The 204,011-nt window shown below is 47.7% G+C and overlaps 4 protein-coding genes and 2 long non-coding RNA genes across 30 annotated transcripts; 4 read left to right on the top strand and 2 right to left on the bottom strand.

The window, feature by feature from the left end:
- Positions 1 to 8,636: 8,636 nt before the first annotated feature.
- On the top strand, positions 8,637 to 18,392 carry LOC140598025 (uncharacterized). Its single transcript, XM_072751230.1, has 2 exons — positions 8,637 to 17,907; positions 18,184 to 18,392. The coding sequence occupies exons 1-2, from the start codon at positions 11,217 to 11,219 to the stop codon at positions 18,390 to 18,392; spliced, it is 6,900 nt and encodes a 2,299-aa protein (XP_072607331.1). The 5' UTR covers positions 8,637 to 11,216.
- A 7,964-nt stretch (positions 18,393 to 26,356) lies between these two features.
- Positions 26,357 to 67,448, bottom strand: LOC140597725 (uncharacterized). Of its 11 annotated transcripts, none has more exons than XR_011999604.1 (9): positions 66,492 to 66,737; positions 66,246 to 66,349; positions 59,570 to 60,071; positions 51,505 to 51,591; positions 49,736 to 49,879; positions 30,822 to 30,967; positions 29,898 to 29,952; positions 28,628 to 28,751; positions 26,357 to 27,879 (listed from the first exon to the last, which is right to left on the bottom strand). It is a non-coding gene; the product is annotated as an uncharacterized lncRNA (long non-coding RNA). The 11 variants fall into 11 exon arrangements; XR_011999605.1 differs by having other exon boundaries at positions 30,822 to 30,971; XR_011999607.1 differs by lacking the exons at positions 49,736 to 49,879; positions 66,492 to 66,737 and adding an exon at positions 67,189 to 67,448 and having other exon boundaries at positions 30,822 to 30,971; positions 59,579 to 60,071.
- LOC112912652 (leucine-rich repeat-containing protein 37A2-like) lies at positions 29,874 to 56,125 on the top strand. The gene is made up of 11 exons (XM_072746953.1): positions 29,874 to 29,954; positions 34,350 to 34,419; positions 40,481 to 40,552; positions 41,142 to 41,216; positions 46,136 to 46,254; positions 48,635 to 50,451; positions 50,850 to 50,954; positions 54,043 to 54,092; positions 55,560 to 55,614; positions 55,696 to 55,838; positions 55,944 to 56,125. The coding sequence occupies exons 4-11, from the start codon at positions 41,146 to 41,148 to the stop codon at positions 56,050 to 56,052; spliced, it is 2,469 nt and encodes an 822-aa protein (XP_072603054.1). The 5' UTR covers positions 29,874 to 29,954; positions 34,350 to 34,419; positions 40,481 to 40,552; positions 41,142 to 41,145; the 3' UTR covers positions 56,053 to 56,125.
- PLEKHM1 (pleckstrin homology and RUN domain containing M1) lies at positions 66,765 to 114,303 on the top strand. 7 transcript variants are annotated; one of them, XM_072746957.1, is made up of 13 exons: positions 66,796 to 66,936; positions 69,767 to 69,909; positions 73,230 to 73,318; positions 75,575 to 75,822; positions 77,492 to 78,124; positions 85,222 to 85,621; positions 96,118 to 96,388; positions 99,105 to 100,025; positions 102,230 to 102,375; positions 105,371 to 105,564; positions 110,403 to 110,466; positions 111,003 to 111,160; positions 111,964 to 114,303. In XM_072746957.1, the coding sequence occupies exons 3-13, from the start codon at positions 73,271 to 73,273 to the stop codon at positions 112,073 to 112,075; spliced, it is 3,195 nt and encodes a 1,064-aa protein (XP_072603058.1). In that variant the 5' UTR covers positions 66,796 to 66,936; positions 69,767 to 69,909; positions 73,230 to 73,270; the 3' UTR covers positions 112,076 to 114,303. The 7 variants fall into 7 exon arrangements, with proteins under 7 accessions (XP_072603055.1, XP_072603056.1, XP_072603059.1 ...); XM_072746954.1 differs by lacking the exon at positions 69,767 to 69,909 and having other exon boundaries at positions 66,765 to 66,936; XM_072746955.1 differs by lacking the exon at positions 69,767 to 69,909 and having other exon boundaries at positions 66,784 to 66,936; positions 73,107 to 73,318.
- A 2,486-nt stretch (positions 114,304 to 116,789) lies between these two features.
- On the top strand, positions 116,790 to 146,841 carry ARHGAP27 (Rho GTPase activating protein 27). Of its 9 annotated transcripts, none has more exons than XM_072746972.1 (17): positions 116,790 to 116,915; positions 118,262 to 118,939; positions 137,882 to 138,301; positions 138,697 to 138,879; positions 139,091 to 139,171; positions 139,244 to 139,390; positions 139,679 to 139,746; positions 140,063 to 140,153; positions 140,650 to 140,754; positions 142,828 to 142,926; positions 143,835 to 143,940; positions 144,112 to 144,219; positions 144,290 to 144,388; positions 144,536 to 144,613; positions 144,708 to 144,842; positions 144,978 to 145,083; positions 145,209 to 146,841. In XM_072746972.1, exons 2-17 carry the CDS (start codon positions 118,280 to 118,282, stop codon positions 145,384 to 145,386), a joined length of 2,664 nt encoding a protein of 887 aa, XP_072603073.1. In that variant the 5' UTR covers positions 116,790 to 116,915; positions 118,262 to 118,279; the 3' UTR covers positions 145,387 to 146,841. The 9 variants fall into 9 exon arrangements, with proteins under 9 accessions (XP_072603073.1, XP_072603074.1, XP_072603075.1 ...); XM_072746973.1 differs by having other exon boundaries at positions 139,244 to 139,327; XM_072746974.1 differs by lacking the exon at positions 144,536 to 144,613.
- A 38,631-nt stretch (positions 146,842 to 185,472) lies between these two features.
- LOC140597728 (uncharacterized) lies at positions 185,473 to 200,828 on the bottom strand. Its single transcript, XR_011999614.1, has 4 exons — positions 199,814 to 200,828; positions 199,312 to 199,698; positions 187,934 to 188,151; positions 185,473 to 186,840 (listed from the first exon to the last, which is right to left on the bottom strand). It is a non-coding gene; the product is annotated as an uncharacterized lncRNA (long non-coding RNA).
- Between the last annotated feature and the right edge of the window lie 3,183 nt (positions 200,829 to 204,011).

The following is a 204,011-nucleotide window of genomic DNA, read 5'->3' on the forward strand; positions in this document are numbered from 1 at the left end:
AAAAATGAAGGTCATATTTTTAGGTTAATAAAATGGGATAGATTTTGTATATATATATACATATATATATATATATTAAACCCTGATTATATGGTCCTTTCTTGTTTTGCCAAGGACTGGTGAAAAATTCATCAAAGACCAGCTCTGGTCTGAAAACCACTGTTTAGAAGCCCAGGACATTTTTTTAAAAAGATTTTAAGAATTTATTTATTCATGAGAGACACACAGAGAGAGGCAGAGAGACAGGCAGAGGGAGAAACAGGCTCCCTGCAAGGAGCCTGATGTGGAACTCAATCCTGCACCCCAGGATCACACCCTGAGCGGATGGCAGATGCTCAACCATTGAGCCACCCAGGCGTCCCTGATGAAAGCACTAAGCCAAAGTATTCTATCTTTAGTGATCATTTCCCACACGGAGTTGAGAAATCTAAAAAAATTTTTAAAGACTTTATTTATTGATTCATCAGAGACACACAGAGAGAGGCAGAGACATAGGCAGAGGGAGAAGCAGGCTCCCCCAGGGGAGCCCGAGGTGGGACGGATCCTGGCATCCCGGGATCACGCCCTAGCCCTAGCGGAAGGAAACCCCCAACCACTGAGCCAGCCAGGCGACAGGAGCAATCTAAATGTTTAAAGGTCGGTAGGTAACTACTAACTGCTTAGTACTCTAAATCTTCTCTGGCAGTGCCGCTGACGCGAAGCCAGTTGCTGTAGAGATGACCGTACCCTGGGATCCTGGAAGCTCACCCTTTGGACTCTACCCTAAAAATACACTTGAAGAGAAGAAGGAAACTCTAGGACTCTGGCGCGGTGGGGCTGCGGGAGGGAAGTCGAGTTAGAGACCCGCCCAGAGTGGGGGGCCAGGGCGGGCGGGGGCGGGGCGGTCCCCTCCCCACTCCCGCCGAGCCGGCCCCGCCCCCCGGCCCCGCCTCTCTTGAAGAAGCGCGGGGGCACCTTGGAGCAGTGACCCGAGGGTGGCGGAGTCGGTCTCTTGCGGTTCCCACCGACAGTGATAAAACCTTGCTGGTGTGGGAGCTAAGTTCCAGACCCTCGGCCGGCCGAGGCCTTGCCCCTGAGCCGAGCCAGGATGGAGCGGGGAGGGAGAAGGCCGCCCCCTCGGTGACCCGGAGCCCTGGAGACTGGCCTTAGCCGCTCAGGCGCTTTGTAGGCTCCGCTGAGAGGCACCCGGGTTCTAGAGGGGACCTCGGCGGTCGCCCAGCCCCAGGAGATGTTTGAGGGGCAGCGCTCCACAGCCAGCGCCTGTTGCCTTCTAATGCTTTTCGAATCTTAGGGTTGCAGAGGAAAACCTGTTCGTGAAGTGAGAAGTGCAGAGGCTTTAGGGAATATGAGGGAACGGGCAGTTTTGGTTTCTGGGCGTGAAATTTCATGTGCCTATTTGGTGTGGGACCACCCCGCAGCGCTCTGTTCACAGCATTCTCCCAGCTCGGCCTTCTGTATTCCGGAGGAGTCTTCCCAAACGCGGCCGTGGCCCGCCCTGGTTTCTGTGCCATCATCAAGCTTTATTCAGCAAGGGATGCTCACAGAGCACAACAGGCATGTCAGGAGAAGCATCTGTTTCAGAATTCTCCAGTGAAGGTGGGTCAAGTAGGAAATTCCTAACTCCGCTGGTACAAAGTGCGGAATTCTGTGATAACAGACTAGCACTCACAGAGCACTCCTGATTTACAGGATGCTTCCAGGTGCATTGCTACATGGATCCTCTGGTTTCCTTGGGGGGACGTGTTGTTTTTGTGTTTTTGTTTTACTTGTTTTCCTTTTTTTAGATGAAGAAACTCGAACTCAGGATAGTTAAGTGGCTTACTTAGGGTTCATGACAACAACTGGAAGCGAGAGATCAAACCCCAATTGATGTTAAATCTGGTGTCGGGGATCCCTGGGTGGCTCAGCGGTTTAGCGCCTGCCTTGTCCCAGGGGGTGATCCTGGAGTCCCACATCGGACTCCCTGCATGGAGCCTGCTTCTCCTTCTGCTTGTGTCTGCTTTTCTCTCTTTGTCTCTCTCATGAATAAATAAATAAAATCCTTTTTTTAAAAAAAAAAATAATGAATCACATGTCATTTTATGCTGCCTCTTAATTTAGGAAATCTTCACGAGAAGAGTGTTGCTTGTATTTACTATTATGTGAAATTTTTTGTTAATTTTATTTATTCATTTGAAAGAGAATGAGACCATGAGAGGGAGCAGACTCTCTGATGAGGAGGGAGCCTGATGCAGGCAGGACTTGATCCCAAGACCCTGGGATCACAACCTGAGCCGAAGGCAGGTGCCCAACCATCTGAGCCATCCAGGCACCCTCTTTATTTATTTAACACAGAGCCTTGGGTTATTACTCCTGCTTTCCAGAATTGTTATCCAGTTTACTTATGTGTTCTTTAATACTTTGGTAACTACACATAGTTCCTGGTTGGGCTTTTTGTTGTTGTTTTTTGCCTTTTATAAATAACAGAAAAAAGAATAATGTCTTAAATAAAATAAATCAAGGAATGGTCTAAGGCACCTGAGAACGTTTTTCAGTAGCATGAAGAAAATTGGTTGGCAAGCTTATCCGAGGTGACAGCTATCTCTCCAACTCGGGGGCTCAGGGCCCTTCTGAAGCTTCCTTGATGTCCAGAACAGCTCCACTATGCCTCACTATTAGCCTCCCCAGCAGCTCTCAACATTTAAAAGTTTGTCTTCATTTCTCCTTCCCAGCAGGCAGCTTCAGGTAGAGAAAGTAGTTTCATTTTCTTATCACTCATTCTTTCATTCATTCGCTCAATCAACAACAGAATGTACTTGGTTCTAGGAATGAGAAAAGAATAAGATATGGTTCCTACAAGCACTAAAGGAGCTTATAAACTAGTGATAGAGAAGGATGCAGGAACAAACAGCGAAGAATTAATAGGGCAGCCCTGGTGGCTTAGTGGTTTAGCGCCGCCCACGTGAAGCTCCCTGCATGGAGCCTGCTTCTCCCTCTGTCTCTCTCTGTCTCTCTAATAAATAAATAAATAATCTTAAAAAAAATTAATAGTGCTGGGACACGTAGGTGGCTCAGTGGTTGAGCTGAGGGCGTGATCCTGGGGTTGTGGGATCCAGTGCTGCATCGGGCTCCCCAAGAGAGCCTGCTTCTCCCTCTGCTTATGTCTCTACCCCTCTCTGTGTGTCTCTCATGAATAAATAAAACTTTAAAAAAATTAAAAAACAATAGTGCTATGACTTATTTGCATTATATAAATATTTATGAATATGTTAATATACTACATCCTGCCTAAAGTTGACATAGGCATTTAAGATGAAACTAGTGGATGTAAGAAATTCACCGCAGAATATGAGTTATTTAGCGAGTTAACACTGGAGGCGTTTGCATTCTCAAAGGAGCTATTTAATGCAAATAACCTCTAATTGTTTCGTTGCTTATAAAATTTATAGAAGTATGTATATTCCTTTCTAACAGGTTACTAACTTGGGGAGAGGAGTGTTGCAGATTAAGGTCCTATGTCCGTGTTAGGTCCATCTTGTCTGCTCTTCAGGTTGTGTTCTCAGACAGGAGCTACAGGATGGGACAACAAAAACAATTTACTTCCTTTGCTCACCTACAACCCTATCATTTGCTTCTGGAGGGCTTCCTTGCTTTCATCATCACTCTCACCACCAGAGGTGAAGGAAATCTTCCAATTAATCAGAGGCCCCAGAAATGATGCAGAAAAGTACTGTAGCTTAAAAATGACAAATAACATTCATTTAGGGCTTACTATGAGCTCATTGCTTACAATGTTGTTCCCTATTCAATCTTCACAATCAGTTCATGAAATAGGTATTGATAACTCTCGGGTGTATCCAAAACTAGCCTATGTGGCAGGTTGTGATATTTTTCGGTCTCTCTCTCATGTCTTTAGGTTCATCTTGGCACCAAACATAAAGCGGTTCAACATCAGGCCCTTGCCCTATAAAGCTCCCAATGCCAAGAATTGGCAAATTATTATTTTGGTTTCAGTGGATGGTCAAAATGGATCATCAAGGCAAACTTTATAGATTTTCTTTGACTAATAAGACTCACTTCAACATTGAAATCTTGGACATTAGAGAAGAGAGAACTGGGAGTGGGGAGATGTGAGAGTCCTCTAAGTGGAAGGACCTGAACATTGGCCTGCCACCTAAAATTAATAATACTCTCAATGATTTGGGTGGTGGTGTCCAGAATTTTCACCAATATTTGTAGGGTGTAGAATAAAAAACAATTGTCTATATCTAATAGTTCATTTGTAAGTCTTACTTGATTTTGAAGCTATAGGATACTTTAACTGTTAGCTAGGTTTGCTGGAGTTTAGTTTTTATTTCTAATAACAAAACATCTTGAGATCCTAGGAAGGACCTTTAATTGAAAATCCCAACAGCTTCAGGATCTTTCTGACCTTGAAGAAAGGGAAAATGAAAATACCACGGAACCCTTTCAGAAGCAGAGCCTGAAATTCTTCTGTGCTTTAGAGGTGGTGTTGCCATCCTATGAGTGTAAGAGTGTTGGAGTTGGCATGGTCGAGGAGCCTTTGGATAGGCTGCAGGTAGGTCTGCTTACAGTGGAGGTATAGGTGGAGGTAGAATCTTTCTAAAACTCATCTTTTCAGATTATCATCAAGTCTTTCCCCTTGCTGAGCTACTAAAGCCCTGGGTGGAGTTTTTCTGCCCTACAATACAGTTTTCTTTCTTTCTTTTTTTTTTTTTTTTATCATTAGCAATACCTGAAAGAACCTTTAGCTTTAAAATTCAAAAGCTGACTTTCTGCCAAGAAGTTTAGGAAGAGGGAAGTAATACTTTTCCTATTTTTGGTTAAGAATTTGCCTTGTGCTAAAATAGTCCTAGTCCTTCAAATTCAGATCTCTTGTAGCCTTCAATTATATCAGCAAAATTATCAACTAAAGATTTAAATAAACTCTTGTGTAACTGTTCAGTCCTTTGCCTCCTATAAAAGGGCTGCTGTGTAAAGAAACAAATATAGATTCCTAGAAAAGGTATTCCGATTGATACTGTTTTTTTCCCAGAGTTCATAGCACTTAAGCTCTGGGTTGTTTGTTTGTTTGTTTTTGAAGATTTTATTTATTTATTCATGAGACACACACACACACACACACACACACACACAGAGAGGGCAGAGACATAGGCAGTGGGAGAAGCAGGCTTCATGCAAGGAGCCCAATGTGGGAGTAGATCCCGGGGACCCCAGGATCATGCCCTGGGCTGAAGGCAGACACTCAACCCCTGAGCCACCCAGGTGTCCCTAGGCTTAGGGTTTTAAGGTGGGGACAGGGCTGTTAGCAAATAGACTCCTGTGGGTGATGCTTAGGAAGAGACCAGGTCATGTGCACTAACACCAAATGTTCCTTACTGTGTGATTCCAGCCCTTGATGCACAGGAGAGTAGGTAGGCTCTGTAGAAGTAGAGTTGCAACTTGTCCATTTGAAATCTGTGATGTGAGATTTGTGCCAACTTTTTTCTTGCACCTCCCTTCTGGTACTTCAGGAACTTCTGGGAGAGATCAGGGCAGTAAGAATGTGCCCTTCCAGGATACACCTACAGCAGAGCCATTCCACCAAACTCTCGTGTTATGCCTGCCCTTAGTTGCTAAGATAATGATCTAAGAATCATTGATGCACTTTCCTTTTAAACATACAACAATAAAAATCAGTTATCATTCAGCTAGAATTTTTAAGTTCATTTGTTTTGTTTGGATTTAGGGCCATTATCATTTCTGATGAAAAGGAAAACAACCCAGAAGCTTCCTATATAGAAGGCTATGTCTGATGCATTCCAGAAACTGTTGGTTGCGGTTTTAGGTAAGACGTGCTTGATTGTTTTTGTTGTTGTTGTTGTTTGTTTGTTTGTTTGACCTTAAAGTACTTCATGTTCCTTGAGCAAATAAACTCATTTTGAAAAGTTAGTTGGATGAAAACACTTCATATTCTTTTATTCACCAAATGCTTCCAAAGCAGCAGTCTTAAATTTTTCCTTTTTGTATGTGTGAGACAAATGACAGCAAATATTTTTGTCCCCAGTGTAGAGATATACAGTGACTTGCCTCCACATAGGAAGTGTTTGACCCAATCTTCTTTCTTGATTGCTTGCCCATAACACAAAGTAGTGATATAGTGATTAGAAGCTTTGGGTATCTGTTGTCCATTTCTGTCTCTAGATTTCTTATGCAATTTTAGGTATTAGAGTCAAATTTGTAGGTATTTATTCTCTCTAGGCTGCTATTTGTTTATCTGCAAAGTAAGGTAATTCAACTTACAATATGGGGAAGATTGTAAGAGTAAACGAGATGATGAATATAAAAAGGTTAGAACTATCCCTGGAACATGGTAAGCAGACAAAACATGTCAACTTCTTATCATTATTGCTTTCCTCTTGGAGAATTTATTAGATTTAAAGTGTGATTGGTTTTTTGAATCAGTTCGGCTCAGTTTTTGTTTCTGGCACTGACATATTGAGTAAATATGATTCTGATGTAATGATCAACTATGTTTTTGTGAACCTTGAAAGTGGTCATCCTATTGAATACTGTTGATTGTATTCCCTATTGAGTTCTACAGTGCTGTGAATGTTACAGGCTGTGCTCAAAGGAAATTTTATTTTTTATATTATTTTATTTATTTATATTCTTAGAGAGGGAGGCATGGGAGGAGTAGAGGGAGAGGAAGAGAGAGCTAAACTTAAGCAGGCTCCAAGTCCAGCATGGACTCCAATGTGGGGCTTAGTCTCACAACCCTGAGATCATGACCTGAGCCAAAATCAAGAATCAGAGACTCAACAGACTAAGCTACACAGAGCCTTTTTTTTTTGTTGTTTTGTTTTTTTGTAGGGTTTTTTTTTGCCAGTTTTATAATTAGTAGAGAGTCCCCAAATAGTTGCTCCCCTGCTTCAGAGCCTTGAAGACTCTCCTAGCCCTGTTAAAGACTAGGAAATCCGGGCAGCCCTGGTGGCTCAGCGATTTGGCGCCACCTTCTGCCCAGAGCCTGATCCTGGAGACCTGAGATCCAGTCCCAGGTTGGGCTCCCTGAATGGTGAATGCTTCTCCCTCTACCTGTGTCGCTGCCTCTCTCTCTCTCTCTCTCTCTCTCTCTCTCTCTCTCTCTCATGAGTGAATAAATAAAATCTTTAAAAAAAGGCTAAGAAATCTTAGCTAAGGATTAGAAACTTTGTTTGCTTATAAGAATTGACCCTGACCCTGGATTGGTCACAGGTTTCCAGCTTGGGTAGCTCTTCCAGTGAAGATTGACTTCCGTGGTCATCAGATGGAATCTCCATTAGCTGTCAACTCTGACTAACCGTTTGGTTTGTTAGCCTCACCCTAATATGCCAACCCTCGCCCTAATATGCTGTGGTATCCATATACACATTCAAAACTCCTTAGGCTAAAAAGTCTTGTAGCTCTAGTTTGCCTTAAGGGAAATTGTATTGTCTATAAGGTACATAGGCCTGTTTCTGCCAGTAAAGTGTTCAGATGCATGCCCGCCCCCTCTCCAAAGTATTGTATATTGTATCTGCAAGGAGAGGAAAACTGGACTCCAGCTGGATTGAAAGCAGCAGGGAAGGGATCATCTCAAAAGGCTTCCAGAATAGAAGAATGGTGGTTGCCAGGGGCTGGGCTGTGGGTGGGATGGGGAGTTACTGTCGAATGGACACAGAGTCTCAGTTTGGGCACATGAAAAGAAAAATGTTCTGGAAATGGTTGCACAACAATGTGAATGTACTTAATGCCACTGAACTATACCCTTAAAAATAGTTATTACGAGAGACAGGGTCACAGATTTAGAAAGATACTTAATCCAGCCTCAAGATTGGTGTTGAATTAGGTAACATCTAGAAATCTCTTGAAGATAACGTACATTTATGTCTGTATTTGCATATCTATCTGTATCTTTGTAGGTAGATAGATGATAGGTAAATAGAGACATGTTTTGGTGGGCGGGGAAGATATGCTTTGGGGAGGGGATCTGGACAAACTGCTTTTAAATGTATTCTGGAAAAAAAATCTAAGGATATACCGGAATCTTTAGTATAAAAAAAAGGAAGGGTAATGAGAGAGAATAGAGCTATCAGATATTCAAGCATACGGTGCAGCATAATGATTTTTAAAGTGTGATTGGTTTCTCAGTAAATGAGATGGATTTATGGGTGGCTAGATGCGTCCAACATTGGACCTTTGATTTTGGCTTAGGTCATGATCTCAGGGTCCTAGATCCAGCCCTGAATTGGGGTTTCCACACTTAGCAGGGAATCTGCTTGGGATTCTCTCCCTCTCCTTCTGCCCCTCCCCCTACCAGTGCCTTCACATACATTCTCTCTCTCTCTCTCTCTCTCTCTCTCACACACACACACACACACACACACACACACACATATTTTTAAAAACTGAGAAGGAGGAGTGCCTTGGTGGCTCAGTGAGTTAAGTGTCTGCCTTTGGTTCAGGTCATGATCCCAGGGTCCTGGGATCAAGCCCCACAGTCAGACTCCCTTGTTCAGTGGGGAGTCTGCTTTTATCTCTCCCTCTGCCCCTCCGCCCTGCTGTCGCGCTTGATCTCTCTCTCTCTCTCTCTCAAATAAACTCTTTAAAAAATTGTTATGATAAAAACAGAAGTGTGAGATGAGAAAACTTCTAGGAAAATGCTTTTATTTTCTGCTTTTAAATTTCAAAAGAATGTCTAATGATGGGTTCTATTATTGTATACAGCAAATTTTATTTTTATTTTTTTATTGGAGTTCAATTTGCCAACATATAGCATAACACCCAGTACAGCACATTTTCGAACAACAAAAACTCTGAATTGATCCTCTTTAACTTTATTACAGAAAGTGGTAAAATAGCTGTGGAATACAGACCCTGTGAAGAGATTACAGATGCCAGAAACCAAGAGGAGCTACATGATTTAATTCAAGCACCCGGTTATTCAAGCTCAAGGGTTCCACAGCCACTATAACCATAATTTAAAGCAACTGACAGGATTTGGAAGACTATGGTTAGCTCTGTCATCTTTTGGGAAATGTGAAACTCTGAAACTGCTTTGAGTGCAGGGAATTTCTGGGGCTTTTCTTGAAGCCTTGGCCCTTGGCTCTGACCCCTTATTTGAAATTTGGAGAGCCAATTGCATCAGAGTGCTCCTAGAGTTGTGGACATAGAAGAGGACACAGCCTTTTAGAGCTCCCCTCAAACAGAATCTCAGGGACTTGGGAACAAAGTAACTATGGCCTTAAGTGAGATAATGGTACAGCATTTGCAAACCTTTATGTGCATTGGGACACCTGAGTGACTCAGTGGTTGAGCATCTGCCTTGGGTTTGGGGCCTGATCCCAGGATCCTGAGATGGAGTCCCACATCAAGCTCCCCTCAGGGAGCCTGCTTTTCCCTCTGCCTATGTCTCTGCTTCTCCCTGTGTGCTCTCATGAATAAATAAAATATATTTTTAATTGTCTTTCAAATAAGGTATATTACCCAGATATCAGTATCACATACACATCTTGTATGAAATATTTTGTTGAAGAACTTTTCTGCAACCCTAATGCTGAATTAGGAATTAAGTTGACAAAGTAATTTCTAAAATAAAATGCCAATGTTCTATATATTGAATGTTAAAAAAAAATAAAAGGAGCAAAGAATGTGTTTCATGTCATTAAGACCTTAATTTGGGGCTATATTCTGATTATTTAACTAACTCCGAAGTTGCAACATTTGTTTTGAAGGGAAGAGAGTAGAGAAAGAAAAGATGGTTACTTTCTGAAAAAGTATTTGAAGTTTTGTCTGTGCAAAATTCTTCTAATTCAATGTAAATCAAGCCAGTCAAGGAAATTTCAGACTTATCCAAGTTTACACTTTAAGAAGTCTAGCTTCCTGTGAACTGTGAGAGAAAGAGATTCAGTACTGATGCTATAGATTTCAGAAACCTGACTCTAACAACAGATCCATTCCTAAATAAGAGCAGTTTTGGAATTAGTTCCATTTAAAACCATTACTATGTGCTAGACACTGGGAATAGGATAAAATCCGTTCTCTCCTACAGCCCTGGTGGCCCAGCGGGTTAGTGCAGCCTGCAGCCCAGGGTGTGATCCTGGAGACCCTGGATGGAGTCCTGGGTAGTGCTCCCTGCATGGAGCCTGCTTCTCCCTCAGCCTGTATCTCTGCCTCTGTCTCTCTGAATAGATAAATCCTTAAAAACAAAACAAAACAAAAACCTACGTCCTCCAGAGCTTGTGCCAGACCATAAACACGGACCAAAATGAAACAGATTATAGAAAGGACAGTGAAGGAAGTAAAGGGGGTGCTAGTTACAGTGTTTCCAGAAAGTTTAACACGCTGACCTCAACATTTTAAGTGCCTTCTCCAGGCGTGCACACGGGGCAGACCTCTGAGAAATGGTGGTACTTGTTCTAGATTGACAGGTGTGTTGAGTGTAGGTGGGACTGGGAAGCTGAGGGCTAGTCCCTTGGTTTCAGACTCTCATTCCCAGAATGAATTGCTCACCTCTCCCCTACCCCATGCCCCCAAGCCCCTCCCACAGGAATTTGGAGCCATCACTGATTCAGTGGTAGGTGGCCTCCTCCTAACACAGTAGTGAATTAAAAATCAGACGTGCCTATTGAGAACTTAGGGGAAATGGCAGCATTTCAGAGTAACTGTAAAGTGCGCGCCCCTCCCCACTGTCCCCGCGCTTATTCTTCACGTCAGCCTCTTTTCTTAGAAACAGTATAGCCAGGGGGAGGAGGAATGTGTCTGGGATTTAAGCTCTGAAGAGGACAAGTTCGATCCGCCAGAATTGGACTAGCATTTTGTATCTCCCGGGACGCCAGGTCTTCTGCTTCCTTGGGAAACTGCTCCACACCCCGACCCTTACACCTCAGAGCGCTGGAGTCTGGGTCCATGCAGACTCCAGCAGCCCAAATGCTTCCCCTTAGCTCAGCGGGAGGTAGTGGTGGCCTTTGCAGGGGAAGGGAGGCTTGGCCTGGGGATTCTGGGGAAAAGGCTTGAAGGAGGGGCCTCAGGGCCAGCCGCACCCCAGCTGTGCCAAGCTACTAAAGGTGTCATAAATAAAGGGTGGGACGTAGGCGGGGGAGGGGCGCGCAGTTGCTAACAATGGGGGCATCGCCGGGCTCCCTGAACATTTCGGTTTCTCTGGCGAGACCGAGCGCCCCACTGCCTTGGGTCTCTGCTCCCCAGAGTCTCCTAGTATCATGTCCCGGCTTTGCTTCTGCGTGTTATTACTTCTCTTTACCTGGCAACCATTGTGGTTGTTGGGCCAGGCAGCTCCCATTCCGGAGTGGGCCCGTCGGACCTCCATCCATCGGAGATCCCCGGAACCCTGGTCTTCCCACTCCTCTGACCTCCCGCATGAATCACTCCAGGAACTTACCCCCCCCGCAGAGCCGGGGGGCTTTAATAACTTGAGGTCCTCTGCTCCAGCCCAGATATCGGCCCCGCCTAAGCAGTTGACTGAGACTTTGGTTCCATTCCTGGACACGGATTCAAATGGTGAGCTGCCCCCAGACACAGATCAGTATCTGAATGACAAGCCAACCCTGCCCGAGAGGCTTTTACAAGTGGTTCCAACCTTAGGTGATGAGAATCAGGCCATAGTTCTGCCTCCTCTACTCAAAAGTAAGATGAAAACTGGAGATGAGCCAGAGGATCACCAGTCATTGGAAGTACTTACTCCACCTCTGGACACTCAGAGTTTAAACCAAAGAAAGTTTTTTGTTTCATCCCCAAACCTGGACAAAGATCTAGTTCAGCATCGAAGGCTTGCCAAAGTTCTTATTGGAACTCCAATCCAATTTGCAAATAAAGAGCTCCTAGAACAACTGCAGGACGATTATTCAGATTCTGGTACGGATATCATATATCCTGAGGAAAACCGACCAATGGATTTTCCAGGGGGACCAGATCAACCCCCAAAGCTCCCTGAGGAGCTTGAAATTTCTTCACTCCTGCAGGAGACCCCTGCAGGACCTCTGCAGTCCACTTTAGAGGAACCTGAACCTTTTCTACCTGGGGTGGAGGCCCAGGCCAAGCATCCAGAGTCCCCCGAAGAGACAGAAACACCTCCACTTCTTCAGGACGCTCTATCTCAGCCTCCAGAGATCCTTAAGGAAGCTGGACATTCTGTAGGCCCACAGGAGGCCCCAGCTGAACCTTCAAGTACCCCTGAAGTCCAACAGGAAGCCTCAGCTCAACCTACAGAGGCACCTGAGGAAGTAGAACCTTCGACCCCTCAGGAGGCCCCAGCTCAGCCACCAGAGGAGGAGGTACCACCTCAGGAGGTAAATGTGCCATCTCTGAGTCAGAATGAAGCTCAGCAGCCAAAATTACACAATGTCACTGTTAAACCTGTATATTTGGCAATTACTGTAACTGTGACTCAGCCTCCACAGCACCCCAAGAAGGCTGAGCTTTCTCCAGGCCCACAGGAGGCCCCAGATCAACCCGAGGAGGCTGGGCCTACTCCAGTCCCACAGGAGACCCCAGCTCAGCTTGTAGAGCTCCCCAAGGAGGCTGAGCCTACTCCAGTTGCACAGGAGGCCTCAGCTCAGCCTGCAGAGCTCCCCGAGGGGGCTGGGCCTACTCTAGTCACACAGGAGGCCCCATATGGGCCTACAGAGGTCCCCGAGGAGGCTGGGCCTACTCTAGTCACACAGGAGGCCCCAGCTGGGCCTGTAGAGCTCCCTGAGGGGACTGGGCCTACTCTAGTCACACAGGATTCCCCAGCTCAGCTTGTAGAGCTCCCCGAGGAAGCTGAGCCTACTCTAGTCACACAGGAGGCCCCAGCTGGGCCTGCAGAGCTCCCCGAGGAGGAGGAGGCTGGGCCTACTCTTGTCCAGGAGGAGGCCCCAACTGTAGTTTCAGAGTTTCCCATCGAGTATCTACTTCAAAATCTACCTCAGAATGATGAGCTAATCGCTCCATTTAGAGTTCAGTATACAACTTACTTAAAGTTGCCCAGTGTTACATATAAATCTGTGGGTGTGGAATTTACCCTAACTCCGGAGCCTACAAAGGATGTTGAATCTGCTACAGTCCAGCAAAGGGGGCCACTTCAGCCTCTTGAGCAAACTGAGGAAGCAGAACCTTCTCCACCCCAGCAAGAGACCTCAGCTAAGCCTCCAGAGGAGGTTGAGCCTTCAAGTGAGCAGGAGCAACCAGCTCAGCCTTTGGAGCCTCCTGGGAGGATTGAACCTTCCCTAATTCAGCAGGACACCCCAGCTCAGACTACTCTAAGCCTACAGGAACCACCAGCCCACCTATCTGAGCCTATTGGGGAAGTTGAACCTTCAGTGACTCAGCAGGACACCCCAGTTCAGCCCCCCGAGAATCCTGAAGAGGTAAAACCTTCCCCCGAAGAGGAGGCCTCAGCTGAGCCTGCAGAGCTCCCTAATGAGGCAGAATCTTCAAACCAGCAAGAGACCCCAGGTCAATCGCCAGGGGAGATAGAATCTTCTGCAACCCTGCAAGAACAAGCAGCTCAGCCACCAGAGCTGTCTTTGGGGGAGGTGGAACCTATTCCAACCCAGCAGGAGCACCCAGCTCAACCTCTAGAGCATCATGAGGTGACAGTTGCCCCTCCAGGTCACCATCAGGTTCAACATTTAAACCTGCCCCATATCACTGTGAAACCTGCAGGCGTGCAGGTTACTGTAACACCAGAACCCACTACCGAGGTGGGACCTTTGCCAGTTCAGCATGAGTCTGTCGCTCAGCCCTCTGTGCCCCTTAATGTGGAACCTTTTGCAACCCAGCATGAAGCCCCAACTCTCCCTCCACAGTCCCCTGAGGAGATTGAACTTTTGCCATTTCAACAGGAGACTCCAACTGAGTCCCCAGAATCTCCCACGCAGGAGAAACCTCCAACACAGCAGGAGACCCCTGTTCAGACCCCTGGAGAGGTTAAACCTTCCACAACCCAACAGGACACCTTGGCTCAGGATTCACAGGCCCCTGAGGAGGGTGAATCACCTTCAACCCAGGAGGAGGCCCTGGCTCAACTTCCAGGGACTCAGGAAGAGAAGGAACCTTCTCCACCCCAGCAGGAGGCCCCTGCTGAGCTTCCACAAATCCCAGAGGAGGGTGAACCTTCCTCAATACAGGAGGAGAGCCAGGGTCATCATGCACAGACTTCCTCAATACAGGAGGAGAGCCAGGGTCATCATGCACAGACTCCTAAACCTTCTTCAACCCAGCAGGAGGCCCCAACCCAGTATCCACAGGCCTCCGAGGAGGGAGAACCATCTCCAGCTCAGGAAGAGGTTCCCACTCAATTTCCACAGATTCATGCAAAGAGTGAATCTTTAACCCAGGAGGAAAGCCAGGGTCAGCATCCACAGACCTCTGAGGAGGTTGCACCTTCTCCAATCCAACAAGAAGCCCCAGCTCAGCACCCACAGGCCTCCGAGGGGATCAAACCTCCTCTAACCAAGGAGGAGTCCCCAACTCAGCACTCTCAGACCCCAGAGGCGGGTGAGCCTTCTCCAACCCAAACAGAGACCCCAGCTCAGTATCCAGAGTCCCTTGAGGGCATTGAACCTGTTCTGGCCCACTCAGAGGCCACAATTCAACCTCCAAATCCCCTAGGGGAGGTTAAACCTTCTGAAACCCATCAGGAAGCCCCAAGTCAGCATCTACAGACCTATGAGGAAGTTAACTCTTCTGCCACTCAGCAAGAAGCCACAGCTCAGCATCCAGAACCTTCTGGTGAGGTTGAACCTTCTCCAACCCAGCAGGAGGTCCCAGCTCACTCTCCAGAGCATCATGTGGTAACAGTTTCTCCTCTAGGTCAGAGTCAAGCTGAGCTTTTACTCTTCCCCAAAGTCCCTGTTAAACCTGTGGATCTGGCACTTATCATAACTCCAGAGTCCACTAATGAAGTTGAAACTTCTCTACCCCAACAAGAGGCCTCAGCTCAGTCTGCTATGTCCCCAGAACAGTTGGAACCTGCTGCAATCCAGCAGGAGTTTCCAGAACAACATCCAGCCCCTGCTGAAAATGTTGAACCTTCTCCAGTCCAGCAGGGAGTCCCAACACAGACTGGAGATCTTCCTGAGGAAACTGAACTTTCTCCAAGCCAGCAGTGGAGCCCATCTCTGCCTCAGATGCCTGTTGTAGGTGTAAAACCTTCTCAGGTCCAGCCTGAGCACCAGGCTCAACCTCCAGAGTCCTCTACAGATATTGTAGCTCAGCCTCCAGTACATCATGAGGTGACATTCTCACCTCTAGGTCCTGGTGAAGCTCAGCATCCAATGTTGCCCAATATCACAGCAAAACCTGTAGATCTGGAGGTTTTCATAACTCCAGTGCCCACTAAGTTTGAACATTCTCCAGGGCAGCAGGGGGCCCCTGCTCAAGCTCCAGTTCCCCCTGAGCAGGTTGAATTTTCTCCAGCCCAGTCCAAGCTTCTTTTCCAGTCTCCAGAGACCCCTGAAGATGAATTTCCTCCAGGCCAACAAGAACTCATAGTAGAGACTCCAGACCCTCTTAAAGAGATGGAGCCTACTTCAGCCCAACAGGAGGTCCCAGCTGAGCCATCAGAGCCCCCTAAGGAGATTGAACCATCTGCAAATGAGTATGCAGTCTCAACTGAGTCTCCAGGGCCCACTGAAGACGTCAAACCTCCAACCCAACCAGAGGTTCCAGCTCAGCCTCCTGTTCCCCAGCAGGTCCCAGCTATATCTCCTGAGCCCCCTCAGGAGGCAGAGCCTTCTCCCACACAACAGGAATCCCCAGCCCAGTCTTTAGAACTTGCAGACAAAGTGGAACCTCTTCCAGTCTCTCAAGAGACCCCTTCTCAGCTTCTGCAGTTTCCTGAGAGGGTGGAATCCTCTCCAGTCCTGCAAAAAGTTCCATCTCTACCTCTAGAGCCCCTTAAGGAGGTAGAACTTTCTCCAGACCAACAGGTGGCACAGACTCAGCCTTCAGAGCTCCCTGAGAAGCTAGAGTCATTTCCAATTCTGCAGCAGGCTTCAACTCAGTCCCCAGAGCCCCATCAAGAATCAGAACCTTCTCCAGCTCAGCCTCCAGAGCCATCTAAGGAGGTTGAACCACAACTTCCAGTCCATAATGAGATGACAGTTCCAGCTCAAGGACAAGATCAAGCTCAGCATTCAAGCTTGCCCAGTGTCACTGCTAAACCTGTTGACCTGGAGCTTACTGCACCTCCAGAGCCTTCTACAACCCTGCAGCAGACTCTAGCCCCTCCAGAGGATCCAGAGGTGACACTTCGACATCCAGAACATGTTGAGGCTCAGAGTCCAAATTTGTCTGAAGTCACAGTTCAACCTTTAGATCTGGAGCTTACCATAACACCAGAACCCATTACAGAGGTCGAAACTTCAACCATGCAAGAGACTCCAGGTCCTCCTTTAGAGCCACCTGAGGAGTTTGTAGTTCAGCCTCCCATGTATCAGGAGGTGACAGTTCCAACTCCAGGTCAGGATCAAGCTCGGCATCTATTGCTACCCAATGTAACGGTTCAGCCTTTGGACTTGGAGCTTACATTACCTCCAGAACCCACCACGAAAGTTGAACATTCTACAACCGTGAAAGAAACAACTGCTCCTCCAAAGGACCTGGAAGTGACATTTGCACATCAAGAGCAGGTTCAAGCTCAGCATCCAATCTTGACTGAAGTCACAGTTCAGCCTTTGGACCTGGGGCTTACCATAACTCAACAATTCACTAAGGAGATTGAACTTCCTCAACCTATGCAGGAGACTCCAATCCAGCTTCCAGGGCCACCTAAGGAGGTTACTGTAGCTCAATCTCCAGTATATCAGGAGGAGACCATTCCAACACCAGGTCGGAATCAAACTCAGTATCCATCAACACCCAATGTAACAGTTCAACCTTTGGACCTGGAGCTTACTGTAAGTCCAGAACCCACTACAGAAGTTGAACATTCTACAGCCCTGAAAAAGACTACAGCTCCTCCAAAACACCTGGAGGTGACATTTGCACATCTCGAGCAGGTTCAGTCTCACCGTCCAAACTTGACTAAGGTCACAGGTCAACCTTTGGACCTGGAACTTACCATAACTCCAGAATCCACTACAGAGATTGAACTTTCTCCAGCCATGCGTCTAGAGCTGCCTAAGGAACTTGTAGCTCAACCTTCCATATATCAAGAGGCAGCAGCTCCAACGTCAGCTCAGGATCAAGCTCAGCACCTGTGGTCACCAAATGTGACAACACAACCTTTGACCCTGGAGCTTACCATAACTCCAAAACCCACTACAGAGGTTGAACAGTCTACAACTCTGCATCAGACTACAGCTCCTCCAAAGGACCTTGAGGTGACATTTCCACCATCAGAGCAGGTTCAGGTTCAGCATTCAACCTTAAATAAAGTCACAGTTAACCCTTTGGACTTGGGGCTTACCATAACTCCAGAACCTACTACAGAGACCACACCTTCTCCAACCATGCAAGAGACCCCAACTCAACCTCCAGAGCCACCTAAGGAGGTTGTAGTTCAATATCCATTCCCTCAGAAGTGGACAGTTCCAACCCTAGGTAAGGATCAGGCTCCGTATCCAACTTTACCCAGTGTCACAGTTCATCCTATGGACATGGGACATACCATAACTCCAGAACCTACTACCCAGGTTGAACGTTCTACAACCACCAAGACTACAACTCCTCCTCCAAAGAACCTTGAGATGAAGCTTGCGCATCTCGAGCAGATTCAGAATCAACATCCAAACCTGACTGAAGTCACTGTTCCACCTATGGACCTGGAAATTACTGTAACTGCAGGATCCAATATGGAAGTTGAACCTTCTCCAGCCATGCAAGAGACCCCAACTCAGCCTCCAGAGCCACCTAAGAAGGTTGTAGTTCAATATCCATTTCATCAGGAAGTGATGATTCCAACTCCAAGTAAGGGTGAAGGCCAGCATCCAGAATCACCCAGCATCACATTTCATCATGTGGGCTTGGGGCTTACCATTACTCCAGAACCTATTACAGAGGCTAAACATTCTGCAACGACGAAGACTACAGCTCCTTCTCCAGCGGGCCCTGAGGTGACACATGCACATCGAGAGCGTGTTGAGAGTCAACAGCCAAACCTGACTGAAGTCACTGTTCCACCTATGAACTTGGAAATTACTGTAAGTCACCAACCAGAGTCATCTGAGTCCGTTCTCCCCCCAGCTACTCAGCACTCAGTGGTGCATTTTGCAAAATACTCCCCAGAAAAAACTGAGCAGCCAGAACAGAATGTTACCACAAACGTCAACATATGTGAGCTCTGTACCTGCAAAGATGAGATGCTGTCGTGTACTGGTTTCAGCCCAAAGCAGAGGCTCCGCAGAGTGCCTGTGCCAGAGCCCAACACGAACAACACCTTCACCATCTTGTAAGAATTGCCTTTTCTCATTTGCTCCCTGCCTCCTGCTTGACACAGCAGCCTTTCTTTGAGGTCTTCCTGGGCCTTCGTCATCTCCCCAACCATGTTGACTGACTCTCTCTTTTTACCTTTTCTTTGTCAACTGTCCTTATCTTCATTTTCCTGTTTGCTGTGGTTCCCACGTCTGCACTCGTTTACTTGTAATTGTCCTTATTCTTTATCCAGTTTTTTTAGCCCCATGATTTCATCCCTTAACCTCTACTCTCCCATCTTTATAGCAACATGTCCCTCTTTCCATCTCCTTGGTGATATACAAAAAAGTGGTTGAGAGTAGAGATTCTGGAATTAGACTGCCTGGGTTTGAATTGAGTTCTGTCACTTATTAGCTTTTGATTCAATTTCCTTATCTATAAAATGGGGTAAAAGTTACTACCTTGTGGGATTATTGTGAGATTTGGTGAGTTAATACATATAATACACGTTTTCAGTGCCTCGCATATATGTGAGTGTTAGCTCTTATTTGATTCCTCAGCTATGTTTAGAACTCATCTTTGTCCCTTGGTTTTCTATTTACAGCCCCCATTTTGTGCCCAGCCCAGGACTCAGTACTGTGGCAGCCATGCAAGTATGGCATTGTCTTTAGAATATGAAATAATAGGTGGAAAGAAAGGAAATAGGCATAGAAAGACAGGTGACCTATGATTAAGTACAGACTATCGGTGCTGTAAGTCACCAGAATCTGTAATCAATGGGTGTAGGGGTCAGAGAAAGCTGCATGGATGAGCTAAAACTTCAGCTGAGATTTAGAGTGGCTATGATTTGTTAAATACAGCAAGAATAGGGAGTATGGTCTAAGCAAAGGCACAGCTGAAAGAATGATCAGGAATTAAGAATTAGCTTAGGAGGGCAGCCCCAGTGGCTCAGCGATTTAACGCCGCGTTCAGACCAAGGTGTGATCCTGGAGACCCGAGATTGAATCCCACATCGGGCTCCCTGCATGGAGCCTGCTTCTCCCTCTGCCTTTCTCTCTGTGTGTCGATCATGAATAAATAAATAAAATCTGAAAAAAAGGCATTAGCTTAGGAAACAGTGAAAGATACGATTATGAAAACCCTTGACTATCAGATGGAAGGGTCTGAAAGTTATGCTGAGATATAGAGAGTCATTGAAAGTTTTCCAGAAAGACATATGTATCACCAGAACAAGAGGATTGTTTTCTATTCCCTATGTACAGAGATCTAAAGAGGAAAGCTTGATCCAGGGAAACCAGAAAGAATGGTCTAGCAAAAGCTGGGAGTAAAGTGACAAGGGGCCAGATCAGAATGGCTGTGATAGGAGTAGAAAGAAAATCCTGAGAGCACCACAGAGGAGAAGCAACAAGACTGCGTAACTGCTGAGGGGAGTAGTGGGTAGGGTGCATCCAGACAAGAGAAAAATCAACTATAACCCTCAGAAATTTCTGTCCCGGATGAGCAGGTGGAAATACAGCAGTTGGGAAGGACAGCCAGGTGGAGGGAGATAAATTCAGGTTTAGGCATCTTTTATCAGGGAACATAAAGCAACCAGAAGGCATTTTGGTTGACTGGAAATGGCCACTAGGCAGATGGGCAGATGGCTATCTGTTTTGCTTTATTTCTGGCTCCCCTGAAAAAAATGTGTATGTAAACGGAATGGGGGGGATTCCTGGGTGGCTCAGCGGTTTGGTGCCTGCCTTCGTCCCGGGGCGTGATCCTGGAGTCCAGGGATTGAGTCCCGCGTCGGGCTCCCTGCCTGGAGCCTGCTTCTCCCTCTGCCTGTGTCTCTGCCGCTCTCTCTCTCTCTCTCTCTCTCTGTCTCTCATGAATAAATAACACCTTAAAAAATGAATAGGTAAGTTGTTGCTGAGGGAAGAAGGTAAGTTAAAGGTAAGATTCAGTCATATACGGAATTAGTGATTAAAACTGAACTCAGGCATTTCATAGCTTCTTTGAAATACTTGCAATTCATGGATACATTCTCATTTTTTTTAATGTCACAAGCATATAGGATAAAATGTGAAAATCCCACCAGACCCCCCCTACCACCCATAAGATAACTCCTGTTACCATTTTGGTGTCTGTCCTTCCCATCACTTTCCTTTGCAATTTTTCCCCTAATCAGGTAATACTTTTTATTCCTTGCTCAGTGATTTGTTGCTTTTCCCTGTGTAACATGTCTAAGAAATCTCTCCATATTAGTTCCTCTCATTTCTAACTTCTCCTAACAGCTGGAGAGATTTCAAAAGAAGTCACTGGGCCAAAGCTTTGGTGTTCCTGGCATAGGATTTCTTTACCTCTGTTTGCTGGCATAGGATTTCTTTACCTTTGTTTTCTTTACCTTTGTTTTATACTTTCTTTTTTTGCCATTTTTCGGTTGAATTATTTTCTCATTGATTTACAGAAAGAACCATTTTAGACACATAGAAGTGATTTGGAGAAAAATACCTATATTCATAAAGTAATTAACTGGCATTATCTATCCAAGAAATTAGACAGATAGGAAGTTCCGGTTCTAAGGAGATGGCTTGTTTACACCAATGGCCCCACATTTCCTTATTAATTGTGCAAACTGGGATGCTGATAGCTATGGATATTAAGAAGCTGGTATTTTCTGCATTTGAATATTCCCCCAAGGTTGCCAATGATTCTTTTACTTATTCTGTTCATTCTTTCCTAACTAGTCAAGGATCTGAACTGTGTTTCTTCACAGAAATTTCCAAGGAAACTCTATTTCTTACATTGAGGAAAATACATGGAAGCCATACCGTTGGACTGAGAAATTGTGAGTATATTTTCTCCAAATACGAATACAAAAAACTGCGTCCTAAGATCCTTCTTAGTCAAGAATTTTGAAGTCAGTATCTTGGAGGAAAGGTATTTCCCCCTCCATATCCCAAATCAACCTCTTTTGATGGCAATTCTATGTTTATCTTGAAAATTGAATTTGACAGGCTCTCTTTAAAATTTAGAGTCAATCTAAACTTATTTTCCATTATATAGGAATACATGATGATATCCTCAATATATCAAAATGAAAGAATAGATAAAGTGAACATCTTCTTTGTGTTCTGATCCCCTACCACGGAGATAGCCACTACTCTGGATTTAGTATATATCTTTCCAGATCTCTTTCCATGCATTTGTCTACATACATATTTATAGACAACAAAATAGGTTTGTTGTGGGAATTTTCTTACCTTGTTTTTGTTTTTTGTTTTTACATAAATGATAACTTCCTACAACTTGATTCTTTTGCTTATGCTTATGCTTATTTTGATTCTTTTATCTTATGTCTTAGATTTCTTTTAGTACATAGATAGGGGGTTACCCCATTCATGTATATGCCTGTGTAATATATTCGAAGTATGAATGTATATAGTAATTCTCCTATTGATGAATGTTTAGACTGTGTCCCATTTTCTTGTCACATGCGCTGCTGTAGTGAACTGCCTCAACCATGCATCTTTGTGTATGTGGGCAGGTATTTCTGTAGAATAGATATCTAGAAATGGAATTGTTTGACTAAAGACTATGTAGATATAAAATTTTAATTGCCTCAAAAGAGTTGTGCCAACTTAAACTTCAACCCATAGACCATGACAGCATTCACATCCTCATACCACCCACTACTGGATATTCTCCATTTCTTGGCTGATCTGATGGGTGAATAAAAGGGGTCCCATGTGAATTTGAAGTTTTCTGATTACTTGTAAATTTAAATACCTATGTTTACTGAACATTTGTATTTCTTGAGTGAATTTTCTGTCCTTTGCCAATTTTCTGTTATCTTTTTAAAAAATTGATCTGTAGAAAAAGTCAATGTAGACACAAGTGTTTTTAGAAAAAAATATTACAATCAAAGCAATTAACTGGTGTTTTTATGAGAGTTTTGTGTCATATCATTAGTGCAACTTGAGCAGAGAAGTCATAAATGACTCCTGAATTAACAATAAAAGACATAGTAATCATAGCAATCTAAAAATAGAGATTATGATCCCTCTAAAGTAGATTTCGCCCCTCAGTTTGATATCTTATTGGTAAGGGAGAAATGCTAGAACTAGGCATTTGTTTTTTATTTTGTGAATTTCTTAAATACTATGTGTAGTTTATATTTCTCCATGATAGTGTCTGACTGGGAGATTTTATTTCCCGAACTTATAAGAAAACTGAAAATAATTGTCACAAGAAATAAATAACGTTAGTTTTCTTTAGGGAATGGAGGGGGATGGGTGGGCTGAGGACAAGGGTAGGAGAAAAACTTTGCGTTGTGTACTATATACCTTTGGAATTTTGGGCCATGTGAATATATATTAGATATTTTTAAAAAAATGAATTGAAATTAAAAAATTAATTTTTAAAAAGCATGTGTTTGGGAATTTATATACTAGAACACGAATGTGGTAAGTCCTGCAGATGTCTGGTTCAGCTTGAGGGTTATACCTTGTAAGCAGAGGTTCCTAACTATGGATCACTGCTCTCCTGGGGCAGGATTTTAACCTTTGTTTCTATATATATAAATATCTATTGGATGATATCTGCCAACAGTAGAATGAATAAAGTGTGGTATAGTCATAAAATGGAACACTATTTGTTTGAACCATAAAGCCACATAAGTAATCTCAAATTTTCTGATAGCCACTTAAAAATTAAAAGTAAAAAGAAAGAGATGACATAAATGTTAATATATTTTGTTTAGCTCTTATATCCAAAATATTATTTTGACATATAATTATTATACCCATTATTAGTAAGATAGTCTACGTTTTATACTGTCTTCAAAATATCCAATATCATTTCTACATGTAATCAGTATAAAAATTATTGAGAGTTTATGTTCTTTTTTCCATAGTAACTCTTTGAAATCTCAATTTGATTGCTAATCTTTTATCAAGAATACTTGATCTGTATTTAGATTTCATAAAAATTACAGTTGAAAAAGTGATATCACATACCTACATTGTTGCAAACATATTTAAACATTTTCTAATAACTGTTGAGTATCAGTTTTTTCATTTGTATTTTAAAGTAAATAAAATTAAATTAAAAATTCAGCTCCTCAGTCACCCTAGCCACTCCCAAGTATTCAGTAGCCACATGTAGCTAGACATGCAATACTAGGTATTGAAATGAACCAACCTCAGCTACATGCAACAACATAATGAATTTATAAGATAATATTGAGTGAAAGAAGCAACATAGAAAATAATACCTGTGATTCCATTTATATAAAGTTCAAGAAGTGACAAAACTAAATTATGTTGTTTACGGCTGACATATGATAGGTAAAACTACATTTAAAAAAGCAAGGAAATTAGAGGTCCCTGGGTGGTTCAGTCAGTTAAGTGTCCAACTCTTGACTGGGCTCAGCTCATGATCTCAGGGTCATGGGATAGGGCTCCACACTCAGCCAGGAGTCTGCTGGAGATTCTTTCTCTCCCTTTGCCCCTCTCCCATCAATTAATCTTTTTTAAAGATTAAAAAAGGCAAAGAAATTATTAAAGTCAGGATAATGGTTACTTCTGGGGAATCAGAGAGAGGGTTGTGATTGGAAGGGGCACACTGAAGCCTTCTGGGATGCTGGCAGGGCTTTTTCTTGATACAAGTGGTGTTTCATGAATATTTGCTTTATAATTATTAAACTGAATATTTATGTTATGTACACTTGATGTGCATTTTTTTAGTTCTCAAAAACTTTTTTTTTTTTTGGTTGGGGAAAAAAAATCAAATGACTTTACCTATAGTGCTGCTCTATTTGTGTATGGGGCTTCCAACATAGAATTTAGAAGAAGAGAGGAGGGAAATGTCAGTTCTGCCAATATTGTTGTCATCTAAACCAGGGTTCTAGCAGAGACTGTGATCCAGAGAGTAGACATTAAATATGCATTTTGGTTCAGATAGTGGATGGCTGCGTGTGTGTGTGTACGTGTGTGTGTGTGAGAGAGAGAGAGAGAGACAGAGAGAGAGAAATAAAGAAAAAAAAAAGGATTTTAGTGGAAACAGCGCAGAGCTCAGTACTCCTAAATTAAAGAAGAATTAGAATATTTAGGTGGCACCATTACACAGGTTTCCCTCCCAGATGGGAGTTAGTCCTGTGTAGTAAATAGTTGTAGTTGTTTTGCATTTTGATGCAGAAATAACCTTTTCATTTTTCAGAATTCTCAGTGAAAATTATTTGACTGAATTACATAAGGACTCATTTGAAGGCCTGCTATCTCTACAGTATTTGTAAGTTAATTAATCACTTATTATGAGTTTTTAGTTATATTATCTGTAAAATAAATATGGGGTTCAAATTAGATAATCACTACAATTTCTTCTAACAATAAAATTCCATCTCTAGCATTAAATATCTCATATGCATTTTCAGTTTTTTAATTCTATAGACAAGACAAAGATAGAAAAAGACCCTTCAGTTATACAGCAAAAGGGGTAATTAGGTCTGAGCAATTATGGATGCACATACGAACCTGTCTTGTAAGTGTTCATATACCGTGTGCTTACATTTATACTTAGTTTATGGCTCATGGATCAAATCATGCTCAGGTCTGTCTTTACACAGCCTATGAGTTAAGAATGATTTTTATATTCTTAAAGGGCTGTAAAAGAGAAAAGAAGAGAAAGAGAAGAATATATGACAGAGACCATAGATGGCCTGCAAAGCCCAAAATGTTTACTATGTGGCTTTTACAGAAAAGGTTTGAAAAAGTTGGTTTAGTAAAATGAGAGGAATTAAAATTAACCTCAAATTGTCACCTACAGGACAAGAAAATATAGAACACTTACATTATTTTGATGCCATTAACCCAGAATGTTTTTAGTAACTTAATCTAAATTAAACATTTAAATATTAAATATTTAAGCAGGTGAATTATGTAAGCAGTATTATCAAGTACCTATTAAGTTACCAAGAGAGCATATTAAGGATTTCAATGGGAATTCTAGCACCAGTATTACAAATAGATGTTTAAAATGATGGTTAAGGGGCACCTGGCTGGCTCAGTTGATAGAGCAAGTGACTTTGGATCTTGAGGTTGTGGGTTTGAAACCCACACTGGGTATAGAGATTACTTAAGGAAAAAAAATCTTTAAAGTAAAATACAATGATGGTTAAGTGGTATGTTTAGAAATGTTTACATTAAGCAAACATATCAGAAATGCCCCTAATTTCACTAATTATAAAATAAAATCTCCCCAGCCTCATTGTCAAGGAGGAAATGCTTCTTTAGTATTTCTAGGTATACATGCAGAGATACCATGTTCTTTGCTATAAAGGTTCAATTTTTATCTTTGTCTGTGGCATCCAGAGCTGTGTAAGTCATTAATCCCTATTAATGATGCTCTTGAGCAAATAGAGTCTTCTTGCAAATGTAGAAGGTTTAAGGATAGTGGGTAAAAAAGAGCATGATATGACACTAAGAATAGTCCTTTAAGTTATCAAACCTTCCAAGTCTTAGGGGACAACCACTCTTGTATTGGTTTTCTTGGCTACTTCTGCCATGTGGACACTAAACTTTACAAACACCGTTTGGAGAAAATCAAATGAGATAAACTGCTCAAAGGATTAGGCACTTCAATACTACTACCATGAAATACTTTGTAAGCCAATTATTTTATGTTAGCTGAAGGGTTCTCATTCATTTAAAAAAAAAAAAAAAAAAAGGTCAATCCAAAGCTAATATGACAGGCACTATGCCCAGTATCATAGGCTCTCAGATGATTAAGACAGGCTTCCTACCCCTGTAGGAACTCATGATCTCACAAGGAAAATAAACAGAAGCTCAAACCATAATGCATAAAGCACTAAGTGGATGACAAAGTGCTGAAGAGGTGCAGAAGAGGGAGCCATAAAGTCATAAAACCACATTTCTTTTTACACAGTCATTTTGTTTCTGCTATTCACTACCCAGCTCTTTATATTTATTTTCTAAATATTTGAGTTTGTTTCATGTCCGTGTGTCAATTTTATTTTATTTTTCAATAATAAATTTATTTTTTATTGCTCAATTTGCCAACATACAGAATAACACCCAGTGCTCATCCCGTCAAGTGCCCCCCTCACTGCCCATCACCCATTCACCCCCAACCCCCGCCCTTCTCCCCTTCCACCACCCCTAGTTCGTTTCCCAGAGTTAGGAGTCTTCCATGTTCTGACTCCCTTTCTGATATTTCCTACCCATTTCTTCTCCCTTCCCTTCTATTCCCTTTCACTATTATTCATATTCCCCAAATGAATGAGGACATATAATGTTTGTCCTTCTCCGATTGACCCATTTCACTCAGCATAATACCCTCCAGTTCCATCCACGTCGAAGCAAATGGTGGGTATTCTTCATTTCTAATGGCTGAGTAATATTCCATTGTATACATAAACCACATCTTCTTTATCCATTCATCTTTCGATGGACACCGAGGCTCCTTCCACAGTTTGGCTATTGTAGACATTGGTGCTAGAAACATCGGGGTGCAGGCATCCTGGCGTTTCATTGCATCTGTATCCTTGGGGTAAATCCCCAACAGTGCAATTGCTGGGTCGTAGGGAAGGTCTATTTTTAACTCTTTGAGGAACCTCCACACAGTTTTCCAGAGTGGCTGCACTAGTTCACTTTCCCACCAACAGTGTAAGAGGGTTCCCTTTTCTCCGCATCCTCTCCAGCATTTGTGGTTTCCTGCCTTGTTAATTTTCCCCATTCTCACTGGTGTGAGGTGGTATCCCATTGTGGTTTTGATTTGTATTTCCCTGATGGCAAGTGATGCAGAGCATTTTATCATGTGCGTGTTGGCCATGTCTATGTCTTCCTCTGTGAGATTTCTGTTCATGTCTTTTGCCCATTTCATGATTTGATTGTTTGTTTCTTTGGTACAAATGACATATCAGATAAAGGGCTAGTTTCCGAGATCTATAAAGAACTTATTAAACTCAACACCAAAGAAACATGTGTCAATTTTAAACATGGTCAACAACGCAGATGAACACAACTAGTCCATACTTTCAAGCATTTTATGCTCAGAGTAAAAAGGATGCAAAAATAACTATATTAAAAATAAATTGGAATGCCTGGCTGGCTGAGTTGGTAGAGCATGTGGCTCTTGATCTCGGGGTCATGAGTTCAAGCCCCAGGCTGGGCGTGAAGCCTACTTTAAATTTTTTTACGATAGAAGAAGAAGAAATGGATATGGGCAATGAGAGGTATAAATTGGTTTTGGAATACAGATGAGGGAGAAAAGACTTCGCATTGGATCAAGGAAACTATTAGAGCAATGCTGTTTCAACATGACCTTTAAGAGCTATTGGGTATCATCAGAAAGACATTTTAGGGAGAATAAGCTTACAAAGGAGACCGGGAGAAAGGCAAAAAACAGGAAAAATATCTTGAGTACCTGTAGAGTAGGAGATTAGAGCTAGTCTTCTAGGATTTTGAAGGCCATGGATTAACATGCCACGCTACTGGATTATCACGGCAGTGCTCCAGGACAAGCTTTAAACTGCAACGGAAAAAGAAAGAAAGAAAGAAACTGCAACAGAGTCATTTGGAGGGCGTGTCAGAAAACAAGCTCCACCTAATCCAGCATGGATTAGAAAGGGAGAGACTAGAGATGACAATGCCATTCTGAGGAGTAGGTGGAAAATGAGGGACTAAGGTGGAATCAATGGAAGCATGAGGGTCAACTATTATCAAGAATGGGTGTTTTCAAATAAAAATCCAGTACTATGTGGTGTTTTTTGTTGTCTCACCACTTGCAACTGAAACAATTAATAAATTCATGGAATATTAAGGCAAATGTACAACCAAAAATGAATTTCTATTAACATGATGATATGATTCTGAGTTAGTTCAAATTTATGTATTGATTAGAGGAGTAACTTCCTTTCAATTTAAATGAAAGGATATCTTTTATTTTTTCTGATATTGAATTGGCCTAGAAAAATAGAACTAAACCAAGGAGGTGTTCCAAAATGAGAATATCCCTTTTAATATTAGAAATTATAATTATAGGGGCACCCGGTTGGTGCAGTTGGCTGAGCATCTGACTCTTGGTTCTGGCTCAGGTCACAATCTCTGGATCCTGAAATGGAGCCCCCTGTTGGGCTCTGCACTCAGTGAGGAGTCTGCTTGGGATTCTCTCTCCCTCTCCCTCTGCTCCTCCCACTTGTGCATGTGCACAAACACACACTCTCTAATAAATAAATATTTTTAAAAAAGAAATTATAGGGGCAGCCTGAGTGGCTCACCAGTTTAGCGCCACCTTCAGCCCAGGGTGTGATCCTGGGGACCCTGGATCCAGTGCCACGTAGGGCTCCCTGCATGGAGCCTGCTTCTCCCTCTGCCTGTGTCTCTGCCCATCATTCTGTGTGTCTATATGAATAAATAAATAAAATCTTTTTAAAAATAAAGAAAGAAATTCTATGTGGAGGTCAAAACTTTGAGCTCATAATCTAGAAATTGATGAGGCCTCAAATGTCCTCTAATCAATTCTTCTGCTCTCAGGAAAGATTACTTCCAGAATCTATCAAGAGCTGTAGTTACTTGTTTCATTTATGAAAGTGAGACTCTTTTAAGAGAGATGAGGAGAGTTAGGGGCTCTGGAAGGTTCAAATAACAATTCCTAAGGTTCAGAGTTTAGGCAAAAGCTACTTATTCAATACTATCGGCCTACTAATTAGGTATCTAATGGCTAATTGAGGCAATATTTTCCTTTTACTTTTCCTAGAGATTTATCCTGCAATAAGATACAATCTATTGAAAGACGTACATTTGAAGCACTACCTTTTTTGCAGTTTATGTAAGTTACAAATATAATTTCATTATATTTGGAATTTTTGTTAAACTTAATTGTAAACCTCTTTGTTACAATCATTTTGAAATATGATTGTAATTTTATTAGTAGAAAGCTACTAAAATTATGTAGCGAACCTTTTTTGTCTGTAGCAAAGAGTAGTGTAAGAATTATTATACAGATCAGACTGAATCATTCTAGAGCAGTGGTCTCTACCAAAGTCATTTTGTACCCAGGTGACATTTGGAAGTGTCTGGAGACATTTTTGGTTGTCAGACTGTAGATGTGCTACTGGCATCTAGTGGGCAGAGGCCAGAGATGCTGCTAAACACCCTATAATGCACAGGACAGCCCCTCCTAACAAAGAGGATCCAACCATAAATGTCAATAGTGCTGATGTGAAATATTTTTCTAGAGAAATAAAGATTACCTAACACAAATATTTATGGAGCACTTACTGATTTCTATCTAATGAAACACATGTAGAAACATGAAAATATAAATCTTTCATGCACATTTTTTTAATTTAAATTTTAAAAAAATTTTAAAAAGCATATCTTCCATAGTGAGATAGTTTCAGGATATGGAGAGGGTATTGAGATTATGTTTCATCCTATATAAATTGGAATCACTGCAAAAGGATAAATGTTCTGAAAGAATATTTTTTTTTCTTCTTCTTTTGCTTGTGTCTTTTTTTGTAGAAATCTTCGTTGCAATTTACTCACAGAAGTGAGCTTTGGAACGTTTCAGGCCTGGCATGGAATGCAGTTTTTACATAAGCTGTAAGTGAAATAGAAAATGAATACATGTAAAAAATAAACAGACAAACAATATGTAAAAACATCATACATTTATTGGTTCAGTGGATGTAATAAGCCCAGTATGAACTCTGAAAAGTATGTCTTAAAATCCATTCTTTTTTTTTTTCAAATGAGGAAACGGAGGTACAAAGAGGCCAAGAGGCTTGTCTATCTCATAAATGGCACTCTCAGCTTCCCCTGTACTCAGCTTTGGTATAGGCAATAAAAGGCCCCAAGCAAATAACACCCAAATCAACATTATCCTGGGAATCCATGACAATGATGCTTCACCAATCGGGGCATGGTCCTTGAAGTTCCAACTTTGAATTTAACTTTGATTCCTGCTAATGTGCAAAGTTCCTAACTGCTTCAATGCGTGCAAAATAAAGCTTCAAAGAACTAAGTGTAGGGGAATTCTCCAGGGAGCAAAAGTGTGGGTGCTTCCTCAGCCATCAGCTTCTTTTAAATGGTAAAGCAGAAAGAACTGCTGAGAACCTGCCACAGGGCACTTCTCTCACCAGTTACCCAGAACATTATTTTTCAAAAAATGTATACCTCTGAGTAAATCATCTGGGGGCCATAAGACCTTTGAGATATGGTAAAAGATATTGTTTGTGTTAAGTTGTGTGAAAAATGTTCATGAAATACATTGCTGTAGCATAATTCCATGTGGCTATTTCCTGACTCTTCTTCAATAAGAAGTGTGTTATTCCCTTTCGGCTGGAAAATTCTGTGATTTCCTGATGATATAAACAAATCATAGTGGGGGATGTTCAATGGCCTGAGGGGGATTTTAGACTCAAGGTGAAGATCTTCCTCTAAACCTGACTTTGGAAATGATTATCTTACCTGTCCTGTAGTTCAGAAATATTATTTCACACAGTTTATTTTAGGACAGATGAAGGCGTTGAGGGTGTGTCTGGAGCTAGAGGGACAGTTCCTGCAGATGCCTATCTGTTGAAGGCTCCTCTCTCCTCCCATTAATTTGCTGATGCCTAACTTGGAAAAAGAATACAGAGGGTCAGTTTTTTGCTTGCGAACACCCCGGAGAAAAGGTTCATTGGGTTTCTGCACCAAGAGGTTTTGGAGCATCAATATAGTGCCTTAAACTCACCATCTTTATTTCTAAGCATGCTCTCACACCAAGAGCCTCTTAGAAGAATCTGAATTTCCAAAAAATAAATAAATAAATAAGTAAATAAGTAAGTAAGTAAATAAATAAATAAATAATCTGACTTTCATTAAAGTTATATGGGCAACACAGGAAAGAATATGGGGGAATCAGTTGATAAAAATCAATGAATTCATTGAAAAACATTCAGTGAGTGCCATGTCCAGTACATGTCAACACTGTACTAAGTACTGGGGGTACAAAGAATAAGACAGGGACTGTCCCCAAGAAACTTTCATACTGGAAGGAGAAAGATGTTGACGGGAAAACACACGGGAGCCGTGCTGGCATCCATGCAGCAGGGTAACAATGTAGGGGGTTGACAAAGTAGGGAACAGGTTGTGGGATAGAAAAGACTCTTAATGGATGAGGCAACAGCTTGTTTGTGTTGAGTTTCTGTGTGCATCTTAAATAACAGAAAAAGGTAATTAAAGAACCAGAGCTAGCCAGTGTTGATAATATATTAATACTCATGTCATTGGACTTGAATAGAGCTTCGAAAACTAATCACAGTTCCTTCTGAAAGATTATCACAATACCGTAAGTGTGTACTGGGGGGTTAGGCTCCTTTTTTGTTTGGGGCCAAATTTTTCTAATAGACAAAGCTAGTCTGCTTTAGGAAATCTCTGCCATAGTGAAATATAAACTTCACTGCTTTTCTTTCCAAAGGCAAGTTGCCAAGGGAAGATGCTACTCTTTGAATTAGTCATGTTACCTGTGTGACATGTTACCAAGGTGATTATAAGTTGAAACAATATTTTCTCTGGCATTAAAGAAGTCTGTAAAATTTATAGGCCCTTGCTGAGGTGTATTTATTTTGAACTGACCAAATCATGAACTTCAGGGCACTTCACTTCTATAGGCCCCTTCCAAGGTCTTGAGAGGAGTCCTAGCAATTTTTATACTCATGGTTTTCCAGGTTTTTATTAGACAGGATTTCCCAAAGTAGATGAGGTTCAGGCCCCACAAGACCTTGATTCACCCTGGGTTTCAGGTAATTATAAGTCAGTAAGCTTCTTGAATGAAGCCTCTAACTTTTTGATAAATACTGAGTGAACAAGTTAGCAGTGTGGTAGAGTCCATTTTGAATCTGAAATCCACCTCAAAGACATGCCAAGAGCTTATTAATAAGGTACCACTTTTGGGGGTTTTGGTTTTATTTGGCTTTAATAAGGTACCACTTTTTGAATGGTAGTAATAATCATATCTCTTTCAGATAAAATCAGGAAAGAAATAGATTATGGAAAACCAGCAGTGGTTGATAATCCAAAATGTTAAGTATACTTTCTTCTTTTCTGACTTTAAAGTGCTTCTTCTTCATTTACCTGCACAGGTCCAGACTGATGGATTGTTTTTAAAAATTCTTTTAGTCACTTCATTGGTTCTAACAATACAAGCTCCATGATTTTAGAAACTGAAGGACTCTACATTGTAGAAGGGCTATATCTTATGCAAGTAGAGTCCATTCACATGCTGGCTTGTCTGCAGTACCTCAGTGTTATGCTAAGAACATAAGCACTAAGAGAGAATAAGGTGATTCTAAGCTTTATCCAAATTGAATTATTTACCTCACTGTTGAGAATACCAATGAGGCAGGTGTGGCCATACTATGAAGGCAAATTGAGCTGCAGTTACAGAGACACCCTAATGCTTCCCCAGTCATCCAGCATTGGTTTCCTTTAGATAGCTGTGTGCACACACAAGTTTATACACTTCAGGGTATTGTCATCACTTTTTGGTATGTACTGAAAATCCTGGAAGCTTCTTCTTCAGATTCAGAAAGGCATAAACATTAAGGGTGAAAATAATAACTCGGTCTGTCCTTTGGGAGGACTCAGGGTGGCTGTTTTATTATTTTCTATTAGTAATAGTTCAAAAGGTTTGAGACAGTCATACCCAGCAACCACTATACTTTCCTTTTCCCAACTGCATCTTATTCTTCCCATGCATGTTATTGACGTATCTTCTTTCTCTCGGAACCATAGCAGTTCCTCCTCTGCCCCATAATATTTCTTTAATACCTACCTCTATTAGGTGCTTACTGTGTTCCAGTCACTATACTAAGGACTTTTATGTATGGTAGAAGCAAGATAGTGTGACTAAAACTCTTAGATGGTGCCTGGCACATGGAAAATACTCAATACATGTTCCCTGACACTGTATCTCATTTTCGTTTTTCCAACAGCTCTTGTGATGTAGATATTGTTATCCCCACTTTGGGGACAAGGAAATTGAAACACAGAGACATTGGGTAACTTGCCTAGGTTCACACTGTTGATAAGTGGCAAAACCACTTACAAGATTTGCAAGTAATAGAGCTCCGCTTTCCCTTGTACTAGGAGCTGAATGATGACCATTTGGCTTTTGGTGCATTGTCTCTTGGAGTTGGTTTCTAACTGGAATAAGAGCTTTAGAGAAGAGAACTCCTTTTCCCTATGACAATCCCATGCTTCTGGAGCTCCTGGCCATGCCACCTATGGGTATCCCCAGGCTTTCTGCTCACTGCCCCAGGGCAAATATAACACCATTACTACTAGGCACCTACTCTATGCTCAGCCTTATGCAAGATGCTTTGCATATGGTCTTTCATTTAATCCTCAAATCGCCTTATGAGGTAAATGGTACTAAGTAAGACTCAGAGATGTTTGTTATTCAAGTCACTTCACCAGGAAGTGACAGCCAGAATTCAAGCCTAGGTCTGCCTGGTTCCAAGGGCCCTTGCTTCTTCCGCTGTTCCTCACTGCCAGGAACTCTTCTTTAAAATATTCTCAGAACTTTGATTAAGATATAGGCTGACCATTTCAGATTGTTTAGACTTGGCCCCTCCCCTACCCCTGAGAAAGAATTTATGTGATAAAGTTAGTTAGAAGTCTTGTATTGAGGAGCTTCACGTGGGGAGTCACATTCTCGTGGCTCATGGACATACGTAGATGAATAAATGAAAGGGGTTACTCCATCCCCAAGTACTTCAAACATACTGGAACAGGCTGTAGGTCACTCTACTTATTTCTTCGACTGTCGTCCTCCCAGGAGCCAGTTTTCCCTGCCTGTCTTGGGATTCTAGGATAGATAGTTTGGAGTTTGTCCTATTTTAAATTTATTTTCACTGCCTACTTTGGATAGTTTTTCAGCTAAAGCTGTTAGGATTTCAGTACATTCAGGACAGTGAAGACATGCTTCAGTCCTCAATTCTTCTGTCTCCTTAGTTAATAGAAAGGAAACATAGGCCATCTGTCTGGACCCGTATAGAAGATTTTGGAAATAAAATTAAAACAGGTAAGACGTGTTCCCTTATTTTGTGAGCTACCTTTAATCCGTCCCATTGTTCAACAGCAAAAAGCTTTTGCAAAAATGCTTGAGTTTTCCTCTTCAAATAAGGTATAGTTTTCAAAAAAAAATTATTTAGAATAATATCTCTTCAACTTTGATGATAAGACAGCCTTTCAGGCTAATAAAAACTGTTGTTTTATTTTACTTCCATAAAGATAACCCTGTGAATGTCAAAAAGCCAGTGGACTAGGGCTCAGCACATTTTTATCTGCAAAATGAAGGAATTGACCCGAAAGGAAAATGGTCTCTAGTGTGATGTCCTCAGTGAATCTAAACCACTCGTATTGTGGTTTGTAGAAAAGCAGTTGCTCTGGAGTACTCCATCTGTAAACTTTTGGGTCAGTTCTCATTCTATCCTTCCTCCAGGCACAGCCTTCATGAGGAAAAGACAGCACTAAAGACAGGAGGAAGCACAAGGATAATTTAGAGTGGCCCCATATTTTGGTTTCACTAGTGATAAATGCAGGATGTTAACCTCAGTAGGAAAAGGGCTGTCTGGTTAAGAGGAAACACTGAGCTGGTGGGTACAAGACTACGGGCGAACACCCAGGAAAGAATGGACGGTTAGAGAACTGAGATAATTTGGGGGAAGGATAACAAACTGTTAAAACAAATTGTTTTGGCTACATAATGGTTTATAGTCATTGTTTTAAAACGCGTGGAGGGAAGGATGCAGAGGTGGAGGAGCTCACTTGCACATAGCCCATCAGTGAGCTTATAGATTTTAATGCCAGTTGTTTTTTAAAAGCAAAGGATAGGGCAGCCAGGGTGGCTCAGGGGTTTAGCGCTGCCTTCAGCCCAGGGCGTGATCCTGGAGTCCTGGGATTGAGTCCCACATCGGGCTCCCTGCATGAAACCTGCTTCCCCCTCTGCCTCTGTCTCTGCCTCTCTCTCTCTCTCTCTCTCTCTCTCTCTCTCTGTGTGTGTCTTACGAATAAATAAATAAATTATTTTAAAAAATAAAATAAAAATAAAAGCAAAGGACATTCAATGTCTCAAAGTTGAGGAACTGTGCTTAACCAGACATGTGACACTCATATTCTTCCTCTTCATTATCTTGCTGAATAATAACTAGCATTACAAATCCAATACATTGATGGTACTGAAAAAAATCTAGAAGAATGGGAATAGGAAGAATAGGGGAGTTTCCAAGGCAAGAACAAAAATGTATGGCTCCCCCCTCCAAAAAGTATGTCTCCCAACCTCACTAACACTGGCTCCCTCTGACCTCAGTTGTAGAAGAGTCCAAGTTTTTACTCTTCTTTTCTCTACCTACCAACATATTTGGTGTTCTACCACCCAGTGCTCTATTTATCACATCACAGTTCTTTATTTTTTTTATTTTTATTTATTTATGATATTCACACACACACACACAGAGAGAAAGAGAGAGAGAGAGAGGGAGAGAGAGAGAGAGAGAGGCAGAGACACAGGCAGAGGGAGAAGCAGGCTCCATGCACCGGGAGCCGGACGTGGGATTCGTTCCCGGATCTCCAGGATCGCGCCCTGGGCCAAAGGCAGGCGCTAAACCGCTGCGCCACCCAGGGATCCCCAGTTCTTTATTTTTAATTGAGATATAATCCGCATAATAGACTATGCAACATTGTAAAGTATACAGTCCAGTGGTATACTTCGATAGACAACAGTCACCCTAATTCCAGGACAGTTTCACCACCCCCCAAAATAAATACATACCCATAAGCTGTGACCACCCCCTTCTTCCCCCTCCCAGGCAACAACTAATTCCCCTTCTGTATCCTAGATTTCCCTCTTCTGGACATTTCATACAAATGTGTGTCTAGCTTCTTTCACATAACGTGTTAGCTTCAAAGTTTTTCCATGTCGTAGCATAGATACCAGCACTTCATTCTTTTTGAAGGCTGTATAATATTCCCTTACATAGACACATCACCTTTGTTCATCTGTTCCTCAGTTATTGGACATTTCAGTTGTTTCCACTTTTGACTATTATTAATAATGCTGCTATGAGTATTCACATACATGGTTTTGTGTGGACATATGTTTTTAATTCTCTTGGATATATACCGAGGAGTGGAATTGCAGAGTCACGTAGTAACTCTATGTCTAACCCTTTTGAGGAACTGCCAAACTGTGTTCCACACGTAACTATGCCATTTTGTGTTCTCACCAATGTATGAAGATTCCAGTTTCTCCATAATCTTGCTACCACTTTTCTCCATCTGATTACAGCCATCTTAGTGAGTATAAAGTAGTATCTTATTATAGCTTTGATTCGTATTTCCCTAACGACTTAAGACACTGAACATCTTTTCATGTGCTTATTGGCCATTTGTATATTTTCTTTGGAGAAATGTCTCTCTAAATCCTTTGCCCATTTAAAAGTTCAATTATTAGTCTTTTTATTGATTTGTAAGAGTTCTTTATGTGTTCTGGATATTCTGGATACTAGACTTTTATCAGACATATGATTTGCAAATATTTTCTCCCATTCTGTGAGTTGTCTTTTACTTTCTTGGTAATGTCCTTTGAAGCACCAAAATCTGTTTAATTTTTTATAAAGTCCAATTTGTCTATTTTTCCTTTTATTATTTGTGCTTTTGGTGTCATGTCTAAGAAACTCTTGCCTAATCCAAGGTCATAAAGATTTCTAAGAGTTTTTATAGCTTGAGCACTTCCATTTAGGTAGTTGATCCGTTTTGAGTTAATTTTTATATATAAAATGAAGTGTAGGAATCCTTATTTTGTATATGAATATATAGTTGTCCCAGCTCCATTTGAAGACTAGTCTTCCCACTTTGAATTGCCTTGGCACTCTTGTTGAAAAATCAGTAAACTATAAATGTGAGGATTTATTCCTGGACTGTCAGTTCTGTTCCATTGGTTTATATGTCTATCCTTTGTTTTTTTTTAATCTTCAGCCTCAGTTTATTCACTTTTAATTTATAGAACATCAGAGATTTACATTTCTTTCCAGTGTTAGCATTTTTATTTTTTTAATAATAAATTTATTTTTTTATTGGTGTTCAATTTGCCAAGATACAGAATAACACCCAGTGCTCATCCCGTCAAGTGCCCCACTCAGTGCCCGTCACCCATCCACCCCCACCCCCCGCCCTCCTCCCCTTCCACCACCCCTAGTTTGTTTCCCAGAGTTAGGAGTCTTAATGTTCTGTCTCCCTTTCTGATATTTCCTACCCATTTCTTCTCCCTTCCCTTCTATTCCCTTTCACTATTATTTATATTCCCCAAATGAATGAGACCATATAATGTTTGCCCTTCTCCGATTGTGTATGTCTATCCTTATGCCAGTGCCACACTACGATTACTGTAGCTTTGAATTGGGTTTGGAAACCAGAGCATGTGAATCTTCCCACCTTTTTGGTCTTTATCTAGATTTTTTTTCTTCGCTATTCTGGGTCCCTTGAATTGACATAAGAATTTTAGAATTAGCCTGGAAAGAAGTCAGCTGTGATCTTGATAAGGGTTGTGCTGAAGCCATACTTCAAGTTGGGGCATAGTGCCATTTTAACAATATTTTCTTCTGGTCCATGACCATGGCATTTTTTCCATTTATTTCAATCTTCTTTAATTTCAACAATGTTTTGTAGTTCTCAGTGTATGAGTCTTATCCTTCTTTGGTTAAATTTTTTCCTAAGTATTTTATTCTTTTTAATATTGTTATACATGGAATTTTTTTCTTAATATCATTTTAGATTACTCATTGCTAGTACATAGAAATACAGCCAACTTTTACATATTGATCTTGTATCCTGTAACCTTGCTGAACCCATTTGTTAGTGCTAAGGTTTTTTTCTACATTCCTAGGAATATGTCTTATGGTCTTCTACTTTCCCAGGAATATGTTGGAGCATTTCAAACTCTCAGTGGATATCTCATTTCTCAGCTTTTTCTTTTAAACTTTTAGATTAGGCTTTTTTTTTTTTTTTTTTTTTTTTTTTTTTGTCTCAACTGTTATCCATTTCCTTACACAGCTGCCAGTTTAAAACATTTACCTGTAAGTGTTTTTTAAAATGTTCCTTCGGATATCTAGGTGACTCAGCGGTTGGGTGTCTGCCTTCCTCTCTAGGCATGATCCTGGAGTTCTGGGATCCGGTCTCACATCCAGATCCCCATAGGGAGTCCACTTCTCCCTCTGCCTATGTCTCTGCCTCTCACTGTCTCCCTTTGCCTGTGTCTCTGCCTCTCTCTCTCTCTCTCTCTCTCACTCTCTCACTCCCTCTCTCTGTCTCTCTCATGAATAAATAAATGAATATATTTTTTAAATGCCCCTTGAGAAGAAGAGGCTTTTAGCATTGTGCAGTTCTCAGTGAGGTCAAGGACAAGCTTCTCAATTGAGGTCTTCCAGGAAACTCAGTAGACAGGTAAAACAATGACAGTTCTTTGGGAAGGAGGCTTTAAGGAACTCCAGCTCCATTTTGCTCCCCTGGGATGTGGGCTATTTTTCAAGGCTACCATCAGGATACAGAGCAGACGTCTAGAACAAGTTAAAACAACAGATCTCACTGTTCTTATAGTAATTAATACATTTTCCCTTAATGAATGCTCTCTGGGTTGCTGTTGGCCCATTGGTTAATTTTTCCAAAATGATGAAAACATTGATTCTATGTTTGCCAGTTTTTGTCATTGTCGTTGCTTTTATGGAGGGATGAATTTTCAAATGTCCTCACTTTCCCATTTTCACTGATTCGCCTATAACATGGTTTAAAATCCCTAAAGTCTCAATGACCATCAGCTAATTGAATACCTCATTGAAAAAAAAAAAAACCCTCATCAAGAGAGATGATTAGAGAAAAGGAATAAAAATAGAAAATGTAATTCTCAGAGGAGCTCTCCCAGATGGAGCGATGAAGTTCAACATGGATACAGTTTCTCTATTTAGTGCTCTCAAAGTTCATGGTAACAGGTGTTTTATAAACCCCCTTTTCTTCATGTGAGTTAAACACAGGCTTTGGAGTCAGAACTCAGTTCAAATTCCAGCTCTGCTTCTGACTGGCTTGACAACCTCGGACAAATTATGTAACCTCTCTGTACCTCAGTTTCCTCATTTGTAAAATGAGGTGATGATAGTATCTATCACATAAGGTTATTGTGATGATTAAATGTGAAATGCTGATCACAGATGCCTTACAGCCCAATAATAGTATTGGTTATGAAGATTATCTTTCTAATACTTGGTAAAAGTATAGTTAATGATTCTTGAGTAGAGTCAACCTCAAGGTAGATTGTCTTTTCTTTTCTTCCTATTTCTTTTAGCTTTTTTTGTTTTAAAGAGTTGGGAAGAAGGTCTGTTCAGCATTTTGGAATAAAAGCTTGTGTCAAAAAATGACAAGATGTCCTTTATTCAACAAACACTAAATAGTCAATAACAAGCACTATACTATGTCAGGCACAGGGACAACATGACAATCAAGTATGGTCCCTGCCTTCCAGGAGCCGAGAATCCAGGAGATTGATAAGGAAACAGGTGATACATGCCATGACAAAGGCTGTAATGCAAGAATACACACAGGCTATGTGGTGGGAACATAGCTTTCCCCGGCTGCTCATAGATTTAGCCCTTCTTGTTTGGCTCCAAAACTGAAGAATTGGTTATCTATTTTGTCTTTAACTGGGTGGTTTAAACCGTAGGATTTTTAAACTTTCTAGAGATAAAAGAAAAGCACTTTGAATTATGGAGGACACTAGAAATAGTATTTCCTACAGAAATTACTTCCTACTGGTATAGTCACTTCTGAGGTTTTCAACCTGAAACGTTCTTTGGCATATTTTTTCTTTGCCATCCACTTAAAAAAAATTTTTTTTCTCTTTCTCTTCCCACTTTATCATTCAGAGACCTGGGTAGTGCCCAAAGAAAGAATGTTTTACAGATTCTAAGGGTGATTTATAGGCAAAGACAGAAAATGATTGCTTTTAAACTTCAAGTTCCATACCAAAAAAAATGAATATAAATTTTCAAGGTAGTTACTTAAAATACAGATAATTTTAATTTCATTGCATTTTTCAGAATTCTTAGTCGTAACCCTCTGACAACTGTTGAAGATTCATATCTTTTTAAATTGCCAGCATTAAAATATTTGTAAGTATTACAACAATCTCATGGCACATGAGATGATTTCTGCTCTTTTTTTACTTTTGTCAAAGATTAAATCTTTTGCATTTTGAATAAAAAGTTATAATTTAAATTTTAGCTGGGTTATTGCAATAAGAATTACTGGCAAAGAAAGAATGTATATAGACAAGACAGCCTGTAGTAGAAGAGAGCATTATTGAAGAACACATAGAGATATGGAACATGCAGGTGTATATGGAAATATTTACCACATATGTAGAAATATCATTTATCTCAAAAAGCAAACTGGAATAAGGTATACATTATTTAAAACAAAAGACAAATCAAGAAAGGTGGATGCAACTGAGAATGAGTAGAAAAAGGGTAAAAAGAGATTGTACTGTTTAGCACCAAGGTGATCATGTTCGTGATGCACATAAATTTTAATTTCTTCAATAAGAATGCTCTGAAATTATCTTCCACAGCAAGTAAAACTCTTGAGCTAGCTTGACAGAGAAGCCAGAATTTAAATAATCACATACTATTAAGTACCTTTTTGTACTTGGTGTGGAATTTTAGTCTTTGCTATCATGCATGTTTGGGCTTTCTCTTTCAGAGACATGGGAACAACACAGGTGTCACTTTCAACAATTGAGAGCATTCTCATGATGACCCTTGAATTGGAAAAACTGTAAGTTGATTTTTCTTGTGTTTATTATCACTTCGTTGTGTATTTAGGTTTGTTTTATTTTTAAGTCAGATTTATTGAGGCATAATTTTCAGTTAATATGTACTGTTTTTAAGTATATGCAGTTTTTAATGAGCTTTGGCAAATCTATAGTTGTGTAACCACCACCACGTTTGAGATACAGAACATTTCTGTTTGTAGTTAATCCCCTGTTCCCACCATCAGCCCCTGACAGCCATCAACCTCATTTTTGTCCCTATAGTTTTTTTTCCACCATGTCTTTTTTTTTTTAAGATTTTATTTATTTATTCATGAGAGACAAAGAAAGAGAGAATGAGAGGTCAGAGGGAGAAACAGGCTCCATACAAGGAATCTGATGTGGGACTTTATCGCGGGACTCCGGGATCACTCCCTGAGCCAAAGGTAGACGCTTAACCCCTGAGCCACCCAGGCGCCCCTCCACCGTGTCTTATAAATGAAATCATACAGTATGCAGTCTTGTGTGATTGGCTCCTTTGACTCAGCATAATCCTTTTGAGATTCATCCTTGTGAGTGCATCAACCCGTAATTCACTCCTTTTTATTACTGAGTAGTGTTACAGTTGTGTGGATATATCAGTTGGTTTATGCATTCATCACTTAATGGACATTTGAGTTGTTCTGATTTTCCTTTTGGCTATGATGAATAAAGCTGCTAAAAGCAGTCACGTGCAGGCCTTTGTGTGAGCATATGCTTTCATTCCGGGGGAGGTGAAATACTTAATGGTAGGATTACTACATCATGTGCTAAGTGTATATTTAACTTTTTAAGAAACTGCTTCCTAGGGGTACCTGGGGCGTTTATCAGTTAAGTGTCCAACTGTTGATTGTTGATTTTGGCTTAGGTCATAATCTCAGTGTTGTGAGATCAAGCCCCCAGTGGGGCTCCATGCTGAACGTGGAGCATGCTTAAGATTCTTTCTCTCCCTTTCTCTCTGCCCCTCCTCCCCACCCCACTCATACACATGTGCTTGCTCTCTCTCATGGCTCAGCTCATGACCCCCAGATTCTGGGATTGAATCCCACAGGAGGCTCCCTGCAGGGAGCCTGCTTCTCCCTCTGCCTCTGCCTCTGCCTCTGTGTCTCTCATTAATAAATAAAAATAAAACCTTAAAAAAAAAAAAAGAAACAAGGTACATGTCACCCCCTGTTTTTTTTTAAGATTTTATTTATTCATGAGAGACACAAACAGAGAGAGATAGGGGAGACAGAGGCAGAGACACAGGCAGAGGGAGAAGCAGTCTCCATGCTGGGAGCCTGATGTGGGACTTGATCCCGGGACTCCAGGATCAGGCTTTGGGTTGATGGCAGGCGCTAAACCGCTGAGCCACCCAGGGATCCCTGACCCCTCTCATTTCTGATACTGATAATTTATGTCTTCTCTTGTCTTGTCTTAATCAGTCTGCATAGAGGTTTATCAGTTTTATTTATCTTCTCCAAAAACCGTCTTTTGGGGCACCTGCGTGGCTCAGTGGTTGAGCATCTGCCTTTGGCTCAGGTCGTGATCCTGGGGTCCTAGAATCGAGTCCCTCTTCAAGCTCCCCACAGGGAGCCTGCTTCTCCCTCTGCCTATGTCTCTGCCCCTCTCTCTGTGTCTCTCATGAATAAATAAATACAATCTTTAAAAATAAATAAATAAAAACTGTCTTTTCATTTCACTGGCCTCTCTATTTTTGTTTTCTGTTTTCTTCATTTGTGCCTTGATCTCTATTATGCTATTTCTTCTCCTTATTCAATGATTGATTTTATTTTCTTTTTTTAGTTTCTTAAACGTGGATACTGGGGAAGCTGAACACCGCATTAGCAACATCCCATATGTTGACATGGTTTCAGTTTTAGTACGAAATAGTCCTTAATTTCCCTTTTGTATCTTTGACTGGCAGGGTTACTAAGAAGTATGTTGTTTAGTTTCTAAATAAATTGGAGACTTTTCAAATCTGTTAATTTCTAACTTAATTCCATTGTAGTCACAGAACATATGTTGAATGACTGAAATCCTTTTAAATTTATTGAGGCTTGTTTTATACCCATGAATTCTGGTATTAGATAAGCCTATGATCTATTTTGGTAATTATTATGTATCTACTTGAAAAAATGTGTACTCTGATTTTGGGTGGAGCATTCTATAATGTCAGTTAGGTCAAGTATGTTGATAGTGTTATTCAAATCTGCTATATCTCTACTGATTTTCTGTCAATTATTTAGAAAGCGATATTGAAATCTCCAACTATAATTGTGTATTTATTTGTCTCTCTTTGCCATTCTCCTTCATATATTTTGAATTTCTGTTATCAGATGCATACATTTTTAGGTTATGTCTTTTTTATTAGTCGAAATTCCTATAATGATGGAATAACCTCCTTTATCCTTGGTAATATTTTTTTACTTTGAAATTGACTTTGTCTTACAGTAATGTAGTCACCCAAGGTTTCTTTTGATTACTGTTAGCATAGCACAATTTTTTCTATACTTTTAACCTACTTGTATATTTCTATTGAAGATGATTCTTCATTCTTCATCTATAGACAGCATATAGTTGGCTTTTGCTTTTATATATTTTAATTAGGGTGATTATACCATTACACCTAATGTAATTATTAACATGACTACATTTAAAGCTACTAAAATCTCTATGTGTCCCATCTGTTCTTTGTTTTGCTATTGTTTTTTCTTTTTCTTCCTACTTTTGGATGACTGAGTACACTTTTAAATTAAATTAAATTAAATTAAATTAAATTAAATTAAATTAAATTAAATTTTATTTGTTGCCTGGTTATTTACAACTCAGGTTTTGTTAGTTTAGTAGTAGTTTAATGGTTTGTAGTGTTCATCTTTAACTTTTCAGTCTATCTTCAAATAACATATGATTTCATGATTGCTATAAGAACCTTACAATATATAGTGTACTTCATTTCTCCCTTACTGGCCTTTGTGCTCATGTCTTCATACATTTTGCTTTTACTTCTAAACAGCACACTATATTATTTTTTTCTTTAAACAATAAGTTAACTCCTTTAGGAAGTATAGTTGATGTAATATTAAATTAGTTTCAGATGTACAACATAGTGATTGAACAATTAATACCACAATAAGTGTATTACAGTATTATTAACTATATTCCCTACATTGTACTTTTCATCCGGAGACTTACTTTATAACTAGAAGTTTGTACTTCTTACGTCTTTTCACTCATTTTGACCATATCCCCGCCCTCTACTTTAACAGCCACCAGTCTGTTCTCCATATTCATGAATCTGTTTCTCTCTTCTTTTTGTTGTCATTTTTAATTTGTTTAAGACTCTACATATAAGTTAAATCATATTGTATTCGGATATTTAAATAGTAAGAAGAACCTTATGTATTTACCTTTGGAGTTACCAGTTCTAATGTTCTTCTTTCTTTTGTGTGGATGCACATTTCTATCTGCTATCATTTTCCTTCTGCTTGAAAATACTTTCTTTAGCTTTTCTACAGTGTAAATCTACTAATGATGAGTTCTTTCAGCTTTTGTATGTCTCAGTCTTTTGTTTTGCTTTTATTTTTGAAAGATCTGGATATAGAATTCTAGTTTGATAGTTGTTGGTCCCCTCTCCTCTTCACTGCTTTAAAGACGTTGCTCTACTGAGTTCCATTAATTCCAACAAGAAATATGTTATCACTGTTATCTCTATTTCCCTATATGTTGTGTGGAGGTTTTTCCTTTGGCTTATTTTTAACATTTTCTCTTTATTGATGGCTTGAGAAGTTTGATTATGATGTGCTTTGGCATAGTTTTGTCCATATTTCTTGTGCTTAGAGTTCATTGACCTTCTTGGATTTGTGGGTTTATTAGGGTTACCTGTTTGGACAATTTGGGGGCTATTATTTTTCAAATTATATTTCTTCTCCCTTGTAGACTCTACGTATGCATATATTAGGCCACTTGAAGTTGTTGTATAACTCACTCAGTAGAGACATGGGTTTCTTAGTCTGGGATTGTTTTTATTTTTAGATTTTATTTATTTGACAGAGAGAGAGAGCACAAGCAGGGGCAGCAGAGGAGAGGGAGAAGTAGGCTCTCTGCTGAGGAGGGAAACTGATGTGGAGCTCGATCATGGGACCCTGGGATCATGACCTGAGCCGAAGGCAGACATTTAACTGATTGAGCCACCCTGGTGCCTCATCAGTCTGGTTTTCCTTAACATATGAAATATTTTTATAACTTTTTTAATAAAGATTTTGTAATTTATTTAAAAGAGAAAGAAGAGAGCACACGTGGGTGGAGCAGAAGGAGAGAGAATCTCAAGCAGACTTACAGTGATCTAGGAGCCCAGTGAGGGGCTTGATCTTGTGAGCCTGAGATCATGACCTGAGTTGAAACCAAGAGTCAGATGCTTAACCAACAGTGGCACCCAGGCACCCCAGTTATAGTAACTTTTTAAACATCCTTGTCTGCTAGTTGTAACACCTGTGTAGATTATGGGTTAGTTTTGATTGATTGCTTTCTATCCTTGATATGGGCCATATTTTAGACTTACTCAGACTCTTCTCAGAAGTCTACCCTCTTCCTGTATGCTCTTAACCCAAAGTGAGACTTTTGGGTCAGAAGGAGATACTTCTGAACTAAACTACTGATCAATGCCACCCAGTTCTTATCTCTGTCTTATTCTAGGTATATCATACCCCCTACCATCCTTACCTATTTGTTGAGCACCTCTGTCCTTCTCTTTATTTACAATATTCATGAGCAAGAATTGGCCAACTGGTCCCTACCCAACCCTACCCAACCATCATATATGCCTCAAGAATTCCTTTTTGCAGAGCCCTGTGAAGACCTTGGCCTGAATCTTCTACTCAAGTAACCCCTTTACCACTAATATAATTCTCTGTGTTTCCATTTATAGGATATTACCTAGCCGTATGTCCTGTTGTCTCTGCCAATTCAAAAATAATATTGAGGTTGTTTGCAAGACAGTCAAGCTGCATTGTGACGGTGAATGTTTGACAAATGCCACACGTTGTGGTGAGTTTGAATTGCCTCATGATATATATATATAATATTTATATTTAAAGATTTTATTTATGAGAGAGAGAGAAAGAGAGAGGCAGAGGGAGAAGCAGGTTCCATACAGGGAGGGACTTGATCCCAGGACTCCAGGATCACACCCTAGGCTAAGGCAGGTGCAAAACCGCTAAGCCAACCAGGAATCACCTCATGGTATATTTTAAATTTTTAAATTTTACTTATGTTTTAATTTTTATTTTTAATCAACAATGATAAATTTTTAACTAATGATGTCACTGCATTATTTTTATTCACTCAGAGTTAAAACCCCTAAATTTCTTTTTTTTTTTTTTCAAAGATTTGAGAGAGAGAGAGATGTGTGTCAAAGGAGGGGCAGAGGGAGAGAATCTCAAACAGATTCCCCGCTGAGTGTGGAGCCCAATGCAGGGCTCAATCCCATGACCTTGAAATCATGACCTGAGCTGAATCCAAGAGTTGTATGCTTAACCCACTGAGCCACACAGGCACCCTTCAAATCCCTAAATTGATAAGAACTATTCCTTTGTTATAAGTCAGATTCTCAGTTACATTATTAAATTAATTACTCCCAAATGAAAACATATGCATCATAATTTGTAAACTGATTTCATATGTATCAATGTATCAGATCTCAGGTCCCCATTGTCTTATATGATAGGTGGAGATATATTTTTGTTTATTCTGTTTGTTTTTACAAGTTATTAAGAGTAAAAGTGATGCTGATTTATAAAGTTTATTCAGAGCCTGAGAGTTTCTGTTCCCTAACCAGAAGCTGCTGCCTTCTTATGGATAGAGAGCACTCTTCTATTCTTGGACTGTCCAACTCTGAACTTGTTCTGAATCCTCAGCTTTTCTATCCAAAAACGCTCAGATACATTTTTTAAAAATATTTATTTATTTATGATAGTCACAGAGAGATAGAGAGAGAGGCAGAGACACAGGCAGAGGGAGAAGCAGGCTCCATGCACCGGGAGCCCTACGTGGGATTCGATCCCAGATCTCCAGGATCGCGCCCTGGGCCAAAGGCAGGCGCCAAACCACTGCGCCACCCAGGGATCCCCGCTCAGATACTTTTAAGTATTTTTCTGTATACTATGTTTTATTGGCACTAACTTCATGACTTCCAAAATGTGCTTCTGCACCCAAATAGCTTGAATATAGTTCCCTATCAATGACCTAAGGTACATCATAAATAACAGTTTGCTACCTCTGTAAATATAATGTTGCTTATTTTTCAAAACAATTTTTTACTAATTACTCCCTTATCTCTTAGATGTGGGCAGAATAGGCATGTTTAACCTCCTTTTACAGGTGAGGAAAAATGAGATCAGAGGTGTTAAGTACTGTTGCCTAGCACTCAAGTGTCCCGTTTAGGGCTCTCTACAAGCCCATTGCTCCTCCTTTCTTGTGACCTTTATTACCTCTTCCTCTGACTCTCATCAACACCGCTGAAAATACTTCTAATTCTTCTGGAAATGAAACTCGGTTGGATAATACTGTGCATGTACACAAGCCATATGCTGACTTTCATGTAGTGGGAAGCTCTGGATGGTACCCTAATAAATAAAGCTAGAAATATTAGAAATGAAAGTCAAGTATATTTCTTCACATTCTGACAAAAAATTTCTTTATCCCTTCTGCATTTTAAAACCTCAAGTATTATTCCATTGATTTATCGAACATTCCACATTGGCATATCTCTCATACCTGGAAAATCTCTAAGCCTACACTCATTCCCTGCCCAATTTAACCAAAGAGCCAGGGTGGACTTAGTGCTTTTTTTCTGTCTAGAGCTTATGTTTTGTGTGAGCTGCAATATATGGGACCAGGGACCAAGCATAGTAATTGATGGGTAGATGGAGAGGGCATGTCCAGATGAGGCCCTACTAGCAGTGGGAGTTTTCATGGGCATCTGAGATAGTAGCAAGAAAACAAGCACACTCAAGAGATAGAAGGAGGAAACCCCCTGCTTCCACTGCATCTGAAGCATTACAGGACAGGGTATATGAATACCAGGAGTCACAGTAGATTTGCAGACAGTTTAGCTGAGTGTCTTCCAGACTTGGCTTTTCTTCAGTACTAGATAATTGGCCCTGGGAGACCAAGGATTATGGAATAATCCTACATGTAGTTATTCACGTTGTGGAAGGTTCTGAAGAAATAGCCATTTAAAAAAAATACCCTTTTCTCCTTTTGTTGTTGCCAATATAGGTTCAAGTTTGAGTTTGTGTCCTTGATAATGGTACTCAGATATTTGCTGGTTCTTAATTTTTATGACTGGGATGTATGACTGCAGACTGACAAAAAGCTGTGCTATCAGCCTTTCATTATCAAAACTAGTCTCCTCTTTTTCTGATAGATGAAAAAGTATCTATAATGAATGTAGAAGGATCATTCATGAAGGCATTAAAAGCCCGGAAGAAGAGTACCAGTACTGAGCTGACAATTGAGCCAGAGAAGGCATCCTCAGACAAAAATGCCATCGGTCTGTCAGCTTTTATGAATGAGCAGCTAGACTTTAATGATGAAAGTGATGTTATTAGTGCGCTGAATTACATATTACCTTATTTCTCAGAGGGAAATGTAGAAGATGTAGAATCAACATTACTACCATTCATTAAAACTCTGTTTTCAAATGTTCAAGATGGAGACAAGCCTGTGGGTTACTTGACAAACAACACAAAGAGCCCTTCTCTTGAACCTGGACCCAACAATTCAACTTACAAAAATAAACTGAGGAAACTCTCTTTCCTGGAAAATTTGTTAGATGCAGAAATTCAAGAAAAAAATGATGAGGTAAAAAAGAAAGAAAAAACTGCCATGCTTATACCTCCCAGGCTTTTAGGTCCCAAATTTAAACGCCAAATCGTTCCAAAGAAATTGGAAACTGCCCAAGGACAGGAAAAGAGCCTTCCCAAGGCTAAGAATGTGCGGAAGAGGCGGTTTAGAAAAAAAAGGGTTCTCAAGGGCCCCAAGGACCTACAGAAAAGGCACTACAAGGAAGTGGACGTTCAGAGCACCCAAGGGAAACAGAGTGCCCAGTCATTTGTGAAGAACATGGCCAAAGAAAGAAGGCACAGTAGACCATCCCCCAGGGAGCTGGAGGAGCTTCGCATGGCCCAGAGGCCCAGGAAATTAGTGGGAAACTCCGTCCACACAGAGCCTTCATTCATAAAGGAGCACAAGGCAGCAGCCTCTTCTTTCCCGAAGCAACACATAATGGGCAGCCCTTCTGCCTCCACTGCTCCAAAATCCCTACCTAAGGTGAGAAACAAATCAAAAGACTTAACCTACCCCATTGTTGTTTTAGAAGATGCGAATGCTAGAGTTAGGGAAATGGAGGCTTCCAGACCAGTCTCACATTCTGGGAAAAAGTATGTTTTCCATAAAATTCGCTCACGTATAGTCCAAAGAACACCCAAGACTAAACAAAGTAAAAAGTTCAGAAAGAAAAACTCACGCTCGAATATATTGATGTCAGCACAGAGGCCTCCATTGCCTGCAGTCAGGAGCCTCATAGATTCCCCTTCACGGGAGGCTATTTCATCTTCAGAAGAACAGACTCAGGAAAATCCTTTTCCAGAATTATTGATTCTTTCGGAGCCTTCTAAAGAAAACACTACTGTAGAAAACACTACTACTGCACAGAATGTTTCTGCAGAAATTATTTCTCCAGGAAACACTACTGTATCAGAACAAACTCCCCCTGAATTCACAATCCGTAGGAATCTTTCCACTACATATTCTACTACCACCAGAGACAACTTTGTGCCGACTGTTAAACAAACCAATGAAACACAATGGGAATACCACAACTTGGTCACTGACTTGCCCCCAAGGCCCACAGGCTTCAGTGTTGCAAAGCTCTCATCCGCAGGTGATCTATTTGAAATTCAGCTAAACCAGCAGCTACGGTCCCTCATCCCGAATAATGACGTGAGAAGGCTCATTTCTCATGTTATCCGGACTTTGAAAATGGACTGCTCTGAGACCAACGTGCAACTGGCCTGTGCCAAGCTTATCTCCAGAACAGGCCTCCTGATGAAGCTTCTCAGCGAGCAGCAGGAAGTAAAGGTGTCCAAGGCAGAGTGGGATACAGACCAATGGAAGACTGAGAACTATATCAAGGAGAGCACAGAAGCCCAGAGTGAACAGAAAGGACAGGAGTCAAGGGAGGTGAGGATAACTCCTGAACCATGGGGTCTGAACTTTTAGTCAGTTTAGGACATGCAATTAAAGCACCCACGCACAAGGACCAGGGCCTCCCAGTCTGGGTCTTGTCTTAGCCATTAATTTTGGCTGAGACAGTGATCTGCCACTTTGCTCCTTTAGAGAATGGTGCCACTGTTCCCAGGTAGATGAGAAGAGGACTTAACATACAAGATAAATAGATTATTGAAAAAAGGGCTAATGATAAAATTATATAACACATTAGATTTGGTATATTTCTTAAGAACCTGTAAGCCACTCCTCTGAAAGAATGAGGTTTTAGAGTAGCTTAAGAATAGTTAGCTTTCATCCTGTTTCTTTGATTTCGAAAAAATTGTTCTTTGTTTTTTGGTTTTTTTTTTTAGCTCACAAAAGAAGTTCCAGGTTATGGCTATAACAACAAACTCATCTTGGCAATATCTGTGACTGTAGTAGTAATGATTTTGATTATAGTTTTCTGTCTCATTGAGGTAAGAACAACCATTAATTCAGATTTCCAGAAAATCTTTTGTCTTTATAATAGATTCAGAATTTACAAACTTAAAATCAAAGCCACTTTCTCACTTACTACTACTTGGTATTCCTCTTCTGTCTGACAGACTGACATGTACTTTGTTCTTTTATTGCAAAGTATATTCTGGGGATTTTTATTTTATTTTATTTTATTTTTTTAAAGAGAAGCAATTCTTTTTTTTTTTTTTAAAGATTTTATTTATTCATGAGAGACACAGAGGCACAAGCAGAGGGAGAAGCAGGCTCCATGCAAGGAGCCTGATGTGGGACTTGATCCTGGGTCCCCAGGATCACACCCTGGGCTGCAGGCAGTGCTAAACCACTGCGCCACCGGGACTGCTCTATTCTGGGGATTTTTAAAGGAACTTTCCATTGCCAGGAGATTTATGGATTATAAACAAGGCAACAAGCCATTAGACTGTTTTGGGACATTAGGTTTAAGAAGGCCAAGTTAACATGATAGTAACATTTCTTCAACTCAAAATTCTGTTGGTTAGCTGTACTCACCAGTCACTTTCAGACTACCACTGATTTCTTTCCTTGGCTGAAATGATGAGAGATAGTATCCACCCTCATGGAGCTATATCAGTCATCCTGGAAAAAAGGACATGGCTTAAAGATAAAAATATCATCTTGTTGATTAATTAGATTTACTCAGCAGCTTTTTCCACACACTGAATTATGTGAGTAGTTTTGGTTAAAACACTGTAGCTAAAATCCTGCATCAGGCTACTCCAAAGCATGTCATGTTTATAGTCACCTGTTCCTGGAGGTTGCCTGTTTACCTTTTCTTCAATTCCATAATGACTTGGCACTGGTTTTTGCCAAGCATAGGAAGAAGAATTTTCCATATCCAATGACATGCCCACAACCCTGGAGGACAATATTACCATCCCTCTTTCATCCATAAAAGGGGATCAGCTTAAGGCTCCAGTGGCAAAACCCAAAGCAGAACCCAGTTTCACTTAACTGCAAATCCTGTGCTCTTATTCCACTGTTCTGTCTCCTTAAAGATGAAAACACTGGCCAGTATTTGAAACACTGAAATTCAGTGGAAGCCACTGAAAGGATTAATATATTTAATATGAAAAGAGTTTTATCAGTCACCAGAAGATGACCAACAATCCAAGGGTGAAGGGGGTGAGACTACAAGAAATGGGAGATGTTTTGAGTCTGTCACCATATATGCGAGTTCTTTCCTTGTGGCCTATGCGATGTGGGTCTTGTTAGCGAGGCCTTTGTTGCCTTTACACTGTCTTCTTCTATACTTATATTTGTTATAATTTATATTTTTCAACCTGTATAGAATCTGTTTTGTTTTTAGGTATGGTTGACGTAGGGGATCTAACATTTTCCCCCTACAGAAAGATCCAGTTACTTTAAAGTCTTTTATTGAATGGTTCATTCTTTCTGAACAGATCTAAAATACTATTCTTTTTTTTTGGTAAGATTTTTTTTATTCATGAGACACACACACACAGAGACAGAGACACAGGCAGAGAGAAAAGCAGGCTCGTCTCAGGGAGCCCAATGTGGGACTTGATCCCCAGACCCGGGTTCACCCTGTGAGTCAAAGGCAGATGTTCTACCACTCAGCCACCCAGGCATCTCTAAAATACTTTACTTATCTGGACTCTATCAGTCCAGTTTCCTTTCCCATATCACACTATATACTTAATTCCAATTGCTTTATAATAACCTATTTTGATGTCTGGTAGAGTTAAGCTCATGCTCTTTGACCTCGTTTTTCATACATTTCATAGCTAGACTTGCATATCCCTTTACCAAATGTCAGCTGGCCAGTTTTTATTTAAAAAAAAGAAAAACTATCTTAGGATCTGAATAGGATTGCATTGAGTTTGAGGAGAATTGACATCTTTGCAATATTCTAGGAACATGGTATCATCATGTATTCATTTCTTAAAGTCCTTCAGAAGAGTTTTAATATTTTCATCTCAAAGGTCTTCCCCATTCTTCACTCTAAGTTTATTCCTAGGTACTTTATGTCTTTTATTGATATTTTTAAATATTTTTAAAAGATATTATTAATTTATTCATGAGACACACACAGAGAGAGGCAGAGACACAGGCAGAGGGAGAAGCAGGCTCCATGCAGGGAGCCTGATGTGAGAGCCGATCCCAGGATCCAGGATCACACCCTGGGCTGAAGGCAGGCACTAAACCATTGAGTCACTGAGGTGTCCTTCCTTTTATTGATATAATAAATGGAACCACTCTTCCATTTGTTAATTAGTTATTTGTGGAACGTAAGAAATCTACTGCATTTTGCATGTTGAGCTCTTGATTTTGTGTCTAGCCATCTTACTGAATTCTCATAGCACTTCCAGTAAAATTTATTTTTCTATTTTTTTAAGATTTTATTTATTCATGAGAGACACAGAGAGAGAAGCAGAGACACAGGCAGAGGAAGAAGCAGGGCCCATTCAGGGACCCTGATGTGGGACTTGATCCCAGGACCCTGGGATCATGCCCTGAGCCAGAGGCAGGCGCTCAACTGCTGAGCCACCCAGGCATCCCACTACAGTAAAATTTAAGTTGACTCATTGGGCCTTTTAGGTTGTCCATACTTTCATATACAAATATGTTTTGTTTCTTCCTTTCCAATACTTAATTTTTCCTATTGCATTGAGATGCCTGGAATCTTTAAAAGAAGTTTTTTCCTATTGCATTGATTAGGACCTCTTCAACGTGATGAATAGTAACAGGAATAATAGGCATTCTACTCTTGTCCTTGACTTTAAAACGATGTTGCTATTTACGTTTCTGGTAGATACTTTTCTTACTTCTAAGAAGTTTTATTAGGAATTACCTGTTAGATGTCATCTAAAACAGTCAATAAAATGTATTGCCAGCTGCACACAAGATCCCAAGTTGGGACTATGGATGAGTCAAAGGACTACTAAACAAACAGAATTCCTGCCTTCAAAAAAGGCTGAATAAGAATTAAAATACAAAGGAATGAATACAGATTTGGAGGCATGGTCATTGAGATGGGTACCTGTGATATGTTTCCTTCCAAAACAGATTTATTCTCATAGAGCAGCACCAGTGGAAGACGAAGAAGGAGGCTCAAGGTAAATTGGCAATTATTAAAGCAGAATTTCAGAACTAGATTTTAGAACTCCTATTTCACTCCCCTTGTTTCACACCCAGGAAACTACCAAAGGCAGAAAGAATATTGATTTGGTCTAATGCTTTGCCTGGATCCAGCCAAATTAGCTTCCCAGACAAATCTGAGTTAGAATGGAACTGACACAGAGCATCTACTGTCACTACTCCTTTAAAGAAAAAGGGCGGAGAGGGGTTGGATGCACCTGTTCCTGCTGGTAGTGACCATCAGGCCTGGCTACAGAGTCTTGGGCTAAGAGGGCTAGTCTTCAAGGCTGATGGAAGGCAGAAAAATAGGACTCCTTCCTGTAAAGTGGCAGGAAAACTTCCCTCCTCCTCCTGGTTTTTCATCCACCACTCTCCATTCCCTTTGTCCAGACTCCACAGACTGTTAACTGGGAGAGGCCTTAGGTAATAGTTTGTCTCTTCCTTTTATAATAAGGAAATGGAGAAGAAAGGGAAGGTAAATTGCCCCATGGGCATACTGCTACTGAGTGTCAGAAGATGGTTCCTTTCCAGAGGGGCACTTCTCTGATTATACTGTTCTTGGGCTGCAAGCTACATTTTATGTCACAACTCAGTACATACATACTGTAAAGACATAAGCAGGTTTTTAAAAATATTTTTTAATTTCTTCATGAGAGACGCAGAGAGAGAAGCAGAGAGATAGAGGGATAAGCAGGCTTCTCTCATGGAGCCTAATGTGGAGTCGATCCCCAGACCAGGACCACGCACGCCCAGAGCCAAAGGCATTACTCAACTGCAGAGCCACCTGGGCGTCTCAACATAAGCAGTTTCTAAGACAAACTTACTATACACTCTGATTCTTTCTATATTGTTTGTATTCAAAAATAATATTTTGTGTTTTAGTGCTGGCTGTGACCTTCCTCGCTCACTCATTAGCCACAGCCTGCAGTGAGAAAGTCAGTGAGTTAGGTAACTTTGTTGGGTGGACTCATGCATTTATTTGGTGTGAATCAACTTGTAGGATAAAGCAGCTAGGAAAATAGAAACACCTCTCTCTCCTCCTCCCCAGCAAATGATGCCTATGAGACAAAGTCCAAAGGGGACCAAAGTAAACTGCTTCTGGAGAGAGTAAGGTGCTTCTGTGTTAGAGTTGCACAGTTTGTTCACTCCATGAGGGCACTCGGCCAAGGGCCCAGGTGAGCAGGATGAAAATCTTGCTTATACTCAATGCCAACCCACATTTAACAAAGGCCTCTCCAGAGAAATTGTGGAGCCATTATGGACAGACATGGGAAAATTCTGGAAGTCTAGCATGCATGGGATTATTTTCAGGATCCCAGGTCTGGAGTGATTTTGCTTCCTGTGATTATGGACTGAGATGTCCTAATAGGACCAGAGATTCACATTGTGAGAGGCATGGGAAATGGCGTGAATCACTGATTGTCTGCATATGTGTTTCCTCCAAGGCTCTTCTTTAATTCTCTGCTGCATAAGAGATGTTCAGTCAAACGTGAGAGTCAGGTAAGTCTGAGGAAAATAAATTCCCATGGATGGAGAAAGCAGGGCAAATGCAGAATTAAAAATGTCCTTTCTGTTTTCTAGGAGGGCTTTTTTTGGAGAAGGCGGCCACTTTGGCTTCGGGACATGTACAGACCTCTCAATGCCACACGGAAGAAAAACATGGCACAGAAGCTACACGACAGGGATTCTTCTGATGAGGATGAGATTTTCAACAGGGAACCAGGGTACCTGGCTGGGGACAATTTATACTTCTTTTCTAAAATGAGTTAATTATGAAAAGTTTAATTGTTCCTTTACAGAGTTAAAGGCATTCTCCTTCTTTTTTGCAGAGAGAAAGGTGATGCCCCAGCAGAGAAGCCTCAGGCTGCAGATTCAGCTGCTGAAGACCTGGGTGAGGAGAGCGACAGTGAACTCCGCTCTGTCATCGTCCTCAAGTGACCTTGTCCTGCCTCAGGCTGTCTATAAAGTTTATTTTCTTTTTATTTTTATTAAAAAATTATTTTTTATTGGTGTTCAATTTGCCAACATATAGAATAACACCCAGGGCTCATCCCATCAAGTGCTCCGGTCAGTGCCCGTCACCCAGTCACCCCACACCCTGCCCACCTCCCATTCTACCACCCCAGTTCGTTTCCCATAGTTAGGAGTCTCTTATGTTCTGTCTCCCTTTCTGATATTTCCCACTCATTTTTTTCTCCTTTCCCGTTTATTCCCTTTCATTATTTTTTGTATTCCCCAATGAATGAGACCATATAATGTTTATCCTTCTCCGATTGACTTACTGCACTCATCATAATACCCTCCAGTTCCATCCACGTTGAAGCAAATGGTGGGTATTTGTCATTTCTAATGGCTGAGGAATATTCCATTGTATACATAGACCACATCTTCTTTATCCATTCATCTTTCGATGGACACCGAGGCTCCTTCCACAGTTTGGCTATTGTGGACATTGCTGCTAGAAACATCGGGGTGCAGGTGTCCTGGCGTTTCATTGCATCTGTATCTTTGGGGTAAATCCCCAGCAGTGCAATTGTTGGGTCGTAGGGCAGGTCTATTTTTAACTATTTGAGGATCCTCCACACGGTTTTCCAGAGTGGCTGCACTAGTTCACATTCTCACCATCAAGTTTATTTTCTGATATTGGCTTCTAAGCATTGCTTGCAAAATACTTATTTTTCTCATATTAAAAATGTATAAATTAATAACCAATTCTAGCCATGTGGTAAGGAATTAAAATGGAAATAAACATGTATATACAGGTAACAGGGCCATTGGTGAGAGGAACAGGCCTGAAACTAGAATCCCTCGTGGGAGACTGTACTTCCACAAGAGGCAGTGCCCACTAGGAAGGATGAATAGGGGTATCTTCCCCTCGTTTCCCCAATAAAATCAGTGTCTGAAAACTGGAAAACATATCTCCAGGTGTACAGACTATTAAATCAATTGGCAGTTTATTCTGGTGCTCTCTCCCCTGGTTCACCAAATACAAGTTATTCACAACATGCTTGACCTGCCCATAGAAGATCATCTGTTTCTGGCCCCTCTTGTAAGATTTTTAGCGTTACCAGAATATTGGGATCACTGAGCCTAGCTCCACAGTAGGGCTTTTTCTTCCCAAGTGCTCAAACTCATGCACAAAATATATGCCCTGTCTTGGCATAGGGGGTTCTTCATTCATACAAGCTATAGATAATTCACATTGGGGTATTTTGTTCCTTTCCTTTGAAAAAAAAAAAATAATAATCCCAACCCTTGGATAGCTAGCAGGGAGGGGCTGGAGGGCTAGGGTAAAGAAAAATGTGTGAGGGTGGTAATTACCCAAGACTGCCCTCATCAGTCCTTTATTTCAGAAAATATATTGGCGGTGCCACTTACCCCTTCTCATGGACCACCCCACTAGCCTCTCCTGACTCCACTGAGGGTCCAATGTGTGCTATCAGGCTCTCTCCCAACACCACCCACCACCGAACCTACTACTGCCTTCCTCAACCAACACAGATAATGAAGCACAGGGATAATGAAGCGCAATCTGTGGAAGAAGCACAACTCCCTCCGCTTCTGGGATGCCGGGGTGGCTCACATGGTTAAGCATCCATCCCTTGTATCAGCTCCGGTCATAATGTCTTTCAAGGAATGGATGCTCACCACTGTGGGGCTAGCAGTGGTGAATGTCAGGTTACTTTACCACAGCTGCTTTCCATACATTCAAAGCTGCTGCTGCCACTCAAAAGTCAGTACACTTCGGGAACCCACTGCTGAAGTCACTGCAGCCCTCCATGGTCCCAAGCCTGTGACTGGCAACATGGAGTCCCAACATGTAGCCTGCACATCTGCTACTGCAGAGGAGGAAAGAATGGTTTCCACCTCCTTTTCACCTCCTAGATTTCACACAGGTACATTTTATTGGCAGAACTCTGCTGTCAAGGGAATCTGTGAAATGTGGTTTGTGGGCTTCTAGCACCTGCAAAGAAAGGGATAGAAGTGGGTAGCAAGAGCCAACCAATACTATCTAACAAATGGGTGGGTGTTCAAGTCTTTCTAAAAGGAAGGTGTTGTCTCCATGGAGTAGTAACATGGTGGAGAGTTAGCTAACTCAGAAACATAAACATAAAAGGTGTCATTCTAGCTGAGCAGCAGGTTAAGGTACCAGATACTGGATACCAATCACATGCAGTCATCCCCAGAGGTGACTGGAGAAGCACTTGGAGTTGATTCTTAGGTTGGCCTCCAGAATGTTCTCACTGGAATGAAAGCTGGATGGACTAATGGCAGTGAGGTATCTGAGAAAACATAGCCCCCATTCAAAAGGGCTGCCAGAGGAAACGGTGCCCATAGGGAAACAGAGTTCCTAAAAATGTGGCCTTGTGGGGATCCCTGGGTGGCTCAGTGGTTGAGCGCCTGCCTTGGGCCCAGGGCGTGATCCTGGAGTCCTGGGATCGAGTCCCACATCGGGCTTCCTGCATGAAGTCTGCTTCTCCCTCTGCCTGTGCTCTGCCTCTCTCTCTCTCTCTCACACACATGAATAAATAAAATCTTTTTTAAAAAGTGTGGCCTTTGGACCTCTAAATTCAAACATCCTTGGGATGCTTTTTTAAAAGGCTGATCTTCGGATCCCTGAGTGGTGCAGCAGTTTAGTGCCTGCCTTTGGCCCAGGGCGCGATCCTGGAGACCCAGGATCGAATCCCACATCAGGCTCCTGGTGCATGGAGCCTGCTTCTCCCTCTGCCTATGTCTCTGCCTCTCTCTCTCTGTGTATGTGACTATCATAAATAAATAAAAATTAAAAAAAAAATAAAAGGCTGATCCTGAAAAATAAGCAAATTAATTTTAAAAGCTGATCCTGAATATCTCCCCTGTCAAAAACAAACCAAACCAGGCACTACTTAAAGTCATCCAGACAGATTTCCATAGTAATAGAATATTGCAGTGGCACAGGGAAAAGGGTTCATCGTGAACGGAACTCAACTGAGATAAGTACAGAGGTGACTGAGTATTGCACAGGGAGATTGAGGGACTAGGGAAGGGAATGAGTAGGGGTTCCATAGTCAGAAGCGAAAGATTATAAAAGGCAGGAAGGGGGTTAGCCCATATGAAACCATCTGGATTTGCTAACTGGCACTTACCAAAGCTAGACTCCTACTCTCTCACAGAAGCTGGGAAACAGGGGCCCTATCTTCAGGTGGTGGCTGGAATAAGCAGGAAATTCTTTAGACAGCCTTGAGTTTCACGGGCAGGCACTTTAAGGGAGACTGGGGTCTTACTAGGGCAGTGGTCATGAGCTGCTGAAAACAACGTTAGTGTTTGTTCAAGTCTTCACAGGCCAAAAGGTTGAATCAAGAAGAGGGCTCAGAGGAGCCTGGCTAGAGTTTAGAGAAAGAATCTGTTACCATCCAGATGCCCACCCCTCCTGAGCTGATTTCCAAAACAGAGGGACCATTCTAACAAGACTCACCAAACTCACCAAACTACTGACGTAGTTAGTGCAAAGAGAACCAGGAGGTGGAGCAGAGGTTCCCTGGCTTCTTCAGGACCAGAGGTCAGCAGGGATTTGAGGGTGTGAGAGGCAGGGCAAGACAGACTGAAGATGACCAAAAGGCACGACTGAGATTCTCACCCTTGGCGTCTCAAAGGGTCACACTGGCTGGCTGCTGCCACTATGGAAATCAGGGCCTCTCGGTCCTGGGAAGCACCAGGCATGACCAGCTCTGGCTCCTGAGGTCCTAGTCAGGGTGAGATGTTGTTGAGACCTGGGCGACAGTGGTGGGGCACCCCCTGGGGGTGTGGGAGGAGGCACACCCATTCAAGAAGAGGAAAGGTCCTGAAGTCTGAAGCAGAAGCAGGAATGGTGCTTCAAGGTGAGCCTTGATGTGTTCCAGTGTAGCACTGGAGAGGGGTCTGGCGCCACACTGTGGAGTGTTTCAGCTTACAGGGCCAAGGGAAATGGAGACTTCAACCTGTGAACAACACAAAGGCTTCATGTAGAGAGGGCTACACCCTACAGTGGTGGAGCAGTAAAATAGGAGGAGCCTGGCTCCCTGACACATGAACCACCAAACTAGCCCTGGATTACAGTACTTAATCAGATCATTATATGAGAGATCAGTAAGCTTCTTTTTTATTTAACCCACTGCTGTGTTGGGTCTCTACTACAGTGGCTGAACCTATAGCCTAATAAAGGAGTACGTGTATTGGTTATCTTTCGCCACAACAATGCTAACTAATAAACCATCCCCAAACTCAGTGAACTGGAATACCGGTTCTCACAGGATGGTTGGTCCAGCTGTACTTGAATGCTCTGCTGGCTGGGTCAGCACTGCTTCTCCGTGCTAGTCTGCAGACCAGCAGGGCTAGCTAGCTCTTTTCCACCTGGGTGGGCTCTGGGGCCCAGGCTGAAGAGGCAGTGGCAACCCGAGGGAAGCATATGAGGCCAACCAGAAACTTCATTGGGCCTCTCCAAGCCTAGACACAGAACTGTCATACTTTCATTTCTGCCTAGTCCATGGGTCCAAGCAAGTCACATGGCCAATCCCCGAGCCAGGGGACAGGAAAGTACACTCTGCCCACAGAGAGACACAGCAAGAGTGTGGGTGCAGGGAGGGCCAATAATCCTGTCTATCTCAGGATGTGACCGAGTCCTGGTTTAGAGTCTACACACCAAGGCCCCGCTCTTCTAGGTGTCCCCTGTAAATGCAACAGAGTGAAAGATAGCACCATCACCTTCACCATCAATGTGAAGGCCCCACCGCAGTTATCTGTTAGGTCAGGAACCCTGATGAGGCAAGAATCCCATCTTCCTCTCCCCAATGCCTAGTACCAGACCCTGCCCACTTGATGCCTCAGGGATCTGACTGGATGAATTTTAGACCATTTCTTCATTCTCCACATATGATTTCCTTATGAAATACAGACTGACCTCCTAAAGGTCAACACATAGTACTATGAGTTTGCCCCATAGCCTGCATAGGGACTGTGCCATTAGGAGCAGGAATTTGTACCTAGATCCTGTCTACACCAAAAACTGTATCCACTGCCTCCTATAGGGACCTCCAGAAGTAAGGGCTTCTACAAGTTAAACATCAAAACAGGGTAGTGAGGGAAGCCTGGGTGGCTCAGTTGGTTGAGCGATCTTACCTTAGGTCATGATCTCAGGGCCTGGGATCAGCCTGTGTGGAGCTCTGCACTGAGTGGGGAGTTTCCTTGAGGATTTTCTCTGTCCCTCTGCCCCTCCCCTGACATTCCCTCTCAAAATACATAAATAAATAAATGAATGAATGAATCTTAAACAACAGGGTAGTGAAATTTCTTTCTCTAGAGGTCTTCTGAAACTGGAAAGATTCTGATTGCCTGAAATATCTTCAGAGAGAGGCTGTCAAAAGGCACGACTCTAGTGGGGGATCTGCATGGACTTGGGACAATTTGAAGAACAGTGAAATTGACCATCAGAGCTCCCACGGCTCCACAAGGTCCCTGGCCCCTCTCATCATCTGTTTTGCTAGATCTCAGGGCAAAAGCAGAACTGGCCCAAGATGCTCTACCTTAATTGCTATCTTTCCCTGCAGACTTCTCACTGCAAAGGAGAACCACTTGAAGAGAGCCAGGATAAATCCTAAAGAATGCCACCATCACCACTGAATTCCAGATACGGGCATGTGGATGGAAAATATATTTTAGGGCAGTGACTCATGGTAAGTTGCTTCCTCCAGTCCCTAAATGGTACTCTTCAATGTCAAGCTACCTCAGGCTCTGACTGATAAAAGCAGAGGGAGAGGGAACCTAGTGTCGTGAGCTGTGCTGGTCAGGATACATATACATGTACATATCCATATACATATACACATACACATACATATACATATACACATACATATACATATACCTACATATACTGCTTGTATAACTTGCCCAAATTTATGAAGACCATATGTATCAGTCACTGCTCTGTATGCTCCAAGTGAAAGAAATCCAACTAAAATATATTTGAACCAAAAATGTCATACAGTTAATCAGCTTATATAACCAGGAAGCCTAAGTACTTAAAGCTGCCTGTATCTAGGGTTCAAACAAGTCATCTTCTCCCCATCAATCCCTCAACTGTGCTTTCCTTTGGCTTCAGGCTCTGAAGGACGCAGGCTCCAAGACTGCAAACATGGTCATTCATCATTCTAACTCTACACCAAGGTAGAGAAAGCCCATCCTCAAAAGTCATCTTTTTGGGTTGCTTGGAGCTGTAACTAGGAGGCGAACAATAGTTACGTAATCACAATTCTGTAAACACTATCAATTATCAGGAAAGAGTGGCATAATTAAACCCCAAGAACGGACTGGGGTGTTAAAGAACTCCTTGCCTGTGATAATAGGAAGTCCACAGACAGTGTCTAAAATGGATAAATCCAAAGCTAGAATTGCCAAGGTAGGTGGGGAGATAAGCATCAGAAGATTCAGCTAGAAGTAAGCAGGCCCAGTGAGCTGGCTCAGAAGGGAAGGTGGGGATGGTCAAGGGGAAGAAACTACTGTGGGTTATTATGTTTCCTCACCATTTGATGTCATACTATTTGAACTGTAAACTATATATAATAATAATAATAACTATTGGGGAGTTTTAAAAATTCATTATTTTTGTCCAGCTTTATTGAGGTATAATTGACAAATTAATAATTAAAAACCCTTTAACCCCATATTTTAAAAGAGGGGGAAGAACCAACTTCCTACAACAGAATCCAGGGGGAACATTAGCTATTCCAGTTTTGAGAGAAATGGTTGCATTAGTCCTTGTTTGATGACTTTAGTCAGCTGCCAAGTAAGGATGTATCTGGGGTTCAAATAAGAAAGGCTCTCAAAAAATGAAATAAATAAATAAATAAATAAATAAATAAATAAATAAATAAATAAAGCTCCCACTCCAGTGTTCAGAAAGCAGTTAAAAACAGATCTGACTGGATTGGGAAGGTGAGAATTAGCCCAAACTCTAATAATAATATAGCTAGTCTTTTTTTTTTTTTTTTTTTTTTTTAAGATTTTATTCATCCAGGACTGCCCAGTTGGCTCAGCGGTTTAGCGCCGCCTTCAGCCCAGGGCGTGATCCTGGAGTCACGGGATCGAGTCCCAAATCAGGCTCCCTGCATGGAGACTGCTTCTCCCTCTACCTGTGTCTCTGCCTCTGCATGTGTGTGTGTCTCTCATGAACAAACAAAATCTTTTTTAAAAAAAGATTTATCCATTTGAGAGAGCAAGTGAGGGCATAAGCGAGGGTGGGGACACGGGGGAGGGGCAACAGACTCTCCACTCAGTAGGGAGCCTGTTGTGGGCTTGACCCCAAGAACCCTGGGATCATGACATGAGCCCAAGGCAGAGGCTTAACCAACTGAGCCACCCAGGTGCCCTATAGCTAGTCATCTTCAAGTACTTCCAGCAGGCCAGAAACTCTCCTAAGGATATTATCTTAATCCTCAGGTCAACTGATATTTTCCCCAATTTACAGATGAGGAACTGAGGCTCAGATAGTTTTGGGAACTTACCTGAAGTCACACCCTCTGGCCCCTCTGCCTCAGGCTAAGAGGCTAAGAGTGTGTTGTGCCTTTACTTCTGTTTTCTAATTGCCAATCTTCAGTGCTATATCTCAAGGGGCCTGTGAAAACCATAGCCTCACATTGCTTGGTTGTCCTGAACGCCCACACTAGCGTAGGGAAGGCCCAGTAAACAGTATGGGGTAGAGCTGGTGTTCAAACCTACGCATTACCGCCTCCCAAGCCCACTTGCTCTGCCACTGAACTATGCTAACTCTCTAATTAGAATTAGAGTTGGGTGAGAGTCCTCCCTCTACCATTTATTTATTAGTTCTGAGGCCCTGGGACCCCAAGTTACTTAGCCTCTCTCTGAAGCCTGTTTTCTTATCTGTGCTATTGAAGATAACAATGGCAACCTACCTTCCCAGTGGTTGACAAGGACCAATCACAATTCCTATCTGGCAAACAATAGAAGCTTCTCTTTTGCCCAAATGTCCCAAACAACAATAGAAGCTCTCTTTTGCCAAATAATCCCTTACCCCTCAGCTTCTAAAATAAGACAAAGGTTCTTACATTTTCTTATGCTTTGGATCCGCTGGTGCTGAGGGCAGAGGACAGCAGAGGTGGTCAGGCCTAAATTCTTGGACCCCATCCCAGAGTGACTCTCCAGGGAAGGGATGGGGTTCAGGAATCTACACCTTGGACCTGTCTGCAGGGAATTCAGACACCTGCAGTTCTCCTACCTGGCTTTTTAAATAAGTCTGTGGAATTCTTGAAATCTAAGCTGACAGACCAGTGGCCTGTGAGCTGAGTTTGCTAGTGTTTGAGCCCTTCCTGCACAGGCCTCCAGCTGTGTCTGCATCCTTCCTTTCCCCCCTCACCCAATCTGTCTTTATCACCCCTCCCATCCTAGCCCCATCCCCTTACTCTGTTCTTATGTCCAACTTCCTCTCCACTCTTGGGGACCTCCCCTGAGCTCAGCCTGCACTCCTACACACCAGCCACTTCTCTGCCAGTCTCTTCACCTGCAATGCCCCTCCCTCTATCCACCTGCAAGACTCAGATAAAAGCTGCCTCTTCCAGGATAACCTTCAAACTCTCTTCTCTTTGCATGTGACTTTATGACTGTTCAAATGATATAGCAGTGTGAAATTTTTTTTCTGGCTGGAAACTACCTTGTGGACTCATGGCCCATGAATGGTGAAAATGCACCAGAGCAAGATGAAGAGAGGAAGACCAGCAGAGGGGCTGAGAGGCCTGAGAAGTAAGAGAAGACCAAGAGACAAGGGCTGGGCTCCTGAAAAAACAGACAAAAGATTACTATGTGGGGTTCCCACAGCTTTTGCAGACAGTGGCTATGCAAAAATTCATTGGAAGAACTGAGGAATAGTGCTCACTTCGGCAGCACACATACTAAAACTGGAAGAACTGAGGAATATTGCTTGCTTGCTCCATTTGGGGGAGGGCGTGCTTGAGTCAAGACACTGATGGTATTGGTGTGCTAATTATTACCAGAAACACTATCCTTTTGCCTAGGAAATGGGATTTCCCTAGTAAATCCCTTACTTTCCACCTTGTTCAACACCCAGAAAATACTTTGCCTCTATCTCTTTATTTCTAACTTCCTCCTCAACTATTTTTTAAAATATTTTATTTATTTATTCATGAGAGACACGGGGGGTGGGGGGCAGAGACACAGGCAGAGGGAGAAACAAGCTCCATGCAGGGAGCCTGATGGGGACTCATTCCCGGGTATCCAGGATCTGGCCCTGGGCTGAAGGCCGCGCTAAACCGCTGAGCCAACCGGGCTACCCACACCTCAACCATTTTTATTTTATTTTATTTTATTTTATCTTATCTTATTTTTTTAATTTTTTTATTGGAGTTCAATTTGCCAACATATAGAATAATACCCAGTGCTCCTCCCATCAAGTGCCCCCCTCAGTGCCCGTCACCCAGTCACCCCCACCCCCCCGCCCACCTCCCTTTCCTTCTCTGATTGACTTATTTCACTCAGCATAGTACCCTCCAGTTCCATCCACGTTGAAGCAAATGGTGGGTATCTGTCGTTTCTAATGGCTGAGTAATATTCCATTGTATACATACAGCACCTCTTCTTTATCCATGCATTTTCGGATGGACACCGAGGCTCGCCCTCCTCAACTATTAACCATACTGAATGCTCTCAGCCTCATCTAGTCTAAAACCGAGAAGTGGTTCTCACTCCCGGAGAGATTATTACCAGGGAAGCTGCCCCCACACACTCAGGTGCCACATCTCCACCAGCCAGTTTTTATAAACGGCACCGGGCACTGAACCCGAACCTTCCCAGAAACGCCCACAGAACCCCTGGCCCAGGTCAGTGGAGCTTGCTTCCAAGAGCTCCCTGTTCCCAGGCCAGCCCTGTAAATACTCCCAAAGTCCCCCTGGACCTGCAGTTAGTAGTACCTCTGCCGCCGGGCACTGCCCCCACACTCAGGCCCCAGGCTCCCCGCTGGACCAAAGCCTGCAGGTGAGAAGCGACCAAAGCAGACATCCCCCCTCCCACACACTTTGGACCCTTTGTTCTGAGTCCACCTGCAAAAGAAACGTCAACTCTACCGAGGAAAGCAAACACACAAGTACCTGGCGAGATGAGAAGAAGCAGATCCTGGAGCTTCCTGCCTCAGGGGCTGATGGGCGGGTACAGCAGAAAGTCCAGGAGGAGGGAGCGGGGAGCTAAAGACGCCCTGTTGGTATGAGATATGGTCAAAACACGTACACTTTTGTTCCTCAGAGCGCCCGGGCTGGAAGCACCACCAGCGCCCATGCCCTCAGGGAGGCAAAAATAGCGTAGACGTCACTGGTCTGCTTTTACCAGGGGGAACCTACCCTCAGGAGGCCAAGGTTACACAATGGGGCTGCGGCCAGGCGAGATCAGGAACCCAGAAGCCGGGATCTAGGTGACGCAGACACTGCGAGAGGCGGGCGTTAGGCCAAGCTCCGCTTACGTCGTCATCGGTGACCTCGCTTAGTGGCCTCACCTCAGCAGGCGGATCTCCCTCTCCCTAGTGGAGTCGCAAGCCTCCCAGATCGCTCCCCGGCTGGCCCTTTGCCAACTCGGGTTCGGGAACGTTGGCCCCGCCCCGCGGCTCCTCCCGCCCCGCCATTGGCTCCGCGGGCCGGGGGCGGGGCCGAGCGCCCAACCGCCGGGATGGCGTCAGGCGCCGCGAGCGCAGTTTCCGGGTGTCGGTGGCGGAGAGGCCCGCGCGTCCGGTCAGAGGCGCAGAGGCTGCAGCGGCCAGGAGCGACCCCCGCCCCCTCCCCGCTCCCTCTGGTGAGTCCGGGGTCAGGGGGAAGGGGGGAGGGGCAGCGGGGTCGAGATGCGAACGGGCGGCGGGCGCGGTCCGTGGTCCCAGCCCCCTGGTTCCTTTGCGCCGTCCTGCTTCAGGACCCTTTGCCTTCCCCGTTCCAGCCCCGCACCCTGCCCCCTCGGAGCCGAGCCTTCAGCCCGCACAGCCCCTGCTGACCGCCCCCTCCATCTTCTCCCGACGGGGACCCGCGCCCAGCACGTACCCCCACCCCTCACCTCTGGTGTTGCTGCTGCAGCCACACTCTTGAGCCCTGGTAGTCCAGTTCCAACCCCGAGCGCAGACACATCCTCCTCCGCCCTCTGAAGCATCACGTCCTCACCCCTCAGCCCCTGTGGCAATCCCGGTGCTCCACGCCAACCTCCTCTGAGCCCCACCGCCTTGGCTTTCCCCTTTTCTGACTCAGCTTTCTTATCCCAGTCCCCCAAGGTCTGCTCAGCCCTAACACCCCACCTCCACCCCCCCTTATTCAATGCCTGCCATCCAAGCGGATGCCCTGCTGAGCTCACCCCTTCTTGATAGCTCTGATCTCAGCCCTATCCCAAGTCTTCAATGCATCTTCTTGTCCACACGGACTCAACCCCTCACTTCCCAGCCCACCACATACTTTCTTTCCACCTGCAGCCATCCTGAGAACACTTCATCTTTGCTAAACTGCGCCAGACTCTTGCCACCCCAGTTCCAACCACCCCAACCCAATCTTCTTAAAATGAGGTCTCCGTGCCCCCACCTCTTCCTCTCAGCTCTGTGCCCATTCTTCCCTTAATGCAGTCCCCATGTGATCTGAAAACTTAGTGCAGTCTCTTGCCAGCCCCACCTGCTGCCCCCCAACAGCCAATCCAGGTGCTTTTTCAGAGCCGGGTAGTTACTGAGTAGCTCGATTGGTACAGGGCCTCAGATGGTAAGTAAGTGTGGAGGAGTAGAGATCTATGTCCCGTGGTTCAAGAGGTTTTCCTGAATGTCTGGTCTCCTGCACCTGTCCTCAAGGATTGTGTTTCTAGCATTCATATTATGTTACTTGTGTTGGCTGCTGCAATGGTACCTTATCATCCAAATACCTGGAAGGTGAGGGATGGCTACTCATTCAGCCTGGGACAGTGGAGCTTATCACTTCCTTTTGGACTGTAATCTGTAGGAACTCAGGGGGTTGCACTATGTGGGGTTGGCTGTGGTCACAGACCCATGCCCATGAAGGTTTTCCTGTCATTTAGAGACGACCCTCCCCGGGGCTCCTCCCAGCCAGAGCTGATTGCAAGTTAGTCCCAGTACTGAACACAGGGAACACAGTACTAGACGTGATGTTACATGTTGTGAAGAGTGTAGGTGAGTGGATCCTGGGGAAGCTGATGGGTAGGTGGCTGTGGAGGCTTTTGAATTGCTTCCTCTTTTTGTAGGTGCTGGATCGTTGAGTTTTGACCATTTTGATTGCTCTAGAACTGAGAGAGCCAAGTTCCCCCAGAGTAGCTAGACATTCTTGAGGCACCCAGGCCCATTTGTTACTATTTATAATTTATAATTTCCTCGGCTTTTTGGATACACATCCCCTCTAAGTTCTGGTGACCAGGCCCCAAGGGATTGGCTGTTTGACAGTAATTGTAAAGGGCCCCAAAGAGGACCCATTGTCTTTGCTTGCCATTTATAGTCTCACTTCTTTGAAAATTGAATGCCTGTCTACCTTCAATATCCCTCCGTGGAGGTGTGATATATCTGAAAGGGTCTTCAGCCAGTTGGCAGGTTGGTGTAATGGCAGGGGTTCCACAGTGGCCCTACCATTGAAATGTTGTATACCTCCACTTCTTAGTGTCAGAAATGGAGATACCCTGCCCTGAGCCTTTTTATTTTATTCATCTGTTCATTCATCAAGTGTATTTTGAGCACCACTATGTGCCATGCACTCTTCTAGGCACTAGAAATGCAAGCTGAATGAGTCAGGCAAAGTTTCTGCTTTCATTCATTCAGAGTTTAGTCCTTACTAGAATCCTAAGGGATGTGGAACAAGAATATGAAGGAGATGTGGGGAACCTTGGTGGCTCAGTCCGTTGCGTGTTTGACTCTTGGTTTTGGCTCAGATCTTGATCTCATGGGTCATGAGATAGAGCTCTGCATTGAGCCCTATGCTGGCCATGGACCCTGCTTAAGATTCTCTCTCTGCCTCTCCCTCTGCCTCTCCTCCCGTTCATGTGAGTGTGCTCACTCTCGCTCTCCTCAAAGAAAGAGATATTTAAAAGAAGAAGAAGAAGAAGAAGAAGAAGAAGAAGAAGAAGAAGAAGAAGAAGAAGAAGAAAGAAGAAGAAGAAGAAGAAGAAGAAGAAAGAAAGAAAGAAAGAAAGAAAGAAAAAAGAAAGAGGAGGAGGAGGAGGAAGAGGAGGAGGAGGAGGAAAAGAATATGGGAGAGATGGGTGTTGTTGAATAGGAGGAGGGAAGGAGGAAAGAAAGATACCCAGTGTTCATAGACTTCACATTTCTGGCCTCACCCACTAGCCTTTAGACTGGGAATCATGAGCTAGAAGTTTCTTGCCCTCCAACTGATATTCAGGTGCCTCAAAGGCCTAGTTGCCTTTGGCCCCCAACACACACACACACACATCCCATCCCTCACAGGACTCCTGTCCAGAACCCCAGCTCTCTTCAGGTAGAAGGAGGTACTGTTTACTCACTCAGCACTCACACGTCTAAGGATCAGCTGCCTTTCTGAATCAGATGATAACTTTGTCATTCATTTCCAACTGAAAACCCTGACTCATCACCTGGTAAAGCAGCTGGAGGGCTTAAACACCAGCCTGTTGTTCTGCACAGCCAGGTGCAGGATCAGATTCAGGCCATAGAGACGAGGCTGTCATGGATGGCGGGGAAGTGTCCGAGAAGAGGAGGTTGCTGTTTACTGATGAATGGAGTGTTTTGAAAGCCGTGAAGCCAGGTCATCCCTTTCTTCTTTTAAAGTAAGTCTCATCTGAGCCCTTCTCCTCTTTTCATTCTTCCTTAGTCTCTGGAGGAAGTGAAATTGGATGTTTATAGAAGCCATGTAACAAAATCACGCAGAATACTTCCTTCCTAACTTCATGTTGGAACATTTAAGAAAGGACAGCTCTGAAGCCTAGCCACCACGGAAAGGACCTGTGCTCCAGGGGGACTTTGGGAGTGTCCACAGGGCTGGCCAGGGAACAGGGCAGTTCTTGGAAGCAAGCTCCACTAATCTGGAAGCAAGCTCCGTGGTCCTTTCTGGGAAAGTCGGGGTCCCAGTGCCAGTTTCCATTTATAAAACCTCCTGTTAGAGATGTGGCACCTGAGTGTGTTGGGACTGCCCCTTTGGTATGCTACAGATCTGATGGCCAAGATTGTTTCTTGTTGGTTTTAGGCTTTCTTTGATAAAATGGAGCTTCTGAGTGCCTCTAAAGGGTCTATGAGTAATAAATTTGCCTGCAACTCTTTGAACCAAGGACCTGAGACAGTTTGATCTGGTAAAAGGCGCAGGACCTGGAATGAGGAAATCAGAGAATTCTGTCCCTTATCTGAGGCCTGTTTGTACTGAGCCTCAGTTCTCTCCTCTGTGAAATGGGGGATAATCATCCTCCTCTCACAGGATTGTTTTAAGAATTAAAAAATATTAGAGAATGAGATCCTATGCCACGGTGAATCCATACTGAGGGGCAGAGGTAGACTTAGGATGGCACCAGGTATGTTTGAAGCTCTCTACTTGCTCTTCTCAGCCCAGGTCTCCTGAAGAGACACCCCCTCTTTGGTTTGGTTCTTGGTCTTAGTGAAGATTGTTCTGAGGATAGGAAGTGGCGCTAGTCCCATAGTATGGTAGATTGGGGGTCTAGGCCACCCAAGAGCCTGCTGGAATGCTGATCTAGCAGTGAGGAGACCCAAAGCCCAGAGATCTCACATCATAGATTGTCACGTTCCTGCCTCTGAGCCAGTTTCCTGCCTCCCTGAGGCATTGTGGGACAGGTCTAGGTAGGGTGCTTTGGCTACCTGCAAAGAAAAGTACACCCTTAACTTTGGCCTGACCCCAAAGTCTCAGTCCTATTTTGTGAATTGTCAAGTGGCTGGCCTCCTGGATTTCTCTGTGCTGTTGTCATTTTGTGACTTTTCTGACACTTTGTTTTAGGCTGCAGTTGTCTCCTATCCAGCCCTGCTCTGACCTCTCATCATCAGTTGACTCTGTTTGTTTAGCAGACCCTGTCTTGGCCAGAGCATGCACTCACTAATAAGCCTCCATCCCTCCAATGAATACTCTATTATTTTTGGTTAATTAATTAAAGAGTCCTTAATGGACCTACTATTCGGATTGTTGAGGTCCAAGTCATAAGGCTGGTTGAGGGAATGGCATCTTTGGAACTTGAGTCTCTGTCTAGAAGGACAGGCCTGAAGGGAGGCCCTAGCCTTCTGAAATTGCTGAAAGGGATTGGATGCCAGGGTCTTGGAGCCCGAGAACCTGGATTTGATGCGGGGCTGCACGGGGTAGCATTGAAGGAACCCTGCCTCTAGGATCAGACACAATTTCAGGAGGGACTCAGACTGCATCCCATCCTCTTTTCCCATCGCCATGGTGGCCAGAGCATGGAGCTGGTCTGCAGAGGAGGATAAGACTCCAGGTGAATAGGAGCCGGGAATGTGGTGAAGGGAGAGGCAGTCAGACAGGGGATGTGGCTGGGGAGGAGGGTAGCTTGCTGGTGGTCTGTCATGTGCTGGCCAGAGCTAATTCTGCGGGGGCCATCCTCCACACACACCTGCCTCCGTCTGTGTGTCCTTCCTTTGGAAGTTTGGCTCTGGGTCCTTGGCCGGCTCCAAAGGCCAGGGCTTGAGTCAGAGCATCTAACATCTTTTAGGGCCACTCTGCTGTTCTGTCTGCTCCACTGTTCTGTAAATCTTTGCCACCAAACTGACCTTGGTATTCCCTTGCACCCCTTCACCTGGGACCCCAACTGAAAAGCCCTCCTCCCAGACCCCTCAGCTTCGACCCACCCACCCCTTACCCCTGGCTCACACTCATCTCTTCCAGAAGGATTGAGTTGCCCTGGTGGGAGGTGCTGGAACCTGCTACTTATCAGCCCTGGCACCTTGGGAAGTTCCTTGACCTGGGTCTTCTTCTATTTCTTATCTATTAGATCAAGATAATAAAACAGCTCTCCTAGGGTGATTAGGAGGAATGCAAGAAGCAATATATGTAAAGAGTACAAAATCCATTAACCATGCCTTGGTTTTATTAACTTATTTGGGCCATGAGTTTTTGAGATAGCAATGACTTATCTTTCTGGTGCCCCCTCATGCTCAGCTTGGGGTCATTAGTGATCTATTTAGAAGGGAAGGTGCCTGCCCCATCCTGGTCAATCCAAGTGACTGGGGAGCAGCCAGGCCAGCCAGCAGCCTCCTCAGGCTCAGGTTAAAGTCTCGCCCACCTCAAAGACCCCCACCCCCACCCTAGGAAGTTGGATCCCGGAGGGATTTACCCTGAGGGATCTGCTTCCAATTCTTTGCACATACTCTTTCAGGCACTGGCATTCTTTTGCCTGCAGGTCTGGATGACCATATACACTAGGGTTGTAGATGGCATTTCTCCTTGGTATCCTCAGACCCTGTGCTAGGCATCTTCTGCATTTATATCTGCATTTGAGAGGTCTGATGTTATCGGTGGCCCAGCATGCCTAGTGCTGATCGGTGGCAATTCGAGAGTCAGAACCATATTTTTTCCCTTTAGACATGTCGCTGTGCTGCTCAAGCCTAGACCCTTGTGCCTAAAGGAGAGGCAGATGTGTAGCAAGAGAGCCCCCCTCCCCCCCGCCCACCTTCGGAAGCTGTTTCAGTTGTCCCTGTCGCTGTCTGAGCTGGCAGACACTAGACTGGGACAGGAGTCAGAGGGGGCAGTTGCAGGGCCCAGGCCCTGAGTATAAATTGTGAGCCCCTGCTTCCTGGTCCTTGTGGGCTCTCAGCACCTTCCACTGCAGTATCCCCCTTGCACCCTTAGCTCGGTGTCTGAATCAGCCTTTCATGCCTACCTTTTGGTGCAACCATTTGGTGTGGAGTCCACAGCCCTTTCCGTGATTGCTTGCAGTGGCCCAAGCGCTCAGATTTGTTTTCCTTCCTCATTTCCTTCCTTCAAATCCACTCTTAGATTTTACTTTTGTATTCAAAGGCCCTTGCACTGCAGTTTGAGGAAGATGGGCTGACCTGCTGCTGCCTGCTCCAGGTAGAGGGAAGAATTGGCTCCGGGTGGTGAGCTGGAACTTGCTCATCTGGCCACCATCTGTCTCTGCAGGTGTCATGTGATTCTCCGAGGGAGCTGCTGTGTGAGTGGAAATGCTCTCAGTGGTGGAGAATGGACTGGACCCCCGGGCTGCCATCCCGGTAGGCAGCAAGGGAGGCTCAACGGTGGGGAAGAATGCCCAGGACAGCCATTTCATTGATTTTTCTCACTTTGAAATGAACGAGTATTGTCTGGAAAGTGAGGCCTCAGGCTGAGAAAGCTATAGCAGGAGGAGGCTCTGAGGAGATCCTGCCCTTTCTAGAACATCTTTTTGGTGATAAAATGGGAATTTACAAAAAAAATGGTCATGATTTAACATAGGCTACCTAAAGAACCTAAAGAGCAAGGATTTCTCCAAAGCAGAGATAGGTATGACCCATAAGTACATGAAAAGATGCCTGACATCACTAGACATTAGACAAATGCATTCAAAATCGCAAGAGACATCTCCACACTCTCTGGGATGCCTCAAATCAAAATGACATAATAGTAAGTGGTGACGTTGTAGAAAAAATTAGAACCCTGGCACACTGCTGGCAGGAATGTCAAATGGTACAGCCATTATGGGAAGGTATGGCAGTTGCTCAAAACGTTAAACCTGGAGTCAACATACAACCCAGCAGTTCCACCCCTAGGTATGTACCCAGGAGAACTGAAAACTTCTGTCCACACAAAAACTTGTGTTTGAATGTTCATAGCAGCATTATACCCAAAAAGTGGAAACAACCCAAATGTCTATTAATCGATGAATGGGTAAATAAAATGTGGGGTGTCCACACAATGGAATATTATTTGGCAGTAAAGAAGAATGAACTCCTGTTACATGCCACAGCATAGACAGGCCTTGGAAACATGCCAAGTGAAGCCAGATCCAGTAGGCTACACCCGGTCTGACTTCACTTAGGCAAACTGTCCAGAATTGATAAATCCACAAAGATAGAAAGTAGATGAGTGGTTGCTTGGGGTGGGGGGAGAGAGGTACAGGGAGTGACTGCTGATGGGCACAGTGTTTCTTTCTGAGGCAATGAAAATGTTCTAAAACTAGGTAGTGGCTATAGTTTCACAATTCTGTGAATATACCAAAACCATTGAACTGTGTACTCTAAATGAGTGAATTTTATGCTATGTAAATTATGCCTCATTCAGCTGTTGTAAAAAAAGAACATTGGACTTTTCAGAGAACATGAACTGTTTGGGCCAAAAAAAAAATTAAACAGTAAAATATTTATCCATAACTCTATCAGCTAATAATTCCAACCAGTTTTTCTGCATTCCCTTCTAGTCCTTTTCAAAACACTCAGGACATTTTGACATGCTCAGATTATGCCTGAACTGCCTTTAAATTTCCAAAGGATTTTATGTATATGTATTTTAAAATTTACTTACTCAACAAATATTCACTGAGTACTTATATGTGCCAGGAACTGTGCCAAGTGTTGAGAACACAAAGATGATTAAAAGACAAATCCTGCCTTCAGGGTAATCCCCTGCAGTGCTGAAGTTCAGGAGGTATTTTTTCCGTTTAACGGATGAGGACATTAAGCTCAGCGAGGTTAAGTGAAATGTCTGAGGTGACCCAGCTGGTGACAGACAAAGCTGACACTAACCTTGGCCTATGCCAGGTGTTGGATCTTTCTCAGTGTAGACCATGCTCTTGTTTTCATTCTTTCTTTCTTTCTTTCTTTCTTTCTTTCTTTCTTTCTTTCTTTCTTTCTTTTTTAAGATTTTATTTATTTATTCATGAGAGACAGACAGAGAGAGAGAGAGAGAGAGCCAGAGACATAGGCTGAAAGAGAAACAGGCTCCATGCAGGGAGCCCAATGTGGGACTCAATCGCAGGACTCCAGGATCATGCCCTGGGCTGAAGACAGGTGCTCAACCACTGAGCCACCCAGGTGTCGTCCCTATGCTCTTATTTTCATGTTTGAAAACAGCACTTGGTGCCTCTTGATGGAGTCATAGTCATAAAAAGCCTCACCGCTGCCCTAGGTGGATTGCCTGAGCTCCTTTAGCTGTAAAGGTGATGGAACCAGTACTTAAACACAGGATGTATGGCTATCAATTCACTCAAGTTCAGTTCCTTTTTTTGTTGTTGTTTTTGTTTGAAGTTCAGTTTAATAATATAAAATATAAAATATTTTTGCAAAAAAAAAACGTATCTCTGGATGATATAAGTATGTGATTTTTCCTTTTTTTCTCCATGCCTTGACTTTGTTTTCTATAATTAGCCATGCAAGTTTTGCTCCATGTCTATGTACTGCATAGATGCATACACATTTGTGGGTGTTTGTGTATTTGGCAATAAGCAGTTACATGGCAGGATCTTCTAAAGCTGTGTTATGTCTGACACTGATTAGGTTATCAAGAAGAAGCTAGTGGGATCCGTGAAGGCGTTGCAGAAGCAGTACGTGTCCTCGGACACAGTGGTCACTAGCGAGGATGGAGATGCCAACACCATGTGCAGTGCCCTGGAGGCCGTATTTATCCACGGCCTGCACGCCAAGCACATTCGAGCTGAGACTGGAGGGAAAAGGAAGAAAAGCGCCCACCAGAAGCCTCTTCCTCAGCCTGTCTTCTGGCCCCTCCTGAAAGCTGTCACCCACAAGTGAGATCAGCTGGGGACCTGTGGGTGGGGGAGGAACTTCAGAGTGTGGGACTTGGGGCTCCCCTTGTCCAGCTGCATGGGAAAGCAACAGAGACACTCTGTGTTCTAGAACAGAGATGGGCAAGGTAGGGGTTTTTGTTAGACTAAGCCTCAGGAGCCCCTGAGCCCTCAGCAATGGCTGGGGGTGCTTCAAGCCCATGGCTGGTCACCTTTAGCAAGAGCCACCTCTATAGCACACTAGCAAACTTCAGTCGTTGTAACAGAGAATGTGTGGTCCACTAAGCCTAGAACCTTTACCATGTGGCCCTTTTACAAAAGAAGTTTGCTGACCCTGCCTTAGAATGTTTCAACAGCTATATTATACTCAGGACAAGGTATCACATTTTTTATAAAAAGTGGAATCCAGATCATCTGAATATTGACCCTAGGACGCTTGCCTCTGTGGCCCTCTTGCTAAGTGCCTGGGCTGTGGAGCAAGTAGCTGGCACTGTTCCTCCCGGGGCTACTTAATGCTACCTTCTGCCTGAAGGCGCCTTGTCTGTCTTATCTCTCTTTTCCTGCTGACTGCCACTCCCCGCTCTCGGGTTCTTACCCCACTCCTGGGTAACAGTGGCTTCACAATTGTCCTCTTTATCTCATTCTGTCTTTCCTTAGCTCAGTCAGTGTGGCAGCATTGACTGAGCTTCAGCTAACCCAAGCTCATTCACTGAGCACTGTGGAACCTGGTCTGCACTCTCACAGGCAAGACATGCGCAGGACGCTGAGGGGCGTTTACATCAGACCGAGGATTCAGGAACTCAGTTTGGTACTTGTAGGATCTGATCTGATCCAGAGTGGTGCACCACTGTGGTTGAATCACTTTCCTGTACAGAAACTCTCAGGCTCTCAAATGCTAGCCTGGAGTCTGATTGGTTAGGTTGGGGGCCGCAGAATCTGTGTCCTGACCAAGTTCCCAGGTGATTCTGATGCACAGCCGGGCATGGGGACCACTGCCTCCTCTTTGCCCCACCAGTTGGGTACTCAAGACCCTGCGTTACCTGATTTTGCAACCCAGCCACCCTTCCTACCTCCCCATGTTGTAATTGGAGTGCTCGCAGCTCCTGTTACAAAGCTGTCGCTCCCCTGCCCTTGGTACCTTTTTCCTGTCAGTCCTTTGGGCCTAGAAGGTTACACTGCCATTTTCACCTCATGAAATCCCCTTGGCCAGCTCAGATCCTGCCTTTTCTATGGCCTTTCTCTTACCAAGACCTGGAAATAATTGCTGGCTCCCACCCCAGCCCTCCTGACAACAGGGTTCACCTCAGTGTGCCCGTGAGAAGTAGTTACCTGGATTGAGGGCAGGACCATGTCTTTACCCTGTATCTTCACAGCTCCAAAGATCTTGTACTTAAGGGCTCGTCAGACATCTGCTGGAAGAGCGCATGACGTCAGGGGCCCCCAAGTAGTTGTAATGAAAATGGCAATTATCCTTCCTGACAGAGACCTCAAAAAGTTGGGGGTTATGGCTTATTATTTCTAAATTCCCTGTAGAGCACTATTATCCAAGATTTTTTTCCAGCCTCTATATATTTACAGTCATTATTATCGGCTCTTGTTATCCAGTGGATAAAACAAGACCTCAGTGATTGGAAATCATTTCTTAAAACAAGTCTGCCCTCCCCATCCCCAGACACATCATCTCAGAATTGGAGCACCTGATCTTCGTGAGCACGGACGTGGGCCGCTGCCGGGCCTGGCTGAGACTGGCCCTCAACGATGGCCTGATGGAGTGCTACCTGAAGCTGCTCCTCCAGGAGCCAGCCCGCCTGTGCGAGTACTATCAACCCACAGCCCTGCTTCGAGATGCCGAGGAGGGGGAGTTCCTCCTCAGCTTCCTGCAGGGACTGACATCCTTATCATTCGAGCTCTCCTACAAGTCTGCCATCTTGAACGAGTGGACGCTTACCCCACTGGCTCTCTCTGGGCTGTGCCCACTCTCTGAGCTTGACCCCCTCACTACCTCTGGGACAGAACTACAGCGGAAAGAGTCTCTGGATTCAATTTCCCATTCCTCAGGCTCAGAGGACATCGAAGTCCAGCACTCGGGCCATAAGATCCGACGGAATAGGAAGCTCACTGCCTCCTCCCTCAGCCTGGACACGGCCAGTTCGTCCCAGCTGTCTTGCAGCCTAAATTCTGATAGCTGTCTGCTCCAAGAGAATAGCTCCAAGAGCCCAGACCCAGATCGTTCCGAGGAGCCCATGTCCTACGACTCAGACCTGGGGACAACAAATGCCGATGATTCAGACCCGTCTCTGCAAGAGTGAGTGTCCCTCCCCACTCCTTCCCCCACTCTCTTCCTTCCTTCCTCCTTCTCTTCCTCTTTCTCTCCCTTCCTCGAGCATGTGATTGTCTGTTACTGAGCATTGACCTCTATAAGGGCATAAAGAGAGACAGAGGACATCGTCTCTCTCCCTCAGGGACCAGAGTCTCTGGGACCTGTAACTGCAGGCCATATAGGGCAGTGGGGAGAATGGATTTAGGTGGGGCTCAGACCTGGATCAGGCTTCATCCAGCGCTGCCCCTGGGTGAACTTGAGCAAGTTACCTCATTTCTCTGAGACACAGTGTAAAATATTATCGCCCTAGAGGGAAGGAAATAAACAGTTCAGAGTTATGTATACTATTCCAAAAATGCAATGGAGCATGATGGATAAGGGTACTCCTCTGTGACCTCCCAGAAGGCCTTGGGAGGACACACACCCTGAATGATGACTGGAGGAGATAGTAGACAAAAGGAGCCAAGCAGATGTGTGGAGGAAGAGTGTGTGGAGCAATGAACTTGACTAGAGGGGGAGCCTGGACAGAGCCTTCTCTTTAAAAAAAAATTTTTTATTTGAGTATAGTTGATATACAGTGTTGTATTAGTCTCAAGTATACAAAGTGATTCACCATCTCTCTATGTTATGCCATGCTTACCACAAGCAGAGCCTTCTTTATCCAGGCTTTTTAAACAGTAATTTTAAAATAGATAATCTATTTTTATGGTTGGAAAAAGTCTAAAATGTATACAGTGAAAAGCCTTTCACACCTCTGTCACCATAATTATTAATTCCTTACATTTTCTTCTGATGTTTCTAAATGCATATGCATCTAACAAATATGAATATACAGATTTTTTTAAAAAATTTTTTAACTATTTATTTATGATAGTCACAGAGAGAGAGAGAGAGAGGCAGAGACACAGGCAGAGGGAGAAGCAGGCTCCATGCACTGGGAGCCCGACGTGGGACTCGATCCCGGGTCTCCAGGATCGCGCCCTGGGCCAAAGGCAGGCGCTAAACCGCTGCGCCACCCAGGGATCCCCGAATATACAGATTTTTTTAATGTTTTTTATTTCTTATCCCTGACCCCTTTCTCCAAAAGCTATCTTAAATACACTCTTTGACACCTTGTTTTGGAAGAGATAATATCAGAGTATTTTTTTTGGAGTGTCATATCAGAGCTTCTTTATTTTTTTTTTATTGCATATTTTTCCATCACTGGTTAGTTTATCTAACCAGCCCTGTATTTAATGGACATTGGAGTTCACCATTTCTATAAATAACCTGTTCATGTGATCTTTCTGTTCATGTGATTTTTTGATTCTATGCAAGGATCTCTGTTCAGTAAATTCCCAGAAACAGAATTGCTGAGCCAAAGGATACATTAATCTGTGATTTTCACAGATACTGCCTATTTGCTCTCCATTAGGAATGTACCTGTGTTCTCTCAGCTTCGTCAGCAGAAGGTTTTGTCAAATTTTTGGATATTTGCTCATCTAATAGGTAGATAATGGTATATTTTATTGAGTACCTCCTTCAGCCAGACCCATGCTCCCCCACCTGTGTTTCGGACCTTCTTACCTACTTCTGGGTGCCCCCACCCTCCTGCTTCAGGTCTTCATAGGGTTCCCAGCTGGTGTAGAAATAACACCAAATTGGGTGCTGGTATGGACTGGCTTGCAATGCATCTAATTTCAAACCTTATTCCATCACCTGCAAGTTCAATAACAGCTGGAAAACTGCTAACTCTACAAAGTTGTTTCTTCATCTTTAAAATGGAGACTCCCTCATACTGTCTGAGAATCCAGTCAGATGCCTCGGAGTGCACCGCACACATAACAGTGTCTGGTAGACCCCTGAAGCGGCTTCCGAGCACTGAGCACATGAGATAGAACTTTTGAACATCAAATGGGAGAATTTGTTTTTTTATTTTATTTATTTTTAAAATATTTTATTTACTTATTTATGGGAGACACAGAGAGAGGCAGAGACATAAGGAGAAGCAGGCACCCTGCAGGGAGCCTGATGTGGGACTCAATCTCAAGACCCTGGGATCATGCCCTAAGCTGAAGGCAGACGCTCAACCACTGAGCCACCCAGGCACCCCTAAGTGGGAGAATTTAGATAGAACATATTGGAAAGGAGCAATCTCTACCTATCCACTGGGCTGGTGGTGTGATTTGGGTTAATTCACCTGTTGGAGCCCTTTCTTCTCCCTCCCTCCTCCCATAGGCCAGCCATGTGTCTTTGTCATGTGTCTGGCTTTTATCTTTCATGAGTCTTGTGATTGGAAAATTCCAGCTGCAGGTCACTGAATCAGTGACTGTCCACCCTGGGTGGGAAGTGTTGTCCTGGGCGTGATGGGAAAACTCGAGGGAAGAGGGTCAGGATGTACAGACCAGTGCTGGGCATGGTGTGAGGAAGCAGCAATCACTGAACACATGCAAATGAACAAATACTCATCCAGCACCATCCCTCTGAGAGCTGGGCTCGAAGTTGGTCTTTGCGTATCCCCAGACACCAGCTCTTCTTAGAGGGTATGTCTTAAGGGTAAAGATTGTCATCAACATTTAAGAGTTCACTTAATTTTATTATATTTGTGACTTAAAATTAGGCATGTATACTATGTGCTTATAACTCTTATAACATTAAAATCACGACTCTACAAATTAAACATAAAGTATAAAACACATAACATTCTAAATGAGATGTATTAATTTAAGGTTTTCTGGAAATCAAATTGCAGTTTGCTTTGTGAATAGAGGATTGATGCCCTGAATGGCTTCTTTTGTGTTGGTTGGGTCTGAATTACAGCCACCACTGAGTAGCACAACTCCAGTTCAAAGGTTAGGAATGTGGAGTCAGAGCCACACTACTGGAGTCTTCTATCAACCAGCTCCCTGACTTGAGCAAGGCATTCAACCTTTCTGACCTTGATGTTCTCATTTGCAAAATGGGGATAAGAATGCTAAGAAGAATTAATGAGTTAAGGTATGTAAAGTGCTTAGAGCAGTGTCAAGACGTAGGATGAGTGCTCCAGTAGGTGGTATCATTGTCATTTTACTACTGGCATCCTGTGACATCAGTTCTCCCACTGTTCATCTCTGTATACACATGTGCAAAACTGTGGGTAGTGGTTTTTGTCAAATGTCGTTATCATAAGGCCTTCTCTTGAGGGAAATGATTATTCGCATATGCAGCCCTCCTCCGTGCTTTTATTAGTGCCCCTGACCACCAGACAGTGCCATGAACTGCAACACGCTAGTCCACATGCTCAGAAAAAGAGCATGGCAGTGATGCTTTACCACCTCATAAAGCGGGGAGGGGCAGAGGGAGAGAGAGAAGCAGACTGCCCAATGAGCGGGGAGCCTGATGTGGGGCTCAGTCCCCGGATCCTGAGATCATGACCTGAGCTAAAGGCAAATGCTTAACCTACTGAGCCTCCCAGGCACTCTAGAATTGTTGAATAGACAGTTTTTGAAAAACACTGCCCTGAGCTAGACAGAACAAAAGTGGAAGGACTGGAGTGGTTTCAGTCCAATGTTGCATTTTCTTCAAAGGTCTTGAAATTTTTCTTTCTTTTGCCTGTTCTTCAAATTTTCATCTCTAAAAAAAACACAAAAAACAAAACAAAAAAACCCCTCATCTCTAGCACTTTTCTCCACTTGATGTATATCTTTCTTATTCACTTTGGGTCCTGACAACTGGCACTGATTCTGGTGAGGCTCTGTGAACTTGACCTTGACCTTGGTGTTGATTTGTCAGAAGCTCTAAATTATCACACAAGCTTGGCATTTCTTATTCCAACACCCAGGCTACCCTGTCATTAAAATTTGTCTTACAGGGATGCTGGGTGGCTCAGCGATTGAGCATCTGCCTGTGGCCCAGGGCAGGATCATGATCCTGGGGTCCTGGGATCGAGTCCCATGTCGGGCTCCCTGCATGGAGCCTTCTTCTCCCTCTGCCTGTGTCTCTGCCTTTCTCTCTCTGTGTCTCTCACGAATAAATAAATAAAATCTTTAAAATAAAAATACAAATAAAAATAAAATTTGTCTTACAGATTAGGATTCATTGATAAGCATTTTCATAATGCAAGTGAATATTTCCATAATTCTCCTTTCCTTACATTTTAATATTCATGAACATGGAAGCTAAGCAGTTTTACCAGTGATAATAAGAACAGCCACAGAAACAAATTGAGGTTACTGTTTATTGAGGACTTACTTTGTGCTAGACTCTCTCCTAAGCATTTTGCCTGTTATCTCACATAGCCTTTACCACAGTCACAAAAGGTGGATGCTGTTAACATGCCGGTTTTATGGGTAAAGGAATAAAGTCCACGAACTAAGGAACCTATGTGGGGCCACAGCAGTGTGCCAGCCCAAGCCAGGATGCTGGGGCCCTGCTTTTAACCAGTTGCCACCCAACCTCTCAGGACTTCATGAGGACCTGGGACCTCACAGGGGACATCTGTCAAAAATCTGCCTCCCTAGTTCATTTCAGAAAGTGGCCTCATTCTGTCACAATGGTTTGGACACATGCAATTGGTTAGCAAATGTCCCTTCCCTCGCTGCCTGTGGAAACTGCCCCTTTGTGTCCCGTGCCTGTTTGCTGCAAGCTGTGCTCTTGGATTCTCATTGGTCTATTTTTAGAGTGATGCTGAGAGTAAGAACCAGTACCGACCTGTCTTCCCCCATAACTATTCTGCCAAAACATTTACACTGTCATCTGATAGGTTACCCACTTGTTTGAGATATGATTCGCATAGCATAAAGTTGCCATTTTAAAGTGTCCATTTCAGTGGGTTTAGTTTCCTCATCCTGTGAGGAAACCCCGTACCCATTAGCTGTTGATTTACTTATTCCGGACATTGAATATAAATGGAATCATACAATATGTGGCTTTTTGTGACTGCCTGCCTTCACTTAGTATGATTTCAAGATTCCTCCGAGTTATAGTCATGATTGAATAATAGTCTATTGTGTGGATATACCAGTTTGTTTATCTGTTCATCAGTTAGTGGATATTTATTTTATTCCCACTTTTTGGCTATTAGGAATAATATTGCTATGAACATTCATGTACAAGTTTACTGTGGGCATTGTCTTTTCATTCTCATGGCTATATGCCCATGAGTTGAATTGCTGAGTCATATGGCAACTCTTTGTTTAACTTTTTGAGGAACTACCAAACTTCTTCACAAAAGCTATATCATCTCACATTTCCATCAGCAGTGTGTAAGAGTTTCACTTTCTCTACATCTTTGCCAACCCTTTGTATTCTCTTTTTTTTTAATCATTGGCATCCTAGTGGCACAAGGTAGTATCTTATTATGTTTTTGATTTTTATTTCACTACTATTTAATGATATAGAGCATCTTTTCATGTACTTACTGTCCATTTGTATACCTTTAGAGAAATGTCTCTGTAAATCCTTTGCCCATTTTTCAATTGGATTATTTGTTCTAGTGCTATTGAATTATTAAGAGCTCTGTATATTCTGGATATTAGACCTTTATCAGATATATGATAATACTTATATATCAGATATACAATTGTTTTCCTATTCTCTGGGTTGTCTTTTTACTTTCTTGATAGTATCCTTTTGAAGCACAAAAGTTTTTAGTTTTGATGAAGTCCAACTTAACTATATTTTATTGGTTGCCTATCTGTTAGATGTCATATAAGAAACCATCACCTGATCCAAATCTATCCCTGTTTCCTTCTAAGAGTTTTATGTCTTTAGCTCTTAACCTTAGGTCTTTAAACCATTTGAGTTCATTTTTTACATGCTGTGAGATAGGAATCCAACTTCATTCTTTTGCATGAGACTATTCACTTATCCCAGCACCATTTGTTGAAAAGACTATTCTTCCTCCAGTGAAATGTCTTGGGTTGAAAAATCAGTTGCCCCTAAATGCATGGGTTGGTCACCAATACTTGACTAGCTAGCATGTCTTGAAATGTTGTTTAGGGTTGTGATGTTGTAGATAAGAGCAGAGCTCAGTCAGAAGACATTAAGGTAAAAAATTTCCATAAGGTGACAGTAAAGGGAGTTTGACATATATTCTGACCTAGTCTAAGCCATTAGGGCAGATATGTGCAATCTCTTGGGTACCAGATAGCTTTAAATCTTCATTTGCCTATGACATACTCGACTGGGTTCATAAGCAGAGGAGGAAACAGCAAATGGGTTTACTTCAGAAACAGATCTTGTATTCCCAGAAGCCTCAGGAGAAGGGGGAGCAGCCACTAGCCGGGGGGCCTTTTAGAAGGCCCAGAAGTATGTTTTCATGTGCGTGTGAGTATGTGTGTGTATATGTACAGAAGGCTCCCTATAGCCCCAAAGCACCACTGACGGGCAGGAAGAGCCAGTCCCATTGAAGGAGTTAGCAGGTTCACACCCCACATATACTTGTGTACACACTCGTGTACCTTGTGTACACCAATCTCCAGTAGCAGTTCCTAGAACAGCAGGCTTCTCTGACTCTACATGCAGTCTGGGTCTGAGGTACACCAGCCCTTGCACTCACCCCCACCCCTTGCACTCACCCCCACCCTGCTGTCCACTGAATGTTCCAGGAACAGAGTGGGTTCTCACTTCACCTAAGTCCACGTCCTGGGGAGTGGGTTCTTGGGGCTCAGCTGTTTGTGCTGTTGGGGAGCCCGGCTCTCAGACACTATTCCCTGGGGCTCTGCTACAATAGCACGAGGAAATGGTTGCCTACACAGCCATTTGCTTGGCTGAGCAAGCTCTCCAGGCCCGCAGTAGCCTGTTCAGAAAGCAAAAGCAGTGGGTAGTTTCCGTTCACATCAGTCCTTTCCACAGCTTTTTGAGCTTTGTCACTGAAGATCCTGGGACCTTGGATCACTTGACCATCCACTCTGCCTAAGTCCCAGCTGGGGAGAAGCTTCATGAGGAGTGTCAGAGGAGGACTGTGTAGAAGCAAGGGAGCAATGAATGATGAGGAGAGTGTTGTTTGTTTTGGTTTTAAAATCACATAACAGCAGTTTTCCATTCATAACCACTGCCCTAGTAGCCTTGGGCATTCTCACAGACAACCTGTCACACAGGTTTCTTTGTTTAAAAACTTCTAGGGTGTTGTCGGAATTCACCAAAGCCCGGGTAAACTCTGTGCCAACCAACGGACTAATCGGAGAAGTGGAGATTCCCACAGGACAAGCCTCACTGTCCCTCCCCAGCCTGGAAACCAGCATCCCGTTTGATGTACCCGCAGAGCCCCTTCTGGCCCAGGCATCCCCTGAGATCCAAGATGGGTACCACAAGCAGGAGCCGCCTGTGCAGGCACCTGACACCCTCGGCTTGCAGCAGTTGGGCCCTGCCCAAGCTGTCCCTTCGGGAAGCGCCTCAGACCAGCAGTCTTCCAGAAGTGTGAGAGAGGGGGCCAGAGCAGTGCGCCAGGGGAATGGCCAGCAGGAGCCTCTGGAAGATGATGGATCTATGTGGAGCCTTGGAGTGTCCTCACCCACCAGTCCAGTGAGTGGTACAAGTTTTTCAAGGGGGAGATCTTGGGGAGATATCTCAGAGCTGGTACACGGTGTCTCCAGCTAGTTACCCTAGTTACCCTGAATGATCTCTACCTCCTCTCCAATAGCCCCTCATATCTCTCATGTGAGCCCTCTCATATCTCACTGTGCCAGTCCCTTCCCATGAGGGTCTCTTGTCATCTCGTATCAATCCCGTGGAGAAGATAATTCTCATCTGATGATAGACTCTGCTCTTAACCACTGCCACTTATCAGTGTTAAGGCCTCAGGCCAGGCGCTTCACCTCACTAAGCCTTCCACCTTAGCGCTTGTTATTATTCATATTTTCTAAAATACCAGGCTTTGAGAATACTCATCTTGCAACATAAACCAGATTTAGAACTGTGCTGTCCAATATGGCAGCCACTAGCTGCACGTGGCTACTGACTGAGCACCTAAAATGTGGCTAGTGCAAACTGAGATAGTGCAAACTGGGCAAAGTTCTGACCAACGGTGAGCTCTTGTGCTAGTGGTGGTGAAGAGCATCACCCAGCACACACATGCACTCTCACACACCAGGTCATAAAAAGTTTTGAGATAATAATAAAAAGAGATACTGAGTGTGAGACAGGAGATCTAAAACAGTTGGAGTGTTCAGTGAGGCTTCTGTAAGGAGGTGACATTTAAGCAGAGGCTTTTGCAACAAGAGTTAGCCATGTGAAGATTTTTATATTAAAGTAATCCTAGTTGCTATAACAAATAAATGCTAAAATGTCAGGGGTTTAATAAAATAGAAATATTTCTGTCTCAAAAAAATAAATAAATAAATAAAAATAAACACTGGATTTTGAAGGTTTAGTATAAAGAAAGTGAAATATCTCAATAATTTTTTATTACATACATGTTACAATAAGAATATTTGTGATATATTGGCTTAAATATATTATCAAAATTAATTTCACTAGTTTCTTTTTACATTTTAAAAATGTGGCTAGTAGAACATTTAAAATGACATACGTGACTGGAATTCTATTTCTGTTAGGCAGTGCTGTTCTAGAATAAGCCAGTCTACTTTGTTGATAATCCAAGGGAAACTAACCCTGGGAATCTTCTAAGCAGAGCCATGGGTCAGAAGCTTAAGAACAATCATCAAAGCTGTGGACCCAAACTCTTTTGCCATTGCATATTTGTTCTTGTGTCATGAACAGCCCAGATAGGAGTTGTATGCACTTAGACACACAAAGCCCCGAGTTTACCCCAGCTCTGTCTGGGGTTCATGTTGGGTTATAGTCTTGCTTTTTCGGCTCCTTTCATGCGTGTCTCTCATCTGGCCTGTAGCTTCCAGATCCTGTAACTCAGGATGGGGCCAAGGCCATGAAATAGATGAGGAGACACACACACACACACACACACACACACACACACACACACCCTTTTCTTAACAGCTTTTTTGAACTATAACTAATACCCTACAATTCACCTAACTAAAGTGTATAATTCAGCTTTTTTTCATATATTTGCAAGCTTGTACAGCTATCACTACAATTGAATTTGAAAACATTCCATCCGCCATAAAAGAAATCCCTTGCCATTAGCAGTGACTTCCCATCTGCCTCTCCTCCCCCAGCCTCACTCCTCTTATTCCCTGCAACCACTGATGTTTGTCAATAGATTTGCAGTTCAGGACATCTCACATAAATGGAATCATGTAATATGTAATCTTTTGTGACTGGCTTCTTCCAACTAACATATTGTTTTCAGGATTCATCCCTGTTGTAGGCTGGTCTATACCTCAATGACTAATAGTTCACTGTAGATCCCTTTGTACGAACATGTCACATTCTGTTTTGTCTTTCATCGGTTGATAAACATTTGGGTTTTTTCCCCATTTTTGGCCATTACAAATAATATTGCAGTGAACATTCATGTACAAGTTTTTGTATTGATATATGTTTTTAATTGTCTTGGATGCATACCTAACAGTAGAATTTCTGGGTCACATGGTAACTCTATATTTAACCTTTTGAGGAACTGCCAAACTGTTTTCCAAAGCAGTTGCCCTATTTTATATACCCACCAGCAGTGTATTCTACATTCTTACCAACAGATCTTATGGTTTTTTTAAAAAAATTGTTATAATAGCTATCCTAGGGGGGGTGAGAACTAGTATCTCATTATGGTTTTGATTTGCATTTCTTTAATGACTAATGATGTCGAGTATTATCCTTCTTTTTTTTTTAAGATTTATTTGTTTATTTATTTATCCATTCATTCATTCATTCAGAGAGAGCGAGAGAGAGGCAGAGGAAGAAGCAGGCTCCATGCAGGAAGCCTGACGTGGGACTCGATCCTGGATCTCCAGGATCACACCCTGGGCTTCAGGCGGGGCTAAACCGCTGCACCACTGGGGCTGCCCCGAGTATTATCTTTCTATGTGCCTTTTGGCCATGTGTGTATCAGCTTTGGAGAAATATCTATTCAGAACCTTGACCCATTTTTATTTTTTTTTATTTTTTTATTTTTTTTTTAATTTTTATTTATTTATGATAGTCACATAGAGAGAGAGAGAGAGAGGCAGAGACACAGGCAGAGGGAGAAGCAGGCTCCATGCACCGGGAGCCCGACGTGGGATTTGATCCTGGGTCTCCAGGATCGCGCCCTCGGCCAAAGGCAGACGCCAAACCGCTGCGCCACCGAGGGATCCCCCTTGACCCATTTTTAAATTGGATTTTTTTTGTCCTTTTATTATTGAGTCATAATAGTTCTTTATATATTCTGGGTTCTCTACCCTTTTTAGATACATAATTAGGAATTATTTTCTCCCATCCTGTAAGTTGTCTTTTCACTTTATTGGTGGTATCATTTACAGCATTAATGTTTTCAGTTTTGATATAGTCCAATATATCTGGGGTTTTTTCTTGTATCATTCATGCTTTTGGTGTCATATCTATACCCATTTCCTAATTTAAGGTCGCAAAGATCTACTCTTATGTGTTCTTATAAAACTTTTATAATTTTAGCTCTTATATTTAGATCTATGATCCATTGAGTTGATTTTTTTATATGGTATAAGGATGAAGTCCTGCTTGATTCCTCTGCACAGGGATATCCAATTGTACCAGCACCATTTGTTAAAAAGACTATAATTTCCCCCTTTAGAAGGTTTTTGAGAAATGATGTAAAGTGATCCTCAGTACATATCTCAGTGAGTACTTATATACGATTACACTCTGTAACCACCATCCAGATTAAAATATAGACCCTTTCCAGCCCACCACAAGGCTCTCTTATGCCTTCTCCCATTTTTCCCCTCCATAGGAAGTCTCCATTCTGACTTCTAGCACCATAGATTCATTTTTCCTCTTCAGGTACATGGAATCATACAATATGTACTCTTGCCTCTTTCACTGAGCATTATGTCTGTGAGAGTCACCTGTGCATTTTCCATTGTTCTGTAATATTCCATTGTAAGAATATATCCTGATGCATCTATCCATTCTCCTGCCAACAGACATTTGGGTTGTTTCCAGGTTTTGGCTATTATGACGAAAGCTGTTGTGAACATTCTTGCTCTTGCCTTTATACTCTTTTCTGTGGGTATATAATCTAGTAATAAAATTGCCATTGTCATCGTATAGACATATGTTTACCTTTAGCAGATAATGCCAAGCATTTTCTAACAGTGCTTGTACTGATTTGTACTCAGACTAGCAATATGTGAGTATTTTCGTTGCTCTTTATCCTAGCTGGTGGTGTCATCAGTCTTTTGACTTTTAGCCACCTTAACAGGTGTGCAGTGACGTCTCAGCATGTGTTGGCTTTTTTTTTTTTAAGATTTTATTTATTAGAAAGCACGTGCACACATGCAAGTGGTTTTGGGGGCGACAGAGGGAGAGGGAGCGGGAAAGGGAGAGTCTTAAGCAGACTTGGTGCTGAGCAGAGAGCTGGATGCAGGGCTTGATCCCAGGACCCTGAGATCACAACCTGAACCAAAACTGAGAGTCAGATGCTTAACTGACTGCACCACCCAGGTACCCCTCACTGTGGTTTTAATTTGCATTTCCCTGATGACCAAAAGTTTTGATACTATTTCATTTCCTTATTGGCTGATCTTCTTTTGGAAGTGTTTAAGTCGTTTCATTCCTTTTTTTTTTAAGATTTTATTTATTTGAGAGAAGGAGAGAGTGAGCACGAGCAGGATAAAAGGCAGAAGGAGAAGCAGACTCCCCAATGAGCAGGGAGCCCAATGCGGGGCTCCATCCCAGGACTCCAGGATCATGACCTGAGCTGAAGGCAGATGCTCAGCCAGCTGAGCCACCCAGGCACCCCCATTGTTTCATTCTTTTTTTTTTTAAATTTTATTTATTTATTCATGAGAGACACAGAGAGAGGGGGTGCAGAATCACAGGCAGAGGGAGACGCAGGCTCCATGCAAGGAGCCTGATGTGGGACTCGATCCAGGACTCCAGGATCATGCCCCGGGCCAAAGGCAGGCACCAAACCGCTGAGCCACCCAGGGAGCCCCCCGTTGTTTCATTCTTGAGTTGTATTTTCCTTATTTATTTATAGAGGCTCTTTATGTATTATGGATATGGTCTTTTACTAGAGAAAAAATACAAAGCATATATACATATGGCAAATTTCCTCTAAGTCTATGGCTTGCCTATTAAATCTCTTAATGGTATCTTTTGTGGAACAGAAGTTCTTGATTTTAATGATCTTTATCAATCTCTCTCTGTGGTTAATATGTTGTGTGTCTATTTTTAAACTTTTTGTCTACTCAAAGCTGCAAGGCTGTGAAAACCTTGTATTTTCATCTAAAAGCTTTAGTGTTTTATCTTTTGCAGTTAAGTTTATGATCCCTCTAGGATTAACTTTTCTGTATGGTGTGAGGTAGGAATCAAAAGTCATGTTTTCCATTATGGATATCTGAATGATCAGCACCATCTATTGACTATGAGTATATGAATCATGCCACTGTATAAGTGAGGGTCACAGTTTCCATTTTTGCTATCCTGCAAATTGCTTCAGAGCCCAGAATGTCACAGGACCCTGAAGGTTATGAGCAGATAACTGTCAGCACTTTCGGAGGGGTGAAGAAGAAAGTCTCCACAGCCCTTGGCTTGAGCTTGAAGCAGAGGGCTGTCCTTAGGGTCGGTGACTGCGTGTACCAGCAGAGCTCCACAGAATGGCATTGACCAAGTCAACTTCGCTCCTGTCCAGTATCTGACTTGTCTTGCATAGGCTCAGACATCTTGTCTTGCCAGGGTCCAAGAGCTGATGGGACAGGGCAGCTTGTCACCCAGGCTCCTCGTCTGCTCATCCAGGCTCCTGCTCTGCTCACCCAGCATGGACCCTCTGGCCCCCTTGCAGCTCCTGACACAACAGACTCCTTTCAGCCCCAGGCCTTTCCATTTGCTGTTGCATCTGCCTGAACCCTTTCCCAGATGGCTCCTTTTCCTCGCCTTTGTCTTTACCTTTCCTGAGCACCCTGTCTCGAAAGCACTGTCCCCAGTGACTCCCCTTCCCATTTGCCTGCTTTACTTTCTTTGTAATACATGTCACTGTGTGAAATCATATCGTCTTTCGATTTGTTTATTTTCTGCCTCTGTTCTCCAATATCAGCTCCGTGTGAAAGAACATGTCTATTGCCTTCTGTAATGTCAGCTCCGAGCACTGTACCCGGGAGAGTCTAGGCATAATTAGTAGTTTCAAACTCTCAGAGATTTCGAGGTGCCAGCTTGTCAGTTTACACTGAGAAATATACCATCCAGTGCATGGGGTGACAGGTTGGTCTGACCAGAGCAGACTATGCATCCCTGCAGGCCTCAGGGGAGTCAGCCTGCTTAGAGTTTACAGGACCCGCTCATCCCTCCACTCAGTAGATAGTTGCTGGGCACCACCATGCAGCGAACCTACTCATACTGGCCTGGTGGACCCCCAGCCTTTGGTAATGGTGGAGCCCTGGCCTATGTGTCACCTCTATAGCTCTCATTTTTCTATGCTTCTGTCACTTAGTCACTGCTATTTATTGACACTTTGGCAGCGTGGGGTGGGCAGTGGGGGCAGTAGAGGGTGGTCACTGTCCAGTTCTGTAACCAGGAGAGCCATTCAGTCTTTCTTTAAAAAAAAAAAAAAAAATTATTTTAAATTCATTCAACACAAAGGCCCTGCTCTGGGCCAAGCACCATACTTGGTATGGTGATGGAACAGGATGAACAAGGACCCCGCTTCTTGGGGGCAGACACTGGATTAGACAAGTCATTACCCACATCATAATTATACTGGCAACCAGTGCTGGGAAGGAAGGGAGCAAGGAGTAGGGGAACTTTTATTTGTGGAATCTAGGAGGTTTTGAATTGATTTCTCAGATTCACTCCAGGGAACAGTCTGAATTCTAAGACTTCATCCTAATCACTGCCTTATGGACCACCTGCCTATAGCATGTGGTCCCCGCCTCCAGGCCAGAGTATAGGCAACATTTTTCTGCCTGATATGAGGATAGACTGGACAAAAAGCACTTTTTCTGAAAACAGTCCAGACACCTAGTATCTCCCTCCTCAGCCCAACTCCCCTCTGAGACCTAAAAGTTGTTTGTTTACAGCATCCTGTACCTTTAGTAACTCAAGTGGCATTCCTGTGTCTTGGGTACCTAGTGGCAGGCGCTGCATGGGCTTCGACCTTTGGTCAGTGGTGGTTTCCCCCACTGTTAAAGGGGCAGGGAACTGGCCAAATGAGGACCCTGAGTGAGCAGAAGGTATGAAGGTGGCAGGAAAGGGAGAGAGAAGAGCAACCGTGGTGCACTCCACCCTCCCCACTTCATGAGGGAGAAGCCTTGGCTGGGTCACAGCTACAGAGCTCTATTCAGGCCTGTGCACAAAAGCTGCGAGGACCCAGTGTTCCAACTGTTTTTCTCTATTGCCTCAGAGAACAAAAGATGTTTCCCTGGAGTATCATTTCCTGGTGGCTGAGCTGTGGCCGCTGGACTGTGTCTGAATATTTCCTAGTAGTCAGCCTCACCTCCTCAGAGAGAGAAGCCCTCACCAATGAACATACATCACCTCTCAATTCACATTTGGCTCGTTCCTTCCAGTCCCCTCGCCCCACCCTTCTTCTTTTATGCTACAGATGTTTGGATAGTCAAGATTTATTCCCTCATCTGTTATAACTCTGTGCCAGGCAAAAAGAAAAATGAAAACTTGCAAACAGCTTTGTGGGTGCTAGGCTGGGCATGAGCAAAGAATGCCATGGGAGCTCAAAGGGGTCCGTGACTCAGGTGGAATGTGGGAGGAGTGTAGACTGGGGAATAGTAAGGAAAGCTTTCAGGAGGAGGTGAGAGATAACCCCTGAGCTGAGACTAAAAAATAGTGGTCTCTCCCTTTAGAGCCATCAGCTGGAGCTGGGAGGCCACAAGACTTCCCAGGTATGTGCCCCAGGCTCAGTGAGGTTCCTCCTGCCCATTTTCCTCAGGGACCTCCCCTGGGTCATTCTGGCCTAGGCAGGCTTTGTTCAGAATTGTCTGTTGCAGATGGTCCTCAAGTAGCCACCCTGATTGACACATTATCCTGTCACTGGCAGAAGGAAGCACCTGCTAATTCTGAGAGTTTTCAGAGGAAGCCCTGGAGACCCAGCATTGTGAGGCCCCCATGCTCCTGACTCCGAGCTCTTCACTCTTGGCTTAAGGAGCTATATAGTATCTGAGTGGATTAAACAGTCCAAAACAGTCCTTCTAGGGCAGTCACAGCCCTGCTCCCCTTCCTTGTCTATAGGGCAAGGAGGTCAATCTGATTTAGGGGTTGGAAATAGCAACTTCAGGGTGAGGTTGGTGACACTTAACAAAACAGCTGGGCTGAGCCCACCCCTTGTGTGAGTCATTTCCTCTGTGTAGACAGCCACTTAGGGCAGTCCAACCAGCTTTCTTCTTGCCTCTGCTCATCCATGCTTAGGCACAGAAAGTCAGGGAGTGCCTCAAATAGTGAAAAAAAAAAAAAATCCAATCCCACAATCCCCTGACCCTAGACCCATCCCACTTCTCCCAGCCAGTGAACAACTTCAGACTCCACAGCGACAGAAGGGCAGGGGCAGGGCCTGCCTCCCTGGGGCTTCAGGAGCCTGCTCAGAAGTGAGGAGCCCCAGCACAGGTGGTCAGTGAGGACTCTGGGTCCTGCTCACCCATGCCTCCCTCATCTCAAACCTGATAAGTAGGGCTGAAAAATTCTACAGCCCTTCAACAACTGATGCTGGGATAAGGGGATATCCACATGTGAAAGAATAAAGGTGGACCCCTTCCTCACCCTATACACAAAAATTAATTTAAAATAGATGATAGACCTAAGTGTAAGAGCTAAAACTATAAAGCTTTTAGCATAAAACATAGGAGCAAATCTTTGTGACCTTGGCTTAGGCAATGGCATCTTACCTATAACACCAAAGGCAGAGACAAAAGAAAAAAACAGATATGTTGGACTTCAAAAAAGATTTTTTAATTTCATGCCTCGAAAAGCACCAGCAAGAAAGTGAACAGACAACCCCCAGAATTGGAGAAATTATTTGCCAACCATAAATATGCTATAATCCTAGTAACCCATATACCCTAGAATATATAAAGAACCCTTACAACTTGTATTTGTTTCCTAAGGCCTCTGTAATAAAATACCATAAACTAGATGGCTCAAAACAACAGAAACACGTTCTGTGATAGTTCTGGGAGCTAGAAGCCCAAAATCCAGATGGGGTTGGTTCCTTCTTGAGGTTTTGAAAAGGAATCTGTTCTGCACCCTTCTCTCAGCTTGGAGTTGCCGGCAATCTTTGATGTTAATCCTTGATGTTCCTTGGCTCAGAGACCCATCACTCCAAGCTCTGCCTCTGTCATCACATGGCTTTCTTGTTCTGTGTCTCTGTCTTCTCTTGGGATTCTCTTCTGTATGTATGTCTTTTCTCCTCTTAAAGAAGACCAATCACATTGGATGAAGGGTTCACCCTCTCCCAGCATGATTTCATCTTAACTAATTACATCTGCAACAACCCTACTTCCAAAAAAGATCACATTCTGAGATACTGGGGCTTAGGATTTTAACATATCTTTGTGGGGGATGCAATTCAACCTATAGCACAAGGACCAAAAGACAAACCAATTTAAAAATGGGCAAAGGGGGATCCCTGGGTGGCGCAGCGGTTTGGCGCCTGCCTTTGGCCCCGGGCGGGATCCTGGAGACCCGGGATCGAATCCCACGTCGGGCTCCCGGTGCATGGAGCCTGCTTCTCCCTCTGCCTATGTCTCTGCCTCTCTCTCTCACTGTGTGCCTATCATAAATAAATAAAAATTAAAAAAAAAAATAAATAAATAAATAAATAAAAATGGGCAAAGGATTTGAATAGACATTTCTCCAAAGAAGATCTACCAATGTCCACTAAGCATAAGAAAGATTGCTGTGTCATTAGACATTGGGGAAATTGCAAGCCTAAACCACAAAATGGTACTTCACACCCATCAGGATGGCTATAATCAAACAGATAACAAAAAATGGTAGAGAGGATGTGGAGAAATCAAAATCCTCATATGTGGCTGGTGACAATGTAAAATGGTAGAGCCACTTCGGAAAACAGTTTAAAAATTCCTCAGAAAATGGGATGCCTGGGTGGCTCAGCAATTTAGCACCTGCCTTCAGCCCAGGGGGTGATCTTTGAGTCCCAGGATCGAGTCCCACTTCGGGCTCCCTGCGTGGAGCCTGTTTCTCCCTCTGCCTGTGTCTCTGCCTCTCTCTCTGTGTGTCTCTCATGAATGGATAAATAAAATCTTAAAAAAAAAAAGGATCTCAAATCCAGGTTCATTTGTCTCTAAGAGCTGTGTGACCTGAATCCTACAATTAAAAAAAAAAAAGAAAAATTCCTCAGAAAGTTAGACACAGTTAACCATATGACCCATCACTTCCACTCACAGGTATGTGCCCAAGTAAATGGGAAAACATACGTCCACACAAAATCTTAGACATGAATGTTCACAGCAGCAGCATTCATAATCACCACAAAGGGGAAACAACCCTAATGCCCGTCAGCTGGTGAGCAAACAGTGTGGTACATCTGTACCACGGGATACCATTTAGTAATAAAGAGGAATGAAGTACTCACAGCTACTGTAACACGGACAGACCCTGAAAACCTGATGCTGAGGGGAAGAAGGCAGATGCAAAGCCCATGTGTTAGAAGATTCCATTTTTATGAAACATGCAGAATGGACACATCAATGGAAACAGAAAGTAGATTATTGCTTGCCTAGAACCGGAGCAGTTGAGGGGAAATGGTGAGTGACCACTCATGGGCATGGGCTTTCTTTTTGGAGTAATGAAAGCATCCTCAACTTAGATTGTGGTGATGGTTGCACAACTCTGTGAACACACTGAAACTCTTAAACTGCAAATGTGGCATAGATTAATTTAATGATAGGCAAATTGTGTCTTGATAAAGATGTTCATTGAAAACAACCTCTGTCTTCACTCTTTTCCACTAGAAAAACAAGAGCTGGATCTCAGAGGATGATTTCTACAGGCCTCCCCAAGAGCCTCCCACAGAGAGCCCCTCAGAGCGCTCTGTGGCTCCTTTCGGAGGGTCGCCTGAGTCAAGGCCTAGTCTCCTCAGGCGTTGTTCCCAAGGACCAAGGAAAAGCTTCTCCACAGATTCCTTAGACAAAGCCTGTGTGCCTTCCCCAGGAAGCAGGAGAAGCAAGGCAGCCGCTGCACAGGAGCATAAGAACTTCAGGGTTGTGCACCGCCGGCAGATGGGTAGGTGGCCGCAGGGCTCTGGCGACCTCGCACTGCAGGCACAGGGCCTTGCAGAGAGCAGGGCTAAAGGCCCCTTATCCATTACCAGCTGGGGGGTGTCTTCTCCTTACAAGCACAACCTCTTCCCCAAATGTAATATGGAGCACCCATGCTAAGTAATTCGGGAAAGCATTTCAGGAGAAGTACTACGTTTTCTCATAATATCTCCACAAAATAATACTCAAAAACCTGTTTCATATATTGAAATATTCAAACTTTTCCCCTGAAGTCATATGATTATACAAAATTCTGGGTTCTACCTGGAGCCTAGAAAAACCGTGCCTCCTGAAGGCATCTCAATGTCCCTTCCCAAGGCCTTCATCTTAGTTGGCTTGTTTGATGGCTCTGGTGGGGTGTTATCAGCTCTAGTTAGTGTCCTCTATGTGCTGTTAACAGTGATACCCTGTAAAATTCTAGAATGCGTTCAATAACCATAACCTAATTTTTCCATAATCCGCATAAACAAAAAAGTATGACCTGGAGTCCTAGAGTCCATCTCTTTCTCGCTTCGTTTTGTGTTTGCAGTGACCCAACAGACAATTCTTGCCAGGTTCCTGGCTTGAGGGGTATGGGTAGAGCCCTGGTCTCCATGCTGGCTTCTTTTAGGTTTTTCTTTATGTCCATGTGGTAATTGTCACCATGCCAGAGAATGTGCTTCACACCTAGGCTGTCAGGTTCCCTGAAGGGTAGGAAGATCCTATACAGTTGTTTGAAATCTCCAAGGCTAGTCCAGGCTGGGAGAGAGAAAACTGCGTGTCTTTCGGATCCCTGGCTAGGGGCAGGCCCCCTATGAAACAGGGAGCATTTCTACATGTGCTCACTCAGCAGATAGTTATCTGTGATATGCCAGGCTGCTCTAGGTGCTGGGGACATGCAGGAAGTGAAATAAAGTCTCTGTCTTCATAGACTTCTGTCCTAGTGCAAGAGACAGGAAATCAGAAAATTAACAGGGAAAGGTACAGTATGGGCTGGTGGTAATCATTGCCATGGAGAAGAGTAAACTGGGGAGTGCCAAGATGGGGAGTGTACTGTTTTGTATGGGATGGCCAAGGGGGCCCTCATAAATAAGGTGACATGTGAGGAGATGTGAAGGAAGGGAGGGAAGAAGGCATGGGGCGACCTGTGTGTCTCAAGCAGGGGAACAAATGCAAAGCACCTGTGCTGGGCACATGCCCAGGAAACTGAGGAGATGAGGGTCAAGTGACAAAGGGCCTCTCGGGCCACAGAAGGGCCATTAGCTTTTGCTCTGAGGAAGATGGCAGCCATTGCAGGGTTCGGGGCAGAGGGACATGGTCTGACTTCCTTTAAGGGGGAGGGGGGCGGGCATCCTGGCTCATATGTTGAAGGACCTCAGGGAGAGAGACCAGTCAGGAGGCTCTCACCATAAGCCAGGCCAGGGGTGATGGCCAGCTGAGCCCGTATGGTAGCGATGGAGGTGGTAAGAAATGGGGTTTCTGGGCTATGCCAGCAGGATTTGCAGATAGACTGGAGATGGGGTGTGGAAGAAAGGGAATCGAGGATAACTGCAGAGTTTTTAGCCCAAGCAGCTAGAAGAATACAGTGTGCCATTTATGAGATGAGGAATGTTGGGAGAGAAGTTGGCTTGCAGTGGGAGGGTCAGGAATTCATTTCGGGCATGTTAACTTTGAGGGGATTTTACATGCTAGATATTAGACGTACACACAGCAGGTAGAGATCTGAATCTGAGGTTCAAGGGCGAAGTTGAGGCTGGAGATAAAAACCAGGGCATTGTTGACATAAAGCCCTGAATGTGGGTAAGATCAGGTAGGAAGTGGGTATCGCTGAAGAAGAGGCCCAGGGCTGAGCCCTAAGGTGCTCCATTGTTGAGATGTCAGGGAGAGAAGGAAGAGCAAGCCCAGGGGACAGAAGAGTGGCCCGTTCGGGCAGAGGAAGACCCATAGTGGCAGTCCTCAGCGGTCGAGTGAGGAGGGAAGTGTTTCATGAGGGAAGGAGGGCTCAGCTGTGTCCAGTGATGCTGATGGGTCAGGCCAGATGGGCACTAAGGATTAGCCTTTGGATTTGGTGACCAGGAGGGCATGGGGCTTTCCAAGCACAGTTTCAGTGGAAGGAGGGGACAGAAGCCTGACTGGAGCAGATTCAAGATGGAATGGGAATTGGGGAACTTGAGATCGTTGTGATACCTCCTTGGGGGACCAAGGAACAGGGTGGTCATTAGAGATGTGAGGGCCATCAAGAAGGCTATTTTTAAAGATGGCAGAAATAACAGCGTGTTTGTGTGCTGGTGGGAATGATCCAGGAGGGAGGGGAGAAAACAGTGACACGGGAGAGGGAGGATGGGTTGCTGGAGAGATGCCCTTATCCCTGCATAGGTGGGGGCGGGGGTCCTCTGCTCAATCAAACAGAGGGGTTGGCCTCAGACTGAGCTGTCAGTTCATCCCTGGTGACAAGGGGGATGTCAGAGTGTGGGTACAGATGCTGTAGCAAGGGGTCTGTGGAGGTCATCTTTTGAGTGGTTTTTTTTTTTTTTTTTTTTGTCTCAGATAAACAATTCAGAAACAAGGTCAACAAGCTGAGGGTGAGGACAGGATGAAAGTGCTCAAATTTATTCTGGTGGCAGCCACTGTCCATACCCGCTGCAGGGCCTCAGGAGGTAGAGGGATGGCCCGCTGTCTAAAGTGCCCCTTTCTGCCCCCAGGGCTGTCCAACCCATTCCGGGGTCTCATGAAGCTGGGCACCGTGGAGCGGCGAGGGGCGATGGGCATTTGGAAGGAGCTCTTCTGCGAGCTCTCCCCTCTGGAGTTCCGCCTCTACCTGAACACCGAGGAGCGCACCTGCGTGGAGAACTGCTCACTGCTGCGCTGTGAGTCTGTGGGGCCAGCACACAGCGATGGCCGCTTTGAGCTGGTCTTCTCTGGCAGGAAGCTGGCACTGCGGGCCTCCTCCCAGGATGAAGCTGAGGACTGGCTGGACCGGGTGCGGGATGCCCTGCAGAAGTGCCGCCCCCAGCAGGAAGATGAGTGGGTGAACATCCAGTACCCAGAGCAGCCTGAGGACCCCCCAGACACCCCCCAGGGTGGCCTCCCCTCCCACCCAGACCTGCTCACCGAGCCTGAAACCCTCCAGGGCACACAGTTCTGTTGGTCTTCTGCCCAAGTTCCCGAGCCAGATGCTATTAAAGAATCCCTTCTGTACCTGTACACTGACAGGACTTGGGTGCCCTATATTTTCTCCCTATCCTTGGAGTCTCTGAAATGCTTCCGAGTGAGAAACAATGAGAAGATGTTAAGTGACAGTCATGGAATTGAGACCATCCGAGATATCCTGCCAGACACGAGCCTTGGGGGCCCATCTTGCTTCAAAATCCTCACGGCCAAGGCTGTCCTGAAGCTGCAGGCTGGGAATGCTGAGGAGGCCGCTCTATGGAGGGAGCTGGTGCGCAAGGTCCTGGCGTCCTACTTGGAGACAGCCGAGGAGGCGGTGACACTGGGAGGCAGTCTGGACGAGAACTGTCAGGAGGTGCTGCAGTTCGCCACGAGGGAGAACGGCTTCCTACTGCAGTACCTGGTGGCCATCCCCACGGAGAAAGGCCTTGACTCCCAGGGCTGCTTCTGTGCAGGTGCCCGCTTGCCTTCCCACCACCCCCAGTGCACTAACCTCCTCTGCCTCGAGTCGGCTTCCTAATTTAGGCACTCTGCCCTTTCCTGGCTCTCCACCTCTGCCCCCACGCCACCCCTGGGATGTTGCGGCAAATTGCCCCTGCTTCTCCCCGGCACCCACGCAGGCCAGCACCCCTGCCAAGGGTTGGCACCTGTGGGTGGCAGCTCTTCGAAGTGCTGCTCTCTGCTTAGGGAGTTCCATCCAGGGAGCTCTGGTCTCCACCCTTTCATCATCATATTACCATATCCTTAGCTTCTTCTGGAGCAGGGACATGGCATCCTTCCAAATATTTCTGCATGCTTTTGCAAGTGCACACAGTCTTTTTCGGCTACAAAAATGGGCTCATACTACTCTGTTCTGTGCAACTTCTCTGATGATGAAAATGTTCTAGATCTATGCTGTCCACTATGGTAACTACAAGCCACATGTGGCTCCTGAGTACTTCAAATGTAGCTATTATGATGGAAGGAACTGAATTTTCACTTTAATGTAAAGGTATTTAAACTGAAATGGGTACCTGTGGCTTATGGCCACTGTTTGAGACAGCACAGCTATTTATACTGTTCTGCAACTTGGTTTTTTTCTACTTAAGAATATATTATAGATATTATTCTAAGTCAGTACACCTGCTATATTATTACCAATATTAAATCTGATTCTCCTGTGGGGGCACTGGGCCAGCTGCTTTATTTGGATTATTTCATTTATTCCTCACAATACCTTTTCCATGGTAGAGCCAGATGAGGACCTTGACAGTCCTAGAACCTTGCTTTAGCCAGGCCCCCACAGGGACCCAGACACCCATTTCCATCACCTTGGTTCTCCAGGTGAACCGGGAAAACTTTGCCCTGCTGCAGAGTGCCATAACAGGAGACATGGCTGCGAGGGGTTTGAGGCTAGAGTTGGCTAGAGCCTGTGGGACTTGAGTGGAAAGTCAGCTTCGGGCATCTGGAAGGAAGTGGTCGGTTTTCTTCCTGCAGAAAACGTTTTCAAGTCCCAGATCACCCCCTCCCCCTGCGAACCTCTAACACTTGCACCCGTTACCTTCAGCCTGTGGCTGTTAGGCTTAGGGTGAAGGCCAGGACCCCAAGGCTTATGAGGAGAGTTCCCCAGTGGGTGTGAATGCTGGCAGGGGGCGGCTCTTACTGTGCCTGTCACCTGCCAGCTCGTGGGCCGAGACTGAATCTGAGGAGCTGGGCTTCCTTCTTGCTGCAAGCACAGCTCTGTGGCTAAACAGATACCCACCATTGACATTTGGCTGTATTCGTAGTTTGCAAGGCACTTTCAAAATCTCCTCTCATTTAAACTATGTGATCTCTCCACAGGAAAGCAAGTAACAGCAGACTTTTATAGACACTGAAACAGAACCTTGCAAAAATTCAGTGAAGTGTTAGGGTGAGGCAGCTATTAAACAGAAGAGGTGGCCCTTCTAGTCTCAAGGCTAGACTCTCCCCTGGCCCTGTGGGAGACAGGCATGCACTCAGGATTTGAGCCAGGCCTTTGCTTTACCCCGGACATACCCCACTCCGCTTCTCACTGCCCGCTGCTGTGGAAGGACCTCTAGCAGAGGGGCTAAAGCTGGGCTCTGCACCACCATCCTGCAGGGCCAGGCATCTCTGACTCCAGGCTGGCCCCAGGCAATGTCCAGACAGCGCCTGCCTTCTGCTGGCTTCCCCACCCACTCCCTGTGGCCGGCCCCAGGTCCCCAGCTCCCACCCTGCATACCGAGGCCCAGACTTGGTTGCTTCTACTTCTGGGCCTCAGTGGAGGGGCAGACCTACAGAAGGTTGGCACCGGTGAGCAAGCAGTGGAAACACTGAACACAGCTACACAGAAGAGGATGTGGGCTCTAACAGCAACCTAACCCAAATCCAGTGCCCAGCTATGCCGTGTAATCGTCCCATGACTGGGCAGGTCTCCACCATTCTGGGCACCAATGTTTCAGCTGTAAAAAGGCAACAATAATTGCTAAAGGTGTTCTGCTATAAAGACTAATTAATAGGGTTATTTGGTGGGGTGCCTATGAGTGAGGGTGGTTTTATCTCTCTATCCTTTTTAATCTATCCTTCCCTTAAAGAGTTGGTCCTTCTGCTTAGTACCTTCTGCATTGTTTGCAGACTCTGGCCCTGCCACTGCTCACTCTCCCACTGTCCTTCTCCCCAGGCTGCTCCCGACAGATTGGCTTCTCATTTGTACGACCCAAGCTTTGTGCCTTCTCTGGCCTCTATTACTGTGACATCTGCCACCAAGACGATGCCTCAGTGATTCCGGCCAGGATCATCCACAACTGGGACCTCACCAAGCGCCCGGTAAGCCCTGAGCCCAGCCTGTTGTGGCCACACAACGCTGCTAAGTGACAGACGAATGATCATACTTCTTTGCTGCTGCTCTTCATCTCTGTAAAGGTGGCTGGCTCTCGAGAAACCTGGGTCACTGGTTCAGGCCCCATGATGGAGGGGGAGCCAGCAAGCAAAAAATGCAGTGCTGGTCTATAGCCTTGAGCAGAGCTCTGTCAGTGTCTGCCTTGATCCTCAGGTAGAGGTCTAAGGATGATTCTCTGCAGCTCCCCATGGCTACAGACAAAACTAAGGTACCAGCAGCCAGATGGATAGATAGACAGACAGACGAGGATAGGTAGGTAAGGAAGGATAATTAGGATAGATTACATATATAACCGGATGGTGGATGGATGTGGATGTACAGGTGGGTGGGTGGGCTGGCCAACCAGCTGCACCTCCCCTTGGAGCAGTCAGCCTTTTCCATGGATCTGTTTCCACACGTTTGTAAAGTTGGGATCATCCTGGACTCATACTGCTTTAGAACGTGCTTTGTCGACTTAGCATCACTTAGTCTTGGGTACTGTTTTATGTCCACCAAGTGCTTTTGAATTGGATGTATCCCAGGATCGTTCACATTTCTTCCTCTACACCTGAGCTTACCACTTACCTAACTGTGTTACCATTAGCAAATTATTTAGCTTTAGTTTCCTGGTCTCTAAAGAGGAATTAATAAGTGTGTCCCTCAGGGTTGTGTAAGAACTAACAGACAGGACCCACCAGTCTCTCAGAGCCCCTACATCAGAGCCCTTTCCTTCTCCTGAGGCCTGTCACACCTTTGGCCCCTGGTTCACTTGGTCAGGGCCTGCTTCCAAGAATACAAGCTTGGCTTCACCCCAAAGGCACAGATTTCTGTTTAAGACAGACACAGAAGCATAAGGAAGGGATTTGCTTCTCACAAGCTCCAGGCCTACTGGCTGAGCAACCTTGATGTGCAGATGTGTCCTGAGAGTGCAGGGAAGGGTTGTGTGTCACCCCAGCCTCCACCGTGCTGGGGACTGGAACCCCAAGAACAGTAGCTTCACTTTGGCTTTTGGGTTGGTTACCTTGTCCTCACTCCTGCCCTCAGTGGTAAGTATTTAACTAACTACACATAGAATATTAAACTCAGAACCACCACAAATGCAAATCATTCTTTGGCCGTAAAACACACTCACTATTTACAACACCCGGACACTGGTTAAGCCATCTTCTTATTTATTGCTGCAATCCTTGTGCCACTTCCTTCTCCCTACCAGAAAATGACAGTACTTTTCTGAGTATGTCTGAGATCAGGAAATATCCAGCTCTCGCTCTCTCAGAGATCCCTGGCCTGGGAAAGACAGGAACATTCGAAATAGAAAGTGGCTGGCTCCTGGGTGAGGGGCCTTATTGTTCACTGTTACCGCTGGCTGACCCATTTGTGCAGGGTCTGGCTGGCACTTGGCAGCATGTCAGCGCCGGACCAGGGATTCTTTCTTGCCTGTCTCCTGCAAGCCCACAGGCCAGGAACAGTCCGGGGGAGCAGGAAGCTCCTGCCTGTCCATAGCACTTGGCAGTTTTCAGCACGCATTCCTCTGTGTGATTTCATCAGAGCCTCGCCCAAGGCTTGAAGCGAGTCATGGGACTGGCCAGGCGGTATGGAGAAGAGCAGTCTGAGAAGAGTCCCCGGGCCTTTTCTGCTCGAATGCCCATCAGGTCACAGGCTGGTACTTCAGGGCTCTGAGAAATGGTAAAACGAGTTGTCTGTTGCTGGGAGAGGCAAGAGATGGCAGTGGAACTGGATAACAGGAGGCCAGAGTCTCCTAAGCCCCCAGTGTGACCGTCTCCCGAGGGCCCTGTCACATTCCCGACGCTTCAGGGGCCAGCTGGGCCACACGGACACTCAGAGTCTGAAGGCAGCTCCCATTCCTGAGGATATGCTATGTGCCAGGAGCTTATGGATTTTCTTTTTATCTGAACTCAAAATAATCCCATAAGTGAGGTGCTTTTATTTTCCCCACTTTACAGACAAGGAAACTGAGTCACGGAGAGGTTAAGTAATTGTCACAAGGTCACACTGCTAGGAAGTGATAGAGTTGGGATTCAAATTCAATTCTGACTTGAAACCCCAACTCCAAGTTGATGGTGAAGAACGTCTCAGCTCCTCTGTCCTTCTCATCACAGTGAGGAGGACACTGAAGGGGAGAGAGGCTTCTCGTTAGTTGATGAAACAGCCATCTGTGCAAAGACCACACTTCAGTTTAGACCCGGGCTCCACTTTCTGCAGGTAGATTAGATAGGCCACTTTAGCTTCTGTGAGCCTTCACTTCTTCATCTATAAAATGGGGATGATGACACCTTCCACATTGGATTGTCATAAGCATGAGGAAAGGATGGGGCTGAGGATCTCTGTCTGGCACATGGTAGGTTCTCAAACTGGCTTTGGCATTAGGGTCAGGACTGAGAGTGGGACCTGCAACACCCTATCAGTTGGGAAAGCCTGGGATTGATCGCTCACCTCCACACAGGGACTTGGGGGAGCCTGGGTTGGTGCTGCTGGCAAGAGCTGGGGAAGTTGGAAAACCTCCTTAAGCTGCCTCTGATCTGTGGCTTCCTGTGGCTGGAGCCTGACTCAGACAGTCACCTGGTTCCTGCGTGGTTGGCCTCAGGCAGTGCCTGTTCCATGAGGCAGGAAAGTGGGGGCTGGGAAGACAGGAAAGAGTGGGAAGGGTCTGTGGGCCCAGGGAGAGAAGGGCAGCAGCTGGTGCCGTGGAGGGAGAATAGGTCTGGGCATTAGGTTAACTGGGGTCAGATCTTGACTTTTCTGAGCTATGGACATAGGCCCAGTCACTTCGACCCTGAGCCTCAGTTCTCTCACTTGTAAAATGAAGATGGCACCATGTCCCTTGGAGCTGGGTGGGTGGGTGGGTGAGTGAGTAGGTAAGACCGTGACCGTCCCAGAGGCGCTCACCATCCTGTCCCATCCCCACTATGTGGTGTGCCCCAGATCTGCCGGCAGGCCCTGAAGTTCCTGATGCAGATCCGGACCCAGCCCCTCATCAACCTGCAGCTGGTGAACGCCTCACTGTATGAGCATGTGGAGCAGATGCGCCTCATCGGGCGATGCCGGGAGCAGCTGAAGCTTCTGGGGGATTACCTGAGCCTGTGCCGAAGCGGAGCTCTGAAAGAGCTGAGCAAGAGGTGAGCATCCTGGACGCCCGCACGCACACACACACACACACACACACACACACACCCACACACACACACAGCTAACACCAGCACAAGATGCCCTCTTGGGAGAAATGCCAGGGCTGGACAGAAATCACTTTCCCATTGGGTTTGGGAAATGACCACATACTTGGAGAGTGGCTTTTACCTGCTCATGTATTCATTCATTCATTCATTCATTCATTCATTCGACAGATATTTACTGAGAACATTCGAAGTTACCAGACTTGTGGGCTCAACGCTGAGCAAGGCAGACCCAGGATCTACTCTCTAGAGGGGAAGGCAGATGAATAAGCCAATGGCTACAACAGGGAGGGAGCTGGGAGGGAGGCAGGATGCTTAGAAGTACCACTGTGAGCACTTTAAGAGGATTGGAGGAGGGCAGAGCAGGGAAGCCTTCCAGGAGGAACTTACAAATAAGGTGAGACCTGAAGAATTAGTAGAAATTTAGAAAGGGGAAGAGACTCAAGAGTGAGTGATCCAGATAGAAAAAAGAGTGTGTGCAGGCCATGAACAAAGGCCGCATACATGGAAAGAACAGAGAGAACTTGGATGGAGAGAGGGTGCAAGGAGGAAAGTGAGTGTGGTTGGGAGGCTGGGAGGCAAGGGCGGTGTAGCCTGGCCCTTTCCTACCCAGTCCTCCCTCCAGGGCTGCTTTGTTGCCATCCAGCACAGCATCCCTCCCCAAATCCTCAGAAGGGGGCAAGACTGGGGCAGGACCCTCAGGATGTCCTTTGAGAAGCTTCTCAGCCCCCAGAGCCTAGGGAACTACTCAGGGTCCGGAAGTGATGCTGTGCTGCAGCATGAACTTAGGATCTTTCTGGGCCCTTTGTAAACCTCCTCACCCATAGGGCCCTCAGAAGGGCAGACCCCAGGTGGAGGAGCTGGTGTCTCCTGTTCACTTGGGTTTTGTTGCTGGGTGTCTGGGCACTTGGAGCAGCTCACAAGCCCCTCACATTCCCCCTGTGCCCCCAGCCACTCCTCCACACAGGCATGGCACAGAGACCACCACTCTGATGAGCTGTAGCTCTAGAGTCCTGGCTACTGTCCTCCCAGGGCCATTCCTGCATGGTTGCTTGAGGCCCCAAGTGGTGCCCAGTATAGGCCCCACAGGACTCTCAACAAGGGGGCTGCTTCAGGGAGCTCTCTCTTAGGCATGAGGGAGAGGCTGGTTCCTCTTAGGCTCCCAGAGCAGCCAGCTGAGCCCTGGTCTCCACGGGACCTGAAAGGACAGAAAGCCCCTCGGGCGGCCACCATGAGGGACCCTAGCAGTCTGCTTCCCGGGGAGGCCTTGCCTGTCTTGATCATTAGCTGGATGCCTGGGTCTTCACTCACCGCCCTCCTTTCTGATATCCTGGGACCCAGAAGTCTGCCCTCACTGACCCGGGTGGTGAAATCTCCCTGTCATCACCCTCCAGTCAAGGGGATCTTCTGCAGACCTCAGCAGACCAGGTACCTGCAGGGTGGGTCCTGGGTGCTGGCCCCACTTTCCTGTCCCCACCCTGCTCAGATTGTTTGGTCGTCACCCTTACTGACCTGTGTGGGCTGACCTGCTAGGCAGCCATGCCTTTCTCCCTGCCTCTGCTATTCCCATCCTTGGGTAGTAGCACTGCATACCTACTGTGCAGCCTACCAGCCTTCGAGAGAGCAAGGTTCAGCCAGTGGAAGTCCCATTTTAGAAGCAACGTGGGGGCAAGTGAAAGAGCTCAGGAGCAGCCTCTGCCTGGCCTCAGACTTGCTGTGTGACTGAGAAGTTGGTTTACTTTTCTGAGCCTAAGCTTTCTTGTCTACAAAACGGGCCAATAATCCCTGTGCCCATGGGGCCTTCCAGAGTTGTGGTGAGGGCCGGTGAGGGGCTCAGAGTCTGGGCAAGGACGCACACAGGCAGACAGATGGCTCTGGGTCAGCATGGTTCATGCCATGAGGGAAAGCAACAGACCCAGCCTCGTCAGGGCCAGAGGGCCAAGGAAACTCCCAGAGGAGATGGCATCGGAGCTGAGGGTTTGCAGGATTTTCTTTTCTTCTTTTCTTTCCTTAAAAAAAAAAAAAAAAAAAAAAAAAAAGTGTTTCTTCTTTGCAAAGGCAGTCAATATTCAGCATAAAAGAATCCAGCAGGCAGTTCCAATCACCCTTCCTCCAGTCCCACCACCATCAGTCCTATTAGGGCATGCTTCCAGAACTCTGTCCTCACACAGGCATGTAGTGAACTGGGATTTTGCAAAAGAATTAGGAGAAGAAAGGGGAAGGGAGGGCCCAGCCTTCCTAGTTCAAAGGGGACCTGTGATATGGAAAGGGACGGGACTGTGGCTCATCGGGACCCTTGAAGGGGTTCACTACAGCTCGACTGTGGGTGCAGGAGCCAGACCTCAAAGGTCTCAGGTGCCACACTAAAGGTGTTTGGATTTATCCTGCCAGCGGTAGGGAGCCCTTTGAAGGGATGCTCTCAACAGGGTCTACAAAAGGCCACTTTAGGGGGTGCCCTGCTGCCTAGTCAGTAGAGCATTCAACTCTTGATCTCGGGGTTGTGAGTCCAAACCCTACATGGGGTGTAGAGATTACCTAAACACAAAATATGTGTTTGTGTTTGGCAGTAGTGGGGGCACAGAGGCCGATGTAGTAATTAGCCCTGGGAAGTGAGGAGGCCTGGCCTGAGTTGGCCAGAGTGGAGGCTGAGGACTGGAATGGTTGAGAAGGAAGGGCAGGCCTTGAGTATGAGTGGTGAAGTCAGGGAGGATTTCCCCTTTGCTAGTGGCAGCCCTCTGCTGGGCTCTCTGAGAGAAAGGGGATCCTCAGACAGGCCTGGACACATCTCCAGGGGCCAGAGGAGCCTCAGAGCTCCCTCTCTGCCCTTGGGAAGGAGCCATTAGAAACGCCCTGGAGGAGTGGGCAGAGAAGGCACCTAAGTTCAAAGGAGTCAGAGCCTCGGCCTGGAACCCAGCCCTGCCCACCCTGCCAGCCCTGCCAGCGCCCTTTCCCACCTCATCACTGGTTACAGGAGTGAAGGGGCAACCTCGCCTCTGTTTTCTCTCTTCCCGTGTTCCCTACAGATCTCTCGGGCCCCTTCCCGGCCTCACGCCAGGAGAGGACAGAAAGGACTTTCCGATTGTGGGGTGGAGAACAGAGGCCTGGAGAGGCCCTAGGGTGTAGACTTCTCTCCTGACAGGGTGAGCAGTGGCATCTCACCCCTGGGCCAGTGCTCTGTCCCCTGTGGCTTGGACTGAGTACTGTGGAGGAAGCAACTGTGAGGCCTCACTGAGAGTATGACAGGCCCAGGGTACAGTGGCTTGCAGGGAGGGTCTTGTGCCTGGCTGGTCCCCAGGGCTTCCATGACTGTGTACAGATGACAGAGATGACTCTCCATCCAGATCAGCCCCACCCTTCCTGCCAGTTCAGGGACGGCCTGTGTGCCCCCCCGCCCCCTGCGTTTTCCTGGTGATAAATGGCGGCTTCCTGTTCCCAGAAAGCTGGAAGTTTACTGGGGAAACCAGAGTGGTGAACCGAGCAGTAGTGTCCTCACCTCTCATGGCATAGCGTGGCCTGCCGGGCTATTTGGTGGGACTTGACACCCCTGCCCCAGGTTTCTCCAGATCACATGTGAGGCCATAGGGTGGAGCATGGCCAAGCCCCCATCCCAGATGCTCCTGGGGCAGGTTTGCAGCCACCTTAGGCTTGGAGCATTCTCCCCAACCCCAGCACCCACACAGGCACACATAGCAAGGCCAGGCAGGTGGTGTCCCAGGGGGATTTCTGCAGCCATTTACTCTCTGTCCCTGAGGATGGAACCCCTCAGATCTCTGCCACTGCTGAGGTGGAAAGTAGAGCTACCCTCGCCGTGTCTCCCTGATGCCCCACCCCACTGTGAAATGGGATCTGCCTTCCTTAGACCACATCGCCATGCCTCTTACATAGCACTGAAACTGGATGCTTGACTGTGTCCCTCCGCTAGCCCAGGGGCTATAGGGGGGCAGAGGCTGCCTCCTATGCATTTCTGTCCCGCTGTCCCTAGTATGGAATGGTGGCAGTAAGCACAACAGCTAACACCTTCAGGCATTCACTGGGATGGGTAAGGGTGCAGGCTCCAGAGGCCGACTTCTGCATTCAGGTCTCCTGCTGTCTTGTCGAGGTGGGGATTATAAGAGTACCAACCTCACAGGACACTGCAATGAGTTAATGGATATAAACCTCTAAGCCCAGTTCCCAGTATAAATGTTGGCTCTGGTCATCCTCCTCCTCATTATTATTTTTTTTATAGACGTTCTATGTTTTATAACCTTTAAATTTTGTTGGAATTTTCTTCAGCCCTATTGAGGCATAACTGACAAAATTATAACATGTTTAAAGTGGATATCATGATAATTTGGTGTATGTATATACATTGTGAGACGGTTCCTCCCATCTGGTTTATTCACACATCCATCACCTCACTACTTAGGTGTCGGTTTTTGGTGAGAGCATTTAAGTTCTACTCTCTCAGCAAATTTGTTATACGATACAGTGTTATCAACTCTAGCTGATAATCATTCGTTGTTTACTGTGTGCTGGGCACTATGCCAAATGCCTTAAATAACTTATTTAATCCTCAAAGAGCTCCATTTCTCAGGTGAGGAAGCTTGAGTCGTAGAGAGGTTGAGTAATTTGCCCTGGGTCACCTGGAAGACCAGATCCCCAACCCGGGCACCCGACCGCACTCTTAGGCACCACCCTGGCCAGGCGTTCATACCCAGTGAGCAGCTGAAGGAATGAAAACAAACACAGGTTGGCCCGGATCGGGAAACCCTTATAAGGGGCCTCTTCTGTTTTGTTTGAAGGCTCAACCACAGGAATTACCTCTTGGAGTCTCCCCACAAGTACAGTGTTGCCGACCTCCAGCAGGTGAGAATGCCTTTCTCTACCCCCAGACCTCCCAGAGGGGCCTCAGTCCTGGAGACATCAGACGGGAGGGGTGGCTGCAGCTTTTCAGCACCTCAGACTATGTGTCTGGCTGTCCCAGGATTCCTGGGCGGTGACTGAGCGCCAGCCCCCTGCAGTAAGCAGGCAGTCCAGCAAAGCCTGGGGAACAGGAGCCCCTTAGCCCCTTCCCTGCCTCTGGCCTCGTCCCCAGATAGAGGGCAGCAGGAGGAGAGGCCCCAGGCGTGAAAGTTGAGGACATTCCTTTCCTTCAGGGAGGGCTCTGTGGATTTGGGTCTCATCCTTAAGCCGGTTACCCCCAGTGACCTCCGTGTGCGGGATCTGTACACCTGCATTGTTCAGCCTGGTCCAGGGGGCGGGGGGGTGGTTCTTGCCCAAGTGGGAAGATACTTCTTTGGGAATAGGAGTTCTTGAGGCAAGGTGGAGCCACATTTTATAGATGGCCTCAGCCTCAGCACAGCTACCCAAAAGGCCTGTCGGCCTGCACTTGCCCTCCACAGATCGCAGATGGAGTGTATGAAGGGTTCCTCAACACCCTGATTGGACTTGCCTCCCAGCATGTCTACCACTGTGACCTGTGCACCCAGCGTGGCTTCATCTGCCAGATCTGCCATCACCACGACATCATCTTCCCCTTCGAGTTTGACACCACAGTCAGGTATGCGGGACACCCAGCCTGCCACCCCACCCTTATCCACAGCTGGCGCCAGCTATCCAGGGAGGCAGGCCCAGTGCCATTGTGCAGAAATACAGGGACCCCCTGTCTGTGCCGGTACCGATGCCCTGGGCAGTCATGGCAGCTCCGGTCCAGCTCAGAGAGCCCTCCAAAGGCCCCTGCCTAGATCAAGGAAGCTGTCTGTCTCCCTAGAGAAGAGGTGGCTTGCTGCCTCTTTGAGCAGGGGCCTCAGTTTTGTCATCTACAAACAGGTTGAGGAGGGACTGAATGAGTTACTGCCCTGGAGCATTAGAACAGGCCAGGCACCCTGTGGGTGGTACCTGCCTGCCTCTCTCCTGCAGTAATGATGGTTCTTACCCGATTATCACTCATTATCAGAAGCCTCTAAATGGAAAAAGTCATCCACCGACCCTCCATTCCAGCCCGTGTGGGAGTGGAAAACTGAGCAGGTGGGAGCATTCATTCATGTTCAGTAGGTGTCTCATGGCCTAGATTCAGCCCCTAGCAGGAGTTTTTTAAACGGCAGAGGGTTTTCAACATAGGCAAGAAGTCATTTCATGAGTCTCAAGCAGCATCTTAAAAAGTGAATTCGAACAGAGAGTGTCAGCAGTGCCTGTGGCGTGAAGGAGGGTAAGCATTGTCGCGAGGTTTTATTTGGCCATGCAGAGGCAGCGCACACGTGCCTTGGGTGGCGGGTGCCGCTCAGCCTCCCCGCGGGTTCTGGTCAGGAACGCTGGCCAGCCCCCCGGCCCATGGCACAGGCGGTGCTTGCTGCTATCCCCCAGGTGTGGCGAGTGCAAGACCGTCTTCCACCAGAGCTGCCAGGCCGTGGTGAAGAAGGGCTGCCCCCGCTGTGCCCGCCGGCGCAAGTACCAAGAACAGAGCACTTTCACCTAAGTCGCGTGCTGTCCCCACCAAGGCTGCTGGGTGGGGGCTCGGCTCACCCATCTCAGCTGGGTTTGGCGTCAGTCCGGATCCTCTCAAGGTGTCACAGCTGTCTCCCCTGTCACGAAGACTCCGATGTGACCAGAGCACGAGCCTACTAGAGGAAGCCCTCGATGATGTCACCCAGTCCCTCTACCACCTGTCTGCTCCTGGACATGGGGACATCATCAGATGCCCCCATTCCAGGGGATGGAGGGAGGGGGAACTTTGCACTAATCAGGCCCCAGCTCACCTCACAGACATGGCACATCCATCAGGGCTGTTCAAACACTGTGGAAACAAGACTTGGGCGCATTCTCAATTCCACATTCCTGATTAAAAGGTCTAGTTTTTTAAGGCAGGTTTTTTTTTTCCCCTTCATATTTCAACGGAAAATATTTTTTTATTCTTGACCCTACACAAGTCACCCAAGAAATCCAGGCCTTCTCATGCTGAGCAAATGTGTGGGAACACTTGGCCCGCAGGCAGGCGCGCGGCTGGGCAGGCAGGCCACTGCTGGGCCAGAGCCTGCCAGCTGGACTGGGTGCCTTTCCTTCTCCTACACCGGGCGCTCACTGCCCACAGCTCAAGTACGACGTGCCAAACTGCCCGGGGGCTGGTGGGATGGGTCTCGATGACCGCCCTCTCCCTCTCCCTCTGTTTGCCCTGCCCTGTCCACCTCACCTGGAAGCCCCATCACCTTTCTCCATGTCAGAGCCCCCCAGCTCTCGTGTAGTCGGGGATCTTGGTCCCTGAGGGAGAAGGGAGGGACTTGGAACCAGCACTGTCAGCACTTTGAGCCTTTCTTGGCTCAGGGCAGGGTGGTCATCTTGCCTATCCCTCAGCCCCTCGCCATCCCATCCTACTACAGACCCCGCAGCCAGATGGGCTGGGGGCGGCTGCAGACACACTCTCGCCCTGTTCCCCCACTGCATGACTGAGCCCTGTGGGAACAGAGGCAGGCTGGGCCCACAGAGAGCCCAACGAGCCCAGGCCAGCGGCCAGCCTCGGGCATCGGGACTGCCAGGCCCCGCACTGTGGAGTGGTGACCCCCGTCCTTCCACAAACAGTGCCAGCCCTGCTGCAGAGACGCACAGGGACACGTGGGAGCAGCCACCTGTTGGAAGGACGCTGAGCCTCAGTTTACAAAGCCATGAATTCACAAAGCTTTGCTGGACTGGCCCAGGAGGGGCCCTACCAGAGACTGGAAAACGTTATTGGAGCATGATTGCTCCCTTTTCAAGGGGGTCTTGGGGTAGAGCAGGAGCCTGCCATTGTTTTCAAAGTGACCTTTAGACCCTGGGGTTTGGGGGTTGATTTCTCTGCTGCCTTCTCCCATCTTTCCTGCACCCACAGCCCCCACCCCCACCCCCACCCCCCGGCCCTGGGTCCTCTGGCCATCCTCTCTACTCTCAGCTTGAATTGGGGGCCTCAGGTGGAGATTGCCTGTCACTGTCAAGAGCTGAATCTACTCCCACCTCTCCCTGGGGGTGATTCGGGTGCTGAGTCACCTGCCCAGCCCTGAGAAGCTGGATAAATTGTGCAATAGAACAGAGGAGGTGGGGGGGGGGGCTGTCCCAGGGGGCTGCCCCACAACTTCTCTGTCCCCGGCACGGAAGATGGTGCACACCTAGGCCCAGCATGCCAAAGCCTCCTAAATGGGAAAGTGGGTCCTTATCCCCATCCTGCACCCCCATAACCAGCATTAATGCTCCCCCACAGACCCAGCCTGAGCAGAGCCACAGTTGCCCCAGGTCCCCAAGAGGACAGGGGCTGGCCTGGGGTGGGCAGTGCTGCCCAGGCCCAGCCCTGGCTCCTCAGGCCCGTGAGTATGTTATGTGCACCAGAAGGTGCCCTAGGATGCAGCAGGAGTGAGGCCCTAGGGAGCTTGCTTAGGTTGGGTATCCACCCCCCGCCGCCCTCCCAGGAGTATCCTCCTAATAGCATTAGAACTGACCCTCTCCCCAGCACCAGAAAGCTGCTAATCAAATGAGTTGACTTCTACCCTCTCACCTCCAACGGAAAGCTGATGTGAACCTCAGTGGTGCCCACACTATTTTTAAAATGCCATTTTATGCAATAAACTGTTTCTAGCGGGGGGCGCTGGCCCTGAGCAGCGCTTTGCAATGTATGGAAGGAACTGCTACAGTGTGCATTTTGGATGATTTTGCAGTAAAGACCTGATCTTTTTCTCTTTCTCACCTATGATCTTTCTTCTGAATCCTGATGCTGCCACTGGCTGGGGGAGGCCACCAGCAATCCTGTGGTTGGATTGCCCCCCCCCCCCCCCCCCCCCCCCGCTCTCATTAGCTGGGGAGGTCTGGAGAGGGAGGGTTGGTAGTAAACATTTGCAAGCAGGCGTCTTGGGCACGCAGGGGAGAAGAGGTGCCACTAGGAGTCCTGGCCAGGGAGCCAGGGGGGATTTCGGGACCTTGCTGGAGGTCTCCTCACATATACTCATGCATAACAGCGGAAGCTGCTGCCTGAAATCCCACCACAGTGGCACCTTTGCTGTGCCTGTCAAAGCACAGAGCCCTGACACTGGAACATGAAGAATGTTGGGACCATTTCCCACTGGGTTTTCCAAAGCAAGAGGGGGGGCTTAGAAAAGGCTGAGCATCGCCGGAATCAGGGATCCCAGTGGCCTAGACTTGGCCACTACCTTCCTCTAAGTGCCAGGAGAAGCCCACCACTGGCCGTGATGAGGCCAGAAGAAGGAAACAGACTAGTTCCAGGGAAGGCAGATTGTGGAAAAATGTGATTGAGACAGTCTGCTCTGTTGCAGTTCCTTGTCCTTGAAGATGCCTTTCGGCCCCTGGGGGAGCACCTTCTGCACATCTCCTGAGCCCCAGCTTCCCTCAGGGGCCTCAAGTCTCTCCAGGTCAGTAGGAAGTGGGCTCTGAGAAGACAAAAGGAACTGGGTTTGAGGCCTAGGGACAGGGAGGCCAGGGCCAGGCGACCTGGGTGCCTCATCCTCAGCAAGATGCCTCTGAGGACATTCCTTTCTCCCTTCCCCCTCCTGCCTGAAGGAGAATGGGGGGTTGGAGACGTCAACCCAACACCAGAGAGGACAGCTCATCTAATAAAAATAATGTTCATAATAACAAATGTGTGCTCCTACAATAATGTGATACTATACTGTGCTTAGTGCATCTCATTCAATCTCGCCAACTATCCTGGGAAGTAGCTGTCACTGTCCCCAGTTTACAGGAGAGAAAATTGCAAGTGCTTGGAGTCCAGCTCCAGCAGGCTGCTCTGGGTGGCACCCACTACAGACTGGAGGGTGGCCCTCTTCCAGAGGAGGATCCAGGCAGCAGGGGGACGGAATCAAACAGTGGGAGGGAAATCTGGCCAGAAGTAGTCCAGGAGGCTGCACCCCCACGCCCCCCCCCCACGCCCCACCTCACACCACCATCCTCACCCTCCTGCTCACACCTCCAGGAGACAGCCAGGTGTGGCCCAGGGCGGGGGGCGGGGGTGGCGTCTGCGCTCCCTGGGCGCTGGCCCGGCCCAGAGGGGACAGGAAGCGGGACACCGGGGATTGTCTCTAGCAGCCACAGCCCAGCCTCGGCCCGGGAGGAAGTTCTGCCCGGCGCTCTCTGCTGGTGCCTCCCTCGCTGTATTGTTGAGCAGGAAACCGGGTGCGCGGGAGCTGGGCGGTGGAGGAGGGAGCGCGGACGCCGAAACCACGCGTGCCTGCTGGGGATGAGTGGAGGCGAAGCCAGTGAGCGGACACCCCGAGGGGCCGGGGCCGGGGCCGGGCGGGGGGGGGGGGGGCGCTGAGCCGGGGGCGAGGGGCGGGGGTGCGGTGCTGCAGGTGGCGGGTTCTCTCTCGCCGGCTCCCCTTCCCCGGGCGCTGGGGCGGGAGCTGGGGGACCCGCGAGCAGGGCCGCGCGGCTCGGATCCCCCCGCGAAGAGCGGAGATGAAAAGGGCTGCCCTCCGTCCGGGGACAGGACGGGCCCAGGTGCAGGCCCCCCGCGCCGACCCAGGCTTGTCGCCGCTGTGGCTCTCGTCCCCAGGCCAGTGGACCCAAAGCACCTCCTGGGGACGGGTCAGTCCTGGAGTTTCAGGGAACCTCCCCGCTCCCCCGAGTTGGGGAAGGAGCCAAGTCCCGGGTCCCCTCCCCACCCAGCCGGAACCCGTCCCCCCTCTGGTGGGCATCCCTGCCTTGGGAACTCTGCCCTGGGTCTTTCCAGGCCCGGCCAAGCTGTGCCAGGAAAGGGCCTGGGGAGGGCTGAGGTGGGCCCGAAGCGAGTAGTGCCAGCAATCGGGCTGGAGAGGGCTGGCGGTTGGTAGTTGGTGATTCGGGGTGCAAATGGCCTCGCCCCTAAGGGGACGCCTGGAGACAACCATCCGGGGTGGAGCAGCCCCAGAGCAGCGCACCCAGGGGACACAGAGGCTGGAGGCCAACAAATCCCGCGGCGGGGGCGTTGGTGGAGGGCGCAGGGTGGGAGTCTACCCACCTTGGGCTCTGCTTGCCAGCCGGCAGCACATCTTCAGTCGCAGCCCTGCCAGCTGCCGCCCCTCCCTCCTGCCTTCTCTTGCCCTGGGCCCCTCCCAATGTCTCCACTGGCCCTGACACTCCTTCAGGCTCCTCCTCGCCCCTCCCAGATACACCTGCCTCGGGAATTGGGGGCAGCCCTCCTGAGCCTCCCTCTCCCTCTTTGCTCCCCTTGGCAGCTCCTGCTCCCCGAGGTTTCCCCACCCAGCCCTCAGAAGCCCCGCCCAAGGAGATGGGGGCCTAACCTGCACCCCTTGCTGGCTGCGAAGGTCTGTCTAGCCCATGGGCCTGCAGAGACCTGCCCTGCCAAGGTGAGCGTGTGCCAGGGGTCCCGGAGAAGGCGACGAGAAGGGGTATCCTCCCAGGGTTTCTTGGCTTTGCTCCAGGCAGCTTACTGACTGCGCCTCCAGGGCCCACTGTGCACCCCTTTCCCCATGGAGGAGAGCTTGAGAAAGTAGGGAAGGGGCACTAGGAGCCTCTGCCCCGACCCCTGCGGGCCAGACCCTGTTCCTTGGGTTCCTCAGCCTCAGCAAGCCACAGGGGCTCCTACCTGCTGCCCCCGGGAGACCTTTATTGGGCAGGAGATGTGGTCAGTGTAAAGATCTGGAGGGAGCAGCCACGGAAGAAGTCACTCATTCATCTTGTTGATGGTGAGACCTGGGCAGCTTTACAGTTAGGCTCTGACCAAGGCTGCCCCACCCAGAGCCAAGCTAAGCTGGCATGCAGAGGGGTGGGTTGGGGCCATCATCCAGGACAGCTTTGGGGAGGACACCGCCTGGGTAGTGCATTGTCTAGGGGCCGCTCTCGTGGGGCAACGTGGGGCAACGTGGAGATCACAGGGCAGGTGGGCAGGCCCTCCAGCCTCCCTCGGGAGGTTGGAGGTGGGATCTGGAGTCGGGGGCGGTGCGGGCCGCTCTGGGCGGGCCAGGCTCCGGGTTCACGTTCGCCGCAGAGCCACTGGGGAAGAAAAGAGAAACCAAGAGAACCGGTTCCCCGGCCTTGGCAGTCCTGGTCCCTCATGCCAAGGCCCTTGGTCTAGGAGAAGCAGGGACACTCCCGGGGTAGAGCAGCGCCGGGGCAGCTCCTATAGCCCCGCGCCTCAACTCTGACCCCGAGGGCCCGGGCCGGGGGCGCAGGATCCTGGAGGGAAGAGGCTCTGTGGACCCGGATTTCCTGAGCGCTGGTGGCGTCGGGGCGGGGCGGGAGCGGGGCGGGCGGGGCGGGGCGGGGGCGGGCGCGGAAGGAATGAGCTCTTTTTCCCACTTCACAGACAGGGAAACTGAGGTTCAGGCAACTTTTTGGCAAGCGTGGTGTCGACTTATCGCCGCCAGTCAACCCCATCTCTTTGAGTCAAGGCTTCCTTGGCTGCAAAGTTGGACCAGTATTACCCACAAGCTCCCCACCGGGGGATTGAATGGAGGCTCAAATCTTATCAGCAATGCCGCAGAATCAGTGTTGTCATAATTACATCAGCGACTGTGGGCATGGGAACCTTCGAGATTATTTGATCCGAGTGCCCCGTTTTGGAGATACCAAGGCCCTAAGGCACAGGAGGAACGCAGCTTCGGGACCCAACCAGGTCTTTTGTCCCCCTAGCGCGGCGCGCCTCCCGGCTGGGTGGCCCTGACCTCCGCGCCCCTCCTCCTCGTGCCCACAGGGAGACACCGCGGCCGCGATGGCGGCGGACGTCGAGGGGGACGTGTACGTGCTGGTGGAGCATCCCTTCGAGTACACCGGCAAGGACGGGCGGCGCGTCGCCATCCAGCCCAACGAGCGCTACCGGCTGCTGCGCCGGAGCACGGAGCACTGGTGGCACGTCCGGCGCGAGCCCGGCGGCCGCCCCTTCTACCTGCCGGCGCAGTACGTGCGCGAGCTGCCCGCGCTCGGGGACCCCGCCGCCTCCTCGCCGCCGCCCGCGCTCCGCCCGGGCCCCGCAGCCCCCGAACCGCTCGCCTACGACTACCGCTTCCTGAGCGCGCCGGCGCCCGCGGGCCCCGACGGCACGCCCGCCAAGCCCCGGGGCCGCGTGAGCTCCCTGTGCGGCCCCGCGCGGCGCGGCGCCCCGACCCAGCACGGCAGCCCGGGGCCCGGCCTGCCCACCTGCCTGGACACGCGGCCCGCGGCGCCCGTGCGGCCCGCGCAGTCCCTGGACGACCTGGCGCGCGCCGCCGTCGCGCCCCCTGCCGGCCTCCTGGGAAGCGCGGGCAGCTTCAAGGCCTGCAGCGTGGCGGGCTCCTGGCTGTGCCCGCGCCCCCTGGCGCGCAGCGACTCGGAGAACGTCTACGAGGCCATCCTGGACGTGCGCGGCCCGGCGCGGGAGGAGCGCCCGCAGCAGGTACGGGGCGCCCGGGACCGAGGAGGCGGGCGGGGGGCTGCGCCCGGGCTCCAGGAGCCCCGCCCCGCTCCGCTGAGCGTCCGCCGGCTCTGGACGAGCTGCCTCACGCGGAGCCTCACGTTCCTCAACCACGAAACGAGAGGGTGCAGGCTCCCAATCACATGTGCAATTCCGAAATGCCGAAGCTCCCCGGAGCGCGAGTGTTTTCCGTAACTCAGTTGGCGGCAAAGTGGGACTTGAGCCCGGGTGAAGCCGTTGGTGGCTTTATTTATTTATTACACTTAGTTTCCCTGCAGAAATGCAGATGACCTGGAGTACGGTGTGCCGCCCACCCCGTGCTGGCAGGTGCGCGCCACCTCACCTGCCTAACAGCCGCACCATTCCCAGAGGCGTCGGGATCCTGGGCCTGCAGGATCCCTCCGCCTCACCTGTCTCATAGACGCTTGGGGATCAGATGAGATAATGGATGTGAAAGTCAGGGATCCGCTTCCCTTTCGGCTTCTTCCAACATTTCAGTTCCCCCTCTAGACACACGCACGCGCACGCACGCGCACGCACACCAATTTTTTGTTTCAGGGACAGGTCCAGTTACAGCGAGGGTTGGTATTTTTTGCTGTTTTTTGTTTTGTTTTCTTTTCTTTCGTTTCAGAATCCGGTTGTGTTGATTTGGGTAACCGAAAATAGAGCACGTTTTTAAAACGCTCTTACATCCTCAGAATCCTTTCCATGGCCCTGACATCTTGAGCTTTAGGCACTTGCGGCAGGGGAAGGGGGGAGGGGTGGAGACGTGGAGGGAGGATGCACAAACATCTTTTTGACATCTGCCACCAGCTGGGTAATTATGGGAGATTCACTTCCTCTCTCAGGGTCTCAGTTTGTCCCTTGGCCCAAAGACGGGTGGAAAGGGTGAATGGATGACCCCCAAACCTTGTGTCTCTGGTTTCTTTCTTTGTCCTTGATGTACTTGATGTCAGCGTGGTTGCCTGGCACATGCCAGGACTGAGTCTGGGATGCCCCGCGGAAGGAGGGACCGTCCCGGTCTGGGACTTCCTGGGTCTTCCCACCACCAGGTCTGGTTACAGTGCAAAGAGCTCAGGATTTGAAGCTAGAGAGACTCGAATTTGACCCCGCTGGGTGACCTGCCAGCTGCTGAGGAATCCCTTAATTGCCCCAGCCCGTGTCCTCCTGTGTAATGGGTTAGTGTTGTGAGCCTTCAAGAGGTGAGGCCTGGAAGCGCTTGGCACGTAGTAGGCCCTGCACGGAGGCTGACGCGGGTCGCATTTAGCATCCCCTTCTGTGCCGCCTTCGCTTTGATTTCTGCAGTGAGCAGCCCGCCCCCCTGTGGCCATGGCGGGGAACAGCATTCTGCGGGTGAGGACGCGGACCCAGATTCCGCCCGGAAGGAACGGGGGCGGGGACTGGGGGATCCTGCGCCCGGCGGCCCTGGGGGCCAGGTGGCCAGCTTCTGCGGGGCAGATGGCTGGATGCCAGCGCTCCTTACCCCGGCGCCCCTCCGTTCCCAGGCAGGCCCTCGGAGGCGCATTCCGGGGCCTTTCCATATTCTCTTTCTCCTTCTGCAGGAGCAGTTACCGGGGAGTGAGGGGGTGGGGGACACACGTGATGGTGGGGTGGTGCTCGCGGCGGGAGGAACTGGGGCGTCCGCGGAGAGACCTGGGTATTGGTAGAGACGCTCAGCCTGCTCCCCCTTCTGGCCCTAATTCCCCGTGCGATCTCAGCAAGAGGCTTGGTATCTCTGTTCCTGTTTCCCCTGTGACCCTGCTTTATTCCAGTGTCATGTGTGGGTCTCCCTGACCCCCTGTCCCCTACAAACTCCAGGGGTGGGGAGTTGGTTCTCTCCTGGGAAGGATCCCCAGTCTGCTCTTAGTTATTGAAGGCAGCCTTCTTTTTTTTTTCTTTAAATTTATTTATTTATTTATTCATGAGAGACACACACAGAGAGAGGCAGAGACCCAGGCAGAGGGAGAAGCAGGCACCAGGCAGGGAGCCCTATGCAGAACTGGATCCCGGATCTCCAGGATCATGACCTGGGTGGAAGGCAGGTGCTCAACCCCTGAGCCTCCCAGGCGTCCCGAAGGCAGAATTTAGAGAAGGGAATTTCCTGAAAGGTGAGCCTCCCTGTTTCCTTCTTAGAGGAGGCAGGAGAGGCAGCACCTACCCTTCCCCTTCATTCCCTCATTGACTAAGCATGAACTGGCCTCCCACCTGCCTGCCAAGCATCTGATGAGGCACAGCACCAGCCCTGGAGAGCTCCCATCTGAGTCAGGAGCCTGGCAAGAGGGCAGATGCCTCAGACCAGCGAGGCACAGGCCATGTGGGATAGAAGGACACCCAGCGTGCCGTGGTGCCTAGGCATGGGTGCAGGTGTGAGATGTGGCACCCTTGAGGCCTTGCAGCTCCACTCCCATCCTGTGCTGCTGGGGCTCTTGTGGGGAATGGGCAGTGCCTGGCCAGGCAGGGCCTCATGGACTCTCACCAGCAATGTGGACTTAATCCTGCAGCTGCTGGAAGATTCTCAGCAGAGAAGAGAGGGGGTTCAGAAAAGACCCCCGTGGCTGGGACTTTGAGAATAGCAGAGGACGGACCTCCATGGTCTCCCAGGCACACAGTGATGACAGGACATTTGGGAAGTCGATTCCCTGGAACCTAGTGGCCGACGGGCTGAGGAAGGTGAGAGAGAAGTCGGGATGAGTCGCAGTCTCCCAGTCGCACACCCAGCAGACAGTGGTCTGTTTATTCGGTGGCGCCAGGTCCAGACAGCAGCTGGAGAGCGGGCCTGCTGCCCAGGAGAAGGCCTGCAGCATGTGGCGGTGGAGCCGTGGGTGGGCAGAGTGCGTGGACGTGGGGCCAGGAACACCTGAGACAGTCAGGGCCCACCACTTTCGGGTAACAGACAGAGGGAGGGAAGAGAAGCCCCAGAGGCAGGAATAGGCAACAAGGAGGAAGAACAGGAGAGTGCCTGTCCAGACACCGAGAAACATCCAGAAGAAAGGAGAAGTGAGATAAAGGCCATTAAACATGTATCGGGAAACGGTGACTGCGAGGTCAGCAGCCACTTTATCAGGAGCTGGTCAGGGGGTTACTGAGGGCTCAAGGCAGGGGCCAGAGGGATGAGGTAAGGACACCGGCTGAGCACAGACAACTTAGGAACTTGGCAGGGAAGGGAGAGATGCTTTGTGGCCAGAGGCAGGGGGAGGTCAAGGGGGGAGGCTCCCCAAATCTAAGCGAATGGTCAGGAGCCAGAAGAGTGGGAGGCTGAGGATGGTGAAGAGGTGGTTGGGGAGACGGGATGCAGGGAGAGAGGCCAGCAGGGTGGGGATGGGGTGCCCCGGGCAGAGAGGGAGGGACCCATTTCCTCTGAGGCGAGGGGCAATGATGTGAGGGTAGAGGTGACATAGGGTCAGGGTTGGGTCATTGGGGGTGGTCGACCAATGGACAAGGGGAGAGGGTGGCAATGGGGGTAGGAATCAGCAGAGGCTGGGACCCACCCCAGAGGAGAGAAGCCTCTGCACTGTGTGGCATTTTATAGCCTCCTCATTCACCCTCCACTCAACTAACATGTAATGAGCACCTGCTGTGTGCTGGTCAGCGTGCTGGACCCTGGGGACGCAAAGCATGTTACACCTGACACGATCCTGTCCCAAAGGGGCTCATGGTCCCATGGGCTCTCACTCAAAGGTTCATCCCCGCAGCAGCTCGGAAGGCAGTCTCAGCTGGGTGGCCACAGCCTTGGCCAGCCTGTTCCCCTCAGCAGGGACAGGACAATCGGAAGGCAAACAAGTATTCACTTTCCAAGCACCCTGCGTGTCCCCAGCGGTGGGCACCGGCCACAGGGAAGGAGGCAGGAATTCCCAGCCCCCGTCCACCAGCCAGCACCCAGCTACCCAGGGCGCAGTAGGAGAAGCTGTCCCAGGAGAGGGCAGAGGCACACCTTCTGGAGCACTCTGCCCCCACCCCCTCTAAGGGAGGAGGAGGGGCCTCTGAGACTCCTCCCCCGTGGTTGCCGTTCGGAGGGGGGGGGGGACCTGCTGACTTGGGGATTTCAGGGTGCGGTCACCATCCCCACCCCAGGGCCTCTGAGGTGGAAAGGCCCAGGCCGGCCCTCTGGATGGGAGCCCGCCCCTGCTGCCCAGACATTGGCCACAGGGAGGAAAGAGGCGCAGCCAGAGGCCTCCGCAGCTTCCTATGCAGCCAGCCCAGGAGGCGCCTCACCTGAGTAGGCAGCTGGACTAGAAGGAGCCTCGGGGGCCCTGGTTCCCTGTCCTGTGCTGAGAACTGTGAGTGACCCCTCAACTCCAAATGGGGCCCGGGGAAGGCGGGGTCGTGCCCTGGCAGCTCTCCCACTCTCCTCCTTCCCTGACCTCCACCTGGTCTTTTCCTGCACCCATGCTGAAACTCCCCTGCCAGGTGCCTGGCGGGCAGGCACCTCACCCTCCTCTCTGGATACCAGGCCTGGCACCCACCCCTTGGGACAGACTCCAAGAGCCGCCCCAGGCAGCGGTGATTAAGGCAAAGGAACTGGCCTTAGACAATCCACCTGGATCCCCCTTTGGGACCAGCCAGGGGGCCCTCTAGGAGGAGCAGGGAGCTGAGGCCAAGGAGGGGGGGCAGTGAGTGCCCTTGTCTGTATGCCCTCCTCCCAGCAACTGTCTTACCTCCCCCCCACCCACCCTGGGAGAACAGCAGCCCTGGGCTGGCCCAGCTGGTTTCTTCACACCTGGCCTGACCTTTCCCTCCCCATGACTCACCTGCAGCCCCAGGCTGACCCTAGAGCCCCACTGCCCAGCCTAAGGCCTGACCCATGAAAGAGCAGCTTCTTGGGTAGCCCCCTCCTAACCCAGCCCACATTCCTGGCCACCAGTAGTCCTCCCCACCCACAGCTCCCAGGGCAGAAAGGAGCAACTTCCCAGGCCCCTGGCAGCCCCCATGGCTCTGTGGGGTCCCCTGGGTGATCTCCCCTGAACCTGAGCCTTATGATTCACCTCTCAGTCCCCAGCCCCCCTGAGATGGGTCCACCTGCCTCCCCACTTCCTTCTTGAGCACCAGGGGTCGGCTTCTCACTCAATCTGTTGTCTCTGCCTTTCCTGGAGCTGTCTGTGTCCAGTAGTGGGGAGGGCCAGGCCCAGCTGATGCAAACATAGTCAGGGTTCCAGACTAGAAGGTCAGGGGACAGCTGAGGTTGATTGGCGTTGAGGGAAATGGTGCTGCCAGGGACTGGGTCTGAGGGACATAGGGGTCCTTGCTCAAGTGCAGGAGGTTCTCTTGCCAAATTGAGGAAGGATTGTGGTGTTGAGGGGACTTCCAGAGCAGCTGCTTAGGCACAGCAGGGCCTGCAGGACCCTTCTGCCTAGCCCAGGCTCTGGGCTCCTATGGGTCTTCCGAGTGGAGGTCCACCGTGAGGCATTGGGTGAGCAGGGCAGGGGTCCCTCTCAGGGCTTCCATGTCTGTCCTGGGGGCTGAGCCAACTTGGCCTAGGAGAGGAAGCCAGAGGAACCAAGAAAGGTGCCAGAGGGGGGCCTTCCTGCCTCTGCTGCAGGCGACTGGAGTGCTCCTGGAATCTTCTCAACTTGTAAATTACTATCCCCCCCCCATAAAAATAGCTTAAGGAGGGGCTCTGGGGAGGCTCCCTCAGGTGAGCATCTGCCTTTGGCTCAGATCAGGATCCTAGTGTCCTGGGATCAAGCCCCGCATAGAGAACTCTATCTCTGCCCCTATCCTGACTCGTGCTCTATCTCTCTGTCTCAAATAAATAAATAAAATCTTTAAAAAAAAAAATAGCTTAACACCATTGCAAATATTTGGCGAATGGGAGCAATCTCACTCTAATGACTATTAGCGGGAATCCCTGGGTAGCTCAGCGCTTTAGCGCCTGCCTTCGGCCTAGGGCGTGATCCTGGAGTCCTGGGATCAAGTCCCAGGTCAGGCTCCCTACATGGAACCTGCTTCTCCCTCTGCCTGTGTCTCTGCCTCTGTCTCTCTCTCTCTCTCTCTCTCTCTGTCTTAGATGAATAAATAAATAAAATCTTTTTAAAAATAATAATGACTATTAGCATTTTGGCTTCTTTTCATCCATTCTGCTTTACTCTGTGTGGGAGAGTTTTCACAGACCCCGGGGCATCCCGGTACACTGACAATGGCACTGCGATTTTTCACCTACTGTGTCATGGATTCAGTACATGGCAGGTGCCACTGAGAAACAAGGCATGGTCCCTGCCATCAGGTAGTTTCTGTCCCAGAAGAGAGATGGGCTAGCAGACCCACAGTTAGGATCTGGTGTGGCAGGGGTGCCTGCAGGATGCCGTGGGAGTGCGCTGGAGGAGCTGTCCCCAGAGTCCCCAGAATCCCGCCAGTCGCTAGAGAGAAACTTAGAATTGCCTCCTGGCCAAGGAAGGGGGACAGCAGCTGAATCCGAGAGGTTCCTACCATTCAGCCTCCTCCCTGAAAGCCTCTGGACCTACCTGGTGCTTTGTTAGGGGCAGACTTTTTTTCTCATCAACGGTAATTTGGGCTTTTCACGTTTTCCACTCCTTCTTGTTCACTTTGGCCATTTTGCCTTTTTCCTAGGAAAGTATTCATTTTTCCTAGATTTGCAAAATCTCCATTTTTAAATTTATCTATGGATTCCTTCGTGACCGAAGAAATAAATGGTTTTTCTAAGTTTTTCATAGTGGAAAAATCGTATATTTTCCATCTAAGGGACATAAGGTCTGGTATATATCAAGCCAAGCTGATCGATGACGTTATTTCCTGTGTTTCCTTTGTAGACTTCGTTTTGTTTTTGTCTTTTACTCCAGTTCCAATAGAGGTTTATTACATCTCTCGCTCAGATTTTCTTTGTAAAGTTCTTGTACTTTTAGCAGGTTTTGCTTTTTTTTTTTTTTTTAAGGTTTTATTTATTTGTTCATGAGAGACACAGGCAGAGGGAGAAGCAGGCTCCCTGCGGGGAGCCTGAGGCAGGACTCAATCCCTCAATCCCAGGACCCCGGGATCACGCCCTGAGCCAAGGCAGATGCTCAACCACTGAGCCACCCAGGCATCTCAGGTTTTGCTTTTTATATTTAACTACAACTTTGTTGGCAGTGCACACAGATTTTGACTGTCCTGGCATCACAGAGTGTGCCTTTGTCTCATCCCCTGGTGTCCCTCTTTACCCGGTGGGTGGTTTCAACCTGAATCTCCATCTTGCTGTTACAAGCAGGGACACTCTTCTCTTTTATTGGGTTTTATTTTTTGCACTTGCTGGTATCTCTCAGTATCCTTTTATATTCAACATTATCATGTTTTTAAGTCTATTTCATATATATATCCTACCACTGAATTTGGAAACCCAAACTGACTGTCTTTTTGATGGGATAATGCACTCTTTTCAGAATCTTTAACGGGTTTCCTTTCCCCCTTCTATCAGGTTGCTCCTGATTGTCCTGTTCCTCTGCTGTCCTGCTACCCCTTGCATTTCATTCGTGGCTTCTGCTTTTCCCCGCGGCTCCTGATCAAACATCCCCTCTAGGATGTGCAGAAGGGAGGGATGCTTTTTCTCAACACTCCTCCCCCTGGAACTCATAAAACCCCGTCAGTCTCCGGATAGCCGTGGGTCTTTTTTCAGCTTAGAGAAATCTCTTTGTTGCATGAGTATTGGGGTCTTTGCCTTTTTCTTTCATTTGCACGTTAGCTCTCTTGACTGGCGTCTCCAGCTTTGTAGCTTTGCCCCCTCTATGTCTTGTCTCTGCGTAAATCTGTTCTGAGATATTTCTCCTGCTTTCTTTTCTCTTCCAGGCCACAAATTTGAGTCTGGAGAGGGACTGTCCTCACCTTCAATGAGTAGTTCATGATATTTTAAATTCTAAAGTAGTAGTCTTTTTTTTTCTTTTGTGTCTTACTTGAATCTCCTGAAGAATTACCTTTTGTTGTTGTTCCAGTAGTCACTGTGTTTTCCAGCCCCTCTATCTTGCTAATAGCAAGATTTTTTTTAAAAATTGGATAATGTACTTTCACGGTTTTTAAAAATCAAAGCAATAGGATGCCTGGGTGGCTCAGTGATTGAGCGTCTGCCTTTGGCTCAGGTAGTGATCCTGGGATCCTGGGATACAGTCCCAAATCAGGCTCCTCGAAGGAAGCCTGCTTCTCCCTCTGCCTGTGTCTCTTCCTCTCTCTGTGTGTCTCTCATGAATACATAAATGACATCTTTTTTTAAGATTTTATTTATGTATTCATGAGAGACACACAGAAAGAGAGGCAGAGACACAGGCAGAGGGAGAAGCAGACTCCATGCAGGGAGCTCGAAGTGGGACTCGATCTCGAGTCTCCAGGATCACACCCTGGGCTGAAGGCGGCACTAAACGCCTGAGCCACTCGGGCTGCCCTGAAATCTTTAAAACATAAAATAAAAATAAAAGCAATATTAAAAAGTATATAGTAAAAATTCCCCCCCACACACCTGCTTCTTTGCCCTGTTCTCTCCATCAGCTCATAAGTCACCACTTTCATTAATTCTTTCTCGATTCTGCCAGTTTCTTTATGCAAACACAAACCTGTATGAAAACACATTTGATTACTTGCTTTTCTGTCTCTCTTCCGTAAAGGTAACATGCAGTACACACAACACCACATCTTGCTTCTTCTTTGCCTTTTGTTTTAACAATATATCTTGGAGACTGCTCATAGAGAGTTTCAGTCTCCTTCCTTAGAGCTACATGCTTTTCACTGTAAGGATGTATCAGAATTTCTTCAACCAGTCCGCTGGTGATGGGCCCTTGAATCGTTTCCCATCTTTTGCTATTATGCACAATCCTATAATAGATAATCTTTCACCCCACATGCAGATAAATCAAGGATAAATCCCAGAAGTAGGATTGCTGGGTGGAAGGATAAACAATGAATATTTGTTAAATTTTGCCAAATTGCTGTCCCTTTCCTGGGGGCTTATACCAATTTACATTCCCACCAACACAAATGTGAGTGTCTGATCCCCCACAGCCTTGCCAACCAAGTGTCAACAAGATGTCGTTTCCTGCTGATCCAATAGTAAAATATATGGTCTTAAGATGGCTTGAATTTGCATTTCTATTTTCAGTGAGAGTGAGCATCTTCTCATAGATTTAAGGACCGTTTGTTTTGCTTTTTCTGTTAACAGCCTGTTCAGAGCCAGTGCTCATTTTTCCATTGACTTATTGGTCTTTTACTTACTGGTTATTAGGAGGTTCTGCCACACGAAGGAAAACAGCCCTCTATCTCTTACAGGAGTTGTAATGTAAGTTTCTCTTCTGACTTTGCTCATGTAATTTTCTGGCCATGCAAATTACTTAAGATGCATTTATGTGGTCAAAGGTATGGCTTTTAGAGTTTGAGTCTGCTTTTTTGTTTGTTTGGTTTGGTTTTGTGTTAAGATTTTATTTATTTATTCATGAGAAACACACAGAGAGAGGCAAAGACAGGCAGAGGGAGCAGCAGGCTCCCTGCAGGGAGAGCCTGATACAGGACTCAGTCCCAGGACCCTGGGATCACTGCCTGAGCCAAAGGCAGACGCCCAACCACTGAGCCACCCAGGTGCCCTTCTGCCTCTTTTATTTTTAATATACAATTTTGCTTATGTTTTTCTCTTTAAGTATTTTTATGGTTTCGCTTTTTATGTCTGAATCTTTGATCGATTTGGGGGTATATCCGAGTGGACAGAGTAAGATGTCAACCCACATTTAATTATTTTTCTGGATGGCCATCCAGCTATCCTGCCACCTTTTACTGACAAACTCCTCTTCCCACCCGGATTGGTGATTGGTCTTTAGCACGTCCTGACCCTGCTGTATTAGGGTCTTGCAGCCCGGGTAGATTTGGTTGTTCTCTGCTCCACCTCTCTCCAGCCACTGTCCTGTCAGGGGAGTGGGGTTCATGTGTCTGCTCACTGGGGCTGGGATGAGCTGTTGAAGTATCCCCACTAGGCGGGGCCCTAGAGCAGAGGAATGGGGGTCTCTTCTAAGACACCATCAAGAATTCTCCCTGCCTGCTGCCTCCTTGGCATCTCCAGCCTGTTGGGCAGAGAGTGCTGAGCCCACCTGTTTGACTCCCTGTCAGCCCCTAGGGGTCACCCTGCTTTCCTCCTAGGGTCCTATGGTGGCCTGGTCTGCCCCAGGGTCTCCTGGGTTCCAGCTTCTATCTCAGGCCATCTACTCATGCCAGCCAGCCCTGCCCAGCAGCTGGCACAGCCCCTTCCTAGAGGGTAACGTCCGGGAGAAGAGAAGAAGCAGGACATGTTTAAGCTTCCATGTTTCCAGAATTCCTAGCGCCAGAGCTGCGTCATAAAGAAGAGAAATTACTACCAGGTGTAGGGGAGAGCTGGAAGGGCCTGTCTTTCTGGATACGAAACAGTGAACACCTTGGAGTAGTAACAATGAGAATGCAGAATAGTAAACAAGTTTAAGGGAGGTTTTTTTCCCTTTTTATTATGAAAAAATTTTTTAAAGATTTTATAATTTATTCATGAGAGACACACAGAGAGAGGCAGAGGGAGAAGCAAGCTCCCTATAGGGAGCCTGATGCAGGACTCGATCCCAGGACCCCTGGATCATGACCTGAGCCAAAGTCAGGTACTCAACCACTGAACCACCCAGGTGTCCCTATTATGAGGATTTTCAAAAATACAAAGAAGTGAAAAGAATCTTATAATGAATCTAATTATACCTATTACTTAGATTTAACAATTCTTGTCAAGTTTGTTCTCTCTCTCCTTTTATTTTTTTGCTGAGAAATAATAAATTCCAGACTTTATCCTATCTCATCCCTAAAAAACTCAGCCTGTATGTCTTTTTTTATTTTTTTGTATGTCTTTTTGTAATAAGATTTTTTTTATCTATTTATTTATTTATTTATTTATTTGAGAGATGTTGAGTGAGTGAGAGAGAGAACATGAGCAAGGGGAAAGAGGCAGAAGAAGAAGTAGGCTCCCCGCTGAGCAGGGAGCCCTATGCACCCGGTGATTCCAGGATCATGACCTGGGCCAAAGGCAGACGCTTAACCAACTGAGCTTCTGAGTTGCCCCAGCCTGTATGTCTAAAAAATGTTTTTTTCGATAATCACAATACTATACCCATTATTATATCTAACAAAATTAATATTAGTTCCTTCATATCAGCTAAGATCCAAGCCATAGTCAAATGTCCCTCATTGTCCTAAAACAAATCTCTCATAGTCAGTTTGTTTGAACCAGAATCAGCTCAAGGACCATGCATCTCATTTGTCTCTTAAATCTCTCTTGCTGGTTCCCTCCCTCTTCTCCTGCCTGGACAGGGACCAGAGTGGTTGCCCCATAGGACATCTATTCTAGATTTGAATTTCTGCTTCCTTGTGGTGGGGTTCCCATGTTCCCCTAGCCCCTGTGTTACCTGGGGACTGATAGGTCCAAAAGGCTTAGGCTGGTCCCCAGGCTCGGGGACTCTAGGTCTCTGCTTGAACAACCGAGATGGGGCACCTGGGTGGTTCAGTGGTTGACCGGCTGCCTTTTGTTCGGGTCATGATCCCAGAGTGCTGGGATCAAGTCCCACACTGGGCTCCCTGCAGGGAGCCTGCTTCTCCCTCTGTGTCTCTGCCTCTCTCTCTGTCTCTCGTGAATAAATAAAATCTTGAAAAAAAAAAAAAGAAAAGAAAAAAACAAAAACAAGATGATGCCAATATGGGAAGGAGGAGGGGAGGAAGGTGAACTTGGTTTTTGGGATATGCAGCTTGTAGGGTGTACCAAGGACCCCCAGGACTCCACTCAGGTTTTTGCTCCTGGAGATGGTCTTGCAGGTAGTTAAGCTACCAGATCCGGCTGGGCTTCCCCGGGACAGGAGAGTGAGAAGCAAATGGGAGACCCAATATCAAGGAGTTAAGCGGAGGAAGAGGAGCATGGCTCACAGCCCAGGAGGCACCAGAGGGGGAGGAGGGAGAGGCCTGTAAGGACTAAGTCCGGGAGGAGAGTCAGACCCTCAAAGGACCACAGCTGTCATCAAAGGAGTTGTAGGACCCCCGGGCAGTGGGCTGGACATCAGAAGCAGGTCGGCAGACACACACACACACCTTCAACAGGTGGGCTCCGGAAAGGAGGCAGGATGAGCTGGGTCCAGGAGCACACATTTTCTTTTTAAGGTGGAGAGACCTGGAATTTGTTGCCATGCCAAAGGGCCAGCAGCCATCAAGGGGGAGGGTTAGTTAGAGGTTTGTGGAGAGGCAGCTTCTGAGCAAGAGGCAGTGGGATCCTCAGGGGCCCATATTGGGGAGGCCCTCTTGGATGGGGGAACCTGGTCCCTCCACTGGGGAAGTGAGGAGGTGCGGTGGGTACAGGTGCAGACACATTTGGAGGGACAGGCCCCTGTCACATCTCTCTCCCTCGGTTGGCTCACGATGACAGCCTTTGCCAGCCAGCAGTTTCCTTAACAGACAGTTTCTGATTCCTCCTGGGCGTCAGCCAGCCTTATCCAGAGCACAGAGCATGTGAGTGGCAAAGGGGCTCCACCCCCGCCCCCACCTACCCGGAGGAGCAGGCCAAGCACACAGTCCCAGGAGGTCACCACGAGGCTGAGGGCAGAGTCCAGAGCCGAGGGCACTCAATCGAAACCCAGAACCAAAAAAACGGAAGTGTCACCCGCTTTCTTTCCCACGTCCCCAAGTGTAGAGTGTGGGGTGTAGGAGCTCAGGGGCGGCTTGACGCCTCCACAGAAGCCAGCCCTGGGAGCGGGGAGAGAATGACAGCACCATTCTATGGATAAAGAAACAGGCGCAGAGATTCAAGGGGCTGCCCAGGGAGAAGCTAGGGCACCAGCTACACAAGAAGCCATTTCTCTGAATCCTGCTTCAATCCCCCCCGCCCCCCCCCCTGCCTTTTAATCAAATGATGATGCCTCTGCTCTAAACCCCACAGAGGAACCTCACCTAGGGCTGCTGTGTTCGTCTTCAAAGGCTACAGGCCGAGCAGTAAGGTGACACTGAGCCTCACCTGGGCTTTAGTACAAAACGAGGGGTCTGAGCCCCAGCCCAAACCTGTTACACCAGACTCTCTGGGGACAGCTCCAGGTGTAGTTCCCCTCCGTTCTGAGGGGACCCGCAGGTCCCCCACTGCACATCAGTGGACTTGTGGCTCAGGGCTAGGGTGGGTACAGTGAGGCCCGGACTCCGTCCTGGAGATGGCGTGCTCAGGAAAGGGAAGGATCCAGCTCTGGGCACCCTGCACGGCTCCCTGAGGCAAAGATCACAACCCATCCTCCACTCTCCCTCCGCTCAGCTCTGGAGGCACTGAAGTCAGCAAAGGAGGTCCCGACCCCGCGGCAGCCCCGCTGAGCCAGTCTCTGGGCTCCAGTCACTGGTTTGCAGGCATTTCTTTTGCCTCTGGCTTCAGAGAACTGATAGGATTTTTCTGGTTGCCCCAAGCCTCCTGTGAGGGTTTTGGGGAGAAGGGGTGAGAACAGAGCAGCTGGCTTGTTTTGTCCCCTCCTCCACCATGTGCCTCTAGAGGCCAGGCCAGGCGTGAAGATGCGGTTGAGGGAGGAGGACACCACTGGGGAGCTGCTGTGGTCACACCTCCTCTTGCTGAGGGGAAGCCTAGACTGGAAGCCTGAGGAACTGAGCTCCTTGACCAAGAAGAGCAGGCCAGAGCTGTGTGGGTTTGGCTCAGTCCCAGTGGTGGGGGGCCAGAGCCCCCTGGCAAGACCCTAGGCCCGGGGGGCCCAGCTTCTTACAGGGGAGGAGCAGCACGTGGGCTGCCTTTTCGGTGGTCCCAGTCTCCTGTACTGTCACTCTTGGTTCCTGCCACAGGAAGACCCTGCTCCCTAGTTCTCCAGCAGGGCAGTGCTAAGGGCTCAGGTCCCCACACCCATGTCCTCTCTCTCCTTCCCCAGCTCCTCCCTGCTGCCAGCTCAGAGTTCCCAGCTGTTCCCATCTCCTGGGCCTGGCTCCATCTCTCCTGGTGACCTATTTTGCGTGTGGCCCATGTCCCTCAGGGCGGGGGCAGTGGGATGTGTCATGTGTGTGACAAGTGGGAGGACCCCAGGCCTCTCTGCCCCCAGTGTTCCAGGCTTCTGAGTCCCACGTGGGATGGGAGGGGAGCAATACAGGAGCTTGGAGGGCAGAGTAGGGCATGAATCCCTGGCTTGTTCTGGATGCGGTCTGCCCAAAGGTCCCACACTCCAAATCTATACCACGTCTGGCTCTCCTTGGGTGTCCCTGCCCTGGGCCCACAGTGGGTTGAGGGAAGGAGTGGTCTGGGGGGCATGGGCAGAGGAGGAAGTAAGACCATGGCTGGGGACAGGAGGGTTATTGGAACGGAAGAGCAGGAGACAATGGGTCTGGGATCCGGGTGGAAGGTGGGGGTAGAGCCTGAAGCAGGAGCTGGGCAGGGAGAGAGAACAGGCCCAGGGGAAGCTCTTGGTTGTGGGGTTGTGGAGAGGCTAGTCCCTGTCCCCTTCTCTGGGTCCTTAGAGAGTGGGGGCGCAGGCATACTTGTGCCCGTATTAGACACGCAGGCAAGGGTGCATGCGTGCATCTTGGAGAGCGAACCGGGAGGGGACAGGCTCAGGCAGTCAGGCGAGTGGACTGTGGTATGGCCAGAATCCCTCCTGTGCTCTGTGAGGCTGCAGAACTCCAGACACTGACTCCGTCTGATGCCACAGCTGCCCAGACCCCTTCCTCTTTGACACGTTGCCCCCCTGCCCCGGCACCCCACACACAAGCTTCCTCTTCCCCATCGCCCTGGGCACTAGGGTTGTTGAGGGCCACTCCATGTCCTGTCTACGCCAGCCTGGGGCCCCAGCACCCAACTGCCCCCTCTGCCCTCTCCCAGCTGTCTGGCCTCCCCTTCCCCCAACCTCGGTTTGGCGCCATCCTGCTCCCTGGCTGTATCTGGCCTGGGATTCAGACCTTGCCCGTGATCAGAGTATGGAGTCGGGAGGCCGGCGCTTCCCTGGACACATAGAAACACCCCCGACCTAAGACCCCCCCACTTCACCCCACCCCACCCCACAGCAGGCAGCCTCTGTCTCAGGCAGCACTTCCGCAGCCCCAACAGGAAATGGGCTGGAGTCTCAGCCTCCCGCCATCTCAAAGCCACTTCTTGTTTCCTTGTTGCCTTGTGCCATCCCTGGGGTTGTGCCCCTTGGCTCCACCCCTAAAGCCATCCCAGGGCTTCGTCCCAGCAGCTCTGAGGGGACAGGATGGTGGACATGATTGCCAGGCTGACCAGGAGGCGGAGTCAGGCCCTGCGGGGACAGGTAGGGGGCCGTGGCATTTGGGGGCAAGCTCAGCCTCTGGTGGGGACGGCCGAGGGCCTCTGGATCAAGGTGCCACTAGTGGGCCTCTGTTCTCTGGCCCTCTCAGGAGCTGGCTGAGCGGAGCTTCGGAGCAGGACATCTCTCAGACTTCGGGGACTCCTCTCTGCTTTCCTCTTCCCTTTGCCAAGGCCATCGCCTGCCTGGGAGGGGCTGCAGGGGGACTCTGAGAGATGGTGATCAGCGCAGGGGGAGAGGCAACCTGCCACCTGCTTGCGGGCAAGGGGAGGGCTGCGGGGCTGGGCAGCTGGGTGTGGTGAGAGCCAGAGCCCCTCTTGCCCCAGAGGTAGGAGACCACTTCCCCTTTCCTACTGTTGTCCCCCGTGTCTCTGTTGTGATTGGGATCTGGGCCCCGAGAGCTGTTGGTGCCTAGTCAGGGCCCCATTGATGGGCTGTCACTGGGTGTTGCCTGGACCTCCAGGAGTCGTGGGCAGGGTGGCAGACCCTGCTCTAACCTGCACGAGCTTCCCCTTGAAGGCCAGAGGGCACAGAGGGACTGGCCCTGCCTGGCTTCCTGTCTGATCCTGGCTTTATCCTAGCACTGGAGGGGCTCTACAGGGAGAAAGTTCTAGAGTTTGAAGGGACCTCAGGGCCACTGCGTGTGGTCCAGCTCCCAACACAGGGCTGTAGCATCAGACAGGGGGTTGAACTTTACCTGCTCACGTCCAGTGAAAGCCCCTTCCTACCTCCTGAAGCAGCCTGTGTCTCTGGGGCAGCCCCTCCCAGGGGCCCTGCCCTGCCCCCATTTGGCCTCTGGTCTGCAGCCTGGAGCCCCACAGTGCGATTCTGCATCTTCTCTTCCTCTGACAGCCCCCTCATGCTGAGAGCCTAAACATCCAGCTCCTAGGTCTCACCTCTGTACCCACTAGGGCTACTTTGTGTGAGATCCCCAATACCCTAGCCAGCGTGGGACTCCCCATGGACTCACAGCCAAGACCAGCAGCCTGTAGGTGGAAATCCCCGCTCCATAGAGCCTGGCTCCTTCCTCAGCTCATCTATGCCCCACATGACCTCCCAGCCCCTGTCCCAAGGAGGGGAGGGCGCCTGCCTCAGCAGGTCCATCTGGGGCAGGTGGGAGATGTGTCTGGTCACCCACCTTCCTCTGTCCACTGCCTCCATCCTGGTCTCCCAAAGAGACTCATGTGCTGAACCCCCACTCCCAGGAAGTCCTTGTCCAAAGCTAACTTGAGTCTCCTGTGGTGTCAGGTGTGTTTGTTTGTTGTTTGCTGCTGAAATGTGGCTTGGAATTGGCTTTTGTACTCAAGCAATAAGTACTTTTGGTGGATTGGCTGTGTGCTTCAGGGCATTGGGCCAGCAGCTAGAGGTCAACTGGGGTCAAGTACATCTTCCTGGGTCCCCCTCTCAAAAAAAAACCCTGCCTTTGGGTCAGATGAGGTAGGCAGATGAGAGGACAACTCAAGGCGGAATGCTGCCGGGCCCGAACAGAGGGATGGACAGCATGTCAGTGCGCCAGACGTCTCTCCTGAGGGAGAAGGCCTCTCCGGAGGCTTGGAGCAGAGCACCAGCAGAGGAGCAGGATTTGGGTAGGCAGGTATGAGAGCAGAGAGTTCCAGGCTGAAGGACCCACTGGAGCAAAGGTGCAGAGATAGGAAGGTGGCTTTGTGTTTGGGGGAGGGTCCATGGGCCAGTGTGCGTGGAATATGGGATGGCTGCGGTGGACAGAGAGAAAGGAGAAGTGGGGTGGGGGGTTCCTGTCTCAGCCACACAAGCGCTTGCGGGGTGAGGGAGAGGAGTGAGGATCTGGTGTATCCAGCTCCTCCTGTTCCCTCCATGCCTGGGACCTGCCCCTGATGATCTAAAACTGTACCACTGCTTTTCTGACACTTTGTCTCCTGCCAGCAGTAACGACCACGGACAAGGTGCTGTGCTGTGCATTTCACTTCTCACCCTGCTCATCTCCCTCCCTGCTCCCTGACCATTGACACAGGCTGCCCAGTAGGGATGTGGGTTCCTTTGTTCACTGCTGTATTCCCCAGTGCCTAGAACAGTGCGTGCACCGGAAGGTGAATCTTTGTGTGACAAACGAGTGTGTTTTTAGGTGCCTTCCTAAGGCCCAGGGAGATGCCACCTTGACATAACCAGCTTCCCCTCTTGGGAAGTTTACAGCTTAGTGAAGGCATCACAGGCAGTTCTATGATTGAAAAAGGCGGGGCGGGGGGGTGGTGATTGTACAAAATTTTGAGAAAAGTTTAAAGAATAAATAAATAAATAAATACCCCATCCCTATAACTGTACTGCCCGGAGGAGATAACTATCTCTGTTAGCATTTTGGAGGGTTTCTAAAAACACAGATTTGAAACTATATACTTGCTCCCCATGTCGAAGTCTGCATTTCCCTCATAGCATTAGATCATCCTAGAAACAGTGTTAATCTTCTAGTGCTCTTCTGCCACCTGGGTTTTTTTTTTTTTTTAATTTTTTATTTATTTATGATAGTCACAGAGAGAGAGAGAGGCAGAGACACAGGCAGAGGGAGAAGCAGGCTCCATGCACCGGGAGCCCGATGTGGGATTCGATTCCAGGTCTCCAGGATCGCGCCCTGGGCCAAAGGCAGGCGCCAAACCGCTGCGCCACCCAGGGATCCCCATGCCTGGGGTTTAAGAGTGTCGTTATCTATCCCTCTGGCCAGCTGAGGGTGCTAGGCGGTGGTGGGCACGTGGGCAGGAATCTCAGGAAAGGTCTTGAACCTGACACCTGAGTCCTGAAGAAGGAACTGGAGTGGGCCAGGTGAAAAAAGGGGTGGGGATGGGCCTAGGCAGACTCTGAAGGAGCCAGGCCCATAAAAGATATACAGCAGGGAGGGTGGAGCCTCCAGCAGCCCCAGGCTCCTAGAGCATAAAGTTCAAGGCAGGGGGCCAGGAATGGCAGGAAATAAAGAAGACAGACAGGTGACAGGCCCTTCCGGTGCCCTGTTAAAGGCATAGACTTTGCCCCGCAGGCCGCAGGGAGCAGTGGGGTGTTGAGCATGACCAGAGTATGTTGTGTGCGGCCGCACCCTCCAGCCCACCCCGCTTTCCTTTGGAGGGCACGAGGGGCTCATCTTTCCTAGCTCCTCCTTCCTTCCTCCCATCTGGCTTGCCTCTCTCCCTTCTCTGCAGTTGATCCCGAGGTCTGCAGAACCCACATTCAGGAAGTTTCAGTCCCAGATCAGAGGTGGTACTGATTGCAGTCCCAGAGAGTTCAGGGACAGGAAGGAAGGAGGGGTGGGGGCTGTAGAGTGCAGCAGGGCCCTGCCCCTCTGTGACCTGAATGGGGAGGAAAAGGGGGAATGGGGCCCATTTCTCTATTCCTGCCCAACCTCTGATTGGCCCCCTGGAGTGCACAGTGAGTGCGCAGCTGGGAGAACTCCAGATATCGGTATTTTATTATTGCTAATAAATAATGTAAGTGCCCTAGGCATCTGGGACATTTCATATTTGACGATGCCCCTTCAGGAATATTTCCTCATTCTCTCTTCACTACAATTTCCGGAGCGGGCAGGGCAGACATTGTGCAGCGGCGGAACTGAAGCAGGGGGTACTCCAACTTGCCGAAGGTCGCCCAGGTGGGAAGTGGCCGGGTCGGGACTGGGTGACCCCGGAGCTGCCCTGACGGTCACGCCTCCTTCCTCCTCCCACAGGTGGACGACCCCCCGGAGCCCGTGTACGAGAACGTCGAGAGGCAGCCCCTGCCCCCTTCACCCGGCACCGCCTCGGTCCCCCGCCCCCCCGCATGGGAGACGCACACGGACGCGGGCAGCGGGCGCCCCTACTATTACAACCCAGACACGGGCGTGACCACCTGGGAGTCGCCCTTCGAGGCCTCTGAGGGCGCCGCCAGCCCAGCCACCTCTCGGGCCTCGGTGGGCAGCCGCGAGAGCCTCGAGACAGACTGGGGCCAGTATTGGGATGAGGAGAGCCGCAGGGTGTTCTTCTACAACCCGCTGACGGGCGAGGCCGTCTGGGAGGACGAGCCGGAGGACGCGCTGGAGGACGAGCCCGAGGACGAGCTGGAGGACATGCAGCCAGGCCTGAGCCCACTGGACCCCGGGGACCGGAGGGTGAGGGGGCGGGGCCTGGCCCGGGTGGGCGGGGTGACAGGCCTCAGCCCCGCCTCCTGCCCCCGCCCCGGGAATGAGGGAGAGGGGCGGGGCCTAGCCAGGGGGCGGGGTGACTGAGGCCTCAGCCCCGCCTCCTGCCCCCGGGAATGAGGGAGAGGGCGGGGCCTAGCCAGGGGGCGGGGTGACTGAGGCCTCAGCCCCGCCTCCCGCCCCCGGGAATGAGGGAGAGGGCGGGGCCTAGCCAGGGGGCGGGGTGACTGAGGCCTCAGGCCCCGCCTCCTGCACCCCGCAGTCCCCTGGACTGCTAATGTGGGGCGTGGCCTGGTATGAAAGGGCGGGGCCCAGGGTCCCTACTGGCTAGGAGAGCCTCTGACTCCCTCTCCTGCTCCTTGCAGCCCCCCACCCCTGAAACGGACTACCCCGAGTCGCTGACCAGTTACCCCGAGGAGGACTATTCCCCCGTGGGCTCTTTGAGTGAGCCTCGGCCCACCTCTCCGTTGGCCGCGCCCCCCGGCTGGTCTTGCCACGTGAGCCCCGAGGGCCAGACACTCTACACCAACCACTACACCCAAGAGCAGGTATGGGCAGCGGGCAGATGTGCCCGGACAGACCCCCGGTCGCTCCTCCACCTCGTCCTCACTAGTAGTTCCCCTTAACACCATAAACCGCGGCTCCTGGGCCGGTAGCCTGCACCTGACCCTCCAAACTCCTTGGGGCTGAATTGGGCTCTGGTACAGGGAAACTTTGCCTGCCTCCCATGAGGTGGGCTGAGAGTCCTTCTTCCCACAGTGGGTGCGGTTGGAGGACCAACATGGGAAGCCCTACTTCTACAACCCAGAAGACACCTCAGTTCAGTGGGAGCTGCCCCAGGTAACCAGCTGAGATAGGGAGAGCCTTGGGGAGAGAGGAGGGGATTATATATGACGTCGTCTCTCTCCTCAGGTTCCTGTCCCTGCCCCTCGAAGCATCTGCAAATCCAACCAGGACAGTGAGACCCCAGCCCAGGCCAGCCCCCCTGAGGAGAAGGTAAGGGAAGGAGCTCGTAGGCCCTGGCAGGACCCCCACAGAAGACACAGGGGCTTCCTGAAGGTTGTGGGGGCCGGGACAGACTTGGGCATGTCTCCCCCACAAGCTCCAGCAACTAGCCTGGGCCTGGGTCTGGGTCATCCCCCACCCCCCAGGGATGGGTGAGGTGGGAACTGGGAGAAAATCTCTCCTGGGCTGAGAACTGGCACCCCACCTGCACCAGCGGCAAGGAGGGTTCAGTGGTGACTCAGGCCCAGCCTGTAAGGAGTTGCTGGCTGTGGAGGAGACTAGCCTCTGCCCCCTTGTGGCCCAGCCCCTTAACTGCCTCCTCTTTCCCCTTGGCTTTCTAAGATCAAGACTCTGGACAAGGCCGGTGTGCTTCATCGCACCAAGACGGTGGACAAGGGGAAGCGGCTCCGGTAAGAGGCGGCTGCACCCAGACCACGGCAGAGTGGGCCTTAACGATGACATTTACCGAGCGCCTCCCGGCTCTTGTTAATCCTTATAGCAACTTGCTAAGAAGTCCCATGAGGACACTGAGGCACCTAGAGATAGTAACTTGCCCAGGGTCCCTTGGCTACCAAGTGTTAGAATTGGGAGTCCAGCCCTCACCGTTGGATGGCCCAAGTTGAGCTGTGTTCTTAAGCTCTGTGCCCTGCTCCTGGGGGTGGAAGGGGCCTCAGCTCAAGGCCAAATGCAAGCCCAGCCACCCCCCACTTCCCCACCTCCACCTAGGAAGAAGCACTGGAGTGCCTCCTGGACGGTGCTGGAGGGTGGTGTCCTGACATTCTTCAAGGACTCGAAGGCCTCAGCTGCAGGTGGCCTGGTAAGGCCCAGGCTCCCAGGATAGGGACACTGCCTGCCCCCCACCCCCATCTGCTCCTGACTCGTCCAGCTCTTTACTTGATCTGGCTTGTAAGAGGCTAGGTCTGCGATAGTGGATCATGAGTGCCAAGGGAGCTGGGCCTTGGCAGGGGGTGATGACAGCGGATTCAGCCCATGACAAGCAGTTCTAGCCACCCTGGGCATGGGGAGCAGTCCTTGAGGGTAGCCACTCCAGCCTGGGAGGCAGGCAGACTGGGGACTGGGGCCCCTGCTCCCGGGGATGAGGGCTGTGCCTTTCCCTTTTCCTCTCCTGGGTGGGCAGGCAGCAAAGGACCTGTGAAACCAGGACCGCTGGGTTCCAGGAACCCTTGGGTGCCCCTTCCCCATTCTGGCCCTTGAGCCAAGGGAGCCTGGTGGATTGGAGGCAGGGGCTGTGGCAGGCTTGTCTGAACTGAGGGCTCCCTGTAACTGTGCTCCCCCCAACGCTTCTCTCACAGAGGCAGCCTCCCAAGCTCTCTACCCCTGAGTACACAGTGGAGTTGAGGGGGGCCTCTCTCTCCTGGGCCCCCAAAGAGAAATCTAGCAGGAAGAATGTGCTGGAGGTGAGTGGTGGGGGTTGGAGGAGAGGGGGCTTACTGGTAGCTTGAGATCCTCACTAGGCAAGCCCCAAGAAGGGGAACCTGGGGAAAGTGGGACTGGAATTCTCAGGGCTCAAAGCCAAAGTTGTGTCCACCTTGGGGATCTGTCCACAGTGTTTCTGGCATCATGGATTCTGCAGTTCCCTCTCCAGGAACCCAGTTTACTAGTTCTTGGCCCTGGAGGGTAGTGAGGAGTAGTATCTGGCAGGGCAGCCCTCATCCTAGACAGGAGACTCCCTGTCCCCCTGCTACTCACTTTGACAGGTTGGATACCTGCTCTGGCCGGTCAGAACCCAGCTTCCAACTGGACTGGGTTCTCAGTGAAGAAGCTAGGTCCCTAGTTTCCCAGGCTCCCTTAGCAGGAATACAGGGGCCAGGTGGAATCCCAACCAGGACCCTCCTGGTGCCACCACCCTCCACTGTCCACATGTTGTCTTGTTTTTAAACTACCATCACCTCAGTCCCCAGAAGTTCGGGGGAAGCTCACAACAACAACAAAAAAGAAACATAAGGTAAACTGGTAAAATGAGAAGCCAGGACGAGACACAAGTTCCAGCAAGCAGCGTGGACAGGGATTGGGGGCGGATGATGTACAGGTGCTGGGTTGTTGCTGAAAAAAAAATTGTTCAGCTTTCCTGGTACCCAAAGTGAAAAGAGAAGGGGGATCAGTTACATGGCTCTTATTATGGGGCTGGAGGAGGGACTTTGCCAAATTTTGAGCAAAACCAAAGCTTTTTCCTAACCCTTAGCCCTTGAAGCAATTTTTATGTACAGCTCCAGTCTAGTTTAGTAAGGGACCCTCGGAGCTGCTTCAAAGGCATAACCAGTCAATTCGGCTCAGAAAAAGGAATTCCACAAGGCGCTTGAGAGGGTAGTTTTGTGAAGATTCACCAAGCTTCCTTCAGTTCTAGAACCAGCTTATCAACAAAGCAGGGCTGGAAAACCAGTTTGGTCTCATGAGCTGCTCTGATCAGTAGGTCTGGAGCCTTATCCAGGCCCAGCAGGGTCAAGTGCTGTGATCCATTAGCAATGGTTGTCACAGGTGTCAGATTGAAGATGGACATCGCTTTTGCTAGGCGTGTCCCTTCCCTGACCTAGAGGGACATCCTTCGGCCACTGCTCTATAAATGTCATCTCTTTATCTTGCGTTTGGAGAACAATTCTGAGTAAATGCTTATGCATTTATTGTGCATAAATTATTATGCATTTATTGTGTCTTCTGGCAAGAACCAGAAGGCAGATGGTACTCTTGGAAGCTACTCAAGATGTTGGAAAGGCTGAAAGTCTTGAATGGAAATGGAGGAGCCCCCTGCTTCCTGGCTGGCAGGTGGCCATCCTCCCTTCACTCAGGCGGTGGCCTGCAGGCACCTCTAGGATTTTTCTTAGGAGCCTCACAGGGGCATCTGGGTGGCTCAGTCGGTTACACATCTGACTTTGGCTCAGGTCATGGTCCCAGGGTCCTGGGATCAAGTTCCAAGTCGGGCTCCGTGCTCAGTGGAGTGCTTGCTCCTCCCTCTCCCTCTGCTCCTCCTCCTCTCCCTACCCCCTCTCATGCTATCTATCTTCCTCCATCCCTATCTCAAATAAATAAATAAAATCTTAAAAAAAAAAAAAAGAGTCCCACATTGTCTATCATGGCCAGGTTAGTTGGGCCTTGCAGATTTTCCCAGTGAGTCTTCCTAGTCACTTCAGAGCCACAGAAAACTTCAGTTTTAGTCCTCCCAAAGCTATAACTATAGGTGGCTATATAGCTTTTCCTTCTGTACAAAACTTTCAGATATAAACTGATTATGTTTTAAGAGGTCCTCAGTTTGCAATCTGTAACAGATATGCTGTCACTTATTGCTTTTAATGACGCAGAATGCCTTGACCTGGGGTGAAGCCCTTGCTCTATTATGCTCTCCATTCCTGAGGGACAAGGACAGATCATCTCCACCATTTCTGTAGCTCCCCCCACGCCCACCGCCCACCACTGAGGCCCGGCCCCAGGGCAGACCCAGGGAATCAAAGATTACTGAGTGACTTGTGTCTCTCCAGCTGCAGAGCCGAGATGGCTCAGAGTACTTGATCCAGCACGACTCCGAGGCCATCATCAGCACCTGGCACAAGGCCATTAGTGAGGGCATCCAGGAGGTGGTAAGCAGAGCCTGGGGCCTCCAGGGCTGGTGGGGGGATGGGATGGTCAGCCATTATGCAGAGCAGCTGTGCCCACTGTGGATGGGACATCAGAGTGTAAGTGGCCCTCCTTGCAGATGAGGCTCCACTTACTGGCGTATACTTACGGCTTATGGCAGATGGGCTGCTGAAGAAATAGTCTTAAGTATGCAAATCCAGCCTGTGGGGTTGGCCCTGCAGGAGGACTCTCCAGGTCCGGCTGGGGGGCACATCCTAGAGGTATGTCCCATTTCAAGGGAGGCAGGAAGAAAAGGAAATACCTGAGCAGGAGTCTCAGGCTGGAATGACAGGCTAAAACTAGAAGGTAAAAATCAAAGAGTCTACCATTTTTTAGGTTCAAAATATCCACAATAGAGATGGGACAGGCTCCCTCTGACAGCTGTTCACCTGGAAACAGCCTGGGGCTTCTTGACCCTCAATTCCCTAGGAGCCAACACTGAGTACAGAATTTGGCTGTATTACTAGAGGTAGGAATCCAGATCTCCGGTGGTGATGCTGATGCTGTTGTTGGCAGTGCTGAGGCCTCAGCTGGGACTGTAAGTTCAGAGCTGGGAGCCACATATTGAGGAATGCTGACCTAGGGAGTGTGTACAGAGGAGCTAGGAAAACATGGGCCAGGAGGACCGGGATAACAAAGAGTGGGAGAGAACAGGGTGATGGTGTTCACCTGAAGGGCTCCGAGCCGCTGGGGTCGGTGAGCATCCTGAGGTCCGTTGGTGGAGGTCAGGGGAGTTAACTGGAGAAGGGAAGCGTGAACTCTGCCTGGGAGTCGCCAGGCCGGCCGGGAGGACACGTGGGGCCCCTCGCCCCATCCTAGAAGGACCCTGGCCGGCCAGGGACCCTGCCTCTCTGAGTCCGCGTGATTCCAGTCCGCAGACCTGCCCCCGGAGGAGGAGAGCCAGAGCAGCGGTGCGGACTTCGGGTCCAGCGAGCGCCTGGGAAGCTGGCGGGAGGACGAGGCGCGGCTGGGTGCAGGTGTGCGCGCGGAGGGGGGGGGGGCATCTCCTGGGGGCAATGGAGGCGGGGGCAGGGTGGAGGGCATCTCTTGGGGCGACGGGGCGGGGGACCCGGGGGTTGACCCGGCCGGGGCTGCATGGCCAGTCGCGGCGCGGGCGAGTGACTCGGTTCCCCATTGCCCTGGCCCAGGCGCAGCCGCCGCGGAGGGCGACCTGAGCAAGGTCCGGCAGAGGCTCCGCAAGTTCCTGCTGAAGCGGCCCACGCTGCAGTCGCTGCGGGAGAAGGGCTACATCAAAGGTATCGGAGGGAGCCGGAGCGCGGCGCCGGGGGCCCGGGGCGGGGCGGCGCTGACCAGCCTCTCCCCCAGACCAGGTGTTCGGCTGCCCGCTGGCCGCGCTGTGTGAGCGCGAGAGGAGCGCCGTGCCGCGCTTCGTGCAGCAGTGCATCCGCACGGTGGAGGCTCGGGGTACGCGCGGCGCCTGGACACCTCCCCGGGTGGGCGCGGGGGCGGTGGTGGGGGTGCGGGAGAACGGGAGCCCCTGAGTGGGAATCTCCGCGGGAGCTTTGGACCCACCCCCACCGAGCCCGAGGTCAGCGCCTCCCTCTGCCCCAGGGCTGGACATCGACGGCCTGTACCGCATCAGTGGAAACCTGGCCACCATCCAGAAGCTGCGCTATAAGGTGGACCACGGTGAGGCCCGGCTCCCGCCGCTAAGCCCAGGGCCTGAAGGCACCAAGGGGGCGCTGACCACCTCTTCCCACCCCCTTTCCCCCCCTTGCCGCAGATGAGCGCCTGGACCTGGACGACGGGCGCTGGGAGGACGTGCACGTGATCACCGGAGCCCTGAAGCTCTTCTTTCGAGAGCTGCCGGAGCCCCTCTTCCCCTTCTCGCACTTCCGCCAGTTCATCGCTGCCATCAGTGAGCGCCTGGGGGCGGGGGGATGGGGTTGGGACAGGGCCGGCCTGCCGCGGCCACCCCCTGGGCGGACCCCTCTCCCCCCACCGGGTTGCAGCCTCTCAGTTCCCCTCGCCGAGCCGACCCTCCCTTCCCCAGAGCTGCAGGACCAGGCCCAGCGCAGCCGCTGTGTGCGGGACCTGGTGCGCTCGCTGCCCGCCCCCAACCACGACACGCTGCGGCTGCTCTTCCAGCACCTGTGCAGGTGAGCCGGAGAGCCAGCCGCGGGAATGGGGAGGCGGGTACTGGCGGCGCCCCCCACACACACCCGCCAAAGCCCCCTCCAGCTCTGGGCCCTGACCCCCACCCTCACTCGTCTCCCCTCTGCAGGGTGATCGACCACGGCAATCAGAACCGCATGTCCGTGCAGAGCGTGGCCATAGTGTTCGGGCCCACGCTGCTGCGGCCCGAGACCGAGGAGACCAGCATGCCTATGACCATGGTGTTCCAGAACCAGGTGGTGGAACTCATCCTGCAGCGGTGCTCAGACATTTTCCCGCCGCACTGACCGCGGGCCCCTACCCCCACCCTCGGGGCTGGCGCTGCAGACCTGGGACTGAGGGCAGCGACAGTGGTCCTGCCTTAGAAGCTGGACGGTTGGAGGCCGCTTGGCCAGATTCACCGGTGAGGCCCTCGGCCTCCCACAGGTCCGCAGGCGGAAGTGTAATCTGCGCCCCTTGGTGCAGTATGGTGACCCCTGGTGGGCGTTTGCAAAATGTGATTTCCCCGCCCCCACCCCCACTCCCACCCTCGGCCTGTCCTATTTCGGAGCTTACTTGGGTTCTGTTCTTTATTACAGCGACACCTACTGTGTGCGTGTGAGAATGTGTTGGGGTGAGAGTGTTTTTCGGGATCGTTCTATTGGAGGAGGAGGCCTTGGGTGAGGGGCTTCTTGGCTTTTTCAGGCCTGCCTCCCCTCCTCCGCCCCTCCCCAGTCCCCGGTGTCAGCCCTGGGACAGCGGCCTACAGCTCCCCTGCTGCCCTGCCTTGTCTCGGGGCCAGACTCCTGCTTGACACTCTCAGTGGCTGATGGTGGACGGTTTTCACCTGCTTTCCTGTTCTGGGCAGGCCTCTGCCCTCCCTGACCCACTTGTGTTCTGTGCACCGGCTGTTCATATTAACTGTGTCCCTCACACTGGCTACGAGACATGCACCATTTCCACATGCAGTCACATTTGACAAGTGAAGAGGGTGCGGCAGTGGCAAAGTGACTTGTTCGGGGTCCTGTGGGCCACCTGACTGCCTCACAGGCTCCTCTCACAGCACAGCACAGCACAGCCTCTGGAGGGCCACGTCAGCTCTTTCAGCTACCCCCCCCCCCCCGCACCCCTCCACACCCCATCATGTGCTCACGGGCAGAGCAAAAGAAACTAAGGCAAATGGGTTCTGTCAGGGCCTGGGGAGATGCTGGAGGCAGACAGGGAACCTGCCCAGCTCTTCTGCTCTGCCGGGTGGGCAAGTAGCAGGAGCCCCCAGCTCTCAGCATCTCTGCTGTCAGGCTACCTGCCCAGTGCCCACCTTACCCTCGGGAGCTGGGAGAGGCCTGCAGGGCTGGAAGAAGGAAGGAGCAGCCATGCCCTTTCTCTCCTCAGGCACAAACCCCTTCAGTTTCTGGGTTTTGGCCCACCTGCCCCACAAACTGTTGGTCTGTTCAACAAACAATAATAGCTAATATTTATTGACATTTGCACCCTGCCAAGCATTTCACTTGGATCATCTCATTTGTTTCTCACAGCCAATATTTATTATCTGCTCTTCTGTGCCAGGCTCAGTGCTCTGGGGTAGGGGTACTGCGAGTGCAGCCTCACTGGTAGAGCCTGCGGTTGGTGGCAGGCCCAAGCCCACTGCAAATGCCAGCAGGGCCGGGACAAGAGTACAAATGGAAGCCTCACACCATACATTGCAATACTGTAAAGTTACAAATCAAGTTATAACTGTTAAATAAAATATGTTTATTCTCCTACTCTGACAAATATACTTTCATAATGACCTAGAAGACTAAACTTCTTTGATTCTTCTGAATCCTATATGCGGGTAGGTTGGCATAAGAGCTGGCTCTGCTGTCAGCCTGCCCCCTGTGGCTGGCCACCCTCAGAGCCATCCTGGCCCAAGGGAGGTCCACATGCACATATGTGGACAGTCCAGTCCACTAGCACAAACTGCCACGCCCCCTGCCACTTGCTGCCCCGTGGCCACCCCACATGATCCATCCTTAAGGGAAGGGGCCTGGGGCCATTAGAGCAGGGAATTCTGGGGTCTTGCATGTTAGGGGTATGGTCCAAAGGGAAGGGCCCAGGCTCCAAGGGGCCTGTGGGGAGAGGCAGACAGAGAAGGTCAAGAGTAGAGCCTTCTAAAGCGGGGACTCACAGCAGGGCAAGGAGTCCTCACACCCTCCAAAAGCTATGAAAAAGCACAGGGTGCTCTGAAGGTATGCCACTCGGAGGTCACTGTTCCTCGGGAACCTGAGATGCTTCTGCAGAAGCCCCATTTGAGCCCAGCACTAAAGAATGAAGAGGAGTCCTCAAGGTGAGGAACTAAGAGAAGGGTATCTAGTCAGAGGGAACAGCATGTTCAAAGGCTCTGCGGCCGGAAGGCTTGAGGAAAGAACAAAATCTGAAAAGAACCCACACAAGCAGTGAGCGTGGGTGTGAGGTGAGGCCAGAGAGGCTGGCAGGGGACAGGGTGTGCGGGGACAGGGTGACCTTGTGGGCCACGGTGAATGGAGACCTGTGGCAGGACAGCTGGCAGGAGGACCCTTGGGCAGGGAGGTCTTGGGAAGTGTCAGCTCCCCCGTCTGATCCTCACCCCACCCCAGGCTTCTGACCCTGTCAACGCCTTGGTCAGCAAACAATGCAGCAGCAGCCAAAGAAGTCCCAGAATCATCATGATTTGTCACCAGTTTCAGAAATCAGCCACTGCCAATGAGGAAACACTGCAAGAGATGATGTCATAACTCACCGGAAGTCACAGGGCAGATGGGTGGCAGAGCATGCCCAGAGCTTCATTTGCAGTCAGGGCCACCGGAAGTGTGGGCTCAGCCATAGATCAAGACCGAGCGCAGTGCTCAGGGAGCGCCATTGGTGCTCACTGACTATGTTCGGAACAAATTGGCTTTTGTGTAGAGACACAAAGATGTAAAAATAGCATCTGCCCTCGTGAAGCACCAGCTGGTTGGGGAATAGACCTAAAAATAAATGCCACAGTTGATAAGGGCTGTCGCAGAGGGCCCTGTCCCCAAGCCTGCCCCCTCTCAGCAGATGCTCCAGACCCTCCTGCAGCCTGGCATCTGCCCCTGAAGCCGCCATAGCAAAGGTCACCAGTGACCGCCTGGTTGTGAAGTCTGATGGACATTCCCAAACCTCACGCAAGTGGACATGTGAACTGACTCTTGTCCTGCCGTAACACGCTCTTCCTTTGCCTACAGCATCATGGATCTCGTCCACCCTGTAAATAGTGATGCCCTCTGGGTGGCGGCCTCAGCCTGTTGCCCTTTCCCCTCCACCCTCCCTAAGGGCCCTCACCCATTCCATCCTGGGGACCCAGGCATCAGGACTGCACATGGGTCACCCAAATCTCTTACCAGCCAGGACCACTCTCCTGAGTTCCAGGTGCAAATGGCCTCCAGCTTACAGGACATCTCTGCCTGGATGGCTGCCAGACACCCTGAGTGCAACCTGCCCACAACAATACCCCGGAACCAGCCTATCTCCCTGTTCCCAGGCACAGAGGTTTACCAGAGTCTCCTTCCCCCTCCCCCATAGCCAGGCAGCCACCATCCTTTCCTAACTATTCCCTGATCTGCCTCCCATCCCCCTCAGTCTCTCACTTGGTGACACGGTGGCCTCTCTTTCCCTTTTCATTCTCCACCCAGCAGCCATCTGACTGTAGCTTCCAAGGCCATTCCAGCCCGTCTCCCACCTCTTTGCACACCAGCTGTGCCCCTGCCTATAGCTCCCAGCCACGCTGTCCCTGCCTCAATGCCCAGGGCTGCCACTCACCCTGCCTTCCTCTCTTTCACCTGCTGACTTCTCCTCCCCCTCTTCCCCCACCCTCCTGCTCCCCCTCTTCCTCCTCCTCCCCGTACCCCTCCCCATCCTCTTCCTCCACCTCCTCCTCCTCCTCCTCCTCCTCCTCTTCCTCCTCGCTGCTTTCAGCTCACCGCCACCCCCCAGCTCTCAGCACACTGGCCTCCCTGCACTGTTAGTGTGCTTCTACCTCCAGCTCTTCCTCACAAGGCTGTAGGCCAGCACATCTTCACTGTTCTCTTTACAGCCAAGTAAACCCCATCGTATGGAGACACACATTTCTCTCTTCATTCATTCATTGATGAACATTTGGCTTATTTCTATTTTTTGACTATTATGCATAATGTTGCTGTGCCTATTTATGTACGAGGTTTTATGTGGACACACTGTCCCAGCTTCCAACACAAAATGCCATAGACTGGGCACCCTAAACAACAGAAATCATTTCTCACAGTCCTGGGGCTGGAAGTCCCAGATCAGGCCACCAGCGTGGTGGGGCTCTGGTGCAGGCTGTCTTCCTGGCCTGCAGACGGGCTGCCTTCTGGCTGAAAGAGAGAGCTCATCTCTTCCTCTTCTTTTTTTTTTTTTAGACTTATTTATTTTAGAAAGAGCGTGCATTGAGCGAGGGGGGAAGAGCAGAGGGAGACTCTCCAGCAAACTCCCCGCTGAGCAGGAAGCCTGTCTCAGGCCACCATCCCAGGACCCTGAGCTGAAACCAAGAGTCTGACACCTGACTGTCTCTTCTATAAGGACAGGAATCCCATCCTTGTGGGCCCTACCTCCCAGGGACACCACATTGGAGTTAGGGCTTCAACTTATGAATCTGAGAGACCACAAACATTCAGCCCATCCACATATGTTTTAATCCCCTGGGGTACATGCCTGCTAGTGGAATTGCTGGGTCAGATGGTCACTCTGTGTTTAAATTCGTGATGAACTGCCAACTAGAGTCTTCTATGGTGGCCACACCATTTTACATTCTCATCAGCCACGCGTGTTTCTGTTCTCTCCCGTTTTCCGCAACGACTGTTTCAGGGATTCATTCTCCTCAAACCTGCCTGCCTCTCCCTCTCCCTCTTATCCTCCAGATGACCTCACCTCTACCTCACAGAAATGATGAAAACCCTCAGCATCCCACCAGCCAAGATTGCAGCTCCCCCACCACATCCTCCCTTGCCTCCCTGCCCCTGGTACCTCAGAGCAGACATCTGCTAATCTTTTCCCATTTCTGGAAAGTATCTGCCACCATGGCCACCTTTCTCTCGTCCTCACTGAACTGCTATCTCAGGCAGGAAGTAGAGAGAAGCATGTGGGAAGTTCATGGAGGGAGTGCTCTCAGGACCACACCTGGTGTGGCAGTGGGGGGGTGGGAGGAGAAGGCCGCAGGATCCAGCTGAGGGGAACTGACCCAAATGCAGGCCCATCTCAGGCCTCCACTGACCACACGGGTAGCTCTAGAGCTGGGCTAGCCTCAGCGTTGTCCCACACTGTGGCTAGGGGGGCAGACCTTTAAACTGCCTTTATCATCCAGAGACCTCCTTGGAGGACTAGAGGAGAGCCCTTGAATTTGGGCAGAAAGACTCTCTTCAGCCCAAGGCATGTCCTAGAGAGCCCCTCAAATGAGACCTGTTAGGGGAAATAAGTGCCCAGGGCACCCACTACAGCATCCAGCGAGCTCTGTCCTCTCCTTATTCCTTGACCCACACACACCATCAGACTCCTGAATTTCCCTCAAAACTCACCCATGACCCCACATCGATAACTGCTGGACATATTAGTTGTCCCCTTGGGAGCACCCCATCTGACCACCCCCTCCTTGGAAACATCCTCTTCCTCTTGGCTTGTGCACCACCACGTTCTCCTGGTGGTCCTCCCACTCCAGCCACAGCTTCTCATTCTCTTCCTCCCAGCTGGAAAGGTCAGTGTCCTTGGGCCCAGCCACTCCTCGCCCTCTGTACTCCCTCCCTGGGTGACACTATCCACACCCAGGGCATCGGTGACTCACTCATGGGTAGCACCAGGCCTAGCTGCTCCTAGAAGCTTCAGGCCGCTGTGTCTGCCTGACAACCTGACACCTGCCTGGGATGGTCCTTAGGCTGGATTCATGATCTTCCCCGAACCTAGCCCTTCCTGTCCCAGGAAATGGATGCGTTATCCTCCAAGCTGGGTAAGTCAGAAACCTGAGAGTATGGCCCTCTCCCTCTCTGTCCCCCTCTCTCTACCCTCCACACCGGATCTATGCCTACATCCTGTCCATTCTACCTCTCACTTCCACCCACGTCTCTCCAACTAGGGCCCACTCATCTCAGAGGCTCATCTCCTGCCTGGACCCCTGCAGTACCTCCCAGCCCCTCCCCTCCCCACATCCTCTTTCCCCCCTCACCCCACCCACACTCATTTAAAAATACAAACTTTGGGCAGCCCTGGTGGCCCAGCGGTTTAGCACCGCCTTCAGTCCAGGGCGTGATTCTGGAGACCCAGGATCAAGTCCCACAGTCCCACGTTGGGCTCCCTGCATGGAGCCTGCTTCACCCTCTGCCTGTGTCTCTGCCTGACTGTGTGCGTGTGTGTGTGTGTGTGTGTGTGTGTGTGTGTGTGTGTGTGTGATGAATAAATAAATAAAATCTTTTAAAAAATACAAGTCTTAATAAATAAATAAATAATTTTAAAATGAAAGGATAAATAAAAATACAAACCTGATTATATTATCACCTTGCTTAAAAAGCATTTGGCTCATCTTAGGAAAAGACCACGAGTTTTAACATGGCCTCCAGGCCTCTGCCTGGTTTGTCCCCTGTGTTCTTCTAAGCCTCCCCTTCATGGAGCAGTACAGCTTAGTGGTTAGCTCTGGAACCAAACTATCTGGATTCAAATCTAAGTCCACAAAACCCCTGGTAGATGCTTCTGAATAATTGACTCATTCCTCTGTGTCCCTGTCTTCTCATCTGGAAAACGGGGATGTCGGCAGCAGTAACAACCTCATAGCACAATTGTAAAGATTAGAGGAGGGGCTACTTTTGAGGTTCTGAGAATGAGTCTCCCAGAATAAACACTCAGTAAACACTCGCTTGGCCTGTGTCTTACTTGCTTTCCTGGTTTCTGCACTGCAACTACACTAACCTCCCATTAGTGTTTCATGATCCCTCCTGCCCCAGGACCTTTGCATGTGCTGTACCCGCTCTGCAGTTCTCTTCTTCCCTTTGCTTTAGTCATCTTATTGCATTTTGCTCAGGTAACCTTTCCTCAGACATCTCTTCTCAATACCCAGTTAGGTCAGCTTCCTGTGTTATTCATTGAGACCCACATGCTTCTCTTATCTTAGCTTATCATTTTACAACCACAGACCCTGATTATGTATGCTGTCTGCCCTCTGTGATACTATAAACCTCAGTATCATTTTTCTATGCTCACCTTTGTAAGCCTAGCACCTGACAAAGTGCCCAGTACCAGACAAGTGTTCAATAAATAATTGTCGATGAAGCACTATGTAAAAAGGCAGACAGTCAGAGTTCAAACCCTAGCTCTGCCATTTTCTATCAAGTGATCTTGGGCAAGTTGTTCATCTCAGTGGACTTATCTGTAAAGTTAAGGCATTCATGGCTTACCTCAGAGACTTCTTATGATTATAAAATGAGATGTGTGCAATAAGCATAGCCCAGAAGCCAGTACAGGAAACACTTGTGAAGCACTGCTAGTCTTCATTCCTCAGGCCTGAGGATGGTCCTGGGTCCTGGGGTAAGCCAGCCTCGGTGGTGAGGCCAGTGGAAGCCAGAAGCAGAAGTGTTCTGAGTGCCTCCAGGTGCAGCCAGAAGACCTGGTAGGCAGGACAGCACATGGCACTGGGCCCCTTTTGTTTCCCAGAGGTCCAGAGCACTGTTTCTTCATGACTTCAGCCTGAGTCTCAGCAGAGCCAAGGGAAGGGTCCTTTGTCCATTTTGGGGCCGCAGCATCAGAAGGAGGAGGAGGAGGAGCTGGAGGAAGAGGAGGAGGAAGAAGAAGAAGAAGAAGAAGAAGGAGGAGGAGGAGGAGGAGGAGGAGAAGAAGAAGAAGAAGAAGAAGAAGAAGAAGAAGAAGAAGAAGAAGGGAAGAAGGAAGAAGAAGAAAGAAGAAGAAGAAAGAAGAAGAAAAGAAGAAAGAAGAAGAAGAAGAAGAAGAAGAAGAAGAAGGAGGAGGAGGAGGAGGAGGAGGAGGAGGAGGAGGAGGAAGAGGTGGAGGAGGAGAAGGAGACGGCGACCCCCCTCCGGCCAGTACAGGAGGGGACCCACTGGGACAACAAGTGCAGCCCTACCGGGTAGAATTAGAATCCTGGCTCTAAGGTCCAGCCTCGGTATCTTCTAAGACGGGACATTCTTCTGTCGCCAGCCTCAGAGGAAGGCTTGGTTCATTCAAAGAGTTGACAGATTTCCTTTCATGGACTTTATCCTCCATGGGTCACTGGCTGCCCCTGAGTAAATGAGGGGGGTGGATGATAAAGCCAAGAACTCTTTTTCTTCTTCTCATAAACTTTTTATTTTGAAAGAATTACTGACTCACAAGAAGTTACACAAATAGCACAGACAGCTCCCTTGTGCCCATCGCCTAGCTTCCCCCAGTGGTGGCAACTCACGTAACTGTAGCCTATGGAAACCAGGAAAGTGATTAGCACCGAACGATTAATCATGGGATTAGCACCATAGGATTTCACCATTTCTTATGTGCACTCCTTTTGTTGTATGTCTTTGTGCATAACTCCAGACATCTTATCACATGTGAAGATTCATATAACCACCACCACAAGATCTCGAATTGCTCCATCACCTTAAAAGATATCCCTCACACTGCCCCTTCTGAGCCACACCCCTCCCTCCCCTTCCCTAATGCCTGACAGCCCTGTCAGCTCTCAATCTCTATAATTATGTCATTTCGAGAACGCTATATAGATGGAATCATAAATTATGCAATCTTTCGAGATTGGCTTTTTGGGCTTGGTGTAATGCCTTTGAGATCCATTCAAGTCCTCCTGGGTATCAATAGTTCATGGCTTGTTATTGCTAAGTAGTATATTTAAAGAGGTCTCCCAGCTGCCGGTGGAAGACGGAGGGAGGAAGACCAATTAGGAAGCTGCTGGAGTCCAGGTAAATATCGCAAGTCAGACTTCCATCCCTGCGGGGCTCCCCACCTCTGGAACTAGCCCTAGATGTGTCCGGGCCCGATTGGGGAGGCATTGGGGTTGTTGGAGCGCAGCTGACAAAAGGGGGCGCCAGAGGTCTTTTGTCCAAAGGGTGATTCTCCGCAGGGACCGCAAGAGAGGGTTGTCGGGCACTTTGGGCCGCTTGCTGTGCGTGCTCACCACGGAACTCTGGAGTCTTGCTCCCCTCCGGACCCCAGCCCCAAGCTTCAGGGCTGCCCTGAGCTCCAAGACTGCGGGAAGAGGCCGATGAGGTGCAGTGAAGGAGCTGCAGAGGGAGAGTCTCTGGCCCTAGGCCTGCCCAAGGCTGCCCATCACAGCGTGGCTCTGAGCTCAGGGCACTGGGCTGGGCCTTGGGCACCCCCGTCCTAACCACCTTTCCCCACCCAGGACAATTGCTCTGTCCTCCCAGAGAACTCTCCCAGAACCCCGGAACATGTGCCAATCCCCCTGTCCCCATACTCTGTCCCTCTCTTGCATACAGCCCTGCCAGCTGCCTCCTGCCATTCGCTGGCCCCCCAACACCAAGCTGATCCAGCGCTGGGCTGCACAGAGCCCGCTTCGTGAAACACAGAATGGGCACTTACTGTGTGTGGCACCTGCTGGCCCGGGGCCCCGGGAAGAGAAACAGCACTCCCCGGGACTCTGGCCCCGATGGCAGAACAGTGCCAAGATGCAGGCACAGTCTTCAAAACCTGCACTGGCCCACTGCCTTCTAAGTTCTACCCACTTTTCATGATCTGAGCCCGGTCCCAGGCTCCTTGTCCTCTGGCTGCTCCATCCCTCACGTGCTGGCAGATGCCTGGATGCCCAGACACCCCACATCTCCCCACCTCTGTGCCCTTGCTCAAGACAGTCCCTGCCCCTGCACGGCCCTGTGTCGGTTCCCCACCTCTGTGCCCACTCCTCCAGGAAGTCTTCCCGGTGTCTAATAGCCAGTAGGTTCCAAAAGTGTGAATTCCCAGCCTCTGGGCACCTGCAACCCGTGTCATGCATACTTCCGTGACAGAATCTTCCGTGAGCAGCCTTGCCTAATAATTCATCCTTAACACACCTGTGTCCCCCAGAGACTTCTCGTTCATCTCTGAATCCTGTGAGCCTGGCACTCAGGAGCCAAGTCAAGTCTGATTGAATAAATGAGTGAATGTATCAGTTGATAGATCTTTGAAACCCTCTCTTTATGATCTGCTTCCAATCTTTTCCTCCTCTAATCGTTCCTGGGCCGCTGTTTTTGTGAGTGTTCTTTCCTCCCTGAATCTAAATGGGTGGCATTCCACCCTCTCCCCTGCCACTCTATTCCTCTCCCTAGGCAAACTCACCATGTCCCCGACAGGCCCCAAGGCCACCCTGTGGCCCAAAGCCCCACGCCCCTTGCATAACTTGCTTGTCCTTATCTGTCTTCCCCACTGTCTTTCCCAGGAAAGATAAGCTCCATCAGAGTAGGAATCTTGTCTGATTGATGGCTATGACCTCTGTCAACTGCACATGCTCAGTATTTGTGGAATGAATGAATGGGAAACTCTCTCTGAGGTCCAGGAACCCTTCTTTTCTTTCTTTCTTTCTTTCTTTCTTTCTTTCTTTCTTTCTTTCTGTCTTTCTTTCTTTCTTTCTTTCTTTTTTTTTTTAGGTTTGGGTTTTTTTTTAATGTTTTATTTTTAAGATTTTATTTATTTATTCATGAGAGACACAGAAAGAGAGAGGCAGAGACACAGGCAGAGGAAGAAGCAGGCCCAAAACGAAAGCCTGATGTGGGACTCCATCCCTGGACTCCAGGACCATGCCCTAGGCCGAAGGCAGGTGCTAAACCGCTGAGCCACCAAGGCATCCTTTTTTTTTTTTTTAAGATTTTTTTAAATGTTTTTTTTTTAAAGGTTTTATTTATTTATTCATGAGAGACACAGGTAGAGAGAGAAGCAGGCTCCATGCAGGGAGCCCAATGTGGGACTCAATCCCAGGACTCCAGGATCACACCCTGAGCCAAAGGCAGATGCTCAACCACTGAGCCACCCAGGCATCTCGCTAGGACCCTTCAAATGCAACATATCTCAGATTGGTTTCAACTCCTCCCGTCCCACAATTTGTTTCTCCAGTCTTTGTTACCTTTCTCCTCCCAATCCTCCAACTTAGAAATCCGAGTCACACAGACATCTTTTCCTCTCTTAACACATCCATCAGACACTATGTTGCTCAGATTCTCCCTCCTGTCTTTCCAATCCTCACACCCACCCCAGTGCCTAGTACTTACACCTGGACCTCCTCAACTGCTCCTAACTTGGGCTCTTACCTCTACTTTTACTTTTATCTGCGTTGCCACCTGAACAATTTTTCTAAAACATCCATCTCACTATGTCAACCGTTACTTAAGGTCCTTTTTGCATTCTTAATCCCCTACTGTTGTGTTTCCCAAAGTGTAGACCTCACACAGTAGGTGGCAGATGGCATAACTACAGGAGGTTCGAGGACAAAGGGTACTGAAGGGTGATCATTAATATGGAGTTGCAAAATGAGGTAGCTATTTCTTTTTTATTTTTATTTTTTAAAAGTTTGATGTGGATCTCGATCCCGGGTCTCCAGGATCACACCCTGGGCCAAAGGCAGGCGCCAAACCGCTGCACCACCCAGGGATTCCTTTATTAATTCTTTCTGACCTTAGTGTCTTTAACACTTCTTTTTTGACTTGCTAATCACTTACCAGGAATCAGGACTCTAGCCATGCTGCTAGCAGATGTTAATGACATTGTCTTATTTTTATTTTACATATTTTATAGTCGCCTACTATCTATGACATGTAGTTCTGTTTTATTTTTAGTTATGCTAATATTGGTCCATCAAATACTTTATTTGGGAAAATATATTGCAAACCATATGTCCATCAAAAGGCTAACATCCAGAATATATAAAGAACTCTTCCTTAGCAAAAAGAAAAAATAGGGCATCTGGGAGGTTCAGTTGGTTAAGCGTCTGACTCTTGATTTTGGTTCAGGTCATGATCTCAGGGTCTTGAGACCGAGTCCATGCTAAGCAGGAAGCCTGCTGAAGATTCTCTCTCTCCTTCTCCCTCTATCCTCCTTCTCTAAAAAAAGAAAAGAAAAGAAAAGAAAAGAAAAGAAAAGAAAAGAAAAGAAAGGAAAAGAAAAATCAGTAGAAATTAAAAATCAAATAAAAAAATGAGCAAAGGGGGCACCTGGGTGGCTCCGTGGTTGAGCATCGCCTTTGGCTCAGGTAGTGCCTCTGGGGTCCTGGCACTGAGTCCCACATCAGGCTCCCCACAAGGAGCCTGCTTCTCCCTCTGTCTATGTCTCTGCCTCTCTCTCTCAGTCTCCCATGAATAAATAAATAAAATCTTTAGAAAAAAAAGAAAGAAAAATGAGCAAAGACTTAAATACTTCATAAAAAGAGGATTTATAAGTGGCTAATAAACAGATGAAAGAGCTCAACCACATTAGTCATGAGAAAAATGTGAATTAAAACTACAATTTGATATCCCCATTCACCCACTAGGACTCAAATGGAAAAGGCTTCCAGTATCAAATGTTGGCAAGGATGTGGAGCAATTGGAACTCTGATTCACTGGTAGTAGGCTGTAAACTGTAAGTACTTTGGGACGCTGGCCAGATCTATTGAAGCAGAGCATACCCATACTACTCTCTGACCCAAGAGCTCAACCCTTGAGTTATAATTCCAATAGAAATGAGTGCAAACGTTCACCAAGAGTCATGTACAAGAATCTTCATAGCAGTTCTATTCATAACAGTCCCCAAACTGAAAACAATCTATATGTCAGCAGCAGAGTGGATTAATACATTCTGGTACATGCAAATAATGGCACACTGTATAGAAGTGAGAATGAATAAATTAAACTATACAAATGTTGAGCCACACACACACAAAAAGAACAGTATTTATGGTTTCATTTATATGAAGTTCAAAAGTAAACAAAACTAATCTCTGCCATTACAACCGGGAGAGTGGTTGTCAGTGGGTTTGTGTCTGGGAGGAGGCATGAGGCTGGCTGCTGAGGGCCTCGGAATATTCTGGTTTTGACTTGGGTGAAAAATTACTGATTTTAACAAGAGTGAAAATTAATTGATCTGTGTACTTCCTCATAGGTATTTTATATATCAAGAAAAATCATTTAAATTTTTTAAATTAAAATGTTTAAAGGCAAGCATTAACAAAATAAAAGCTATTATAGTTCTCTTGGAGATGGAGTGCAAATGGCAAGCATTTGGGAGAGTCTGCCTTCTAGAATCAAGTCCAACTGGCCACCCTTGGCTCCTCAGATCCTATATCATGTTATGGGGCAGTTCCATATGGTGGTTAGGAGCACATATTTGGGGATCTGATGAATCTGAGTTTGAACCTGAGCTCTGCCGCTGTCTTTGGGATTTGAAACAAGTTATGTAACCTCTCTAAGCAACCTCTCTAAGCACCTTCATCTACAAAAATCACCTTAGAGGGTGATGGGCTTGTTCAATGGAATGAAGTGGTCCAGCACTGGGCACACAAGGAGGACTTGATAAATGGAACCACATCCAACTGCCCACTGCACCCCTGAACAAGCCCTGCTCTTTCATACCAAGTGTCTGTGCATGCTCTTCCCTCTTCTGGAATGCCCTTCCACCTCGTGAACACACTGTCCATCCTTTGATGCCCAGCTTAAACACCTCCTCCTTTGTGATACTCCGCTCCACATGAGATTAACCCTGCCCCCTCTTCACCATCCCACTCATGAGCACATATAGTTTATATGGTTTGCTATTTCTGGCAACTGGCTATACAAGAGGGTGTAGATACATACTTGTTACATGAAAAAATGAACAGCTCTTGGGGCACCTGGGTGGCTCAGTTGGTTAAGCATCTGCCTTTGGCACAGGTCATGATCCCAGGGTCCTGGAATCAAGCCCCACATCGGGCTCCCTGTTCAACAGGGAGTCTGCTTCTCCCTCTCTCTTCTCCTGCTTATGCTTGCTCTCTCTCTCTTTTTCTCTTTCTCTCCAATAAATAAATAAAATCTTTTAGAAAAATAAATTTTAAAAAATGAACAGCTCTTGAAATGGTTCTAATTTCTATGCTGGTTCCTTTTGCGTGCTCACAAGAGTATCAACCACGTAGCCCTGCATTAGGGACCTCAACCACCTCTATGGAGAACTGGCACCACGAGATGTGTTGTGGGTGAGTGGTTATCACCATGACGTCAGCCTCAAAGGTTAGGGATGTCCCCAAATCATCCCAGTTCCCTTTACCACCCTACATGGATAGGTCACTCATGACATTGCTTCCAACTGCTACTTAACCTCTTGGTGGCCTAACAGGTTCCCCACGCCAGGCACTTGCCGTGTGAGATAGTCACACTTAGTTTTAAACTATTATAAGTTTTTAGCCAGGTAGTTGGGAAAGTGGGACAACTTGGTCAGACGTGGCCTCACATGTGACCAAGGCTGTGGCTTCTCTGGTGGTTTAGTAAATCAGGACATATCCCTTAGCAAGACAAGTGCTACAGAACCCCATTTGAAACCTATACAGCCGTCTAAGATGTGGCACCAACTCACATGCCTCTTCACCCCACTGTCCTGCCCTCCACAGTCTCCTAAGCACACAGCACTCATGAGACAACACGGCTCTGCCTCATTATGGCCCTCAGCAGAGACACCTCAACTTTTCAGCCCCTGGAATGCAACCCAAAAGTACAATTATAACTAAGAGCCATGCCAGTCAAGCTAATAGATGGAAAAGACATGAATCTAGGTCCTCCTGTCTTGTAAGTAGAGACAGATCCCCAGGGAAATTCACAGTACATGGTGGGGCCTATAGTGGGGGAAGGGCACTGGAGGAGGGACACAGGGGGAGGGGCACAGGGTGGTCAGAGAAGAGGCACCAGATTTGGGGAGGAGAGATTAGAGAAGGCCTTCTGGAAGAAAGTGAATGTTTTGATTACTGATCTGTGTAAGCTTCAGGCAGGCAGAGACGTCATGCTTGTCCTCAGCTGTTCCCATGGTCTGAATGTCTGTGAAAGTATCAGGTAATTGCTGAACACCTCTGTGAGGGATCAGTGGAAGCTGGCCCTTTGGGAGGTATCCTACCCTACCTAGGAAGGAGGTGCTTTGTGACCCAAGGGCTGGAGGCAGGACCAGCAGGACTTGGGAGGGAATGTAATACATCTGGGGTTGAGCCAGAGAGGAACTGGCGAGGGGCAAAGTGGGCAGGGCAGGCAGGGCAGCAAAGCCTTCCCCCTGCTTCTCTAATGAGCAATACCCACTCCTGGCACTTTGTCGGCACTTCTTTCACACCCTAAATCCTGCCTCGTGGCATATGAGTTCATTTATTAGCACTTACTAGGCACCTACTACATGCTGAGTGTGGTGCTGGAGTGGAACACCTACCATGTGCAGCACAGGCCAGTTTCAGAGTGATTTTCCTACCACATATCACGAGTCATCTTCACATATTGAGCACTTAGTATGTGCCAGGGGCTGGAACATAAAGCAGGCAGGACCCATGAGACCCCCCTCTCATGGGGTGTGGAAGGATAAACTCAAACCCACAAGGTGGCCTTAGATTATGATAAATTCTGTGAAAGAGATGACCAACACGGGGATGGACAGGGAGTGACATGGAGTGACTTGGTGGGGCTGCCCTGGATGTGTGGTCAAGGAAGGCCCTCCAAGAAGGTGACGTCTGGGAAGTCACCAGCCATGGAAAGAGCATGGTAAGCTGTGAGCACAGCAGGTACAAAGGTGCTGGGGTGGGACAGTGCCTGGGGCATTGGGAAGCAGAAGAAGGTGGTCTGGATAGCTAGACGACTGGAAAGCTCCATGGGGGTAAAACAGGGAGTGGAAAGGATGGAGGGAGAAGAGGAAGCCAGCAGCCAGATTATGAAAAAGGCTTGTAGACATTTGGATTCATTCTACAATGAGATGTGAACGCATTCAAAGGGTTTGGGGAAGCGAGCTGATGCATTCTGATGGAGGTTTTGTTTTTTTTTTTTAAGATATTATTTATTCATTAATGAGAGACAGAGAGAGAGAGAGAGAGGCAGAGACACAGGCAGAGAGAGAAGCAGGCTCCATGCAGGGAGCCTGACGTGGGACTCGATCCAGGGTCTCCAGGATCAAGCCCTGGGCCGCTGAGCCACCCTGGGTGCCCCCGATGGAGGTTTTAAATGAAATCACAGGCCGAGCTGGAGGCAGCAAAGGTGGAAGACCTTCACTGGTTTAAGATCTACATAGGAGGGGTGCCTGGGCAGCTCAATGGTTGAGCATTTGCCTTTGGCTCAGGTCGTGATCCTGGGGTCCTGGGATCAATTCCCACATCAGGCTCCCCTCCGGAAGCCTGCTTCTCCCTCTGCCTATGTCTCCGCCTCTTTCTGTGTCTCTCATGAATAAATAAATAAAATCTTAAAAAAAAAAAAAAAAGATCTACGAGGGAGGCAAGACTGTCAGAACCACTTGCAAAAAGCCTTGGTTTCTCTTCTAAACCTGTTTCGGCCCATCTTTCCCATCTCAGAAAACAAACGGGCACCACCACACACACTCCTGTTCCAGCCAAAAATCTCTAAGTCCACCTTATCCTTTCTCTACCCCACCAACACCCAACCAGTTCTGTCCCTGTCCGCACCAGGAAAATGGAGCAGTTTCCAGGCGGGGCAGAGGGCCCATCCGAGGGTAAGGTGTGCCCAGGCATACTGTTAGGGGGGTCTCAGACACCTCCTTTGTCTCCGTGCAGGTGGGGAGAAAGCAGAGAGCTGGCTTCCGCCACCGTGAGGCTCTGTCAGGCAAAAATGACAAGAGGGCGGGCAGGGAACAAGAGTCAGGTTTTTTGCAATAATCAAAGTGGTAGACCTTGGACCTCAAGGCAAGGGCAGGGTGATGGCCCCTGAGTGAATGGGAGGGTCCCTGGATGGGGGGTTATAGAAGAAGCCTACTGAGAGGAGGTGAGCTGGAAGGATAAGAAGTGTGGGCAAGGTGGAAATCCAGGGATGGTACTGTTAGTACCGAGGACAGGTCTAGGCCGTGACTGTGGGAGTGGGCAGCTGGGCAGAATGGAGAAAGTCGTGTCTGGAGGTGAGGAGGTTGGGGTGCTGACGGGGCATCGTGTGAGTGCTAGAGTCACAGGGGAGGAGGCTGGGGTGGAAGGCAGGCAGTGAGCACCCCCAGAATGCAGGGGAGTGGTGGGGAGGTGGTGGATGCTGGCACCTACAGGCAGGGGCCTGGGAGATTGCCGGTTCATCATGCATATTCAAAAGATCCAGGGGCTTGAGGGAGGAAGGGGGACAAGGAATGGTTTCTAAGACAGATAGGAAAACCAGAAGGATGCCCACTTCTACCTCCCAGCCCGGAGCTGCCTCCTCTTGGGGGATGCTGGAAAGTCTTCCCCAGGGCCAGGAAGTGGAGGGGATACCCTGGAACCCCAGGGTCCCCAGAAAGGGCTGCAAAGGGCTCAAGAGAGAGGCCTGGACAGGGAGGTGGGCCAAGCTGACATTTGGCACATCTCCCAACTAACAGAGGTAGAAGAAAGAGCCAGCTGGGCAGCAAGGCGACAGGAAGAGAAGGATGTGGAAACTGTGTGTTGCAGTAGCAGGGGGCACTGTGGAGGGAGGAAGGGTCCCCAGCAGGGCAGAAGTTAACTAGCTTGGAACAAGGGTTAAAACTAGCTTTTCAAAAAAAAAAAAAAAACTAGCTTTTCTAGAACTGCAGAACAATCTCCCCAAGCCCACTCCCTCCTTCCCCCACTCTTGGGGGAGGGAGTCCCCTCCCAGCCAGGCCCGAGGCTGCACAGACTCAGATGCAAATACCTGAAGGGCCCAAAGAGGGCAGGCCCCCTGTCTCCCCACCCCTGCTCCTTTACAGATAACCTCTGTGGGCAGCAGAGGGGCACTGCCCAACGGCGCAGGTACAGAAATGCTCCTCAACCACGAGGAGGGTCGGTGGGGAGCCCGGGTCACTAGATTAGCCACCAGGCACCCCTGCTGAAGAGAAAGCAGGTGCCTCCCAGAGGGCCATGACTACCTTATCCCTGTGTGCAGGTGGGACCTGGTTAACGGTACTGCCACCTTCCTCCTGACACGCTCCCATGGCGCTCCAGCTTGGGGAGGAAACAGAGAAGATACTGGCCTTGTGGCCCACCATTTTGGTTGTTATAGAACAGTAATCCTTACAGTGTCACAGATTGAAGCTCTGGTGTTTCCAGTCAAAATCTGAAGAATGGGAAGGTATAGGGCAATCTCAGGGGAAGCTCTGACCAACTCAATCCCCTCACTGTCTGTTCCCCAGCACTCACTGGGCAGGAGTGGGGCTAGACCCTGGGATACAAGGGGTGAGGCCTGGTCCTCAAACTGTGGGATTTCCCAGACTGACAAGTGTGCCAGAGCCAGTGTTGGGGAACACAAGGTGGGAGGGGAGGTGGCTATGGGAACTCCAAGGAGGTGCCCCTTCTGCTTGGAGGCTCAGAAGCCCAAATATGCTCATAGGCTGGGAATCTTCATGGAGCCTGGGCCAAGGGCCAGCAGGAAGCCTGGATTTATCTTCCTGGTCTGAAGAGACTCAACCTGTGACAGCCAATAATGCTGACAATCCCCATAATCCCCACTTGAGCTTCAGCAACATACTCGGCATGAGCACTACTCCACCCTCTCTAGTCACCACCAACGCCTCTGATGGATAGGCCCCATCCATGGGGCATTTCACAGAGAAGCAAGCAGTGCTTAGTCTACAGTTGGTCTGATCTCACAGTAACAGACACACAATCCATCCATTTACTTCCCTCGTGAGTGTTTACTGAGCACCTACTATGTGCCAGACACTGTTGTAAGTACTGGAGATATAGTAGAATTCAACACAGATAAACCCCTATAAGCTCCTGCCTTCATGAAGTTCCTACTCTACTGGGAGCTAAGTAACAAAGAAATAAAGGAAACATAGATTAGAGAGTGGGTGTGCTTTAACAGGCCAGATCATTGGTTCCTTCTAACCCGATGACCCTGAGAACACTCTGCCCAGACTGGAGCCCATAGGAAGGGAGGGTGCTGGCTCAAGAGGTGGGGGCAGCCCCCAGAGCCAAAGCCTCTCACTATTATGAGCTCAGATTTGGGGGGGCTCTGGCCCTCCGAACCCATCCATCTCCGAAGACCATGATAACATTGAGTTTCTGGGCCTGCAAGCCACATAGGGCCAGTCAAGCTTCCACTCCTCAGCGGGCCCTGATTGAGGAGCTTCCAGCATCCTGGCAGGCACCCCCGGCTCATCCCTTTCTAAGTGCAGCTCCCCTCACTGTCTATAGCTGATGCTCATTGGCAGCACAGACCTTGGCCGGGACTGTTGGCACCTACGTGCAGCCTTCCTTACAATATGGTAGACTTTGTACCATTCCCATGGCAGCTCAGAGCTCCAATGATGAATGTCCCTGGAGAACTTGAAGGAAGCTGAAGTGTCCCCCTAACCTCGCCTGGGAAGCCCTATCACAGCACTTCTATCTTACCCTACTGTCACCATACTCTCTCTAAGGCTGGCTCAGCTTCAAGAAGAGAAGACACAGACCCCAGTTCTCAGTGGGAGCAGTGCCAAAGAATTTGTGGACGTGTCTTTTTCTTTTTTTAAGATTTTATTTATTTATTCATGAGAGACAGAGAGAGGGAGGCAGAGACACAGGTAGAGGGAAGAGAAATAGGCTCCATGCTTAGAGCCCAACACAAGACCTGATCCCAGGACTCTGGGATCACGCCCAGCTCCAAAGGCAGACGCTCAACCGCTGAGCCACCCAGGCATCCCTGTGGACATATTTTAGAACTGCCACACATGGCTAGGAGTGGTGGCACCAGGTGAACTTGGGATGTCTGATGGCAGTCTCCACATTAGGCCACAGGACTTCACATGATCCCAGACCGCCGGGAAAAAGAAGCAAGGGTCCTCACTAAGGCAGTGGATGTGGGCATAGAGAGGAGACAAAGGGGACACTATCCAGGTAGAAACTCTGTCCTGTCTGTCATGGACATCTCTAGTGTGGACACACAGAGGACTGGGGACCGCTGGGCTGGATGGGGGTGTGTATGTTCACAGAGCCACTTCTGGGTGGCAGGGATGGGGGTGGGGGACTGAATCGGTGCCTAGCACCGGGGAGAAGCGAGGAGGGCCCTGCCCTAGGTGAGCCTGGACAGGTCACCAGCCAAACTTCTCAGAGTTTTCAAGAGGAGCTGGTGAGAGCGCATTAAAGATATCAGATCCCTGCCCAGAGTGTAGCCACCACGGTGAGATTCGGGAAGTGAAACTTTTTCAAGGCCAAATTTCTCATTTGTTGTTTGAGGTTGGCTTTCAGTGGCCACCCTGCTCCAAGCTGCTGACAGAGGCCTGGGGCCTGACCTGCCCAGAAACTTGCCTGGGGGATGTGGGAGAAGGGCAGACCGTTGGCTCCCAGGTGAACCCTCCTTGGGGATTCCCAGTGGGGAGAAGGCTGGTGAACACCATGGGGGCTGCGGCCCAAAGGGGGCAGGGCAGGGACTCTGGCCTGGGAGTCAGCCTGGGTATTGGTGGCAGCTCCACCAGGAAAGAGCTGTGTGACATTCAGAAGGCACTTCCCTCTCAAGAGCTCAGTTTCCTCATCCACCAAATGTCAAGACAGTTGATCTTTAAAGGCGCTCCCCTCCGCTGACATCACGAGTTCACTTGCCCTCTCCAGAGACACCAGTTCACCCCAAACCCCTTCTCTTAGCCCCCACCCAGAGCCTGCTAACTGGACAAACACACAGGAGATGTTCCTAAAGATGAGGTCTTGGATTCAGCCTAGATCCACCTCGATCTCAGGCAGAGTTTCTCCCAAGCTGGACCTGACCCCCTCCTACCTCACCCCATTCCCAGGGAGGATGAGGAGAGTGTGGATGGCCTGGGGGTGGGGGTCAGCACTGTTGGAGAAAGCACTGTGCACATTGACTCTCCTTCCCAGGGATCAGGAGCACCTGTCCCAGCATCTCTCCGTGTCCCCTAGCACGTGTCCAGCCACCCACCAGGCAGAAAACAGGGCAGGAGTGGGAGGGGAAAGATGGAAAAGTCTCAGGCTTGGGTGCCCACCCAGATTGTCCTTACAGCTCAGATGTCTCCTAGGGGCTTGTCACAATGCTTATTAATCACATGGGGTAATTCATGCTTAATATGCATCCTCCTTGTCACACTGGAAGCTGCATGAGGTAGGGACTCATTCTGATTCACTGCTTTATCCCCAAAGCTTGGAACTATGATTTGCATGTAAGAGATGCCCAATAAATAACTGTTAAGTGAATGAATGAATGAATGAATGAATGAATACTTTCAAAGTGCTTTTAGTCTACTGTGGAAAGATGAGGCACATACAAATACTATGATAAAAAGCTTTTTATGTCATTCAACATTTATTATTAGTATACCAGCTAAGCACGGTGCCTGGGTGGCTCAGTTAAGTGGACAACTCTTAGTTTCGGCTCAGGTCACGATCTCAAGATCCTGGGAATCAAGCCCCAAGTCAGGCTCTGTGCTCAGCGTGGAGGGAGTTTGCTTCAGATTCTCTCTACCTCTTCCTCCAGCTCATGCATGCACATTCTCTCTCTCTCTCTCTCTCTCTCTCTCTCAAATAAATAAATCTTTTTTTAAAATACCAGCTAACACACACCAGGGACTAACTAACTCTGTGCCAGACTAAAGTTGCCAGATTTGGCAAATAATTTAAATACAAGACACCCAGTTAAATTAGAATTTCAAGTAAATAAACAATTTTTCTTAGCATAGGTATGTCCCACGTAATCTGGGTGTCTTGCATTTTATCCAAACCAGGTCACATTCTCTAATTCTCACACCAACCCTGCGGGACATTATTACTAACATGCCCCTTTACAGATGAGGAAACGGAGGCACAAGAGGGATAAGTAACCTGTCAGAGCTCACACCGCTGCCAAGTGGCCAAGTCAAGGCTAGATCCTGAGCACCTGGAGCTTCGGGTCAGTCTGCTAATCACCACCTTCTCTTGTTTCCCAACAAATGCCCATAAGTGGTAGGCATGGGGCTGGGCTCTGAGACCCCAGAGGGAAAGGTCAGCTCTGGCTGGGGGGATCCAGAAAAGCTTCCCAGAGGAGGGACAGGAAAGGAGGCGGGACACAAAGTGGGCAGAGTCCTGGGGGAGGCAAGTCAGAGAAGAGAGAGCAACTCAGACTCCAACTGCCAGCCCATTCTCAGCTGTGCCCCAGCTCTCTGAGCCTTGACTCTGGTGCTCCATAAAATGGGCACAGCACAGACCCTCAGTGTCTCATCTAAACTCCTGGAAGTTGGGACGCCTGGGTGGCTCAGCAGTTGAGCATCTGCCTTAGGCCCAGGGAGTGATCCTGGAGTCCCAGAATCGAGTCCCACATAGGGCTCCCTGCATGGAGCTGCTTCTCCCTCTGCTTCTCTCTCTGTGTGTGAGTGTCTTTCATGAATAAATAAAATAAAATCTTTTTTAGGAACCCCTGGGTGGCTCAGCAGTTTAGTGCCTGCCTTTGGCCCAGGGCGTGATCCTGGAGTCCTGGGATTGAATCTCACATCGGGCTTCCTGTGTGGGGCTTGCTTCTCCCTCTGCATCTCTCTGTGTGTGTGTCTCTCATGAATAAATAAATAACAATCCTTTTAAAAATAAATAAAATCTTTTTTTAAAAATTAAAAAAAATAAAAATAAACTTCTGGAAGTCCAATGGGTTTTGGAATCTGGAATTTTTCTGGTTTTATTTTTAATATTTATTTATTCATGAGAGGTACAGAGAGGCAAGGGGAGAAGAAGTAGGCTGCCCACGGGGAGCCCGATGTGGGACTCGATCCCAGGACCCCGGGATCACGACCTGAGCCAAAGGCAGATAGATGCTCAACCACTGAGCCACCCAGGCGCCCCATTCTCTGGTTTTAGAAAGGAAAATCAGTGCATGGATTGTATATTATATAGCTCCTCCAGGGGACCTGGGACAGCATCTTGTACTCAGGTGCATTTCCGCAGTAAAATCTGTAAGCACCCACGTTCTGTGGGATAAATAAGGACTGCAACCTAGTCACATGTCCTTTCGGGTCAGGTTTTGCCATCCTGTAAATCTGGCTTTCAGGCATTTCGGGATTCTTGAACTGGGGACAACGGAGAAGAAGGCACCCATCCTCTCCAGGGCCGGTGGGTCGCCCCACCCCCACCGCCCTGCAGAAAGGGCGCTGGTCCCCAGGCTTCCCCTGCCCTCCTTCCCGAGCCGCCTACGAGGGGCCGGGAGGAGCCCGGCGCTGGCTGGTGCGCGCGGAGGCGGCTACAGAGTTTCCAAATAGGAAAAGCGTCTGCGGGCCCGGGACGCGGCCGGGCGTTCCCCGGCTGCCTGCGCCCTGAGTCACCCGGTAGGCAGCAGGCGGCGCAGGAATGCGGCGGGGGCCCGGCGCCCCGGGGGGGGCGGCGAGGGCACAGCAGCGCTCAGCCTCTGGGGACTTAGCGACACCCGCCCTGCGGACCCCTGGGGTTCGGGCGCTGCCCTGCGCTGCAGGGAGGACGCGCCCCCACCCCGCCCCGCTCGGCCCTCCCGGGCCAGCGCTCCCCCTCGAAGGGCGCTCTTGCTCCCTGGGCCTCGCAAGGGGATGTGGGGAGAAAAAGTACAACTTCCTAGTCTCTTTCTTTGTATTTCATCCTTTAAAAGTTTTCTTTCAAACATATTCAAACAATATTCACATATTCTAGGTATTCACATATTCTAAGTATCTTTCTCACCTGAGAAAGGTAGATACCAGGGTCTCCAAGAGAGATTTGTACACCCATCTGGGTAGAAACATTATTCTCAGTATCCAAAAGGTGAAAGCACAGGGGTCCGTGGAGAAATGAAAGAATAAACAAAATGTGGTATATATAAAATGCGGTGGAATATTATTCAACCTTAAAAAGGAAGAAATTTTTTTAAAAAAAAAGGAAGCAAATTTTGACACCTGCTGCAGGATGGATGAACCTCGAGGACATTATGCTAAGTGAGAGTATTCGGTGACATAGAGGCAGATGTTGGAGGATTCCACTTCTAGAAAGTGACTAGAGTGGGGACACTGGTGTTGAGTGGGCACAGAGCTCTGGCTTGGAAAGGTGGGCGACTCCTAGAGGGGGACAGCGGGAGGGTTACACAGCAGTGTGAATGTGCAGGATGTCGCTGAGCGGGACACCTCAGAATGGTTAAGACGGTAAACTTCAAGCTCTATGTATTTTACTACAAATTTTTTCAGAAAAGAAGAATGTAAAGGTGCAAAAGTCAGTCCTCTACCTCCTGTCCAGCAGCCATGCAGTTCCTTACCCCAAGCCCCCTAATGTCACCATCAGTTTTGTGTATCCTTCCAGAGAGAAGCTATACATATACAAGCAAGTCCATCTGACATGCATCCTATAAATGTGTAAGTATAAACATGAATACAACATATCTATGCACACCTTTTCTTTTTTAAAAAGTATAGACAGCAGCATACTCACACTTTACCTTTTCCACTTTCTATACAGATGAACTTCCTCATTTTGCTTTTTTGTTTTTTTTAATGGCTAAAAAAAAAATTGGCTATGGGGTGCCTGGGTGGTTAAGCCTTGAAGTCTGCTTGGGATTCTCTCCCTCTGCCTCTCCCCCCTGCACACACACTCTCCAAATACATACATACATACATACATACATACATACAATCTTTTTATTTTTTTAAAGACTGTATGTATTTATTTGAGAGAGAGAGAATGAGCAGTAGAGGGGCAGAGTGAGAACAGGCTCCCTGCTGAGCAGGGAGACAGATGTGGGAATTGATTCCAGGATTCCAGGATCATGACCTGAGCCAAAGGCAGATGCTTAACCAACTGAGCCATCCAGGTGCCCCAAATACAATCTTTTTTTTTTTAAAAAAAAAATGGCTTCACTGTGCTCACTTTAGGAGCACATATACTAAAAACAGCTTTGCCGATAGAATTTGCACAAAACTCATAAGTTTTGCACTGTAAGTATACTGTGCAATGATTTTTAGTAAATTTACAGAATTGTGCAGTTTTGAGTACAATCGATTTTCAAATACTTCCATCATCCCTAAAGTTCCTTTGGGTCCTTTAAAGTTTAATCCTCACCCTCACCCCTCACCCCACTAACCATGGAGCTGCTTCCTCTCACTATGGCTTGCCTTCTCTGGAAATTTCATATGGTCTTTGTGTCTGGTTTCTTTTACTAAGCATCACGTCTTTGAGATTTATCCATGTGGCAGCATGTTTAATGAGTTTACTCCCGAGTAGTATTCCATTGTATGGGTATTGCACATTTTGTTTATCCACTCACAAACTGATGGATATTAGGATGTTCACAGGTTTTTTGTTGTTGTTGTTTTTTTAAGGATTTTATTTATCTATTCATGAGAGACACAGAGGCAGAGACACAAGCAGAGGGAGAAGCAGCCTCCATGCAGGGAGCCTGACGTAGGACTCGATTCCGGGACTCCAGGATCACACTCTGGGCTGAAGGCAGGGGCTAAACTGTTAGGCCACCCAGGGATCCCCTGTTCACAGGTTTTTATAATGTGAATGATGCTGCTATGAGCACTCGCAGACAAGTCTTTGTGGTGCCCATGTTTTTATTCCTCTTGGGTGGATAGATACCTAGAAGCATTGCTACATCACGTGATCAGTTTTTGTTTAACTTTTTAAAAAACTGTGAAACTGCTTTCCAAAGCAGTGGCACCTATTTACATTCTCCCCAGTGGTGGATGACCATTCTAAATTGCCCACATCCTCGACAGCACTTGTTATGATCTGTCTTTTTGATTCTAGAGGGTGTGAAGGGGTATCGCAAGTGGTTTTAATTTGCATTTCCCTGATAAAAATGAAACGGAGCATTTTTGTGTGCTTATTGACCATTCGTATATCTTCTCCAATAAAATGTCTACTCAATCTTTTGTCCATTTTTTAAAAATAGTTATTTATTTATTTATTAGAGAGAGAGAGAGAGAAACGCAGAGACATAGGCAGAGGAAGAAGCAAGCTCCGTGCCAGGAGCCTGACACGAGACTCGATCCCGGGACTCCAGGATCACACCCTGGGCCAAAGGCAGGCGCTGAACCGCTGAGCCACCCAGGGACCCCTCTTTTGTCCATTTTTAACTTCAGTTGTCCTCTTATTGTTGAGTTACAAGACTTCATTCCTTTTTTAAAAAAGATTATTTATCTATTTATTCATGAGAGACAGAGATATAGGCAGAGGGAGAAGCAGGCTCCCTGCATGGAGCCCAACGTGGGACCCCAGGACCCCAGGATCATGCCCTGAGCCAAAAGCAGGCGCTAAACCACTGAGCCACCCAGGTGTCCCAGATTTTATTCTTTTTTATAGCTCGGTTGTGTTCCGTTGTATGGATAAGGCATAATCCGTTTGTTTCTTATTGAAATCTCTTTAAAATTGTCATTTTATGTGTAATTTTATAAAAATATATATAATTTCACAGTGGGCATACTATATTAGTGTAATAGTATGTGTTCCTGACATAAATAAGTAAATAAATACATTTGGGGGGATATAGTTCCAAATTATTTTCCTGAAAGGGTATCAGTAAAGTTTGGAGAGCCCTGGCCTGAGCCTTGATCCTCCTGCTGGCTGGCCTCACCCCATCCTTCAGGGCTGTTCCAGCCATCCTGAGCTTGCTTTGGATGCCCTCAGCCCCTGCACCCTGTCCTGGCCTCCCTTGGCCTGCGTCTGCCCAGCAACATGGCTTCACGCGTAGTCTACGCTCAGTTGCTCCAAGGGACCAGACTCTGCTGGTCATTTCCTCTCTCCCTGGTTGGTTGGTTGGTTCCTTCATCTTCTTCATCTTGACCATCATCATCGCCACCATTTATTGCAGATGTACCTTATGCCCGGATCAAACGTTTCATCCTCCCACCAAGCTCGTGAGGTGGAGCTTCTTTGTGGCATTTTGCTGAAGAGGAAGCAGAGGCTCAGGTGGGCTACATGTCTTGTCCTTAAGGGTTGGCAATGGAATTCAAGCACAGGTTGACTAACTCCAAAGCTCATACATGTGGCTGGTCCATGACCCTACCCTGGAGGGATTTCCTCTGATTCTTGGCAGACATCTCGGAGTTATCTCTGATGAGAGCAGTGTCAGGGGAGGACCTGAGAGGTGAGAACTGAGGGTAACCCCCTCATCCCAGGCCAGGGCAGCTGTGGAGCAGGTACTATTTGGGGCAGGACAGGGGTAAGGTAGGAGAGCCTGAGGTCCCCAGAGCGTGGGCACCTCTGCTCTCTTCCCACCCCAGCCTCAGGCTCAGCTCACAGGGTGGGAGAGAGGAGGTGAAGCCCAGAGTATGGGGGATGTAAGAGGTACTCGGGCTTTCTGCACTTTGTGAGGAAAAAGCTAAGCTCTATAATCACACTTGGTGCTTTCACTTTCCCTGTTTCTCAGTGAGCTTTTCTTTTTTTTTTTTTTTAAGGTTTTATTTATTTATTCATGAGAGACAGAGAGAGAGAGAGAGAGAAGCAGAGACACAGGCAGAGGGAGAAGCAGGCCCCATGCAGGGAGCCCGAGGTGGGACACGATCCCAGGACTCCAAGGATCACGCCCTTCCCAGGACTCCAAGGATCACGCCCTGGGCCGAAGGCAGGCGCCAAACCGCTGAGCCACCCAGGGATCCCCTCAGTGAGCTTTTCTTTTGGAAAACTCTAGCCTTGTCTGAGCCGAACCAAAGGAGAAGGAATCTGTGGGCACCCAGGGGGATGGAGAAGGACAAGGGGTCAGGCCCCCTCTGACAAACAGTATCAGCTCTCAGGAGCTCACATCTGATGACCCCATCATTGGTTCCAAAAACATGCATGAATGCCTCCCTGGTGTTCAATCCATACCCCTTGACCTGGCATTCAAGGTCTTTCCCTCTTTCAGCTTCAGCCTTTGCTCCTCTCTATGCTAACCCTCTGCCCAGAATCTTCTTTCTTCTCCAACTCCCCAGATCTAACATTCAAATGGCAGTCATCCTTCAAGGCCTAACCCAGATGCATCCTCTTCCACGAAGCCTTCCTTGATCCCCTTAACTAAAAATGATATCTCCAGGACACTTGGGTGGCTCAGTGATTGAGCATCTGCCTTTGGCTCAGGGTGTGATCCGGGAATCTGGAGATCATATCCCATATCAGGCTCCCTGCGGGGAGCCTGCTTCTCCTTCTACCTATGTCTCTGCCTCTCTCTGTGTCTCTCATGAATAAATAAATAACATCTTTAAAAAAATAAAAATAAAAAAGACATCTCCTTCCTCTGAACTCCCACAGCCCCTGGTTCATACCTTTCAGAGGGCACATTTCATTGTTCTGTCAACAGTAGGCACTGACTGTTACCCCACTCCTCCTTCATCTTCCTTCAGATCATAGCACCCCAATCTTCCCCTAGATTGGCATGTGATCCAGAAGAAGCTGACTGCACCCAAGGATCCAGAGAGGGGCCTGTGACCCAGGCCTAGCAGTCAAAGCATCACATGTTCTCTTCAACACCCCCATTCTCATCCCCAACAGAGATCGATCAGTTCAGGGTCAGGCCTGGGACCCAGAGTCAGTTAAATCAGGGTTTTTCTGGTATGACCAGGAGATGGACCCATCCTTTCAGGTGAGACTGACAAACACAGAATATAGTCCTAGGAGAATGAAGCCAAAACAAAGAAAAGCAGAGCCAGGCAGATTGCATACAAGGCCTTGGAATCAGCCGAGCCTGAAGCTGGATTTTTTTTTAGTCATGGGGACAAAATACTCTTTTTTTGAGTTGGTTCAGTTTGATTAACTCCAAGCATGGACTAAGGTAACAGAGAAGTTAGGGGGCTAACAAAAAGATAAAGATGTCAGCTTTGATAAACTTACTTTGAATTCTGCAATCAGAACATCTAAAGAGTCCATGTTAATTTTGGCATACACACACATCACACATATTATTTCAAAAAATAGTGTTTAAAAAGAAGATAGTATTTCAGGGGCACCTGGGTGGCTCAGTGGGTTGAACATCTGACTCTTGGTTTTGGCTCAGGTCCTGATCTCATGGGTCGTGTGATCAAGCCCTATACCAGGCTCCACGCTGAGCAGGAATCTTCTTGGGAAATTCTCTCCCTTTGCCCCTCCTCCTGCTTGCTCACTCTCGCTCTCTCTCTCCAAAATAAATAAATCTTTTATTATTTTTTTTATTTTTTTAAAGATATTTTTTAAGTTCTTTTTTTTTTTAAGATTTTATTTATTTATTCATGAGAGAGAGAGAGAGAGAGAAGAGACAGACACAGGCCAGAGGGAGAAGCAGGTTCCATGCAGGGAGCCCGACGTGGGACTCGATCCTGGGTCTTCAAGATCAGGCCCCGGGCTGAAGGTGGCACTAAACCACTGAGCCACTAGGGCTGCCCCATAAATAAATCTTTTAAAAAATTGGTGTTCCAGAAAATTACATTTGAATCTGAATCACTTTCAGAAGTGAGAAGCACACAACCTTTTCTATCTAGACATTCAGTTACTTATAACTAAAAAATCCCTGACTATTATACTCCCCTATGTTGTGATTTTTCCATAGCTAATGTCCTATTTGAGCCTATGGGATAGAAATTCCTGGAAGGCAGGGCCAAGAGCACAGCCTCTTGGCTTTGTGCTCCCCCAGCACCCATACAGGGTCCTCCCCACAGAGACACTTGGAGATGAGCATTTGAGAACTGCCTGGATGAGGAGTGAACACTCTCACTGTCCTGGCCCAGGCAGGAACCAGCCCAGGATCCTGAGACCCCCTCCTTCTCCCCAGGCCTGACCTGATAATGGGCAGCCCTACCCTGGGCTTCCTGCCTGCCACTCCCAGCCCATGGCTCCAGAGTCAGTGGGGGCCAGAAAGCGGTGATTGCCCAGATTGCAAGAGCTCTGCATCCACAGGGATACATCTAAAAGACAATGTGAGGCTCAGAGACTTCCAGGCACTCTGGCCAGTATCTGGAGAGGAGCCAGTGGCATCTGGGCCTTAGTGTTTGGAAGCTTTGGGAGGGTGCGGTGTGTGGACACAGAGAGGCTGTGCCAAAAATGAGCAGCTTGGGAAAGAAGCAATAGGGAAAAGCCTAATGCCGTGTGGAAGAGGAAGCAGAGCAGGAGGCCAGACCCCAGGGGTCTCTGCTATGTGGGGGCTCAGAGAGACCTTCAGTACTCTCCCATCTGTTTCTGGTGGCTTGTCTTGGGGCAGTCCCCTCAGCCCCATGCTTACTCTGGGACTCTCATAACAACATGTCTGGGGTTCTCTGTTGTCAGTAGCCAAGTGGGTACAACAGTGATGTGTCTGGAATTCTGTTCTGGTATATTAGTCAGAAACAGCCATAGTGAGCTGCAGTAAAAAATTAATCTCTCGAAAAAAAATTAATCTCTCAATCTCAGGGCTCTAGCACAACAGAGATGTGTCTCACTCACACAAGTCAGACAACTCTCCAGGTCAGCTGTCCTTTGTACAATGGCCTGCTGATCCAAGCTGCATCCTTCTAGGGGCTCCTCCCTTTCAAGCCATGGCCCCTATAGTCACCACTAACAGGAAAAGGAGAACAGGAGGGTCCAATATTTAAATGCTTTGGTCCAGAAATGACATATGTCCCTTCCATTCACAACCCACCGATCAGAGTTAGTCACATGACCTCAAGGAAGGCAAGGAAGTGTGGAGGAGCACATGGCTAATCAGTGAGTACTGGGTGCCTCTGCCACACCCGGTGTCCCAGGGAACAGGGATACAGAGGCACAAGGAATTAGCCAACTTTGAAGTTGAATAATTAGGTTCAAACCCAGCCTCCACCAATCGTTAGCTCTGTGACCTTGGGAAAGTTCATTTCTCTGAGACTTACTTTTCTCATCTGTAGAACAGGGACCAAATAAAAGTCCCTACCTCATTAGACTGTTGAGAAGATTAATCAGATAGTGCTCATAAAAAGTACTTAGCAATCCCTGGCACGTGGTAAGCACTAACAAATACAGGCTATTTAATTAGCCTCGATTTGCTTAGAAAAAATTGAAGATGCTCAACATATGATTGAGGAGACTAGCTAAGACACCAGCAAAGCAGGGGACATCTGGCCCGAAACTGGCCATGCCCTAAACCCAGAGCACCCTTGTCTCCTTCCCTCCTTTCTAGAAGGATCTATATGGACCTGCAGTGTGCGAGAATTCTGTCCTCTTTCCCAAGGCGTCTGTGTCTGAAGCCTTGGTGTTAGTTGTGAGGAGAAAGCCTTGGTCCTCAGTTGAGAGAATTCCAAACATTGTGAGCAGATGAGGAAGGGGGAGATCTGCTCCCAAATGTTGCTCCTGCTCCTGTTTTATGGCAAAAATAATGCTCAGAGAATGGAAGACCTCAGTGTGGATACTAAGATCCCTGAAAAGCTTCTTGGAAGCTGATTTAGCTTCTTGGAGTCAGATTTAGGAAAAGTGTCTAGAAGGAGGTGCAGGGGGTGGCTGAGTGAGGTGGAAAGCAACTTCTGAGACAGAGGAAAATCATGAGACATCCACACTGGGGAAGGGGTTTGTCAAATCCAAACAGCCCTCTACAGTTTATAGAACAAGCTCTCAAGGCTGGTTAAAACTCAGCAGGGCTCAGTTGCAGGGACAGCAAAATCCAAATTCTTCTTTCCAGTGTCAAGTTGTCCCTGGGAAAGAGCTGCGGAGCCAGGACCACATTTTTCCAAGCTCCCTGTGTCGAACTGTGGCCCCACAATAGGTCCTTGCCAATGGAAAGTGAGTAAAAGTAAATAAAGGGTGTCACCTCTGTGCCAAGGCTTTCGCCAAGTGGTTATGCCTTCTGCAGGGTTTCCTTCCCCTCCTCCTAGATGGGTGCCGAGGATGACAGCTAGACCAGGGGATGGTAGGGCTTCAAAAATGCAAAAAGCCTGGTCTCTAAATTGTCTCTAAATCACTGCATTGGAGGAAAGCCACCCACAATCCCGGAACGACTGCTCAGAACTGGTATATTAGTAAGATGGAAGCAATGTATTTGGGGGTTTCATTGTTACAGAACTGACATTGTCTCAAAGCACGGTGGGTACACCTTTCCTTGAAGGGGCTTGAGGGGCACTGTGGGGAATACAGAGGGGTGACAGCCCCCTTTGGCACTGACACTGCCCCCCAACATTCCTTTTGCCTAGCAACAGGGCAATCCCTGTGACTTCCTCCCCTCCCTCCTCTCACCCACCCTTCCTAATGGATGGGGGACAGAACCCAGGATGGGTGGAGCTTCGGTTTGTTCAGTTTCTGCTTCTTGAGAATCTTTCCTTAGAGCATGACGTGGAAGTTTTGGCCTTTGTGAGAGGTGTGGGCAGTTGCCTCTGTAACTGGGTGGGGTGACATGAAGAAATGGGGCTGGAGAAACCTTGAGGGTGGCAGTAGGTAGGGGAGAGCAGACAGCCAGCCCAGGAGTGTGGTGGTGATAGTTTGAGCCCAGTAAATCCTAGGTGCTTCTGCTTCCATGTCCTCCCTACAGGCTGAGCCAGCTGAGGACCAGAGGCCACCGCAGCCTCTCATACAGAGGACAGAATGTACCACAGAGGGTCATGCTCCTCCCAGGCCAGGGTGGCAGCAGCGCCCCCTAGAGGGCTCGTTGGATTGAGGCAGCTCAGAAAGTTGGGGAAGGGGGAACAGGAACACTTTCCCAAGACCCCAGTTTTGGCACTGGCCTGCCCTTCCTCTCCTAGGAGGAAGTTGAGGAAGGCCTTCCCTTCTTGGGAACAGGAGAGGGAAAGGAAGCTGGCCTTCCATGCTTTATCGTGCATCTGACCTCCCTCCGGTCACATCAACGTGTTTGTCACTCCCTCAGCCCTTCTGCAGTTGCCTGCAAACAATGGCACCTCCCCCATCTCCATGTCCCAACATCTAGGACCTCCTGAAAGTCTGTCCTTCCTGTCACTGTTCTGGCTTCCAGCTCTGTTGCCAATACCAGAAAATGAAATTTGAAAAATTTCATTTAACAACAGCATGAAAAAAAAAAACAAACAAACATGAAATACTTGGGAATAAGTTTCACAAAAGATGCATAAGACCTGTGCACTACATAAGCATGAAAAAAAAAAAAAAAAAACATGAAATACTTGGGAATAAGTTTCAAAAAAGATGCATAAGACCTGTGCACTACAGGGTGGGGGGATGGGGTAACTGGCTTTAAGGAGAGCACGTGATGAGATGAGCACTGGATGTTATAAGTTGGCAAATTGAATTTAAATAAAATATATTTTTAAAAATTGACATAAACTTAAAATAAAAAAATATTTAAAAAACCGATGCACTACAAAATATTGCTGAAAGAAATTTGAAATTCAAGAAGACCTAAGGAAATGGAGAAATATGTTCATGGATTGGCAAAACTCAGTATCAAGTATCAATATTGAGATGTCTATTCTCTCCAAAATGATCTACAGATGCAACCCAATTTCAATTATAATTCCAGCAGATTCTTTTGTAGAAATTCACATGTTGACTCAAAAATTTTTATGGAAATGCAGAGGATCTGGAATATTCAAAGCTTCTTGAAAAAGAAGAAAATTAGAGAATTTACCCTACCTGACTTCATGATTTATTATAATGCTATAGCAATCGAGGCATTGTGGTATGATCGCAATGACAAACAAATGGATCAATGGAATAGAAGAGAGAACCCAGAAATAGACCAACAATTAAACTAGTCATTTGATTTTTTTATACAATCACCAAAGCTTTTCAATGGAAAGGGGAAAGTTTTTTCAACAAATAGTGGTAGAACCAGCTATCCACATGGAAAAAAAAAACTTCGGGACACCTGGGTGGCTCAGAGGTTTGGTGCCTATCTTCTGCCCAGGGCATGATCCTGGAGTCCCAGGATCAAGACCCACATCAGGCTCCATGCATGGAGCCTGCTTCTTCCTCTGCCTGTGTCTCTGCCTCTCTCTGTATGTGTCTCTCATGAAAAAATGAAATCTTTTAAAAAAAAAGAAAGAAAGAAAAGAAAAAAGAAACATCAACTTCTCCTTCACATCATTCACAAAATAATGATAGACCTCAACCAAAAGCTAAAATCATAAAGCTTTTGAAAGGAGATATAGGAGAATATCTTTAAGACTTAGCAGTAAACAAAGATACCTTAAAATAGACTACAAAAAAATAACTATATTTAAAAGATTGATACATTTTTCTTCATCAAAATAGAAAAACCTTCTGCTCAGGACTCTTGGGTGGCTCAGCGGTTGAGCGTCTGCCTTTGGCTCAGGGTGTGATCCCAGGATCCATGATTGAGTCCCAGATTGGGCTTCCTGCGAGAAGCCTGCTTCTCCCTCTGCCTATGTCTCTGCCTCTCCCTCTTTGTGTCTCTCATGAATAAATATATACATATTTTTTAAAAAGAAAATAAAAACCTTCTGCTCATCAAAATACACCATTAAGAAAATTATAGCAAGCCTCAGGCTAGAAGAAAATATTTGCAAAATATATCTGACAAAGGACGTGTATACAGAATATATAAAGAACCCCTACAACTCTGTAATAAAAAGATAGAGAACCCAATTCTTAAAATAGACAAAAGATTTGAATAAGACTTCACAAAGGAAATATACAGATGACCAAGAAGCACAGGAAAAAGTGCTTAACATTATTAGTCATTAGGAAAATGCAGAATAAAACCACAATGAGACACCAACATACACCTACCAAAATAGCAAAAATTAAAGACTGACAGCATCAAATGTTGGCACTGGAGTAATCAGAGCTCTCGCACATTCCTGGAAGGAATGTAAAATGGTTCAACCACCTTGGATAAAGATCTGGTAGTTTCTTAAAACAAAAACCATCTCAACAATTCTACTTCTAGGTATTCACCTAAGAGAAATGAAAGCATGTCCAAAATATATATATATATGACCACAAGAATGTTCATTGCTAGAAACAGCTCTGATGACTATAAAATAAGAATAAATACTTTATTTTGGTATAATCATATAATGGGATTTACTTAGCAATGAGAAGAATGAACTACCTATACATGCAATATTATGAATGAATCTCCCATTGGGCTAAAAGAACCTAGACACACAAGAGTACATATAATGCAATTTGACTTATACAAAGTCCTAGAATAGGCAAAACTAATCTCTGGTGAAAAAAATGAGAATAATGGTTACCTGGGTAGGGAGAGGAAGAGATTGGGAAGAAGCATGGAGGGTTTTCTGGGGTGATGATGACATACTGTGCCTTGATAGGGATTGGAGTTATACAGGTGTGGGCATTTGTCCAAATTCACTCATCCTTGAGATTTGAGTATAATTAAGACCTGTGCATTTCTTGGATATAAATTTTACCTAAAAAGAGATAAACAAATACTGAACTCTCATTAATTATGTTCATCTTAAAGTGTTTCTGGGTAAAAGATACTGATGTCCACAACTTTCTTTGAAATGATTCAAAAAAGTTAAAGGATGAAAGGGTGGGTTGGTGGTTAGGTGGAGAGAGATGTATGGATACAAGATTCAGCAAACAGAGCAAAGCATTAAACATAGAATCTAATTGGTATATGAGCACGCACATAAAAATCTTTCAAATCTTCTGTATGTTTAACATTTTTCTTAATAAAATGTTTTTGGAGAAAAGAGCAAAACAAATTGTTTCCTGCTGTATCCTCAGGACCTAGAACAGTGCCAGAACATGCAGTAGGTGCTCAGTAAATGCTTATAGAAAGAAAGAAGAAAAGGCGAGGAGATAATGTCAAATAGGATACAAGAGCAATTCCTAAAAAAAAAAAAAAAAAAAAAAGAGCAATTCCTCAGGAGTACCCTCACTTTCCCACTTTCCCTTTTGTACCAAGTCCTCTTTTTCCTTATGACAGTTGGAAAAGTGTCGCTATTCCTCTACAAGACCATTGGCTCCATACGCTCCAGATACCATCTCCTCCCAACTTATCAAGAACTGGACTCCTGAGAAATCCTACCCTTTCTACCACCAGCAATTCGTCCTCTGAATCAGGTCATTTGAAACTCCTCCTTGACTCCATGTGCACATCCAACTTCTGTGCCATTTTTTTGGTCCAGTGGTTCTGTTGATATGCTGTATCACGTTCACTGATTTTTGGACGGTAAACCAACCTCACATGTCTGGGATAAATCCCACTTGATCATGGTATCTAATCCTTCTGATATGTTGCTGGGTTCAATTTGCTAGTGTGTTGTGGAGGATTTTTATATCTCTAGTCATTATTTTTATTGATCTCTATTTTTTTCTTCTTGTACTGAATTTTGCTTGGTTTTGTTATCAGGGTAGCGATGGCCCCATAGAACGAGTTGGGAAGTGTGTAGTTTCTTTCTGACTAATCTTTTGCTCAAGTTTATCTCTTGATCTTTACAACACTCTGAGAAAAAGCCAAGGCCAAGGAAGGTTTAGCTGGGGTTCTCGACTTGAGCACACAACACAATTAACTGGGAACTTGTTCAAAGCAGATTCTTGGGTTTGGGCTCCAAAGATTCTGACTCAGAAAGTCTGCAGCAAGGCTGGGGATTCTGTATTTCCAACAAGCACCCCCAAGAGATTCTGGGATGAGTGCCCTCTCGTTTCATTTTAAGAAACATTGACACAGCTAAGTAGCCACAGAGGATGGGCTAGAAAAGTAATGTTTCTTCATCCAGGAGTCTCAGAGCCTTCAGTGTGTTCCAGGGCTAAGGGGGAAGCTAGCTAGAGTATGAACTGTCCCACAAACTTTTTTTTTTTTTTTAAGATTTTATTTATTTGAGAGAGAGAGCATGAGCATGGAGAGGGGTGGAGAAAAAGGGAGAAGCAGACTCCTCACTGAGCAGGGAGCCCAACACAACATGGAACTTGATCCTAGGATCCCCAGGATCATGACCTGAGCCAAGGGCAGACGCTTAACTGACTGAACCACCCAGGTGTCCCTCTCAAACTTATTTGTCCACAAAATCTTTTTGTTTTAGAGGAGCATCTCACAGGATTTGGGAAACACTGCTCCCTACATTATTCAAATGTCCCTGAGCTCTCCTGGGGCCTTGTTCTAAGCACTCACTTTGGCCTGCTCCTTGGCTTGTATTTGCATAGCCACCAGTCAGAGGTCTGTTCAGGCAGGCCTCCATTAGGGTTACATGAGTTAGGGATTTGCCTCAATAACAATGTTTCAGGAGGTACCAACAAACTCAATCATCAAGATGTGTTACTATTTGGCAGCTAGGTCAACCAGCTAGCCCATCAGGCAGCCAGTGGATTACTAGAGGGTATAATAGTGCAGCAAGGGTAGAGTCACCACTGCAAGTGGGTCAGGATTCAAGGTCTGTCCAGGTGGGGTCCAGCCCTAGGGCAGCAGGACAGTCAAGCCAGACCCATTGTCTGTCTCTCCATGGACTGTGAACCCCCCCCAGTAGAGGGAAGTCTTCCTCACCTCTGAACCCCCAGTCTGAATCCACAGTGCCCAGAACACAGAAGTGTTCAACTCCCTCACACAGAGAACACAGGGTTAATGCCAAGTTCAATTACCTCCCAACCCCTACTTGAGTGTCTAACCCAGCACTAGGCACAAGGAGACGCAGCCAAAACGTACTTTGAGGTGATTGAGTGGATTGCATCTAGAAAGCTTCCCTAGTATCTGAGCAGTCTTTGTGGTGATGCCTTGCTTTGGGGGGATGAGAGGGCTGGATGCCAGAGAATTTCTGGAAAAAGTCTGTCTTTTCCCAAATACCCTTCCTCTCTGTGTCCAACAGAGCTTGACCTCAAATGTGCAAGTTCTACTATTCAGAAAAAGTTGGGCTCGGGCCTGACTGGGCTGGTACTAGATGTTTGTGATTTGTGTAATCATTGTGGCCTGGTTGGGCTCGGTAGCTGAGAGGCCCTCAGGCCTGAGCTTGGAAAAAAAAGAAATCTGAATGCCAAAAGCAGTTGCCCTGGGACACTTTGCTGGGCCCGCCCTTCAGGCTGGTTCCAGGACGTTTCCCTGCCTCAACTTTACTCATTCCTATGTGTCATTAGAAGGGCTTTCTACATCTCCCGTCTCTTCCTTAGAATTTCTATTTCTTTCTTCCAAGAACTATAAACTCTCGTCAATTAATTTGATGACCACAGGAACAATAATAGGGTTCTGTTTAAAAAGACTGGTGTAGAAAAGTTCCACATTGCCCTGCTCAAGAGAGGAAACATTTTCACTCTTAGGCAACATCCAGCTGCAGATAAGCCTCCAGCTGATTATAGAAGATGCTCTTCTATGCAATAAAAAGCTGATCCCCCCCTTGACCTCTACTTGTCAACACCTCATAAGTTCACTTTGAGTTGCTTCATAGCCTCAAAATTACAATGTCTTCTGGGAATTAAGCTTTATCATAATGCGATTGTGCTAAACAAACTTCAGCAAGCGGGGCAATTTGGAGGCTGGGTAATCTGCATAGACACACAGGTTTTAGGATGCCAGGAAAGCTGTTTCTTAGGGATTGTGGAATTGGCCCTAGGTCTAGGCTGCCGGCTCTCAAATGAATGTCATTTCACGGAGCAGGGAACTGAGACTTTAGGTCCGTATTTACACAGTAGCAAAGTTTAGGATGTTGGTCTCCAAACACCAGATCCTATCTCCCTTTTCCTGCCCACTCCCAGGACCCAACACGTCTGCTCTAATCCCCTCCCTGCTGGGAAGGCAGAAAAGAATCTTGACAGTTGATAGCAGAACCCCAGCGAGTAGGAAAGAGATTCAGTCTGATTTCCCTCCTTAATTAGTCATCTGCATTTTAAGCCATTTATCCCATTTGTGCTGTGGAAGTTTCTGTGCCCTGTCAAATGAATTTCAGGCACATGGGAAGGTAGTGGTAGGAAGTGGACAGAGGACCGTGAAGTCACACCTTGGGCAGGGCCAAAGTTCTCACCTTTGGCCACATGGTGGAATCACTTGCGGTCATTTTTTTTTTTTTCTTTTAAGATTTTATTTATTTGAGAGAGAGAGGGAAAGAGAGAGAGCACATGCACAAACGGGGAGAGGGGCAGAGGGAGAAGGCAAGCAGACCCCCCCACTGGGCAGTGAGCCCAAAGCAGCTGGACCATGAGGGGCTCCTTCCTGGGATCCTGGAGGCAGACACTTAACCAATGCTCCACATGGGGTCATTTTAAAAGTCCTAATGTTTGGGACACCTGGGTGGCTCAGCACTTGGGCATCTGCCTTCGGCTCAGGGCACGATCCTGGGCTCCCTGCATGGAGCTGCTTCTCCCTCTGCCTGTGTCTCTGCCTCTCTGTGTGTGTGTGTTTCTCAGGAATAAATAAATAAAATCTTTAAAAAGAAAAAAGTCCTAATGTCCAGGTCACACTCCAAATCAATTACCTTAGACTCTCCAAGACTGAGCTCCAGCATCAGGATTTTTTTTTTAACTGCCCTTTGATTCCAAGGTACAGCCAAGTTTGTGAACCAAAGCAGTATAAACCATTCTAAATCGGATGATGCCAATGTAGGGGGGGAACAGCTGCGGTTGTGATGAATGTCCATCCTTAATGGAGACAAAGCAGTATGATCTTGTACAGGGGGTCCAGGGCCCTCACCTTCTCCCATCCCTGTCACCACAGCGAATCTTTATCTCTGCATCTTGCTTCTGCCTGGCCAGGTATTCTACAGCATGCTCTCTGGGCATGGCCTCATCTCCCCACAGCTGCCCAGCAAGCCAGGTGCAATTATTGTGTACACTTTATTTTTTTTTTTTTTTGAGGTATTGTGTACACTTTAAAGATGACAAAGCTGAGACTTGCTTTGATGGAAAAGGAATGCAGATCTGTGTGACTCCAAAGCCTCTCTTCCAGGAAATATTTTTGAAGTCATTATTGTATGGATTAATACTGTATGCTTAAACATAATAATGGTTTCAACAAATATTTCCTGGGTGTCTCTTGTGGGCTGGGGGTAGAGTTGGGAGCAGGACAGGGTGAGGCCCGGCCCTCGGGGAGTTTGCAACCCAGTGGGCCAGATGGACTCTATTTGAAGACTCCACTCCAACAGTCACACTTGGAAACAGGTCATTTCCAGAGACAGAGTGAAGGAGACCAACAGGCAGCTGGCATTGGGAGCAACGGAGGAGGGGCTGCTTCCCCTAGGGGCCAGAGTTGCGGGAAGTAAGGAAGTGGGTCCTGAGAAGGAGCCAGGCTGGTTCCAGTGGGCAAGGGGCAGGGGCCTCCCCCATCTCCTGGGAGAGCCAGAGGAAGTCCCTTGAGGGTTTCAGGCAGAACAGTGACAGGATTAGCTTTGGATCATTAAGAGACAACCACGGAGGAAGTGGACACATTCTGCATCTCAGTACCTATGAGCTGGATGCCCCATCCTCCCTCACCGCCCCACCCACCCGGCAAAGGAGGGCCCACAGAGCCCATGGGTAACGGGCTGAGGAGCACATTTGTCAGCTAGCCTCAGCTCAGATTCTCAGGAAATACCGAAATAACAAGAGACCAGAGTGACCTAACTCAGCCAGAGAAGCTGGGAGGTTTTAATCAGAAACATCAGAGAAATTAGAACCTTAACATGAACAATCCTCGCCAGCTGGAAGTTCAGTTCAGTTCTTGCCTTCAAGGTCTTTGAAAAAGAATTCTCTACACAATACACTGGTCAGTTTTTGTGCTTAAATAATATTCGTGGGCTGGGACTCCAACCAGGGCTGAAATCTTCTTTACTGAAATTACACACGAACACCAGCTGATTTTCACCACACTTCTATTTGGGACATTTTGGGCATTTAAAGATAGTAAATTGTTTTCCAATAAAAAGTTAAAAATTAAAGATGAGCCTACACTCTGATATAAAATAGTAGGTGTTCCCTTAAGCCACATTCTTGCCTGGATTCTGTACCCAGTAGGTGCATAATCCATGTTGCCTAAACAGTGGGGCCCCCTTGGGGCAGCCCCTGGGCCAGACACTTCTCATAAGACCACCTCATAAGAGCATCCGGAGGCAGATGCCCCAATTTTCCCATTCTACAGAGGGGGAAACAGGTTCTATTTTCAGGCTGAGCCAGGTATTCCCATCTGATTGCTGAGCAATCATCCCAGTGCTTTAGGGCCATGTTGGGGGAGATATGGTTTCTCCAGGACAGGAAAGTGCTAGGAGCTTCCCCTTTATCCTTTAGACCTAGGGCCCATAATACTTTTAGGGGCCCAGGAAGATGTTTTGTTGTAATTTCTTTTAAAACTACAAGACAAATGATTAAAATGATCATGAAAACATAATCGTGAATCCAAGCCTGAGTCATATTCATCTTTATACAATATAGTTGTAGAATATTTTTTATAGAAGAGGGGGCCCATGAAGGCAAAAGTCACATGTGACCCCAGTGCCCCGTAATTCTGTCCCCACACGGGAGAAGAAGGCCAAGAGCTCCTTCTCCTGGCTCCCCACCTCCCCATGTCCTGTTGGCCCCTGGGGAGCTCAGCAAGGCCTGGCCAGAGCCCAGCCTATCTGTAGAGGCCCCGCGCCACACTGGCTTGGCCTGCAGAGCCCCTACCCCACACCCTGTCCTGTGACCAGCCTCCAGAGCCCCCCAGCGTCCTCGTGGCCCAGGGCTGAGGAAGGGTGTGTTCTGATTCCTGGCAGAGCCCAGCTTCCTGTTTTTCTCCAAGTGAACGAGGTCAGGCTGCTGCTGGACAGGGACGTGGGGACTAGTTATAGGCCAATAGATCCCAACCGCGCTGATGGGCTCGGTGGCTGAGGGAGGCGGGGGACAGCAGGCCGGTCCCACTGGACGCTCAGACGGCCTCTCTTTTTGACACCTCTGCAGACCCCCAGAGATCTCCACAAAGCTTCCTTATCTTCTCTGATCTCCTGGGCTTCAATCTGCTCATCTACGAAACAGACAGGGAGGTTACGCAGTGCCTGCCCACCCACTAAGAGGATCCAAGTCAGGCTGACATGGGAGCGGAAATAGCTTTGTCAACTGCCAAGAGCTCATCAGCCATCAGCGCAGTAGGGCTGGTGAGGAGGTGCCGCCTTCACAGCATCCATTTATCACTCCCTTGTCCTGTGAGGGGCTCTACCCCCATATAACTTCATCTTCACCTTGACATGGAGGATGGACCCACATTCCTATTTTATGACTGAGGAAAATGAGGCTAACTGCCTCCCCTCTAGTCCCAGGGGTGGGAAGTGACCCATGTCAAGCTGTGCCCACACCACAGCCCTCTCCCTCCTCGAAGCTGGTGTGGGCAACTCCAACTCAGAACTGGGGAATCCAGCTTCCCTCTGGTTGGTGGAGGGTATGGCCTTGACCAAGGGGACTGAGTAATTACTGGGTGGGGAAGATAAGATGCTTCAGTAGCCGGTGCCCCACAGACACCAGACAGATGCCAGGGGTTTATGTAAAGAGCCTGCCCACAGCCTCCCAGCACCACCATCCGTCCTTCCTTTCCATAGGTGTTGACCTCAAAGCACCTCTAATAAACTTTCTGCACTTGAATCTGTATCTCAGAATCTGTCTCCCAAAGAATTCAACCTGTAACAATCATCTTTACTCTCAACGGTGTTCCAGTTGGGACCAGCACCACCATCCATTTGACACTGTTCACTGAGTGTTGGCTTGCTGCCGGTACATGCCCTTCTCGGGTGCCCTTGTAGGACTCCTGCACCTTCCCCCATCCAGGCGGTGGAGCCAGCTCTCCCACCTCTGCCATAGGCTTTGGGAGGGTTTTATAACCTGTGTTTGCCCCAGTTCCCTCTCCTGGAAAATGGGACCGATCATAGTACTGACTTCACAGGGCTATTGTTCAGATTGAAGCACTCATGCATTAATTCATAGCAATTGTCATGATCAGCACCCTCTCACACTTCTTTCTTTTCAACCCCTCTTGCTTCCCAGACCTCACTTCTTTCTTCCACTTGCCCTGCCCACTGCCCTCTCGGCTTCATCCCTCCCTCATCCTTACCAGGCCCTTTCCTGACCTTGGGAGAGGCATCCAGGAAAAGCAGACACAGCCAGGAGGAGTCCACAAAGCTACAGCCAAGGTAGGATCCAAGTGGAGAATCCAGCCACGTGAGAAAGCAGGGTTCTAAGCTGCCAAGGGCCTCCTCTCCCACCAAGGCTTCTTGGGTCCAGGAGGAAGGGCCATTCATGGGGTCAGCCAAGGGGGGCATTCATGATGCACACTCTCCGCCAGCACCTAAAGGTCCGGAAGTCCAAAACAGAGGACAAGAGGCAGCTGAGTCACAACAGAAGCTGGCTTTTCATTTGCGTGACTTTGAGCATGAATAAGAAATGGCAGGGGACAGGGAGTCTCATCTAGGCAAAAGCAAGCCCAGGGCAGCCTGCCCATTAGCTCAAATACTTGTGGGATGCAGAAGAATAAAATAAGAGGTTAGTGCCTGATGCATGGGTAGCAACTTATGAAATATTTGCCAAACGGATAAATGACTCCATGTGGGAGTGGAGGCAAGGTGTGTTGGAGAAAGGAGTCAAAGGGAGGTGGAGCCCGGAAACAGCACCAAAGGCCACATCCACCATACTGAATGCAGACCAAGATGGCAGCTCACAGGTAACACCAACAGCTAACCCCAGAGGAGCACTTCGTGTGTGCCCCAACAGTTCTGTTGTCATTACCATTGTTTTACAGACAAGGAAACTGAAACATAGAGAAATCAAGACACTGGCCTGAGGTTTATAAACCCAGACACTCCGGCCTCAGGGTGTCTCTCCTGCCTCTGAGTTTATTCTCAAGAGGAATATCCTCAACTTTCAGGTCATATGTTGATTCTTCAAATCAAATGTCATGTTTTGGGCTTCTCTCAGATTTTTTGAGTTCATGTGCTCTGTTGAGGCTCCCTCAGTGGTCTTCTGACTCATTTTCTTCACATTGCCACCTGTTTCTCCAGCAGCTCCATGCTGTTGGACATCTTGGTTCAAAATCAAAACAACATCAGCAATTAGGAGAGAGGATGCGGTGGTTTGCACTAGGGTGGAGGTGGTGAAGATGGAGAAAGTGAACAGTTGGCTCTGTTTGGGAGACAACTTCCAATAGTTTGGATGTGGGAGTGAGAACAATAATTATACTCACCTCATCGCAAATTAAATGATATGATGATCCTGCAGGGAGTGACATAATGCACGTGAAATGATATAATGCACACCAAAGGCACCAACTGTCCTCTAAAGCAGAGGAAATGGGTGAGAGAAGGGAAGAGAGCTGGTGATAAAGAGGTTGCAGACTGAACAAGCCCTGAGCTTCATGCCACCCTTCACTGATACAGGGTTCCAGCTGAAGGCCCCAGTAGATGCTCCCACCATGGGCACCCCAAACAGCCTATTGCCTGGACATGTTTGTCATCAGTGCCCCTGTGGCAGGTGCTGTGAGGCACCATCCAAATCCCAAGTTGTTGGGAAAGCTGCCAGATGATGCCTTCAGCTGTCAGCCCTCTTTAGGGACGGCCTTGCCCAAGGCCACACCTCCTTCCAGAGGCAGGAGGTATAAAAGCCAGACCACATACCCTAACTGGAGCTGATGCTGAAGGGGCCATCTGAGGTCTGAACCCCCTGTGGAGTTGGCCAAAGTCTTCACTGATAATGTGGTACTTCTCCCTCTGCCTAGTCTGACTTGGGTACCTTCCTTTCCATAGGTGTTGACCCCAAAGCACCTCTAATAAACTTTCTGCACTTGAATCTGTATCTCAGAATCTGTCTCCCAAAGAATTCAACCTGTAACAATCATCTTTACTCTCAACGGTGTTCCAGTTGGGATACTAAATTATACAATCACTCTAGCTCTGTGAGACCTATCAGGTCCCAGCACTTGTCACAGCTCATTGTCATTATTTATTTAGTGACACTGGGCAGCCTTCCTGAGATGGGTCATGTGTGGGTCTTATTCATTCCCAGTCATGCAGCTCAGGGCTTGTCATGGCAGGTGTTCAGTAGATATTTGATGAATGGATGAATGAACCACACTATATGAGCATTTAGAGAGCAATGCAGCCAGCGGGGTCATGGGAGGAGAGGGTTCTCTAAATCTTTGAAGGAAAAGTAGCAGCAAGACATGTGTACCCCTCCCACCCTCACCCATCCCAACCAACTGCTTTTGCATTTAGCTCCTCCCAATGACATTTCATCCTGACTATGGTTTTCAGGATTTTTGTGTTTGTGGTTTCACTCATCCCTTCACTCCCTCCTTCATTCATTCGTTTAATACCTAAGTACCTACTGAGCAATCGCTGTGTGTCAGGCCCAGTTCAGAGCACTGGAATACAGAGGTGAGTATAACCCCGCCCTCCGTCCTCTGGAAGCTCACAAGTTAGAGGGAGGAACAGTTATGTAAACAACCGTGATGTAGTGTGAGGATGCATTGCACACCAAGGCTACCCTCAATTTTTATTTTAGCGAGACTTCACTTGCACTAATGTTGGGTGGAGGGAGGAAATGGATCCTTGGGTTTGTCCGCACCCTCAGAGGTGGCTCTGATCCCAATTGTACCTTTTCCTAAGAACCCACACCCACACTCCAACCTCACTGCTGCTCCCACTCCCTCCTCCTGCCTCTCCAACCAAAATCCATCTGTCCTGTGGCTCAGGCCAGGCTCACAGTGCCTTTCAAGATGACAAGTACTGAATCATAAAAGTGGCGGTGGAGTCAGCTGTTCCTTCCTGGATAAGGGTCAGGTTTTAAAGCAAGCCTTCTAGAGATAACAGCCTGTTGGTTGCCTGCTCCAGACCAGGTGGGCAGAGAGCTTGTCCTGGGTGGAAAGGGAACCCAAGCTGTAGACTTGCTTGGCCTCTTGCACAGCAGACAGGAAGCCACCCATCTTCATGGGTGAAATTCTCAGGAGCCCCAGGTGGGCCTCTGGAGGAAACCTGGAGCCAGTCTGCGGCATTGGCAGTGCCCAGGAGAGCTGTCAGGCCACACTACCTCCCCACCCACCCTCTAGCTTCCCATTCCCATCTCCTGTTAGTCAGAGGGGCCTCGGGAAGCTCACACACAAAGCAGAATTCCAGGAACGCCAGGCTAGGCAGACTCCTGGCTGTTTTCTCAGTTCCTTTTTGCTTCTTAAAGGTCTCCCCTGTGGGAGCTCGGCCCCATGACCTTCCAGGCAGAATCCTGGTTGATTGCCTCTGCGCTGTGTCCCCCTCCCCCCACAATTACACTTCTCAGCGGCTTCTGAGAATCCTAGAAGGTCACTGCTGGAAAGGACCGTTATAGATAGTGAAAGAGGAAGCTGAATGGCTCCAGCCCAGAGAGATGGCCTCCATCTAAAACTGTCCCACCTGCCAGACTGCATCTCCTCAGGGTCCCCAGCCTCCGGAAGTGCAGCCAATAACCAGGCGCCAGTGGTGTGGGGCATGGGAACCAGACAATCTCACTCTTGGGTGACTGACCCTTCTCAGAGGTGATGAAATAAAAAGGTTTAACTGTTCTAGAAAAGGGTATGTGTGTGTGCTGGGGTGCTGACAACATACAAAACCCAGGCTATGATCAGAAAAGGTAGAGAGCTCTTCCAACTCACCCCCAGCATCACAGTGGGAGGGGGGGAGATGCTGAATTTTCTAGAAGGATGAAGACCACCTGGAGGGACTGCTCAACTGAGTGTCTATGAGTGCCAAGTGATGGGAAGATTGAGTAAGAAGTGACTCCAGGCATGTTGTTTCTCATTTTCCAAGTTCCCAGATGCCTTTTCATTGCCTCTAGCTCTGCTTCCCCCCACACCTCTTTTCATTAACCCTGTCCTTTCTTATCTCCTCCCCCACAGAGGTTCCCTGCCACAGGGCCTTGAGGTACCGCCCACCCTCAGACCACAGCTGACAACCACTGGTAGAGAGTTACTACCACCTACTTGGCATCAAGGGCACATTTGTGAAATGCGCCATTGTTTACATTTGTAACCACCGAGCTAATTGCGTCTTGAGCTAACAAGCTTGTGGGTGATTGCAGACCTACTAGTGGTTGTGGAATTGTTCAGAAGGTTCTGGCTTTGAAAGCTCTTCAAAGGCCGACCTGGGGGGAGAAAAAGCTTCCTTGGGTTTGGTTACTTCATCATAGTATATTTTAAGAGATTTATTGAGCAAGTCTTAGCCAGATTATGAATATCTGACTAAGTGTAGGGCATGAGCACCCCTGGCAGAGTCGTCTCCAAATACCTCCGGAGCCAGCAATGACAAAGAAGCCTTGGGCATCTGGGGAATTCAAATGAAAGAGATTTTCTGAGGGAATGCAAATTCCTAACAGTTCATTAAAACGCGTGCATGCGCATGCACAAACATGCACACACGGGCAACCATATGCAAACCTTTGTGCCCAGGAACTCAGTGAAATCAAAGCAAATAATAAATGATAAATAAAGTGCCTAGGAAGAAATATGGAAGCAAGACCATTTTGATATCATAGATGATGAGGATACAAAAATAAACATCAACTACAGTATAAAGAGCCTCATCTTGGAGCACCTAGGTGGCTCAATGGTTGAGCATCTGCCTTTGACTCAAGTTATGATCCTGGAATCCTGGGATGGAGTCCCGCCCCCCACCTTGGGCTCCCAGCAGGGAGCCTGCTTCTCCCTCTGCCTATGTCTCTGCCTCTCTCTGTATCTCTCATGAATAAATTAAAAAATCTTAAAAAAAAAAAAAAAGAGCCTCAGCTCTCTGTGTTTTGTTTACATTAGTGATTTATTCACGTGGGTCATTTGAATATCACCTTCATGGGGTTTCTTTTTCCCACCTCTGAATTCCACCTCTGTTATTATTCATTTAACATTCTTCTCTAAATTGACTCATTTTCCTTTTTAAGCTTAGATTATTTTGAAAGTAGCATGATTATCCTTGATACTTTGAAAGGAACCTTCATCTTTGACTGTAGATGAAAAATCAGTATCATTTGCTATGTAAAATAAATCCAATGAAAACCAAATACTCGAAATGCCTGGGTGGCTGGGATCAAGTCCCACATCATGCTCCCTGCAGGGAGCCTGCGTCTCCCTCTGCCTATGTCTCTACCTCTCTCTGTATCTCTCATAAATAAATAAAATCTTTAAACAAACAAACAACAAACAAAAAATACTGTTAATAAGCTCTACCTAGGTCTGTGGCCTGCCAAAAACTCTAATCGTTAGACCAATACTCTGTCTCGAAAAGATGAGCCAGTGTTAGGAAAAGGTGTTAAAGACACATTGGCACCAAAGGAGACTTTCTTCTTGACTTAATTAGAAGGATTGACAGAAAGTGTGACCCACTACTTCAGACTTAATCCTCTGTCTATTCTCCACTATACAATGGCAGCTCCATGATGCAAGGACTGGGGTCTTTGTGTTCACTGATCTACCCTGCCTGGTGCCTAGAGCTGGCCTGGTATAGAGTGTGTGGTTAGTAAATATTCGTTCAACGCATGGATTAATTAATACACAAAATGACATAGGTACAAGGCAACAATTCTTGTCACATGGAATGGTTGGAAACAGGTAAGTCCATCAACAGGGGACCAAGTAAATTACATACTAGCCAATTGTATGTGTAGCCATACTACACAATGGTATAGGATGCGGTCTTTAAAAAGAACTAGGCAGCTCTTTATGTCTTACGTGGAACTCCCTGATATGTAAAGTGAAATAAGCAAGGAACAGAGCAGTCATGTGTAGCATGCTTCCATTAATTTATTTAAAAGAGGGCAGCCTGGGTGGCTCAGCGGTTTGGCGCTGCCTTCAGCCCAGGGTGTGATCCTGGAGACCAAGGATCGAGTCCCATGTCAGGCTCCCTGTATGGAGCCTGTTTCTCCCTCTCCCTGTGTCTCTGCCTCTCTCTCTCTCTCTGTGTCTCTCATGAATAAATACATAAAATCTTAAAAAAAAAAAAAAAAAAGTTACCTAACCTATTTAAAAAAAAATTTTTTTTAAAGAGGCTACATGGGGGCACCCGGGTGGCTCAGTCCAGTTGAGCATCCAACTCTTGATTTTGGCTCGGATCATGACCTCAGGGTCGTGGGATTGAGCCCCACATTGGGCTCCCAGCTCAGGACAGTGTCTGCTTCTCCCTCTCCCTCTACGCCTCCCCCTGGTTGCTCTCTCTTTCAAATAAATAAAATCTGTTAAAAAAAATAAAATAAAAAGGGCTATATGAATCTATGTGTTTGTAGATGCACAAAACATGTCTGGGAAAATGCACAAGAAACTGGTAAGAATGGTTGTTTCAAAAAAGGAAGACTCGTAGCCAGAGATAAAAGAAGCATACTCTTCTGAAATTGGGACAAAGCGCACACATCCACATCAACTATTCAAGGAATAGACTTAAAAAAAAAAAAGGGAAAAAAAGAAGAATTGGAAAGAAAATAACTTTCTCAGCATGACATCAGTGTTACTTAGGGCTCTGGCCCACCACACAGGGTCCAGTGCACCACTGGCAGACGGAGTGCCTCACTTGGGGAAGCCATGGATTATAGGACAGCTCCATTAGGATGGCACAGATTTGTGAAAGCACTCTCATCTCCACAGCTGACATCTGCTCTAATCTCTGAATCTTAACTCTGGGCTTTCCCTCCACCTCATCTGAGCATCTTTTATCTTAACGGAGTAAAATATGATTGGCCCATTAGCAGCAGAATCACATAGTCCTTGACTGAGATTTCTGGCATTCTCTCTGTCTCTATCCCATTAAATTACTTATCTCCTCCCATAGCTTTTACCAGGAGAGGTTCCCTTTCTCAGAAAATAGGAGCGGCACTCTCGACTAACCTGGGTTACAGACCCATCTTCTGTACCATTTCCATGTGTTACACAATCCCTCATAAGCACAAGCTGATTACATATGAAGGTTTATGACACTGTGATTTCATTCTCGGGCCATTTTTCATGATTGGGAACTCTCAAGATGGTGACATTTTACAAATCTCAGCATACAAGTCAGTATTGCATGTAATAGAAACTCAATTGCAGTGGCTTCACCAGGTAACAGGCAGACGGAGGACAGCAGTCCTAGGAGGTGGGCAGTCCCTGGTTGTACCATGGTTCCATGAGGCCATCAGGGACTCAGCCCATCTCCCTTTCCACTCTGCCATCCAAGAATGAAGTTTTCATTCTTATGGTCAAGCACAGGCTGCTAGATCTACTGATAGTGGGTCCACATTCCAAACAGAAGAAGTATAATGAGCCAAAAGACAAAAGGGCATGTGCCAGCTGGGTTGGCCCTTGTTAGCAAGTTTTCCCAGAAGCCCCATCCAGAGACTTGTGTGCACATCTTACTGGCCAGAATTGTGTCACATGGCCACCCTAGCTGCAAGGGAGCCTTTAAAACTGAGCAGGTCTATTACTATGAGCAAAATTAGAATTCCAATCTTCTTCTTCTTCTTCTTCTTTTTTTTTTTTTTTTTAAGATTTCATGTATTTATTTCTTTAGAGACAGACAGACCATGCACACAAGCTAGGGAGAGGGACAGAGGGAGAGGGAAAGAAAGAATCTCAGACTCTGCACTCAGCACAAAGCTGGGTGTGGAGCTCAATCCCAGGACCGCCAGATCATGACCTGAGCCAAAATAAAGAGTTAGAGATTTATCCACCCAGGTGCCCCAGAATTCCAATCTTAAAGAAGGATAGGCCGGATAACCCATAAGCAAAAGATATCATTTTAAACTACTATTATATTAGCTATTAAAGTATGCATAGCTTAGCCACCCAGGTAGATAAAGGAAGGCAATGAGGATATATTTATTCATTTTTAAAAAATCTTTCACACGTTTAGCATAGAGCTGAAATTGAACGTGGGACATATTTTGGGGAATGGGGGTGGCAGAGTGAGGTTAGATACCTACAATGGAAACTGGGAAGCCACTAGAAACAGGTTTCTGAAGCAGATGACAATAAGGAGCCACAGCAGGTTCTTGATCCGAGGAATGATGCTGAGCCAATTTAGTTCAACACACATTTACTGAACCAACTCACCAGGGTGGTGATTATAAGCTGCCTCTAGGCACCGTCTGTACAGGAGATGAGGCAGGCAATCAACTGGGAACTGTGATACTTAAGAGGAAGCATTTCATCGGAACCTTGAGTTATGGATGTGATTTGACAGGCAGAACCAGAGGGGTACGTTTCAATCCACAGGACAGCCTGTGGTCCAGGTGCACTGCACTCGGAGTGGTTTGGGGGCAATAGAAAGTAGTACAGAAGGGTGTCTACAGGGAAGTTGTGAACAGTAAGATGGGGCTGGACTGTGGGGACCTTGAGAACCAGATAACAACCTTGTTCTTGGGGTGCCTGGGTGGCTCAATGGCTGAATGTCTGCTTTTGGCTTAGGTCGTGATCTTGGGGTCCTGGGATCAAGTCCCGCATTGGGCTCCCCGTGGGGAGCCTGCTTCTCCCTCTGCCTGTCTCTGCCTCTCTGTGTGTGTCTCTCATGAAGATAAATAAAATCTAGATAAAGATAAATAAAATCTTTAAAAAACAAACCAAAAAAAAGCTTGTACTTTATCAGTAGGCAATGGGGAGCCACTGAGAGTTTTGAGCAAGGGAGTAACAGGACAGAGTAGGACAGAGTGGAATGGAAATGAGGGAAGCAAGAGAAAGCAGTGAGACAGCACCAGGGCACTGGTAGAAAGGGGAGACAAAGGAAGGCCACAGACACAAAGGACATTATGGAGAGAGAGAGCGTCAACATGGCTTGGGGAGAGCAGGCAAGAGGAGGTGTTGGAGGCGACGAAGGCTCCTAGGGTGGGAGGTGATGTCATAGAGAGAGATGCGGCACTGCACAGACAGAGCTGGAGATGCCAGGTGGCTAGAAGTGGAAATGTTTAATGACTCCCTGGAAATTCCAGTTGGCTGCTCAAGAACGAGGTCAGAGATGAAGGCGTTTATTTGGAAGTTAACCAAGAAGGACAACTGAGGTGCCTCAGATACATTATGTCCGAAGCTGACACACCTTTCTTTCCCAGAACCTCTCTCCTCCTCTGGCTCCTGAGCAGCAGCAGCAGCCCAGATTTGGCCCTCCCATCCTCCAGCCACGCCCAATCTGCTGATTTATTTTCTCAATAGCGAGTCTCTCTGTATTTTGCTGATCTCTCTTGCTCCCCATCCCCTTGCACTGCCTTAGTCCAGCCCCTATCATCCTCTTACCTGGTCTACTGTAAAGGTCCCCCAACCCTGACTGGTCTCCAAATCTGTAGCCTGTACCCTATACCCCAATCCTTTCACACTGCAGAAGAGAAATGTCTCTAAAATTCTGTTCTGGAAATGTTCTTTATCTCTCCCCTGGCCCAGCCTACAAGACCCTCTACAATCCAGATCATAGCCAGTGGGACCAGCCTGAGTCTCACTCGCCTCGTCCTTGCATCCCACACCCATTTCCTCAATGTGTCTTGACATGTCCCTTGTCTCCATGCTCTTCCCACCTTATTCACCTGGCTTACTGCTACTGTACAGCTTGGCAGCAATAGGTTCAAGCATCACTTCCTCTAAGAAACCTTCTTTGATCTCCCCTATGTGTTCTTACTTTACCCGGGGCTTCCTTCTACCCTCTACATTGTATGGCAACCTTACCTCTCCTCTAGTGCAGGCTTCATGACTTTTTCAACTTTCTCTGTTGAAAGAGAGGCATAACAGGTATTCAACTAATGTTTGTTGAATGATTAAAAGAAGTCAGGAATGGAAGAGAACTCCTAGGGAGAAAGTTTAAAGAACTGGGGTGCTTAGGACTAAAACTTGGGGAGTGCCTCAGTTTTTAAGAGTGGGAGAAGGAGGGGTGCCTGGGTGGCTCAATCGGTTAAGCATCTGCTTTTGGCTCAAGTCATGATCCAGGAGTTCCGGGATTGAGCCCTGAGTGGAGCCCTGAGTTGAGCCCTGAGTCAGGCTCCCTACTCAGCAGGGAGTCTGCTTCTCCCTCTTCCTCTGCTCCTCCCCCTGCTCATGCTCTCTCTCCCACTTGTTCACTCTCTCTCTCAAATAAATAAAATCTTTCTTAAAAAAGAAATGGGGGTGGGGGGAGAAGGAGGGGCGCTGGGGGGGCTCAGTCAGTTGAGCATTCAACTCTTGATTTTGGCTCAGGTTATGATCTCAGGGTCGTAAGACTGAGGCCCCCATGGGGCCTGATTGGGATTCTCTTTCTCCTTCTCCGTCTGTTCCTCCCCACCCTCCATCTCTCCCTAAAACAAAACAAAACAAGAATGGGAGAAGGAAAGAGACACAGAAAGCGCAATATCTCCAAAGACTCAGGAAGAGAATTGTCCTAAAACCCCAGTTATCCCTTTACTGTCTCCATAATTTTGCCTTTTCCAGAACAACATATAGTTGGAATCATACAGTATGTAGCCTTTTCAGATTGTCTTCCTTCACTTAGTAATAAGCATTTAAGTTCCCTGCATGTCTTTTCATGGCTTGATAGCTCATTTCTTTTTAGTGCTGAATAATATTTCATTGTCTGAATCTATCACAATTTATTTATTTATTACTATGGAGACAGTACAAAGATCAGTGGTTGCCAGGGGTTGAGACAGAAGGAAGGAATGAATAGACAGAAAGCAGTGGATTTTCAGGGCAGTGAAAATACTCTGTATGATACCATAGTGATAGATACTTGTCATTACACATTTTTCAAATCCACAGAATATAAAGCCACAAGAGTGAACGCTACTGTAAACTATGGACTTGGGATGATTATGGGTCAGTGTAGGTTCATCGGTTGTTTAAAAAATACCACTCCCGTGGGGGGTGTTGATACTGTGAGAGGCTGTGCATGGGGGAAATCTCTGCACCTTCTGCTCAATCGTGCTGTGAATCTAAAACAGCTCTTTTTTTTTTTTTTTTTAAGATTTTACTTATTTAGATTTTATTTATCTATGAGAGACTCAGAGGCAGAGACATAGGCAGAGGGAGAAGCAGACTCCCCATGGGGAGCCTGATGTGGAGCTCAGACTCAGCCCTTAAAACAGCTCTCAAAAATGTTAATTCTTTTAGGGGCACCTGGGCGGCTCAGTCCGTTAAGCGGTTAAGCGTCTGCCTTCAGCTCAGGTCATGGTCCCAGGGTCCTGGGATTGAGCCCAGAGTCTGGCTTCCTGCTCAGCAGGGAATCTGCTGCTCCCTCTCTCTGCCCCTCCCTCCTGCCCCAACCCCTTCTCATGTGCGTGCATTCTCTCTCTCAAATAAATAAATGAAATCTTTTTTTAAAAAAGTTAAGGGTTTTTTTTTGTTGTTGTTTTTTAATTCCAGTAATGACTGGGAATGTTTTCCCCTCTCTAGTTTTCAGGTCCCAGTTTAACTCCTCAGGGAAGCCTTCTCTGAGCCTCTCCACTGTGTCAGACCCCACATTATCCTCTCCCATCCCATACCTGCCCTGGTCCTGGGCGGTGTGCCCTCCCATCTCGTTCTTACCTTCTCTTCTTTGCACTGGTGACTGATCCCTGTGGGCTCCCAGGTGAAGGAGAGGCGCTGGCAGAAAGTCATGGGGTGGAAAGGGGAATGAAAGGAGACTCTTCATCCCTCTTGGTCTTGAGTCATGTCTATGGAAGGGGTTGTGTCTCCTCTCTGGTTCCAACTTCTTCCAAGAGACCCCGGCCCCAGACACTGATTACACTGCTTCCTCCTCAAGAACCTCCAGTCCAGGGGCGCCTGGGTGGCTCAGTCAGTTAAGCATCTGCCTTCAGCTCAGATCATGATCCCAGGGTCCTGAGATCAAGCCCTGAGTCCCACTCCTTGCTCAGCAGGAAGTCTACTTCTCCTTGTCCCTCTGCCCCTTCTCCCTACTTGTGTTCTCTATCTCTTTCAAATAAATAAATAAATAAATAAATAAATAAATAAATAAATAAATATCTTTAAAAAACAAAACAAAAAACCCACCTCTCCAGCCCAGGAGGAGCAGTGGATTCCTGATTACCTTGCCATCTCCTCCTGGACTTCTTCGCAATCCATCCTTTCTGTAACCAACTCCTTGGATGTTTACAAGCTCAGAGTGAGTGCTGCCTCCGGAGTTGGGCCCTGCCTGATATAATACATTGTATCCTCCCTCTCTGTGGCCTCTGTCACTTGGAATGACTTATGTCCTCATCTGGAGTCACATGCTTGAGCAAGGTCTGCCCACCCACTAGACTGGAAGCTCCAAAGGGCAGGCACAGGCCTGGAGGTTCTGCACTCTCCAGGACCTGACAGAGTAAGTTCACCGAGCACCACATTTATGGTGTCTGCAGATGAGAGCTGAGATGACATCATCTGAGCAATTAGTGGGTGTCCATGGAGAGAAGGGGTAGTGGGCCAGAAACCACACAGCAAGGGGTACATGCAAGTGGGAAATGAAGCAGACATCCAGAGCACCCAGAATTTTGGGAGTTAGGAGGGGAAAAGAAGGTTGGGCCAACAGTGTAGGGAAAAGCCAAGACAGAGGGTTTTTAAATTATGATTTGTCTGTTTCTATGCTGGGGAGACTTGATCATATTTGGAGGTTGAGAGGAACATGCCAAAGGGGAGGAGGTCAAGGGTAGGAGAACCTGGGACATGGGGGGTGGAACACATGACTGCAGCGGTCTTTTAGGAGGATTAAGGCCACAAGAAGGGTTGAGAATGGTGTGGAGAGGAGACTGCAGGCAGGGAGGAGAGTTAGGAGAAGATAACCAACCAACCGGCATCGAACCTTACTTAAGCCAGGGCTCCCTAAGAGGGCCCATGAGTTGAAAAACGTATCAGAACGGATATTCAGGACCTGTTCTCGGTAAGGTCATTTTTGCCCAGTGCCCCACAGAGAACCCCAGCCAGTCAGCTCCAACGTCTGCAGAGATGGGCACGTCTTCTTATCCACATCACCATGGCTCCTCCTCTTCTCCAGCAACACTATGGTTTGCCATTCTTCCATCTCCCACGTGGGGCAGAATTGGTGGGAGGCAGGCAGGACCCAGGATCTGTGTGCCGATAAAAGTTTAACAACCAGCCTGAGGGTAGGTAAGCCTGGCCTTAAACTGTTTGCCAATTTCCACAGTGTAAATACTCTCTTCTCATCCAGTGTTCAGCTACCAACATGAGGTCACTGAAGGCAAAGTAGGAATGGAGCTGTAGCACACCACTGCCTGCACCCATTCCCTCTCCTGCCTCCCTGGCCCCCCACATACCTCTAGACTGGGCGGCAGCAATGGTAGGCCTAAGCCAGAGAGGGCTGCAATAGCACCATGCTGCAGCCCCGGGCAGGCTCTCCTGGGGAAGGTAGAACTGCCTCTCCTCCAGAAACATCCACCCCCACCCCCCAGTCACCTCTGATCTCAGCCTCACATCTGAGTTCTTCTCAAGTACAACTTCAGTATCTCACAAGAATTTGGGGCCTGAGATCCACAGACACTCAGATGACTCACTAGCCACTTTCTCACTAGACATGGCTGGACACCATTAACTGTGCTGACTAAGGTGATAAAAACCAGAATATAATTTCCTTTTTCCCAAAGCAAACAGAAGAGGAAAAATGATTGAGGGAGCTCCAAGTATTGTCTCACTGATGCACGACAGTCACTCACTCTTCCATAGAACTCATGGGCAAATGGCTCCCTGAAGCCCAAAGGCTCTTTGCAGAGTCCTTCATGGCTCTGGGGTTGTGCCTGGTTTGAATCCCAGCTCTTTTTTTTTTTTTTTTAGATTTATTTATTTATTTTAGGGGGCGGGAGAGTATGTGTGCAAGCATGCATGGTGGGGGTGCAGAAGGAAAGAATCTCAAGATCTCAAGCAGACTCCTTACTGAGCGCTGAGCCCTCAAGCCCTGAGCCCCACTGTGGGGCTCTATCTCATAACCCCAAGGTCATGAACCTGACCTGATGCTTAACCAAGTGAGCCATCCAGGTGCCTCCCCACCTCCCCGACCGCCCCCCCCAAGCTTTTCTATTACAGCCAATGACCTTGCATAAGTCACTTCTCTCAGAGCCTCGGTTTGCTCATCTGTGAAATGGGGGTGATAATAATAATACCTATTTTGTGGGGTTAGACTGTAAGTGTTCTCAACGGGGGAGGGGAGGATTTCGCTTCCTTTGGGACATTCTGCAATGTCTGTCAATGCTCTTGAACATCCTACAAGGTGTATGACAGCCTTTCACACCAAATAATTATCCAACCCCAAAAGTCCATAGGGCCAGCTGAGAAAGCCCATACTAGAGTGAATATTCAGGGAGGTTACAGACACACATGAAGCACTTAGACGTGTCCAGTTGCATTTTTGCAAGGTCTCAAAAAAACAGAAGCTTCTATTCTTTTTTGGAAAAGCCCAGAGCCCCGTTTATCCCTTTTCCAGACCTGAACCCCTGGGGTAGGATGTAGAAACCCTTGAGTGCTGAGAACCTGGCTCACCACTCTAGGTGTGAGTCAGTCTATAAATGTCAATTTCTTTTATTTAAAGCAGAGCCGGGGCTGCACATGTGACTCAAGGCTGGAAGCCTCTCCAGGTTATCGTGACTTAACTGGCTGAGCTGGGAGGAAGTAATTTTGCCCTGAAGCTCTCCTTCCAGGAGATACAAGCATCTCAAGGTTAAAAGATTCCATGGTGCTCACTGAGACTGGGAACTGTGTTGTTTTTCATCTCACCCCCCATACAGTGGGGCTTGGAAAGGCCTGAGAAAGGTAACTGAAACCACGAGACCCTTCATGTCCTCAAATGCCTTCCTCACTGGTCTGTAAGGGTTTGTCCCTCTGCTGCAACCTGATGTGAAATCCCTTCTGGGGAGCTGCAATTTTAGGTCAACAGAGCACTCACTCCTGCTAATACACATTAGTGTTAGTGGGTAGATTTAAAGACAGATAATCTTGATGGGGTGGTGGATGCATGCAGGGGACCCAAAACTAAAGAAGTGTCAAGGGAAGCTGGGTAAAGTACGTGGGCATTGGGTGTCTTAAAGGAATGAGAGCCAGCCAGGGAGCGTCTGCAGACTCCGTACCAGTGCCCACGTCTTTCCGGAGAAGTGGTGTGCCCAGAGGCAAACAGGTGGTGGGAGAGGCAAGCCGAGCATCCAGGCTTACTTATACCGACCTGAAAAGCACCATCTGGCCAAGCTCCACCTCTCCCGGGGTGACTGAAATGAAAAACCCTGGGGTTGGAAGGAATTTTAGGGGCTCCCAGCCTCCTTTTTGCCTACCATCTCCTGGTCAGTGGCTGAGCCAGTTATGCACCAGAGACTATCCAGCTCCAAAGCATGGGCATTATGAGGACCACAACTTCAAATGCTTTAGGGGCCAGACAGATGACATAAGCTAAGTGGTTGTGTGTTAAGATAACACAGGCTGAGGCTGCAAGGAACTATAGGCTCTGCTCTAAGGCATTCAAATTCAAATTAAAAAAAAAAAAAAACAAAACCCAACCACATTGGACCAGCCAAACAAAACATATCTGTGGCCTGAGTGGGTGGGTGAGGCCCTTAGGTTGTGAGTTTTTGACCCCTAACTGAATAAATGGTCTTCCCTACCCCCCAACAACAGAGATCTCCAAAAATAGGCTTTGAGCTACCACAGACTGTCTGAAAATGAGAGCTCCTGAGCAGGTCTTTGCTCTAACACTTCCAGAGATGGAATGATCCTTAACCTCCGGAGACAACCTGGGATTGGGCCTGCCTAAGCCCACCACCAGAGCCAGTTGCCAGACCTGCCTGCCATGGACCAGTGAAGGGGGTAGGGTGCCCAGGTAGGGGCATATCTTTTACTATGCAAACCGTTTTGAAAAGGTTGTAGGGGCACCTGGGTGGCTCAGTGGTTGAGCCTCTGCCTTCTGCTCAGCTAGTTATCCTGGGTCCTGGGATGGAGTTCCCATCCTGCTCTCCACAGAGAGCCAGCTTTTCCCTTTGCCTATGTCTCTGCCCCTCTCTCTGTGTCTCTCATGGATAAATAAATAAAATCTTATTTTAAAAAAAGTTTGTGGGGTACCTGGGTGGCTCAGTGGTTGAGCATCTGCCTTTGGCTCAAGTCGTGATCCTGGGGTCCTGAGATCAAGTCTGCTTCTCCCTCTGCCTACCTCTCTGCCTCTGTGTCTCTCATGAATTAAAAAAAAAAAAAAAGTTTGTAATTTTCTACTATAAATAAAATGCAAGCTCATTGTGGAAACACTGGAAAATACAGATACC

Source organism: Vulpes vulpes, chromosome 2, assembly GCF_048418805.1.
Source record: "Vulpes vulpes isolate BD-2025 chromosome 2, VulVul3, whole genome shotgun sequence".
In the NCBI taxonomy this organism is placed as follows: Eukaryota; Metazoa; Chordata; class Mammalia; order Carnivora; family Canidae; genus Vulpes; species Vulpes vulpes.

Coding starts and splice junctions, on each gene's coding strand:
- LOC112912652 (XM_072746953.1), top strand. CDS start 41,146: ATGGGAACAACACAGGTGTCACTTTCAACAATTGAGAGCATTCTCATG. Junction 46,255..48,634: donor GACAAATGCCACACGTTGTG/GTGAGTTTGAAT, acceptor TTTTTCTGATAG/ATGAAAAAGTATCTATAATG. Junction 54,093..55,559: donor GACGAAGAAGGAGGCTCAAG/GTAAATTGGCAA, acceptor GTTTCCTCCAAG/GCTCTTCTTTAATTCTCTGC.
- PLEKHM1 (XM_072746954.1), top strand. CDS start 73,271: ATGCTCTCAGTGGTGGAGAATGGACTGGACCCCCGGGCTGCCATCCCG. Junction 96,389..99,104: donor TGTGCACCGCCGGCAGATGG/GTAGGTGGCCGC, acceptor TTCTGCCCCCAG/GGCTGTCCAACCCATTCCGG. Junction 100,026..102,229: donor CCAGGGCTGCTTCTGTGCAG/GTGCCCGCTTGC, acceptor CCTTCTCCCCAG/GCTGCTCCCGACAGATTGGC.
- ARHGAP27 (XM_072746972.1), top strand. CDS start 118,280: ATGGCGGCGGACGTCGAGGGGGACGTGTACGTGCTGGTGGAGCATCCC. Junction 139,172..139,243: donor TTCAGTGGGAGCTGCCCCAG/GTAACCAGCTGA, acceptor CTCTCTCCTCAG/GTTCCTGTCCCTGCCCCTCG. Junction 139,747..140,062: donor GACAAGGGGAAGCGGCTCCG/GTAAGAGGCGGC, acceptor ACCTCCACCTAG/GAAGAAGCACTGGAGTGCCT.
- LOC140598025 (XM_072751230.1), top strand. CDS start 11,217: ATGTCCCGGCTTTGCTTCTGCGTGTTATTACTTCTCTTTACCTGGCAA. Junction 17,908..18,183: donor AGTGATGATTCCAACTCCAA/GTAAGGGTGAAG, acceptor TTCTCCCCCCAG/CTACTCAGCACTCAGTGGTG.